Source organism: Cheilinus undulatus, linkage group 8 (assembly GCF_018320785.1).
Source record: "Cheilinus undulatus linkage group 8, ASM1832078v1, whole genome shotgun sequence".
NCBI lineage: Eukaryota > Metazoa > Chordata > Actinopteri > Labriformes > Labridae > Cheilinus > Cheilinus undulatus.
The window spans coordinates 5,166,480-5,454,837 of NC_054872.1; the positions used below are offsets into that span (position 1 = coordinate 5,166,480).

General features: G+C 39.6%; 5 protein-coding genes across 13 annotated transcripts; 2 read left to right on the top strand and 3 right to left on the bottom strand.

Moving 5' to 3' along the window:
- Positions 1-30,665: 30,665 nt before the first annotated feature.
- nod1 (nucleotide-binding oligomerization domain containing 1) lies at positions 30,666-50,729 on the bottom strand. Of its 9 annotated transcripts, none has more exons than XM_041793245.1 (13): positions 50,597-50,719; positions 47,720-47,880; positions 43,823-44,021; positions 43,566-43,740; positions 39,625-41,434; positions 35,626-35,709; positions 33,482-33,565; positions 33,271-33,354; positions 32,070-32,153; positions 31,913-31,996; positions 31,755-31,838; positions 31,571-31,654; positions 30,666-31,189 (listed from the first exon to the last, which is right to left on the bottom strand). In XM_041793245.1, the coding sequence occupies exons 2-13, from the start codon at positions 47,761-47,763 to the stop codon at positions 31,117-31,119; spliced, it is 2,889 nt and encodes a 962-aa protein (XP_041649179.1). In that variant the 5' UTR covers positions 47,764-47,880; positions 50,597-50,719; the 3' UTR covers positions 30,666-31,116. The 9 variants fall into 9 exon arrangements, with proteins under 9 accessions (XP_041649179.1, XP_041649185.1, XP_041649180.1 ...); XM_041793251.1 differs by lacking the exon at positions 50,597-50,719 and adding an exon at positions 50,470-50,525 and having other exon boundaries at positions 43,823-44,004; XM_041793246.1 differs by lacking the exon at positions 50,597-50,719 and adding an exon at positions 50,470-50,525.
- Positions 50,730-57,353: 6,624 nt separating this feature from the next.
- Positions 57,354-58,207, top strand: LOC121514022 (chromatin-associated protein swi6-like). The gene is made up of 2 exons (XM_041794080.1): positions 57,354-57,771; positions 57,862-58,207. The coding sequence occupies exons 1-2, from the start codon at positions 57,444-57,446 to the stop codon at positions 57,903-57,905; spliced, it is 372 nt and encodes a 123-aa protein (XP_041650014.1). The 5' UTR covers positions 57,354-57,443; the 3' UTR covers positions 57,906-58,207.
- Positions 58,208-61,788: 3,581 nt separating this feature from the next.
- On the bottom strand, positions 61,789-113,021 carry enpp2 (ectonucleotide pyrophosphatase/phosphodiesterase 2). Its single transcript, XM_041794034.1, has 25 exons — positions 113,004-113,021; positions 111,716-111,821; positions 104,094-104,249; positions 96,124-96,249; positions 95,762-95,822; positions 95,569-95,666; positions 95,186-95,265; positions 93,970-94,089; positions 90,834-90,889; positions 86,532-86,597; positions 84,145-84,217; positions 83,904-84,012; positions 83,587-83,712; positions 81,657-81,688; positions 81,047-81,174; positions 76,222-76,297; positions 74,318-74,405; positions 72,567-72,736; positions 69,456-69,501; positions 67,845-67,984; positions 66,616-66,751; positions 65,101-65,178; positions 64,249-64,381; positions 63,195-63,348; positions 61,789-61,976 (listed from the first exon to the last, which is right to left on the bottom strand). The coding sequence occupies exons 1-25, from the start codon at positions 113,019-113,021 to the stop codon at positions 61,806-61,808; spliced, it is 2,547 nt and encodes an 848-aa protein (XP_041649968.1). The 3' UTR covers positions 61,789-61,805.
- Positions 113,022-125,037: 12,016 nt separating this feature from the next.
- taf2 (TAF2 RNA polymerase II, TATA box binding protein (TBP)-associated factor) lies at positions 125,038-172,855 on the bottom strand. Its single transcript, XM_041792421.1, has 28 exons — positions 172,688-172,855; positions 172,405-172,561; positions 172,106-172,160; positions 168,193-168,353; positions 167,717-167,835; positions 167,347-167,488; positions 167,021-167,252; positions 165,924-166,108; positions 164,113-164,226; positions 157,439-157,538; positions 154,427-154,512; positions 154,203-154,338; positions 153,952-154,106; positions 153,318-153,432; positions 152,100-152,209; positions 150,979-151,044; positions 149,836-149,962; positions 147,312-147,437; positions 138,907-139,047; positions 138,587-138,697; positions 138,298-138,491; positions 137,699-137,838; positions 134,526-134,595; positions 134,119-134,228; positions 129,186-129,415; positions 126,963-127,127; positions 126,740-126,842; positions 125,038-126,658 (listed from the first exon to the last, which is right to left on the bottom strand). Exons 2-28 carry the CDS (start codon positions 172,452-172,454, stop codon positions 126,360-126,362), a joined length of 3,642 nt encoding a protein of 1,213 aa, XP_041648355.1. The 5' UTR covers positions 172,455-172,561; positions 172,688-172,855; the 3' UTR covers positions 125,038-126,359.
- A 7,729-nt stretch (positions 172,856-180,584) lies between these two features.
- Positions 180,585-201,833, top strand: zgc:114181 (uncharacterized protein LOC619255 homolog). Its single transcript, XM_041794064.1, has 11 exons — positions 180,585-180,705; positions 184,362-184,505; positions 188,537-188,699; positions 189,075-189,163; positions 193,033-193,230; positions 195,164-195,248; positions 196,995-197,155; positions 199,086-199,250; positions 199,414-199,555; positions 199,777-199,924; positions 201,714-201,833. The coding sequence occupies exons 1-11, from the start codon at positions 180,595-180,597 to the stop codon at positions 201,790-201,792; spliced, it is 1,485 nt and encodes a 494-aa protein (XP_041649998.1). The 5' UTR covers positions 180,585-180,594; the 3' UTR covers positions 201,793-201,833.
- The last annotated feature ends 86,525 nt before the right edge of the window (positions 201,834-288,358 follow it).

Below are 288,358 nucleotides of genomic sequence, written 5' to 3' on the forward strand. Positions count from 1 at the left end.
CTGGCAAAAAAAGATTAACTGGGAAAGAAAAAATAGGCAGATATTGGAAGAAATTGGTTAAACTAGCAAAAATTGGAAATATCAAATCGTGAAATGTGGTTAAAATGGGAAAAAAATTGGCATAAAAAGTGGTAAAACAGGGTTAGTAGTAGCAATAATGGGTCAACAGAGGCAAAATTTAGCTTAAGTGGCAAGAATTGGTTCAGAAGTGCCAAAAAGAGGCAGAAAAAAATGATTCAAAGAGTTTAAAATTGACAAAAATAGGTGTAAAGTGTTGTAATTGTAATTGTTGTAAAGTGGCAACAGTGTAATTCAAAAAACATTCTTAGTTTTTTAGGGCATCTGGAGACCCCCTCTCAGTGTCTTGCAACCCCAAGGAGGTCCCGACCCCAAGGTTAAAAACCACTGCAGTAAGCTATCATGAAAACGTGAACATAGGAATTTAGATTTTTGAGAATTTATGCAAATCAAACAACTGAAATATCATATTGACATAAGTATTCAGACCCTGAGCAACATAAAAATGAATTTAAACAACTGTAGCATCAGGCTGCAAGGTAAAAATTTGTAATAAAATGAAGGGGTCTGAATTCTTTCTGAATGCACTGTAAATTAATTCCAGATGTAAAACTTCAGGCCTTAAAGGACATTTTAAAGTTTAAGGAATGAGGATGATTTAAAAGATAAAAATACTTAAGTTGACATTATTCTGTTGCTGCTCCACAAAGCTTTTTCTGCATATGGCTGATAATTACATCAGATATGTCAGCTGTAAATATCACCAGAGTTTCTCATACCTGCTAATATTGATATGCTGATAATATCGTGCATCCCAGGTTGTCAAATAAGCAACCTTGGCCTAGCGAAGTATCTGCAAAACGAACATGGCAGCGGCAACAAGAAGGTCTTATTTCTGGAGCAACAAAGAACCTAAGTTTGTCTTTCAGTACTGAAGAAATTAAATATAATCAGTAGTTTAGATGAGAGTTTGTGGTGAATGGCCTCCTGGTTTCCAAACAGGTTTGGTGGAACAGGTTTGGCAGTGTTAGAAAAACTGATGAGACGTCACTACATGTTCATAAATCAGAACAAAAAGGAGTGGTTCTGATCCAGTGACTGCTTGGTCACTGGCCACCATGACAGACAGCAGTGTTGACTTTTCTTGTGCAAAGGCAAGCACTTTGTTTTTGTTCTCAGGTGCCTGTACAAATAAGAAACTGGGATACTAGCTCATATCATGTAAACCAGGACAGGAAAAAACAGGTTTCTCTGTGTCCACACAGACCACAGTTGTTGGTACCGTTCCATTAAAGAAAGACAAACCCATGATGGGAATAACTTAAACTGAGTTGTGTTAGTCTGCTAAAAGTGGACATTTAAAATGTATGTAATATTTTAAACATACCTTGTCTGGCTACACACTGGATGTTCAGATGTTAAATGATTTTAAAGTCATGGGAGACCACAGACATAAGGACGATCTTATACGCATGAGGACAAAAGTGTCAGTACCCTTCTGATAAAGAAAGAAAAACTCATAATGGTCACTGAAAGAACTTAAAACTGACAAAGTAATGATTATCACAATTTACTGAAAATTAACAAATGAAAATCAGAGATTGCTTAAAATTGTGGTTCATCAGAATCATTTTTAAAAAAAAAAACAACAAAAATGATGGTACCCTTGAGTTAATATTTTGTTGCACAACTTTTTGAGGTAATCACTGCAATCAGAGATTTCTGTAACTCAGTGAGACTTCTGCATCTGTCCCAGGTATTTTGGCCCACTCCTCATGAGCAAACTGCTCCAGCTGTCTCAGGTTTGAAGGGTTTCTTCTCCAGACTGCATGTTTCAGCTCCTTCCACAGATGTTCACTAGGATTTAAATCAGGGCTCATAGAAGGCCACTTCAGAATAGTCCAGTGTTTGGTTCTGAGCCATTCCTGGCTGTTTTAGTTCTGTGTGTTTGGGTTCATTATCCTGTTGGAGGACCCATGACCTGAGACTGAGAAAGCTTTCTGACACTGGGCAGCACATTTGGCTCCAGAATACCTTAGACTTGAGGTTTCATTGTACCCTGCACAGATTCAAGACCCCCTGTGCCAGATGCAGCAAAGCCCCTGAACAGAACCAAGACTCCTCCATGTTTCACAGTAGCTACAGTCCTGTTTTCTTTGGATGTTTCATTTTCATGAACATAGAGCTGATATGACTGTCAAAAAAGCTCCAGTTTTGTCTCATCTGTCCAAAGGAAATTCTCCCAGAAGCTTTGTGGCTTGTCAGTGTGAATTTTGGCAAATTCCAGTCTTAGCTTTTTTATGATTTACTTTCAACAGTGCAGTCTTCCTCGGTCCTCTTCCATTAAGTCCACTTTGGCTCAGACAGCGATGGATGGTGCGTTCTGACACCGAGTCACCTCTAATCTCTTTGGAAGTTGTTCTGGGCTCTTTGGTTACCATTCCTATTATCCGACTCCATTTTCCTTTTGCGGCCACGTCCAGGGAAGTTGGCTACTGTCACATTATTTTACATCTTTAACAGGGGGACGTCATTGTAGTCCAGGGTAGTTTCATTATTTTGTTTTAAAATGTTTCTGTTGAACCACAATTCATGTCTGATTTTAATTCCTTGATTCTCAGTAAATTTTTAATTATTATTACTTTTTTCAGTTTCAGGTTATTTCAGTGACCATTGTGGGGTTTTATTTAATGGAAAGGTACCCACAATTTAGTCCACGTGTAAACACCCCATCCCAAATATGATGAAAACCAGGATCAGACTCCTACCCGACATGCCGTGGTCCATGTAAACACCTCCTTGTTTGAACGGATCCCAGCAGAGTGTTCCTGCCTCCATGATAAACACATATTTGCTCTGATTTTTATTATAACTGGAAAATTTCTCTTTTAATTGAAATAATTCTCATGTTGTAACAGGATTGTTTTTATGTCACCTCCTCAAAGCGACTTATTTTAAAGTTGTTTTTAAGGGATTTTGTGTAATAACATATGTTTTATCAATAAGGTGACATGTTATAACAGTATAAAGTTGTGGATGTTTAGCAATAACTAAAAGTATATCAGAACATGGAAAATGTAATTTTATAACATGAAATGTTTTCATGTCAACCTAAGTGAGATGAAATGAGAAAACATCCTTTTTTTTTGTTAATTTTGCTTTTTTTAACTGTTTATTAGCTTTTGTTGTTTTTATAATGTCTGTTTAAGGCAGACTTAATCTGATAAGGTGATGTATTAATTTTAGCATTGCTCATACTTCAGTTGCTGCAGAGATGATGGAACTGGTTCCCGCTCAGAGACGAGAAAATTAGTCTTTGAAATTCACATTTGCTGTTTCTCTCTTCTTTTGTAAAGCAGGAAAGTAAAAACATTTCAGCGGATTGTTGTGTTTGGTTCAGTCATTGTCTCGGTTTAAGTTGTTTTTAAGAACGCAGTAGCGTCCACCCCCAGGGGGCTCCAACGATGACACCTAGGAGAGAGGGTCATCATGAGTCATGGGAGGGATTCCCCGCAATTTCACCTCTCACTGACCCTCTGATGAAGACGAACCTCTAATTAACCAAAATCAAGACGAACAAAGGGGAGACGGGGAGACGGAGCAGGCAGCTGATGTCAGAGAACAATCATGATCCATCACAAAACACAAAAGATATACAGCAACAGAACGGCTGCTTTCAGCAGTTTCCACTGTATTACATAGCAGTCTTTGACCCAGTGTTTCTAAGGTGATGATTAACATGGTGGACAAAACACGTCCCACTACAGCTCTAAAAATGAGAGATTTTCTATTTTCTCTGGCTTAAAAAAAAAACAGAAATAGTTTAAGAATTGTCATCTAAAGGAAAATATAAATATATGTTCAATCATTTTTAGTAGATGCCTCAGTGTCTATGTGTGTACTTTGAAAACTAGATCACTTGTGCACAAAAACAAATCAAACACACTTGGGAACAGAGCTGTAAAAACAAAACATTTCTTTTTTTTACAAACATTGGGATAATAAAGGAAAACAAAGAATAAAGATGGCTTTTGAAGAAGGTAACAGAAGGCACTCTTGCAAATAGAATACAAACATTATAAGTATCTTTAGATACTCTCACTACAGCTAAGGTTAAAGTTCAAATATTTTTCTACAAAAAGGAAAAAAATGCACCCATCTTGACCATATAGGGTCTTCTTTAAACGTGGAAGTGTTGAGATGCAGTGAAAGGTCAGGTCTGCTCATTTTATCCACGGGTACATGTGGAGATTGTTCAAGTGAATTTGTGTTATTATGCAAAATAGACTTTTTCAGGCTTTTCTAACGAAAGTATGTGTCCCTGGCCTGTCTACAACCCCCTCAAGAATAATTAAAATCCATTCTCTGCCCCCCTATTTTTCTCCACCTTTCAGAAAATGTGTGCTAAAACAAGCCATTCTCAGATTTTCCCCTCATGATGTCATGTGGGGAGTTAGCCACGCCCCCGGGTTCAGTTGGCCCTCCCTCCTCATCCTCCTCTCAGCTGAGGATCAGGAGAGCCACATCCATTAACCCACATCCATTTCCTGAGAGGGGCGGAGTCAGACAGTTCAGTACCATTTAAAGCCACAGACACAGGAACAGCTTGTTCTGAGCAGGGATGAAACAGAGGGTGTTTTAGACATACAAACATCCAGTACTGGAGTGTTTTTACAGCAACAATCTTCACAGGCATGTTTTGGGGACCTCTGTGGCCAATATAAACTTATGTTAAAAGGGTGAAATATGTCCTCTTTAATGGAGTTAGAATTGATGTTTTTATGAGAAATGTATGGATAGCCAATCAATACACAGACAGCTCATTTCTAAAAACCTTATGATTTTTAGGACTTTGTAGAAGTGCATATTTACCCTGTAGCGCCCCATTATGTAATAACCCTAACCATAGGACTTAGTGTGGGCTCCAAGGTATGCCCTACCCAACTACCTTGCCCTAACTCTAACCGCTTAGTGACTTATGCCTAAACCTAACCCCCCTTTAGGGCTCTAGACTAAACACCTAATCCTAACCCTAGGATTTAAGGTGGGCTCCAGGGTATACCCTACTACCTTGCCCTAACCCTAACCGCTTAGTGGCTTACAAAATGCAGCATTATTACATAATGAATTGAAAGTTTCTTACATTATTACATAAAAGGATGTTATTACATAATGTGGCGCTACAAACCCTCAGAACCCCAAGCCAGTGTTTAGTATTCTTGTTCCGTCTGTATTTTTTTATGAAATAAAGCGTACAGAATCTCAAACCTCTTAAGTACAACCAAGTTCTAAACATCTGTTTTTTCAGGACAACTTGAACTATCAGAATATTTGCTTTGCAGGGATGTCAGATGAATGTATGGAAGGCAGTAGGACCAGAAGTAAGAACAAAACGGAAACCAAATCTCATAGAACTTTATACAAATCACACCCAGATTGATAATGACCAAGCCTTTTCACAAAAAAATAACAGTTGCAAACAAACACACCACAGAAACTATTGTTAGAATTTATCTCAATAAAATCAATTTACATATTGTACATGTGGTTATTCAGTACGTAAAAAAGCATCATCTTTAATTATTTGAGCCTTAGAGCAGTAGTTCTCAACCTTTTCAGCCCGTGACCTCCAAAATAAAGGTGCCAGAGACCGGGGACCCCCACTGTACCTAGCCATACTGGGGGCCCATGGAGGTCAGCAAGACCATGGTCCATTGTAAAGCTGAGCTGTGATATCAATATTTCATATTTAAAATGGTTTGAAAATTGCTACAATAAGTTAATAATGTCAAAAATGGTGGGAAAGTTGGTGAAATTGGATTTTAAAAGAAGTAGAAATGGTTTAGAAGTGGCAACAATGAGATGAAAAAGGCAAAATGGGTTGAACTGGCAAAAATAAGGCAAAAATGGGCATAAATAGTGGTAAAAAGGAGTTAAGTGGCTGAAATTGCTATAAATTGGCAAAGAAAAAAGGGTGAACTGAGAAAGATCCAACAGGCAGATACTGGCAGAAATTAGTTAAACTAGCAAAAATGGGCATATCAAATGGTTACATTGTGTTAAAATGGGAAAAATTGGGTGTAAAAAGTGGTTAATAGGAGCAATACACTGTGTTCCACATTATTATGCAAACAACATTTTTCTCTGTCATCAACAGTTAGAGTATAATTCAAATGTTTTTGAACAAACTTCATAATGATAACTATTATTTTTTTGAAAATAAAAACCTCAAAATGCACTTTTCTACATGTTCCACATTATTAAGCAGGCCACAGGTTTCAGCAATATGGGAAAGAAAAAGGATCTCTCTGCTGCTGAAAAGTGTCAAATAGTGTAATGCCTTGGACAAGGAATGAAAACATTCGATATTTCAGGAAAAATTAAGCATGATCATCATACTGTGAAGAAATTTGTGTCTGATTCAGAGCACAGACGGGTTTGTGCAGATAAAGACATAATGAGGAAGGTTTCTGACAGACAAATACATCAGATTAAGAGAGCAGCTGCTAAAATGTCATTACAAAGCAGCAAACAAGTATTTGAAGCTGCTGGTGCCTCTGGAGTCCCACCAACCTCAAGGTGTAGGATCCTCCAGAGGCTTGCAGTCATGTATAAACCTACTATTCAGCCACCCATAACCAATGCTCACAAGCAGAAATGGTTGCAGTGGGCCCAGAAATACATGAAGACTCATTTTCAAACAGTCTCGTTGACTGATGAGTGCCGTGCAACCCCGAATGGTCCAGATGGAGGAGTAGTGGATGGTTGGTGGATGGCCACCATGTCCCATTGAGGCCGGGACGTCAACAAGGAGGGGGCGGAGTCAGGTTTGGGCCAGAATCATGAGGAGAGAGCTGATAGGCCCCTTTAGGGTCCCTGAAGGTGTGAAAATGACCTCGGCAAAGTATATAGAGTTTCTGACTGACCACTTTCTTCCATGGTACAAAAAGAGAATCGTGTGTTCTGTAGCAAAATTTTCTTCAAGCATGACAATGCTCCATCTCATGCTGCAAAGAATCCCTCTGTGTCATTGGCTGCTATGGGCATAAAAGGAGAGAAACTCATGGTGTGGCCCCCATCCTCCCCTGACCTCAACCCTGTTGAGAACCTTTGGAGCATCCTCAAGCTAAAGATCTATGAGGGTGGGAGGCAGTTCACATCAAAACAGCAGCTCTGGGAGGATATTCTGACATCTTGCAAAAAAAATTCTAGCAGAAACTCTCCAAAAACTCACAAGTTCAATGGATGCAAGAATAGTGAAGGTGATATCAAAGAAGGGCTCCTGTGTTAACATGGAACTTGTCCTGTTAAGATGTTTTTGATTGAAATAGCTTTGATTTCAGTAAATATGACCCCCTGATGCTGCAATTTCTACAAATGACCATTTTCAGTTCTTTACAACCTATGAAAAATGTTTTAAAAAGCTGTTGTGCTTAATAATGTTGAACAGTGCATTTTGAGGTTTTTATTTTTAAAAAAATAATTTTTGTCATTATGAAGTTTGTTCAAAAACATTTAAATTATGCTCTAATGGCTGATGACTTGAAAAATATTCTGTCATTTGCGTTAATATTTAGGAAAATCAGAGAAAAATAGCATTTGCATAATAATGTGGAAAGTGGTGTAATGGTTTAACAGAGGCAACATTAAGCTTAAGTGGCAAGAATTGGTTTAGAAGTGGCAAAAACAAGCAGAAAAAAGTGGTGGAAAGAGTTTAAAACTGACAAAAATAGGTGTTGAATGGTAAAAATGTGTTAAAATTGGTGGAAAAAATGATGGAAAAAAAGGGTAAAAATTTTAACAAAATTGGTGTGAAGTGATATCAGTGTAATTTTAAAAATATTCTTGTTTTTTTTTAGGGCAACTGGAGGCCCCCTCTCCATGTCTTTAGACCCCAAGGGGTCCCGACCCCAAGGTTGAGAACAACTAATCTTTGAGGACTAATGAATAAACACCTTGCTTTGCTCTTGGATTGAAAATGTTCTTAAAGGGATATAAATGCCAGGCGCCATCAGTAGATCAGAGAAAAGTTGTGCTTCCAGTCAAAATTAACTCCATAGAGATCCGTCTTATGGTTCCTGAGATACTGTATAAAACGTATGTGCTCAAGCTTTGGATCGTCAGTCATCCAGGGAGGAGGGTTAAAATCCTGAATAATCAGCACTTTTGACACTTAATCATGATCAGAAGATTTTAAATTGCATGTTTACAACTTTATTATTACATATTTTAAGGTCATTATTATGATAGTCTGAAGCAGTTCCTTCCAAAACTGTGGAGTGGTGAATCTTATCATTATTATTATTGGAATGAGTGCTGCAGTGTTAAACCAGTGAAGCATTAAACATTATTTGGAGGGAAGAAACAGCTTCAGAGTCTTTATTCTGTCAAATACACTGTTCAACACTGTTTTACATTAAAAAATTTGCAGGAGTGCATGTACAAAATGACTCACTGACATCCAGCAATCCCAGTGTGACAGTATTTACACTGTTCAGGAGTCCATGTTTAGTTGTTTTGTGTTTATGTAACCTGGCTAACGTTAACTAATCTTAGAGATTTTCTCAGTAAACTGTTTTGTTATGATTAATTTGTATCGTCTTAAACTAAGAATAAGTACTTTACTTCCTGTTTGGATATAAAGCTGACTTTAAAATCAAAAGTTATTAGTTCAGCTGATTTTGTGATGTGTCCAATGATCTGTTTGTGAGTTTTGAAGTGAAAGTAGACATTTAAAAGAGCAGTGGTGTCCTTTTTTGCATCACTGAGAGTAGAGACACTATGTGGTTAGAAAAGTTCCGCTTCTGCCAGGCTTAATTACAGCGTGTCTAAAAGGATACAATAGAAAGCAATCTAAACAAATTAAATGTGTTAATTTGGGACCATAATTGCATCATGATTAATGTTACAGCCCTAATTATTTTACATTGTTAATGAGTTCTCCACCCTCCCAGCTGTGTGCAGACTGTACTGAGAATAATACTTTATGTGGGGTAAGAGTGCGCCCTGGTGGACAGCCTTGATAATTGCACCAGTTATTAGTTATCTGCTCATTAATTTGTCCTTTTTTAGATTTATCTGATGGTCAAAAATCTCCCCATGATAATCATCAAATGAAAAGAAAAGTTGGGCTGGTCTTCTGGTTTCAAATTAAAAATCAAGTTCTTGTTTACAATGATGCAGCAGTGAGAAAACTGAAAAGATGCGAGATAGTGGAGCACAAAGCGTGCTTCTGTTTTCATTCATGTTGGGATTTTGTGAGGATTTTTTCCCTAAGTAGTCAGAGGATAAGTGCTCAGTGAAATCAGACCGTGTGGCTCCCAAACCTCAAATGAAAGTTCTTGGAATTTAATCTCTTTTTTAAGGTTTATTTTGGCCATTTTAGTGCCTTTATTTGATAGAGGAGGATAGTGGATAGAGTTGGACACAGGGATGGGAGCGGGGGAGAGACATGCGGTAAAGGGCCTCAGGACAGTTTCGAACCCTCGCCGTCCGTGTACATGGGGCGCACCTTAAACCACTCAGCCACCTGCGCTCCATGAATTGAATCTTTGACTTCAGAAGAGTTGCTGTTGTTGAGATCGTTAAACCAGTCATCAAGTTAACTGAGTGAATTTGGTGTACCAGTCACCTTTCTGATTTAAAAAAAAACAAACAAAAAAAAAAACTTACAGCCAGAGAGCTTAACTGAGCCCTGCTATTCTCTGGTCAACCACACAGCGGTGCTATAGAGTCATGAAATTCCCTGCATGTTCCTATAAACTGGTTTTGGTTTACCTGCTTTCACAGAACTCAAACGACATGTTTGTCTCTCTTAAAGCTGACGTTGTGTAAAACTATAAACATCATTTTTAAAATTAAAAACAAGTTTAAAACTATAATAAAATCTAGGTAGATGCTGTTAGTATAATCAATTACATAGAAAAAATAGATTTTAAATTATTAATTGCTTGATTAATAATAATAATAAACTATTACAATATTAATTAAACACAATATATAGTCGGGCTTCAATAGATACATTTTTAATCGCGATTAATCTCACAAACTTCATAGTTAACTTGAGATTAATTGCAAATTAATTGCACTTTTTTCTCTGTTCCAAATGTACCTTACAGGACTAGTTCTCAAGATTTAAATACCCTTATCAACACAAGTGGACAAAAATACTTTCTTCATGCAAAAGTTTGTTCATGTCAACAACCCAAAACAACAACAGAAATATCCAGAAAATTCTTTAGACTAAGCTCAAAGATACTGATGGCAAACTCAAGACCAACAAGAACAACAGATGGAGATACTGACCTTAATGTAAGATTATTGAATAATGAAGAGAACAGAAATCTCCAGCAACACTTGTAGTTTAGAGAACAACTTTACTGGACCGAAGCATTTCAGCACGTAGCCTTCATCAGGGTCATCAGGAACCACATTTTGAGCAAACATTTAAATAGGGTAGTGTGTAAAACAGAAAAAAATGAAAAAATTCTAATTGTTTCTATATTACATAATTCTAACCAATCAGAAAAAGCCACATACAGTTGAAACCAGAAGTTTACATACACTATATAAAAAGGCACATTAACTTTTTTTCTCACCGTCTAACGTTAAATCAGATTAAGCTTTTCCTGTTTTTGGTCAATTAGGATTACCAAAATTATTTCTATTTGCTAAATGCTAGAATAATGAGAGAGATCATTTTTTAGACATTTTTTTATTATTTTCTTGAGAGTCAGAAGTTTACATACATTTCATTAGTATTTGGTAGCATTGCCTTTAAACTGTATGACTTGGGTCAAACATTTTGGATATGCTTCCACAAGCTTCTCACAATAGTTTGCAGGAATTTTGGCCCATTTCTCCTGGCAGAACTGGTGTAACTGAGCCAAGTTTTTGGGCCGCCTTGCTCGCACATGCCTTTTCAGCTCTGCCCATAAATTTTCAATGGGATTGAGATCAGGGCTTTGTTATGGCCACTCCAAAACATTGACTTTGTTATCCTTAAGCCACTTTGTTACCAGTTTGGCAGTATGCTTAGGGTCATTGTCCATTTGGAAAACCCATTTGCGCCCAAGCTTTAACTTCCTGGCTGATGTCTTGAGATGTTGCTTCAGTATTTCCACATAATGTTCTTTCCTCATGATGCCATCTATTTTGTAAAGTGCACCAGTCCCTCCTGCAGCAAAACAACCCCACAACATGATGCTGCCACCCCCATGTTTCACTGTTGGGATGGTGTTCTCAGGCTTGCAAGCTTCCCCCTTTTTTCTCCAAATGTAACGATGGTCATTATGGCCAAAAAGTTCAATTTTAGTTTCGTCAGACCACAGAACATGTCTCCAAAAAATAAGGACTTTGTCCCTGTGTGCATTTGCAAACTGTAATCTGGCTTTTTTATGTTTCTTTTGGAGTAATGGCTTCTTCCTGGGAGAGTGGCCTTTCAGCCCATGTGGGTACAGGACTCGTTTGACTGTTGATAATGACACACTCTTACCAGCTTCAGCCAGCATCTTCACAAGGTCTTTTGCTTTTGTTCTTGGGTTGAGATGCACTTTTTGGACCAAAGCACATTCATCTCTGGGACACAGAACCCGTCTCCTTCCTGAGTGGTATGATGGCTGGACATTCCCATGATGTTTATACTTGCGTATAATTGTTTGAACAGATGAACGTGGCACCTTCAGGCATCTGGAAATTGCACCCAAGGATGAACCAGACTTGTGCAAGTCCACAATTCTCTTCCTGATATCTTGGCTGATTTCTTTTGATTTTCCCATGATGTTACACAAAGAAGCAGTGTGTTTCAGGTGTGCCTTAAAATACATCCACAGGTGTGCCTCTAATTAACTCAAATGTTGTCGATAAACCTATCAGAGGCTTCCAAAGACATGACATCATCATCTGGGCTTTCCCAAATTGTTTAAAGGCATAGTAATCTTAGTGTATGTAAACTTCTGACTTTGAAGAAAGTAATAAAAATTGTCTAAAACAAAATCCTTTTTCTCATTATTCTGGCATTTAGCAAATTGAAATAATTTTGGTAATCCTAATTGACCAAATACAGGAAAAGTTTAATCTGATTTAATGTTAGACGGTGAGAAAAAAAAGTTTATGTGCCTTTTTATATAGTGTATGTAAACTTCTGGTTTCAACTGTATGTACACCAGCCAATGGGGTAGCAGTATCACTGGGTTGGTTAAGTGATCATCTGGTTTATGACCAATGGACACTGCCAGACAGGCACAGGGAGTGTCTAATGGGAAACAGAAAAAAGTGTGTTGAAACAATACAAGGAAATGACCTCTTGGTGGGGTTAAAGTGCATTCTGGGGTCATTGTAAAGTGCTATCTGTTGGTGATAAAAACATTTTATAAAAACATTTTCAAAAACATATTATGGAAAGCTAAAAGACATCAGTAAAACCATCTAAAGAAGGAAAGATAAATAGATATAAAATCAGAAAAAAAACACAGTAAGTTAGTTTTGAGATGAAAGATTTTAAAGTTAAAAACCTAATAAAAAAACTAAATGAAATAATAAAGATCTCCAATTAAATAATAACTATAAAAACTCATTGATGGAAAAATCCTCATTCATCCCCCCTGGAAATAAAATTTTTAGATAAAAAATCCAAAATGCTTCTCCTTTTTCCTAACAAGATGTATGTTGCCACCCCTCAAACTTGGTTAATGGCTTCTATGTCTATGTCTTATATGTCTATGTTATTAATTTCCCTGTAGCCTATACCGTTCAAACTCATAAACCCCCACTAAGAGCTAGTATGTAGACTAAACATGTTTAAATTGTTGTTTTTTGTATTTAATACAAGAATGCACGGACTATCACCAGCTAACAAGGCTGTCACAAGTTAACACAGTGAGCACGTCTGCCTACTTTACTTACTATTTAAAGGCATCTCTCAGATGGGATGTGCCCTTTCCAGACTGTGTGCAAGTATAACCATCAGATTCATAACCATAATCATACTGGATGACAAATACTCCACTCAGAACGAGAAATTTTTCTGTGTCTCTGTCTGTGCCCACTTTCCCATTTCTACGGCTTAAAACTTAATTGTGACTACACAAACACCTTCCTCACTGCCTTAATCATGTACAGACAACAATAAAGTTTTACATTGGAGCAGCAAGTGATGTTACTGCATTTTAATGCCATTTAGAAGGTAAACAAGAATTGTTCAAAGCCACGCCCCCGAACATCTGCTCTGACTGTAACCAGTTAATTTGTCACACTGGCAGCTGCAGACTTGCTTGCTAGCTAACACAGATCAGCCACCAGGACAATGCAAAACCAGCCTAATGTCATTTAAATGTTAAATTTAAGCCATGCAACTTTCTAAATAAACAATAAATGAAAGAAACCAACTTACTTAAGCTGTAAGAGCTCCAAGTAAACTTGTTGTCACGTATGGTCACGGTGAACTACTCCTGAACGGTGTCCGCCATTGCCGCTCTTTCCTCAGTATGCAAAAGAGGCGAAAATCGGGTCATCCTTGTCCCCTCCCCTTTAGACCCCCGCCAGAACAGCGCCAGTGAAACGAATCCGTAAATCAGGAATCAAACAAAATAAGAGATGCCAACGAAAAAAAAACCTCTTTGAAAAATGGAGCGACACATTGAGAATTAAAAAGATTAGAAATGAATCCGTAATATAAAAAAAAAAAACTAAAATGAAATAATATCTTGTTTAATCACCATGTTTTGTTTTTTGTTTTTTGTTTTTTTTCCTCAGTGCCAATTTGTGTTTTGATGCCATTGAATATTTTTTACACAAGTTTCAGGGGACTTTCACACCACCATCATTTGATCTGGACTTTCAGACTTTTCTGTTTGGTCCGAACCAAAATGATAGGTGTGAAACCTCCCCTGGACCTGTGGTCCGGACCAAACAGCCGGTCATCTCGGTCCGGATCAAACGGAACCAAGGTCTGGTTCATGCCCAGTGTGAAAGCATTATTTTGAAAGGTCTGGACCTTCGTATCAATGACAGGAAACTACAACATGACTACCGGCAAAGGAAATCCATCACATTAACAAAATGAGCCGCGGAAGAGCCCACAATAATCTCATGGACTGAAATTAACCAGCAGCCTGGACAGGGTGGGCTAACAGTAGCTTCTATAGGTTACGCGAGGAGTAGAACTGTCCGTTATTATGTTGAATGGGGATTGTCCAAGCACAGAAAATTTCATAAAATTGTAGATAAAGTTATACCTCGCTATTGACAGTTCATTTTTTTAAGAGTTTTACAACACATACCTTCACCTCTGAGTCAGTGTTGCAGTGGCTCGCAGGATTGCGTACTTTCTTCTCCTTTCCTGTCGACAACAATAAAGTTGTCGTCTAATGATAAAACACAAAAGTCAAACTCGGACCAGCCTCATGTACAGCTCTTCAAGGTGTTGCTTTTTGTAGAAAATCAACAATAATATGATGGTGGGAATGATGATTTCATTCATTGTTAACAACATTCAAGACTCGCGTTATTCAACATGTTGATGTCAGACGCCTGCTGGCCAAATGGCCAATCAATTTAAGCTACAGAGACACGCAAACCACGTAGTTGATGATGATCACTAGAAAAAGTATGTGAACCCTTTGAGATTTCTTGTATTTCTGCATAAATTGGTCATCAAATGTGTTCCGATCTTCATCTAAGTCATAATAGACAAACACAGTCTGCTTAAACTAATACTGCACAAAAAATGATATGTTTTCATGTTTTATTGAACAAAACATGTAAATATTCACAGTGCAGGGTGGAAAAAGTATGTGAACCCCTAGGCTAATGACTGGTTGACCCTCCTTTGGCAGCAGTAACCTCAACCAAACATTTCCTGTAGTTGCAGATCAGACCTGCACAACGGTCAGGAGGAATTTTGGACCATTTCTCTTTACAAAACTGTTGCAGCTCAGCAATATTCTTGGGATTTCTGGTGTGAATCGCTCTCTTGAGGTCATGCCACAGCATCTCAATTAGGTTGAGGTCAGGACTCTGACTGGGCCACTCCAGAAGGCGTATTTTCTTCTGTTCAAGCCATTGTTATTGATTTACTTCTGTGCTTTGGGTCGTTGTCCTGTTGCATCACCCACCCTCTGTTGAGCTTCAATTGGCGGACAGATGGTCTTAAGTTTTCCTGCAAAATGTCTTGATAAACTTGGGATTTCATTTTTCCATCAATGACAGCAATCTGTCCAAGCCCCGAGGCAGCAAAGCAACCTCAAACCATGATGGCCCCTCCACCATATTTCACAGTCGGGATGAGGTTTTGATGTTGGTGTGCTGTGCCTTTTTTCTCCACATAGCATTGTGTGTTCCTTCCAAACAACTCAATTTTAGTTTAATCTCATTGTTGCCAAGTCTGTGTATTGAAAGCGACTTTGGGCTTGTTTTTCTGTAAAGTTGCTTATAAAGATTGGTAGTCGCGGGTCGTGTTTTTTTTGGGCTTGGTCCTAAAGTGTAGTTGCTTATTTGGGCTTGTTCCCAGCTCCTTAATAAGTTGTCAAGCAGACATTTTCGATGTGTTATTTAAACATGGGATAGTTTGTCTTGACTGTTCCCTCTGTCCCCTTTCCCCATACACACACACACACACACAGGAGACAGCAGAATTTTTTCCCACCCGCATCCTGCTTCTATTGGGGCTTTTCCATTACATGGCGCGGCTTGGCTCGACTTGGTTTGACTCGGCCTCCAACAGAGGGTTTGCTTTTCCACCACAGCCGAGCTGCCCGTTTGAGGGCGCGTCTAGAGCTGATGACACAGTGTTTTAAGCCCTCCTCAATCTCTCTTCACTGTCTGATCTGAATGACTTTACATCGTTTTAAAGCAAAAATCAAACTGTAGACCGTCAGCGCTGCAAGCTGCTCTTTTAACTTTCTCTCCCTCTCGCTCTCTCCCTGCCTCTCTTTTCCTCTCTCTCTCTATCCACGTTTAGTAAATACACAATAATTCACACTCTTTGTCCAAAGGAAAAAATTTTCCTGCTTACAAGTTAAAGAACAGTCTCCTAATTATTGATTTGTGGGTCTCTAAAGAGCAGAAAATGAACACAATTATATTTTTGGATTGGGCAGTAATGCTTTAATAGCGCCTGTTGATGAATTAAAGTCGGACTCCGTCATGGGTGAAATGTTTCGAACATCTCCAGCATTTTATTTTTTAAAAGTCTAAAATTGTCCATAAGAAGGGGACAGGGTCCGACTTTGGTTATTAGTAGGTGCAGACAAAGGTGTATTCCTGGTTCTTCCTGATTTCACTCGTTATGATATACAGCAATCTGCGCTGACGGTGCATCTCTGCAAAAAGAATGGCACTTTTCCTGCTTTTTCCTCTTCTTTTAAAGTGTAAGTGAACCCCGGCTCAGATCTAACTCCGCCTACCTCCATGATTCAAAAAATGCCCAGAAAGTGAGCAGTTTGGTTCTGAGAGGAGGGAGGGGGAAAGGACGGGGTTTTCCAGTTGAGGCGGGAGTGACAGTGATGTCTGCGTGTCAGAGAGAGACACAGACAGAGTCCCACAGCACTGCTGCCTTATAGCGATCTTTTAAAGTGGAGGAGTTTTCCCCTCTAGAATCCCCTGACGCAGGCTTTAGTGTCGTGGTGGACCGTGGTGGTCCTAAGCACTACCTGTTCAGGTCATTTGCTCCAGCAGCGGCGTAGCTACAGCCGGAGCTCTCAGAGCCGAAGCGGTGCAGGAGAGGATGGGAGTGGTCTCTGAATGGGAAAGTCATTTCTTTTTATGAATGTGGAATTTTCCTAGAAAAAGAAGAAGCTGTACAAAAAATAGCATCTTTCTATTTGTCCTTGTCCTCAAAAAGAATAATCATGTCCTTTTCTTTTAAGTGGATTGCTTGTCCAGTTTTTCTATTGATGTAATTTTGAACATCCATCCAGAATATTTTAGTATATACACAATGATAAAACAAATGGGAGATTGTTTCTTCCTCATTTCCACAAAAATCACAGGAATAATCAATATCAAGCTTAAATCTCTCTAGAGTTTTCTTTGCTGGATAAATTTTATGCAGTATTTTAAAAGAGACCTCTTTAACTTCATTATTCAGACAGAATTTGTCCCCACCTAGCCACACTTTTTTTCCAGTCAATTTTACCATAAAGTGAAGTCCAACAGAATTTTGCTGGGGGCACAGGTACAGTACGTATGAGATTCCTGATGAATTTATTCAAGTATTTATTCTTAGTAATGTCATTTACTCCGAGGAACAACCCGCTTCTGAGTGAACTAGTCATAGAGCTCTAGCTTGTGGACCCTCTAAGCAATTGTAGTACACTCCTTGGTATGGCATCAGACACCACTGCATATTCCTTTGGTGTGGTTGGTAGCCTGAACTTAGAGAGGAAATCATCCTACAATAGTAGATGTCCCCCAGCATTCAAAAGTTGTTTGACTGAAACAATGCCATTTTCAACTCATGTTTTTAATAGAGTGATTTATTTGTATATTGAATATTCCTGTTGTTCCACATGTAATATCTTGTTGGTGAGAAGTTATGTATATACACCATTTTCCAGGACAGCAGTGCTTGTTTATGAAAGTTTGCTAATTTTACAGGTAGTTTTTCAATCTTATAATCACATTTTAACAGAAATTTAAGACCACCAACTGAGTTAAATACACGTTTAGGGAAAGCATTCCAAATATTTTCTTTTTCTTTAATCAGATTAGTTAACCATTTTACTTTGAAAGTAATATTTAATGTTTCAAAACTTAGGACCTCAAGACCACCATCTCTTCTTGTATTAAAAATAATATCTTTTCTTAAATAATGATGTTTGTTCCTCCAAATAAAATTGAATAAAGTTTTATCTATTTTTTTGTATATTGCAGCAGGCATTTCAAGTGCTAAAGACACATAGACAGCTCGAGATATCCCCTCAGCTTCGGACAACAAGACCCCACCATTCAATGAGCGATCTCTCATCAGCCACATAATCAATCTTTTTGTTTTTGTTCCACTATAGGATCAATATTTAAGTTACTGCTAAGTTTTTTATTTTTATCAGTAACAACACCTCAATATATAACCATATTCTTCACAGGGATACCATTCACTTCAGACTCATCACATTTCTTTAGTGGGAATAACAGATTTTTTCACATTCATTTTTAAACCTGACTTAGCAGAGAACTCGTCAATACAGTTAACAGCTTTGACCACCTCCTGCCTATTAGACAAGAAAACAGTGGTATCATCGGCCAGTTGTGCCAATTTAAAAACTCTACCTACGGCCTTTATTCCTTGAAATAAACCTTTTTTAATATGTACAGCCATAATTTGAGTTACAAGAAGGAATAAAAAAGGACTCGGGGGACATCCTTGTCTTATTCCCCTACAGATGTCAAATCTAGGAGTAGTACTGTGGGCTAGCTTAACAGAGCTGTTACATCCATTTTACAATGTTATAACCACCTTAAAAAAAAAAAAAAAGGCTTCCAAAGCCAAAACATTTAATAGTTTTTAACATACATTGATGACTTATCGTATCAAATGCTTTGTAAAAGTTAACAAATAAAATAAAGCTCTCATCCATTATATATTCATTATATCAAATCATATATAAGTCTTACATTATTACATGTTTCTTCCAGACATCAAACTAGACTGTTCTTCATCAATAATATCATCTAATCCTAATTTTAATCTTTTATTAAAGACCATGGCAAATATCTTTGCATCATTATTTAACAGACTAATTGGTCTCCAAATCTCAATACTTAATTTATCTTTATTGGTTTAGGGATCAACTTGATAAGACCCTGACAAAGAGTTGGCAGAAGTTCTTTTTTTTCTATGGCTTCTTTAAATACAGATGGGGCTAATGTGTCTCTAAAGTCTTTATAGAATTCACATACTAACCCATCATTACCGGGAGATTTATTATCTTTTAGAGAGCCAATACATTTGTGTACCTCTGTTAAACTAACCCCCAGGTCACTCACAGTATTAAAGCTATCGTAAATACATTTAATGTCCTTTTCAATATTTTTAATAAATAAATCAATGCTGCCTTCATTTTCCCTGTCAGAAGCATATAGTTTCTGGTAGGAATCAGCTACATACTGGGAAATACATCTGTCATTTTCACATACCTGGTTATTAATTTTTAGTTTACAGAGAGATGATAGCTCAACATTCCTTTTTTCCAACTTAAATAAGTATTTGGTGCACTTTTCCCTTGTTCTAGCCATCTCCTTCTCCTAACAAAGGCTCCTCTTTCCTCCAATTTAAGTTGTAATGCTGACAACTCTTTCAGTTCTTCTCCAGATAGGTTTCATGTTTCTGATAGTCGTACAATTTTTGTAATTATCTGATCCTCTCTTTCTCTATTTGCTTTAGCAATTTTTTTTTTTTCCCAAACGCAATAGCTAACTTTCTAACTTGCCTCCAATATGTTTCAATTATTTTTTGGACTTCACTTTTATATTGCATATTTTGCAATAATGTTCTATTCAGTTTCCAGTACTCTCTATTAGAGTTATATCTAGTTGCTGCCATATAGCCTGATGATCTGTAAACACTGTAGGTTCTATCAGCACAGGCTCTACCTTATCATCTATGTCTGCAGAGATCAGCCAGAAGTCTATACGGGATCGTTGAGATCTGTCCTTATTTCTCCTGGTATATATTTTTTGGTTTGGATTTCTCTGCCTCCAGATATCAATAAGACCCATCCTGCCACAAATATTCTCTAATTCATTCATTATTCTGTTCTTAGGAGGCCATCTATCCAGGTTTTCATCCATTACTGTATTAAAGTCTCCTCCCCATAATTCTTTGGCTGTAGGAAATGTTAATAACAGCTGGTTAATTTTGTTTTCTATTGTTGAGAATGTAACAGCATTATTTTGTTTATTGTTGGAGGCATATATATTTACAATGATAAACTGAGAATGGTCAACATCTACAAGAATGATAATCCATCTACCATTTGTATCTGAGAAGTGATTGATAATATTACCTTTAAATTTTCCCTGTAATATAGCGACCCCTGCTGACCTGTCCTACCAAAGGAAAACCACACATTTCCCCCCACTGACTCCTCCAAAATGACACATCTGATTCTGAAGCACGAGTTTCTTGGATAAAATAAAAATCTGCACTTTTATTCTGGCAATATAAAAATAAACATTTTTTCTTCAGTTGATTTCTTAAACCCCTGGCATTGACAGAAATAACACAAATTGACATCAAAAATAACTAAGAATGAAAATAAAGACACTCAAAATCCTCTCTTAGGATTTGAGTAGTACTGTTGTGTCTGCGACAGACCAGTACATTCCTATTTTAAAGGACTTATTGGAAATTAAATTTAAATAATTGATATCGGCTGGACTACCCAAGCTTTACCAGATACCATCACAAGAGACACACCCTCGTTATTATCGTAACAGTTAACATACCTCTTAATTTACCTAACGCTTCTAAACCATAGTAGTTTTAAAGCCTGTCTGACAAGCTGACATAGTATGGTGTAACAGAATACATGGCCTGACTCGGCAGATGTTTTATTACCTATATGTTGTTCACTGTCACTTTTTCCCCTCGATGTAAGCATCTGGACCTCTGAAGCCTACTCTCTTCCCCTCCTTCCTCGCCTGCTCGACCACCGGCCATAGTTTGTTCTGGGCGTACTTGACTTCTTGGGTCAGGTCTTCCATTATTCTGATCTTCCTTTCTTTGAGCAAGGCAGAGGCTTTTGCATCTTTCCAGATCCTGTCCCTGTGAGGCCGCGACAACAGGATGATGATCTGGCGGCTAGACCTCGCCTGCCCGGAGCGGGGACCCAGTCGGTGAGCGGTGTCCACAGAGAGGTTCAGTTGGTCGGCGATGCCGGGGGAGACCTGGCTGAAAAGGTCGATGATGATCTTCTTGACGTCTTCTCCCAGTCGTTCTGGGATCCCAGCCACTCGGAGATTCCATTTTCTCTTGTAGGTTTCCATGTCATTGCACATTTCACGGAGCACTGTGTTCTTTTTTTTTTCAAGGGTTCTGACTTTGGTTTGGAGAATCTCAATTTGTTTGGTTATATCTTTGGCCTTATTCCCCAGGATTTCAAGAGAGTCTGTGACATTTTTTAAGGTGTCTGTGTTGTCTTTAACTGTTGCTTCCACTGGCGTCTAAGAGACTCTTCTTGCATCTTTTCAATTCTTTCCATGACTGCCAGCAGACATGAATAAGTCACCAACTGCTCGTCCCTCTCCTCGATCAGTGTCTTTGGTCTCTTAGAAGTTTCTGGAGGAGACTCTGAGGATGGCTCTTTACTGAGTTGCTCATCCATGAGTTCCAGATGGGTCTCCCAAGAATTGCGTGCATATGCGTGCTCCATGTTCATGTCCATAGATCTTAAAAAAGTCCAACGCACACACAAAGAGGTCCGACCTCGTAGTCAGCCAGCTGGCTGTTAGCACAGTAAAAATGGAAAGGTGAGGAAGACGCCACTCTTAATCAAACCTTTCCTTTCCTCGCTGTTTGGGTAGGTGTTTCCGGCCCTTAGATGAGTCTAGCCACTCAAAAATGTTGAGGAAACTGTTCAAAAACTCAACTTATGTTTGCCACGTCGCAGAGCTGCACGCTGCCGTCTCACCTGAGAAACGCCATCTCCACTTTTCACTTCTCTTGTTATATGGCTTGGGTCTTTGGCGTGAGTCTTTTCCTTGAGTCTTAGTCCCGCCCACCAGAGACTCATGGAGAGACTAGATGAAAAAATTGACGCAGAAGACTGAAGCCATAAGACTGACGATTAACAATCCATGGGAGCGTCCTTCCTTCTGCAGCGTCATGTGAAGTGGCGTCAGGTTATGATGACGGTGCCAGCTGATCATCAATCAGCTGATCATCAGTCAGCTGATCATCAATCAGCTGATCATCAGTCAGTTGTCAGGAGGCATAAATAGCTGATTGTGTCTGTATAAATTTGTCCTGTATTTATTCTAAATAAATACCCACATTTACAGTGTTTGGTCTCAGTGTGGGATCAGAAAACACCTGCATGATGAGAAACCTGCAATATATAAAAAACATGCAGACGCTTTTTACCAGCAAATGTTATATTATAAAATTCTTTATTATCCTAATTATTCAGTGTGAAGGCTAATGATCAAACTTGACGCTCACTAACGATCAGACTGAAACCTTATTTACCCTGTAATGATTTAAAACGTGTTTCTTCCAGACAGACAGCCTGCTGCTGTCTGACTTTAATTCTCTTCATAATCTAATAAACAGAAATAACTACTAAATAGACGACTAACCCACCCAGCAAATACTAGTTATAAAGACGTTAAAAAACGTCTCCACTCTGTCTAAACAACGTCTAGATTTAATAGAAAAGTGAAAGGTTAAAAGATTTTCAGGTCGTTGAAAAGACGTCTCTATAAAGATGTCGCTGTAATATGGTCATATTTTAAACAACTTTATTGGGCAACGTTTGGACCAAATCAGACGGACAAAACATAGCTCAATTTTCTATGACTATCTTTTGGCTAAATTAATGCTATGATGGACTGAATGTAGAAAAAAACTCTAAATGATGTCAGTGTTTGGTGGGAAAGGGAAGATTTACAGTCATGGACAAAAATATTGGCACCCCCGGAATTTTTCCAGAAAATACATCATTTCTCCCAGAAATTGTTGCAATCAACAAATGTTTTTGATACACATGCGTTTATTTCCTTTATGTGCATTGGAACAACACAAAAAATCTGAGAAAAAAAAGACAAAATTGACATGATTTTACACAAAACTCAAAAAAAATGGGCCGGACAAAATTATTGGCACCCTCAACTTAAAATTTGGTTGCACAACCTCGGAAAAAAATAATTGAAACCAATCACTTCGTATAACCATCAACAAGCTTCTTACACCTCTCAACTGGAATTTTGGACCACTCTTCTTTTGCAAACTGCTCCAGGTCTCTCAGATTTGAAGGGTGCTTCTTGCAACAGCAGTTTTGAGATCTCTCCATAGGTGTTCAATGGGATTTAGATCCAGACTCATTGCTGGTCACTTCAGAACTCTCCAGCTTTGTCTCCAACCATTTCTTGGTGCTTTTTGAGGTACGTTTCGGGTCGTTGTCCCGCTGGATCACCCATGACTTCTGATGCAGACCCAGCTTTCTGACACTAGGCCCTACATTGCGGCCCAAAATTTTTGATATTCTCAGATTTCATGATTCCTTGCACACAGTCAAGGCACCCAGTGCCAGAGGCAGCAAAACAACCCCAAAACATCCTTGACCCTCCACCATGTTTGACTGCAGGTACTGTGTTCTTTTCTTTGTAGGCCTCATTCTGTTTTCTGTAAACAGTAGAATGACGTGCTTTTCCAAAAAGCTCTGCCTTAGTCGCATCTGTCCACAAAATGTTCTCCCAGAAGGATTGAGGCCTACTCAGGTACATTTTTGCAAACTCCAGTCTGGCTTTTTTATGTCTCTTTGTCAGCAGTGGGGTTCTCCTCAGCCTCCTGCCATAGGGCTTCATCTCATTCAGATGACCATGTATGGTCTGAGCTGACACTTTTGCACCCTGAGTCTGCAGGACAGCCTGAATTTGTGTGGAAGTTGACTGAGGATGTTTATCCACCATTCCAACTATCCTGCGTTGCATTCTTTTGTCAATTTTTCTCTTCCATCCACATCCAGGGAGATTAGCCACAGTGCCATGGGTTATAAACCTCTTGATTATATTACGCACAGTGGACAAAGGAATTTCAGGATCTCTGGAGATGGTCTTGAAACCTTGAGATTGTTCATATTTTTCCACAATTTTGCTTCTTAAGTCCTCAGACAATAGACAATTCTGGGCTCCTCTTTCTCTTCTCCATGCTTGGTGTGACACACACAGGCACACAGCACAAAGGTTGAGTCAACTTTTATTCATTCTAACTGGCTTCAGGTGTGATTTCTAGATTGCCAGCACCTGTTACTGCCACAGGTGAGTTTAAATGAGCATCACATGCTGGACATAAAATGATTTACCCACAGTTTTAAAAGGGTGCCAATAATTTTGTCCAGCCCATTTTTTGAGTTTTGTGTAAAATTAAGTCAATTTTGTCTTTTTTGTGTTGTTCCAATGCACATAAAGGCAATAAACATGTGTATTCCAAAAACATTTGTCATTGCAACAATTTCTGGGAGAAATGGCGTATTTTCTGAAAAAATTCCAGGGGTGCCAATATTTTCGTCCATGACTGTATATCTGAATCTTTAGATTTTATGAGCTTTAACATGTTTTATGTTTGAAGGTGAATCAGAAAACTAATCAAATATTAAACTCCATACTGATTCACTCTTAATTATTGAGTTTATTAAATATATTCTCAAAATTTCATTATAAATGCTTATTTAAAACACTTCTTATAAATCCCAGCCCATCAGTTTTTGAGCTTTTTAAAACTTCTGGTGTTTATATTCTCTTGAGAATCTGTTTATTGTCTGTTATAAACTCTGTTTATCATCTGTTATAAACTCTGTTTATCATCTAGAGTTTGAGTTCTTTTAAATCAAGGTTGAAGACACACCTGTTCACTGCTGCCTTTGACTAAAAAGTGTTTTATTTTTCAATTTTTCTATTTTTGCTCAAACTCTGCTCTGTAACTTTTACTTAAATATGTGTTTTTATTTTTTTCAGGTTTTATTTGCTGTTTTTATGACCTTTTCTTACTATAATGTTTTAATTTGAATATAAATAGATTTAATGGACATAAGAGTGATTACATGTAAAGTTTCCGGTATTGGCCAGAAACGTGAAACATTGTTTTTATCTTTTGTGGGCCTTATTTGCTGTTTTTAATCACCTTTTACATGCTTCGTTTAAATGCTTTCATTGTGTTTCTCTTTGTCCTTTGTCATTGTATTTTAATGTCCTGTGTGAAGCACTGTGAATTGCTGTGTTGCTGAAATGTGCTATACAAATAAACTTGCCTTGCCTTGCCTCTATTATTTATCTCTGCTGCTGCTGTGAAGTTTCACTGACATCTACGGGGGTGTCTCTGAGTAAAAAGAGTTCTGGGAAGCCTGCTCACATGTGTCTTTGCTCATTGGTCTTCAAATCTCAGACCTCGGTCTTATGGCTTGGGTCCAACACCGCCTAAGAACTTTGGCACTGTCTTTAAGATGGCACATCAGAAACTACTTCCTGTTCGAGAGAATCTGTAGGACCAAGGACTGATCTATAAGAGACTTGGGATCTGGCTTATATAGGCTTCTAACAGTCTAAATCCAGAATTCAGTCACATGTAGATCTCAGTGTTTTAACATGTTTACAGCAACATTATTCCAACATATCTAGAGTGTTAAGACACAAATGAAGGATTTGACTTTACAGGGACTTTAATGTACAAGCGGTCTTCATAAATCATGAAAATATACTTGAACAGAAACATTAGCTTAGGCTTTCGTATATTTTCTACTTGTCCTCTAAACTTTGCAAATATTTCAACAAACATTTATCTAATATTTGTTATTATTATCAAAAAATGTATGAAAATGAATCAAGTAACAGGGTTGAATGAATGACACATTTAATCAAATTGAAATTGACTTTAATTTATTCATTAAAACAAACAAGAGGAAAGAAACACATTATTAGACATGTAATATTAATTATTATTCATTATTAATCTAAAATTAGGCTACTAGATAATATAGATAAGTACAGATTAAATTGTCTTGCAGCATGGTAATGTTGAAAAATGTAAAAAAAAAAAACAACAAAAAAATAAAATAATAATAATAAAAAAAAAACAAGGTAAGTAATGGGTTTTCAAATCCTTGTTACCAACAGACCCAGGTTCACAGGCTGATGATCAGCTGGAGTGATAAATACTGTAAGCAATAGTATTGCATTAATATGTGTGTGCAAAAAATAATTAGTAGTGAACTTCATGTTTGCTTAGAAATAAAATGACAACTCCTGGAGTATGATAAAGATCTCTAACTGTTTGCACTATTTATTAATGACCTTAAAGAATATTTATAACGGCTGTCAGCCCATTATCAGTGATGACACAGTCACTGATGGCTTTATCCAAATACTGATGTATGCAGATGACACAATCATCATGTCTGCAACAAAAGAAGGTTTACAGAAAGCATTGGACCCTATGTGGGTATGCTATGAGGAAAGTTAACACTAATAAAGCTAAGGCTGCTGTTTTTGGTTGTAGAAAAGCAGATGTCAGTAGACTGAAGTTTGTATGCAATGGAGAAAACTTGTACAGACTGTACATTATTTCAAATACACTATTTTGCCAAAAGTATTCACTCTCCTGCTTTGACACGCATATAAATTTAAGTGACATCCCATTCTTAATCCATAGGGTTTAATATGACAATGGTCCACCCTTTGCAGCTGTAACAGCTTCAACTCTTCTGGGAAGGCTTTCCACAAGGTTTAGGAGTGTGTTTATGGGAATTTTTCATCATTCTTCCAGAAGCGCATTTGTGAGGTCACACGCTGATGTTGGATGAGAAGGCCATCCAACACTCTAATTCATCCCAAAGATGTCCTATCGGGTTGAGGTCAGGAACTCTCTCATCCATGTCTTTATGGACCTTGCTTTATGCACTGGTGCACAGTCATGTTGGAACAGGAAGGGGTCATCCCCAAACTGTTCCCACAAAGTTGGGAGCAGTCAGAGTTCCTTTCACTGGGACTAAAGGGGCCAAGCCCAGCTCCTGAAAAACAACCTCACTCCATAATCCCCCCTCCACCAAACTTTACACTCAGCACAATGCAGTCAGACAAGTACCATTCTCCTGGCAACTGCCAAACCCAGACTCGTCCATCAGATTGCCGGATGTAGAAGCGTGATTCATCACTCCAGAGAACATGTCTCCACTGCTCTAGAGTCCAGTGGCATCGTGCTTTACACCACTGCATCCGTAGCTTTGCATTGCACTTGGTGATGTATGGCTTGGATGCAGTTGCTCGGCCATGGAAACCCATTCCATGAAGCTCTCTACACACTGTTCTTGAGCTAATCTGAAGGCCACATGAAGTGAGGAGGTCTGTAGCCATTGACTCTGCAAAAAGTTGGCCACCTCTGCACACTATGCTCCTCAGCATCCGCTGACCCCGCTCCGTCATTTTACGTGGCCTACCACTTGGTGGCTGAGTTGCTGTTGTTCCCAATGGCTTTCACTTTGTTATAATGCCACTGACAGTTGACTGTGGAATATTTAGGAGTGAGGAAATTTCACCACTGGACTTGTTGCACAGGTGACATCCTATCACAGTACCACGCTGGAATTCACTGAGCTCCTGAGAGCGACCCATTCTTTCACAAATGTTTGTAGAAACAGTCTGCATGGCTAGGTGCTTGATTTTATACACCTGTGGCCATGGAAGTGATTGGAACAGCTGATTTCAATTATTTGGATGGGTGAGTGAATACTTTTGGCAATATAGTGTATCTTGGGGTTATTTTCAATCACAATAATTTATTTTGAAGGGCGTTGGAGGAGCTGCACAAGCACACTTCCCATGCAATGTTCACCATGCTCCGTGAATGTAGGAAGCTTGATCTACCGGTAGGTGCCGCTCTAGAGCCGTTTGACCAACTAAATTTAGTTGTGCCACTTATGTTGTATGCAGAGGTGGAAAAAGTACCAGACTACTGTTATCAAGTAAAAGCACAGTTACTCTGGTGAAAATACTTGAGTAGAAGTTAAAGTACTGGTCTATAAATCTACTAAAGGAAAAGTAAAAGTAAGTCATTTAAAATGTACCCAAAGTACTAAGTCGCTACTTTGGATACTCAAGGGGCTTTCACAGTGAAATATGACCTCTCCTTAAAGTACAAAAACAACAATAAAATATTGACTTCCAACCAGGTTGTTTAAGGTGTGACTAAACCTAGAGTACAATGCAACAGCTGATATAGGAAAAAATATGAGTCATTCTTTTGTACAGTATGAGCTTGTGCTGACCGTCACAAGTACACAACAAGCTACTCAGTTACAGTAATTTGAGTAAATGTAGGTCTGATCCTGAAGTCGCCTCTGCCATGAGAGATAAATCATATCCACTGATGAGCTCCATGCACGGCGGTTGAGTATGATCAGTGGTTTGCTCCAGTTTGACAGGAATGGTAGATATAGAGGAAATGGAGAAAGGAGCCTCACATATCTTGTCAAAGCAGCTAAACAGGTCTTTACTTCATGACAGAGGAAGTCACTGAAGGAAGTTGTCATTTGTAGCCGGAATAATAACGGCCTCCTTTCATTCTGCTGGATCTGAACCATGAATCTTTTTCTGAGTTCCACCTTTGCCTCTGCTGCAACAGTCAGTCAGTCAGTACACAAATATGTGTAGGCGTGGAACTGGTGTGAGAACAGAAACGGGTCGAGGGTTATTATGACAGAATATTTCTGCTGCTAAACTGTAAAGTGAGCAATGCTGGATTAAGTTTGTGTGTTTGGAAGACTTTAAGACTCATTGCTGTATACTGATGCAGCCTCCTGATGGCCATCGTCCAGGCCTGTGCCCATGCCTGACCTAAAATAAATCATGGTTAACTGGTATTGAGTCTCTACTGTCAGCTAATCCTGTAAGAGGACATGGTGTTTGCTGCAACCATCTCCTTGTTCCGCTAATGTATGAAAAATTGCAGCTAAATTGCTTTTTTGGATGCCTTTATGGTAGACGAAGCGCCTGCTTTGTTGCCCAGTAGGTGGAACAAAATTAGACGAATTTCCCTGTTTGGCACATCCAGTCATGGACTGACATGTTTAGTTCCCTAGTTTTGATTATATTTCAATGACATCCTTACTTGTCTATAATTCAAAAATTAACAGTTGACCTCTTTAGCTCGGGGCCTTTTTTCTAAGTTCAAGCTTGAAAAATTCATACTCAAACACAAATAAGCAGAACTTTGCAATTTCATGGTCTACAGCAGAGGTTCTCAAATGGTGTGGCAAGGCAAGTCTTGGTGTGCCGTGGGAGTTTTGTTCAACCTTAAAATATTACTACAACTATAAACCAACTGAAGTAACAGTATCATGTTTTTAAGAGGCTATTTTGTATAGATACAATACAATACAATACTAGAACTTTATTTATCCCTGAAGGGGAATTCAATTCCCAGATATGGTGTGTCTTGAGATTTTGGCTTGATTTAAGGTGTGCCTTGGGCAAAAAAAAAAAAAAAAGTTGAGAACCACTGGTGTGCATGAATAAACTTGGTATTAATGTAAAGATAACTCTACACATTTCAGCAGGAGTGTAAAAATACCTGTAGAAGTTACTGGGACTGAGTACATGGCATTGAAAAATTTGTCTAGTCCACCTAAAATTTTTTACACTTTTAGTGTAAATATCTCTAGTGAAATGCTGTAGCACAGAGTTATTCAACCCTGCTTAACCAAAGAGCCAAATTGTTGAAAAATACATTTGCATGAGCCCAAATCTAAATGGTGAAAAGTGGCAATTAAAATAAGTTAAAGGTGGTGAAAGTGATCAAAAAGCAGAAAACACTGGGAGAAACGTGGCAAAAAAGGGCAGAATGTGACCAAAATGGGAGGGAAGTGACCAAAAAATAAGTTAAAGCTGGTAAAAAAAAAAAAGGTCCAAAAGAGGCAAAAATCTGAAAAAGGTGGATAAATGGGTAAAAAGTGGCATTTAATTGCAAAAGGCAGCTTAAATGGGCAAGAAGTGGATAAAATAGACATAAAGGGGAAAACACTGGGGTTAAAGTTGCAAAAAAGGGGAGAAAGTGGCAAAAATGGGTGTGAAATGGCAAAAAAAAAAGTTACAGGTGGCAAAAATGGTCCAAAAGTGGCAAAACCGTGGCAAAAAATGAGTGAAAAGTGACTAAAATTAGCAAAAATCAGAAAAACTGTGGAAATATGGGAATTAAGTGGAATGCAACTACAAAAGACAGCTTAATGGTGAGAAGTGGCAACAATAGGCAAAAGGGGGAAAAAATTGCAAAAAGCAGGATGAAAGTGTCAAAAATGGGTGAAAAGTGACTAAAATGGGCAAAAAATGGCAAAACTGTGGCAAAAAAATGAGTGAAAGGTGACTGAAGTCGGCACAAATCAGCAAAAAGGTGGGAAAATGGGCAAAATGCATCAAAGAGTGGCAAAATGGGAAATACGTGGCATTTGATTGCAAAAGGCAGCTTAAATGGGCAAAAAGTGGCAAAAAATGTCAAAAAAAAGTGGCAAAAATGGGAATAATGTTTCAAATTAAGACATGAAAGAGCCACAGATCATCACAAAAGAGCCACACGTTGAGTATCACTGCTGTAGCAGCTTCTAAAACTCTGCTGGAACCCATGGAACATGTCAACATCACTAAATAAAGTGAAGTAATGCAAAGTTACAGAGGTTTTAGTCACAGTTTGGCACCATCTATGCCATGTGAAATTACCCAAAAACATGATTTTTAAAAGAGTTCATAATTCCTCTTCTGTTAAATCAGATTTATTAACTAAAATTGTCTGAAAATGTTTGCGTGTTGGCGCCCCACTATTGCATACAGAGGTTAAGCAATTAAAGGTCAGAGCTTTACCCAGTGATCATGTCTCTGCTCTGTGGGAGGGACCTCAAGAGCCAAATCAGGAACTTTATTCTAGGTTTTTAAAGAATCATCACTTTGGGTCCATCAGTAGCTTTTATTGGTGTGTTTCTACACAGAGAACTTTCACAAAATTACAACATGGGATAAAAAAGTATTTTTTCATTCATCATTATAAAATAGACTTTGACACATTCAGTTAGCCATGTGAAAACCACACCTCCACTACCAGTCAAATATTAAAAAGGATACAGTTATTGATAAAGTCAGAGTAATGCATACACCCAGAGGTTTTAAAAGAGGGAAGTCATTGGTTTGTGTGCTTCCTGTTACTCCACTTCCTTTTTTATCAGGTTATGCAAAACTGTAAAATATTTGACAAAATGTTAGCTAACGACACCCCCTTGACATTCAGTTTCATGAGTGCAAAGACAAATTCATCCACAAATAATGATGTAATAAATAGAAACAGTTTCATGTAGAACCAGTTCATATACAATAATGACACAGCACACGTGACTGATGAGTGTCCAGTCAGTGAAAGCGCAGCCTTTTCTCTGCCACGAACACTTTCTCTTCCTCCTCAGAGAGCTGGTTTCCTTTCACACTGCAAGAACATGAACAGACATCAGACATCTATTTGTTATCATACAGCTATAGGAAGACTAACGCAACAATTTAATTTGCTGTTTAAGTTCAAACCAAACCTCACACAAGGACTGACATAAAAATGTAAACCCCAATAAACTGAATACCCAGATAAAAATCCAAAACTGTGCAAGTATTTCTGAGGTTCAAAATGAGGTGGTGCAATTCTGTAAATAAACATTTTGACAGGATGAATGTGTGGTTTTTCCATGACTGATCTGAAAGAACAACATTTCAACATCAGGTGGGGGTGGGGGTGTCACTTACTAAGTCGAACCTGTACTGACATTTTCTAAAAGTTAATAACATACCTAAAAGCCACAGTGTGTTTGATCCTTACCAGATCTCTTTGAGTGCTGTGTTGTGAGTCAGGGCCTCTGACAGCTTTCTGATGCCGTCCACAGTGAACTGGTTGTTGATTAACCTGTAGATAAATGAACAAAGCAGGTGAATTAAATCAATACGTGACCAGCAGCTCTCTTCAGTGATGTCATTTAGGAGAATCGATGTGTGTTTTCCCCTACCAGAGGTGGCTTAAACCTGTGTTTGCCTGGATCAGCTCAGCCAGGTTTGGTGCAGCATCATCAGTCAGCTCGTTCTGCACTAACCTAAACAGGACATAATGTAAGAGAGGGCAGCTCTGCAATGACATCTAAAAATGCTAAAGAAGAGAATTACCCACCAGAATATCCTGAGCACAGTGTTCTCTTTCAGTGCTTCTGCCAGGCTCCGTCCTCCTGCAGATGTGATGTTATTGGCTGAGAGGCTACAGCACAGAGAAATGTCAGTGACTGAGATTTGGTCAGTGAAATGATCTTTACAGGAATCTGTCCACTCACCTGAGGTTGGTTAGGCTTGGATGTTGTCTCAGAGCTTCTGCAAATGCTTCAGCTCCCTCATTCCCAATGTTGTTCCCCCACATCCTGTAAAAGCAAACACTAAAACTGTCATAAGGGGTGTAAGCTCATCAAGGTAACTTCAGGGTTAACTTGAGGTGGTTTACTTCTTACCAAGGAAGATAACAATGCTAACTAATGCTGACTTCCTGGATATGAGATCAATGTGTATAACACGTCGCCTACTAACCGATTAAATGTGTAGACTGTGGAGCTCTGTAAGCTGATCAAGAGAGGAGGAGGGAGAGAGACTGACTGACCCTCCGTCTCTTTCAAAGCTTTTAGCCATTCAACTTGTAGGAGAAAGCCTGTAGCAGAGATGTGGAGCACCAGACAACGCCTCGGCAGTGTGGGCTTTACTGAGTATACATGCAGGAGAAAATCAACCTCCAGCTGCTTCATCTAGGGGTGTTAATCCAGTTTTGAGAAATTTGATTGATTGAGACAAGACAAGTTCGACTTCAGCTGGCCAAACACTGCACAGTTTTAAGCCAGGGGCATGTCCAGAGTCGAGGCTTGTCACTATGATTATTTGTCCCAATAATCTTCAAGTGTGCGATGTGATTATTTTGGGTTACGTTTCGTTATATGACACATTTGTTAATAGTGTTTGTATTTATTTTAAGACTACCTGAAGCTGCCTTCTCAATTACAAACGTGGTGGTGGCAGCAGGCTAAGCAAGTCAACCCAGACACAGGGGGGTCACCTGATCAGATGCCTGAACCACCTCAACTGGCTCCTTTTGAAGAGTAGTTTCCCTCAAGTGTCTGAACTCCTCACCCTATCTCTAAGGCTGAGCCCAGACACCCTCAGGAGAAAGGCTGGGCAGTAGATTGACCACACACGATTCATTCAGCACCAGAATGGCTGATTAAATATTTTGCAATTCAATAACTACTGACAGTTAATTTTTATTTCATTTTATTGGATCTCTATCTCCCTAAGACAGTCTTATGGAAAACACCAAAAACTTTTAATGCTTATTAACCACCGAAAATAATATAAAATAAGTGTTAAAAAATGACAAAATTCCTCTTTAAACTTTACCTTTTACAAAGTAGTTTTCAAAGTAATTTAAAACAGCATGCTCCTGTATTAAAGTGTCTGATCTACAAATTCACACAAGTTATACATCATTCTTACCCAACATCAAATATAGAAGTGCTCTTCTGTATGGCCTGGGCCAAAAACCTCCCACCAACAGCAGTGATCTTGTTTTTACCAATCCTTAAGACAAGAGTCAACATTATCAGATAAATTGAACAAGAGCATATTTATGGTATAACTTCTGAGATTCAAATTAAATAGAATGCCGAAATAATAAAAATAATAAAAATGAAAATTTGAAATGTACTTGACGACTCGCAGCTTCGGACACTCTTCAATTATCTGAGCCACTAGCTTTGCTCCGACGTCAGTGATGTGATTGCTGTAAAGCCTGAGGACAAAAGTGAAATGAAGGTTATGACTCAGAGGGTTCACACACTTTAGCAAAGGTCAGATCCATAGCTTTCAGTCACATGACCATGCTGTGACCTGGAGGGCAAAATAAGCTTAAAGCAGTGGCAGATTCCTTTAACTACAACATGGCACTGAAGCACTGGGTCTTTTAATTCTTCATGTCTTTAAAAAAGCATGTTATCTTCACCTGAGAACAGATAAAGTGAGATATTAATTAAGCTATTTTTTTTTTTTACTTAGATCTCTTATACAGCAACTTAGACACTGCGGGGCAGATCCACTAAAATATTTGCTCAGACTTTAGCATGAGAATTGCGCCCATAAATAGCTCCTCTTTTATAGCGAATCCTCTAAACAATCAGCGCTGATTATATACAGACAGAAAACCGCCCCCTAATTTTGTCATCCCAGGGCTTTCCCTGGACTATGGGCACGGATATTACTGACCATTGCACATCATCATAGCTGTTTATACAAGGCAACACTGGTCTCTTATTAGACGCTACAGTGTTCTTTACACTCTTTCACAGGTGTATCAAATTATATCAGGACCAATGTTGTGTTTATTTTCACTAAATTCCCATGCGTGATGAAAATCTCTCTGTCATCCCTATGTGCTCGTTCTCACCCTTTCAAAAGAAAGGTCCAAACATTTTTAAAACACTAGAGAAACATCTTCATATGCTGATTCTGCTCTGTCTGACAGCAGGATTAAATATGTTGGACAATTTTTGTGCTAAAAATCAAAACTTCTCAATGCCAGACATGTACTACACACTCTCTGCTGCAGAGACCTTTCACTGTACAGCAGCAAAAACAGTTCACAGTCAAACAGGTTTGGTAACAGACTACACAGACAGATAAACTTCCTCTCAGTACAGTGAGAAGAGGAGAGTCTGTCTGTAAACTTTCTCTATGAGCTGATTTATTTAAAGGTGTCCCACATTAATGTGCACACACTGTAAAATAAATGATATTTCAAACTCATTGCTGCTCCTCTAATGCTTGAGCTCATTTTCAGTTTGAATGTTTTCTTTCCAAACTATACAGTTTCTGCTTACATTCTTTCTGATAGGAGATAAGAGGCACACATGGCAGCAGAGTCAGATATTAGGGTCAAGTATGTTTGATTCTAAAGTAGTTCATGCAGAGTTCCTACTGTTCCACAGCGCACTGTTGTTAATACAAGTTTATTTCTGGATACACAGTAATGACTGACTGAGGTGGAAAAAGGAGAAAGGATAGAGAAATAGCACAGATTATAATACACACTTTCAGCTGGTGTTATTTATTTACTTCTGGTCCCTGTTGCAGTTAGCGTTGAATCTGAATATGAAGGTGCAACAAGCTTTAAGCTATAAAGGAGGAGGCTGGGGTGGAGGAGGTGAAGCTTTCCCAGAAGCAGCAACAGTGTGATACATCAGTATCAATGCAAGCAGGGATTAGTGAGAAGTACATTGTATTTAAGAACACTGCTGTGTTGAAAGAAAGGGCTGTGATTGGCTGTGGGAACTGGGGGGTCGGGGTGGGATTGGTATCAGCTGGTCGTCAGCTGTTCACGACTTCTAATGCTAAGCTTCATAAATAGAATGAACTAGGGCAGAACAATTCAAAAAATGTAATCGCAATTGTTTTTGCTTCTATTGCAAATTTGATATCAATTGCTTTATTGAAGGGGATAATCATTTTTGTGTAACTCTTGCTTTGATTAAGAAAAACATGCATAACATGCAACACCAAAAAGGAGGGTTTTGTAAACCAATCAGAAAAAATGACACTTGAATGTTTGCATAATATGCACAAAATTCCTGCTCCTTCAAAAGATTAATGTATTAATTTTTTTTAAATTGCAGCTGGCCATACTGCAATTTAATCTAATTTGCTATTAATTGTCTGGTCCTAGTAAAGAGCAAACTAATGGCTCCATGTGTACAGCTTCTGACTTAAAGGAACATGTAGCTGTCTCAATTTTTCCTTGAGAGTGGCTGGATAAAGGATATTTAGGAGTGTGTAAACTAGAACAGCATGTTAACTCACCCTAAAACCTCGACAACTTTGTGCTTACACAGCTCCTCTGCCAGAACCTCAATGCTGCAGTCAGAAAGGTGATTGACACATAACCTGAAGAAGAGAAGTTTGATTATATGAGTTAAATCTGTCTGAATAACATTAATCGAGGCTTTCTGCAAACCCCGGCTGAACTGCATGTCCATCATTAAGGGATAGAGCTGACTCCACCCCTTAAAGCTTCTTTAAAACTCTGGTGATGAACCCATAGCAAAATTTAAAAAAAAAAAGAAGGAACAGAATTTTCACTGCTTCATCATCATCATAACAAACTGCTTCAGAAAAAAACATTGTTGGAAGTGTAAAACCTGCAGAGTAAGTTAGAAAGTTAATGATGACTTTGCTCCTCTTTCCATGCTGGTGCACTCCACCCTCCCTGTCGCTTCCCCTTTCAATGTCCTAATTAAATCAATGGGCGTTTTATTAATCCAGTGTGGTGGGCTTTTAAAAAAGCTACACTTTTACTTGAACAAATCAGCTTTTTATCATGTGATTAGTCAAAACTGTGTTATATATTGATGATTGAAAATGTAAAACAAGGAAACATTCGTGCTTTAAAATGAAACTGAGGTTGGGAGAAAAGTAAGCAGAGTATGAATCTATCATTGAGCCATTTAAATCAAAATAACATCCTAAATACAGTGCATTGAGAGAGTATTTAAACCACCTACACATTTTTCAATTTTGTTATGTTGCAGCCTGATGCTGCAGTCGTTTCAATTCATTTCTTCTCTCATTTGACCCTTTGCAAAACACTGTAAATGTAGCTCAGGTTCCTCCTATTTCTCTGGATCTTTGCTGAGATGTTTCTACATCTTGACTGGAGTCCACCTGTGCTAAATTAAACTGATTGGACATGATTTAAAAAAGGCACACACCTCTCTGAAGAAGGCCTAAAAACTGGCGATGCAGATAAGAGCAAAAAAAGCCTTTCCCAGTTCTGTGCCTTGCAATAAACCTGTAAGGTAGTTTCCTTGACCTCATGGCTTGTTTGTCGCTCTGATATTCATTCTCAGCTTCTACAGAGAGGCCTTTCGAAAACCATCCATCCATTTTCTATACCACTTACCCCGTTGGGGGCCACGGGTGGCTGGAGCCTATCCCAGCTGTCATTGGCCGAGAGGTGGGGTACACCCTGAACTAGCCAGTCAATCACAGAGCTGACATGTAGAGACGGACAACCAGGCATGCTAACACTCACACCTATGGGCAAATTAGAGTCACCACCTAACCAGCATGACTCTGTTGGTGGGAGAAAGCCAGAGTACCTGGAGAGAACACAGGACATGCAAACTCTGCACAGAAAATCCCTGACGGGTAAGCAAATAAGGAACCTTCTTGCTGTGAGGCAACAGCACTAACTCCTGCACCTCTGTGCAGCCCTTTCAAAATCATGTCCAACCAGTAATATTTACAAGAGGTGGACTCAAATCAAGATGTAGAGCAAAGATTAAGGGAAATTGGAGGAACCTGAGCTAAATTTCAAGTGTTGCTGGGCCTGAATAGTGATGTTAAAGTGATATTGAGGGCTGCACGGCAGCACATGGGTTAGCACTGTTAGCAAGAAGGTCCCTGGTCACTTCCCAGTCAGGGCCTTTCTGTGCGGCGTTTGCATGTTCTCCCTGTGCATGCATGGATTCTCTCAGAGCACCAAAGACATGCTCATTAGGTTAACTGATCACTCTAAACTGGTCGTAGGTGTGAGTATGAGCATGCCTGGTTGTTTGTCTCTATGTCAGCCCTGTGATTGACTGGTGACCACTCCAGGGTGTACCCGCCTCTCGGCCAATGACAGCTGGGATAGGCTCCAGCCCCCTCCCGCAACCCCCAATGGAATGAGTGGTATAGAAAATGGATGGATGGTTGAAAAGGGATATTGCAGTTTTTATGTTGGATTAATTTGAAAAAGTGGCCCCACAACATGAAATAAGTTTGACACCACTGATGCTGGAGATCTTGCAGCAAACTTTGCTAGTTAGCTTATGGCTAACTTTGCATGGCTGATAGTGAAAAAAAAATCCTGAGCCTGAACTTTTTCCCGGGTGGGGGACGTATACATAGGAAGGCCAACAGCGACAAAAGTACTGGATCTGACTGCAATATAGTAAAAGTTAATGGTTACAATGTTATGGGGGGCATGTGAGGCTTCTTCTAGCTGTTGTACAATAACAACTGATTAGCAACCATTCATTAAAGCAGGGCTGCACGTAAACTTTTTTTGCCCATAGCGCTGGTGCTACAGAGGTTGACAATCTTGTAGCACAGAAAAAAAACCTTTAGCACAATATATAAAATGTTTGTTACATCTCTAAAACCAACATGTAACTAAAATATATGCTCAGTAAGTGAATGTAGTGAAATACAAAACCAAAACAGCCTAAATTATAGCTCTCATTAATGTCTACCAAAGCAAACAGCCAATCACAGAGAAGAGAGACGCTGATGGTTAATCTCCACATTCAGACACAAAACAATAGCAAACTGCTGGAAGCTGACTAACTTTACAGAAGTGTGGTGCTTGAAGATGAGTAGAGCAGTATGATCTGGAAATCAGACTTTGAGATCAGACAGAGGAGCAAATGAGCTCAGTTTGTGCTGCTATTTGCTGCCGGAATCCTTTTGTTTGTATTCATCTTTTTTTTTCTACTTTTGGCAGGACCAACAGACAGCTGAAGTCTTTTTCTGTGTTCATCCTATTTACTTAAACTTTAGTGTGTTCTAGAGACTGAAGTATGTTTCTTTGTTCATCCTTAAACTGTGTTTCAAGGACTGAAGTGTTAGGTCTAAACTACATTTATATATTGGTATTGATATCGGCTAAATTTAATTTGTAAATATCCCCATATTATACAAACCCCAATATCGTGCATTCCTGGTCAAACTAAGAAATATAGTAAAGCTTTATGTCCTTATGTGGGTCTTTTTAATGGATTCCTTACAAGCCAATTCAAAAGGACCAAGGACCACAGTTGGCCCACAGGCCACAGTTTCGACACCACTTATATATCTACTTATACTCCAAGTAATAGGAAACTACTCCAAACATTATTAAACACTCATTAAGCACTGTTAAGAGTTTGATCCATATTGTTGTATCACACTGGGTTCTGATGTTTATAGAGCTAATCTAAATGAATAAATCCCTCTCTTCTCTCAGTGTAATGATAATATGAGGACTATAGGAGTTCACTGGTGATTTAAAAAATCTATCTCCAAACTGCGTCTTTACCCTAACAATAAACACACTCCTCCATGCTCCTGTCTCTCTCTCCCCCTCATCTCTCCGTCACACTGCTGTCTGTCCGTGTCATATCAGAACTGTATGCTACATTCAGACATGTATTAGTGTGTTAACATAAAAGAAGCAGCTACAATATTAGTGGAGAAAAAAAAGCCTTTTTTAATACATTAATCTTTAATCAGAAGTCAACGCAGACTGAGCGGTCTGTCCTCTAACTGACAGCCAACACACTGCGACCATCAGTGCGTAATTGGAGAGGACGAGGCAAATGGAGAAGTAAGCTAGTAGAAACACCGGACAGTGCCAGTTATCTTTATTGACTCGGGACTTGACGTCAGGCTGTCCCGCATAAACAAGCTCACAAAAGTAGTTTTTTTCACAGCAGCCAAACGCCGCCACGCCGGAAATCCAGCACGGTGCCGGAACACTATCATCCCTGCTTTGGCTTTGTAAAATTAGCTAATCATTTTTTTTTAACTTCACTTAGCCTCACACAACACTCTTTTTGTAAATGCATAAAAAATGACAATGAATAAACAAAAGAATTGCTTTTTTGGTCAACAAATAAAATCACTGTATCATTTACCAAATAAAAAACCATATATGGGCAGATGTTGCATGGCATGTAGCACTGTAATCATCTCATCCCTTTTATCATGTTTTTGTGATCATGGAAGCTGGAGTTGTGATTGAAATTGAACCTCGATTGCCCAGCTCTCGATCCTTACCTCACTACTGTCATTTTAGAAAACGAGGGCTGCAACTGCTTCACCCCGTAGTCACTGATATTGTTGTTGTCCATGTCCAGCCCCAGGAGTTTCTTACGGTGCTGCAGCACAAAGTTGATGGCGGTGCAGTCGCCTGAGAACACGTTACAGTGTCCCAGCTTAATGAGGCTGGCTGTGATGCCTTTGGCTGTCATTTGGGCAATATCTTTGCTTCCAGTCTCGAAGATACACCTCAGGATCCACAGGAAGTTGGGTAAAACGTGAACTTTCTTGCCCTCACTGCTGCTGTAGGGGGATAGGCCACGAAGGTGGGACTTTATACTGGTGGAGAGGTAAGATTTAAGCAAGACTCGTTTCTTTTTCAATAACACTGGAGACACCAGTTGCTCCATCAGGCCGGTGCGAGCCTTTGAGAGCAGCCCACACAGGAACAGGTTAGTGAACTGAAGATGCTCATTAGTAGCAAACGGCTGCTTCTCACTGGGCTTTGTAGAACCACTGATACAGAAGTCAAAAAGTTGACAGGATGCTTCTTTCTTTCTGCTGCACTCAGTGAAGAACTTCAGGATGGAGCTGGGGGCGACTTGCTCGTCTAATATGAGAGCAAATGCTGCCAAGAATGACTGGAGTGTTACATGAAGGAACTCAAATATTTCAGGACTTCCACTGGCATCGTACTCACTGACAGGTCTGAGAAAGCCTAAAGGCAGGTCATCTTCTGCCAGGCCACACGCAGAGAGCTCCTCTTGGCTGCAGATGAAGCTTCCCCTCTCCATCCCTTTAAGTGCTAGCTTAGCGAATGCTGTGAGAGGCTTAAGTCCTCCTTTCAGTGTGTCTGAGGCACAGCGGGCGCTTTTCTTCAGCAGAGATGGCGCAGGGGTGGAGCGGCTGAGGAACACCTCACACAGCATGAGAAAAATGTCTGTGAGGGTGATGGTCATGTCAGGGAGTAGAAAACTATCGTGCATGCTGTGCAGGTGGCTGAAGCTCTTGAAGACGATCCAGCAGAACAGAGGGGTGGAGCAGAGGCCACAGAGGTGAGGGCTAGCATCCAGCTGAACCGTCACCAGCTTCCTGTGCTCCTGCTCCTTGAAATGAAGATTAAGGTAGGTCTTAAGATGATCAGGGGAGAACCCCCGTAAAGCCACCTTCTTTCTGATCACCTTAGTCTGGATCTCAATGCCTGTCCGGGCTGTCAGCACTTTCTGTGAACCTTTGAGGAGTTTCCCACAGAGCAGGCTGATGAGCAGTTGGAGTGGGTGTGCCTTCTCTTCTGGGGACACCATTTCAGGCACACTGATCGAGTCTAGATCATCCTGGATCTCATCATAACCATCAAATGTGAATATAACCCTCTCTGGGAAGCGCAGGATGTAGTCAAACACCTCACTATCAGGGTCATGGTCGGGGTAACAGTTATGTTTGAACAAAAGGTCTCTGAGGGAGATCTGCTCTGCATCCCTGAAGCTGCTGAACATCCTACAACGGAACTTAAAGAAGAAAATGGCGTTCGTTTTTAGCTCCTTTTTGGACCAAAGGTTCTGCAGCTTCTGCAGGAGGATGGATTTTCCCACACCAGCATCGCCCGTGACATAGATGGTATCACCGTGGGGGTTGAAGATTGCCTCTTCATCCAGGAGCTGGTTCAGACTCTCCAAGAAGCCCAAACTTTCATTTGAATCATTTAACAGTTCCATCAGTGTGTCGGTGTACAGATCCTCCAGGCGGGTCTCCTCTTTCTGGCCGTACGACATGATGAAGCTGGTGTCCCGGCTCGTCTCATGCCTCAACTTTTCACAATACCTGCTGACTGAGAGGTGACAAACAATCAGTTATAGGTAAAATGAAGACTTATGTCAGTTCTGGTCATTTATAAATTTATGTTTTAGGTCCAGAAAACTAAAATCAATGTAAAAACTGATCTGTTGTCCATTAGTGTGTTTTGATTGAGGAGGTAGGGGGCTTTAATGCTTTCCTTAGACAGGATAGTAATACCAGAATCAAAGCGAGAATGGGGAAGGACGTGGGAAAAGGAGCCACAATGCAAGTGTTTGACATATTGGCACACCAAAACAAGAGGCATCCTGGTTCACCAACTGTCTGTCATGTTCCGATGGCTGGATCCACCTTCTTTCCTGGAGGTCTCCAAAGGTGTGCCCCAAGGTCCAGTCTTAGGACCCATATCTGTGTGATAACTTGTCAAATGATTGGGATATTTTTATGCAGATGACACCATTATTTACTGCTGTTCATCAGTGATTCCACAGGTTAGGTTTAACAGGGGGGTCTTAACTGTTAACATACTGCCTTTGTTTTTACATTGTTAATGTGACCTCAACTCCTGCACCTTAAATGTGAGCTCTTTGTACTTTTTTAATCAAGGATTATTTTGACTTATTGTTTGTAATCCGACTACTGTCATTGGGTGAGAGGAGGGGTACACCCTGGACTGGTCACCAGTTAATCGCAGGGCTGACATATAGAGACAGACAACCAGGCATGCTCACACTCATACTTAAGGGCAATTTAGAGTCCCCAATTAATTTAACGAGCATGTCTTTGGTGGTGGGAGGAAGCCTGAGTACCCGAAGAGAACCTTCGCATGCAGGGAGAGAACATGCAAACTCCGCACAGAAAGGCTCTGACCGGTAAGCAGACTGGCTCGTCTTGCTGTGAGGCAACAGTGCTAACCCCTGCACCACTGTGCAGCCCTCACAAGGACATATTGTTTCTCTTTAGCTAAAAGTCATTTCACTGAGCCAACTGTGACTCATCTTTACCGTACGCCAACTTGTTGAGCTAGCTAATTAATGCTGGGGTCAACATAGATTTCAGCGTTGGGTTGCTATTTTCAATCACTGGGACTTGATGCAAAATTTGGAAGCTCTTTTAGAGATCTGTTTTACTGGATGAGGAACTGTCCTGCAAGACCAGCTAAAGTGAATTTTATGAGTCTGCATGCTACTCTCATCAGCAGCTGGAGCTGATTGAGCTTTTTTTCAACCCAAAGACCATTAAAGTAAGCAGATTTGGTATCATTTGCTGTACAATGCTGATGTGCTTGTAGCTAATGTCCCTCCTTGCAACAACTGATTTATGTTTGTGCACACGTGGTATGATAAAGTGGCGTTACACTGCAGTACCCATAAAACTTGAGAATGCTGATAACCAAAATTACTTCTGATATACATGTTTTTCAAATGTAGAGCTGACTCCCTTTGCTTATAACTGACATCCTTACTAACATCTAGGCCATTAGTAACCCTGACAATTAGCTTCTTAAGATTTAAAAGCTGCAAGTGTTCCGTTTACAAGATTCTGCACCAATAGACTGTAGGTGACTGTAGGGGACACCTCAGCACATGCCAGAATGGTTCTGTTCTGATTAAATTCTTGATGGATGTGCATACGTCTTAACCAGATCACTTTATTTAGTGTATGTTTTAAATAGTGAAGTAAGAATCTCAGAGCACAAGTAAACTTATAAAACTTTAGAGCACAGAAAAGAAAGTGACCCACAGTCAGGAGGAAGTGATGGGTGGTGACCTGCTTTGGCCTCAGTGTACAAAAACAGCTCAGCTTTTTGGAAATATTACCACAGTTCATCTTTAAAAGAGCTGAATTTCTTTATTTGTAGACTTATTAAGGAAACCAGGACTTCAACTCTGAGTCAAAAAGAGCATTTTTGATGTCAGTTTAAAGAAAAGAAGTCTAGTTGACTAGTAGCATGTAAAAATCTGCCTTTCTTCTTAGCAATATTATCTGATAAAAATCACTTTCTTGAAGTTTTTTTTTTATTTCCTAAAGCTTGCTTCAAACTGAAAAAGTTTTAGCAAACAAAATGTAACTGACTATTCTATCAGCCAATAAATGACATTCAACCTATAAAGACAAAAAAGGAATAGTTTGGTTGTAGAAAGCATCATGAGTGATTTACTTACTGGGATCAGTGTTGACCACTTGAATCAGCGTGACATTACTGCTTGGGTTGTAGTTGATCTCTTGCAGCCATGGCTGCAGGTCTATGTATGCATCACATACTTTATAAATGATGTAAATAAAGAATTCACAGGCCTCCTCCCCTTTGCACTGGACCAGCTCCAGGATTTTGCGCACCTAGAAAAGGAAAACATGACTTTTGTAAATCTCTACAAAGAGATCAATTTACTCTAAGATTTTTCTAAGATGGTATTCCTACCTGCTCCGGCTTGGTGGCAGTCTGCTGTACGATCTCCACATCTTCTTCACAGATAAAGCCGGAGGCGTACAGATTGTCCAGGATGCATTGAACACTCCTCAGCTGGCTGACCAGCAGCTCTCTGTGGTAGGTGAGGAGGTTCAGGCACGACAGCCGAGCTTCATCTATCGGATCCATGTTTACTGTACAACAGTCAACTCTGTGAGATAATAGAAGTTAAACACACTGTACTGTGATATAAGTTATATTTGACTTCTTTATTATGGGTGAGAGCTAATTGCCTAACGCTAGATAATTATTGTTATTCAGCAGTATTATGAGGATCACTGTCAGCTGTCAGTCAGTGTTCTGGTGCTGAACTGTCAGGTAAAGGCAGTCCTATTATCCCAGGTTAACATGATATTAGATTACATGGTTAAGAGAAGTTGGTCTGGTGCTACTGTATTGCTTTCTAAAGCAGGGGTTCTCAACCTTTTCAGCCCGAAACCCCCAAAATAAAGGTGTCAGAGACCAGGGACCCCCACTGTACCAGAAGGTGGTTGAACACAGCCATGCACATTCTAGAATAGCCATGTGCAGACAAGGTCGCCCATAAGGGGGGATAACTGGGAGAGCTTTCAGGGGCCCAGCCAAACTGGGGGAAAATGGAGGTCAGAAAAATCATGATCTGTTGTAAAGTTAAGCCATGATAACCATATTTTATATTTAACCTGAATAATAACCACTCTTATCAAATAAACTAATATATTTTTATTCATTTGTTTGTGTGGTATATAGCCTTCTTGATAATGTCAAAACAGAATTAAATGGGTTAAAAATGGCTAAAATGGGTTAATAATGGCAAAAGTGGCAGAAACTTGGTGAAATCTGATTTTAAAAGTAGCAGAAATGGGTTGTAAAGGGCAAAAATTAGATACAAGTGGCAAGAAATAAGCAAAAAATGGAAAAACTGTTAAAATGGCACAAATGGGCATTGAAGGGGCAAACTGAGATTAAAATGTGGCTGAAATTACTATAAAATGGCAAAAAATTATGGAAATTTGATGAAATTGGATAAAAAATAGCTATCAATTGGCAAAAAGGGTTAACTGAGACAGAAAATAGGCAGAACTTGGCAGAATTGGGCATATCAAATGTGGTTAAAATGGGCAAAACAGTGGCTAACAGTAGCAATAATGGGTCAACAGAGGCAATAGTAGGCAGAATTGGTTTAGAAGTGGCTAAAACAGGCAGAAATAAATGGTGGAAAGGTTTTAAAATGGACAAAAATGGGTTTTAAGTGGCAAAAATGTATAAAAATTGGCAGAATTGGTGGGGAAAGTGATGAAAATGGGTTTAAATTTGGCAAAGTTGGCATAAAGTGGCAATGGTGTAATTGAAATAATATTCTTTGTTTTTATGAGAACCACTGCTCTAAAGGAAGAGCACAGCATTTAGCAGCAATAATCAGCTATTCTTTTTTTCACCACATGGCCTTTTAGTGGCAACCAAAACCATCAGCTCCTTTAATGCATACAGCAGCAGGAAGCTTTCCTTGGTCCATGAAAATGTGACCTCACATGAAAGCTGAATACTCAAAGAACAACAGCAGATAAAGACATGCACAAATTCTCCTTTTTCCCGTATGTTTTAAAAAATAAGCTTGGATTTTGCAACACGTTTGGATGGGAACTCCAAAAGTGCTAGCAGAAGTCAGATGATGAGCTTTTTCAGAGGGTCTCTATCCCAGCAGTATTAACTTTGACAGCTATTTTTAATTTTAGTCCCAGCCTCTAGATTAAATGCCTTTTGGTTTTAGTCCATTTTGAGTCATTTATACCCTTTATGCTGTTAAGTTTTAGTCGACAAAACCTCAAAATCATTTTAGTCTAGTTGCCTGAATCTGGTACCAAATCATGGTAGTGTTTCCTAAGCGCTCTGGCAATCCTGGGGTCCCTGCTCTCTACAGCTGAGAGGTAGAGGAGATACATCTGCACTGTATTTTGACATTTACCCACAGTGGAGAAATATCTTGGATTTTAAATGTCCCACAAAAACTAAATTGCATTTTAAACTCGTTTTAATCATCTTGACAAAAACTAAATTTACTTCTCGTCAGTTTTAGTCATCACAGATCTATTTCTAGCTAGTCTTACTCTAGTCTTTCTCATGGAAAAAAAGGATGTTGATGAACATTTTTAGTCATAGTTTAGTCAACAAAGTTATCACTGGCCCCAAGGAAAAAGAAAAAAATCTCAATTAGACGACTAGGACTACAGCTCAGAAACTGAGGACTCTGAATACAGCGCATCGATGGGCAGTGATGAGGAGAGCGGTAAAGACTGGGATGAGCTGGAGGAAGAGGCCAGGAAAGCTGACAGAGAGAGTCACTACGAGGACGAGGATACGTCCAACAAGAAGAGGAAGGTCCGGTCAGAGCCTCCGCCCAGAAAGTGTTTGTTAAATTGTGGTTAAAAGATTCAGCATTGTCTTTTTCAGGGAGGGGCAGAGAAATTTCAGATTTTTTTTTTTTTTAAATAGGGGTTTGTAAAGGCACACACACATACACACAGTCTCCCTCGCACTTGTCTCCTCTCTGTTTCCCTCTTTTGTTTATTTTGAGTAGATTCTGCTTGTTGTTGTACTGTTAAATTCTGAAAAATCCTGTTTTTGTAATACAATTAAAAGGAACTCTAAAAAAAAAAAAAAAAATCTTGTTTTTAGTGTATCTAACTGACCACTTGATTAGGGCCTGATGGCGATTAAACTCAGTTTTTCTATTTAAAGCTTTTAAAATAACTTCAGACCCCGTCTTTCTGCCGTTATTTTGATGGGATATTTTAACCCAGAAAGGGAAAGCCTAGATCAGAGGTGTCAAACTCAATCGCAGCAGGGCCCGGATTCTGGATTTAGGTCTAACCTGAGGGCCTAACAGGGTCAACATTTAACCATGAACTGTCAACCTCATTTTTCACCGGTAATAAAACATGAAAAAACAGTAATTTAGAAATTCAAAAAAGTGAAAATGACAAGTTTAAAAACTCAAAATCTGAGATATAAAGTCCAACTTATTAGTTCTAAGCATCAGAAGACAATATTAAATATAGAAAATAATTTTTTTAAAGCGCAAATATATGAGTAGAAAGTTGATATAAGTTTGGGAGGTCAAAATATTAGATAAAATTTGAAATCATAACTTCAAAAGTCAAAATATGACTCCAAATTTTAAATTGTGAGTCTGACAGTTCAAAATATGGAATTAAAAAGCCAAAGCCAGGGGTTGAAAATGTCAAAATATGAGCTAAAATTCAAAATAATGACTTAAAAACTTAAAAGGTATGACTTAAATTTAGAATTATGGATATAAAAGGTCAAAAAATAGTATAAAAAGTCAAAATTATGAATTTAAAAGGTAAAAATATGATATAAAAAGTCAAAATCATGAAGTTGAAATGTCAAATCTGAGAAAAAATAGAAATCATGAGTTTAAAAGGGCTAAATACAGGATTAAAAAGCCAAAATAATGAGTTGAAAAGGTAAAAATAAGACTTAGAATTTAAAATTTTGAATCTCAAAGATAAAAATATGACATATAAAGTCCAAATTATGAGTTAAAAAGGTCAAAGTTTGAAATAAAAAGCCAAAATCACAAATTTGAGTCATAATCTTGAGATGCAAAATTCCGACTCTTTACTTTTCCCGTTTTTATGGCTTAAGTTTAAATTTTCATACTGGAGTTAATCTTCAGACCTCATACTGGTGGGCCAGTTGTAATAAATATAATTTTGCGGGCCTGTTTTAACCATTCCACGGACCAGATCTGGCCCCTGGGCCTTGAGCTTGACACCCCTGGCCTAGATGGATTGCTCTTATTATTCTGTCCATGGCAAAACCAGAAGATGGATCAAGACCATTTACCTGCATCTTGTGATAAAGCTGTCACAGCTGCCTACACGATCCATGAGCTCAGTATCAGCCAGCACCACAAACACAACACGTCAGGCCTTCCTAGAGAAGCTCTTCAGAGTTTCCATTAGTGAGTGAGCTGTTTCTGGGAGTTTCACACTGGCCAAAAATCCCTGGACATTTTTAGAAAACAAGGCCGGAACATAAAAGCCTGAGGATTAAAACACTGTAGGGTGTGAAACAGACATGAATTCATAATAAAAACGTTCACGCTTTCTTCACAGTACAGTCACAGTTTTTCAAGTAAAACCCTGTAAAAACACTGTGAAATTTTTGTGGTTGTATATTGCACAATGTGTTACATTCTTACAACATACAGTAATGGAAAATAACTACATACTATATCATCCTTTATAGGTTGTAAATGTATTAATTCACATTTCTGACACTTTTACAACCGGAGAAGCATAACCAGAAGACTAACCCTGGTTTGGTTGAGATTTAAATGTGTGAAAGTCAACATAAAAATATCAATATCTATTATTTAAAATCCGTTTGACAAGGCTTTCTTTTAGTTTTCAGGTTTTATCCATTATGTTTACTCTTCCTCCTCCTTCTGCCATTGTTGTTCCTATTATCAATTCATTGTAACTCTCCAGGACACAGGTGTCAAACTCAAGGCTCTGGGGCCAAATCTGGCCGTGGTACAGTTATAAGCAGTCCACGAGATCATTTTAGGTTTTTATTATAACTGGCCCACCAGAATGAGGTCTGCAGATTTCCTCCAGTATAAAAATGTAAACTTCACCTCAATTATTCAAAATATGCTTAAATCATAAAAATGTAAAAAAGTGAAATTAATTAGATAAAAAGTCAGAAATGTGGCAAAGAAGTCAATTTGGGTTTTCAATCCAGATTTTCAATTTTGCATTTCAAAATTATGGCTTAAACATAGGATTTACACATTTTATTTCAGATTTTGATCTTTTAAATTCATAATTTTACATTTTAAGCGAATGATTTTGAATTTCGTCTCATATTTTGACATTGAAACTCATGATCTGGAATTTTATACCATATTTTGACCTTTTAGATTCTCAATTTTAGATTTCAAGTCTTATTTAGACCTACTGAACTCTTGAGTTTGAATTTGATCTAAGATTTTGACCTTTAAAGTCATGATTTTGCATGTCTATCTTATATATTTGCCTTTTGAAATCATTTTAAAGTTTTGTTTGTGTTTAGACCATTTGAAATAATGTGTTTGACTTTTTATCTCAGGTTTTGAGCCTTCAAACTTACATTTCATTATTTTTTTAATCTCCAAATCATTTATTATCAGTGCTAGGATTGTTTTCCCTTTAATTTATTAGTTAGTACCATTCATGGATAGTCTAGATGTTGACCCTGTTAGGCTCTTGGGTTAGACATAAATTCAGACTATGTCCCCTGTTGTAATTGAGTTTTACACACCAGATTTTAAATATGCATAGTTAGTCACAAATATCTGAAAAAGTAAAGAGTAGCCTAATAATAGTAAGTAAAAAGAATCAGAAATATGGAAAAAGAAATTTGTGTTTTCATTCCATATTTTAAATTTGCATCTCACAATCTTGACTTACACTTAGGATTTTGACATTTTATTTCATATTTTAATCTTTTCAATTCATTATTTTGAGTTTTATCCTATATTTTGGACCTTTTAGAGTCACAATTTTAAAATTGAAAGTCTTATTTTGACTTTTACACTCACGATTTGGAATTATATCTCATATTTTTACCTTTTGAACTCATGATTTTGAATTTTATATCAGATTCTGACCTTTAAATTTGATGATTTTAACATTCTATCTCATATATTTGCCTTTTGAAAACATCATTTTGCCTTAATTTTTTTTTGTTATTGACCATTTGAACCAGCAAGTTTGACTTTTGAGCTCAGATTTTAAGCCTTAAATTTATTTCAATCTTTTAAAATCTTAAATCATTTATCATCAGTGCTAAGACTGTTTCCCTCATAATGCACTACTGGTGAAAATGAGTTTATGGATAAATGTTAGACCCTCAGGTTAGACCTATACTCAGATTCAGCCGCTGCTTTGATTGAATTTGTCACCCCTGCTGTAGGAATTATTATTGGTATGTCGTTACTGTCACATTTGAACAATTATTTAGTGTTTTGTAAATAAATGTTTAACATTGGTAAAAGTGAACACTACATAAATAAATGACTTCTTGCTCACTTCTTTTTGTCACTATAGACACGTCTCAGTGTTAATTTTGTCAGCTAAAACTATTACTACAACTATTCGTCAACAGCATTTTTTCCATGACAAAAAATAGACTAAAACTAACAAAGACAGATCTGTGATGACTAAAACTGACAAAAACTAAGTTTACTTTTTGTCAGAATGAGTTAAACTAGACAAAGATGTTTTGAGTTTTCGTCGACTAAAACTAGACTAAAACTGAAAAGGATAGAAATGACTAAAATTTGACTAAAACTAAAATACATTTCATTAAAAGACTAAAACTAAAACTAATATTAAAAATAGCTGTCAAAATCAATACTGGCCTCAAAGAAGTAGAAGGGAATCTTACCCTAAATTCTTGTATTGTTTTATGGAAATGTCAAATCTTGATCGATAATCATAATAAATAAATCCATTTTAGGAACCAATAATTCCAGACGTGTCTCTGATACTGAAGGTCTGACAGAGAAACATCTGGAATGCACGGAGGAAAACAAACACTGAACTCACCATCGTTGGCATCACTACCATCGTCTCTAATCAGCTGTGTGTTTTGCACATCCTCTAACATTTCTCAGACAATAGCGAGCTGAGCTGGGATTAAAAGGAGAAGCTGCTTAAGACATGTAAATCTTACCATTGTGTTGAGTTCAAGCCAGAAAACCGTTAACGAAGCTCTTTAAAGTGAAAAAAAAGGAGTGTTGACAGGACAAAGCTGTAGTAATATGTCAAATATGTCAGTCCGTTTACTTCATCTCTGTTTGCTCTTTGAGCTGTAGTTGAAGGAAGCGAAAGTAATCTGTTAGATTACGTCATTTCTCTCCGGTATTTCACAACCTGTTCGCGGTGCATTCTCGTCGCCTCGGAAATGTGAGAATGTAAGCTATTTCCAATAGTTTCAAAACCTTTCTCAAAAAACAAAACAAAAAGAAAAAAATCACAGTATGTGTGTTTCTAATTTCCCCATCTGCTGCAACCAGTCTCAGGCTTAAATAAACTTTTAAAAGGCCCAGAGGGAAAGGACGAAATAATATGATCAAGACATAACTGTTTTTTTTCCCAAGTTGCGCTGAAGAATGTGGTTTTGGTAAAGTGAGGCAAGGGCTGGAGAGATGTAACCATCGAGGACCAAAACACAAGTCCACAGCGCCACCTGGTGAGCTTCATTTATAATAACCGTAGTCAGGCTGGTGCATCTCAAAAGTTTAGAATAGCATTTGAAAGGTCCTTTTTTTCTGATTAACTTCATCAGGTTACACTTTTATAAATCCGAGATTCATCTCATACAAGGAGCATACTTCAACACTTTTTTTGTTTAATCACAATGATAATGACTTTCAGCTCACAACAATTAAAAATACACCGTCTCAAAATATTAGAATGGCACAAAAATGGCCCATAGCCGATCAAGCACAGTAACACTACGGTCAGCAAACCTGCTTCTGGTGGCTTCACTGTGGGCAGGTGCCAAGTCCTGCTGGAAAAGGAAATCAGTATCTCCATCAGTTTCTCAGCAGATGGATAATGAAGTGCTCTTAAGTGTCCTGGTAGATGGCTTACAGTACCGTGAAAAACTATTTGCCCCCTCTCTGATTCCCGATTTTTTTTTTGCACGTTTATCACGCTTAAATGTTTTGGATCATCAAATCAATTTTAATATCTCACAAAGAGAACCCAAGAAAGTTATTATTATTATATTTTTTTATGGGGTGGGGGGATCCAAACCTATCTGGACCTGTGTGAAAAATTAATTGCTCCCTTACACCTATTAACTGGTTGTGCCACCCTAAGCAGCAATAACTGAAATCAAGCGTTTGTGATAACTGGTGATGAGTCTTTCTCATTGCTGTGGAGGAATTTTGGCCCACTCTTCTTTGCAGAATTGTTTTAACTCAGCCATACTGGAAAGTTTTCCAGCATGAACTGCCTGTCTGGTCACACCACAACATCTCAACTGGATTTAGGTCCAGACTTTGTCTGGGCGACTCCAAAACCTTAACTTTGTTTATTTTGAGCCATTCAGAGGTGGACTTGCTAGTATGTTTCAGGTCGTTGTCCTGCTGCATAACCCAAGAGAGCTTGATCCTGAGGTCATGAACTGAGGGCTGGACGTTGGCCTCCAGGATTTTCTGGTAGACAGCAGAATTCATTGTTCCATCAATCACAGCAAGTGGTCCAGGTCCTGAAGCAGCAAAGCAGACCCAGACCATCACACTGCCACCACCATGTTTGACTGTTGGCATGATGTTCTTTTTATCAAATGCTGTTATTTTTAACGGGCCACACACCTTCCAGAAAGTTCTACTTTTGTCTGGTCAGTCCACAGAATATTTCTCCAAAAGTCTTGGGGATCATCAGGATGTATCTCGACAAATGTGAGACGAGCCTTTGTGGTATTTTTGTCAGCAGTGGTTTTGGCCTTGGAACTCTCCCATGATGCCATTTTTGCCCAGTGTCTTTCTTATGGTTGAGTCATGAACTCTGACCTTAACTGAGGCCAGTGAGGCCTGCAGGTCTTTAGATGTTGTTCTGGGTTCTTCTGTGACCTCCTGGATGAGTCGTCGTTGCACTCTTGGAGTCATTTTGGTTGGCCGATCACTCCTGGGAAGGTTCACCAGTGTTCCCAGTTTTCTCCATTTGTGGATAATGGCTCTCACTGTGGTTCACTGGAGTCCTAAAGCCTTGGAAATGGCTTTGTAACCTTTTCCAGATTGATAGATTTCAATCACTCTGTTTCTCATTTGTTCTTGAATTTCTTTGGATAATGGCATGATGTGTGTTTTTTTTTTTATCTAGTAGCCACAGGTTCTATTTTTAGAGATTTCTTGATTCAACAAATCTGGCGGTAATCAGGCCTGGGTGTGGCTACAGTGAAATTGAACTCAGCTTTCCAAAAACTGCGGTTAATCACAGTTAACTTATGATTTAACAAGGGGAGGCAATTTGTCACATCTCCAGGTTGACCTAGTTAAGTTACTTTTTCCCTCATGTTTCTAGTCTGTCATTTCCTGTTTTATTTTGGATACTTACCTTGTGTCTCTTTTCCAGATCACTCCTTCCTGCCCATCCCTACCTGTTTCCCTGTGTCCTGATCATCCTCATGTGTCTCACCTGTGTTGATTGTCGAGTGACTGCACCTGGTGATCCCCGGCTGAGTGTTCCCCTCCTCGTGTATTTAGCTCATTCACTCCCTGTCTGCTGTGCGAGATCGTCTTGTTTCCTTTGTGTCCAATTCCTTCGAGCCTTACTTCTGATTGACCTTCGTGATTTATTTGACCCAGTTTCCCGTCCTAGTTTCCGAGTTAGCCTGCCGTTTTTTGTACCTCTGCCTGCTTGTTTTGACCTCCCGTGTATCGAACCTTTTTCCTGATTAAACGGACTTGAAAGTGCTTGATTCCTGTGTCTGCTTTTGGGTCCTTTGGTCCGGCATATCGTTACAGTACGATCTCGCCAACAATGGATCCAGCAGACTCTGACCCGCTGCGACAGGCGCTCAAAGCGCAGGGTCAGCGCCTTGCTCAACAGGATGAGCAAATTAAAGCGCTTGGACAGTTAGTGCAGCAGTTGGCCGGACGACAAGAGACTACCACGGCTGAGTTGGGAGCACAGCTCAGCACCATCACGCAGATGATCCAGATCAACCTGTCGAAAAATGATAACGCTCCTCCTCTGCCTCCTGAGCCGGCTACCCAGCCTTCTCTGCCTGCAGCTTCTCCCTCACTCGTTCCCCAGCTTTCCAGACCAGAGAAATTCTCCGGGATTCTGGCGACTGCAAGACGTTCTTGACACAGTGTGAGCTTCACTTCGAACTCAACGCAGCTGCCTTCCTCGGACCGGGTCAAGATCGCCTTCATCGTCTCTCACCTGACGGACAGAGCCAGCCGTTGGGCCACTGCGGAGTGGGGCAGGAGATCGGACATCTGTAACTCCTTGGCGGCGTTCACTAAAGCCTTTACTCAGGTATTTCAAAACATTCAGCCAGGCAGAGAAGCAGCCAGGGCCTTAACTAGAATTAAGCAGGGGCGTAGAAATGTGTCTGACTACGCCATTGAATTTAGAACATTATCTGCTGAAAGTGAATGGAATTCCACTGCCCTGCTTGATGCCTTTTTTGAAGGCTTATCTGAGAAATTAAAGGACCATCTAGTGACTTTTGATCTTCCTCAAGATTTAGATTCTTTGATTGCTCTGGCCATTAAAATTGATAAGAGACTCTTAGAAAGAGAGAAGGATAGAGGCAGGCAGCGGGAACGTTTTTATCCTGCTTACACTAGGAGGTCCAGCCCAGCTGATCTTCCCCAGGCCGGGAGAAGACCTGCCTCACTCCCGCTGGTCACCGATGCCCAACCTGAGGAACCCATGCAGCTAGGCCGCACCAGGCTCACTCCAGATGAGCGTCTCCGTCGAATGAAGGAGGGCCGCTGCATCTATTGTGGACAACTGGGTCATCTTTTGGTTGACTGCCCTATCAGACGGAGATCCCCTAGACTACAGACTGTGGTGAGTCGCAACCTCATATTTAACAATCCTGCCCAATTACTCCCTGAAGTCTCCATTGAAGCCAAAGACATTAAGACTGTGAAAGCATTCATTGATTCAGGATCTGATGCTAATCTGATGAACTCTCTCCTGGTTAGGAGACTCGGCCTTACGACTTTCAACCTGAATCATCCCCTGGAGGTCTGCGCGGTTAATGGCAGTTCAATGGGCAGAATTACTCACCGCACCCAGTCTGTGACCATTCGTTTTCCTGACTCACACAGTGAACAAATCAGTTTTCATGTTTTGACTCCTCAATCATGAGATAATCTTAGGGAGACCCTGGCTCGAGATTCACAACCCTAAGATTGATTGGGCTTCAGGACAAATAACTGACTGGGGAATAAATTGCAGTCTGACTTGTTTTCATAGTAAACCCCAGAAAGTTCCGGTAACAGTACCTCACCCTGACTCTGATTACCCTGACTTATCCCAAGTTCCTGACTTTTACCATGACCTGAAGGAAGTTTTCAACAAAGCTAAAGCTAAATCCCTACCTCCACACAGACTTTATGACTGTGCCATTGATCTCTTACCTTGAACGCGTTTCCTCCCAAGGAGACTTTACTCTCTCTGCTCCCGAAAGACAGGCAATGGAGCAGTATGTGGAGGAGTCTCTGGCGGCAGGGATAATTCGGCCGTCCTCTTCACCTGCAGGAGCTGGTTTCTTCTTTGTGGACAAGAAGGACAAATCGCTTCGGCCATGCATTGACTACAGGGGCCTTAACAACATCACCGTGAAAAACAGGTACCCCCTCCCTTTGATCTCATCTGCTTTTGAACAATTAAGTGAAGCTAAAATATTCACTAAGCTGGATCTGCGAAATGCTTATCACCTAGTCAGAATAAGGGAGGATGAATGGAAGACAGCATTTAACACTCCCACGGGTCACTACGAATATTTAGTTATGCCCTTTGGCCTTACTAACGCTCCTGCAGTTTTTCAAGCCCTGGTCAATGACGTTCTGCGGGATATGTTAAATGACTTTGTATTCGTTTACTTGGATGATATCCTAATTTTTTCCTCGGATGAGCAAACCCACATCAGCCATGTCAGAAGGGTCCTGGAGCGCCTCTTTCAGAACCAGCTTTTCGTCAAAGCCGAGAAATGTGAGTTTCACAGACCTTCCGTTACCTTCTTAGGATACATCATTGCAGAAGGTCAGATCCAGATGGACCCTGAAAAGGTTAGTGCTGTCAAAGATTGGCCAGTACCTTCTTCCCGCAAAGAACTTCAAAGATTTCTGGGGTTTGCCAACTTTTATAGAAAATTCATTCGAACTTTAGCATTATTGCCTCACCCTGCATGAGCTTACCTCCTCTAAGAGGCAATTTTGTGGAACTCTGCTGCTGATGCAGCTTTTGTCAGACTTAAGAACTGTTTTTCTTCTGCTCCTGTCCTCATTCTGCCTGACACTAACAATCAGTTTGTTGTTGAGGTAGACGCATCTGATGTAGGCATTGAGCTGTATTGTCTCAACGTTCTTCCAAGGATGATCGTCTCCACCCCTGTGCCTTCCTGTCACGCAAGCTTTCTGCAGCTGAACGCAACTACGATGTAGGCAACCGGGAGCTGCTGGCAGTCAAAGTGGCACTGGAGGAGTGGAGGCATTGGCTGGAGGGAACTTCTCAACCCTTCTTGGTGTGGACTGACCACAAAAATTTAGAATATCTTCAAACAGCCAAGAGACTGAATGCCAGGCAAGCCAGGTGGGCATTATTCTTTAATCGTTTTAATTTTACCCTATCCTATCGACCTGGTAATAAGAATGTTAAGCCTGATGCTCTCTCTAGAATCCATTCTAATGAGGAGCAAAAAGCAGAACCTGAACTGATCCTCCCACGTTCCTGTGTTGTTGCTAATGTTACTTGGGAGATAGAGAGAAAAGTCCAGGAGGCCATCCATAATGTTAACCCCTGTGAACTGTCCACCTGGTAGCCTGTTTGTTGTTCCTGAGCTCCGCTCCCAGGTTATCCAATGGGCACACTCCTCTCGGTTTTCCTGCCACCCGGTGTTAGCCGAACTCTGGGGGTCCTTAAAGAACGTTTCTGGTGGCCCTCTATGGACAAGGAGGTTTCGGAATTCATCTCAGCCTGCCCCACCTGTGCCTCCAGTAAGGTCTCCCATCAGCATCCGGCAGGTCTGCTCCATCCGCTTCCGGTACCCAAGAGGCCCTGGTCCGACATATCCCTGGACTTTGTCACGGGACTCCCCACCTCAGAAGGTAACACCACTGTTCTCACAGTGGTGGACAGATTTTCTAAAATGGCTCATTTTATCCCTTTACCCAAGTTGCCCTCTGCCAAGGAAACAGCCGAGGCTATGCTGCACCATGTTTTTCGTCTACATGGTCTCCCTAGAGATGTGGTGTCGGACCGGGCCCAAGTTCACCTCCAGGTTCTGGAAGGAATTCTGTTCGCTGATTGGAGCCACTGTGAGCCTCTCCTCTGGATTTCACCCGCAATCGAATGGACAAACTGAGCGGATGAATCAAGAAATGGAGACGGGCCTGCGCATTCTGGCTTCCCAGAACCCTTCCTCATGGTCCAACCAGCTCGTGTGGGTAGAATATGCACATAACTCACTTATTAACTCATCAATTGGCATGTCCCCCTTTCAGTGTGTGTACGGCTTTCAACCTCCTCTTTTTCCTGCCCTAGATAAGGAGGTATCTGTCCCCTCTGCCTGGACCCTGGTGCGACGTTGTCGCCGGACCTGGGAGCGAGCCAGACAAGCCCTCCTCCGAGCTTCAGCCAGACACAAGACGGCGGCTGATCGCACGAGGTCTGAGGCCCCAAGTATCACTGTGGACACAAAGTTTGGCTATCCACTAAAAACCTGCCTCTGTCTGGATTCTAAGAAGCTCGCTCCCAGGTTCGTTGGTCCGTTTCCTATTTCCAAAGTTATTAATCCTGTAACTGTCCAACTAAAACTACCCAGAACCATGAGAGTCCATCCTGCATTCCACGTCAGTCAACTTAAACCCACCAAATCCAGCCCTCTGGTCCCCACCTCCAAGCCCCCTCCTCCCCCCCGTTTCGTTGATGGAGAAAGAGTCTACACCGTCAAAAAGTTGCTAGCCGCCAGAAGAAGAGGCCGTGGCTATCAGTATCTGGTGGATTGGGAGGGTTATGGCCCTGAAGAGCGCTCCTGGGTCCCCGCTAGAGACATCATGGACCCAGAGCTCATCAAAAACTTCCACAATGAACATCCTGATGTTCCTGGGCCGTCTGGAGCCAGCCGTGGAGGGGGGGGTACTGTCACATCTCCAGGTTGACCTAGTTAAGTTACTTTTTCCCTCATGTTTCTAGTCTGTCATTTCCTGTTTTATTTTGGATACTTACCTTGTGTCTCTTTTCCAGATCACTCCTTCCTGCCCATCCCTACCTGTTTCCCTGTGTCCTGATCATCCTCATGTGTCTCACCTGTGTTGATTGTCGAGTGACTGCACCTGGTGATCCCCGGCTGAGTGTTCCCCTCCTCGTGTATTTAGCTCATTCACTCCCTGTCTGCTGTGCGAGATCGTCTTGTTTCCTTTGTGTCCAATTCCTTCGAGCCTTACTTCTGATTGACCTTCGTGATTTATTTGACCCAGTTTCCCGTCCTAGTTTCCGAGTTAGCCTGCCGTTTTTTGTACCTCTGCCTGCTTGTTTTGACCTCCCGTGTATCGAACCTTTTTCCTGATTAAACGGACTTGAAAGTGCTTGATTCCTGTGTCTGCTTTTGGGTCCTTTGGTCCGGCATATCGTTACACAATTACTTTTTCACATAGGGACAGATAGGTTTGGACCCCCCCTCCCCCATTAAAAAAATGAAGTAATCATTCAGACACTGCATTTTCTATTTACTTGGGTTGTCTTTGTGAAATATAAAAATTGGTTTGATGATCTGAAACATTTAAGTGTGATAAATATGCAAAAACATCAGGAATCAGAAAGGGGGCAAATACTTTTTTCACAGCACAGAAACTTCAAACAAATTTCCAAATGAAATGAAAAATGTAGTTTCATCTGAAAACAGGACTTTGGACCACTGAGCAACAGTCCAGTTCTTTTTCTCCTTAGTCCAGGTGAGACACTGATGACATCTGTGGTTCAGGAGTGGCTCAACACTGAAAGCGGACTGCGTGGTGGCTCTTGATCTGCTGACTCCTGCCTCAGCCCATTCACTGTGAAGCTCTCCAAAGTTCTTGAATCTGCTTTGTTTGACAATCCTCTGAAGGCTGAGCTCATCCCTGTTGCTTGTGCTCCTAATTCTTACCGCACTTTTCCCTTCCAGCCAACTTTCCATAAATCTGCTTTGATACAGCCTCAGATACCTGCCATCCCCTTCAGCAGTGACCTTCTGTGGCTTACCCTGATAGTGAAGGGTGTCAGTGATAGCGTTCTTGGATCATTGTCAAGTCAGCAGTCTTCACCATGATAGTGGTTGTGTGTACTGAACCAGACTGGGAGGAATAACTGACAAGAAATTGGGCTTTTCCACAATATTCTAATATTTTGAGATAGTGGTCTGGCACACCTTGGAAGAGCTGGAAAACTTTGCCGGGACATCTGCTTAGCCTGCAGCCATCACAACCCAATCCCAGCTAAATGGAACAGGATAAATGTCTAAAAATCAAGAAATCACCTTCTCATTCCCAGCTGGATCACTGTCACTGAAGCATATCTTTATACTCACAGATTCTCATCTATTAGGACGTCATCTCATTTATCAAAAACACTTGTTTATTGTGATGAAAACATAAATAGGACAGTCTCACAGGTGGTACATGTTTCAGGGAAAACATTTATAAAAATCATCATCATTGACATTATTATTGTGCACTGAAAACAAACTCAACATCACAACACACACACCAACACAATTAGAAAATCTTGAATTCAACTTACTGTACAAAAACAACATTGCATTATCATTTCAACTAAAATAGACATTTTTCTCCCATCACTGAGCTCTCAAGAGTGGATCATGTTGATTTTCATAACAAGCACTGCCAAAAGGAAAGGTTTTTACAGAGACGAGTGATTAGAGACCCATTACTTTAAAATGTAAGAAATGATGTTTAAAAATATATTTTCTTTAGCTTATATCCACATTCCAAAAGACTAATACAGCTGTTGTTATTAATCGAGGGCAGGGGTGTCAAACTCAATCACAGCAGGGGCTGGATTCTGGATTCAGGTCTAACCTGAGGACCTAACAGGGTCACCATTTAACCATAAACTGTCAATCTCATTTCACCACTAATAAAATATGAAAAATAAAACTTAGCACTGATGATTTTGAAATTTAAAAAGTCAAAAAGATAACTTTAAAGGCTCATAATCTGAGAAAAAGTAAATTTATTCGTTCAAAAGGTCAAAATATGAAATTGAAATTGAAAAACAATGGTATTTTAGAGGCAAATATGTAAGAAAGTCAAAATTATGTTTAAAAGGTCAAAATATGAAATAAAATTTGGAATTATGAATTTATAATTCAAAATACGATTCAAATTTTTTGTGAGTATAAAAAGTCAAACTATTAAGTCAGTGTAAAAAGTTGAAAATATGATCTAAAATACAAAATAAATGATTAAAAAGGTAAAAAATATGACTTAAAATGTAGAATTATGAATCTTAAAGCTAAAGTACAAAACAGTCAAAATCCTAAGTTCAAGTCCTAATTGTGAGATGCAAAATTGAAAATATGAAATCAAAACACGAATTAATTTTTCTCCCACTTTCCTGACTTCTCATCTAATTTTTTTTCTCCTTACTTTTAGGATATCTTAAATCACCAAGGATAAGTTTACATTTTTATACTTAAAAAAATCTGCAGACCTCAGACTGATGGGCCAATTATAACAGAAATATGAGATCATGTCGCGGGCCAGATTTAACTGTTCCTTGGGCTGGATTTGGCCCCCAGGCCTTCAGTTTGACACCCCTGTTCTAAGGCGTATGATGAATGTTCAACACTTCATGTGCAGTCAAACCACTGCTCTGTGGACTCTAAATAGACTGCATACTGTCAACTGTTTATAATTCTTTGCTCTCTTTGACTTACTGTGCATTTGTTTGTCACTGTTTGCCGCAGTATAGAGCTGGCAATGGAAGAGGTGGATGAATGAGATTATTGTAGGTCAAAGGCTGAGGCTCAAGTCCTGAATGGAACCAAAAGTCAATGTTTCCAGTTTGGTTTTGTGAAAGACAATGGATTACCATGGCTTTAATGATAGAGAAACTGTATGAAATATTGGGAGAAGTCTGAGTGATGCCAGTCTTTTGGTTACAGAAGCCAATCCGAGATGGTAGCATAATACCTCAAACTAACCTTGGTTTACACAGACAGAGGTGGAACTGAGACCTCAAAAATGACTACAGCATGCTGACATAAAGTCACATTCGCAGTTTGCCTCATTATGCATGACTTTCAAATTCCTTAAAACCAAACCAGATTAATTCTGAAGAAATTCTCCCCCTCAATTAACATGAATCTATAGAGGCTAAAATCATTTTTGAACCAGGCTGTAAAGTACTTTTTTATTTCTGCTATAAAAGTGAATGTTTCAGCATCGGGACCTCTGGTCCTTCTATAGACTGCCACAAGTGGACACTCAAGGAACTGCAACTTTTTGCATTCCCACAATGGTTTCATTTATCAGCCTCAGAGGGTGTTGCTTGCTAATGCATCAGAATTATCTTTAGGTTTCCCCCTAAACAGGCTGGTTTTCTTTAGGAAAAGCAACTATGCTAGGGCGAGGCCTTGGCAAACTCACATTATCCTGCTCACTGGGATTAAGCTGTTTTTTTAAATATGGTTATATAATACTGTATTTGAAGTATGCTCTGTTTGTTTACACTTACTCCTTTATTATTTAGTATCATTTAGTTTTTATAGGGCTACTGTGATCCATATTTTAAAAAAGTATTACTTTAATATATAAACTTTTATACCAGATGGCATAATTACTGGTTTAGTTCTTGTATGAATTCAGCTACATTTTGTCTGCTGTATTGTTGTACATGATGCATTAAGGCCTTTCTCTACTCTTGTACTATCAAAACCAGAATAAAAATGAAATAAAAGTACCATAGCTGGTATCTTAGTGGTGTTAAAGCTTTATCTTAACAATTCAGTGAAATGAATGAGATGAATCCAAATGCTCAGTGAAGGAACCACGACATGGATGCTGCGTAGCATCCATCGAGAGCCAAAGCTGCTGCAGGTCAGTGTAACAGAGATGATCACATCTCTTTTTATACCACATACATCCACCACGGATGAAAAAGATCAGTCGCATTCCCAGAGCCAGCAAAGATCAGATCTCACTCTCGTAGGTGTGCATGTACGTCTTCAGCGAGAGGATTTCAGCGTAGCTCCGCGTGGTTCTGCGGTAAAGGTCCAGGCCCGTTAGCAGTTCCACGTCTCTGACTCTGGCAGTGTGCATCTTCATCAGGTCCTCCACCCAGCGAGACTCCTCCTCTGAGCTCTGCAATCAGAACCAAAACCTCATTGCTTCATCACCAACAGCTGTCATCGGTCTGGTCTGAATATGACCATTGTTTGTAGTGTGACAGTAGGAACCAATCTATCTTCTGTAGGTTAACACATGGTCAGTGGCCAGCCAGATTTTTGCATCTTCGGTTTGAAACCCTGACCAATTTAACTAAGGTGATATCAATCTTGGGGGAAAAGATACCCTAGGTCAGTGGTTCTCAACATTTTCAGCCCGTGACCCCAAAATAAAGGTGCCAGAGACTGGGGAGCCCCACTGTACATGAAGGGGGTTAAACACAGCCATGCACATTCAAGAACAGTCATGTGCAGACAACGCTGCCCTTAAGGGGGGATAAAGGGGAAAGCTTTCTGGGGCCCAGCCAAACTGGGGGATCATGGAGGTCAGCAAAATCACGGTCAGTTGTAAAGTAAAGCTGTGATATCAGTATTTGATATGTAACCTGAATAATAACCACTCTTATCAAATAACAAATATTTTTTATTCTTTTGTGCCTTCTTAAAAATGTAAATCTTTTTGCTTCAAAACAGAATTAAAACAGGATAAAATGGATAAAATGGATAAAAATTGGTTGAAAAGGAGGTGAAATGGGATTTTGAAAGTAGCAGAATTTGGTTAGAAGTAGCAAAAACTAAATAAAAATGGCAAAAATGGGCATAAAAAAGTGGTTAAAGTGGATAAATGATTGGCCCAAATGGGTTCAAAGTGGCAAAAATTGGCGGAAGATTTGGTGAAATGGGATAAAAAATTGGTTTTAACTGGCAGAAATGGGTTAACTGGGGCAGTTTTAAGTGGCAAAAATATGTTAAAATCGACAGAATTAGTGGGGAAAAGTGATGAAAAAGGTTTAAAATTTGGCTAAATTGGTGTTCAGCGGCAAATGTGTAATATAAAAAATAATTTTCGTTTTTTTAAGAAATCTGGAGACCCCCCTCTCAGTGTCCCGCAATTCCCAAGGTCCTGATCCCCACAATGAGAACCACTGCCCTAGGTCAAACCAAACCATGGTAACGTGAAACACCTCTGGGTTGTTTTTTTTTAATCTTGCAGTTGTTTTGAGGGATGTTATACACCAGGTACTACATAATGCTAAAAGTTCCACTGTTTATCCCAGAGCGGTTCATCCAGAAGGACTTTGGTCTTGTGTCCATCAAATAATGTTATAATGTATAAAGATGTGAGTTTTCTTACATTGCACGTCTCATCGTTGGTGTGTCTGTGGGGAAGGATGAAGGCAGCACTGCTGAGCGGGCCGCTGCAGGAGTCTGCAGCTTGTGTGAAGTCCAGGCAGCTGGTCAGCACCACAAAGTAGTGAGTGGGGATCGGGATCATCCCACTTACATACCTGGAGGGAAGGACAGAACTTTGCTTTACAAATGGACAAACTTTTATTAAAATTTTAACTTCATCATCATGAATAATGACGTGTTTAATCTAATCATAATGTGTAGAAGCTCATGTTGACTCCTATATGATCTTTAAAACCTTGTGTACAGCCACGTTGAGAGCTAGTTCACGCAGACAACTCAAACTCACTGATTTCCTGCATGACATACAAGCATCCTTGTGATTGGCCGTCTATTTAGGCTGCAGGATTTCCAGTCCCTCCCTCTGCCTTAAATCAGCCCTGTGTTTTAGCTTTAAATGTCACCACCACCCCAGCCATCCCCAGCTTCTGACAGGGTTTGAGATATCATCTCATCATCCCTGAAATTCTGCTTGTAAAACGAATCTGGGAGGAGAGACGATGTTAGAGCCTGATGCCAAACACAAACATGCACTGCTGCTGTTATTAATGTTCTGAATAACTGTAAACATGCGCTGTGTGACTTAAATCACAATACTGCTCACAGTGCATGGGCCCCTGACTTGTTTTGAAATCTATATGTGACACTTAACTGTCAGACTAGTTGTGGGGCTGAATGGCTTACAATTACTAAATCAGAAGCAATCAAATGGGAGATGGAAGCAAACAAACATTGAGTCAAAACTTAAACAAATGATAATGGAGAGATAAGAAGAAACTCAGCAACTGCTGCTGTTGAAAATTTTTTAAAATTTTCTATACAACAAGCTGAGCCTGACAAAATAATAATTTTTATGTTCATATTTTGATCTTTTAGCTCAAAACATGGCTGACTGAAGCATCTGCTGGAACTATTTAAAAAGATCAAATTATTGCAATAAATATGAAAATCATTTTGTCATTAGATTTAAATTCAAAGTGAAACTGAAAAATTCATACTCTCTGATCTTCTCTGCTGAGTCTCTGACTCCGTCAAAGTCGTAGTCAAATATGGGTCCGATGAGCACGTTCACCCCGTTTCTCTCTGTGGCGTATTTTTTAACCAGCGCTCTCTGGAAGTAACTCCATATCCCTGAGAAAGAGAGAGGCAGAGTATGAAGAAAAAGTATCTATGGTTATGTTTGCATAATTTAATGCTTTGCTGGAGTTGGGATTTTGGGATTTGGGATTGGGATTTTGAAAATAGCAGAAATGGCTTAGAAGTGGCAAAAAGAAACTGCAAAAAAAACAAGCAAAAAATGGGTAAATGGGATAAAGTGGCAAAAATGGGCATAAAAAAAGTGGTAAAAGTGGATAAATAATTGGCCAAAATTAGTTTGAAGTGGCAAAATCAGTGTAAGAGTTGGTGAAATGGGATGAAAAATTGGTAGAAACAGGTTAAACTGGCAACAATGGGCATAACAAATAGTGAAATGTGCTTAAAATGGCCAGAAATGGTTGTCAAAAGTGGCTAATAGGGGCACTTTTTGGTTCACAGAGGAAACAGTATGCAGAAAGTGGCAAGAATTGATGTAGAGATGGCAAAAAAGGCAGAAAAAGTGGTGGAAAGGGTTTAAAATGGACAAAACACATTTTAAGTGGCAAAAAAAGTTAAAGTTTACAAAATTAGTGGGGAAAAGTGATGAAAAAGGTTTCAGTGTCTCGTGATCCCCAAGGGGGTCCTGACCCCCACATTAAGAACCACTGGCCTAGGTCAAACCAAAGTAACATGAAACACTTTCTAAACCCTCTAAAACTGATGGATTTATTTCATTTTATATCTTGCAGTTGGTTTGAGGGGTGTTAACTTACTCTTGAATGCAGGATACATAGGGACTGTGTTAGTGATGAGGACAGCATCGTATTTTTTGTCTGTTGTTGATGACAGCTCTGTAAATAAAGAAAAAAAAGACACATTATTATGTACAGTAAAATTATCAGATGCCAGCAAAGACACTAATGAATAAAGGGCCATTACAGCAGAGAAGAAACACTCAATACTGAAATGCAAAACTAAGACCAGGCTTGGTACCTCGGTTTTGGGGTTATGGTTCTGTACAGGTTTGATTAATCAATTAAAAAAAAAAAAAGTCCCAGATTCACAATTCTAGATGTCCCTTATCTATTATTATTTGATATACTGTAATTTTTGTTTCTTCCTGGTGTTATTTAGAACTATCAGTGATAGTTGGTACAGCCTGTGATGCATTAAACATGAGACAAAAAGTGGAAAACAAAGAAACATATGCTAAATGAAATCATAGCAGAAAACAACCAAATATCTATTGATTTAAAAACAATGATAACACAACACAACATAAAATTGTGCGCATTTCAGAGATATATATTTATGATTTATGAAACGTGCTGTTATACTATTTTTGATAAAAACCCAGTGCAGCAATTACTCATGCAAAATCCTGACTCATGTTCGTCTAAAAAGGATCACAGACTATCTCATGTAAACACAGGAAGGGACGTTGCAGCGGAGTCAAACACATTTGTTGTTGGTGTTTTCTGCTTCTAAGGGTCCATGAATCATCTTTAAGATGCACTGGTAGTATCTTTGAGCCTCTATGCTTTCACATTTGGAGGCTTTTAAAAAAACAGCACAGCGATAAAGAGCCGCCGCCTTCCAGGCAAAGCTGAGGAAACAAAAACACCATAAAGCTCTCACTGCTCTGCCTCTGAAGCTGACTTTTCTTCTTCATGTGTTTTCCTATGCTGGGCCGGCTAATTCCTCTTCTTCGTTAGTGTTTTAATAGCAGTCAGCAAACACTTACTAACATTACTGCCACTTGGATTGCCCCCCCCCCATAGTTTGGACGTATTCCTCATGGGACTACATGCACCGAACTGTGATCCCCAAACCATGATGCTTCAGGACAAATGCAAACTTCTACACCTTAGGTACCAGCAATGCAAAAAAAAAAAAGAAAAAAATACTTATTTATAGGCTTTTTTTTACCTGATTTGCACAATCTGGGGTGGCAGACCCATGCAAAAAAGTAAGCTCATGACTGAAACTCCATATTTGGGTTAAAAACTAGTTGAAACTGTTGGTATGTATTTGGTCTAAAAATCGTCTAGTGTTTAACCAGGCTTAAAGGCTTGAGCTGATACTTTAATTAGTTTCTAGTATTTTGCTAAATGTTTTGAATGATTTGGTTTAAGGATGTAGAAGACAATACAGAAAAAACAAAATTAAAAAATATATAATTTTTGTCTTTAACAGTCTGAAACCAAACATGTAAATTAAAAAAAAAAAAAAAAAACTCCAGTTGAGCCTGTAATTTATTGTTCACACTGTGGCAGTGTCAGACTCACGTGGAGGGTAGAGGAAAGCGTAGGTGATCTGCTTGTCTGCTCTGTAGTTGGTGCAGGACTGACTGTAGGCTGGAGGGACTCTGGTGTCCGGTCTCACACAATTTGACAGAGCCTCAGGCAGAGGAGACACTTCTACCTGAACAAACACAAACACACACAATGTTAGGTAGGAAAGATACCATTGAGCAGAGGAAATCTATTCCTGCCAGCAGGGGGCACATTTTTTGTTGTTACACAACAGCTCACAGCCCTGTCTTTCTTCAACTCTTTAATTTACTCTTCCAGAAAAAAGCCCTAAACTGGGCTTCACTTTGACAACCAAAAACCTCAGTCTATGAATGTGGACATACATTTAAACAAGGAGAATGGCTATTTATTTACTGTTTTCCTGCCTCTTTTGACCCAGAGATGCATGCAGCTTGTGCAACACATTCCAGAAAAATTGGAACAGAGGCAAGAAGACTGAAAAAGTTGTGGCATGCTCAGAAAAACCCTGGAATATTCCACGGTAAGTAGGTTAATTGGCAACAGGTGATAGTGCTGTGATCGGGTATAAAAGGAGCACTCCTAAAAGGCTCAGATGTTTACAATTAAAAACAGCACAAAGTTCTTCATTTTGTAAAAAACTGCATGGGCAAAAAGTCCAACAGTTTGAGAACAATTCCTTAACATGGAACTCCAAAAAATGTACACAGTTCTCCATCGATAGTCCATAATACCATTAAAATATTGACATGCAGACCTTGGAACACTTCAGAAACCTTCTGTCAGTTAACACAGCACATCACTGCATCTACAAATGTGAGTTCAGACTCTAACATGCAGAGTGAAACTCTACATATCAACAACATCCAGAAGCACTGCCACCTTCTCTGGGCCTGAGCTCATCTGAGATGGACTGAACTAAAATGTAACAGTATGCTGGGGTTTGATGAGTTAATTTTTCCAGTTGTTTATGTAAATAATGGCCGTAATAATGGAGGAAGAGGACCACATTGTTTGCAAAGCAAACTAAAAAGCCAGCATCTGTGGTGGTGGGGTGTAGTTGTGCCCGTGGTATGGGTAACTTGCACACCTGTGCGGGCACTGTGAATACTGAGAGGAGCACACAGGTTTTGGAGCTTCCCTCCAGACGTAACTCAACCTCACAGCCTGAAATGTTGTCCTCTGAATACACCACTTCTTTACATGTTCCCAGAGTCCCATTTAAAGAACAGAAACACAAGTACCTGTCTGCTGACGGTGTAGGACGTCCACAGAGGCATATAGAGAGACTCGCTGTAGGCGCTGATGTAGTCGCTGTGGTGGAGGATGGAGTATTTGGTACGGAAGAGGACAGCAGGTCGACCGTGTGGCAGGTTTCTGCTGTCTGAGAGAGGATGAGACAACAGCAGAAGAGAGGCAGACATGCTTTTAAATCAGAAAAATTCATGACAACCAGGCCTGAGCCATAAATGCATCACAATACAGTTTCAAGCAGAAAATTGTTAATGTTTTACTTAACGTAACACCTAATAGAAATATCAAAATTCACATCAAAACTGAACAATAAAGGTAGTAGTTCTGATTGTCCACTGTATTTCCATTAAACCTGGGCCCATTATTAGATATTTCAGGGTTTAAAATGTCATGTTTTCTCAATCTCAATCTGTTGGATATTGCTTGACTTGCTATTTGAATCCATCCATACTATATCAGGGGTGTGAAACTCGATCATAGCAGGGGCTGGATTCTGAATTTAGGTCTAACCTGAGGGCCTAACAGGTCAACATCTAACAAGAAACTGTTGACCATTTTCAGAAGTAATAAATTACGGGGGAAGAAAACTTTAGCACTGATGATAAATGATTTGAGATTTAGTTTAAGATTTGAAAAAAGTCAAAATTATCATTTTGAAGGCTCAAAATAGAAGGTCAAGATATGACTTGAAATTTAAGATTCCTTTTAAAAAATAGTCAAATAAAACAAACAAACAAAAAAAAAATCAAAAACATGAATATAAAAGTTCAAAATATGACTTAAAATGTAAATTAATTCAAAGGCTCAAAATGTGACTTAAAATTTCAAGGTGTTCAATTAAAAGGTCAAAATATGAGTTGAAACTTAAGTGTCAATAAAAAATGGTCAGAATGTAAGAAAAAATTAAAAATCATGAATTTAAAAGATCAAAATAAGACTTGTAATTTTAAATTGTCAACTTAAAGGGTCAAAATATGAGCTATAAGTCCAGATCATAAATTTTATGTCAAAATATAACTTTAAATTTAAAATAGTCAATTTAAAATGTTAAAATATTAGGCAAAATTCAAAATCATGAGCTGAAAAGGTCAAAATATGACTTGAAATTTAAAAGTGTCAATATAAAAAGGTCAAAATATCAGATAAAATTCAAACTCATGAATTTAAAAGATAAAATATGACTTAGAATTTTAAATTTGTAATTTAAAAGGTCAAATCTGTAATGAACACCCAATCAATTTATTTTCCCACATTCTTGATTTTTTATCTAATTATTTTACTTTTTCAATTTTTATATGCCTTAATAAGAATATTTTAAATCATCAAGGTTGAATTTACATTTTCACACTGGAGGAAATCTGCAGACCTCATACCAGTCGGCCAGTTACAATAAAATATGATCTTGTGGGTCGGGAACTGTACCACAGGCCAGATTTGGCCCCTGGGCCTCAAGTTTGACACCCCTGTACTTTATGAATGACAGCAGGACAGAAGTGGCCAAAAATAAAGGAATTTTCCCAGCTTTAACAACACCCGTGTTCTCATGTTAACTACAACAGGTAACTCATCTCTGACTTTCAGTAGTTTGGTAAAAGACTGACCATCCATAGCTTGCCTCAGTCGCTGGTTTAGCTCCTCCACTTTGTTCTGTAAGAGACAGAGCCAGAGTGACTCCAGGTTATAGCCTCGTACAAGGGTCACTTTCAAACCTCTCTGGCCCCTACTTTTTACACGCAACTGCAAAAAGATCGGAGATTGAAACAATCTCTTGCCAGAGATCTACATGGGAGTCACAAACACAGAGCAGATACAGAGACACACTGCAGAGAGAGCTGAGACAAAATCACATCCAGTTCAATCATTTCAGGACTTAAATCTGAAAGGTTTACTGAAAATAGAAGAGAAGGATGTTCACTGTGGCCATAAGAGAGACTGCCTCTCATTCAGAAAGCTTATTATCATTAAGTTTGATGACTTGGACGTGAACCGTCTCAGCTCTACTGCAGAAAGCAAAGAAGCAACACAGATTCATTTTTCAGTTCTTGGAGAAGCTGAAAAGAAGATTTCAGGTAATTAAATAAATATTTACAGGTCAAACATGCTTATTCACACACAGAGGCAGATATACTAAAATCATCAGAAAACCATGGTGACCCCATGCTGATGATTCTTTCTAATGTATCCACGGATTAAACACACATTATACTGCTCTGCAAAAGAAAAATGTCAGACTGATGAACTGCTGTTAAAGAGACCTATCAGACTTTTTACACAGCTGACAGAGCTGAGCCTAACACAGCTTTATAAACCAAAGACATGCTAACTTTTGCATGTACTCTTATTCTTCTGGGTGGACAGAAGGGGGCGCTGTAACACCAAAAGCATTCCAAAAATCTGAAGTTCATCTACAGGAAGTTGTTTGGGAGAGTGCTGACTGGCAGTTTTTGTCCTTTTTTAACAAATAACCACAACCAGTAGAAGGTGACTTAATTTGTAATTATGAGTGCATTATAGTAAATGGACAATGGACTTTGATAGAGCAGGATTCTGCAAATGTCATCAGTGACTCCATTCATGCAAATCAATGCTTCTGATGCAGCAGCTGGAGAAAATTTGGTTCAACCCTCTGAGGTCTGTAAACTTGCCGGTGGATTTTTGCTACGTTCTTATTAATATCTTTGTCATTCTATGTCATAGAAATGTGGTTTAAACACTTCTGTGAACAGAAGAATCCCAACTTTCGCTTTCACCCTTACTTGCCATCCCACGTGATTCACAGCTGGAATTACAGGGCTAATAAGGGAGCAATGGCATTATCTCTTACTGTGCACCATTCAATAAATCCTTTGTCAACTTGCTCAAACAATGGATCTCAACCTTGGGGTCAGGAGACACGGAGAGGGGGTCACCAGATGCCTTAAAAAAAATCTAAGAATATCTTTTATATTACACTGTACTTTACAACCATTTTACCAAATGTTAACCCTTTTTCATCACTTTTTAACACCAATTTTGACAACTTTAGCGCATTTTAACCACAGTTAACCAATTTTTGCCAGTTTATATCATCCCATTCCACCTAATTTCCAACAATTTTTTGCACTTTTAAGCTATTTCAGTCACTTTTTAATCCCCTTTAGCCACTTTTGTGCCTGTTTTTGCCACTTTAACCTATTTTTGGTTGTTTTTTGCCACTTTCATCTGATTTTTGCCACTTTTAACCCATTTGTGTTCTTTGAAAATCAAATTTCACCACCTTTTCACCATTTCTGCCATTATGAACCAACTGTAGCAATTTTTAACCCATTTAATTATGTTTAATATCATTTTTTTTTCATCTAAAGAAGTTTAAATGAAAAAAGATACTTGTTTCTTTGATAAGACTGGTTATCATTCAGGTCAAATATAAAATATGGTTTTCACAGCTTTACTTCAAAATGGACCATGATTTTGCTGACCTCCGTAGGTCCCCAGTTTGGATGGGTCCCAGAAACCTCCCCTTTAATCTCTCCTTATGGACCTTGTCTGCACACGACTATTCTTGAATGTTCATGGCTGTGTTCAACCACCTTCAGGTACAGCGGGGGTCCCTGGTCTCTGGCACCTTTATTTTGGGGGTCGCCAGCTGAAAAGGTTGAGAACCCCTGCTCTAGGACCAATGTTGGCTTCAGTTCACATAAAGCTGAGACTGCCCTAAAAAATTGATATAAACACTTGGGTATTGTGTTATTTACAAGGGCCTTAAAAAGGCAAATTAAAAAAATAATGTAAAATCAAGGAAATACCGTAAGACCTCAGAGGGTTACATTTCTTTCCCAAATACACATCAACATGTGACCACAGGTACTGGATCTCAAGCTGATGACTGACTCTACCAATAAACCAAAGCCGCTCACAGTCCAACACCACAGCCCTGTCACTATAAACTGCCAAGCTGCACAATCTCAAACTGCTGTGAGTGCAATTATCTATCACATTAAAGATGAACGTGATCACTTTTGGAGATGGCTTGCTGTTCAGCTTGCACAAGAGTGATATGACAAACAGTAGACCCCAGCATCCTCTGAGAGTGGTGATGAAAGTGCTGGGTACTTCTGAATATCTTATCATCTAAAGTCAGTCTTGAATGTTTATGTTCTATTGTGAATAAAATATGAGTTTATGAGATTTACAAAGCATTGCAGTTTTTTTTAATCAACATTTAACATGGTGCCCCAACTTTCTTGGAGTTAGGGTTGTAGATTCCCACTGATATAGATTATATTGTTGATCGATATACATCCTTTTTGTTTTGATTGGCTGGAAAGTGGTGGCAAGACAAGAGACTGAAATTTTCATCAAGGTTAAAACTCTCTCAGGATATTTGTGCGTTGGCAAAAGTAAAGCAGTCTAATGTCGAACATGAAATTACCACCAATGATGTTCTCACCACTTTCATCTAATGAGCTGAAAAGCATCATAGGTATATCACGATAAACCTTCTTTGTTATTTGTTATTCAAATTAAATTTCTACACACTGAATTTCCTTGTTTTTGTAAATTATAAGTGAATCTAAACATGTTAGCGTACGATTCTACAGCAGAACATGAGAACCAGGAGGATTCTGGTGTCACTGTTGTTATCACTAAAAGTGAGCTGACAGACGAGCCAGTCTCCCACAAACTGGAACGGAGGCTGGTCCCAGGTCTGCCACTGAGTCAACATGGCTGACCTTGTCGTCACAGCTGCAGCCTAGGTCATCTGCACCTGCAGGAACGAGACCAGAGGCCGCGGGCCGGGAAACCTCCTCTGGCATGGTGGGTCTGAAGGGGGGCGCTCTCAGCAGGTGGTTCAGACTGCCGTGAGTGCCGTTATTGGGAACTGGTTTCAGACCCAGGAGATCTGACAGGGAAAAAATCAGTATTTTAGCTTAAAGCAATGATGAGAGTAGTCAACTCGCATTAATCATGACATTTTGCACACACATTAAAGGGGACACATTATGCAAAAATCACTTTTTCAGGCTTTTCTAACAAAAAAATGTGCCCCTGGCCTGTCCACAATCCCCTCATGTACCAGAAAAATTAATTCCCTCTCCCCCTCTCTTTCTCCACCTTTCAGAAAATGTGAGCTGAAACAAGCAGTTCTCAGATTATATCTCTGGTGAGCTCACATGGAGAGTAAGCACTTCCCCCAGGTTTGGTTGGCCCTCCGCCACTTGGAGGAAAGTTCCGCCCTCCTCTACTGATAAGCTACCAGCTGAGATGCTGGATAGCTCAGTGGGTTACCCTGCTGACTATAGTCTAAAAGACTGATGGTTCGAATCCTGGCCAGGTCCTCAACTTTGGATAAAAATGTTTCTAACATCTCCTGAGAGGGGTGGAGTCAGACAGCTCATTAACATTTAAAGCCAAAGACACAGAAACAGCCCCTTCTGAGAAGGACTGACACAGAGGGCTTTTGAAACAAGCAAAAATCCTACACTAGAGTGTTTTTTTCAGCAACAAACTTCACAGGCATATTTTGGGGACCTCTGAGACCAATATAAACTTATCTTAAAAGGGTAAAATTAGTCCCCTTTAAAAACACTGAACTGCTTCTATTCTAACTAAGGCTAAAATAAGTATACCTGCAATATTAACTGCAATTACTCTCAAAATTTCTGTAGTCAACTTTGATTTATCACATTCCTTTTTATCGCATTCAAAATTCCACTGTTTTGCATTCAAAAATTTTCTGTGTCATTTCGGATGTTTCAGTCAGTCAAATTTAGGCTACTTGGATTGAAGACTTTAACATGAACTTTACCATGGAAAAGGATTTTATTATAGATTTGAAAGGAAATAAGGAACATTAAAATGGTAAATGTGTGATAGCACGAGGTTCAGATTAGGGCTGGGCAATTAATTGAAAATTAGATTAAATTGCAATATGGCCTACCGCAATTCTCAAATGGCAGAAGAAGCAATATTTATTTGACCTGAAATTTGCGTCAAATTAGCAATTTTAAACGTTTTTTACAGCATAGATGCTATGCATGACATATTATGTAATCATTCAAGTGGAAATGTTTTTTTTTGAACGGTCTATAAAAAAATCATACCTTTATTTTTGAACTTCTAAAACATGAGAATGAAAAAAAATCCTTCAATGCAACAATACAAATCCAATTTGCAATACGTGTCAAAATAATCAGAATTAGATATTTTTTAAAGAAAAGCAAATTTGCAAAATTGGAGAAAAAATTGCAATTCCATTATTTTCCAAAATCATTCAGCCTTAGTTCAGATGACTTTAGACTTATCCACTGAGCTGTCAGTGAGAGTTTTCATTTGAGTAAAATGAGGCATTAAGGAGTAGTGGTGACTTATTTTTACAGAAACTCCTTAGCCGAAGTGTGTTGAAAAGTACAGTACTAAATCTGGACCCTAATTAATTAATCTCGATCGTTAGACCAGGTTAAAGCACATAATTACAACTTACCACACATAACGTTGTAGAGCTCGATGTTTTCAAAGGCTGGAACTTTAGTCTTGAATTTAAAAGTAGGTCCATACCCTAAGAAAATAGTCTGAAAAATAAAGTTCAGTCACTGTGTTAGATTTATATCCCAGTGGTTGAATGTCATGGTATAATGGGTATGCTTTCCACAAGTCAACAAAGCTGATGAGAGCAATCTTTCCAGGCACTTCGCCATAATGATGCCAGCCCCATCTTTTCTGGTTGAAAACAGTACCTTAAAATGAATGGAGGTCAGTGGGAATGATGGGGTCTTAAGGGATTTAAAATAAGAAAAATGAACAGTTTGAAGGCTGTTAGGAGCCAAAATCCATTGGCCAGAGAGGCAAACATGAAAATCGGCACTTTTGTTATAATATTTGGCATTATAACATTATAAAAAAATAAAGTTATATGAGTGTCTGTCCAGTTTCACAAAGACTGAACCAATGACCCAAACTCATCACATACTTTTTGTGTTTGAACCCTGCCCCTCTGTCTACTCATTACCTAGTGCAGCAGCCAAACTGGTTTCTGGAAGGAATGCAGCTTTTGTTTGAAATAGTTTGGTGACTTCATCTTAAATTACCACCAGCAAATCACAGGTAGGCAAAACTTGATAGCGGACTACAATTTTTTCCCATAAACAAACTGAACATGTGAGCAAACAACAGAGTATTTTTATACTCAGTGTAAAGTGGCCTGTAACATTTTCTTACTAATGCTAGCATGTTTACTTGGTGTAGTATAGAAGAAGTACAAAGAGTGTTTAATCATGTTGCTACTAGGCAGGGGCGTTGCAGCGGGGTAGGCAACCCAGGTAATTGCCTAGGGCCTCCCAGGGACAGCGGGCATTGGTCACTTTAGACAGCAACATGGAACCCCTTTGAAACGCTGCAACAACAAGTCAGGAATCCCCCCCCTCCCACCTCAAATGCATACATTTGTGATAGATGCTAATAATAACTGATGGCTGCCATGAAGCAAATCCATCCTTCAGGCCATGGAAAAAAAAAAAAAAAAAAAAAAAAAGGAAGAGGAGGATGAAAAGAATAAACAAGACGGCTGTAAAAGAGCATGCGTTACATTAAAAACCCTCTGAGACCGGCATTGTTTACCATAAATTGTAGTCACTTAACTTTTTTCCCCTCTGGAAGCCTGCTGTTCTGCCGTTCTAATGACGCTATACATGCCTTCATAACTCTCACAGGGGTTTGTCTAGAAAGCCTAGAACTTGGGTAGCTTTTGGATGTTTATAAAGATTAAATCTACAGCAGTAAGTCAGAAATTGAATGTCTTTTTATCAGATTTCTAATCCATTTTTTCCCTTGTGTTGGCCACTAGCTTTAGCATTAGCCACCATAATGTAAAGATTAAAATGTGAGGACTTTTTAGAAACTAAAACTGGACTACAATGTCTTTGAGATTTCATGAGTGTGGAGTGCTCAGATAGCCCAGTGGTTTGGTTTTCTGAGCACACAGGGTTCAAGTCTGCTCTGTGGCTCCTTTCCCACACGTCTCTCCCCCAACTCTCTCATCCCTGTTTCTGATTTGATCCACTGTCCTCCTCTATGAATAAAGGCATAAAAAGCCCAATAAAATATCTAAAAATATAGAAAATATTCAAAATGACTAAAACGAGACTAAAAAGCACTAAATGTACGGATTAAATCTAAATTCAAAGGGCAACAAATTAAGACTGGTCACTATCACTATCTTCTTATCCACCCCACTTTATTGTTCGGGCTTGTTCTGCAGTGGCAGAGGTAACATTTGACTGCTCTTATCAATAATAATACTAGTTATAATAATAACAATAATAATAATAATAATAATAATGCAATCAATACTCCATAAAATAAAAAAAATCCATGTAAAATGAGGAGTACCTGCATGCTGTTGATCTTATTGTCATATCCATGATCACCAGAGAAGCCACAGTGCCTCCTCCCTTCAGGAACCCTCCTGTAATGAAACAAAAAGTGTCATGGCTCTGAGTGCCTCCTGCTTTTCTGTTTCCTTTGTGTCCCCTCCAACTATCTTTCTTTAAGTGTTTGGCTAAATCTCAATCTTGTTGAATCTCAAACGTTCCTTTTACCTTGAAATCGGATGTCAGAACTGGAAATGAAAAGAAACGTCACGTTTATCTGAAAAACCATTTCCCAGTTGTTTGTGTTCCTCTTGTCACAACTACAATTAGTTGGAAAAAAAAACAATGGATGTCATTCTTGCAGTAGCCAGTCATTGCTTTTAGCAACACTGACCAGTTGCTAAATGAGCCTTTAAAACAACGCATCACGCAGTACTTCATGCATTACAAGACTGTTGCTACACACTACATGCAACCACAGGGTAGCGCTGTGTCTACAATTTCTAAAAATGCACTGAGAAACAGCAGAAGGTTTTGAAAACAGGCCAAAAGCATAGCTTTTACTACACTTAGGGTGAATCCCATTTCTACCCCTTAGCCCTTATCTTAGCCCTACCCCTTGGTTATACATGCTCACATCAGGTAAAGTGGTGTCCCAATTCTCTTTTGAATCAATGGAGGTGCATTAATGGAAAAATATTTTCGGCATAATGATTATAGAAAACACAACAGTCGTATTTTCACATATATTCAATCTTCTGCCACTGAGGATTGAAGTTTATTGTATTTTTAGTATCTACACGTGTAAACAAAGGTTATTAATTGTATAAGTGGAGAAGATCAACGCAGTATGAACAAGATGGTTGAAGCTTTACAGTCACCACCATGTGTGATGATAAACTGCAATCAAGTGGCGTCTCGTTTCTTAAGGGAAGGTTTTCACCCCTTCCCTTACCCCCCGTTTCAAGGGGCAAGTGGAAGGAGTACACTCAGGGGAAGGGTTAAGGTGTAGAAATGGGATTGGCCCTAAATGCTCTGTAGTACCTAAATACTCCGAGGTGCTGTCTGAAAGAACGAGTTCACGAGTTGTACATGCAACTTTAGGAGATATTCCATTTGCCACTTCTGGTTGGAAGTCGGAAAAACAAGTCAGAATACGAGTTACGATGACAAAAGGAAAGCAGCATCAATCTGCAGGATGCCTACTGTCAACAAAAAAAGGGCTGTCCCATTCCTGTTTCTACCACTTCAAGCCCTTGCAGCCTCACTCACTCAATCACTTTCCTGGTGCAGTCAGTTAAGTCCATAAGGGCACGGGGTTTAGGGATGAGATTGAGATTCAGCCAGTGTGTGGTTTCGGACACAGTGTGTGTGTTACACCCTCCAGCAGCAATCAGCAATCAAGCACCTGGCTGGATCACCTGGATCGCACACCTGCATCCCATCAACTCATCTGCTTCAGTATAAAAAGCCTGATTTCAGCTCCACTGGTCACCAGATTGTTATGTCAGCGCGGTGCATTTTAAGTTCAGAGTTTACCTGCTTTTGCATTTTTCTAGTGATTCTAATAGCCTTATTCTCTGTGTTCAGATCCTGGAACTACTGCTATCAAGACAACACCGCAAGTAAAACCACTCTGCCTATGGAGGGCCAGCAGCACCAGAATTCATCCGTCTCCTCAGCTCCAGCAGCCATCAACCCAGTCACTCCCCAGTCTCTGCTGTAAACCAGCTCAAAACTGTTTCCTTCGTCTGTGTCTGATTCTGGGTTTAATAAGAAAAACTTCAAGCCTTAACAAGAAAATCAGTAGGTTGCTGATGCAGTTTGATCCCACAGCCTTGGACTTGACAATAGTGATTCTCATCCTAACCCCCTCTAACTTACAGTAAGTGGTAAAAACGCTGTTATCAAATAGAAGTGCAGTATGTTGTTCACCTTCGTTAGCCCTCCGCTAAGGACAACCATGCCTTCACACATCTTAACCACAGCTCTCTAATTGAAAAACAGCCACTTCTTATTAAGTGTGCATTTAAACACTACTTCCAGTTATAAAGCTTAATGTATGTTTGCAAGAGTGCAGGAGTGAGTGAGGGTCCAGGGGGTGAAGCCACAAGCATGTGAAAAATGTAAATGACGAGCTGATGGGGAAACAGGACAAACTTGGTTTTTCATTTGGTGTGAAAGTTAGTTTCTTTAGAGTCCCGCTGACATTTACTGAGGCATGTGAGTGTTCTCGCAGCTCTGGTGCCAGCGATTAGCCCGTCTGTCGATCTGAGCAGCACCCAAACCTCAAAGATCTCTTTCATTTAGCAGCTCTGCGTTCGTGAGTCCAGGTCACCAACCAGCACGGCCTGCCGCAGCCTCACCAACACACACGCATGCACCACACAGCGATGTAAGCCGAGCCGACATGTTTTTACTCACGATGACTTCATGGTTTACTTTGTCACTGAATCACTGCAGCTCAGCTGCTCGCAGCTCCACATCAAACGTCCATCAGAGTTAATTTTAGGACGTCATTAACGTTTCAGCAGCTGTGTGTTCGTCAAAGATGTGTTTTTTTTACACGAGTGTGGAGCGGGACAGCACATCTTAAAACCTTTTAGCACTACACGTGTTAATGATGCATCGATAGCAGCCTATGTTGACATAAAATGTGTTCTTAAGTAAAGCAAGATGTGCAGTAAAAGTCTCACAGATGGGTGGGCTGAAAACGCCACATCAACACTGATGACTGTACACAACCTCAGAGCACCTTACTGCCTCACTGGTAGCACGGACCACATGAGGCTGAGCTGTTTTTCCTCACACCTGGCTGGCTGGTTAGGATTAGTTATTTACAATTTTCCCCAACCTACCCTTATCAATTTTACTTCTCTTTGCAAAAACAGCAGAAAGGTAGAAATACGGAGTCAAAGATGTGTGCATCTGCTGTAATGCAGTCCAAAAACCAGCTATTACTGAATGGCGATGAAGCCTGTCACTTACTAAAAAACAGATTCAAGCATAGATCTGCAGATATTTTCATAACTTATAAAGGTGCTGGGGGAAAAATGATTCATATCAGAATTGCAAATATCAGTCTCTAACCTTCATCTACTTTGTTTTATCCTAACTAAATTTTCAGCCAGTTTGAGCAGAGAAAACCTGCTGCAGGGTTTTACGTCCCATGCACCCTCTTGCCTTCCTTGGCTCACTGATGCAGAAGGGGATGTGTCATCCCCACTAATCTGACTTGCAAAATAGACTGTTTCTCATACCCATCCATGTCTAGACAGAGGAAGAGCATGTTGGCCTGAAACATTGCAAATAAATGCTTGAAGCTTGAGCTTCCAGGTGTGCAGACCTCATTGCTTTTTTACATAACCATGACATGGGACATGGGATATAGCTCATATCCATCTGGGCAACATCTTATTTTAATTTCAATTTGCTTTATCGGCATGAAGTGATCAGTTAGTGCCAACGCAGTGTAAAAAATAAAAATGCGTTAAATATTTACACATCCACATATCCACTGACAGTGTTTTGGAAAGGAAAAACCTTTCATAAAAACTCGGGGGTTGATTAAACAAACAATCTGTCTGCCTCATTCACTGAGCAGGAAAAAATATGACGTATTCAGTGTTCACTGCTGTAGAGGAATTCAAACAGACAAGCAAAAGGAAGCCTTTATCTTGTGCACGAGGCTTAACTATCAATGGAGCCAGTTGGTAAATTAAACTCTGTCTAAAGCCGGTCAGGAGAAGAGCAAAAACATCTTTACTATTCAGAAAGCTTTCAGCTTCTTAAAATAAACCAATCCAACTCTAAGGCTGCACGGTGGCGCAAGGGTTGGCGATAGTGCCTCACAGAAGGCTCCTGGTTTTTCTTCCAGGTCAGGGTCTTTCTGTGTGAAGGTTTGCATGTTCCACTGTGCATGCATGGGCTCTCTCCAGGTACTCTGGCTTCTTCCGACCACCAAAGACATGCTTGTTAGGTTAACTGGTCACTCTAAATTTCCTGTTGGTATGAGTGTGAGTGTGACTGGTTGTCTGTCTTTTAATATCATCCAGGCTCATCTATTCACCGGTCCCCATTAACAAGCTTCTTTCTCCTATAATAACACTGGTCTATCCATGATGGTCCATCTGCCTTGGAAAGTTATACCCCAGTTTTGAAAAATCAAGCCAAGTGCAGAAAAAAACTGCAGCTCCTTAAGTGTCCACAAGAGGCTCTCTGCACCAGAAGTCACATACACGGTTCATGTTCAAATTCCCATTTTACAGCACAGATAATCATGTTTTCAGCCTTTTCTTTGTTTTTTTTTTTTTGCTTTTAAGAGGAATAGGAGTTATTCATAATTACGGTCACAGCATTATATGACTGTAAGCTAGCATTTTATCAGTGCTTGTCAGGGGGCTTAAAGCCTGCTTTTCTCCATCTCTTTGTGTGTTTCTTAGTTTGAGACAGCCACCGCAGAATGACCTCAAAAGTTGGTTGAGGAACCAAATAGGTGATGCCTTTCAGGCTTTGTCCAATACTGGATACTTCCTGGCATGTAAACCATGCTGTTAACATTAGCAGCGCTAACTCAAAGCATTGAAACTGCATGGCTGTGTCCAACATACTAACATACTTCCTAAACTGTCTATGAAGCAGTGAGGCATTCAACCTATCCCATCCTCATTAAAGAGAAGGAAGCACTATGGATTACAATTCCCAACATTTTCAACATGCTAAATCTGCTAAACAAAACCACAGTAAAGTCTGATGCTAACAGGTTTCACAGTGGTCAAGGTGAGTCATATGTGAAGCGTAAATAATGCTCCTTTATTTTGAAGGTCTTTGTGTCAGCACTGTACCTGGCAACATGCCACTTCCTCTCCACCAGCAGGTGAATGTCTTCAATACGCCGGTTGTTAGCGTAGTGCAGTCTCTTTGGCAGGTGCTGCTTCAAGTACGGCTTAAAGTGCTGGTCTGTTTTCTTACACTGCAACACAGAAACATTTGTTTTAATTTCAGAAGAGCTCACCACTGAAACAGCTGTTTGCTTTGTTAGCAGTTAGAACCCATAAGTTGTAAAATCAAGAATTGGAAGGTGCAATACCTAGAAAAAGGCTGATTATGTACACATCAGATAGGTGCAGAGCAGCTTGAAAACAGCAGCAAGAAGAAGATGAGAATTGGCGGACACACCAGCCCAATACCTTTTACATTTGATAGAAACATTATTTTAACCAGAGGTCTTTTTCGGGAGAAGTAATCACCTGGACAACACGTTTGGTCAAACTGCTTGGATTCAGCAATGTTTTTGTTGCATGGAGCATGTGTTAAACACTATTTTGAACTATTTTGCCTTTGTATACAACATAGGTTTAGCCATGTTGAAATCAATGTTGACATTTAAGTTCAAAACTCTACATGTTCACAGTCTATAGAAGTTACTATTGTGGATGCAGGCCTGATACTTACAGTCAGATTTTCAACAACAGCCTTGGGATCATCTGAAAGGAGAAAAGAGGTGAGAACATGAATGAAATAAAGTTAGTTTGTCTGGTGCAACAAAGCAACAAAATGTTTCTTATATTTGTGATTAGTTTTTGGGGTGTGGAATTGTGCTGTCCCTAATGTCTGTTGAGAATTGAAGGATCGCAAAAGTTTAAAACATAAAGCCCAGCAAACAGCTACCCTGACAAACCAGATTGACGCATATATCCATTGCATGAATGCATTTCATTTAGGAAGGGCAGGACTTCAAACATTTCTTATAAGTCTTCCTCAAAATCACTGCAAGCTTTAAGACCTCTCCTTTTTGTGCTAAACTCAACAAAAAGTCTGATTTACAAGAACATGATAAAAACATGAAGTTGTTCTGCTACTGTACAGCCATAACAATGTTTCCACTACTGTAAGGACTGTGCATGCAGATAAGGATCAGTCAGAGGCTACTTGTTACAGGAACAAACCAGTTTGTCCTGTTTGATGATAAAAGTGTGACAGAATATGAAGGAGAGGGTAGAAAACTTTAAAGTCAGGAATCACCACACTGGAGGGACACTGCTCAGTGTTTTTCATCCATGCAATACTCGGGCCATTTGACGGAGCATAAAAGGTGTCGGCTGATTGTAGAGAATCTATAAGGTGTATTATAGTAGACCTGGCCACAGTGATGGCGAATAATATTTCAGTAAGCTCTCTACACAAAAATGCATCAAAATCAAGTAAAAGCCAACTGCCGGGGTGTCTTTCACTCAAACTAAATCTAAAATAAGATTTTATCAGGGCTTCATGAAGGCAAATTGTCAGTGCTAAGTAAGCTATGCCCTAAAAACAGCTCTCTAGTGTCAGTTTTACTCTATATAGGACCATAATATCCGAAACCAATATCATGCTCTATAAAAGAAAACAAGCACTAAACACATGCAGAAAAAATGAAGATGAAATGGGAACTACTCAGAGGCTATAAAACTTGGAAGTAAACTTTTTACCAACATACTTAACATGGCTGTCAATAAATATTTTTCAAAATCACAACTATTTTCTGATTTTTAGCGGTCACATTTTTTAATCTCATGTTTAAAATTCTATTATTTCAACTGTTAAAGCAAATTTTGATGTCCATATGACACATTTCTCCCTGAGAGTCGAGTCAAGAATCAAATTTATGAAGTTGACTTTTAAGGTGTTATTTAAATAAGTGCTGCATTACTGTTTATTTTTCACACATAAGGGAACATACAGTAGTAACCTTTCAGGAGTTTGTGTTTAGCTACTTTCTCTCTTTTAACCAAGTTAAGGTGAACAATTAAGGTAGGAGACTTTCTCAACAAACCGTAATTCCTGCTCAGACAGAAACCTGCTTTTTTTCCTGAAAGAGCTTTTGTAATGTCAAAAGTCATGATGCTAGCTTAATCAGAGAAAAAAGCTTGCTACTGATTTGACTGAAATCAAAATACCTCACAGAAATTAATGTAAAATGTTTGATAACACAAGGTGCAGATCATTCATGACCTGTCCACTGAGCTGTCTGTGAGCTTTTTAACTAGAATGTATACCACCTAACCTGACATGCTATATGGCTTTGTTTCACACATCTATCTGGAAAACCTCCCATAGACGATGTATGGGAAAGGGCGAAGCCTTTGAAAAAAACAATCGGTGGGTGATTGGATGAATGCTCTGTCTAGCACATCTTTAGCAAGTAGTCTTTTTTAGCAAGTAGAGCTCCTGTAAGTTTACAGATCTCCGACTTTGGCTTTATCTGTCAGACTTGCAGCCTACGACACTCAGAGTTTCCATGATTTAAGGAAAATTAAAGGTGCAATCATACACAAAGCCCCACATTAAAACATCTCAGCCATGAAAACAAGTTTTTCTCCCCTTGTCTCTCACTCTCTCTCACATTTGGTATTGTTGGGGTTTCTCGGTCGTATTCGACCCAGAGACCCAGGGGTGAGGATGATGTCATCGACGTTGTTCAGGTAGTTACTGAGGAACTCAGTGCGGTCACAGTGGGCTTCCTCCATACCTGAGGACAAACAGGAGGGTCAGGCTGCAAAGTGGCAGCATTTTCTACAGCATAGATTCAACACAGATGTATGAGTCAGGCTTTCAGCTCCAGTGTGGCATCTTTGCTGAGATATAATATATATGTAACCTGAACAAGGTTTCTAATCCAGCATGATGTGTGTGAATTTGTGTCACTGTGTGTGTCTGTACCATGATCTCCCACCAGGATGATGTTAACACAGCGGTGCAGTTTCATCTGCTTGAGTCCGTCCATCAGCTGGCCAACGATTCTGTCGATCATTCTCAGAGGATTGTTGAGCTGAAACACACAGATGAGTCAGAATTCACCAAATGTATGCTTAAATGGTGGACACAGAAGAACTGTACGAATGAGTGTCAGGGTTTTGTATCTGCACATCGCCAAACACAGCTGCAGAAAAAAGGTACTCACTTCTGCACTCATCGGCCCCATTTTGTGTCCATATGCATCTGGTTGTTCCGAGTGCATGGCGTAAACATAAGGCCTGAAACAAAACACAAGTCTTAATTATCATCATTATATCAGTCTCAGTGTTTTTAGCAGCAGTGGTGGAAAAAGACTGAGTAGGCATCTACAGTGCCTATAAAAAACATTCACCCCCTTGGATGTTTTAGATTTTTACTCATTTATAAATCAATTATAGTCAATATAATTTGGCATTCTGACGAAGAAAATTTACAAAAAAACCCTCATGGATGTGAAAGTTAAAACAGACATCTACAAAGTAATGTCAATCAAATAAAAATATGTGATGTAAAATAAGTGACTGCATAAATATTCACCCCTTTAAAGTGACAGAGTTCAACAGAGGTCCAGCCAAATGGTGCTAGTAGTCTCACAATTAGCAAAATTGTGATCACCTGAGTGCAGTAAATGTTTCTAAAGTGATTGTAGCATAAAGACACCTGTGTCGGGACAGTCCTTCCACTGGTAGCCAATATACCTGGCTACCATTACACCATAAAGACACAAGAACACTCCAAGTATCTACCAAATCCCTCTTCAAGAAATGTGTGAATCTTCCCAGATCAGGCCGTCCTCACAAACTGAGTGACCATGCACTAGGACACTGGAGAGAGAGGCCGCCAGGACACATATGACTACTCTCAAGGAGACAGAAATGGTGCGTTTTGGACATCAGACAAGACATTATGTCTGGGTAATCACCACAAACCAGTGTTAATTTTGACAGCTATTTGTAATTTTAGTCTTAGTACTAGTCTTTGGATTACATATCTTTTAGTGTTAGCCACATTTTAGTCATTTCTACCCTTCACAGTTTTAGTCGATGAAAACTCAAAAACATTTTAGTTTAGTTTTAGTCCATAAAAAGTTCTCACATTTTAGTCTTTACTTTTAGATTAAGCATTATTCTCTTGCCTAAATCTGGTACCAAATCATGGTAGTGTGTTCTCAGCACTCTGCCAAACCTGGGGTCCCTACAGCTGAGAGGCAGAATAGATACAGATACATTGTTTGTTGACATATTTACCTACAGTGGAGAAATATCATGGATGGAAAACATGGCGATTTAGTAGAATCCAAGACCATCAACTTCTATAATGCATACAGCAGTAGGACGCCTTCCTGGCCGGGGGTTGGGTCCATAATAATGTGACGTCACATGAAAGCTGAGAACTTGCATAACAATAGTGGATAAAGACCCACACAAATTCCCTTTTTTCCAGCATATTTTAAGAAATAGGCTTGAATTTTGCACCACGTTTAGATGAAAACTCCACTAGTGCTTTTTCAGAGGGTCCTTGTTCCAAGAAGTGTTAATTTTGACAGCTATTTTCAATTTTAGTCTCAGTCTTTAGATTAAATGCCTTTTGGTTTTAGTCACATTTTGGTCATTTCCACCCTTTATAGTCTAGTTTTAATTGAAAAAAAAAAACTCAAAAAACTGTTTTAGTCTAGTTTTATTACATAAAAGTCCTCACATTTTGGCTTTTACTTTTAGTTCAAGCATTCATTTTCTTGCCCAAATCTGGTACCAAACCGTTGTATAGCACTCTGCTGAATTCGGGGTCCCTGCTTTCTACAGCTGAGAGGCAGAATAGATACAGGTGCATGGTTCTTTGACAGATTTACCCAAAGTGGAGAAATATCCTGGATTTTAAATATCTGACAAAAACTAAACTACATTTTGGTCAGTTTCAGTCATCAAAGATCTATTTTGGTTAGTCTTAGTCTCGTTTTTGTCATGGAAGAAATGGCTGTCGATGAAATTTTTAGTCATAGTTTTAGTTTTAGCCACAAACACACCAGCCCCACTGTGAAGCACTGTGGTGGCAGCATCATGCTGTGGGGATGCTTCTCAGCAGCCAGCTCTGGAAGGCTTATAAAGGTAGAGGAAGGATGAATATTCCAAAATAAAGAAAAACTAAAACCACTCTGCTTCTATAATGATTCTTTTAACTCAGTGAGATAGGAAGGTGGCCTTGATGATAGGGAGGTGATATTACGACAGAGAGTCTTCCCCATGCTAGGAAGAATGTGACTCACTGACAGCAAGGCAAGCTTGAATCTGTATTTTGCATTACTTTGTAGAACTCTGTTTTCACTTTAGTATTAAAGAGGGTTTTTTGTCATTTTTATTTGGTCACTAAAGACGATATATTTAGGCACTGTACACAATGAATGACAAATTCAGGTTCAGATCTAAGTATACAGTAACTAAACTCTACTTTTTGTATTAGATACATGCATAGCATTTGCAAAGCTCTCTTTGCCATCTACAAGTCTAAAACCCTCTAAGCTGTGGCTGCAGAAGCTGACAAATCTAAGACTCTTACCTCTCTCCCTCTGGAAGGTGCAGCCACTGCAGCATAGTCAGTATCCGCCTCTCCAGCGGGATAACGCTGTAACACAAACACAATGAAGGATAACTCTGGTTATGAAAAACATAGCTGATCCTCAAAGACATAAACAGATGCTTGCTGGACCATTAAAGTCTTCATTTAACTCTCAAAGAGCCTCGTAAAGTCGAGGGTTGTGGAGCCCTCTGACTGTTTCAAGTGTTTCAAAGCAAAGGGGGTCTGTGAGCCGTCGATGCAGTGATGAGGCCACCAACTGAGCAGCTGGCTGTCATGCAGTCCACAGCTGTCAAGCATCAAGCCCACGTCAGAGGCCCTGAATGGGGCTTCATGTAGAAGGCAGTGGGGGGCAGCGCTGGTCCCACTACAGACTTGACAGCAGGCTTCTTGCTCCATGGTTGCCCCTTTTTATACTTCAGTGTGTTCACACTTCCAACAAAATGCTCTCTCCGCCTTTTCTTTGGTCTCCTCTCTTCCTTTACTTGTTTTCTGCGTGTGGTTAGAGGGAAGAGGGACCTCCCAGACAGCCGAGCCCAACAGTCAACCAGTCATCTAACAATCTCTGGTCCTCATTACCATGCCAGTCCTACACGGCCCTATCAGACTAAACTATGAAATGTGTTGTCTGTGTTATCCTCCATCTCTCTCTCTCTAACTTTGATGAGTGCCAAGTGTAAAAAAAAAAAACTCTGTAAACCACACTCCGGCCCCCGCGGTGCTGCGGAGCAGTACGTCTGTGACCCCAGTTCACAGAAGGACCCTGCACAGTGTCAACAGTCATTTGCACAAATTGCTGTAAAAACAGGCCAACACCATCTCTCAGCTGAAATCTGCCTCTCGCTCCATCAAAGCCTCCTCTGTGTCCATTAATGTGGGCTCCTTTGTGGGTCGCAGACTTTAAGTTCAGGATGGCGGGAACATGAACGGACATGTTCTGATCACTAGATCAGAATCTATCACAACAAAATAAGTCAGAAATAATGAATTATCAGTTATTAGTAGGGCTAAACGATTCACCAAAATAATCTGATTGCGATATTTTCCCCAATGTTGCAACTGCAATTAAATATGCAATTATTTTAGGTTCCTTATCTTATATATTTTTTTAATAAAGACAAGAAATACATTATTCTTTATTGTAACCTAAACAATATTAGATAGAATATACTGGGGCAATTTAAAAGAAATATCTAATTGAAATCATTTTGGTCATATGGCAAATTTGATATCCACTGCTGCACTGAAGTAACCTAACATGCTAGATGGATGTGTTTCACACGTCCATCTCGAAAACCTTCAATACTAAGCGTTTGGAAAAGGGCAGAGGCTTTGACATAAAACTCAGTGTGATTGGATGAACGTTCTGTCTATCACGTCTTTACGGGCCAATCAGAGCAACAAAACATTTGATATAGCCGCGACCGAGGTGCGCGTGCGCAGCTACCGAGAAATAACGCGAACTATCGCGACTGTAGACATGTAAGTACATGACTTTTGTTGTTTTTGGAAAGAAAACAACTCACTGCTGTTCTTTGTTCTTATCTTAACGAAGAAATGTCGTCAAGTTCTGATAAAACTGGCGCTTTAGCAGCATCCACGCTAATGCCTTCCACCATAATTGCACCAGCCTCTTCTCGCTGCTTGTTTACGTCACGACTCCGCCACGCCTGAAAGTACTGCACCTCGTCGCTGATTGGTCCTGTCACTTTCTAACCACACCCAAACAGTTCAGATGGGAGCTTTGCAAGATGGATTCACCAGTGAGAAAAAAGGAAACGAGCGTATCCATCTAAATCCATCTAACTTTTTGAGTTATGTTGCTAACAAACAAACTAACAAACAAACTAACAAACCCTGCCGATCACATAACCTCCTTGGCGGAGGTAATATGGATGTTAATACTAACAACCTTGGATGTTTGCATAATGTGCATAACATCTCTGCTGCAAAAAAAAGTATGAAACTGGCATTCCAACACATTTCAAATTGAAAAAATTTTGCAACTTTTGCGATTTCCAAACTGCAGCAGGCCATATTGCAATTTAATCTAATTTGCTATTAATTGCCCAGCCCTAGTTATTACCTCCGCCAAGGAGGTTATGTGGTCGGCAGGGTTTGTTAGTTTGTTTGTTAGCAACATAACTCAAAAAGTTATGGATGGATTTTCATGAAATTTTCAGGAAATGATAAGGAAGAGCTGATTAGATTTTGGGAGGGATCTGGATCATCGTCTGGATCCAGGAATCTTTTAAAGGATTCTTCACTATTGGGAGATAGGGCTAATGGAGAGGTCTGCGCTCTCCCAGTGCTTTTCTAGTTAGACAATGCATCTGCACTTAATCCTATAAGCAGCATGTAAACTCTGCACCCCAGGAGCTCCAAGTAAAACAAAAGCCAATGATGATACAGAGGGTAGTGGGGGATAATACTGTGAACCCCACCCCTCAATAAAAACAAGCCTGACACACAAGGACATTGCTCCCTCAAATGAAATGTTAAATTACAGAGTCACTGTGCTACCATCATAACGCACAGGTAGATAGATGTTCCAGAGCTGTGGCTTTTGATGACTTTTGCTTACCTTCCAAATAATGTTAAACCACAGACTGCAGATAATATCTGATGAATCCTGAGTAATGCAAGCCCTTTGGTTACTGAGGAGGAGGATTAATGCCAACAGGGGCAAAAATAAAGGTTGATGAAAATAATTCATTTGCTTTTGTCTTTTTTTTTCTCTCTTCCCTCATTCTCATGAGGGAGTAGGGGGAGTAGAGAGTCAGCCTAGTCAAGCCGGGGTATTTCTTGCCCCAGTCAGGCCACCTCACCCTGCTTCTTCCACCCTCTTGCTAAGCTCTCTCGCTTTTCTCTGTCTCTCTGTTTTCTCTGGTGTTCTCTTTGCAGTGTGGTTGAACCTATGAACTGTGTGAGGATAGGTAGCACTGGCATTGTCACACCCTGGGACTGTTGAAGGTGGCAGTGGTTTCTGAACTATGATGGTCATGTGGTAGGGTAGGTAAGATAAAAAAGACAAAAAAAAGGTCTTCAAGATGTGCCTGGGTCTGTTGAAGGTGGCGATACTGTAGCAGCGAAGGGCCATGTGGCAGGTCATCTAACTAATCAGTGGAGCACAGAAACCTAACTGAGATTAGAGGTGTCTTTACTGAGCAAGTAGCCCTTCATTAGGGCAGTGGTTCTCAACCTTTTCAGCCCACAACCCCCAAAATAAAGGTGCCAGAGACTGGGGACCCCCACTGTTCTCGCAGGTGGTTGAACATCCTCATTCAAGAAGAGTTATGTTCAGACAATGCCGTCCACAAAGGGGGCTAAAAGGGAGAAACTGGGGCCCATGGAGGTCAGCAAAAGCATGGTCCATTGTAAAGTTAGGCTGTGATACCCATATTTTATATTTAACCTCAATAATAACTACTGTTATCAAATAAAAAATACAAAACATTTTTTTATTCTTTTGTGCTGTAGTAAATTTCTGATTTCTTAAAAATATAAAGCCCTGTTCTTCAAAAAAACAAACAAAAAAATTGCTAAAATGGGTTAAATATAGCAAAAATTGGTGGAAAAGGTGGTGAAATGGGATTTTCAAAGTAGTAGAAATGGTTTCAAAGTGGAAAAGAATAAGCAAAAAAGGCAAAAATGGGTTATGGTGGCAAAAAATGGGCATAAAAAGTGGCTGAAATGAGTTTTAAGTGGCAAAAACGGGTAGAAAATTTGGTGAAATGGGATGAAAAATTGGTTTAAACTGACAAAAATGGGTTAACTGAGGCAGAAATTAGGCAGAAATGGGTTAAACTGGTAAAAATGGGCATGCCAAATAGTGGAATGTGGTTAAAATAGGCAAAAATGATTGTAAAAAGTGGTAAAAGTTGTTGACAGCGGCAATACTGGGACAACAATAGGCAGAAAGTGGCATGAATTGGTTTAAGAATAGCAACAACAGGCTGAAAAGAGAGGTGGGAAGGGTTTAAAAGTGACAAAACGGGTTTAAAGTGGCAAAAATGCATTAAAATTGGTGGGAAAAGTGATGAAAACAGGTCAAAATTTGGCAAATTTGGTGGAAAGTGGCAAATATGTAATTTAAAAAAAAATAATCATAGTTTTTCTAAGGCATCTAGAGACTCCCTCTCAGTGCTTCGTGACCAACAAGGGGGTCCCGACCCCCACTGCATTAGGGAACAAGTATATCATGTTTACTCCAAAAACCTCATCAGGAGAACAGGGTTTGGAAATGTTAAAATACTCTTTAATGCAAATAAAATGTTGACTTACACGGGCCAGAAGAAGGTGGCAGCCTTCACTCCTTGTTTCTGTGCTGTGATCCAGATCTGGAAGACAAACAGTACAATCACATTACTTCATTATAACAGCCAGATACAGTTTAGCTGAGCCTTACACTGGACACAAGCAACACCATGAGAGTGAGAAGAAGCAGGATCATGGTGTACTGTACTTTACAGTGTGGGGGCATGAGCCAACGTCTGATACAGCAGGTTGTTCTGAGAGGCTGTTAGTTACACTACATCCTGCCTCAATATCACAAACTGCAAAAACTCAGATCTCAGCGAGTGTATTTGTTTAAGTCATTTTGAAAATATCTCATTTCACCCAGTATAAGATCCTGTTTACACAGTGTATTAACAGGGGTTTATATCCATTAAGGGTATTCTGGTACCAAGAGGTAATCCTTAAGAGTCCACAACCGCTGTTTCTGCACTGCGCTCATTTTTCTCGTTCTAATAAAAAAGGTGAATAAAAAATAAAGTCCAGTGTTTTTATCTCTCAGAGCCCTGAGAGCAAATAGACCAAAATCATTAGCTATTTTAGCTGCCTTGGTCACGGCCGTCTTCGCTGATAAACAACTCAGCTTTGGGGGTCGTCAGTGTCACTCCTCCCTTACTGATCGATCAAAGTGGAGAAGGGGCGGGACTTTTGATACTGGCAGGAAATAAACCAATCAGACTCATCTGTTCAAGGGTGTAGTTTCCAGGTCAGGGCAGGATGTCTTTAGTTTCATGTCTTCATGGTGACATTTCCTTTAAAAAAAGTAAACATTAATCACGCTGAGCTCTTCAAATATGACACTGTGGATGCCACCAAGGAATGAAGTCAATTTTTGTAACCTAGTGTCAAGATGAAGTTGTGAGCACTGCCAGTACAAAAAACAGAGGCTGTGGACACAGGTCTTTGAGCTTTGTGGATGCATCTCAGTGTGCACAGCAAGCAGTTTCAAATCCAATAGTTCCAATAGCATATGGAGGTGGTCTGGGACTAATCTTACGAAGTAGGTGGATTTGCCAGACTCATGTCTGTCATCAGGCAAATCCATCTTAAAAAGCTCCGATCCACAACGCTTGTGCCGCACGGAACACTGGTGTTGTAGTACTCGAGAGTGGTCTTGGTCTTGAGACCGGTCTCAAGATTTGAATGTCTCGGTCTTGTCTCTGTCTCGAAATGGCCGGACTCTGGATTTTCCATCAAGACCGATCAAGACCAGCACTGGTCTACTATTCTTCGACTTCATTAATGTGACAATAAGGAGAAGCGCTCGCTAAAACAACAAATAGCTACACCTGCAAAAACTCTGACATCAGTCCATCTTATTTCTAGTCAGAAAAGCCTCTGAACACTTACTTTAGGCCTCATTCACCTGACAAATCTAGATAAACATCTCATTTTGAGATATTTTAAATAATTCTGGACTTGAGATGCATTTAAATACATACAAGGATTTATTTTTTACAAGATGTTAGTTAAACAAATTTGTTAAGATTTGAGATTTTTGCATGTTGTGGTTTGAAAGAGTTGCAAACACCTTTGTTTATATCTGTCAAAATGATTAAAAAAAAAAAAAAAAACTAAATGCAAAGAGAGAATGCTCTTGAATTCTTGGTCTTGGTTAAGTTGGATTTGAAGCTATTTTCAGTGGCCGCCTACAGTGTGGTGATTCCCTCAGATGTAGCTTTAGTACAGCGTCAGTTTTACTACAACTGGATCACATTTCTGTATGAAATAAAGACGAACAAGACTAGGTTAAAACTAGTATATGGCTGACCATAACTATCTGGGATGCCTGCAGAGTGATTAGTTTTTGGGGTGGGTAATTGTGCTGTCCCTAATGTCTGTAAGTTGAGAATTGAAGGATCCCAAAAGTTTAAAACTTAAAGCCCTGTCTGCAGGAAACAGCTAACCTCAGATAGACTGTTTCATATATCTATTGCATGATGTATTTCCCATTCATCTGGAAAAGCTCCTATAGAAAATGTTTGGGAAGGGCAGGACTCTTCCAAAATTCTTGAAAGGTAATTGGAGTAACATACTGTGACATTCACGTGCCAATCAGAGACTTTTTTGCCCAGACAAGACAAAAAAATGCGCTAGTCTCGAGCTGACAGGCTTACTGCTGCTGTAAATTGTAAATGGTGAAGTTTTGTCTGTGAAAAAAATTGATGCAAAGGCTGGCCAGGAGACGAGCAAAATCATCTTCTCTGCCAGGACAAGCTTTCAATGCGGCTGTTCTGAAGAAATGTGGACCAGTTCTGGTTAAACTGCCACTTTGCTACAGCTACATCCAAGCTAAAGGCTACCGCGGCAGCAGCCATTGGATACAGCGGCAAACCGTCACTACGGCATCTCACCTCCATGGCTGGTTCACCTTTGTGAAAATGCACAACAAACACAGGCGGCATGTGGCAGCCATCATGTGGCCTTACTTCAGTCAGTTACGTCAGTTACAGCCAATCGACAAAATAGCAAGAGCATTTTAACTCTGGGGTCTCAGTGAATGTCTCTCACAGCAGAGTTTAACTTATTTCTCTGTAGTGTGTTGTTAAATATGTGCTTTATTAAAGAAGAGCGTACCAGTACTTTTATTGCCGCTATTTTATCCTTAAGAAACCCTTTTCCCAGAATGTATTATGAGTAACTTTAGTTTTATACCATTTAAAGTTTTGTGGTCTAATTTAAACAAGTTTGGGGTCTTTTTTCTTGGCCTGTTGTTATTTTCCTGTAGTTTGGTTATCACTGCTTTAAGAACATCCACAAAGACTGGAACCCTGAAGAGTCACAGTCCTCTCGATGTCAAAGATTTGGATCTTATGTGGATTAGAATTAATCCCCATCCAGCTGTCATAATGACACATTTACATCTGTTGCTCATCAATGGATGGAAAGTCTGACCTCAGTCTGTCTGTTCCTCCTGCAGCTGGCTTCAAAATAAAAGTCTTTCCAGTCTTTTTGGCCTCTTATCTGTCATATGAATTTGACTTTAAGTCAAACCACACACAAACTTTATCCATCATCAAAGTAAAAAGGAAATCAGAGAAAATCTTTGTCAGCTTACCAATAAAAAGACAAGCACAGCATCAATGGAGCACAGATGGTAAAAAGAAAAGCAGACAGAACTCACTGGCTGTCCTCCCCACCACCGATGGTTGAGTTTCTCTCGACTTCTCAAGGTGAAGGTGGCATCAAACACTGGGTCATACATGGAGTTTCCAACGATACCATGAGACTCTGGATAGAGACCCTGATTCAAAACAAAATCATGTTCAGGTGAGTAATATTTGTCATACAAACCAAATTTATTGTTCTCAAACTGCTCTAATTTGTCTGCTAACTTTTGTGACCATTATTATGCTTCTTTAATATGCTGTTGTTGTCATATCCTAGAGAAGTTTGTGGCAAGTGGATGCTTTTTTTGATAACTGTGTCAGCAATTAAGCAGCTAAACGACGCTCTCAGGCCTCAATACTTAGTCCAGCATTTCCAAAAAAGTTAGGACTGTGGGGAAAAAATGAGTACAGATTTGCAAATCCTTTTCAGTCTATATCAAATTTGGAAAAGATTGGTGCAGGGGAAAGAAAAAACTTGGAAAGTTATGGGCTGCTCAAAAACACCTGGAACATTCCAGAGGTAGGTTTATTGGTCATAGGTGATAGAACCACGATTTGATGTAGGGTTGGGTGTTGATATCCGGTACTGACATGGTACCAGTACCAACTCAAATCGGATTGAATTACAACATAGATATTGACACTTCATTTCAATACCCTGTCACCTCAAATGAAAGGCACGCACCACTTTTCTTATCCAAATGTCTACTGGCATCTTTAAGGGGTCACGGGGGGCTGGAGCCTATCCCAGCTGTCATCGGGTGAGAGGCGGAGTACACCCTGGACTGGTTACCAGCACTGTAAAAAGTATCGATTTAGCACTGGTATCAGAAAAAACCCAAACGATGCTATACCCTACTTGGATGTAAAAGGAGCACTCTTTCTGTGATAGTGTAGGGGTGTATTAAGGCATGGGTATATAGCATGGGTAACTTGCATATCTGTGATACATACAGCTTTTGGAGCAATGTATGCTGCCACCCAGATGGCATCTTTTTTCAGGGGCATGCTAGCAAGACAATACCGAGACATGTTCTGCATTCATATTCTCTTAGCTTGAACTGCTAATTCTTCAAAATCAAACTCATCTTTTAAGGATCACAGACTGAGTTAGCCGTGACTATAACTTGACTTAATTCTTACTCTAACAGATGCCTGTAAGCCAAAAAATAAAGTTACATTTTATGACATATAAAACAGTAACGTGTAACCAGAGCTCTTGTGCTGTACCGTAGCTAGTGAGTAGAGGTTGGGGAAGGTCTTTGTGGGGTAGACTGGCCTCATGTATGGAGCATGGGTCCCACATGTTCCTGAAAAAAAAAAAAAAACAGGGCGACTTAAACTCTTAAACTGTGCTGTCACATATTCACTCTGCACACTGAAGGAAATATTCATGAAAATTCCCCAAAAGACATCAGGACAAAGAGGTGACATCTTGCAACCAGCACCCATTCAACAGGAGAAGCTCCCTGCTGTGCAACTGACTGAGGAAGATTTCAGGATCAGTTTAAATTTTTCCAGACATTTTCATAAATGTACTGTATAAAAAGCTTCAGTGTAATTGCAAAAGTTCAGATCTGACCACTAAACCTAATCTCTGTCATAGGTCTTACTCAGTTTCTCGATGTTGGGTATGATGCTGCTTCCTCTCTTCACATACGAAGCTCTGAATCCATCAACAGACAGCATGATGAGCGGGGGACGCACAAACCTGGACACAGAAGTACAACAAAGGTCGTTAAATGAAAGCAAACTCTGACCATTCCTACTTACATGGGTCTCCATTCTGCCTTTCTGTGAACGTACCCAGCAGGACATTCAGCTGTCTTTATCTCCTCACATTCATCCTGCAGCCATGAAGTGTCTCCTTCAAGAACAAAATCAGAGGACAGAGATACAGATAAAATATGGTTTGGTATACACAATAACAAAAGTGAGTGTACACTGTGGAACGTTTGAAGAAATTCCCTCAAAGCATCCTTTAGATGTGGTGTTCACAAGAATGGCTTGAACAGAGAGATGGCTGTTACACTGACAATCTGAAAACACAATACCTCTGGATCCAGCTATCATAACTGCAGAGGCATAATGGAGGGGGAATATTTAAATGCATGCTATTGTGTGTGAAACATTTAGGAAACATGAACAGCATGTTTAAAGTTGCAAACCTCTGCAGAGTGTCTTATAGTTGGTGCAGCAGTCTCCTCTGGACAGACAGTCGTCAGAGCAGTGACAGGCATGTTGGTCATTTCGAGTTTCTCCACAGCGATCTTTACTGCACTCATAACCTCCTTCTGTGAAACAAGAAAAAAGGATGCTCATGAAAGGATCAGGGAATCAGAGCACCAAAGCCACTTTAAAACCAAGAAATGTGAACGTGTAAAATCTAGAAATAACCAAGGTGAGATGACTGTGAACATCCATCAATTCTCTACACCATCCTATCCCACTAAGAGTCATGGGAGGCTGGAGCTTATCCCAGCTGTCATGGGCGAGACACCCTGGCCTGGTCACCGGTCAATCACAGGACTGACATACAGAGAACAATCGTGCACACTCACACTCACACCTACGGGCAATTTAGAGTCTCCAGTTAGCCTAATGAGCATGCCTTTGGTGGTGGGAGGAAGCCAGAGTACCCGGAGAGAACCCACACATGCACAGGGAGAACATGGAAACTCTGCACAGAAAGGTCCTGACTGAGAAGAGAACCAGGAACCTTCTTGCCATAAGTAGGGCAGGGCAACTAATCGTAAACTAGATTCAATTGCAACATGGCCTGCTGCAATTTACAAATCGCATAAGATGCAATTCTCTTTTACCTGAAATTAGTCAAAATAGCACTTTAATACATTCTTTTGTTGCAGCAGAGATTTTTTGCACATAATGCAATAATTCAAGTGTCAGTTGTTTTTAATGGTTTACGAGAATCTTCCTTTCATGTTTTATGTGTGTTTTGTTTTAGTCAAAATGAGTGACATAAAAATGATAGTGCCTTTCAATAAAGCAGTGGGTATCAAATTTGCAATATGAGCAGAAATAACAAGTTTATTCTATCTAATATTCATGAAGTTTAGCATCAGTTTATACTCCCAGCTGCGGTCAGCTTATAACCAGCTTCACCTCCTCCACCCCAGCCTCCTCCTTTATAGCTTAAAGCTTGTAAACCCTCATATTCAAATTCATGCAACTGTGGATTAATTACCACTAAAATAATTTCTTTGTTTGAAATGCACATTGTCATTTATGTATCTATTCATATGGGGGTTTCTAGCCACGCATTCTGAAAAGTCATAGCAGCTGCTTGAATAACCCAGAGAGCTTCTTTAGAGCATAGCCTTCTCTCTTAAAATGTACTATATCCATTTTGCAATAAAATGGTTAAATATATGATGAGTGTTCCTGACTAATTGTGGGTTATGATATAGAATGATTTATTGCTTGAATTTGTTGAAAAACGCACAATTTGAGGAACCTAATAAGAACCACATATTAAATTGCAATCGCAATATTGGGAAAAAAATCTCAATTACATTACTTTTGCAAATTATTCAGCCTAACTCTGGGGCAACAACGTTAACCCCTGCACCACCGTACAGCACAAGTTGTGAACATCAAAGCCCAATATAAATATCACAAGGACAACACATAAAGTTGTATTGTTTTAGGAAAAGTATTCCCTCATTTTGAATTTTAAGCCAGCAACTGGTTTCAAAAAAGTTAGGACATTGCCATGTTAACCACTCTGCAGAATTACCCAATAAACACTAGAGAACTGGTGACATCTGTTTCTATCATATGAAGTGGATTACTGGTATCAAAATAGGACTGTCAGATGATTATGCATAATGAAACATGCAGGAGGGCATGTACAAAATGATCCCCCACATCTGGTTCAGTTTTTTATTAACAGTGTCTCAACGTTTTTGAAACCTGTTGTGAGCATGAGATTGAAGCTTGACCCACATTTTTACAAGAACAGTAATATTTCTTTAGTTTTTAATGTTTTCTTTGTTGGATGTTGGATAAATGTTAAGATTAAAATGTTTTCCAATTCTGCTTTCTTAATGTTTTTTTAATAATTGTCCCTTTTTTTTTGGAAATGAGGTTATAACTAATATGATATATAAGTACAGAAACCACAAGCACTGATCATGTTTCAGCTGAAAGCTGTAGGACTTCACAGTCGGTGCAGAGAGCTGAGAACGAGCGTAAAGCTGTGTATGATCATTTTTCAGGCAGGGGGACGATTACAGCGGTGAGGCAGTGGTAAACCAGAGACCACCAGGCTGAAGGAGGGAACGTAAAAACAGACCACCAACACTGGGAGGAGGCAGCAGGAGAAATGTTGATGGACCGACAGAGAGAAGGCAGTTCAGAAACACACAGAAATAACAACAAACAGGTTGAAAGAGACGTTTTAAAGCACTGAAGTGATTTTATTCAGCCTGTGGCCATGAGACAGCCCATGTTTACCTTTACAGCCAGTTAATATTAGCAGCCTTTTACACATCTGCATTTATTTTTCAGCACTGGAGGTTGCTACTTGGTGTACACAAAATGATGAAGGGAAAGAAGCACCATGAAGTTGATGCTGTGAGATAAAAGAGAGGAAATGTGTCAGTGAAGGACTACCCCGACAGTGTGGATAATGAGAAATATCAGCTAGATATAGCAGCTGCCTTTGATAGTAACCCCAGTTAGCCTCTCTTCCTTCAAATGCCATCACATCTGTTGCGCTGAGTCTCACCTAGTCAGGCACAGTGACCGTTATAAATCGTCTAGACTCATTTCTCACGGTGCAACTGTAGCAAACCTGAAGTGATTCCCACAGGTGTGTCTTAAGACAAACCTAGGTATGCTGTGAGAATTTGTGCAACCATGCAACTACTGATACTGTCACTGACTTTGAAGGTCACATATTTCATCCCTTTAAGACAAGTTCATGGTTTATGGTTTTGGTCTCAGAGGTCCCCAAAACATGCTCGTGAAGTCGGTTGCTGAAAATTACTCCAGTATAGGATTTTTGCGTGTCTATAAAAGGCGGGGCTAACCCCCCACATGACATCATGAGGGAAAAATCTGAGAATGGCTTGTTTCAGCACACATTTTCTCAAAGGTGGAGACAGAGAGGGAGGAGGGAATGGATTTTTCTGATTCTTTGGGGGATTATGGACAGGACAGGGGCACATATTTCTGCTAGAAAAGCCTGAAAAAGTATATTTTGTTTAATTTGTGATCTTTAAAGAAGCTATTTTGCATGGACATGAAAATGCCTTTAGATTGCATCTTGATCTTAGGTGTGCCCTGCACCAAAGGAGTTTGTAAACCACTGCACACCCTACAGAATTACAGCCCTCTAAATTGTAGTAATTATTTCATTCATCCTTTATTTAGCAGGGAGAACCTGCTGAGACTGAGGCCTCTTTTCTAGAGATGCCCGCAGTAAAACAGTAAACAACAGAACAAAAAGGGAACCACAAACACAGCTGGAATAATAACAGTCACAATTGTGTGCACCCACTAATTTAGCAACCTTGCCCAGTTTACAAAGTCCCATTTGAAAATAGTTCTACTGTAAAGTAGTTTAGACACTGGCTCTTTCAAAGTGACATCTGAGCACCAGACAAGGCAGCTTAGCCATTATTTTCTAATTATTCCACATTATGATTGAAGCATTACACAGTCTTTGCTCATTCAGTCCTTAACCTAAACCGCTGGTCTTATTTAGAGGAAAATATCCTTAGTTGACGGTCTACAATTTTCAAATATGAGTTAGTGGACATTTTTGTTTTATTATTCAGATAATGTAAAAAACTGCAAAATGTATAATAGCATCAACACATTTGGCATATCTTAAGTCTAATTTTATCAGTTAAACTTATCTTAGAGGAGAGAGAGAGCATGTTTTTCTTTCTCACCGTCTAACATTAAATCAGATTAAACTTTTCCTGTTTTTGGTCAATTAGGATTACCAAAATTATTTCTATTTGCTAAATGCTAGAATAATGAGAGAGATCATTTTTTTAGACATTTTTTTTTTTTTTTTTTTTGAGAGTCAGAAGTTTACATACACTAAGATTACTATGCCTTTAAACAATCTGGGAAAGCCCAGATGATGATGTCATGTCTTTGGAAGCCTCTGATAGGTTTATTGACAACATTTGAGTTAATTAGAGGCACACCTGTGGATATATTTTAAGGCACACCTGAAACACACTGCTTCTTTGTGTAACATCATGGGAAAATCAAAAGAAATCAGCCAAGATATCAGGAAGAGAATTGTGGACTTGCATAAGTCTGGTTCATCCTTGGGTGCAATTTCCAGATGCCTGAAGGTGCCACATTCATCTGTTCAAACAATTATACGCAAGTATAAACACCATGGGAATGTCCAGCCATCATACCGCTCAGGAAGGAGACGGGTTCTGTGTCCCAGAGATGAATGTGCTTTGGTCCGAAAAGTGCATCTCAACCCAAGAACAAAAGCAAAAGACCTTGTGAAGATGCTGGCTGAAGCTGGTAAGAGTGTGTCATTATCAACAGTCAAACGAGTCCTGCACTGACATGGGCTGAAAGGCCACTCTCCCAGGAAGAAGCCATTACTCCAAAAGAAACATAAAAATGCCAGATTACAGTTTGCAAATGCACACAGGGACAAAGACCTTAATTTTTGGAGACATGTTCTGTGGTCTGACGAAACTAAAATTGAACTTTTTGGCCAATACTGAAGCAGCATCTCAAGACATCAGCCAGGAAGTTAAAGCTTGGGCGTAAATGGATTTTCCAAATGGACAATGACCCTAAGCATACTGCCAAACTGGTTACAAAGTGGCTTAAGGATAACAAAGTCAATGTTTTGGAGTGGCCATCACAAAGCCCTGATCTCAGTCCCATTGAAAATTTATGGGCAGAGCTGAAAAGGCGTGTGCGAGCAAGGTGGCCTACAAACTTGGCTCAGTTACACCAGTTCTGCCAGGAGGAATGGGCCAAAATTCCTGCAAACTATTGTGAGAAGCTTGTGGAAGCATATCCAAAACGTTTGACCCAAGTCATACAGTTTAAAGGCAATGCTACCAAATACTAATGAAATGTATGTAAACTTCTGACTCTCAAGAAAATAATAAAAAAATGTCTAAAAAATGATCTCTGTCATTATTCTGGCATTTAGCAAATAGAAATAATTTTGGTAATCCTAATTGACCAAAAACAGGAAAAGTTTAATCTGATTTAATGTTAGACGATGAGAAAAAAAAGTTTATGTGCCTTTTTATATAGTGTATGTAAACTTGTGGTTTCAACTGTATATAACATGTAAGTAAGTATTCAGAGCATTCGCTCAGAACTTTGTTGAAGCACCTTTAGCAGGAATTACAGCATCAAGTCTTTGTGATTATGATGCTACAAGCTTGCCATGCCTATTTTTGCACAGTTTCTCCTAGTCTTCTTTGCAGAACCTCTTAAGCTCCATCAGGCTGGATGGGGAGCGTCAGTGCGCAGACATTTTCAAATCTCTCATGTTTAGTAGGGTTCACTCTAGGACATTCACAGAGTTGTCCTGAAGCCTCTCCTTTGTTTTCTTGGCGGAGTTCTTAGGGTTAGGGGTTGTACAAGGTCCAGAGCGCTCTGGAGCAGGTTATCATCAAGGATGTCTCTGTGCATTGCTGCATTCGTCTTTCCCTCAACACGACCAGTCTCCCAGTTCCTGCTGCTGAAAATCATCCCCAGAGCATGATGCTGCCACCACCATGCTTCACTGTAGGGATGGTATTTGAGCAATGCCTGGTTTCCTCCAAACATGACGCTTGGCATTCTTGCCAAAGAGTTCAATCTTTGTTTCATCAGACCAGAGAATTTTGTTTCTCAGGGTCTGAGAATCCTTCAGGTGCCTTTTGGCAAACTCCAGACAGGCTGTCATGAGCCCCGTACTGAGGTGTGGCTTCCGTCTGGCCACTCTACCATACACACCTGATCCGTGGAGAAAGGGATGTTCTTCCAGAAGGTTCTCTTCTCTCCACAGAGCAATGCTGGATCTCTGTCAGAGTGACTTTCAGGTTCTTGGTCACCTCCCTGACTAAGGCCCTTCTACCCCGATCGCTCAATTGGCAGCCAGCTCTAGGAAGAGTCCTGGTGTTTCCAAACTTCTTCCATTTACAGAAGATGGAGGCTGCTGTGCTCACTGTGACCTTCAATGCTGCAGACATTTTTCTGTACCCTTCCCCAGACCTGAGCCTGGATACAATCCTTTCTCAGAGGTCTACAGACAGTTACTTTGACTTCATGGCTTGGTTTGTGCTCTGACATGCACCATCAACTATGGGATACTATAGACAGCTGTGCACCTTTCCTAATCAAGGTCAATCACCTGGATTTACCACAGGTGGACTCTAGACAAATTGTAGAAACATTTGAAGAATGATCAGGGGAAACAGGATGCATATGAGCTCAATTTTGAGTGTAATGGCAACAGCTGTGAGTATTTATGTACATGTGATTTTGTTTTTAATAAATTTGAAAAAATTTCATTTTTTTTTCTCTTTGCCGCACTCTATGTATATAAAAATACTTTTTATATTTAACCTTTAACTAGATAAAGACCAGTTTAAACCAAGATCTCCTGCACAAGGTTGACCTGGTCAAGAGGTCAACAGCACATGTTATAATAAATTATACATATTCAAGAGACAGGTTACAACATTAAGTTAGAAAAATGCTGAAGTTGAAATCACAGACACATTTAGAAACACAGGCCCTGTTCCATAGTGTCACACTGTCTGTCATTTAAGACAGAATGAAAGGCTTCAAGTGAAATGAGTTCAGACAGTTTCTAATAGAGTATTCCATGCAGAGGGAGCTGCAAAACTGAACACTTTTTACTTCATCCAGTCCTTGCAAGAGCAACAGATGAAAATAAATGCAAGGCATAGTGGCTTTTAGTCCTTTGAAGGAGAAGTAGTAGATGAATAAAAGGGAGCTAAACCAAAAAGAGCCTTGTGAATCAGTCATCCAGTGAGTATATCTGTGAACACTTAAAAGAAACCCTGCATGATCAGACAAGTCCATCTTTTTGGATAGATATTTGAATCTCTCATAAGTATACTGAACAAAAAACTCATTAGATATCTGCATTTTGAGTAAATTTGAGCTTATAAACTCACCAGGAGGCTGTCATGTTTTGGTCTGCACTGAAGTGTGATGTCACTTAGCCAGAGCGCTCCTCACCGTTCCTACGTAGTAACCGTTTTCCAGACTGGCAGTAAGTTTTTCTGCCGTAACAGCTTTCATACCAGACACGAGTTTGCTGCATGTTGGCTTTGTCTCCCTGCTGTCAAAGCTCAGTCATTCCTCCTACGTTTTACCTCAATAAACCTCCCTACAAGTGACTGGATTCAGTGTCTAGTGGAAGTGTACCGGTACCTTTTAGAATAAAAGCATTATGTACAAAAGGAGTTTCTCCAAAGAAATGCTAAAGTTGGGCTTTTACTTTGAAAAGCGCAAACTGGAAGTGTTTTTGCACTGTGTTTATCTTTAACTGTAACATTTTATACCATGTGGAAACACAAGGCTTCATAAATAGTAGAAGTCTGGGGGACAACTTTATCAAACAGACGCATTTTAGTTTGTGGCGTGGACTTCATCTGGTTCATCAAGAAACAGATTTCAAACATATTCCACCGATGTGGACGTACATATTTGCTACAACAAGGTAAATATGGCTCTGTATTTATCATTTCACTGTCTAGTTTGACCGATAACCGTTTGTGGTGCAAGGAAAAATAGAAGAGACCTCAAATTTCAAAATTCTCCATGAGTGAGACGTGCAGCGTCTCTGAGTTGCAGCCCTAACACTGACTGCCAGTCTGAAACAGCGGTTACCGCTTAGCACTCCAGGTAAGTGATGTCACGGTACCAAAACACTAAAACATGGCGGCCTCCTGGTGATATTATGACTTGATTTACTCAAAATGCAGTTATCTACTGAGTTTTTAGTTTAATATTTATATGAAAGATACAAATATCTATCCAATAAGGTGAACTTGTCGGATAATGCAGGGTTCCATTTAAGACCTCTAGAAAAGAGGTCTATGAAGAAAAAAGAAAATAAAAACCCAAGTTCACATGATGCTGGAGTACGTACCTGTCCTGAGGCAGAGCTGATCAAAGTCAGAGCAGCAGCTGTTGTACGTTTTACACAGGTTATCACAGCGACAATGAGGAGCCTCCAACTCTACCAGCTCAAAACACCTGTTCCTGCAGGAGCCCAAGGTCGCCACGTATGGAGACGCTGAGCGAGCTGAGGACAGAAAAAAAACATACAAATTAGAGTTTAAAAAGTCTTTCCATCTTTGACCAGGCTATGTGGAGAAACAGAGAGGATGGCTGACACTTTTATTATTATGTAAATCCTGATACAGAGCCAAGAAAGTTAACTGAACATGATAGGACAGGTAAATTACCCACATTAATTTGTCCTGAAACATCAAATTAGGACACTTTAACGTCAGTCTGCTGCCTCATTACAACTGTGAGTAAAGGTCTTTAAGCCAATTCCTTCACACTTCTAAACTTTGAATGCCCTCCAGAGACCGTCACTGTGGTAACTCTATCTGAGTATGAGGACCCTGGAGTCCTCTGAAACACAATCGTACTCTGTCCTCAGTCTGGATTTAAGTACAGTGACCCTGTTTGGCTCCTGGCCCTCAGTGTGAGAACCTAACTGAAGACATCCTGGAGATCTGAGAGGGAGACAGCTTGAACTTACATTTGTAACAACATGCCCTCTGTCCACCACGGCCTGAAAAACAAGCTGGCTCTCAGAGGATGCCAACAGGAGCTCTTCAGCTTGGGTTTCTGGGAGTGTTTTCACGTGCGTGTGTGCTCTGTGTGAAGGAACATCAGATGTCTTCTAAACTGTCCACTGAGCTGTCTGTCAGTTTTTAAAGTGACATGAGACAATAAGGAGCAGTGGTGGACTTATTTTACATCACTGTGCGCACTACAGTGTGTACTATCAAGCCTTTGCTTCCCCAGCTTAACTGCAGAGCACCTAAAGGGACAAAACAGTGTCTAACTACTGCAATAGTAAAATTGAATTTGCCATTTTCTAATTTTAACTGCTTTGCAATTGGCATGTAAATGCTGAAAGCTAATTTAAAATATTGGGTGGACACCTTGGTCAAATATAATGACTTAGATTATTAAATTATACGTTTTCAAGCTTAGCCATGCTGGTGTATTTTCACAGCTATAAGTGCAACCAGATTAGACAAGCATGAACAGAAAAAAACAGCATAAATCAAACATTTAAACAGGCCTGAGCAAAATACCTGGCTCTTTGCTGGCCTTACAAACTCGCCAGTATTCTGTAAGATTCTCTTGTTATTTGGCCACTTTTCAATCCATATCAGAACCTGCAGTAAGTCGACCTCTCCTGCATGTAAAGCTTGTTCTTTTTTTATGAGTTAAAGGGATATTTCAGCATTTTTGAAGTTGATTCATATGACACTGATCATACACTGGTGGCCTGGGGGCCAGATCAGGCCTCAGAAAGATCATTAAATTCAGAAAAAGAGGAAAAGAAGATGTTGTGGTTTTAAGAGTATCCTTTGGCTTTAAATGTCTGCAGCTGATAAATGCATCCCATGAACAATTAACATTGAAATAGTTTTAGAATGACTTAACATTTGATCTGTTTTTACTGAAATTAACTGTCATAATCAGTAGATATTCAAGAAAGGGTTAGGGTTGGCAGGAGTGCTGCAAAAATGACCAGATAAAGTGGTAAAAAGGGGTTAGAGAGTGTGGCACAAATTGACGGAAATTGGCAGAAAAAGTGGTGAAAAGGGGTTAAAATGCGGCAAAAAATGGTAAAAGAGGAAAAAAGGGGCAAAATGTTTCATAAAAATGGTTACAAATGACAAAAAAATAGTGCAAAAAAAGTAATAAAAAAGGGTTCAAAAGTGGCAAAAATAGAAGAATAAAAAATGGATAAAAAAAGTGGCACAAAGGGGATAAAACATGCAGGAAAAGTGCTTTAAGTGGGTTAAAGAATGGTAAGAATTGGGTTAAAGAGGCATCAAGTATCAAAAATGGGTTAAAAGTGGCAAAATTGTTTTTAAAGTTGCAAAAATAGTAGAAAAAAATGTAATAAAAAGTGGAAAAAATAGAGGAAAAGTGGCAAAAATGGATACAAGTGGCACAACAGGAAACAAAACAGGAAAAGTGGTACAAAAGGGGTTAAAATCTTGCAAAAAATTTAGGTTAAAGAGGCAAAAAGCAATGCTCACTGAAATAAGCGGAGGCTAATACCAACACTACTGCTAGTTACCTCATATGGCCCAACTTAAAACATGCTGAAATGTCCCTTTAACTCATCAGTGACAGCAAACTGGCTTTTAATCAGATGAGCAGTGAGCTTGATAAAATTAAGAATGAAGGTTCTTCCAACCAACAGGGTTCCTTCACATGTTTAAAAAGTCCAATTAAAGCCTTTTTAAAGACCTTTATAAGACCTGAACTAAGGCAAATGAATACCACTTTTTGTGCAGCAAAGGGTCGACAATGAAAGGCATGTCAGATTTCTGGCTACACCAGACTAGGATTGAGTTTTCTAATTTAAGAAACTGTCATAAATGCCCAAATTTGTTGATTTCTGGCATATTTAATGCGTCTATTCTATTAATATATGGAAATATTTATCATCACTTTTTAGCAGGTGTGCAGGTTCACCTGTCAAAATGTTGGGCGTCACAGATTTCTAAGTATGCAACCCGGTAGCCCAACTATAGTAACCTGACACTCCAGATTGACTGTTTCATCCATAGCATGGATATTTCACATTCATCGGGGAAAGCTCCCGTTTGCGTTTGGGAAGGGCAGGACTTTTTAAAAAATTCTCAGAAGGGGATTGGAGGAATCTTCTGTCTGTCACATTCATCACCGGCCAATCAGAGCAACAAAATATGTGACATAGTAGCACGCGTGTGCAACTCTGCAACAAACCTACCGGCAAACGCTACAGTAGTTTAGGAACTGTTGGTTATGATGTGGCTTAAACGCTGGTCGGGAGAAAAACGTCGTCTCTGTCAAGAGTAGCTTACAGTGCGGCTATTGTTCTTGTTTTAATGAAGAAATATGGTCCAGTTCTGATTAAACTGCTGCTATATCAATGCTACAGCTGAGCTAACTGCTCCACCAACTCCCATTGTATACACAGACACATGCTACACTCCCTTTCTCACGTAACTCTTGCAAACTCATGCTGATGCAGGTCAGCAGAAGGTCGAAAGCATTTTCTGTTGTTTCTTGCGCTTAATTGTAATATAGCTTTATTATAAAGAAATGTGGTCCAGTTGTGATAAAACTGCCGGTATACCCCACCAAGCTAACCGCGAGTATCACTGAAGTTGCTTGGCTCACAGAACAACTAAACCCCGCCCACAGCTTCCACCTCATTCTCCTCAAACGAAGCTAATTGGTCCAAACAGCGTCTGGTTCACCACAAACGTTGCAGGTGAGAGCTTTACAAGATGGATTTGTGTGATAACACACAGAGTCTGACCAGTCCAACGACTTTTCAAGGTTAGTGTCCTCCTCCAGGAACATCCAACACCGATTCCCTGAATTCTGGAACATTTTTATGCAATAATTTGTGGAGGAAGACATTTAAAATCATACAAGGCTGGATAGAAAACAACGTTTGGATAAGGACATGTCTTAGTTAAAGTGCCTTTTAAGACTGGAGACCTCTCACTGGTTAAAATCAGACTTTTAAGACTTTTTAACAAATGTCAAGAAAACTGAACCTAATTTTAAGACTTTTTAAGACCTTACAATAGAGCTGGATAATGACCTATAATCATATTTCTATATTCTTTAGCTGAAGAGTGAGACATGATATTTATCTTAACATTCTTTTTCTGTCAAGAAATGAAAAATCGTTCTCACAAAACTATAATTATACACTTTCTTCTAAGTGTATTATGGTGCACCATCACAATGTCTCATGCAGACGAGTTTTAGAGTCAGGAACCAGCTCCATTTCTCTCTCTCTCATATTGACTCAAGGGAGAGCAACACAAACACTCTCTCTCTCCCCAAAAAACACTCCGTCTGCCCAATCAGGACCCTCCATAGTCACAGTGATCCGTTGTACCCCTCCTCACAACCACACTCTGCCTGCTCATTGAATATTCACTGGCAGACACTTCATATAGAAAATAACCCACAAACAAACCGAGCAGAAACATTCCTCCAGAGAAGCTCTGTGGAAAGTTGCTTCTCATCTAATTGCATGTTCCTTGTGTTCAGAGCAGTGATCCCAGGGCGGACGTATGTCAGCTGAAATGACGCCGGGTGACTGATTACACTTGAACCTCACGTTGGGTTCAGGATTTACTCCGCTCTGAAGGCTGTTTTCTGCGTGTATTTTGGCTCGGTGAGCAGCTGTAGGCATGTCCTACACACACTTGGCCAAGATACATGAACACAGGTCCAAAACTCACTCCACACCGCCCGCCTGAGCCGCTTGGCGACTGAGTAAACGTGTGTGACTTCTTCTGCTTTAACTGAACGCATGTGTGCTGTTTATATGTGGAGCAGAGCCCTGAGAAACTTTAACATAAGCTCAGGAACCTTTGAATTGTTTTCATCTATTTTAAACCAAAACTGCCTACTTGGAGTGGAAACAGCAAAGTTACCCATTAATTCAAAGATCTGTGTAAATGATCCTGTTTGATCGCGTGCAGCTCGTTGTCTAGAGCTGTCACACACACACGTTTGGGGCATGTCATTCTATATTTTACTGTCATGAAGGTACAGAATCCAGGTGTAAAGCTCAATAGATTGGATTAGGTGTTTTGATTATACATGGGTATGATTTTGGGGTTACATGGATTAGAGAAGTGGTGTCAAACTCAATCACAGCAGGGGCCAAAGTCTGAATTTAGGTTTAATCTGACGGCCCAACAGGGTCAAGATTTAACTGAAAACTGTCAACCATGTTTCACAGGTAATGAATTTTGGGTGAAATTAAACAGTGATGATAAATGATTTTAAGATTTCTAAATGATTAAATATCACAGCATCAATGTTACTGTGTTTCCATGGCAAATTAAAAGTCAAAATACGTTTTTTAAAAGGCAAATACATGAGATAGAGAGTTACAATCATGAGTTTAAAGGTCAAGATATGACATAAAATACAAAATCAAGAGTTTAGAAAGACAAATTAGAAGATAAAATTCAGAATTGTGACTCTGAAAGGTCAAAATACAGGATCAAATTCTCAATCAGGAGTTTAAAAAGTGAAAACATGGAATTAACAGTCAAAGTTCGGAGTTTTTAAGGTCAAGATTTGATTTAAGAAGAAAAACTGTGAACCTAAAAGGTCACAATATGTGAAACAGGTCAAAATTATGAATTTAAAAGTTCAAAATATGAAATAAAACCTCAAATCCTAAGTGTCAGTCATAATCTTGGGATGCAAAATGAAAATATGAAATAAAAACACAAATTGATTCTTGACTTTTTATCTAATTATTTCTATTCTCTACTTTTTCAGATTTTTATATCTTAACAAGGATTTATTTCTTAATCTTTCAGGTTAAATTTACATTTTTATACTGTACTGTACGGTGTACTTTTTTCTAATAAATCTGCAGACCCCATAGCAGCAGGCCAATCCTAATTCAGATATGATCTTGTGGGCCGGGTAAAACTGCACTGTGGGCCACATTTGGCCCCTGGGCCTTGAGTTTGACACCCAGGATTAGAGTGTCAGCCCTCATTACCTTTTAGAATCAAGACTGCATGATACCTGGCGTGTTTTAGTATCCAGCTTAAACTGCATTAGAAGAAAACTGAAAGAGAGATGTCCTGTATGCCAAAAATCTTCACCCTCCACTTATAAAAGGCCCAAAGACCCTAAAGTTTAAGGTTTTGTTTTTTTAGCTGTAACTTGCCTGACCAGACTTGGACCATGGACAACATCCACCAAGATGTACAGTGCAAAAGCTGTCTCTGAGTGAAGCCTAAAGATTTAGGCTGAATCCCAATTCTCCTCTTAACCCTCAATCTTACCCTCAAGCTCAGCCCTCAGTCTTAACTCGCCCCTCAAAACCAAGTGTAAAGGCCATCTCGTGATTCAGAAATGGGACGCCCCTTAATAGCAGTTACGATTTCAGACTGTAGAGGGCAGTAATGTGCCAAAACTGCATAGTCTGTCGATTCAGAGGAAGAAGAAGAATGAGAACGTTTTAATATTCAACCAAATAACACGTATAAACACCACAACCACAGACATATTCAGCTGAATGTCACCGTATAACACAGCCATTAGCTGACGTCAAACACCAGTTGTAAATCTTAGACTTGTCTGCGACAGAACAGTTAAAAATAAAAGTAAATGTTACACTACATAAAGGCAAATAATCCATAAAATAACATTAAACTAAGATATTGGAGTGGTTTTCATATTTTTAGATCTCTATTAACAAAGAAATCTACATTTGTAGCTCAATTTCTTCCCCGCATTCGCCGCCATCTTTCTTTGTGTGATAACCCTCAATACCAAGGGAGCTCCAGGAACATCTCAAAACTGAGGGAGATAGAGCCCCCAAACTCGCCCCTCAACTCAACTCTCGGGAGAATTGGGACAGCCCTCACACTTCACGGGAACGTGCATTTTGAGACTGAGGGTTAAGGGGAGAATTTGGTTTCAGCCTTAGAGCTCCCCCTGCTGACCGTCTGCAGGGGGAGCTCTAAATATTTGATCAGCAGCCATTGGATACACCGGCAAACACCACCCATAACAATTAAAACTCCATGCTGTAGCTAACCGGGAGAAAAGCTTTTAGTGTTGCTCTCTGTCCTTCTTTTAAGAAAAACATGTCGTCTATTTCGACAAAACTGCCGCTGTGGCTAAGTCCGGGGTAATCATTCTACTAGAAACCATTGCACACAAGCACTCACATAACAACTAACCCTTTCCCCCAAAGCTATGACATACTCATAGGTGTTGTTTTTGTTCTTCATTTCATACAGAAATGTGGTCCAATTCTGGTAAAACTGATGCTATGCTAAAGCTACTTCCAAGGTAATTATCACATGGAGGCAGCCATTACAAACAGCTTTGACTATGACTAAACTCTGCCCATCACCAGCGCCTCGTTGTCCTAAACTGACAGAGATTGTTCCAAACAGTGTTCGGTTCAGCACCAACGTTGTGGATTGGAGCTTTAAAAGGTGTTTGGCAAATCCCACTGCTTTGCAAGGTTAACAGAGCAGAATGGCATCAGCAAAGATCCACTGCTCCATGATCCACCAATACTACTCTGCTGACGCAACTCTACGGCTCTGAAAGTAGAGTCACTCAGCCAGTCACTCAGCCAACCAGTCAGTCAGACACATACAGACCCATGTGTCGGGCTGACTTCAGCGGTCAGCCTAAAAGGGCTGCAGTAATTATTTCCAAATCCATGTAAATCTTCCATACATCCATTTCTAACTGTATTACAAGACAACATTAAACCCCATGAATCACCATCATCAACAAACTTAATTTAACTTTTACAAACAATTTGACAGTTGAATGACACCACCTGAAATCTTCTCTCTTTCCCTCTGTTCACTTAGAGTTTTAAGGCCAAGGTCAGTAGGAGAAATTGTCCTGAATGTGGGAGGGCTTCAGCGCTAGCCTACTCAGGGTCAAGCAGTTCAAAGATGTTTCCATGTTACAGGGCAATGAGACAGGCGTACTCACAGTCTGTCCTGGCTGAAGCCCCGTCCTCTCCTGAGCGTCTGGGCCGGTCGTACGCAAACGCCAAGCACACATCAGCGCCACACAGGATGGAGAGAATCCAAACAAACTGAAACAACAACGGAAATTAGAGCAGACTGTAGGTTAGTGTTGTGTTTAGAGGGCTGACACAGCAGACAGTGGACAGACGTTTAACTGAGTCATGCTACTGGTACTGAAATATTTCTAACATATATTGGTGTTTTAATTTAAGAAATATTCAGCTATCTTAACAGACTTTCCTATCAAACATGCCACAACTTTTAACCCTTCACGGTAGCATTTAAATGAATGAGAGTTAATATGCCAAAGAAGATTTTTCTATTTTCCAGTAGTTTAAAAGTAGTGTGTGTTTTGAAACCAAATATTCTGCTCTATTTTGTTGATAGCGCTTAATGTGTCAAAGCTTTAGGAAAAATATATATATGGTAGGGAATAGCAGTCAAACTATTACAGACTGTCTAAATTGTACAAATACATTGGGGATGTTTTAATGCCATGCAGGGCTGTCTGCAACTTCTGATAACTTCTTGGACTTTTATTTTTGTTGCTGAGGTATCAAAACAGGTATTAGTATAATTTAAATCTTGCCAGGATTGTACCCAAATTTTAAATTTTGGTATCATCATGACACTAATCAGTATTGTGATGTTGTACAGTAATTATTGTGATTCCCACCCCTGTTTTTGTGTAATTATCCTGACTTTTAAAGTAGTTTAATACAGGTAATATTGTTAGCACGTATCTATAGATTATGCCTTGTATATGTCACCAAATGGTAGCTGTACTGGTTAAAATGAGTGCGAGTGTAAAATCCTATCCAAGAGCTGTTGTTCCACTACATAGGAGTTGTGGAGACAGCAGCTCCTCCTTTATTGTTTCCAGTTGCCACCATGCTGGTGAATGCTCACACTGACCTGTCACACTGGAGCAGTTCAAAGTAAAAAAAGGAGCAGCTGCGCATAACAATCGCCTTTCTACTTTGACGAATCATTCACTTGTTAGAAATGACAGACTAATCGACTTTTGTCCTGCAAATGCAGAGCAGGAAGGGAATAGGCAGGGCAGGAGAGTGGGGGTAGAACACAGGACAGAAAAAGGACAAAAAATCATGAAGGTGTTCTTTCTCTATGCCGTATTTGAGCCAAAGAAGTTCGCGGTTAAAAGCCTTTTACGCACGGGTTTACGCGCAAAGAAAGGCTGCGTCTGTAAGTAAAAGAGAGCTAAAACGAGGCATGGACTCTTACCGTACCAGTTTGTGCAGCAACATGTTCCTGTGTCGGGCTGAGCCTCCTCCCGTGTTCCTCCTCCTGTGCTGTGTGTGCTGTGGAGTGAAGGATGCTGACTCTTAAACCGAAGGACCACCAGAGAGGAGGACCGTTATGAGGAGGGGGAGGTGACTGAAGGTGCGGGCAGGATTTTGACTGCTGGGTTGGAGGAGGGAGTTTATAAATGATGCAGACAGAAAAAGAGAAGTTTGGGAGAGGAGAGAGGGAGAAGTCTACATCTTTGCAGGACAGAGGTGAGAGAGGTGACAGGTCCGCAGGCAGTGGATCAGGAAGTGTGTTGGGGTTCTTTTTTTCCCAAAAAGTGGCCTATGGTTGTTAAAACTGAGGCGACACGAAGCCTGTGCAAATTCATAGCACAGTCATTGAAAGTGATGCTTTTACCAAGACTGGGACTTCTGTTTGGTTTTGAGAGTTCAAACGGACACCTTTACGCATGGATTTATTCTAAATAAATCCCTCGAGTCCCCTGGCTGTTAGCTGTCTACGAACCTCGTGGTCTCGCTGCAAAAACTGCAAACCTTACCAAATGTGATTGTTACTTTTTAATTTTTTATTCCAGGTGGTCTTCTTTCAGTTATAAATGTGATTTACAGGTATCTAAGGGAGATTTTTTTGTCTTAATGTGGTTAAATCCATTTGGTTTGTCTTGACAGGTCACTCTTACCACATTTCAGCTGCTTTTACTAACAGAAGATACAAGACACATGGGTCAGGGGCAGAGGGGGCAAAGAGGTACTGATCACCCCCCTGAGCAGGGTGGGGTCCTGGAGAAGCCTGGAATAAAGAGTGTTTTATTTTATTTTTTCTTGTCATCATTATTGAATCAAAGTCACTGAGTGAATTGGTAAACAGACTGAAATTTGAATCAAATAGAGTCAAATGAACTTTTAACCCATTTTTGCCACCAAGTGCAAAAAAAACCAAGTGCCACGTTTGGTTTATTTTCACCAAATATTGAAAACCTAAAACCTATGTCCATCACTTTTTGCCACTTAAATAATTTTAACATCTTTGTTGCCAACCATTTTCCAAACACTTTTGTCACTCATAACCCATTTTTACCTCATAACGCCACTTTAAACCATTTTTTGCTACTTTGTTTTGCTACTTCAACCCACTTTAGCCACTAGCAACACTTTCTCCAACTTAAAAACCCTTTTTTGACACTCATTGCCACTTTCAACCTTGTTTCACCACATTTTTTTTTAACTGCTAACCCCTTTTCACTAGCCTTGCAAAGCAGATGCATACGCCCATTTCCTTGTTTTTCACTGGCCAATCCATCTTGCAGAGCTCCTATCTGAACTGTTTGGGCCTGGTTAGAAAGTGACAGGACCAATCAGCCACGAGGGGCAGTACTTTCAGGCACAGCAGAGTCCTGACGTACACAAGCAGCAGCAAGAGCTGGTGCAGTTTTGGAGGAAGAGATTAGTGTGGATGCTGCTAAAGCACTAGTTTTATCAGAACTTGACGGCATTTCTTCGTTAAAAGAAGATCTGGGAAAGCTTCAACAGGAAACATTTGAGAAAAGGCAGAGGCTTTGAAAAAAAACTCGGAGGGTGATTGGGTGAACGTTCTGTCGCATCTCTACGGGCAAATCAGGGAAACAAAACACGTAACGTAGCCGCTATCGAGCTGTGTGTGCGCAGCTACTGAGGAATAACGCGGAACACGGTGACTGTAGACATGTCAGTACACGACTTTAGTCGTTTTTGAAAAGAAAACAACTCACTGCTGTTCTTTGTACCTTTAACGAAAAAATGTCGTCAAGTTCTGATAAAACTAGTGCTTTAGCAGCATCCACGCTTAATCTCTTCCACCGTAATTACACCAGCCTCTTGCTGCTGCCTGTTTATGTCACAACTCTGCCGTGCAAGAAAGTACTGCCCCTCGTGGCTGATTGGTCCTGTCACTTTCTAACCGAGCCCAGACGTTTCAGATGGGTGCCTAAAAAGATGGAATCGCCAGTGAGAAACAAGAAAACGGGCGTATCCATCTGCTTTGCGAGGTTAACTAAATGCCTCTTATAATCAATTTTGCCACTTACCTTACCCATTTACACCACTTTTTGCCACTGTTGAACCATTTTTGCAACTATGTAGCCACACACCACCAATTTTCACAACATTTTTAGTCCCTTTAACCCAATTTTTGCCTCTTGTTTTTACTAATTCTGACAGTTTTGCCTACCCTAATTTTGCCTAAATCTACCTTAACTCATTGTTGCCACTGTAGCTGTTGCAGAGAAATGGGTTCTGTATACATCTTTAAAGGGATACTTCAACATTTTGGCATATTTACCCATTGCCATAATTCCTATAGTCTTAGTAATAGGTTCGTTACCTTTAGTTGTCCGTGCAAGCTATTTTTAGATCACCGCTGCTGAGTTCGGAGTTGCTGTGCCAACTCAATGGAGTCTTACGGTAGTCCGGCTTTTCCTCATCAGACTCAAATACTCAATCCAACAAATCCAAAACGCTCTTGTGGACAAGTTGTGACCTGTACATTCACCATGCCAAAGTGTTGAAGTATCCCTTTAATTCTCTCTCTGTGGCAAAGTTTTGTTTTGAGATGTATGCACCTTGTTCTGTCTGTTACTGACACCTACTGGTGAAATGCGGTATTGAGATAAATAGTCGTCATGTAGTGTTCACATGACTAAGAGGAGCACATGGGCTGCCAGGAGCTATGGACAGCAGCAGTCAGATGCAGAGAAGATGTTTGTTTTTGAAGAGTTTGGGAGATATAAAGACTGATATAAAGACTTTTGCTCTTCTGCTGACCTGCTTGAGTAGGTTATAGTTATACGGGAAAGAGTTTGTTGTTGCGAGTGCTTGTATACAATGGCTGCTAGTGGAGTGATTAGCTCAGACTTAGCCACAGCGGCAGTTTGGTCAGAACTGGACATGTCTTTATTAAAACAGGCACAGAGAGCAACACTGAAAGCTTTCTGTGACAGACATGTTTTCACTCTTCTTCCACTCAGTTTCAGCATGGGTTTACGATTGTTACGATTATGGTTTTCTGGTGTATCTAGGGTCTGCTGCTGTGGTAGCTGTTAGCTCAGATGTAGCTGTAGGAAAGCAGCTGTTTAATCAGAACTGGACCACATTTCTTTTTAAAACAGGCACACCGAAAGAGTGTCTTGGCACAAAAGCTGATTCTGCACGTCTCCTGAGTGACCTTGCCAACAATTTTACATGAAGCTCCACCATTCATGATCTATGCCAGCGGTGGCCTGCACAAGAGTTGCACATGCGCACCACATCATTCGTCACTCTGATAACCCGTCATGAATGTGACAGGTGTGGCAAAGTAGGGATAAGGGCTATGATAAATGTGCACCAATACAAGCCAGACAACGCCACCTAGGGACTTTCACCCTAGGAGTTTTACCCAGTTCTAAAGATAAGAGGGAAACACAGGTTCAACTCTACAAGGAAGACAGAGATGTGGTTCAAAAAGCAACTCATAAATTTATTTAAAAGTTTAAATGCAAAAATATATTAATGTAACTGGAAGTGTCTGTGGAAAGAAAAGGAGTTAGTAATTAGCAACGAATTTCAAGTCAAATTTATGGAAAGGATGTATCAAAATTTTATTACAATTTATTCTTTTAACAATTGGTCTTTAATAAAACACTTGTAGGTGAAGTGGCTAAAACTAACAAAAAGGGAAGGGGGAGTGAGTGGGAGCTAGCAAGAGGGAGGCAGTCTACCAAAGGAGGTGTCCCAGGAGTGCACTTATCCACCACACGTGAACTCACTGCAAAACACGGCAAACAGGTGCAGACTACTGTGTCCCAGTGCACCCATCACTACAACAAAAAGGTGCAGGGAACCACCCAGAGTGCCTAGCCTCCACCGCTAGCCAGCAACCACTGCACTGCAGGGGACAAGAAAGAAAAAGGTTACACAAAAGAAATAGTTAAAACCTATATAAAACCAGTTGGTCCAGCTAAAAAGGCCTATTTTAATTACAAATTTGATAAAATGCTGCCAAAACAGATCAAGCAAACCAAAGCAAAACTAAGGCAAAACTAAAGGCTAAAGAGTAGGCAAAACAAGACAACACTAAGGACAAAACTAAGGACAAAACAGCAGCTGATCATGTCTGAAATATAAAACAAATCATTACGCTGTCATAAAAAATGTGATTATTTCAGACACTTCCTGTTGACAATATGCAGCTTCTCATACCTGCCCAGGTAGCTACATTTACCCAGCTGTCCGCTGATCCCGCTTAACACCACTACAAAAGACAGATACAAATGTTAACTTCCATTGAAACACTTAAAATATGTTCAACAATGTTCCTTGATGCAATGGACACCAAGATGACCAGGTAAAAGTAAAGGAAGGAAACTAAAACAAACACAATTTGACTAATGATTAAAAGGTTTAAACTCAAAGTAAACTACAGACTAAAATTACCAAGGCCACATTACCTACCTCAGGTCTGACCATGTGGCAGCCACGATAAAGACAAAGGAGAAAGAGGCAGCTAACCTGCCACAGGTGGCTTAAGTAGGCTCTGCCAACCGGAGGGGGAGGAGTTGACCTACTTTTGAGAGGCTGCACAGCTCACAGCCTCTGCACTCAGATTCTCTCTGCTACACAGGCAAAACGTTCCTCCAATCACCTTCTGAAGATTTTCTGAAAAGTCCCGCCCTTCCCAAACCCTTTCTTTGGGAGCTTTCCCAGATGATTGAGGAATATATTCAGTTGATCTGGTGTGTCAGGTCAGCTGTTTCCTGCCCACAGGGCTTTATGTTTTCAACTTTACGGATCCTTCCATTCTCAACCCACAGACATACACACGGCACAATTACACACCCCAAACACTAATCACTCTGCCAGAACACACAATTCAGTCTGGCATTTCAACAGCCATCCCAGATCATTGCGGTCAGCCATATACTAGGTTTTAACCTAGTCTTGTTATTCTTCATTTAATACAGAAATGTGATCCAGTTCTACTGAAACGGATGCAGTGCTAAAGCTATATCTGAGGTAATCACAGCAGTGGAGGCAGCCATTACTGACAGCTTTCTGTACAACAAAACCACGCCCACAGCACAACTCTGTATGATATGGCTCTGAAAGTAGGGTCACTCACTCAGTCAGTCAGTCAGTCACATACAGATCCATGTGAAGGGCTGACCCCAGCAGTCGGCCAAAAATCATAATTCGCAGAAATGTTTACTTTTATTGTTTAAAGCTTTAATGCCACTATAACATGATCAAGTGTACTTCATATTTTAGGCTTTTATTGAGTGTATTAATCCCTCATAATCTTGAATGACCAGAACACAGGCCGTTGAAGGAGAAAGGGATAAGTAAGTCATATGTTAAGGAGGCCCCTAGTAGTCCAGGGCCCTGGGCAATCACCTACCTTTGCCCAATGGTGAAATCCACCGTTGGCTGAAGGTTACAACAGCAGCTGTGCAAAATGTTTATTTCATCTAAAAGATGGGCTTATTGCATTTTGGTTTATCCTGCTATCCTCTCTTTGACAGATTATACATTTAGTGGAGAAATATCATTGATTTTGTCTATTTTACAAGATGTTTTAACTCTCATTTTGGTTGAATGACATTTCCTTTATTTCACTTTCTCTCACATCAAATGTCATTTTAATGCCTTTCGCTGTTTTTTAATGCTCAGTGTAATAAATGTTTATTTTATCTTTGTAAATCACTTTGAAATGGTCTGTAAATGGAACCATATAAATAAACTCGTCTTACTTTAAAGATCACATATTTTACCCCTTTAAGACAAGTTTATATTTGTCTCAGAGGTCCCCAAAATATGCCAGTGAAGTGTTTTGCTGAAAGAAAAAAAAAAAAACAAACTCCAGTATAAGATTTTTGAATGTCTAAAACTCCCCCTCAGAACAAGCCATTTCTGTGTCTTTAGCTTTAAATGTTAATGAGCTGTCTGAGTCTGCCCCTGACTCCGCCCCTCACAGGAAATGTATGTGGCTTAATAGATGTAACTCTCCTGATGCTGGATCCCAGATGAGAGGGACGAAACTTTCTTTCAAGCAGCGAGAGCCAACTGAGCCTGGGGGCGGAGCTAACTCCCCACATGACATCATGAGGGTAAAACCTGAGAATGGCTCGTTTTAGCATACATTTTCTGAAAGGTGGAGAAAGAGAGGTTTTTCTGATTCTCTGGGGATTGTGGACAGGCCAGGGGCACATACAGTACTCGCCGGCTCACTGGGCTTCTCTGAGAAGTCAGAAATGAATCAAGCATAACATTCAACCACTAAAACTCATTTTTCTGTTCAGGAATGCAAGTAAATAACTATAATTTGACATATTAATCAAGACATATTAATGTGCTTTACTATTTTTCCATGTTTTTGTAAATCCGTAAATTTGAAAATTCATGGATAACAATAATAATAATAAATATAATAATATATTTTAACATTAAAAATATCATTTGGGTTAAAGAGCTTCTACATATTGGTGTATTAACCATTGAAGAAACATAAAAAATGATTTTGGTAATTTCCACTGCTGTTAATTTAGGGCAGCTGTGGCATAAACCTTACTTTGGTTAGGGTTAGGGTGGTCTAATAAATTTGTTAAGCACTGTGTTTCTGCTAGAAAATCCTGATAACGTGTATTTTGCATGATGTGTTACCTTTAAGTATTTCAAGAAATCTATAGAATTGTTCACTGTGCTGGCAGCCAATCATGCTAGATTGAAGTGCAAACATTCTTTATATCTGCAAAGTATTATAAGACAACACATTGTGTTTTCCATACACAGTTAACATTTTCCTCTGCTAAGATAAGAGTTATAAGTGAGTGGCTCTTTTTGTATACAGTGAGGACGACAGCTAAGGTTAACGTCAGTACTGTTACACACTGAGGAGGCCACAATGGACTGGTAAGTGTTGTAATTTGCAGGACTCCTTACCAAAAGTGTAGGAGAATCCTCCCCTGAAGATTAAAAGAGAGACACTGAGCTGTGCACAGGAGCTTTCTTCTCTGGGGCTCACTCTTTTCCTATCTCTGCGCAGAGCGAGAGTGAAGACACACAGATGGGTGATATTTGTGACAATTGTAACTTTATATGTAATCTTTAATAAACTTTGGGTCAATTTCCATTTAAGATAAACTAATGCTCTCTTTGTCCTTCTGCCAATAAAAGAACAGCGCAAAAGTTTGACGTATCTTTCCTTGATATCAGGAAAACTTTTGCCTTCAGTTTGACAGGGCAATTTTCCTAACCTGGCATGCCAGATAGATTTGTGTCACACCTCTATTTGGCAAACCTGTTATACACAGAGTTTGTGAAAGGGCAGTGCCTTTGAAAAAAAAACAAAACTCAGAGGGTGATTGGATGAACGTTCTGTCACATCTTTACAGGCCAGTCAGCGCAACAAAACACGTGACGTAGCCACTACTGTAGGAGCAAACTCCACGGACAGCCGCATAATGCAAACCATGGTGACTGTAGACATGTCAGTACACGACTTTTGTCGTTTTTGAAAAGAAAACAACTCACTGCTGTTCTTTGTTCTTCTTTTAACGAAGAAATATCATCAAGTTCTGATAAAACTGGCGCTTTAGCAGCATCCACGCTAACGTCTTCTGCCATAATTGCACCGGTCTCTCGTCGCTGCTGGTTTACATCACGACTCTGCCAAGCACAAAGTACTAACCATCATCTCTGATTGGTCCTGTCACTTTCTAACCGGGCCCAAACAGTTCAGAAGGGAGCTATGCAAGATGGATTTGCCAGTGAGAAACACAAACGGGCAAATCCATCTCCTTTGCTAGGTTACAATTTTCCTTGTTTTCTATTTTTCTTGAATGGTTTAAATGAAGATCACCATCAGGATAAATAAGGGTCTATGGGGGAGCTTTATTCTTATGTGCACTTCTGCAAACGTGTTAACGTCACACCTGCTCCCTGGAGTGAACTAAAAACATTCAATCCTTGAATTTGCTCCATCTATAAATGCCCTTTTGCAAGTGGATTCTTTATAACTGATATTGCCTTTTTCAGTAAATATGATTGTATTTATCATGTCGGTGCAGTGCACATGTAAAAATGCATATTATAGCAGATACAGTCATGGATGAAAGTATTGGCACCCCTGGAATTTTTCTAGAAAATACATCATTTCTCCCAGAAATTGTTGCAATTACAAATATTTTTGGTATGCATGTGTTTATTGCCTTTATGTGCATTGGAACAAAACAAAAAATCAGCAGAAAAAAGACAAAATTGACATAATTTTACACAAAGCTCAAAAAATGGGTTGGACAAAATTATTGGCACTCTCAACTTAGTATTTGGTTGCACACCCTTGGAAAATAATAGCTGAAACCAGTCACTTCCTATAACCATCAACAAGCTTCTTACACCTCTCAACTGGAATTTTGGACCACTCTTCTTTTGCAAACTGCTCCAGGTCTCTCAGATTTGAAGGGTGCTTCTAGTAACAGCAGTTCTGAGATCTCTCCATAGGTGTTCAATGGGATTTAGATCCGGACTCATTGCTGGCCACTTCAGAACTCTCCAGCGCTTTGTCTCCAACCATTTCTTGGTGCTTTTTGAGGTATGTTTGGGGTCATTGTCCTGCTGGATCACCCATGACTGATGCAGACCCAGCTTTCTGACACTAGGCCCTACATTGAGGCCCAAAATTTTTTGATAGTCTCCAGAGTTCATGATTCCTTGCACACAGTCAAGGCACCCAGTGCCAGAGGCAGCAAAACAACCCCAAAACATCCTTGAACCTCCACCATGTTTGACTGTAGGTACTGTGTTCTTTTCTTTGTAGGCCTCATTCCATTTTCTGTAAAGTCTCATCTGTCCACAAAATGTTCTCCCAGAAGGATTGAGGCTTACTCAGGTACATTTTTACAAACTCCAGTCTGGATTTTTTTTATGTCTCCTTGTCAGCAGTGGGGTTCTCCTCGATCTCCTGCCATAGAGCTTCATCTCATTCACATGACCATGTATGGTCCGAGCTGACTCTTTTGCACCCTGAGTCTGCAGGACAGCCTGATTTTGTGTGGAAGTTGACTGAGGATGTTTATCCATTATTCCAACTATCCTGTGTTGCATTCTTTTGTCAGTTTTTCTCTTTCGTCAACGTCCAGGGAGATTAGCCACAGCTCCATGGGTTATAAACTTCTTGATTATATTACGCACAGTGGACAAAGGAATTTCAAGATCTCTGGAGATGGTCTTGTAACCTTGAGATTGTTCATATTTTTCTACAATTTTGCTTCTTAAGTCCTCAGACAATTCTGGGCTCCTCTTTCTCTTCTCCATGCTTGGTGTGACACACACAGGCACACAACACAAAGGCTGAGTCAACTTTTATACATTCTAACTGGCTTCAGGTGTGATTTCTAGATTGCCAGCACCTGTTAGTGCCACAGGTGAGTTTAAAAGAGCATCACATGCTGGAAATAAAATGATTTACCCACAGTTTTAAAAGGGTGCCAATAATTTTGTCCTGCCCTTTTTTGAGTTTTGCGTAAAGTTATGTAAATTTTGTCTTCAGATTTTTTGTGTTGCTCCACTGCACATAAAGGCAATAAACATGTGTATACCAAAAACATTTGTAACTGCAACAATTTCTGGGAGAAATGGTGCATTTTCTGGAAAATTCCAGGGGTGCCAATACTTTCGTCCATGACTGTATTCATTATAGAAGCAAACTCTAGAGAGCACCTCAGAAGTCCTATATGTCTTCAGCTTTTCCGTCTGATTCAGTTTGTTTGACTCCACACAAAGAGTTGAATGTTCTCTGTCAAATGTCTATCATGAAGTTAAGTGGTAGAAAATGCTGACAGAGACTATTTGAACTATGTTAAGCATCTTTACAGGAATGCTGCTATCTTTTTCATGACAGAACAAATTAAGTTTGAATGTGAAAACAGAAGAAAAACATTTTTAACGCTATGGATCAAACTTTTGATACCCTTGTGGGTTTATCTAAGATGGAGAGTATGGACGTTTACATTTTCTTCTCATTGTTCGAAACCACTGAGTAAAGCCTCGCAGTGCCAGAGTCAACTCAGACCTAAACGCCTTGTTGGAGCCCGATGTAATCCAGTTAAAACATCCATGAATACAAAAACATCTTTAATTAGTGGTGACAAATGGGGAACAAAGAGGTTTACATAAAAGCTGGTATTAAGTTTTAATTATACAGTACAGGGAAATTCCTTTGTTGGATTGAATTTTCCGGATGTTAAAGACACCTCTGCCACAATCCGGCCAGAACGGTCAAATCCTCACCGTGATCAATCATATTTCCCCTCAGAAGCCACGCTATGAATGCTGGGATTGAGCTGTGTGGATGAGGCGCACCAGAGCGGTGTCTCTGTGGGAGGAAAAGTGGCTGAGGTCCACTGGAGGCTATTTGCCTGTTTGTGGAGAGAGGAGCGTGTGGTTCAGGGCCTGGAAGTGATGCTCAACATCAGCACACTCACTGACCATGCAGAGCCGGTGTGAGAGGCGTGAGGACACAAGGAAACGTCTGGAAGGTTAAAACCAAAAACACCAGATTCACACAGCAGCCATTTACCTCTGACATCCCCACTGAAGGGAAAAGGGAAAAGCTGAAATGATTATGTAAATGAGTGCTCCGCTGCTACACCAGCGTGGTCTAAAATGATGACTAACAGCTAGGAGACAGCTTCAAAGAGCTAAATCTGTCTCAGTCTGTTAACAGCATGTCCTAACTATACCACACTACACTACCAGCTTAATTGCATTGATTACTACTGTATTACTTAGCATTGCATTTTTTCTCCCGTTTCCTCGTTCCTGTTTACCTCTCAGTCACTCGCATTGAGATGGGCGAGGAACAAGGAAAGTGGTAAATGACAAGGCACAAGGGCTGACTGACAGTCTTTCACGCGCCACAATCAACAAAACTCGCCAGCTTGTTTCACAAAGTGGAGATAGTTGTGCATAAATTATAACCATGTAAGAGTTCCACATGCTATGCTTTTTACTTTTGCTAACATGGAGGCAAAACTATTTAGCTCACAGCTGCCAAATGCATATCGATACAAAGCCTCCCACTTCAATTTAGTAGCATTAAAAATAATAGTGGCAGATAACATACTGTTAACAAGGGGAAAAAAGAGCATGACATTTTAAAAGATGCAGCATGCAAGCATCATGTCTGATGCTTGCATGCTGGTCTTGAAAATATGCAGGACTGCATGTACAACATGACCCACTGAGGTCCAGTGATCCTGATTTATGTGAGAGCTTTTACACTTTTCAGGAGTTCAAGTTTAATTGCGTCCTCTGTGTAATTAACCAAGTTAAGGTTAACAATTAAAACTAGTTCTTTGTAATACATTTACTTTGTAGTTTGTACCATCTTACTTTGCTTCCCTCTTGGCTAAAAATCTGTTAATATATTTAAAGAATTTAAGGAGGCTCTGGTAGACGGAAAATGACAACATTCTTTCTGAGTTTTTTATAGTGAAATGAAATTATACAACCAGAGAGCTCTCAGCCAAAACAGTAACACAGTGGAATGCATTGTTAATTTTGGCAGCAATTTATAATTTTAGTCTTAAATTTAGTCTTTAAATGAAAGGCATTTTAGTTTTGGTCACATTTTAGTCATGTCAATCATTTTTAGTTTTAGTAGACGAAAACTCAAAAACATTTTAGCTTAGTTTTAGTCTATAAAAAGTCCTCACATTTTACTCTTTACTTTTAGTCCAAGCATTTATTTTCTTGCCTAAATCTGGTACCAAATCATGGTAGTGTGCTCTCTGCACTCTGCCAAACCTGGGGTCCCTGCTTTCTACAGCTGAGAGGCAGAAGAGATACAGCTACATTGTTTTTTGACAGATTTACCCACAGTGGAGAAATATCACAGATTTTGAATGTCCAACGAAAAACACATTACATTTTAGTCTAGTTTAAGTCATCTTGATGAAAACTAAACTTAGTTTTTGTCAGTTTTAGTCATCACAGATCTATTTTTGTTAGTCTTAGTCTAGTTTTTGTCATGGAAAAAAACGCTGTCGACGAATATTTTTAGTCAGAGTTTTAGTCTACACACAGCTCCATCACCTGTTAATTTTTTTTGTTTTGAATTAAGAACTCTTTCTAATAAAAATGACACCTCAGAACAGAAAATTAATGTTTTGTTTTATGCTCATTTTGTATTAATAATTTTTTGCAATACAAGGAAGAACTGCATTAAAAGTGCACTTCCCCGTTCACGCTGGGAGTGGTCCCAAGTTGAGTACGTGCTCTTGCATCTTTCCTAGCGCACATGATTCTGGAAACGATTCCAGCATGACGGAGAAATGCACTTTTAAGTGCAGTCCCCCCCTCATTCTGAGCAATTTATGGATAAAAAAGTTAGTTTTCTGTTCAGTAAACGTGCCTTACAAGGTGCTGTTTTTATTTAACAAAGTCCAGAATTTTAAACAAGACAGTATTGAGAAGAAGGCTGGGCTCTCAAACATAAATGTGGGGCTCCATGTTTCAGAGGGGAGTTTGAACTTGAAACCTATGTTAGCCTCCATAAAAAGAAACAAAACTAAGAATTCTTTGTCTTTGAAAATTTTAGTATATATTTGAAAAATTGTAAGACCTCAATATAAAATATATAACATGGGAATTGTCATTTTTTAAATGAATATAGATATTTCAGTGCAAAAAATCTCCATATTGATCCTTTAAGGATCAGTATTAGGCTTGTTTTCCATCACTGTGAGAGTAGGAAGATGCTACAGTAAGTATTATCCAGCTGCTACCTCACTAAGGTAGCTTTACTACAAATGCACCTTAAATGGCAAAATAGCATGCAATCAAAAAAGTATTCTGTTAAATGTGGACCTTAATCTAATCATTATTATTGATTTACACTGGCAGCCATAGCTCAAATAACATTAGTTAACATTAGCTCCTGTCCAACATTAGTTTATGATTGAACAAATTTGGTGTTTATGGCTATGAACAACCTAAAGTGTTCTTATTGATTATGTTTCAAAGGGTAACAGAAAAATGATTGAAACACTCAGATAATATTTGATTTTTTTTCTGAGTGTGATGTCAAAGAAAAACAGCTGCTGAGTGAATGTGGTGAATGATGCTGAAGTCTCAGTAACAAAATAAAACGTTCCTTGCACAGAAGTTCAATGATGTTCACTTATCTGAGTATTCCTGTGCAAAACTACTGAGTTAAGAGGAGATGAACCTCTAATATTCCACTTATTGTCTTTGCAACCTGCTACTGAACTACTGATGTGTCCCATTAACCCTGACTGAACCATCAGGAGTTTAAAAACCCTGTCAATCAGAGAGCGACGGTGAGCGCAGAGACCTTCCGCTAGCAGGGCTGTTGCTGTAGGCGTGGGAGTTGTCCCTGTCCCTGTCCTTTTCCTTGTCCTTGCTCTCATGTTTGTGCTTATGCTTGTGTTTGTGCTTGTGCTTCTTCTTCTTCTTCTTGTGCTCATGGTGGTGGTGGTGATGGTGGTGGCCGTGCTCGCCACCGTGTTTGGAGGAGGAGGAGGTGGTCTCTTTGGAGAAGGATGGCACTGGTGTGGCAGGCATGGAGAGCATAGATTGTTCCACAGATGGAGGCTCTTTCCCTGGGACAAAACAGAGGAAAAAATTATAATTTTCATTTTATTTTTAATGGAAGTATTGTGAATGTAGATGAGGGTGTTTACCTGGTGTAGACGGTCGTTCTAAAAGGTTGAGATGATGGTGAATGAAGGCCTGACTGTCGTGTACTGTCTCCATATCAATGTCTTCATCCTCCATTGTGTTGAACTACAACAAAGCAGAGCTACATATGAAGACCTGACCATAAATCAAAATGAGTCAAAGGCTTGAGATGAGCGACAGAGAAACTCTTGACCCCAGACTGATTTTGTCAGAAGAGTTTGTTACCCTGATCTTGTAACGTCCTCCTCGTGCATCATCGTCCTGTTGCTGCAGGATCTGTCCCGGCTCTGGAGGGGAGCCCAGCGGGGTCTCAGCTTTCCTCTTCAGGCCCTGAGGAGGCTGGCCCACCCCGCAAACCCCCAATGAGATAGGATCTGGCTCTTCCTCCACCTTGAAAACAGAGATAGCTTAGCACAATGCCAGGGCCCATCAGCTTTTACTGTGTATCATCGTCTGACTGACATTATGTGCCACATGGAACAGAAGCAGAAACCAGTCATTAGTTGATACAACCCAGTTCCAAAAAAGTTGGGACAAGTGTGTAACATGTAAATAAAAATCGAATGTGATGATTTTCAAATCTCATAAATCCATAATTTTGCGCATAAACAACATATCAGACAATGTTATCGAGACATTTTATCATTTAATAAGAATATTAGCTTGGATTTTGAATTTGATGGCAGCAATACTTCTCAAAAAAGTAGTGATGAGGCAACAAAAAGGTTCTGATGAAGAACAGCTGGAGGAGTATTTTGCAGCTAATTTAGTTAAATGGCAACAGGTCAGTAGCATGACTTGGAATATCCCACCATCTACAGTCCATAATATCATCAAAAGATTCAGAGAATCTGGAGAAATGTCTGTTCACAAAAACATTTTGATCTAGTTTTAGTCCACAAAAAAATCCTCACATTTTAGTCTTTACTTTTAGTCCAAGCATTTATTCTCTTGCCTAGATCTGGTACCAGATCATAGTGGTGTGTTCTCTGCACTCTGCTAAACCTTGGGTCCCTGCTTTCTACAGCTGAGAGGCAGAATAGCTACAGCAACATTGTTTTTTGACAGATTTATCCACAGTGGAGATATATCATGGATTCTGAATGTCTGGTGAAAACTACATTACATTTTAGTCTAGTTTAAGTCATCTTGATGAAAACTAAACTTAGTTTTTGTCAGTTTTAGTCACCACACATCTATTTTTGTTAATCTTAGTTTAGTTTTGTCATGGAAAAAAAAGGCTGTCGACGAACATTTTTAGTCATAGTTTTAGTCGACGAAATTAACGCTGTGTGGCAGAGAGTAGAGCAGCTCCTCCTGCGCCACCTTTAGCTGTTAAGTAAAACTAGATCCTGCTCCTCCTTGCACATTTATGATGAAATGTTTCTAAGTTTGTTAGAGCGTACCTGCTGTGACACAATAAGAAATAACAACTGATTCATCTGCATCTTTATCTACCTGTGCTCACTCCCCCTTGATTATTCACCACTGCATGCTTCCACTCTCTGTCTCTCTTCCTCCCTCTCTTTCTGATTGTCCAACCAATGAGACTGGTTGGACAAGAGCTCAATGACCTACAAATCAAATCAACCAAGCACTTGGAGGGTGTCAACCCTGGTAAAATCAGCGTTTTAGCTGCCTGTTAACTTGTACATGGTCTGATTCTACAAAGAAAAAACATATTTTTTTCCTCACTGCTAGACTAGAAAGCATGGCTAATTGAGCTGATAAAAACAAGCTGTGAATGCTAACTAATAAGAGGAAAAGGTAGGTGAACTCACTTTAAAGTCTAGTGCAGCCTCTGGTTGCAAAAGTTTATGAAACAGATGGCTCAGCTGTCAGACACACTCATTAGCTTCCCAATAATGGGCATTTTGGACTTCCTTTTTGTTGCTGTGGTATAAAAACATGTCATTACTGTTTGACTTTTACCAGCATCACACTAAAGTTGAAAATGCTGGTATCATGACAGCCCTGGTTAGCTCTGCAGAAACCCGGGCCTAGGCTCAGATAACACTGATTCAATCTGCTGTCACACAGATCCCCTCAGAGCCAGATTTGCTCTGTGCAGTCGTTCTGGGTTGGATGGTGATGCAATGGGAATAAGGTACAGCCAAGCACTGCTGGCAGCTCTGTAGTACCCACAATTACACAGATCCAACCCAAGATAACACAGATTTGATGAGGTAGTTTCTATTTGTGTGCCATCTGAAAGTTTTATGTTACATTACTAAATCAAGCTAATTCAAACAGAGGGAAGTAGAGACCACCGAGAAGCTCACTGACATCACCATTAGCAAAGCCACCAATGAAACTGGAGCTGTTGTTGCATGACGTCTTCAGTTTGAGTGTTTGTTTGGCGTAAATTACCAGTACAACCTGGAATAAAATAACCTTTAATTAGTATTATTTCTATCTCTGCTTAGCTACCTGTCCTGCATCACTTACAGCTGCGTAGCTCATGCCGACGCCGTGGATGCCTATACTGGCAGGGGTGTCCATGACAGGGCCGACACCCAGCTCAGGCTTGATGGTGGGGTTTAGGACGGCTTTCTTCTCCTTCAGGTTAAGAACCAGTCCCAGCTCTGGCAGAGGTAGGCAGGAGGGGCGAGTCAAACCGAACAGAGTGTAGTAAAGGCTCATGGCGTCACAGCGCAGCCGCCAGTCATGGGAGGTACCTGAGAAATGGCAGGACGAGGTGGGAGGGAGATACAATAGTGATAAGAGAGGGAAACAGAGGCAGAAAGGTAAAGCCAAGGATTAGACCAAAAACAAACAAACAAACAAAAAAAAAAAAACAGAAGTGAAGTTTCAGAAGAAGAGAACTCCCTGTCACTTCTGCAGCTGGTAACAGTTCAGGCTCCAGCCACTTTCCCTCTTTATACACACATACTCCATCAAATCAACATGAGATGCTAATAGAAGGGAAGTTCGGTGCCTTTTTCTTTAAGTTTGAAACCATCATAAGTTTGCTATCACCACAAAATAGAATCATGCTGATGTTGCATAGGAGCTGAAGAATAAATGACAGTGTCATCAGCATAAAAACAGAAATTTGTGTGACAGTGGTCTCAAAACTGACCCCCGAGGAACACAGTTTCTAACCTTAAGATATTTAGAAATAAAGCCTTCAGCCAGCACACACTGCTTGATAAACCAATAGACCATTTTGTAGGCTATACTAAAGAATGGGACTTGAATAATTACATGACATGAAATGCATAACTCTAACCTGACACGCCAGATGGATTTGTTTCACACATCCATCTGGAGAACCTTCAATACTAAGCGTTTAGGAAAGGGCAGAGGATTTGAAAAAAAGCTTGGAGTGTGATTGTATGAACTTTCTGTCTGTCACATCTCTACAGGCCAATCAGAGCAACAAAACAAGTAGCATGACGTAGCCACGACAGAGATGCCTATGTGCAGCTACTGAGGAATAACGCGAACCATGGGGACTGTAGACATGTCAGTATATGACTTTTGTCATTTATGAAAAGAAAACAACTCACTGCTGTTCTTTGTTCTTCTTTAAATGAAGAAATGTTGTCAAGTTCTGATAAAACTGATGCTCTAGCAGCATCCACCTTAATGTCTTCCTCCATAATTGCACCGGCCTCTCATTGCCGCTCGCTTACATCACGACTCCTCTGTGCCTGAAAGTGCTGCCCCTTGTCGCTGATTGGTCCTGTAACTTTCTAACCGGGCCGAAACAGTTCAGACGGGAGCTTTGCAAGATGGATTCACCAGTGAGAAACAAGGAAATGGTCGTATCCATCTGCTTTGCAAGGTTATAACAACTCTGCTGCTGCTGCAAAAAAGTTTTAAACTGGTATTTCGACACAAATTTCAGGTTCAAGAAATAATGCACCCTCTGCAGTTTGAAAATTGCAGCATTGCAATTTAATCTAATTTTTGATTAATTGCCCAGCCCTAGATACAGTATCCTTTCTTGTATAGTCATTGTAATTGTAAGGTTTAGTTAAAAGGCAAGGTCAAGGCAGACCTGGACTCAGCCTTGCACTATTTGAGAACCACTGGTCTACCCTTTCATTCAGCTTATCAGTGATTGGTAAAATTAAAAAGAGATAAAGATGATCAACAAAATGCTGACGATCAGCCCACACAATTGATTGACCCCTTGAAAATGTATCTATAAATCTTGATAGCTTAGTATAGTATATGGTCAAGCCTAAAACATAGCTAGATTTAGATAGGTACAAATACAACAAAGGCCATTCTGCCCCTCAGCGTTTGTGTGTGACCATTTCGAATGAGCACCAATTTTACCCATGAACATGTTTAGGTTAGGAACCTCTTTTAAAGAGCATCCTAGAGCCATTAATCCTAATCCACATAATGCATTCTCATTGAGGCAAACAGAGCAAATGCATTCCTCATTGAAGGACTAATTTTCATGGCAATGCATGGAAATGTATGAAGGAGTATTACAACAAGGCAAAGAGGAAAATGAAAGTAAGTCAAAAAATAAATAAAATTAAACTATCATATTGTATTAGTATTGCTGTTAAACAGCAAAAAAATGAATCTAAGGTCAGTTGTACTTTTCTTATAACTTGGACTGATGAAGACTATGTTCCTGCTTCCTCCTTTTGTTCTGATGCCTGGCCCTGGTGTCCTGTTGGTGGTGTTTTGTTAAGAGCTGCAGAGAATTAAACTCTAAATAGTGCTGAAGCTGACAATCCAACAGCTCGGCGCCGAACGTCGTGGGGGTGGACTGTGGCTTTTTGAAGAAAGTTGAAATAGATGAGTCTAACAGCAGCAGAGTTTATGTTCTTTCAGCACTGACCTTCAGCCGCTGAAACATCATCCTGTGTGCGAGTGTGTGTGTTTAACACGTGGGGGGCTGTGGCTTCTGGGGGGAGAGGAATAAAACAACTAACACACTCTCATAACACAGCATTTAAAGGTTAGCACACTCTGGTCACTGTGTATTTAAACTGGCAGCGTGGACAGGCTGTCCAGCAGCCACACACACTGACTGGCCTTTCAAAAGTCAAATTCACTGGAAATAACGATTACTGCTAGTTTTCCTCCAGAAGAGTTACAAGTCAATAAATTAATAACATGTTGCAAAAAGAGGCCGATTGTCTGGAGGAATATAGAATTGTGAACATATAGTGTTATTTGGGTTTTGAGGTGGCAGATATTTGGATTGGCAGAGTGAAGCGTTACGGCCAGGCTGAAAGACGTACAGGACCCCCAGGAAGAGAGAGAAATAACGAAACCCGAGGAAACAATAGAAGGCAGGAGCATGCATGTATGTAATACAGCCTTAGTACCAAAGAGGAGACCTTAGCCTTTCAGCTGATGACTTAAAGAAATGATCTGACAGGATAAATATAAAAACAGAGGGGGAATATTACATCTGAAACACATTCTAAGCAGCTTTACTATGAAAGAATGTGCAACCTCCCCCAGATATTTTCAGGTAAATCAGATCTGGCTGTTCAAGCTTAAACTAATCGTTTCTATTTCTCCTACATCAGCCTATATGAGTCTCATGTTCCACCTCTAAGGCAAATAAGTTGCAGCATACCAAGAGGGCTGGCTCTCAGCCCGACATTAAAATATTTCCAGCTGACAAAGAGCCACCTGAAATTTTGTAATCCAAGTCACACAATCTGTTTTTAGTGCGTCTCCATGAGGATAAAAAGCTTTATGGTGTATTCCTGTGTGACAGGTTTCATCCAGCAAAGTCCACAATGTGCAGTTTCTGTGCAGCTGTGTAGCCCTTTCAGTACCATCTGTTTTCACCATGAGGAGGTTATAATCCTACTAGCTAACGGTACAGTAGCTGAGCTCTCAGCTTTCGGTAACAGTGACTGTGTTAACATGGACTTTAGTGTCCTGGTTTCTGTTTGTGCATGCAAACATTTTCAGAAACCAGGATATGCCGGTATTCCGGTTTTGAGAATCCTGGTTTTGCTTCCTGGGAAGCTCCAGGAGAAAACAGGATACTGTCACATGTATATGCTGTATCCCGTTTTCCTACAGCTGCAGGCTACCTGCACAGGTGCTACTTTGATTAAACTGTTCATATCACTTCAGACACTTTGAAATATGTTGGACGTGTGGCAGAGGGACAGAGAAAGTGACAACCAGGCTGCTGTTTCCATTTCATGGATGAATTTTCACAAAAAGAAGGAGAAAAGCTGTTAAAAATGTGGATATCAAAAATTATTCATGCTATGATAAGGCACGCTGCATCAGTGTTATCTTTTAAGTCACTTCTTAAAACTCATTTTATCAGCTTGCTTTTATGTGATGTTGTCTTCTGTTTTTACTGTGTCTTCCCTCTTCCTGGCAGTTTTCTCTCTTAAATTTTCTTCTTCTTCCACAAATTTTACCCTAAAACTTAAATGTCTGCTCTTCTCTTTTAATGTATTTTATGCCTGGTTTGATTCTGATTGCTACTGTTTATCTACACTTCTCCTATTTGACTTCAGATTATTTTACCCTTCCCTCTGCTCTTATTGTTTTTACCTCTTTTTGTTGCTGTGTCCATTCTTTCTCATTATTATGATTTTGATTATTATTCTAACTGATATCTTATTGCTTCTAGCTTTCTAATTTTGTTTTATGACTAATTAATCGCTACATGTTTTAGTTGTTTTATTCTGTTCTTACGTTTCCTCGGTGCGCATGTTCCTGTGTATAAGGGATCCATTATATACAACGCATCTTCCATGGTATGGACTACAGAGTGGGGAAGAAGGTCGGGATACTGGGTGAGGGGGGCTTGAACTAATGTATTTTTCTTTAAATAGTATGTTGTGTGTAAAGCACTTTGTGCTACTTGCATTGTATGAAAAGTGCTATATAAATAAAGACTGATTGATTGATTGATTACTGCTCTGTGTTTTATTCCTTTCTGTCTCTTCCTAATATTGTAGATGCTCTTACATCTCTGTCCTTTGCTCTCTTTTTATGTTGGGTTCCTGTGTTGCATGGATTGGTCTACGTTATTCTGGGTTTTTATACTTTTATTCTTGGTCATCTTGGTCTTTTATTCTGGAATTTTACATACCTAGTTTTTATGATGTCTTCTTAACTTGACATGTTTTTGAGCTTTGTCTACCAGGATGATTATAATGTTGGGGTGATGTTTTCATGGGTTCTTCTGTTGTTGGGGTTTTGTCCTTCCTGTTGTATTCTTTCCCTGTGTTATGATACTCTGTCTTAATTGTGATTCTGTTTATTGTCAAAGCAACATATTTTTTAAAAAGGTGCTCTACAAATAAAGTTATTATTATTATTATTATTATCATTATAATCATTATTATTATTATAAATGGTGGGGTCATATATCATACCTAAAATAGCACAATAACAGCCTATGTTTGTGTGTTTGTTTCACCTGAATTCATGAGCTTCCAGAGCTGGTCAACCAGCGCTTCATTGCACAGAGCTGAGTCTGACGTCTTGGTGAAGGGTGGATTCTTAGAGAGCATGCCCAGAATCTTATGTCTGATAGGAAAGAGAAAGAAAAAAGATAATCCACATGCTTCTCTGTGTGTCAGACCGTGGTCAAATGCAGAGATCAAGTCAGCTGCCTGCCGGTATTGTTCATTTGGACAAATCAAAACTTTCTGCATAAGGGTAGGCTGATACTTTTGCAAGTGTATGAATTGTTTATAAAAAGTATTGTAATATTTTATCTGCGTTTCATCATGGATAATAAAATAATGTATTGCAGAACTGGAAAACATCTGTTACCTGCCTTCATATAAAATGAGGTAATAAGAGTGTTGGATGTTAGCGTACCGGACATAATGAGTCGGGTCATTCTGGACCATGTTAAGAAGCCACTGCAGCTCGATGGAACTTCTTTCAACTGTAGGACAAAAAAAGAGACACAAAACAGTAAACTTAAGTTTAAAGCAGGGGTGCACCACTCGATCGGCCAAAATCTGAATCAGCGCCGATTTCCTTAATTTTGAGGGATTAGTGATCGGCCGATGCTTAGGTAAGATCAGTGGATAAGATCGGTTTCATATGTACAGTCATGGACAAAAATATTGGCACCCCTGGAATTTTTCCAGAAAAAACATCATTTCTCCCAGAAATTGTTGCAATCAACAAATGTTTTCGGTATACATGCGTTTATTGCCTTGATGTGCATTGGAACAACACAAAAACTCAGAAGAAAAAAGACAAAATTGACATAATTTTACACAAAACTCAAAAAATGGGCTGGACAAAATTATTGGCACCCTCAACTTAAAATTTGGTTGCACAACCTCGGAAAAAATAACTGAAACCAATCGCTTCGTATAACCATCAACAAGCTTCTTACACCTCTCAACTGGAATTCTGGACTACTCATTTTGCAAACTGCTCCAGGTCTCTCAGATTTGAAGGGTGCTTCTAGTAACAGCAGTTTTGAGATCTCTCCATAGGTGTTCAATGGGATTTAGATCCGGACTCATTGCTGGCCACTTCAGAACTCTCCAGCGCTTTGTCTCCAACCATTTCTTGGTGCTTTTTGAGCTACGTTTCGGGTCGCAGTCCTGCTGGATCACCCATGACCTCCTTGGTCATGGGTGATCCATGGTGATCCATGGGTGATTCCTTGCACACAGTCAAGGCACCCAGTGCCAGAGGCAACAAAATAACCCCAAAACATCCTTGAACCTCCACCATGTTTGACCGTAGGTACTGTGTTCTTTTCTTTGTAGGCCTCATTCCATTTTCTGTAAACAATAAAATGACGTGCTTTTCCAAAAAGCTCTACCTTATCTGTCCACAAAATGTTCTCCCAGAAGGATTGAGGCTTAATCAGGTACATTTTTGCAAACTCCAGTCTGGCTTTTTTATGTCTCTTTGTCAGCAGTGGGGTCTCCTGCCATAGCACTTCATCTCATTCAGATTTGGACATATGGTCTGAGCTGACACTTTTGCACCCTGAGTCTGCAGGACAGCCTGAATTTGTGTGGAAGTTGACTGAGGATGTTTATACACCATTCCAACTATCCTGCGTTGCATTCTTTTGTCATTTCTTCTCTTCCGTCCACGTCTAGGGAGATTAGCCACAGTTCCATGGGTTATAAACTTCTTGATTATATTACGCACAGTGGACAAAGGAATTTCAAGATCTCTGGAGATGGTCCTGAAACCTTGAGATTGTTCATATTTTTCCACAATTTTGCTTCTTAAGTCCTCAGACGATTCTCAGCTCTTCTTTCTCTTCTCCATGCTTGGTGTGACACACACAGGCACACAATACAAAGGTTGAGTCAACTTTTATACATTCTAACTGGCTTCAGGTGTGATTTCTAGATTGCCAGCACCTGTTACTGCCACAGGTAAGTTTAAATGAGCATCACATGCTTGTAATAAAATGATTTACCCACAGTTTTAAAAGGGTGCCAATAATTTTGTCCAGCCCATTTTTTGAGTTTTGTGTAAAATTATGTCAATTTTGTCTTTTTTCTTCAGATTTTTTGTGTTGTTCCAATGCACATGAAGGAAATAAACATGTAAATACCAAAAACATTTGTAATTGCAACAATTTCTGGGAGAAATGGTGTATTTTCTGGAAAAATTCCAGGGGTGCCAATATTTTCGTCCATGACTGTACCTCTACCTACTAAAATGTGAAAAACGAAAGACTAAAGTAACTGATATAATTTAGTAGTTTGGACAGCAATGCTCTAAACTTTTCATTTATATTTGAGAGAACTACCTCATGTGCAGTTAAAACAACAAGTTTGTATTGTTTCACAGGTATTGTTCAATGTTTTTTGTTTAAAGAGATATCAATGTGAGAGACATCTTAAGGTTGTTCCAAAAATCCAAATATCTACTCATCCATTATCTCTTCCACTTATCCCATTCAGGGTGGCCAGGGACTGGAGCCAATCCCTCCTGTCATTGGACGACAGAAGCAGGGTGGGCTGACATGTAGAGATGACCAGCCAGCCATGCCCACACTCACTCTCATGGGTAATTTTAAAGTCCCTAATCAACCTAGTGAGCATGCCTTTGAACTGCGTGAGGACGCTGCAGAACCCAAAGAGAACAAACACTAGGAAAACATGCAAGCTTCACACAGAGAGGCTCATCTAGGAATCAAACCAGGTGCCTTGTTGCTGTAAAGCATCCGGCCTAACCACTGTGCCACTGTGGTTAGGTTGGGTTAGGTTAGGTTATGTACACTGATGGCTGAGGTTGAAATGTGGTCTGTGGCTCCTTTCCTGCATGTCATTCCCATATCGCTCAACCCTGTTTCCAGATCTATCTGGTGTCTTCCTCTTTGAATGAAGGCATAAAAAGCCCCAAAATAAACCTGACAGAAATTATTGTGATCCCATAAGTATTAACCAAAATTGACAAACAGCGTTTTGATTACCTAAATGAATTTTTCCAGTCAGTATCTAGACAATTGACTGTTTAACATTTGTCATGTTGATGCAGCAGGCAGAGTCACCATATGTACAAGTGCCACCTGTTGTTCACCACTTACAGCCGTACTGTATTATCATTTTCGTGTTTTAATGTGAATATAACAAGAGTAAATTTTTGTTTGCTTAAAAGTTCAAAATGCTTCACATTTCAATAAAAATTTTCTGTGATAATACGTTAAAAATCTGTTATCTAAACATTGTTGCACAGTTAGGGGCAGCAAGTGTCATAAACTTCCTATTCAAGTACAGACAGTTGTTATTCACACCCCTACTCTGATGTCTTTGAGCTAGATAAGCTTCACGCAAATGCCAGAGACACTAAAAAGAACAACACCGGCTTAATGTGCCTGAGGCAACAGTGGCCTGGTGGTTTTGTCCAAGCCCCACATTTGCAGAGGCTGATGGCTTCAAGGTTCATAGCAGCATATGGCTCCATTCCCCGTCTCTTTCTCTCCCCCAGTGACCCAATGTGCTGCCTTGAGTGAAAGCATGGAAATCCTTAAAATAAATCTGAAGAAAAGAGAGCCTTACCTCTGGTATAATCGACCAGAGCCTCCAGTGCAGCAATGCGGACATCTACAAAGTGTCCGTACTCTGCATACGACTTGAAGAGTGATGAGTCACTGGGGATATGGCCGTTCTTCTGAAGCTGACGGATCGCTCTTAAACAACTGCAAGAAGAAAGAGGAGAGTAACATATGAAAAAAGGAAAAGGTGTTCTAGTGTGTGTGAAATTGTTGCAAAAGTCTCAGACTAATAAACAACAACACGCATTTTCTTTGTCGAAATCGTCACAAGGTTCTCTTTAAAAATGAAAATGCTTTTAGCAAATCTTGTGCCAAACTCAATTCTTATTTCTACAGCTCAGTTGCTGTGCAGACTGTCTTTTGGTGTCTTGCATATCAGCTAAGACTGGTTTATTAGTTAACTTTTGGTGACCATTCATAATAAGGACCCTAAAAGGTCATTTCCAAGAAAACACGACATTCCTATTGTTGAAGATATGTGAAAGAGTCCTGATAACTGGTTCTTTTCTTTGCAGCAATGTGAAGCAGTTCATTTTTTCAGATTATATTGTTGCGTAATGAAAACATTGCAGCATATAAAGATAAACATTCTCTTCTCCTAACCTGACAGTGATGGTGTTTCTGAAGCTGGGCAACAGTTTCTCCATGTTGAGGAATCGTGTGATCTCCTCCAGGATGAGACGCACGTCAGCATTTAGATTGTCTACTGTCCGCACCTCGTTGTTGATGCTGATGGCTGGGGTCAGAGAGTTGGTGAGCGCTTCGATCAGTTCTGCACGGTAGTAGTTATCTGAAAACTGCAGAAAAGATGCAGAAAAGAGAATGGATAATTATCACTTAAGACAAAACCACAACAAAAACATCTGTAAAGAGTGTGAACATGAGTCTTTACTTTGTTTTTTCTGTTGTCGTTGTACTTGATGAGGTCAAGGATGAAGTTTAGGACATCTTTGGGACAGAGGTTCTGCACATCCCTGAGTAACGCCATGGCAACGGGCATCGTCTATAACGTATGGAGGATGAGACACGTAATTTGGAAGATATGTTCTACATTTGAAGAGGAGGCACAACTAGCAGCTGCTTACTTACATTCAATAGCAGCAAATTTCTGAAATACAAAAAAACTGTACAGGAGTGATGAAAAGTTTAGGAAAAGCGGTCAAAAGCACATCTTATAAAGGACAGGTGATAACATTTATTTACTGTCTTTACCTTTTGCAGGAAGTAGCTCTGGAAGTTGATGAAGTTGTTGGTCTTGACGATGTTGGGGCAGCTCTTACAGCAGAACATTCGTGTAAACAGGGACTTCATGGCTGGCGGACCCTGCCATGTGCTCACCATGGAATTGGCAATCTGAAAAAGAAGCACCTATGGTTATCCCCCAAGTGCTGGAGTGCTGTTCAAGTCACTACATGTGAATGAGAAAACATCTGACAGCTTCCACCTAAAATCCACACAGGCTCACCAAAACTGGACAAATATGGCACGTTCAAAGTCCCTTAAACTGTCTTTCTTTCTCATTCTAAAGCTCAGTTTGTACTTCAGCAGATTGTTTTGACCTCATAGAGATTTCTTTTTCCATTTAAACAGTATTAGACGCCTGGCTATAGAAGACTTCTAAAAGCTACTACAATATTTTCCAGAGTTCTTAAAGAGTTCTTCTTCCTCTCCAGAGTTCCACTGGTTATACTGACTATTGCAGTTATTGGGGAGGGGTCCACAGGCTGCTCTAAAATGTCTGAGAATAGTTTGAAAATCAAATGCCAGAAATTAGATAAAAATAGGCAAAACAAAACATGTATGACAGGGTGGCTGATGTTTGATAACATCTGTCACATATACAGATATCAAGGTCTGTGCTGGAAAAAAAAAAGCTGCTAATTTTACTATTGACCAATGAAGACGGGGAACAACCTTGAACTGAATTAATAACTTGGGCTGTCAAAGCTGAATCACATAAATTATGTTAAACTATGATCCACAATTAGTGCAATTAATTGCTGCTTCATTTTCACCTTTGACAAACTTTGGTTGAGCCACATCAGCATTTCCCTGCAGCCACAGCGATGGTGAGTTAAGTCCACCACTGCTCCTTAATGGCTCATGTCAGTGTTAGAGAGTAGAGATGTCAAATGAACCATTTATTATCAAACGTGCTCTCTTTTACTGTTAACATATTTCCTTTTTAGAACAAAATACTCTTATTTTTCTGTAGTGAAGTTCACTTTAAAATCTTCAATGCAGGTCTGGAAGTTAGTCACCATTAGGACGGCCACACACTAGACAATTTTTCAATTTGAAATGATTTCAAAAATGTGGGAGACAATTTAAAATGATCAGTCTTTAATCCTCTGAACGCACACACTAGACAACTCATCCAGACAGATCACTGGAGACCACACCCTGCTGATCTGCCAGTGACTTCTTGTGATCACAAGACCTCAGAAACAAAACGACGTCTGTCAATACCCCCTCCTGTTCCTCCACATAAGGCTGCCCTAGCATGTGTTACAGGTGCAGCAAAAATCATAAAACAAGGGAAAGACTCAGGATGACAATCCTGGCTAGAATGAAGCTACAGTTGAAAGTCTGAAAGTATGCATGATCTGGCTGGTGATGCTGCCCTGTCTGTTTGCTTTCATTGGTTTTTGTGGGTACTCCGTCAGAGGCACTACGACCTAGAACCGTAAATATCAAACATGTTTGATATTTATGGTTCGGGGTCTGGGAGGCTATGACACGATTTGGAGCAGTATAGCAACCGTGTTGACACCACAAACTTGAGGATTATTCAGACAGATTATCGTTTGCGACAGGCTCCACTCAGGATATGCCACAATCGTCGAGGGAGGCAAATCTTGCCACGATTTAGGCTTAAAATCCTGTAGTGTGTGGCCGGCCGTAGTTTAAATAATCCCAAATGACAAAAATAGATTTAAATGCAAAATAGTTCAATTACAGGATGCAACAACAAGGGTGCGATTAATCACAATTAACTACAGAAATCCTGTTTTAATTGCAATTAAAAATCTAATCTGTTGACAGCCCTAATAATAACGTGTCGCAGACAGATTAAGAATGTATCTGTTCAAAAGCTTTCCTCCAGGTTTCATCGCTAAGTTCTATTCCTAATTCTTCTTCCCACTGCAACATCAGTGAAGTCAAGGAGTCCAAGAATGTAATAAAGAAAATATTTTACCATTAGAACCCTTGGAAACTGGGTTTAGAATCAGAATGGAGTCCATAAGAGGACAGGATGATTGTAATGGGAAGGAACAAAGATGCTGTGAAGCTGCGAATTTGGAAGAATATGAAAAAGTGGGAGCGTTGGATGTTAATTTAGGCATTAATTTATATGAAAGTGCTGTAAATAACACTTTTATATCAAAAATTTGTCTTTGGTAATTTTACTCAAGTGAGGAACCAGAGCACTTGTACAACTGGTTACCACACACATGGACTGTAGTGTAGACCTTTGCTGCTATCCTAAACATTCATCTTTAGTTATTAGGAATAATGAAGTTCCCAAGTTTTTTAACAAGAAGATTAGATTCCATCACTTGCTGTAAATCTACAATTTTTATTACTTGTTTGGCTCATTTTTATTGTAAATGTAGTTTGGATTCAAATCTATACTACTGCTCAAAAGTTTGGGGTCACTGTGATTTTTTCTTGTTTTCCATGGAAAACTCATGAAATCAGTCTGATTAGGAAATACATCAAAAGAACTGGGCATGCTGACATTGTCAGAGTTAGAAATAATGATTTGAATGAAAAATGTTCTTTAAACTTTGCCTTTATAGAAAAAAAAACACTGTTTGCAGCAATTACAGCCGTGAAGACCTTAGGCATTCTAGCTGTCAGGTTTTTAAGGTAATCTGATGAGATTTGGATTGGCTTCATGGAGTCTTCCTTCGTACCATATGGTTCAGCTGCTCCCGCAACAGCTCAGTAGGGTTCAGATCTGAAGACTGTGCTGGCCACTCCATTACAGTCAGAATTCTGGCTGTCTGCTTATTCTTTAAATATTCTTTTGGAGACATTTTGGAGGTGTTTTGGGTCATTATCCTGTTGTAGGATAAAATTGGCCTGAAGCAAGTGCTGTCCACAGGGTATGGCATGATATTGCAAAATCTTGTGTTGGGTTGGGCAATTTATTGCAAATTAGGTTAAATCCCAATATGGCCTGCTGCAATTTTCAAATCACAGACAGTGCAATATTTCTTCACATAAAAAAAAAAAAAAAAAAAGTTTAATGCATTTTTGTTTTGCAACAGTGGCAGATTTTGTTCTACACATCATGCAAACAGTCTTTTTTTTAGAATTTTTACAGACGTCCTTTTCTTGTTTATGTATATTTCTTTCTTAATCAAAACAAGAATAAAGTAAAAATCCCCTTCAATATGGCAATTGATAGCACATTTAAAATTAGAACAAAAATCGCAATACTTTTTTTTTTTTTTTTCAAAATTGTTTATCCCCATTTTTTAATCCAATATAGTACAGGTTATAATATAGAATTCGTTTTTGCTTGTGTTAAATGAACACATAAGATGAGGAAACTAAAAATAACTGCATATTAAATCACAATCGCAATATTGGGGAAAAAAATCGCAATATGATTATTTTTGCAAATCGTTCAGCCCTAATATTGTGATAGCTTTCCTTCCCCAAGGTCCCTTCCACTCTTTAAAAATCTCCTATTCTACCACCCCCAAAGCCCCCAGACCATCACGCTGCTTCCACCTCTCTGACTGATGGGTTTAAACACTGTTCTTGCATTTTTCCATTTATTTTGTGTCTCACAAATGTTCTTCTGTTTGATCCAAAGACTTCAAACTTGGACTCATCTGTGCATAACACCTTCTACTGGTCTTCCAGTGTCCAGTCTTTCTGCTTCCTTATTAGTAAAATGGTTTGTAGCTGTGCAGCATGATTAACTTAGATTAGCAGCCATACAGGAGATTGATGCAGAGGACTGACAGTTGATGATAACTGTTTTTCTTTGGAAAACAAAGAAATTTGCCAGTGATCCCAAACTTCTGAGCGGGAGTTTATGTTATTGTTCCCATAACTAAATAATCTAAATAATAAATGTGAGTATTGGTCCTGAGGAAAAAAAACAAACAAAAAGTATAGGTCAACTCCCAGTGTGGAATGTTAAATGTACACTGAGGTAGGCGCTGCAGTTATTCTTGAGACAAACCTCCTGGCACATCAACAACCGCTGTACAACAATGTCCTTTCTGTTCATTATAATTTTTGTGGTGAGAGCAGAACTACAAAGTAAAAGCCAAACGTACACATGAGAAGCACATGAGGTTTCCACAGGTATGAAGCTCAGAGGCTCCAGCGGTCTTTGGGTTTAACAGGATATTGGGGAATTTATGTTAATGTGTAATATGGGGCCAAGGGTCACTGGCACAGGATGTTGTCATTTGGTTAAGTAAATAAAGGGGGGAATAGATACAGCAATGTTTCTGTATGTGCGTGCACACACATTAAAGCACACATCTGTATTTTTAGTGTGTCAGAGTTTTTAACACGTGAATGCATTTGCCAGTTTTACTCGTTAGAGCCCCGGGCTGTTATTTCGTCTTTCTTCCCACATTTTCTACCAAAAACAAGCAGGAAAATGCCACCCTGACCAATCATGATGCAGCCAAGTCCATCTGAGGGTTAAAGTCAGTCATAATTTACTTTGTGGTCGGTGTGGGAATGTAAGTCTCTGTGTGTATGTGTGTTTACATGTGTGACAATACGTATGCGAGTGTAGACTTTAAACCAAAGGCCATTATGATGGAGTCTGTTGGGGGCTCTGTGGCCAAACACAGCGACTTAATGAAAGAAGTGAAGTGCTGCCATCTCAGCCTCCACTCAGTTTATCATGCTGGAAAAATATTGGTTCAGGTGGAACCCGGATGGCGGAAATCTAGTGGGGTTAAAGTTGGAAGAGACCAAATCCAGAGAATAGAGAATTTCCTGCAGCCACAGAATAGGATTATTTAGTGGAGCGAGCTTCAGAGCAGAAAGAGTTAAACTGGTGGGTGGCCTTTGCTGGCAGGGAACATGCATGTTGTTTTCAGTCTCACCTTTCATAAAGCTGGTTGAATTTACTTAAACTTTTTAACCAAAATAAGTCAACAAAACGAGACAGATGAAAAAGATGAAAACATCTTGTATTACAAATAACAGCTTTGTCTTTTAAAGAAATCCAAACAGAGCAGCTGCATGCCTGTTTCAGTCTGTGAAGGAAGAAACTGAGCCACTTTTGTTTCACTCCCATTTCCCATACTTACCTTTCTTCCCTCCTCTCCTCCCCCTCACCATTTCCTTTCATCTACAAATCATTTCCCATTTTTCTCTTCGTCTCTCTCCCCTCCCCCTCTACTCATTCATTCTGTTTTCTATCTGCTCCATTTAAGACTTTTCTGCCATTTAATGTTCATAACTTCCAGAGTAAATTATAGGTGTGAAGATTAAACCGAACATGACCGGATTGTTTTCAAATATAGCGCTCCACACCACAGACCCACTAAACCACATTCCTGTGACCTCTGACACATCTGATGAGTTTAAACTGAGCAGCAAAAACTGCACCAGGCCTGAAATTTAAAACCATACGTATAGGATGGCCCAGTTTCAACACCAAACAGTGTTAATCCCTCAGTTTTCTTTTAGTGGAAATTAGCCCCAGTTAGACTTTTACCATTTAGGTGCCATGTGACATTGGTAAACAGCATTACTGCAGTATTTTATTTTGTTTTTGCAGGTCAGTGGCAGTGTGCTCATTACAGCTGCTGCCAGCTATCTCCTTCTACACTCAGTGCATTTATATGTTTTCAACAAGGTGCATTTTCTGTATGTTTACATGTAAAATACATGTAAGCCATGTTCACTGCTGTGTTAATCACCTTTTCCTCTAACAACATTCTGTAAACACCTGGGGACTGAGGACACTAATTGTTGAAAGTAGGGTTGTTCTGATTCCGATAGCAGTATCGGAAATATGTCTGATAATGCTTTAAATGCAGGTATTGGTATCGGCGAGTACATGAGTTTATGCACCAATCTGATACTGTTTGGTTTAGCTATATATCTTGCTTCATTTAGCCATGCTGACTGTTAGCGCTGTAACAGTACTCTAACTGTACGTAGACCATGCAGGGCCTACTGCTTTAAAGCAGTGAAGAAGAACCAAAGGACCCACTGCAGCAGAAGCAGAGAACAATGGCTGTGTGACAGTTTTTCTCTGAATGTGATCGTTAAAATGCCTTCAGACCGGGGCTGTCGTACACGACAAGAAGTGACACCGTTTATCAAAAGCTAAATAACTTTTGAACCATAAATCGCTGCCTCTTACTTGTTTTTCCTCTTGAAGCTAGCCGCCCGCTGTGCTTTCCGTTTGACGCTATTGATGTCTTTGAATCTCTTGCGGCAGCATTTCAGTGAGACACTCGTGTGACTTTTGGGGACTTAAATGATTAGACCCACACCAATAAACGCAACATTGAACATCTTTTTTTATCCATTTAATTGAATTACGATTGTTTATTACCACTAGCTCAAATGCTAACGCGAATGCTAACCCACATTTTATGCACTCTATGAGGGTCTTTCAGCCAATAGAAGGCTGTTTTATAATCACATCATGCTGCCCAGATAGGGCACGATATAGAGATAGAGAGAGCCTGTGATGCAGCCCTCTGTATTATTGTTATATTAATATTTAGCAGTAAAACCCAATAATCAGCAGAAAAACAACTTTAGGATCACAGAGATGCTGTACATTATGATTCTGTTTGTTGAGTCAAATTTAAAATAATTTGCTTCTCTGCACAGTCAGTCCAGAAAGTTCATACTGGTATCGGGTCAGTACTCGGTATCAGCTGATACTCAACACCTTGGCATCAGAATCGTATCAGGAAGGAAAAAGTAGTATCGGAAGATCCCTAGTTGAAAGAAAAGTTCTTGTCCATTTTTACTTCATAATGCAGCAGACATATACAACTGGAGACAGGTCTGGACTGCATGCACAAGTACAGTGGTTCCCAATGTGGGGGCTGGGACCCCTGCAGGGGTCATGAGACACAGAAGGGGAGTCGCAGTATGCTGATACAGTACAGATACGAATTTTAAATGATTTTAGCTGTGATTTTTAACCATTATTGTAAACAGTATACTTGAAATTAGTTCAATTTAAAATCAAACCACAGTTGTAAAGAAAGATGTGTGTTTTAAGGTTAGTAATGTGTCTAAAAACCACCTAAAATGTACTTGCACATGATGCTTTGTGCAACACTGTACACTTTTACCACCTCCAGAGACGGTGGGGTCCCCAGTATCTGGCGCATCTGGTTATTTTGGGGGTCACAGGCTGATAAGTTTGGAAACCCCTGGGCTCGTAAAGGACCTGCCCTCTTTCACTGTGAAGCCATGCTGTTGTAACTTGTGCAGACTGCAGAATGTGCCTTTGCACTGTCTAGCTGAGATTATCAGGGATGTCCCTGAAAAATATGTTGTCTGGGTAGAAGCATAAGTTGCTCCAAAACCTGCATTTAGCTCTCGGCATTAATGTGTCCTAATAGATATACAATAGGTTAGTCTCACCAAGCAGTCCATTTCTGTAAGGCATGCGTTTATCTGTGTGTGCATCACCAAAAGTTGAAAAGGGTCCCAAATAACCAACCCTTCTGCAGAGGTGCCTGTTTTTATCTATATGACCCTGAAAGGTAAAGCTACACACCAAATGGACATGTTGCAGTTCACTGATTGGATAAAAGAATTGTCATTTAAACATAAACATGGACCCCACCGTGTTTAAATATTCAATGGATTCTGAAGTAAGACTATTATCAGGGTGATATTTTCAGTATAATACTACCCCATGGATGACCTCAGAGCTGCAGGTCTTCCAGGTGATTGTTGATGACAGGGAGCTGCAGAGGGAAAAGGACGACAAGCTGGAACAAGCTGGTGGCATAGCCTTGCTTAAGTTTACCATACCAAACCAAACAAAACTTTAAACTTAACATCAGCCTCCTTACTTATGCTTACTAGGATTTTCTTTAGTTAGCAATACACAGAGAAATATGATCCACCAAGCTCTCTTATTTTACAGTTGATACTAGGCAGGAAACTGTATCTGTAGCAGGAGAAACCATTTTCTTACAAACACTTTACACTGTCTTCACATCCTCCTCTCACCTATACAGTCAGCAGAAACCTGGGGGGTTGCTCTGCTCTCAGATCCGTAGTAGGTCTGCTCGGACTGAACAATAGTGGCTGGCTCAAATTGCCTAAAATTGCCTTGGCCCGCTCAGCTATCCAACTTCAATTACTGTGTGACCGATTCAACTAATATTTGCAACCTCTCTGGTATGACAATCATTTCCTGAATTTCTTTATGCCAAAGAAAAGAACATGGTTCAAATATTCCTTTCACTAAATGGTTCTGTTCAGCTTGTAACACAAAAAGCTTCACAGAGCAACCTCTCTCTTTATCTACACCCATATAAAAGGGTGCGTTTAAGTTTCCCCTCATCCAGGTCAAGCTCAGCCCAGACGCTTCATATCGTCTAAGTTTAAAATGAACATGCGGACCCATCGTCACTGACCTTGGCCAAGCAGAAGCAGGCCTGCATGCGGACTCTGTAGAAACACTGCTCTTGCTCCAGGATGTCAGTCAGAGCGAGTCTGGAGGCAGGAGTCGGGAACTTTTCCAAGGCTGAGATTGCCTCCTCCTGGTAAAAGATTCAGAAAATGTTAATCTGACAAGTTCAGTCATTTTTAAAACTGAAGTCAAACTTTTTTCCTGCTTTCAGCCTTTTAACATATAATGATCCACCACTCTTATTTGACTCTTTTTATTTGATTATTAAGGTTTTAAAATATTGATTGGACAAAAAAGCAAACCTGAGATGTCATTTTGATACAGAGAAGCAGCTTAATCTCTTTTTACAGCAGCTACTTAAAAATGCAGTATCCTTATACAGGGGTGATGATTTTCAGAATATTAACTCCTCTGGTTTTCAGAAGTAGTCTGAGATTTTCTGTTTTTCTTTCTCCCTGTACAAAATATGATGATTTAAGAGAGTTATTGGTTTATGAAATGGCTTGTCAAAACACTGGAATACTGCAGTGGCCTGGGGGAGCAAACTGGAATGGCTGTTTTAGTTGTAGATGTCAAGCCTTGCTAATTTGTCTCAAAGACTGGACAAAACTTCACTTTTTAGTTTTTAAAAATCTGTATAATGTGTTTTTTCATGAAAAGTTATTAACCTTATGGTTAATCAACATGGACAGAGAGGTCAAACAGAAAAGTAAAGCTTTCATGGAAGTCATTTAACGCAAATTGTTGATTTTGCCAGAACTAAAGAAAAATCCACCTCTGCTCCCAGAGGTATAAAGCATTTATCAGATGGACGATGGTTACTGATAGGTTTTGAGATTGGCTGCAGCTCAACAGCGTTCCAAATTATTATGCAAATTGGATTTTAGTGTCATAAAGATTCTGTTTTTGTTTTTTTTTCCAAGTAAACTCATGGATGGTTTTGTGTCTCAGGGCTCTTTGGATCACTGAAATCAATCTCAGACACCTGTGATCATTAGTTTACTAGGTGAGCACAATTAAAAGAAAACTACTTTCTACATTATTAAGCAGGCCACAGGTTTCAGCACACAGAAAAAGGATCTTTCCACCGCAAAAAGCCTTAAATAGTGCAATGCTTGGACGAAGAATTAAAAAATTAGATATTTTATGAAAACTTAAACATGATCATCGTGCTGTGAAGAAATCTGTGCCTGATTCCGAGCACAGATGGGTTCATGCAGATAAAGGCATAATGAGGAAGGTTTCTGACAGACAAATTCATCAGATTAAGAGAGCAGCTGCTAAAATGCCATTACAAAGCAGCAAACAGGTATTTGAAGCTGCTGGTGCCTCTGAAGTCCCACAAACCTCAAGGTGTAGGATCCTCCAGAGACTTGCTTAAACCTACTATTCGGCCACCCCTAACCAATGCTCACAAGCAGAAACGGTTGCAGTGGGCCCAGAATTACATGAAGACTCATTTTCAAACAGTCTTGTTTACAGATGAATGCTGTACAACCCTGGATGGTCCAGATGGAGGAGTAGTGGATGGTTGGTGGATGGCAACCATGTCCCAATAAGGCTGCGACATCAGCAAGGAGGGGGTGGAGTCATGTTTTGGGCCGGAATCATGGGGAGAGAGCTGGTAGGCCCCTTCAGGGTCCCTGAAGGTGTGAAAATGACCTCGGCAAAGTATACAGAGTTTCTGACTGACCACTTTCTTCCATGGTACAAAAAGAAGAACTGTGTCTTCTGTAGCAAAATTATCTTCATGCATGACAATGCATCATCTCATGCTGCATATTGTTGAATAAAATTTAAATTATGCTCTAACAAATGATGACTTGAAAATTATACTGACTGTCATTTGCATCGACTATTTAGGGAAATCAGAAAAATTTAATTTGCATAACAATTTGGAAAGTGGTGTACATGGAAGTTTGTTTGTAAATCTGGGAGATGACTTAATAATAAACAAATAATACTCAGCTCAAAAATGCCTACTGAGTTATTTGCTGGCAGAGAATACAATACAGTACAATACAAGAACTTTATTTATCCCCGAAGGGAAATTAAATTGTCTGGAGTCTCTCTCATCTGTTTTCTTTAGAATTATACAGTCTAATCGATGATGGTATGAAAGATTTTCTTAATCTTTCTGTCCTGCAGTGCAGGGATAGGAGCTGTCCACCACCGTTGTTTCTTTGCTCACTGAGGGAGATATGAAGTGGATGATCCATGTTTCTCAGAATAGCCTCCACCTTGCTCAGTTCGCGTCTCTCCACCTCATCCTCCAATGAGTTCAATTTGTTTCCGACCACAGAGCCAGCTTTTTTGTTTTGTTTGTTTTTTTTGTTGTTTGTTGAAAGTTGTTTAATGAGCAGCATAATTGTTGTTTTTTCTTTAGTTACCACCTAAAGATGATTTAAAGCAGAGTTTATAATATTCACATTTAATCAACCAAAGGCACCTCACTTTAACCAGAAACTAGAAATAATACACTGTTAAACAATTAAAAATCAGTTGAAGCACACTTTAAATCAGCCCACCTGAGCGACTACATCCCTCTCATAGCGCAGCTGATATTGCCACATGAAGTCGGCCTGCTCGAACTCCACTTTCCTCAGGATGGACATGTCGGGGTCGATCCGGATCCAGAGGAGAGGAGAGTCGGCACTGCAGACAGGACATACACCCATTATACCTGCTTCACACAGATATTTTTGTGCTTTCACACATAAAAGTTGACAAGGAGTGAGTTCCTGAACATGTGACAGTTCATGCTCTTTGAAATGAGGAAAAAAAAGAGCATGCATGTAGTTAATCCCGCTATAATATGGTGACAGTAACTGCATTCTTCATCAGTGTAAAATCTACAGAACCATCCTATGTACCAGTGTACCACTGGGGGCCACATCAGGCCCCTCACAGCTTTCCAACTGGCCTTAAGAAGACTAATATATTCAGAAAATATGCGGAGAAAAAAATACCTTGTGGTAACTAGGGAGCGTTTTTAAATCCCCTCATAGCATTTAAAACAACCCCCAAAACAGTTGATACTAGAGCAGTTTTATCAGGAATGCCATAATGTTTGTTCCATCTTCCACAAATCCATGTGTCAGCCATTATAAGTGAATATGATACATTATAAACATATACTCATCATTTTTTCTTGATTAAAACTGCAGTTCTCAACATCAACTTATTGCTTCAGACTCTTTGAGTGTGTTTTCCCTGCCTTAGAATCAAAACCTAAGACCTGTTTCCTGCACAGACTTTTCCCCAGTCACATAGTTGTTTTTTTAACTATAATAAGACTAAAATGTTGATTTATTTTAATTTGTGTATAAGTCCGGTCCCCACAGCAACCATACAAAATGATGGCCCTTGTACAAATGGACCCCTGATGCTATATATCAATGCTGAAAAGTTGATTAAGGTATTTTCATGGTCCTACAATCCATCTCAAGATTCATCAGACATGCCGATATGATCACAATGCAGCCGCCACCATTACTACACTATCCTGACACAACTGACCACTTGCTCTCCTTCGTTGTGTAATATTCTCTGACTATCTTAACAGAAGACAGTTTAACTGACTTATTTAAAGATATTTATATTCTGGAGTTTAGCTATTTATATTATAAATTAATAGTAAATCTGAAAGCATGACAGATGTGACGTCTTACTCCATGGCCGATAAATCCATGTCCACTTCTTCTCCATTCATCAGAGGGATCTTCTTTTTCTTGTTTCTACGATAATAAAAAAAATAGAATGATTAGCAATTATCCAAAAATTAGAGGACAAAGGAATCTTTAATAGAAGTTCTGTTAGACTGAGAGACACACAAGAAGACCGAGGAGAGAAATGGCACGGACAGAATAGATGCTAACTGGATTAACAAATCATGAGACACCACAGGACCACCAGAGTCAAATAAAACACTAACAATCAGGCTAAGAGTGAAACTCTAGAGCGATACACTTTATGATACAACATTACAGCCGCCACATAACTGCTGCAAATTACATCCTATCAGATTTCTGATTATTAAAGAACGTTTTTCTCCGTGAATGGCTCTTTGTTTCTTTAAGTCTATCTGTGACTGCGAGCTGGGAGGTGACGGAATCACTAACTGTGCCAGTAAAGACATCAGTGAGAGCCAAAACCCCCATGAATATGCTCTAGTTAGTGTTTGCAGAAGTTTGTCCACACATGCCTGCCAAATTTTATATAATCTAAAATGTCACTCATACTGATGGAGGTTACTCTAAACAGATGAAGATGATGGGCAGGAAGAGAAGCGGACACGTTTCATGCCCAGGATGGAAAGCTTAAATTCTTCAGTTGAAAGGTTGAACTGCTGTGTTCCTAAAAGCTGCAGGAGTGTGTTAACCTGACAAACCAGACAGACAGTTCCACATACATGTGGGCTACAGCCCATAGATGGTGTTCAGCACAGGTTGCACCTCTTAAAGAGAAACTTGGAGGGTGACGAGACATACATTTTGTCTGTTACATTCATTACAGATCAATCAGAGAAACCAAACATTTGACAATGTAGGTGAGCACTGCTGCAGAGGCATAAACCTCATAACATGAGCTCCACAGGCAGCCATTTCTATGTTAAACATGATAATATATGATTGTTCTCTGTCAGTAAAGCCACTCAGCAAGAAAGCTTTTAGCCTGGTCCTCTGCACCTCTTTTGGCCCAGTCTTTCTTTGATCAGCGCATGAGCTTGAAGCTTTGCAAGACTGATGTGCCTGCAAGGTTGGTAGTATGAATGTTTAGTGTGCAATTGTACCGTCGGCTCTTGGAGTGACAGGGGATATCATGTTTGAGGCTGTTCTCCTCAATCTGCAATGTGTGGTTGAAGGATCCATCCAGCTCCTGCACCGTCACCTTAATGGGTCCCTGCAAAGAAAAATATATGTAATTTCTTACAATAAAGATAAACCAATTAATATACTGATAGTTCAATAACATGTAGGCATATTTGGGATCAAACATGGAGGAATACAGAAAGAGGGTTTTTTTGTTCTCTTCATTGTAGGAAAAAATCATGTTAAATATAAAATGAATCAACATAACCAAACTATGGATGCACTCACTCAAGCTGCTCACTGAGGCAGGTGAGGCAGGTATGTGGCTGATTAACCTTGCTGGAATTTAAGTCACAGTCTGTTTTTAAAGAGTCTCCCAAAAAAAGACTGAACTTTGCTTCTGTGTGACGATTTCCATTAGATTCAGCAAAGTCCACAACAACTCTGTTTGTATTAATATGTTTCGACCATAGGGAGTTCACACATCAACCGGTAATAATACAGCAACTCACTGCTTTGACCCGCTCTGCCCACCTCTGCTGGTCACTAGTTGTCTTTAACTGAGCAGTGTTTTCAGAAAAAAAGAGCTTTATTCCTCATTTTCTATCAGTGCAGGACTATGGCTTAATGAGGGTTAAAAAGTGGCGCCATCCCCTGCTGGTCTGGACTGTGTAGTCATGTATTCTTTTATGTGCTCTAGCAGATTCCAAGCAGTGAAGTGGCTGCTTGCAAAACACAATGAACGGTTTTCAGGTTTAAGCTTAGGTATGTTAGGTTTGTGACAGTGGCTGCTCGGTGCACTTGTGGTGATGGAGGCATGTCTTTATACTGGTATACTGGTTGCATTGGTATGTAAGTATGCAAGCTTTTTAAATGAAAAATAGGTAGTAAAAGTGTGTCAGATTTTACAGTAACTATTTCATATCCTGGTGGTAACAGAGTCAAACTGAGCATCTTTAATTGCCACTTCAGTCATTGAATTGTATGTTGAATGGACGGATGACACAAGAGGAATTTAAAAAACTGAAGTGAACTTGTAGATCAATTCACCAATTAGTGTCAGCCACCTTCTACATGTAGATTAGGTCAGGATTACCTGGCAGGTGATCACCTGGCTGATTTGAATTCAGAATTTTCATTCAACCTTGTGCACTGCTCTGAGAACAAAAATCCCATACCCCCTTTATCTGAATACTCACCACATATTTCTGAGTTCCAGATGATGTGTAGTCCTGTCGGATCTCCAGTTCAAGGACATTTCTCTTCCTGTTGAAGGCAAAACTGCCAAAGAATTTAACCACAGCACTCTGGTCTCTGAGAGTAGAGTCAAGGCTAAAACATGTGCCGGTACAACCAAGAGGAGTTCATTAAATTTACAAATCCACTGAAGATGGCTGTATGAAGGGTGAAGTATGAAATCCGATTGCAAATAATCAGCAAAAAACTTTTTTAATATGCCATTGTTTCTGGGGTTGGTTTGTTTAAATTAATGTCTTGTGTGATTTTATTATGTTTTTTTTTCTCTTTGTATAGGATTTTTTTTCTTATATATTCTCCTGCTCATGTGTCAGATTGGTCATGTTAGTAGTGTAGTTAAGGTCCGGCTTGTATTTTATCATGCTTATTTTTGTGTTAAAAGTTAGAAAATATGGTGAAGGAACATAGAAGATGCTGCAGGCTCTACATTATCCTCTTAGCTTTGCTTCAGTCTGGCTGCCTTGTGACTTCCCAAACCCATACTTGATTAAAATATGCAGATCCGTCCAGCTGGCATGAGTGACATTAACGACCACCATCTTTGCATACAGAACCCTTTAACAAAGGAAAGGATACACCCATTGTTTGATGAGGGGTCCGATGTCCTTGCCAGAGACGTTGGAGATGGATTTGAGGAAGGCGTGAGTGGACAGAAGCATCTGGCTCCACATGTGGCTCTGGTACTTCTGAGACGAGGCTGTGCTGGCCAGACTCAGCAGCTTGTTGAAAACCTGCCAAAGACAAAAATAAAAATAAAATCCAGATTTCTCAAGAATTTTACATTATTCACTTTTGACTTAAACAAGAAAAGGCTGTTTTTGTGTCACCTGCAGCATAAACTCCATGCTGATCCTGTTTTCTATCAGCCTCATCACCAGGTGAGCCTTACACTGGAACATCTTGTAGTACTCCCAGGACAGAGTGTGGGGGTGCTTAATGGAGAAGTGAAGGTGGGGGGTTGGACTGAAGAAAAACACATTCATTAAGACTTACATGTCTAATAAATGGCTGTAACTCATGCAAAAGAATAAAGCTGATCTAAAATTATTACTTGTCCTTCTCTTTGCCTCCACCGAACGTTGGGTGCAGCAGAACTCCTCCCATCTTTAACTCATATTCCACTATCTTGTCCAGTTCCTGCAAAATAAAGATGGACTATAAATAAAAGCTTTAAAAAAGGTAATTACAACACATTTCATCTGTATTAAAATCACCACAGCTAACACATTATTGAGATACAGATTTTTTTTCCATGTCTGGCAGAGGATGAGAAATACTTTCAGTGAACTAATGCAGCTTTTTAAATTTCAGTCTGTTACACTCAGATTTTACCAATGTTTTTCAAACATAAAGACAGTTCAGGTTCATTTAACTCCTTCTAATATCTTCAATATTGTTGGAGTTTCAGCAATAACACGTATACATGCATGAACATTTGATATGAAGTGCTGTTAAATGCATGTTTGAGTCATGGCTACAGACAAGGCACAGTGATATTCAGTGCAAGAGAATTTTCAGTTAAAACTTTACAAAATGGGCCTGTAATCTTGAATAAGGGACATCCTCCAGTCATAAATTCTGTTCAAGTTTTATAAAATCATGTAAAATCTTGTCTCTTCTTGTCCTGTCACACCCCTAGTACGGGTTTGTTTGAACAAAGCATTATCATGAATCTGTGATCCGTTTTGGGCAATTGGATACCGTCCTGCCCTTCGCACATGCATCCATAATATGCATTTAAAATACATTTTTAGTGACAAGCTGGAATTGGAACTACCTTACTCGCTTCTTATGTAAACAACAGCCCATAAATCATTGCTGTGGCTCTCTTGCTATGGCATGGTATCCCTACATGCTGTGTGCTTACCGCACACTACAAGCAAAAAAATTTACAGGGGTAAATTATTCACAAAGGCTGCACGGTAGTGCAGGAGTTAGTGCTGTTGCCGCACAGCAAGAAGGCTCCCAGTAGGGCTGACAGCTTGGTCGAGTGTTTGGTCGAAAAGCTTTTGTCCGACCAGGATCACCCTGATCAGCTAATTTTTTAGTACAACCTGATGAGCCTAAAAAGATGTATTAAGGCTTGTTATGTCTATTTTAGGATCATTTAGACTACCAAACAGGTGCAATAAGGAACCTGTATGGAATAAACTGGTCTCCAACAAGGTGATTCTTTTTTTTATTTTTACCTGAAAAATATTTTACCGATTGGTTGGTGTCTGGGTGCGATAGTGGTTGACCAAGTTTTTCTTTAGTTCACTACAGGCCTAGTTCCCAGTGCACTTCCCAGCCAGTGTCTTTCTGTGCGGAGTTTGCATGTTCTCCCTGTGCATGTGTGGAATCTCTTGGCTTCCTCCCACCACCAAAAACATGCTCGTCAGGTTAACTGGTGACTCTACATTGGCCGTAGGTGTGAATGTGAGCGTGCCTGGTTGTCTGTATCTATATGTCAGCCCTGTGATTGACTGGTGAACACTCCAGGTAGTACCCTGCCTCTCACCCGATCACAGCTGGGATAGGCTCCAGGCCCCCCGGGATAAGCATTACAGAAAATGGATGGATGGAATTATCCACAAACTAAGGCCGGCCACACACTACAGGATTTTAAGCCCGATTTGGGCCTCCCCTGACGATCGTGGGGCATATCCCGAGAGGAGCCTCATCGCAAGCAACTGTTTGTCAGAGTAGTCTACATGTGTGTGTGTGTGTGTGTGTGGTGTCAACATGATTGTTTTACTGCTCCAAATTGCGTCGTAGCCTCCAAAATCCTGAATCGTAAATATCAAACACGTTTGTTATTTATGATTGTAGGTAGTAGTGCCACTGACGGAGTACCCACAACAACATATGAGAGCGAGCAGAACGGGTAGCGTCACAGCCAGATCATACGTACATTCGCCACTCACAACCATGAACACAACTTTAACTCAATTTCAGCCGATTTCATTCTTAGTCTTTCTCTTGTATTATGATTTTTGCTGCACCTGTAACACATGCCAGGACAGCCTGTTGTGGAGAGACAGCAAGACGGTATCGACAGACATCTGTGTTTTGTTTTTTTTCAGAAGTCACGTGATCACGCGAGGTCGTGGGCAGGTCGGCAGGTGTGTGGTCTCCAGTGATCTGACAGTCTGGCTGAGTCTTCTAGTGTGAGGGTTCAGAGGATTAAAGATGAAAAATCTTTGGAAATTGTCCTGAAGTCTGTGGTCTCCCACGGTTTTAAAATCGTTTCAGATTTAAAAATCATGTAGTGTGTGGCCGGCCCAAGAGGCTAATGGTGCCTCTTTTCTCATTCTTTGGAATGACAACTCAACTCGTCTGTGGATGAGACGGTTCTAGGTGTTTGCTCAGGTCTGAGAAAAAGGCAAAATGGTACCAAAGGAAGAGCCATTTGGAAAGCGAAAAAAATCTTCACTGAGCTATCTATTACTGAGCTGAGTCAAATAATCTGGATCTCTAGAAAGAGCTGCACTCAATAGAAAAATGGATGGACATAAATGATAACGATCCTTCTTATCAAAGAGCAGAATACTACAGATGACACCAGCTGAAAGGGCTGTTTTTAGGGGTTTCCAAATAGTCATTTTTAAATTAATATAGTTATATGCGCAGAAATTCTACATATTGTATCTTCAAAGGACCACAAAAAGGACTCTGGGCTCTTATTTGGGCCTCCAATTGAATAGCCTGGGCCTAGTGTCATAAAGCATGTCCCATGCACACAGGCGGCCCAGGATTGAGTCCAAAAGTAAATCTAACAAAAAAGAACTGTATAAACTGGGTTTATGTTATCTATGTCATCCTTTTTTCCTTGTTTTTGTCAAGAACCTTTAAAATTTGTTCTTGCCACAGCTGATGTGGTGCAACTAACCATGCTGAACCACTAATGATATCAACAATAAGCAGCAGAGTAGCCGAGTAATCATACCCATCTTTCCCTCTTTGTTAGCTTGAATTTCCCTCAGGATTAAAAAAGTATCTATCTCGCTATCTCTGATCTTTCACCACCTCTCCTTACCAGCTTCACTTGAAAGCATCTGAGTGTTATGACAGAAACCGTTACCTCTTTAATCCAGTGCCGGTATTCGTTGACTCCAAAAGTCTTCTTCAAGTAGAGCCCATAGATGTAGCCGGATATTCCCTTCAGCACCCACTCATCAGCCCTAAATAGGACATAACAGATCACATCAGTGCAGTTACATAATAAACATTAAAAACTAAACCATCAATTCATTTATAAATGAGGCTAAATTCCTCCATGGGTGATCATGCTTGTAACAAAAACAGTTTAATGAACATCAAACAAAAGCTTTAGGAATAATTCCTATTGGAGTTTAACAAATTCTTATTTTCTTCATGTTGCTTGCACTATATTTGGCTCTTTAGAAAAAGGACATTATTTTTTAAAAGGACTTGAGGCCGCACTTGTGCCGCTTTCCCACTGTTTAGTGGGTTATACCCTTTGTATATTTCTGGGAATCCCTAGCATGGTAACTCTTAAATCTATCTGCCTGGATTTATTAGCTCGTAAAACTAGAGACACAATATGCCAATTCAACCCTGGTGGTTCCACCGCAAGATGCTGAAGTGCATCCAGTGTGGCTTATGTGGTAAAGATGATTTCATACACGTATTTGCTATAATCAACATTATGGGAAGCTATTAAATAAAGTTTGCCCTCAGATTCACCTGGAGGATCATATCTGGATTATTGATAAAGAACTGAAGAGCTCTGACGCTCTGAACGAACGTTCTTTCATGATCCCAGCCTCCCAGATGTAGCATAAAACATGATATTTAAGTTTTAAAAATTCAAAAAGCAGAATACAAAGGATGAAAAAATGCTCAGACACTTTAGGTCAAGCATATCGGCAGAAAAATCTACTAAACAGATGGAGAAGGTGGAGGTTCAACAGCTACCTGAGGTCTTGTTTTCCTACGGCTCATAACAACAGTTCCTCTTCGTCAGTACAGTTCCAGAGATTTGGAAAACAGAAGCTCTATACATCTGATGGCCCACTGAGCAAAGCCTGTTTTCAATTACAGACCCCAGTTAACCCCCACTCTGATTAATTGATAGCAGGCAGCACCATGCTTTGCCAAAAATCAAAGACTTTCCTGTGCTCTCTTCTCACACAACACCAGCCAGAAGCAAACCAAGGCCACACATCTGATCTGGGTTTATGGGGGTCAGAGTGAGGAGAGGAGAACAGAGGAGGAGGCTGGAAGATGACACAGCCTAACATTTCTCTACAGACTCTGTTTTTATTTTAACTTGGGGATTTGTTTATATTAAAGCTAACATACAATTATTTCTTTAACATTGCACTTAATTGCTTAATTTCAATGGCTAACCACCATCAATCTCATTTAGAAATTCAGGTTTGAAATTAAACTTTTTGGCATTTCACAACATAAATTTTAAAGTTCATATTGAAAACGTGAGGCAATTCTTCTTTGAGGGCGGTTGGTACTAAAAGCCATTTACCATGGCATGATCAGCTCGGATATAGCTCTAGTATAGCATCAATGTTACCAGAACCTGGCCACATTTCTGCATTAAATAAAGAGTAAAAACAACTCTTAGAGCTTTTCATAACAGGAAAGATGTTTTTGCTTTTCTCCCATCCTGCTTCGACATGAGTTTTAGAGTGTTACAGGAGTAAAAGCGTAGTTGTGAGTGTTTTTATACAATGGCTGCTAGTCGAGTGATTAGCTCAGACATAGCCACAGCAGCAGTGTTTTCTAAGAACTTGATAACATTTCTTTTATTAAAAGAAGGGCAGTGAGCAACACTGAAAACTTTTCATGACAAATAAACATGTTTTCACTCTTCTCCTGGTCTGCTTCGACATGTTTTTGTGATTGTTGTGGGGGGTTTGCCAGTGTATCCAATGGCTGCTGCTGCAGTAGCTATTAGCTCAGATGTAGCTGTAGGAAAGCGGCAGTTTAATCGATCTGGACCACATTTTTTGAAAAAAAGAGCCACACCGAAATACTGTCTGAGCAGAGAAGATGTTTTTGCACATCTCCCGGCCTTGGTATCAATTTCATTCACTGAACATTCCTCCAATCACCTTCCAAGAATGTTTTGAAAAGTCCTGCCCTTCCCAATCGCTTTCTATGGGAGCTTTCCCCGATGACTGTGAAATACATCCATGTAATCGATATTTGAAACAGTCGATCTGGCGTGTCAGGTTAGCACTGCTACACCAGCATGGTCCAAAACCATGTCATAGAGCTGGGAGACAGCTTCAAAGTGCTTATCCTATCAAACACACTGCTTAATACTGTTATAAAGTAAGCAGTGTATGTACAGAATAACTAAGAGAAGTACAGTGATCCCTGGTTATTTGTGACGGCATTTACACTTTAAGTGAGTTAATTTTTAGTTGATTTCTAAGTAACCCTAAGATGTCGACAAGATTTGATCAGTTTTATCACCATTTGCAGACATTTATTAATTATCGATAAAATTTCAAAAGTGATTTAGTACAAAGTACTATATTTTTTCGACTGATTTCTATTAAGGATGGTTTTGTTTTCAGTTGTCCTTTAAAGTATTTTTGTATTTTTGTACGGCATTGAAGTGTTTCTTGTGTCTGAGTTTGTGTGACTGTGTTTTCCGTGTTACATGTTTTTGAAAGCTATTTTCCCTCAGGCAACAAGATATTGAAGTTGAAGTTTATCTCACACCAGGTATGCAAGTAGACATTAGTCAGAGACTGGCAGGAACCCTGTACTACCAAGTCGATCAATCACAGGGCTTGTGTAATTTTGGCACCTAACAATTTTTTTGAATGTGCACATTGGTGATGTGAGTAAGCCTTTGTGTAAGGTTCTGACTCAGAGCTATGTGGACCTACGGTGCATGCTACAGCATAGATTCAACATAGAAATATAAAGCAGTCTTAAGGACACTGTGTAAGTTATTTTAGTTTTGAAATAGATAAACCACGGGGAAAAAGTACTTGTTACACATAGAAAAGTATATGAAGATAGTTAAAGCAAATCACGTTTGCAGATTATTTTAAACTTTGCCACTAACCTTTAGTGCAGCACAATTAATCTAATAACAGTCCCGATGTCAGGCTGTGCAATTGCATGATCCATAAAATGCAGCAAGTAGTACATGAGAGGTTTACAAAAAAAACAGAAGAAAGGTGTTTAAGTGTACAATAGTGCCGCTATTGTACTTTGTAGAAAAACCTTTATTCTTGAAAGAGGAAAAACAGTTTTTTGGAAATTAACTTATGGCAGTAGCACTTAATATTTGTATGTTTTTATTTGACAAATACACACAGTAAAACTATGATTATTCTCTGCATTTTTCCTTGATAACCAAGTTATCATGTTACCAGTTTTTCATTATATTATGATCAAAAATCGCAGTATTGTTCAGCATAACCACAATCACACAGTATTACTAAATCATGTAGCACAACGGAGCCGTCCGCTCTTAGACTAAAAGCATGCATGATATTACAATCACATGTTCTTAAATACATTCAGACAGCTCTGGTTTTAGTTATTTATATCCTAAATGAAGTGCTAATTTGGCCCATTTTGAAATACCTGAATTCTCCTTTAAAGTCCCACTGATGTGCCTCTCTACATAAGCAAGCTCCCCTGAATGGTTCCCTCGGCCTCTCACATGCTCTGACCACAGCGGCAAAGTTGCCAGGCAGTAACAGAGTGATCCATCATGTCTTTAAGGCCAGCGCTGGCCCAACTTTTGACTCCACTGACAAAACAGCTTAGCTCTGCTGTATATCTCTCATCACCTCCCATATATGAAAACATCTGAGGGCTAAATGTTACCACACTCGTCAACAAGACCAGAATGCAATGGAGACAATTGCTGGGCTCTATCCTTCGTGGTTTGTACTTGATGTGAGTCCAAACAATAATGGCAGTACTTTTCCATTTCATACAAATCTGGCCTCTGATATTAATCAAAGTCAAAGTCTCTGGATGTTCTGGACACACTAGTACCAACAACCAGTCATCTGGATGCTTTCAAAGTACTCATACATGTTTCAGATGACTCCATTCAAAGGTCATAGATGGAGTAACACACCATGAATTGTTCAACTGGAGATAACAGCACCCATATTCAGACAGCGTCTTCTTGAAGGCCTCTGTAGTGTTGCAGTCAGCAGCACTCATGAATGTAGACAAAGTTAATGGTGTGAAGAATGAAAAAAGAGGGCTTGACAGACAAGTTCAACAGCTCCACAGATCTGGTCCAATACTGTTTAGAGAGAGTCTGATTGATAAATTGTCCGTTTCAGGAAGTTAAAAGGTTCTCTAATGCTGCATAATCAGGCTTTTGTGACGGGGCCAGACTCAGAGAGGGAATATGCAAACATCATCATGAAATCAAATCTCTGAATATGCCTCTAGACTTTATGTTGCAGCTTTGTTTTTGGCTTTACATTTGTTTTTTGGTAGATGCTGAAAGGTTCATCCATGCTTAGAAGACTGTGGGATTAGCCAGCGAACCTTTTATATATTTAAAATTCAAATGTTTAGTCTGCCTGAAGAGCACAAATTTTTATGGCTGATTTGGTGTTTCATTTCAAAGCCTGCTATCTAAGTTATGGCGTTACAAAGGCAAGACAGGATCAGCAAAGCCAGTAGAAGGGATGAGTGTTTGTGTCTGACTTTGCATCTTAAGGCGGCCTTACACCTAACGACTTTTCCTCCGATTTCAAAGTCGTCAACAAAATTCCAAAGTCGGAGTAAAATCATGAGAGTCTTGCTGAAGTCGCAGCTTGCTCCTGTTGTCTCAGTCGTCAGTTGTAAGCTGGTCATAAGACTCGATCTTAGCCGTTATAAGGTGGTCTTTCCTCAGTCTCGATGTTACGATAATATCAAACGTGTTTGATATTGCTGTAAGTCTTTAGTCTGGTCGTGGGTGTTTTTCAGTGATGCGATCGTTGTTCACAACCAATAGGAGCCGGTGTTGTGCGTGAGCAAATTAAATCGCTTCATTCTTGAAAACATGAACGTAAGCGTAGCTCAGTCTGAAGCCACTGAATGTCCGCTCAGAACTCAAGAGATTGAAAAACTTTCCTGTTCATAGCTGCAGTCAGATCTCTGCACTTGTGTGTTTGTGTGCCTCTGTCAATTCATTCCAAACTGACATGAAAGGTTTGGTAAACCACCACTGGGATTTTCAAAATAAAGGCCCAATCAGGATGTTTCTGTGGAGAGACGACCCACGTTTTCATATGGTACTTTTATTCTGAAGTGTTCCCAGGATAGTTCCTCAGTTGTTGCATTAACATGCAAAGTTGCTTCTGTGTTTAACTTTCCTTTTGTCTCTACTCTATATAAATAATCTAAAAACATCTGATTATAGGAGACATTAACTTAAATGCAATCTCCATCTCCTTCTACATCTTGTTCTCTGCTCAAAAAATTTTGTGAATTTTCACCAGAAACATGATGGGAAATAATCTCAAAAGAAATCTTTTTCTTGTCTTGTAGTAAGTGACACAGTGTTTGCAAATTCTTGGTCTGAGACTGAAAACTCAGAAAATTGTTGACAAATTGTCTTGAAACATGAGAGGGTCTCAGATGTCAGTCTTTTAGAGGCTTTTAAAAGTTTTAGAAGGGTCCTCTGGTGTAAGGCCGGCCTAAGTGTAGCTCTTGCGGTGCCCTTCTCTCTTACACTCCTTACATATGTTTATGCACACAGTTAAGTCAAATAACAGTTAAGGTTAAAATTAAGGTTGAGGTAACCTAATTTATACCTGTAGGGAGATTTGGTTTACAGTGACTCTAACATACAAAAAAGCACTGAACAGAACAAAACATGATAAAATGACTACTCAAAACTAGCCCTGGGTAAAAACAGGAAAAAAAGACAAGAAGGGAATAAAAGAAAGATAAAAGTAGGACTTGAGGTTTTTCCCAGGCACCTATTTCCCAATTAGGCTAAGCGCACATTTAAATTGTTTTTAATCGACTAGTCTAAATAGAGGAAAAGGCTCAGAAAACAGTCAAATCACAGGGTCATGGTGTCAGCAGGCCGAGTAGAGTGTGGCTAAAGTTAGCAGTTAGCTCCACCAGCCTTCACTCCTCTTTGCAGACTGATATCATGCTTTATGTGGTTACCCATTACTTTGGTTGAGAAATAAAAGTTATGAGCGTCACCCTCATCAGCCTACGTACAGCTTTTCTCCTTTTTCTAGGTCAAACACTGCCACACCGTGTTGCAACAGGCTAAATATTGAGCTTCTCACGCCTACATTCAAGTAAATTCCATGGGAGAGCTCACACCAGCTGATAGTAGCAGGATTTATGCTAGTTGTCTTCTGGGTCTAATGCCAGAGTAGAGACCAATGAGCATGGGCAGAGCTCCCAACCCTCTCTGATCTGATGAAGGAGAGGATCAATCTCCAGCCACCTAAATCTCTGTGCAAGATTTCAAGAAACTTCATTCAGTATGATTTCAGACTGAATAACATGATTGCATGTGCTTTAAAAGTTAAGGTTTGGTGAGACAAACACAATAATTTGACTTTTCTAATAGCCTTTAAATGAACGTAGTGTGAATGTCAAAGAAGGCATAATGACGGCAGAACTTTATCTGTAGCAGAACTAGGCTATACAATGAATGGAGCTATAGTTTACTGTTACTACAAAAATGCTGGGGTTTTGACTTCATTGGAAGTGCATGACAGTGGTCTCAATTTTAAATCTGATGGAAAAGTTGCAAAGTTTTACCATGACATCCTGGAGATGAAACAGCCGAAGAACTGCTGAGCTAAGGCCTGGGCCAAGCAGCGGCGTGTCAGTGGTGTCTGGTCTATGATCATGGCACTGTGGAGGAGGTTAGTACTGAAAACAGAGAAACCACGTACACAATTAATCAATACCCCCTAGATACACTGCAATAATGAGAAAAAGATGGTAAAATAGCCCCAAGAGAAATGAGAACAATGTTTCACACAAGAAATGACAATTCCAGTCCTATACTTCTGAACGTACACCGCATTCCAAATTATCAAGCAAATTATATTTTCTCTGATTTTCCTAAAGAATCGATGCAAATGACACTCAGTATAATTTTCAAGTCGTTAACCGTTAGAGCATAATTCAAATTTTATTGAACCAACCTCCCAAAGATAACTTTTTTAAAAATAAAAAAAAACTCAGAATGCACTGTCCCACATAATTATGCACAACTGAGTTTCAAAACATGTTATAGGTTGAAAAGAACTGAAAATGGTCATTTGTTGAATTTGCAGTATTAGGAGGTGATATTTACTGAAATCAAAGCTATTTCAATCAAAAACATCTTAACAGGACAAGTTCCATGTTAACATAGGAGCCCTTCTTTGATATCACCTTCACTATTCTTGCATCTATTGAACTTGTGAGTTTTTGGAGAGTTTCTGCATGAATTTCTTTGCAAGATGTCAGAATATCCTCCCAGAGCTGCTGTTTTGATGTGAACTGCCTCCCACCCTCATAGATCTTTAGCTTGAAGATGCTCCAAAGGTTATCAATAGGGTTGAGGTCAGGGGAGGATGGGGGCCACACCATGAGTTTCTCTCCTTTTACGCCCATAGCAGCCAATGACACAGAGGGATTCTTTGCAGCATGAGATGGAGCATTGTCATGCATGAAGATAATTTTGCTACAGGAGGCATGGTTCTTCTTTTTGTACCATGGAAGAAAGTGGTCAGTCAGAAACTCTGTATACTTTGCCAAGGTCATTTTCACACCTTCAGGGACCCTGAAGGGGCCTACCAGCTTGTTGGGACATGGTGGCCATCCACCAACCATCCACTACTCCTCCATCTGGACCATCCAGGGTTGCACGGCACTCATCAGTAAACAAGACTGAAAATGAGTCTTCATGTATTTTTGGGCCCACTGCAACCATTTCTGCTTGTAAGCATTGGTTAGGGGTGGCTGAATAGTAGGTTTATGCATGACTGCAAGCCTCTGGAGGATCCTACACCTTGAGGTTGGTGGGACTCAAGAGGCACCAGCAGCTTCAAATACCTGTAATGGCATTTTAGCAGCTGCTCTCTTAATCCTGTAAATTTGTCTGGCAGAAACCTTCCTCATTATGCCTTTATCTACATGAACCTGTCTGTGCTCTGAATCAGCCAGATTTCTTCATAGTACGATGCTCATGCTTAAGTTTTCGTATAATATCTAATGTTTTCATTCCTTGTCCGAGGCATTGCACTATTTGAGGCTTTTCAGCAGCAGAGATCCTTTTTCTCTCCCATATTGCTGAAACCTGTGGCCTGCTTAATAATGTGGAATGTCCTTCTTAAGTAGTTTCCCTTTAATTGGGCTCACCTGGCAAACTAATGATCACAGGTGTCTGAGATTGATTTCAGTGATCCAAAGAGCCATCCATGAGTTTACTTGAAAAACAAAAACTTGAATGTTTATGACATTACAATCCAAATTGCGTAATAATTTGGAATGCGGTGTAGGTTTTCTTACATTGTAATTATAACAAATTGTTTTGTGGATCTAATGTTGTTCAGTCACAGACGACACTTCATGCTTACCTGAAAATGCTCATGGAAGCATAGGAGGACACCTGCACATAGGCTTCGTCCACAAACACGGTCTTGAAACAGGCGTAAGGGTAGCGGCATGTCAGGATCTCCTCATAGAACTCAAAAATCTCATGCAGGTAAGACATGGAGTGTTTCAATAGAGGCAGCAGCTGCGGCAGGCAGAAATGGGTCACCTGTGAGCAGAAGGAACAAAGTACAATGTGACTGTCATTAAATAAGATGCTATGAACATTAAGAAAGAAGCTAAGGGTGATGTTTAAATGTGTACTTTCAACATGAACGACAGGGTGTGAAAAGGCATGGTGTGTGTTTTAGATCTACAACCATCCAGTACACCACGGCTTTGCATTGGGTGTTGGTGGATCTATAATGGTTGAGAACTGCTTTTCATTGTTTTTCTTTTTACTACTTTTACTCTCTTTAATACATTATAGAATGGTTGATAGGACACCAGCTCACAAAAATAAAGTTTCCTATAGACTTATTGACATTGTTTGACAGCAATTATTGCTTTATGTGTTGTCTTATCTTTCTAAAAAAAGTGTCTGTACTGATGGAAACAAATTTTGCATGTATTTAGAGCCATCTAGTGGTCACTGGTAGAAATTCAAGGCAAGACAAACATTATTTTTATCCAGGTAGGTATTTTTATAGTTTTGGACCCTCCTTTCGTAACACTTCTCTCTGTCATAAAATATAAGGTTTTGAACCTTTGTTACTACAGCTGGTTTAAATTTGATTTTGATTTGATTGATTTATTTCTGTGCCTGGCAGTGCACAGGTCAAAACACAGTTTTCTTCAGTGTTGTCTGCATGAGGATGTGAAAATGCTAAGGAAAACTGTGTTTTGAAACACATAGGCCCAGAAATAAATATTAAAACTCCTTTAGGACATTACTGAGTACTTACTTGACAGTTTTTTTAGTCTTGTTTTTTAGATGTACACCTTAAGAGGTCAAATCGTTGGATTGTGCTCCTTTCTTTGCCCTTGTGGACCATTTTAAGAACCAAAAAATTCTTTCTGTTATATTCTCAAAAATGCTGAAAATGTCCTTCATGTCTCCGTTACTCATATACAAACGTACCTCATGCATGTAGGGATCCACGAGGATTTCAAATGGCCCCACAGCCAGGGAGATGTTTGGTGCCGCAGTGGGGATGGGAAGGAGATAGTGGAATGTTTTTTTCCTCATATCGTTTGTGTAGATCGTCTCCACCAGATCGCCACAGGACACCGCCACCATGGATGCATCCACGGTGAACTCCAGCTTCCATGTACACAGTTCTGAGTACGAGTCCACACAGGGGAACCAGAATCTAGAGGAAGACAGCATACAAACAAAAATTAACACACTGATGCAGTGTCATCCCTGAGGTCAAATTCTTCACAGCAGGATGAGTCTTTGCAGACCTTGTGGAGTTCTGGTATCCAAAGGAGAAAACATGAGCGCCCCTCTCTGCCATGCTGCCTTCAACATCAGGAACCACAAAATGGAGACCTCCTTTTGGTTGGTCCAGGGAAAACTCAATGTACACCTTCAAAACTTTCAAATCTGGAGATTCAAAACAAAAGTCAGGACATGATCTCACGGTTCAAACTCAGCCTCTTAAATAAGAGTAGTAACTTTTCATTGATTCTTATGAACCTTACTTAAGAACTAATGTGACTGCATTAATTCAAGCTTTCAAAAAGGGTTTGTGGATAATCAATTTTTATCTTTTTATTTAGTAAATAATCAGAAAGTGCTCTCCTTGTTAGATCTGTTACACAGCCTGCTTACCATCTCCTTGTTTCCAGAGTTCAGAGGGAACTTTAATGACCAGCTCTCCGTGTCCCGCATCCGGGTCTACAGCGCTCACTGCTGCTGTGTACGCACTGGAGAAATAGTTGAGGTTCCTCCTGCAAAGACAAACATGTAACATTACACAGAACAGAAATTTTGGCAGCAAAGAGTCCCTCTCAACATAGAAAGATATGGTACGGTAGGGATGCATCAGTGCAGATACTGGTACAGGTATTCATACATAGCTTATTTGTCATTGTCTTAATCATTTACATTGATTGTATGCATTGTAAATTTGACTATAAAATTAGTTGTTGTTTTCTATAAAGTACTGATCCTATTATTCTAACAGATCTAATATCACAGAGAAAGATGCAAACCAAAAAAATAACAAAAATGCCTGAAGTACACATTTACTGTCAAACAGATGACACTGAAATTTGACCAAAAGAGGAGTATCCTGATACACTCACTGCTTGGACTCATGGTGGCACACCTCCAGTGTGGGGTCATTGTAGATGAAAGGGGCTTCGAGTTCATTGACTCGGACTCTGTATATGCGACATTGTTTACTGTTGAGCTTGATCCTGTTCAGGTTGACCACTGTTGGGAAAATTGTCAGCTCAACATAACCCTGAAGGAAGAAAGAGAAGAAGACAGTAGGGCAAATGCAAATTTAACGGTCATCAGGAACTAAATAATTTTCAGTGCCAGTACTGACGTTTAAAGAGAGAGCAGCTGAAAGCGTCCGTGGTTGTTGGAGTAATGACAGATGAATTCCTTTTGAGATTTTTAAGAAAGACAGGTTCTGACATTAAAAAATAAAAGAGCCATCCTCTTTGGATGTCTGTGCCTAGAACTAAAATCATAGCAGCGCTGATAATCAGAACAAAATTTTAATCTGAAGTCTGATTTTGGTCAAAAGTGTAAGAATCTCTGGGATGGATTTGAGGAGAATGTAAAGCATAAACTCAGACAAGCAAAATCTGAATTCTTTCCAAGATATGTTTAAAAATAATATATATAATTTTAAGATTTATTTGGGGGCTTTAAGTGCCCTTAATGATAGAAAGCAGTGGATAGAATCGGACACAGGGACAAGATAGCTGGGGAGAGACATGCGGGAAAGGGCCAGACTTGAACCAGGGCCGCCCTGCATACATCGGCTGCTCCTTAAACCACTACACCATCTGCGCCCCAAAATTAATATTTTCATAAACTATAAAGTGGTGAGACTTTGTGAGCTGGTTCATAAGTTATCTATTAATCTTGTCTGGTATTTGGTTACTTGTGTTGTATTTGTTCAAAAGTAAATAAAGGGTTGAAAACAGTAAATCACTCCTTTCTGTGGTAGGAGACATCAGCATACCAAGACATTTTGGACAATGCTATGCTTCCATCTTTGAGGCAACGGTTTGGGGAAGGCCCTTTTCTATTCCAACATGACTGTGGCCCAGTGCATAAAGAAGGACTTCAAAGACATGCTTTGATGAGAGTGTAACGAACTTGACTGGCCCTCACAGAGAGGCCTGACCTCAACCCCACCAAGCACTTTTGGGATGAACTGGAACAGAGACTGCAAGCCTGTGCCTGACCTAATAAATGCTCCACAGAATGAATGGACACAAATTGCCACAGAAACACTCTAAAATCTTGTGGAGGGCCTTCCAAGAGGAGTGGAGGCTGATATAGGTGCAGAAGGGGGACCATCTCCATATCAAAGTACATGTATTTCAATACAATGCCATTACAACCTATGTTGGTGTAAGGGTCAGGTAGCTGAATTCTTTTGTCCATGTAGAGCACGGGTGTCAAACTCAAGGCCCAGGGGCCAAATAGTAGTACAGTTACACCCGGTCCACAAATATGACTTAAGCTAGTCATTGTTTATTTTATTTTATTTTATTTTGACCTTTCAATACATGATTTTGACTTTTATCTCATTTTTGACCTTTACGATTCACAATTTTGAAATTTGGGTCACATTCTGACCTTTTTAAACATATTATTTCAAATTTTACAGGCTATGTCATGTTTTGACCTTTATAACTCCTAACTTTGACTTTTAAGCCCTTATTTTGACCTTTTAAACTCACAAGTTAAAAACTGAATTCACATTTTGACCTTTTAAACTACTGATGTTGACATTACATTTTTTTTGTTACCTCTAAATCTCATGATTTCAACTTTCTCTCTCATACAGTTGCCTTTGTTAAACATTTTGACTTTTAATTTTGTGTTTTTACCTTCTGAACAAATAAGTTTGACTTTTTATTTCAGATTTTTAGCCTTTATACTTATTATTTTGACTTCTTCTTTTACCTCACAATCGTTTATCATCAGTGCAAAGTTTTTTTCCCCTGTAATTTATTGCTGGTGAAAATGAGGCTGACAGTTTTATGGTGAAATGTTGACCCTGTTAGGCCCCAAGGTTTGACCTCAATTCAGAATCAGGACCCTGCTGTGATTGAGTTTGACACCCCTGATGTAGAGTATCTATAGAACAGTGGTTTTCAAACTTTTTTCACCCAAGGCACACCTAAGGTTAAGCCAAAATCTCAAGGCACACAGTATCAATACAAAAAAGACTTTTTAAATAATGTTACAGTCACGGTGGCCTAAAAGGAGAGATAAAGGAGAGAGCTTTCTGGGGCCCAGCCAACTGGGGGATCACAGAGATGGCAAAAGTGGGCAAAAGGTGGCAAAAATGGTTTAAAGGTGATGACAAAACATGGCAAAAGTGGGGAAAAAGTGGCTAAACAAAGTCAGAAATGGGCAAAAATTGGTAAAAAAGTGGCCAACAAATGGGTTGATATTGGCCAAAACTTGTAGAAACAGTCAAAATAGTGGCAAAAATGAGTTACAATTGACATAAAAGGATTAACGGGTAAAAAGGTGGTAAAATGGGATAAAAGTGATAAGAAAAAAAGCAAAATGCGAAAAGTGGCAAAAAAGATCACAAGTGGCAAAATGGGTTAAAGTTACTACAAGGTGGTAAAAAAGGGGTTAAAAGTGATGAGACAAAATGGCAAAAAAATGGCCAAACAATAGCAAAATTGTGCGAAAAGTGGCAAAAAGGTAGTAAAAATGGTTTAAATGTGGTAAAACATTCCAAAAAAGTGGCAAGAATGGGTTAAAAGTAGTGATAAGATGTAGCAAAAAAGCAGTCAAAAGAAGAGCCAAAATGGGTAGAAAAATTGTTTAACTTGGTTAAAATTTTAACACCAATTCAACCCAATAATAGCTTGCCATGCTTTTTAGCTTTTAATGAGGTAACTGTTAACCAGGATGCTAGCACCAATGCTACTGATCCAACACACATACACTGATATCATCAATAAATCCCAACTGGGGTGGTCCCATTGTCTGGGGTTTTTCAGGGGTCCAGCCAGATCTGCAGTTCTTGCCATAAAGTTGTAGTAATAACACATGGTACAAATTCCCACGGCAAACCTAGACTTGCCTTAAGGCACACTAGTGTGCCTTAAGGCAAGTCTATGTGTGCCTTGGGAATCTGGCTGGACTCCTGACAAAACCAGGAGAATGGATCCTCCCCAGTTGTGATTTATTAGTGAGTAGCCTATGTGTGTTGGGTCAGCAGCACTGGTGCTAGCATCCTGGCTAACACTTACCTCATTTGGCAAGCTATTATTGAGTTGAAATTGGTGTTGAAATTATTATTATTCATGCTACTTTTAACCAAGTTAACCAATTTTTCTACCCATAAACCATTTTGCTGCTTTTTTGTTGCAATTTTGCAACTTTTAAAAAATACTTTTGACCCATTTTTTTTTGCAATTTTTTGAAACGTTTTGCCACATTTAACCCAATTTTACCACCATTTTGATGGGTTTGCCTACTTTTGCTATTATTTGGACATTTTTTGCAAATTTTTTCATCACTTTTTACCACGTTTTAGCAACTTTATCCTTTTTTGCCACTTTTCTGCCACTTGTAACATATGTTCTCACCTTTTTGACACTTTCAACCCACTTTTGCCATCTTCTTGCTAATTTTCAATCACTTTACCCTTCATTGGCCACTTTTTTGCCAAATTCTGCCCATTTTAAAATCACTTTTAAACCATTTTAACCACCTTTTTACAACATTTAACCCTTTTGGCCACTTGTAACCCATTTTTGCCACCCTTTTGACACTTTTAACATGTTTTGCCACCATTGACCAATTTTTTGGCCCCTTATGCCAGTTGTTAACCATTTTTGACTTTGTCTTGCCACTTTTTACCCAATTTTGCCAGGTTTTATCATCACTTTAACCACCTTTTGCCACCTTTCAGGCACCTTTTGCCCACTTCTGCCACCCCCAGTTGTCTGTTTGCAAACCCCTGCTATAGTGTATATCTAATAATGTAACTTTAGTACTCACGATGACAGATTTCCTCTGGAAGTTAATGTTGTTGATGCACACCACCTGGTGAGTTGTAAAGAAATGACAGAAAACCAATGTTAACACAAAGCTCATTCTGTAGCGAAGAACTAGCTACGTTTATATCTGGTCTCAATCAGTAAAAAAAAAAGATTTATAACGGTAATTAAGCTTTTAGTACTTGAAATAACGTTTGTGCATACTGAACAAGGCTTGTGTGTTGACAACTAAAGGCAACTCCTCTGTCAAATATGACTGAAAAACATTAAATGAGCAAACCAATATACGAAAATACTTATAATTTAAAAGGTCGAGGGCTCTCGAATCCTTTATCCTTCTTTCGGTTCATCTTCTGACAGATGATTCAACAGACAAAAACAGTGTTCGGTGCTGTCCTTCTCCACCACCGGTGTTTGGATGACGTTACATTACTAACTTAAGGTTCAGATAAATAGACTGTAACGGAAAAAAGAAAGGAGAGTTAGGAACGTTAGGTTTAACGGTTAAAGTTGGTGAGAATCAGAGACAGTACAGCTCTGTCTGCTACGAGAGATGCTTCTGCCGGAGAAATGTCAAACTTACAGTGCTTTAATGCGACCACAGAGAGCATTTCCGTCTAATCTTTGCGTTATCGTGAAGTACAGAAGCGAAAACAGATCCCATGCAATGATTGCTGCTGTCGGTGTGCTGTATAACATCCGTATTAATCCTTTTAGTCCGGCTGCTCACAGCATTGTGATCGCTGCTGCACAGTGTTCGGCCATTTTGTTTGTAACCTTTAACCTCCCGCGTAAATATGACAACAACTTTTGCCATCAAGAATTAGAGGGGAAAAAGAAAAATAACATAATAACATTTTCTGTTTTATATATTTGTATTTTTAATCAAAGAGTGCACTTAACTTCTTTTAAAAAATAATAAAAAAAAATGTTTTCATGTAAGGTGGGCGGAGACTTGCCTGCAGGAGAGTGCACGAGCTCCGCGAGAACGCGCCATGTACTGATACAGATTTTCAGAATAAAAGTCCATTTCCGGTAAGCGGATTTAAAAAAAAAACCTTTATGAAGCATTTTCAATGAACAAACACGAAATTCAGCATTTTAACATTTCAACAATTTCCCCATGCAACACATTCAGATAACAGAATTAAATTCAACAACAAAGGAGATTCGTTTTAAAATAATAATAAGCACTGTAAGTAACCATAAAATCAATTTAATCTTTATAAATCAAATCCAGAAAATAAGTTAAATAATAAAGTACAGATAAAATAAGCACTTTAAGAAACCATAAAATTAATAAAATATATATATATTAAATTTAGAAAATATGTAAAATAAAAAAGGAACAGATAAAACACGCACTTTAAGTAACCATAAAATTCAGTAAATCTACAATAAAGTCAGAAAATAAATATAATAAGAAAGTCCATATAAAAAAGGTTAACACACAAATATATAAATAAATTACAATTGCTAGAGGTGCAGTTGAAATGTAAATCAAGAATTTTATAGTCTCATGGCACTTTTTAATTTTTTTTTCAAAGACTTAGAAACTATTTCAAGTATTTTTCATATGCTTCATAATTTGGAGGTTTTTATTTGCATGTGTGAATTTAGAATTTTCCCATTATAAAAAAAAAATACGTAAGATTTTAACCTCTTTGTTTTTGTAAATATATATCATTTTAACCTTTTTAAAAGCCAACTAATAAAAGAAACCCAAATGTCTGAGGAAAAAAAATCAGCATTTTAAGGTTTTATAGTTGGAGGAAATACAACTCAGAAACTTAAAATGACATATTATAATATGTAGTCAAATATTTACCTTTTAACTGATCCCAATTTCCTTTTTAAGCCCCACAAGATCTTTTTTCCATGGTTGAGGTCATGTCATTGATGTACCCAAAGTTCCACATTTTCTTTCAAAATAAAAGCATTCTGGTATTCGAACAGGCAGTTGCCATGTGTTTAAGATGAGAATGAAACAAAAGCAATTTGAATACAAAACTGGGGAATTTCACAAGGGTAGATCAAACAGAGGTTATACACATTTGTACAAGTTTTAGTTCAGTTTCACTAGCTATGCCCAGGTCTGTTGATTGCCAGACCTGTTGAATCCAGAAATGTCTTGAATAGAACCTGACAAAGTAAAGTAGTCCTCAAACAGCAGCACATCATGGCGCCATCTAAAGAAATTCAAGAACAGATGAGGCACAAAGTCATTGACACCTATCAGTCAAGAAAGGCTTACAAAGCCATTTCCAAGGCTTAGAGACTCCGGTAAACCGTGGTGAGATCCATTATCCACAAATGGAGAAAACTTGGAACAGAGGTGAACCTTTGCTGGAAAGGCCGGCCTACTAAAATGCCTCCAAGAGCTCATTGACAACCCATCCAGGAAATCACAGAAGAACCCAGAACAACATCTAAAGACCTGCAGTCCTCACTGGACTATGTTAAGGTCAGAGGTAACCTGAGTAAATACAGAATTCAGTTTTTTATTAAGGGAATAAAGCCATCCAAACCTACCTGACCCTTTGTGAAAAGGTCATTGCCCCCTAACCTAATAGGTTGTTATACCACTCTTGGCTGCAACAGCTGCATTCGAGCGTTTGTGATAACTGGCAATGAGTCTTTAACATCACAAACAAACACTATGACTCAGCAAATTTGAAACTAAGACACTGTGTTAGAAAATATCAAGCATGTTGTCTCCTGTACTCTGATTCTACAACCCTTTTTGGAGTAAAGTAAAGTCATTTAATGCTATAAAGTAAATGTTCAAACTGAAACGTGCATGTATGTAGGGGGCTTTGGCTTTTTGACCTCCTGTAAGTTTTATTATTGTGTGTGTGATAAATCCACAGGCCCTTGTCCTGTCCCCTTCTGGGACTCACAGTCAGAGACAGGAAGTTTTTACCAAGAACAATTTATCCAATGAACTCAGAAAGGTGATGGGATTAAACATGTTCAGACAAACCTGTCAAAGGGCAGTAATCTAATATAGCTGCATGTCAACCCATAATGGTTATAGTAGCTCTATATTAGATCCAACACAGCGGGACATGAGTCTAATATGGAACAAGAAAAGCTGTTGTACTGTAATGTAAGCAGGGTTAGTGTAGAGATTATCCAAAACACAAACTTGAGGAATTTGCTCATTCTGCCGTGCTGCTTTTGTTCCTGCTGGACCCCGGTGAGCATTCTTGGAGGGGGATCAATAGACTGAACGTAATTCTTGTACCTGTCAGCAAGAAAAATTTAATTTGTCAGCCGTCTTGGCACTGTGTCAGGAAATGTTTGACTGTGTGACCCCGGGGCCCCGTAAGAGCGTGATATAACAGGGGTATAAAAGTCCCTGCTGCAACCCGGGGCCACAGTCTGCCTGACTGAGGAGACTGTCACACACCTCCAGCAGAAAAGGTAAGACAAAAGGGGGGGGGGTTATATTCTGGTGGTGCTCCCAAACAATAGATGACCAACTTTTGAGAGCTTTTTCTAAATACCACAGATTTGATTTTTTATAAATGACAAATTCTATATGACTTTCCCTGCATTTCTGTCCTCTCTGTGGAAGACTATTGGACTCAAGCTGAAACCACTGATCAGAGCAATGTCAGAGAATAATCTGCATGTTTTGTGAAAAACTGATAAACTGATATACATTACTTAATTTTAAATATTCATAGAGCGATTAACAGTGTTTTTATTTCATTTTTATGATGGACTGATTATCTCAGTGGTTCATACTGTGGGTTAAGCATGAAAACATTTCTAGGTTTCTGTGGTAAACTGTGAGTTTTTTCTTTTTACATCTTAACCCAAAAAAATCTATTAAGGTGATATTTTAGATCTATCTAATGGTAAGAATAGAAAAGATATATATCCAAAGAGTAAAACTGGACGAAAAGTTGATTTCTGTTGGTATGTCAGTTAGCAGTTTGAGTTACTCTGAAGACAAGACAAACATTTAGCTACCTTCTATGTCTGAACATTTCAGCACAACATCGCACATCTTACACCAGCGATTCTCAATGTGTGGCTCCGGAGCCACATTTGGCTCTTTTGTGATGATTTGAGGCTCTTTTATGTCTAAATTTCAAACATTTGCCCCAAGAAAACCTTAAAAGTGGAACCTTTGACCTCAGAAATCATCCATTGCAAGTCACTTTTATCAGTTTTTTTCCCCACACTTACACAGTTGGCTTTAATTTTCACCCTTATTTTTTCCTGTATATTTCTATCACCCTAATTTGAAATTTTTGCTCACTTTTGCCACTTTTTTTTGGCAACTTTTATCCCGCTTTTGCCCTTTTCACCAGGTTTTACCTTTTGTATCCTTCTTATTGCTGTTTTTTTCCCTTTCATGCCATTTTTTTGCCCATTTAAGATGCCTTTTGCCATTAAAGGCCACTTTTCCCCTTTTTGCCACCCTTTGCTGCTTTTTGCTCGTTTTAGTCACTTTTCACTCATTTTTTTTACCACGTTTTTGACACTTTTATGCCCTTTTTGCAACCCTTTACTCATTTTTTGTCACTTCTAACCCATTATGACGCTTTTCTCTCAGTTTTTGTCACTTTCCTCCCAGATTTTGCCATTTCATACATACGTTTTACCTATTTTTGCCACTTCCCTCCCAGTTTTTGACCGTTTTTACCATCTTCATTGAATTCTTAGTGCTACTTTAACCCAGTTTTGCCACTTTTCTCCTCTTAGATTCTGGCTCTTGCAAAGGTGTTTTTCAACAGTTTGGCTCTTTGGTTGAGCAGGGTTGAGTAACACTGTCTTATACATTTATGCATCTTTATATATTTGATTTATATAACCAGGAAAACCTCATTGAAATTAAGGCTTTAATTTACACAATAGTGTCTGGACTAAGGCCCCGTCCACACAGAGATGAAAACGATATATTGCTGTTTCTTTTTGAAAGGTTTTCTGTAAAGACAGGATCATTTCAGGAAATATCCGCGTAAGCACGCAGCCACTGAAATGACTGAAAACGCTGCAGTGCGTATGCCAAGCCTATACGTGGCGCTGCATTGCTGCCACAGAAATGCACCAAAAGAAAAGAAGAAGATCACAGCAAACTGACACAAACTTTCTTCTAGTTGCCCTTCTGGTTGTTCTCCGTGTTGGATTTAAGAACATCTGGTGTGTGCTTTTCGCGGTGGTGGTAAAGGAGCATCAGATTTTACTATAAAATCCATAACAAGCTCAGTAGCTTCTGCATCACAAACACAACCCTGTAATCCACCATTGTTGTTTTGGCCACACCCATGCAGGCGTCTCAAGAGAGCTACGCTATGTGTGACGTAATCGTTTCAAGAAAGATGTGGTTGGCCATCCACACGGAGACGAAACGATTTGTGCACTCTGGGACCCGTTTTCAAAAAGTATCGTTTACAGTCACCCAAAACATTTCCGTGTGGATGAAACGCCGATACGACAAAAAATCTTTTGCGTATACTCCTGAATTCATCTCTGTGTGGACGGGGCCAGCAGCACAAAGTTCCTGACATAAAAGAGAGAAATTAAAACACAAATCAGCTAAATCCTGATCACAGAAAGCCATCAGTCTCTACAACCTGGTGCATCTTCCTCCACTGCCTTCAAAGATCTAAAGAGACAAGCTTCTCAGGAAATCAGATCCCAAGCTGCAGGAGCAGTGTACCTGAAACTCTTTTGATCCATTTCTACCTGCACTTCAGGGACAGACTAAAGAAAGTCTGAGTTACAGAGTGGAGACCGGGTGTCATGCCCATGTTTTCTAAACCTTACACTATTTTCCCAAAATTTTAATATTATTTACAAACTTTTATTTTCTGTAATATGTAGTAATGATAAATATTCAATTTCTACTCTTAATACCATAAAACATTGCTTAAACATAACTCCTTCCTGCAGGGGCATAGCCAGGAATTTTGGTCATTTCAGTCTGTTGATGGATTCATTTTGTCTCTTTTGATTCAATAATGACACTAATGACTAAGAAAAAAATAGATAAAAACAAACTTTCCAGTACAGACTCCTCAGGGGCCCCTCCCTACTGTGGGCCCAGGTATCAGTACCCTTCCCCCCTGTGTTACACCCCTGCCTTCCTGCAGTTAGTTTGCCCCAAAAGTTGCTGCAAGAGTTTAGCTGAAGTTACTTTAGAGACTGCTGAAACACGTACAAATTAAATACATGAGTTATACATCTATATGCACATGCTAAAGACATTTATTTTCTTAATTTGGCTGGTTTGGCCCTCTGCCTTTCCAGCTTTAGTTGGTTATAACTTTTTAAAACAGCCTGATCAATAAAGCAGGAGTCCTCTTAAAAAGAGAAGGAAGGTTAGTTTTGGTGTGATAAATAAATGTCTATTTTACTCATGAATCCTCTGATTTTAATGGTGGGGAAAGGCCTCCAATAATTTGCTTCATGTAAGAGTGATGCAGTCAACATTTCATTAATAAAATAGTTCATGGTCACACCAAAATAATAGCAGAAGTAACATTTACATTCTACAGAATATCTCAAACCAGAATGTAATGTTTTTAATTCTGAATGTTTGTCATTTATTTTGAATTATGAATATGAATCTGAAAAGTTGGTGCCTTTCCAGTATGTTAGCACTTAAAGGGGACATATTTGACCCCTTCAAGACAAGTTTATATTGGTCTCAGAGGTCCCCAAAACATACCTGTGAAGTTTGTTGCTGAAAAAACACTCCAGTATTGGATTTTTGAATGTATAAAACCCCTCTGTTTCAGCCCTGCTCAGAGCGAGCTGTTCCTGTGTCTGTAGTTTTAAATGTAACTGAGCTGTCTGACTCCGCCCCTGACCACGCCCCTCTCAGGAAATGGATTTAGTTTAATGGATGTGGCTCTGAGAGTAGGATGAAAAGAGGAAGGCGGGACTTTCTTCCAAACAAGGAGTACCAACTGAACCTGGGGGCGGGGCTAACTCCCCACATGACATCATGAGGGGAAAATCTGAGAACGGCTTCTTTTACCACACATTTTCTAAAAGGTGGAGAAAGAGAGGGGAGGGGATGGGATTTTTCTGGTACTTGAGGGGATTGTGGACAGGCTGGGGGCATATATTTTTATTAGAAAAGTCTGAAAAAGTGATTTTTGCATAATATGTCCCCTTTAAAAACTGTTCCCTATTACTATTTAAGTAAATTAGTTAATTATAGCATGCATTTTAAAAAATAAATTACATACATTTTTATAAATCTTAAATTACACAGATTTTACCCTTTTCCCTGAGAAGGACCCTTTGACCCCACTCTCACTTAGCCCCCCAGAATCTGGCTTGCATGAAACTCCTGCCCGACACTTTTTACATGAATAAAATCATAAAAGCAGTATTTATGTTTTTAGGTTTGGGAAAGTCTGACAGATAAGGACATGCCAGTGATTTTGCTCACATTGAAGGCCACACAAATCAATAATATAAAATATTTTTTTTAACTTTCTCTTTTTTCTTTCCCCTTTTTTGTATTCAAAGTTCAATGGGAGCTTGTGGAGATGTTAGCTTGGCTGTAGCATTGGCATAGCAGCAGTTTAATCAGAGCTGGACCATATTTCTTCATTAAAACAAGAGCAGATGAATGATGACTGTGAAGGACAGAACTTTTGTCCAATCACCTTCTAAGAATTTTTTAAAAAGCCCTGCCCTTCCCAAATGCTTTCTAGGCAAGGTTTCTGAAATTAATGTGAAATATCTATGGATATATTAAACAGGCTATCTGGTGAGCCAGGTTATAGGCCCAATGGATCTTATGAAAATTAAACACATGCTCACTGTTGAAGCAGTATCTGTTCTTTCATTATAAATCATAGAGTCCTTTTCATTGCATGCCATGTTAACACCAGGTAATCCACCAATCCAATGTTTCAGTGTGTTTATAGGGATCTGCTGAGCCATACTTGGCTTGATGTAAAGTCTTTGGGGGGCGTTCTGATCAGGTTAGACCCTGCTGTTGGGACCAAGGGCTCGCCCCAGGGATGATTTTGGATAATTGACATCAATTCTTTCACTATTTAATTCAATCTTGGCCCATTATCTTTATTTTTAGGACATATCTTAATAACTGAGAGTGATTTCAGACGTGTACCTATGAGTCAGAATAATTAAGATTAAAAATTGTTTTGTTATGTTATCTTTTATCTAAAGATTGTAAGGGCATAAACATACGTTTCTATGTGAATGATTCTGTTTAGAATGCAGTCATACTTTGGTAGCTGGAGTGATTTTGTCCACATGACTATTTAAGACAAACACCCTGAGCTGTAATGTTAAATAAATGTACTCAGATCACCTGACCCACACTACACACTGACCTGGCCACACAAAGTAAACAGTTCCAGCACTAATGGAAGAACACCTCTCATCCAATCAGATCACCTGGTCTGAACTGATTGTTTTCTGACCTACGATGAAGCAGCGACCTTTAAATGTAATCTGCTGTATCATTGCCTCTGACTTTCTCCACAGATGAATCTTCCGGTCGTTCCCGTCCTCCTCCTCGTCTTCTCCACTGTCCGTGCTTTCCAGTACACTGAGCTGGCACAGTACGTGGACACCCATCAGGAGGAATATGTGGAGGTACAGCACACTCTTTTCATTCAGAGATGGTCAGTTATATATCTTTACTGCTCAGAGAAGCAGTGCCCCTTTACGCCAGAAGATGGCAGCAAAACAAGCAACTCTAAATAAGGAGGAAGTACTGTGACTCTGCACAATGGAGCTTTGAAAAAAGGGGAAAAATTACAGACATTTTCCTTTGGGGTGATTTCACCTTTATTTTCAGAAAAGACAACTGATAGAGTCAAAAACTGGGCAGAGAGAGAGAGTAGGGAATGACTTGTGGGCGTCCTGGGCCGTCCAGTGTGGGGACATAACCAGTAAGCTTCCAGCCATGCAGAAAATAGAAAACAAACGTCCCTTGTCAAGATTAAAAGTCAAAATAAAGAAATACTCCAAGGCAAAGATGGGAAAGCTTTATGGGGCTCAGTCCCAACCTGGGGTCCAGGGCCCAGGGAGGAGGCACCAAAGATCTCAGGAGTGGGTAAAATTGTTTGCTCTTGTTAGATTTGCATAAATGGAGCAAAATCATGATACAATACTGTTTAGATAGTTCATGCAAAGGTCTTTGGTAAGAACAACATGGGTCAACCTATTTTCCTAGGATTTTGTCAATAAAACCATTTATTATTCTTAAATCCAAGTGAGAGGTGCTCTGGGGAAAAAGGTTGGGGACCTCTGTGTTTACCAACAGAAATACACTTTAATTTTCTGCTGCTTTATTAAACACATACTTTTACTACTAATACACATACTACCCCTCTTCTTACATCATGCTTAAATCTTAAATGGTTTGAGTATCATTGTGCTGATTAAACTTAACCACCAGACAAATAAATCTGGACTTTGTGTATCGATCCAGCAGCTGAACGAAAGTTAGGATTGTACACTCAGTTTCAAAGCTGAGGAGGCAAATGTGAGTGACTGATCAATACATTGAGATTTAAAATCACACCTGAGAACAGCCCTTTAATTGGACCCAGCCATTTCTGTGAGCAGCCCAACATATACAGGGAAACGCAGAACCTAAAGCGAGAGGAGGTGGACTAATGAGCCAAACGGACTCATTAAAGAAAAGATTAAAGAAGCCGTGATTCATGTATGCAGGCACATAGATGCCCAGGTGCTCCTCTGTCGTAGCTCTTCTGTAGTCACATTCTGTATGGTGGCCTTTTTCTTTTAAAAATTCTCTCATTTTAAGAGGAATACATGGCTAGTTTTTACTGGTGCAGCAAATTCATGTCACTCACAGTAGCTGTTTCAATCTGACTGGCTAAAGTGAAGTATGCTATTTTGAGGTCATTCATATAGAAGTAAGAATGTAATGCAAAACAAATTATTAAAATGTTGTAATAAGCAGACCTGCCCACAGAAATGGAAAAGTTGTAGTTGTTGAACAACCATATTATCAACACATGCATGTTGGATCAGTCACTTTGGTGCTAGCCTCCTGGCTAGCATTTACCTCTATTTGGCTCTGAAAAAGGTGTTAACAACTTATTGTTGGATTTTTAAGTCTAGAAATTATCCACTCTCCCCCCTGACTTTTTTACATACCGTGGCTCTAAAGTCTCACTAGTCAAAGGGTTTACCTCAGTGAGCTCTCCCACATCAGTAACAGAACAAAAATGCTTATTTGACAGCCTGTTTACGCTTTTAAACATGATAAACGTTACTATGGCAACAATAAATAAAATGTGTTCATCTGCTGCTTCATTAAGGGTGCCTATTCACAACCTCATTTCCAAAAAAGATGGGGCGAAGTATAAAATTTAAACAAAAACAGAATGCAGTGGTTTGAAAATCTCATAAAAACAAATAAAATGTTGAAACTGAGTCATTTTATCATTTCATGATAAATATTAGCTCATTTTTAATCCTGTGTTAGCAACACATCTCAAAAAAGTAGGGACAGGGCCATGTTTACCACTATTATCATCCTGTCTAATAAAAAACAGTCTGTGGTGGGGCCGAACAATTTGGGAAAGTAATCTAACTGCGATTTTTTCTCCCCAGTATTGTAATAGTGATTTGATATACAATTATTTAAGTTTCATCTAAGTTCCTTTTATGATTTTTTTTCCAACAAACACAAGCAATAAATCATTATATATTATAGAACCACTAGAGTATTAGATACAACTAGAGTTGAACAATTTTGAGAAATATCTAATTGTGATGATTTTGACAGATATTGCAAATTGGATAGGAAATAGTGTATTGAAGGGAGTTATCATATTTATGTAATTCTCATATTTAATAAGAAAAACGTACCAACAAGTAGGATTTTTTTAGACTATTCTAAAAAATTGCCTGTGGATGATTGCACGATCTGTAATGGATAACATCTCTGTGGCAAAAAAAACTGTAAATTGCTATATTGGCACACATTTCAAGTTAAAGACATATTGCACCTTCTGCGATTTGAAAATTGCAGCAATTGCAATTTAATCAAATTTTCAATTGATTGCCCAGCCCTAGTCCGTAAAAGTCTGGGAAGTGAAAAGATCAGCTGCTGGAGTTTTGGGAGAAACTTTTGTTTTGGGAGGCCTTCTCCTGAAAGAGACGTTGTCTGGATGGGAGCATGTGTTGCTGTAAATCCTCTGTATACTTTTCAGCATTGATAGTTCCTTTCCAGATATATATGCTGCCCTCGCCACAGGCACTAATGCAACCCCAGACCATCAGAGATGCAGGCTTGAAAGCTGTGCACTGATAACAAGCAGGATGGTCCCTCTCCTCTTTAGTCTGCAGGACACAGCGTCCGTGGTTTCCAAACAGACTTTACCTTAGTGCATTTTAAATGAGCTTTGGCCCAGAGAAGACGGCAGCATTTCTGGATTGTGTTCACATGTGGTTTATTCTCTCCGTGATCAAGCTTTAACTGTCATTTGTGGATGGCACGGCCAACTGTGCTGACAGACAATGATTTCTGGAAGTGTTCCTGAGCCCATGCAGGGATTCCAAGAATCATACCTGTTTTTAATGCAGTGGCCCCTGAGGGCCTGACATGAGCATCCAATACTGGAGATACCCTGACTTTCTAAAATGCCCCTTTTATACCCAATCATATCACTGACCTGTTGCCAATTAATCTAAATACATAAAAAAATTTCCTCCAGTTATGTTTCATTTGTACCACTTACTTTTCCAGCCTTTTGTTGCCCTGTCCATACTTTTTTTTAGATGAATCACTGCCATCAAATTCAAAATGAGCTAATGTTTTTCATGAAACGATGAAATGTCTCAGTTTCTACATCTGATATGTTGTTTCAGTTCTATTGTGAATAAAATAAGGTTATTTGAGATTTGTAGATCATTGAATTCTGTGTTTATCTACATTTTAAGCAGCGCCCCAAGTTTTTTGGAATTTGGGCTGTATATAAAAATGAAATATGGTTATCAAAGCTAACATTACCTGGACCATATTGTCGCTGACCTCCATGGGCCCCCCATGGGGCTAGGTCCCAGATAAGGTGCAGGAAAAACACAGTTTTAACTTTTTAAAGTGATGGCCTCACATCTAGTCGTTTTACCTCAGACTTCTGGATTTGAAATGGGAAAGAAACATTTTGTTAGCCGTAGCCGTAGTTCTATTTTATATGGTACATGGCAGATTGATTCCAGGTTTAATGCCACTGTGGAAACAAACATTGACTGTTTTGTGTATCTTCCAGGCTCTGCGGGACTGGGTATCAGTGGAAAGTGATTCCAGTAACGTCATGAAGAGATCAGACCTCCACCGCATGATGGAGATGACGGCTGAGAAGCTGAGGATGATGGGAGGGACGGTGGAGATGGTGGAAATTGGAGAGCAAGAAGTCAGTGAGCGAGTTGCACTTGTTACCTTTTCAAAAAGTGACACATTAGACCTTTAGATATAGTCCTAACCTTAATTGGCTGGTAAATATTATGTATTTATATGACCAGGCTGGCTCATCAGAGGGGCTAACAGTAGCAAACATCAAAAAGGCAACAGAGCGGACAGGACCAAATCTACCTCCTCATTACTGACTGAAACACATCAAAGCTGCTTCCCAAACTCATTAAACATATAGAGAGAGTTTGAGGTCAGACTCCAGGTCAACAATCTCTACTTTTTACTAGTAATTAGGACCAGTACAGCTTGATCCTGCTCTGCAGTGCATTGTCTCAGAGAATGGTAAAAACAGTAGTTAATGAAACTTTGACATGAAACTATTCTTTAAGTGTTTATTCCAGAAAAAAAAACAGAACAGCAACGCCTAAACTTCTGCTGTCTGAGGATTATTAGTGCGTATGATGGGTCACATTTTTTGGATCATGAAACTCTTTTGGTATCTGAGGAAAACACAGAGTGAGGCTGGGTTCAAAATCCCATACTTTGATCATTTGCATTATAAATATGGTGTCAAATTTAGCGGTTCTGAATTCATGTTATGCTTTTCTGTCAAAGAACTTCCCAGATGTTTACTGGACAGATGGGATATTTAGTTATTGATACAGGAGCTCGCTTGTCCCACTCAACTGCCCGACTATTCAGTGCAACTCTTGAGACCTTTCAATAGCAGAGCTGCCAGCCAACAATGACCGTGAAATAACCGCACTGTAATATGTTTCATATGTGGTCCAATTACGTTCATATACACTATATTACGTATTCACTCATCTGCCTTGACTCGCATATGAACTTAAGTGACAGCCCATTCTTAATCCATAGGATTTAATATAACGTTGGTCTGACGCATTGCAGCTATAACAGCTTCAGCTCCTCTGGGAGGAGGTTCAAGGTTTAGGAGTGTGTTTATGGGAATTGGCACTGGTGCACAGTCATGTTGGAACAGGAAGGGGCCATCCCCAAACTGTTCCCACAAAGCTGGGAGCATGGAATTGTCCAAAATCTCTTGGTATGCAGAAGCATTCAGAGTTCCTTTCACTGGAACTATGGGCCGAGCCCAGCTCCTGAAAAACAAGCCCACACCATAATCCCCCCTCCACCAAACTTTACACTTGGCACAATGCAGTCAGACAAGTACTGTTCTCCTGGCAACGGCCAAACCCAGACTCGTCCATCAGATTGCCAGATGGAGAAGCGTGATTTGTCACTCCAGAGAACACGTCTCCACTGCTCTAGAGTCCAGTGGCGGCGTGCTTTACACCACTGCATCTGACACTTTGCATTGCACTTGGTGATGTATGGCTTGGATGCAGCTGCTCGGCCATGGAAACCCATTCCATGAAGCTCTCTATGCACTGTTGTTGAGCTAATCTGAAGGCCACATGAAGTTTGGAGGTGTGTAGCCATTGACTCTGCAGAAAGTTGGCGACCTCTGCGCTCTATGTGCCTCAGCATCTGCTGACCCCGCTCCATCATTTTCCGTGGCCTACCACTTGATGGCTGAGTTGCTGTCATTCCAAATTGCTTCCACTTTTTGTTATATTACCACTGACAGTTGACTGTGGAATATTTAGGAGTGAGGAAATTTCACCACTGGACTTGTTGCACAGGTGGCATCCTATCACAGTACCACGCTGGAATTCACTGAGCTCCTGAGAGCGAGCCATTCTTTCACAAATGTTTGTAGAAACAGTCTGCATGGCTAGGTGCTTGATTTTATACACCTGTGGCCACGGAAGGGATTGAAACACCTGATTTCAATTATTTGGATGGGTGAGTGAATACTTTTGGCAATATAGTGTATGTAGTTTATGAGGATTAGCCTAAGTGTGCCTCTTGGTTTTTTAAATGTACAGTGCATGCAGAAATATTCAGACCTCCTTCACCTTTTTTCAATCAGAACAATTTTATGCTCATTAATCAACACTACCTTGTTGTGACAAAGTGAAACCATTTTTTTTTGCAATAAATTCAAAATCAAAAATCAAAACATCACTTTGGCATAAGTATTCAGACTCTTTTCAAAAACATTGTAAATGTAGCTAAGGTTTTTCCATTTTTTTTATATCTTTGCTGACATGTTTCTACGCCTTGATTGGAGTCCATCTGTGGTAAAAATTTAAATTGACTGGACATGTTTTGGAAAGGTATACCTCTTTCTATAGAAGGCGTCACAGCTGACAGTTAACCTGACATGCCAAATGGATGTGTTTCACACATCCATCTGGTAAACCTTCCATACACAGTGTTTGGGAAAGGGCAGAGCCTTTGAAAAAAAAAAAGGGAGGGTGATTGGATAACCGTTGTGTCTGTCCGCCACATCTTCACGGGCCAATCAGAGCAACAAAACACATGATATAGCTATTACCAAGGAGTAAATCAATAGAGAACTGCATGACACGCTTTAGACTTTTGTTGTTTTTGGAGACGAAACAACTCACTGCTGTTCTTTGCTCTTCTTTTAATGAATGTCGTCAAGTTCTAATAAAACTGGCGTATTAGCAGCATCCACCCTAATCTCTTCCGCCATAATTGCACCGGCCTCTTGTCGCTGCTTGTTTACGTCATGACTCTGCCGTGCCTGAAAGTATCGCGTCTTACTCCTTATTGGTTCTATCACTTTCTATCCGGGCCCAAACTGTTCAGGAGGGAGCTTTGCAAGATGGATTCTCCAGTGAGAAACACGGAAATGGGCAAATCCATCTGCTTTGTAAGGTTAGCTGACAATTATATCAGAGCTAAAACCAAGCCATGAGGTCAAAGGAACCGCCTGCAGAGCTCAGAGACAGGAATGTTGACAGGCACAGAGCTACAGGGGTACTGAGAGTTCCCACGAGCACAGTGGCCTCCATAGTTTTCAACTGGAAGAAGCTTGGCACAGCCAGAACTCTTTCAAGAGATGGTCCTCTGGCTAAACTGATTGGAGACCAGGCCTTAGAAAGAGAGGTGACCAAGAACCTGATGGCCAGAGCTCCAGAGATCCTGAGTGGAGATGGGACAAAGTTCTAGAAGGACAACTCCAGTATGGGCCTATAGCACTGGGCAATGTAGAAGCCTCTCCTCAGTGCAAAGCACATGAAAGCATACTTGGAATTTGCACACAGCTTCAAATGAAAGCCAGGTGGTTTATCATGAGTTTTGCACTGAGGAGAGGCTTCTAGCCACTCTGCCATAACGCCAGATCAGTGCAGAGCTGCAGTGATGGTTGTCCTTCTGGGACCTTGTCCCATCTTCACACAGGATCTCTGGAGCTCAGTCAGAGTGGCCATAGGGTTCTTGACCTTCTCTTACTAAGGCCCTTCTCCTCTGCTCAGTTTGACTGGGGTATCAGCTCTTGGAAGAGTCTTGGTTGCACCAAATTTCTTTTATTTGAGAATTGTGGAGGCCACTGTGCTCTAGGGAACCTTCAGTGCAGCAGAAGCATTTTTGTATCCTTCCCCAGATCTGTGCCTGTCAACAACCCTGTCTCTAAGCTCTGCAGACAGATCCTTTGACCTCATGGCTTGGTTTTTTGCACTGATACGCATTGTCAGCTGTGAGGCCTTCTATAGAGAGGTGTGGGCCTTTCCAAATCATGTCCAATCAGTTTAATTTACAGCAGGAGGACTTTAGTCAAGGTGTGGAAACATCTCAGCAAAGATCAGAGAAAAATGTGGAACCTGAGCTAAATTTACAGTGTTCTTGCAAAGGGTCTGAATACTTATGTAAAATGTGTTGTTTTAGTTTTGCATACCCTCTGGTCAGTTTTGCCTCCAAGTAACAAGAGTCTGAATGTCAGAGTGAAGATGTCACAACCTCAAACTAATAGGTGAAATCATGGTGGGTTCTGCAGCAGCTCATACTGATATGAACTTTTTCTTTTGTTTAACTGTGCTGTATTCATCCCTTTGCTGCATTATCACCACACTCTTGCAGAAGTTTGGCTCTGACGCTGGATTTAACCGCACACTCCCTTATGTTTTTCTATGTCTGCAGCTTCCTGATGGGCAGACGTTGACGTTGCCCAAAGTGGTGACGGCTCAGTTTGGAAACGATCCAAACAAAAACACAGTGTGTGTGTACGGACATGTGGACGTCCAACCAGCAAAGCTAGAAGATGGCTGGGCAACAGATCCATACAACCTGACTGAGATCAACGGTAAGGGTCGGGGTCGTCTTTAGTTTCCCTTTGGGAGAGCAGTTCGTTTTCATAATCAGCAGTAAAATATACACTCATGCAGCCAGTGATAAATTCAGAACAGATTATAAATATGATTGTTTAAGAACTGCTTACAAGCAAACACAGTCATTTAAGAAACCAGTGTCAACCTGAGCAAAGTCCTTTAAAAGTCCTGATATTTTAATGTTCTCTGACATTTTTCCTGCATCTTAAAGCCAACATAACCAAGCACCAAACCAAACTAAAAACTTAACATTAGAGAAAACTTTGCATCTTACTGGTATGGCTGTCTCTTTACCTGGACTTATTCAAATGATCAATATTATAACCTGCATCATTTTTTTGCATTTGTAGGTAACCTTTACGGGAGAGGAGCGTCAGACAACAAGGCCCCAGTTTTAGCCTGGATCCATGCTGTGGGGGCCTACCAGGCCCTTAGCATGGTAAGAGATTATCTATAATACCACTGTGATAGTGAAGGGCTGATAAGAGCTGCAGAGGCACTGTGACCTCAGCTGGGACAAATCAGAAGTGGAAATTCACTAACTGCATTTACTCAAGTTACTATAACTGAGTAGTTCTTTGGTGCACTTGTACTTTTTTGTGGCTTCTTCTTGGCAGAATTGACAAGAAAAAGTAATATATCAGACTGGACTATAAGTAGAAAAGACTGAGATGGCCAAAAGATCACATTAGACAAGGTGTTGTGCATGGACGAGGTTTTTTTTTTTTTTTCAAGCAGCAGAACATAAGTGAGAGGCAGAACAAATGAAAAGATGTAAGAATAGTGCTTTATAACACCAGTCAAGCATGGTGGAGACAGCGTGATGGTCTGGGGATTTGTACAGAGTGAAAGGGACCTTTGAAAGGGAGCTATCATAAGATTTTGCAATGCCATGCCCCCATGGACAGCACTTGACTGGGGCCAAACAGAGTAATGACCCGAAACACACCTCCATAATGTTTAAAGGATAAGCTGCCAGCCAGAATTCTGACTGTAATGCAGAGGCCAGCACAGCCCATCTTGTAGGAGATGCTCCAGGAAGCATGGGGTGAAATCTCTTCAGATTACCTTGAAAAACTGACAACCAGAATGCTTAAGCTTTGACAGGCTGTAGTTACTGCAGAAGATGTTTTTTATGAAGGCAAAGTTTGAGAAACACATTCCTCATTTCCATGAAAAATATTATTTCTAACTCTAATGTCACCATGCAAAATGGGCAAAAAACAGAAAAAAAATGGGTTGATAAATAGGTTATAAAGTGGTTAAAGTATGGTAGAAGGTGTAATAATTAAATTTTAAAAAATCCAGTAGGTGGCATACAGCAAAAACGGGTTGACAGTAGGGAACAAGGCCAAAAAGGGAAAAAAAGAGCAAAAAAAGGGTTTAAAAAGTGGTTAAATAGAGGTTAAAATTGACACATAGAGGCAGAAATGAATTAGAAAATGCAGAAAAATGGCAACAAGGGTGACAAACAGCAAAAATGGGTTAAAAATGGCAAAAGAAGTTACCAAAACAGACTAAAAAAACAGGAAAAATGGTTAAAAAGTGGTTTAAGATGTGATAAATAAGTTAAAAAAAAAAGCCAAAAGAGTGACAAATAGCAAAAAAAGGGGTTAAAAGTGGCAAAAAATGCCAAAAGGGGAAAAGTAAGAACAGAAAAGGTAAATAAAGTGGTTAAATAGAGGTTAAAATGGACACATGGAGGACAAAATGAATTAGAAAATGCAGAAAAAATGCAAAAAGGGCTACAAACAGCAAAAATGGGTTAAAAATGGTAAAAGCAGTGGCCAAAGTGAGCAAAAAACAGCAAAAAGCGATTAAGAAAATGGTTAGAAAGAGTTTAAAAAGTGGTAGTAGATGCAATAAATAAGTAAAAAAGCCAAAAGGGTGAGAAACAGCAAAAATAAGTTATAAGTGGCCAAAAAGGGAAAAAGGAAGAGCAAAAAGGTTAAAAAATGGTATAATTGAGGTAAAAATGGACACATAGAGGAAAAAATGAACTAGAAAATGCAGAAAAAAATGGCAAAGCGGGAGACAAATGGCATAAATGATGGGTTAAAAGCAACAAAAAAGATGCAAAAATGCGTTTTAAAGAATTAGCACAAATAAATAATTCCAACATTAGAGAACCCAGTCATATTTGACACAGCTTCAGAATGAGGTAACTGTTAGCCTGGACACATGTTAGCATCAATGCTACTGATCCAACATAAACAACACAGAGGGCCCATTCTCTGGGTTTCTCAGAGGCCCAGCCAACTCTGTGGGCATGTTGATTTGACACCAAAAGTACTCTTAAATCATTGCTGAACAGCTTTTGTTTTCCAGTTTTTGGTCCATGGGGTCCTTGGGGTGGGGTGGGTGATGAGGATGTGGGGCACTTCACTTGACTTCTTCACGTATAGTGTGGTCGTGTTGTGATGCTTCAGAGTGGAGAAACAGTCCTGTCTTGGTCTTGCCTGTTATTTCTTTTGGCCTGCCTTTCATTTATGCTTCGTTGGATATTGCTGCTCATGGAAGTGTATGATCTCTCTCTCCTGTATTTCAGTTACTAATGCAAACACAGTATGTCAATCTTTAATGTGAATATCAATGGAAATAAATGACAGGATGAACTTTACTCCACACCACTCATCCACAGGTACACCTGAATCATGCTGTAACGTTATACTAAACATTGCTAAATGTGGTTGATTTCATAAAAGCCAATGAGGAATAGTCATAATCAAAATCACAAGTTAAAGGTCAAAGTGAGATGAAACTTGGAATCATGAGTTAAAAAGGTCAAATATGATTTAAAATTTTGAATTAAGAATCTTAAAGGCCAAAACAATTCAAAATCATTTGTTTAAAAGTCAAAATATGAAATAAATTAAAAATTAAAAAAAAAAGTCAAAAAATATGAGATAAAGTTTCATTTCATGAGAATAAAAATGTAAAATATAAAATCACAACTTTAAAAGGTCAAAAATTTAAAATTCTATATCTAAAATCCTCAAAAATATCAAATAAAAGCCAAAATCAAGAGCTTAAAAGGTCAAAATATGATTGAACATTTAAAAATTCAGAATCTTAAAGGTCAATAAAATTCCAGATCATGAGTTAAAAAGTCAAAATATGAAATAAAATTTGAAATCATGAGTTTAAATTGTCAAAATATGAGATAAATTCAAATCAAGAGTATAAAAGGCCAAAATATGAGATAAATTTAAAATTCTGAATCTAAAAGGACAAAAATATGAGATAAAATTCAATTTTATTAGAATAAAAATTCAAATTATGAGAATAAATATAAAATCCTGAGTTAAAAAGGTCAAAATATGACTTTTAATTTACAATTGTGAATCTTAAATGTCTTTATATGAGCTCTAAAGTCAAAATGATGTATGGAAAAGGTCAAAATATGAAAAAAAGAATGAACTTTACTCCACAGCACTCATCCACAGGCACACCTGCATCATGCTGTAATATTATTTATCAGCCAAAACATTGCTAAAGGTGGCTGATTTCATTAAAGCCAATAAGGAACAGGAGCTGTAAGGGAGCCAAAAGAATGGGCTGATTGCTGAGCTGAGCTAAATGATCAAGATCAAGCTGAGACTCCTATCACAAGATCTGACAAAGCATATCTCATATTATTCAGTTCTGCTTGTAAGTATGTGTTAGATAGTGAGAGCATTTTTTTGTGTATAGTATTTGTAAAAGAGTTGACTGAGATTTCAGTACAAATAGACCAGAGGAAATTTAAAATTAAACTTTACTGACATTTGTCACAGTCTGTCCTGATTTCATTCATACAGAAGGAGCACTCAGGTCGTACCTATGTACCAGACGTTTCACCACTACTGTTACAGAGTCAGCTTAAAACCCCAGCGTCGCCAGCTTTAAGTGTACAAAACTCTTGATAGGTTTAGAGGGAACGCTGCACACCCTGGGGCCGGTGGAAGAGACGAGCTGAGCTGCATCCAAACTCACTTGCAAAGTCATTGTTGTTTCTGCAAAGTCACTGCAGCAGTACTGTCGCTGTGAAATAACACACAGCTGAATGTGCACATCAAAGGCCTCAGCCAGATGCCGGATGCATTAAGGGGAAAGGAAATTTGTGGTTTGTTGACAAGATGAGCTTCACACGCAGTTAATAGCTCATGGTTTCAGGGTGTGCGGAGCCTGTTACAGCACCATTACAAAGACAAATTAGCAGGCTTGTCTTCCAGAGGTTAGTTTTTCAGATGAATTCTCCTCCCATCCTGATGCCTTACTGCCAAACAGATCTGATGGAGTTTTTCTTCCCTCCCGTCTGTCCACCAGGAGCTGCCAGTGAATGTAAAGTTTGTCATCGAGGGCATGGAGGAGACCGGCTCTAACGGCCTGGACGCCATGATCCTGGCCCAGAGGGACACCTTCTTCACTGACGTGGACTACATCATCATCTCGGACTGTGGCTGGCTCAGCAGACGGCCCGCTCTCACCTATGGCACCAGAGGAAACTGCTACTTCTTTGCTGAGGTTGTGCTTGTTCACAGACACACAAATCCAGACTGATATAAGCCTGACTTAGTCAGCTTGATTAGGCTGCATCATGTATATAGTTCCCTCTGACGTCACTCTTTAGTCAGCTTCATGAGGCTCCATCATGGTGATAGTTCCCTCTGACGTCACTCTTTAGTCAGCTTGATTAGGCTGCATCATGGCGATAGTTCCTCTGATGTTACTCTTTAGTCAACTACATGAGGCTGCGTCATGGTGATAGTTCCCTCTGACTTCACTCTTTAGTCAGCTTCATGAGGCTGCATCATGGTGATAGTTCCTCTAATGTCACTCTTTAGTCAGCTTGATTAGGCTGCATCATGGCGATAGTTCCTCTGACGTCACTCTTTAGTCAGCTTCATGAGGCTGCGTCATGGTGATAGTTCCCTCTGACTTCACTCTTTAGTCAGCTTCATGAGGCTGCATCATGGTGATAGTTCCTCTAATGTCACTCTTTAGTCAGCTTGATTAGGCTGCATCATGGGGATAGTTCCTCTGATGTCACTCTTTAGTCAGCTTCATGAGGCTGCATCATGGTGAATGTTCCTCTAATGTCACTCTTTAGTCAGCTTGATTAGGCTGCATCATGGCGATAGTTCCTCTGACGTCACTCTTTAGTCAGCTTCATGAGGCTGCGTCATGGTGATAGTTCCTCTCTGACGACACTCTTTAGTCAGCTTCATGAGGCTGCGTCATGGTGATAGTTCCTCTCTGACGACACTCTTTAGTCAACTTCATGAGGCTGCGTCATGGTGATAGTTCCCTCTGACTTCACTCTTTAGTCAGCTTCATGAGGCTGCATCATGGTGATAGTTCCTCTAATGTCACTCTTTAGTCAGCTTCATGAGGCTGCATCATGGCGATAGTTCCCTCTGACGTCACTCTTTAGTCAGCTTCATGAGGCTGCGTCATGGTGATAGTTCCCTCTGACGACACTCTTTAGTCAGCTTCATGAGGCTGCATCATGGTGATAGTTCCCTCTGACGTCACTCTTTAGTCAGCTTCATGAGGCTGCGTCATGGTGATAGTTCCCTCTGACGTCACTCTTTAGTCAGCTTGATGAGGCTCCATCATGGTGATAGTTCCCTCTGACGTCACTCTTTAGTCAGCTTGATGAGGCTGCGTCATGGTGATAGTTCCCTCTGATGTCACTCTTTAGTCAGCTTGATGAGGCCCCATCATGGTGATAGTTCCCTCTGACGTCACTCTTTAGTCAGCTTCATGAGGCTGCATCATGGTGATAGTTCCTCTCTGACGTCACTCTTTAGTCAGCTTCATGAGGCTGCGTCATGGTGATAGTTCCCTCTGACTTCACTCTTTAGTCAGCTTCATGAGGCTGCATCATGGTGATAGTTCCTCTCTGACGTCACTCTTTAGTCAGCTTGATGAGGCTGCGTCATGGTGATAGTTCCCTCTGACTTCACTCTTTAGTCAGCTTCATGAGGCTGCGTCATGGTGATAGTTCCCTCTGACTTCACTCTTTAGTCAGCTTCATGAGGCTGCATCATGGTGATAGTTCCTCTAATGTCACTCTTTAGTCAGCTTGATTAGGCTGCATCATGGTGATAGTTCCCTCTGATGTCACTCTTCAGTCAGCTTCGTGAGGCTGCGTCATGGTGATAGTTCCCTCTGACGTCACTCTTCAGTCAATTTCATGAGGCTGCGTCATGGTGATAGTTCCCTCTGACGTCACTCTTTAGTCAGCTTCATGAGGCTGCATCATGGTGATAGTTCCCTCTGACGCCACTCTTCAGTCAATTTCATGAGGCTGCGTCATGGTGATAGTTCCCTCTGACGTCACTCTTTAGTCAGCTTCATGAGGCTGCATCATGGTGATAAGTTTCTCTGACGTCACTCTTTAGTCAGCTTCATGAGGCTGCATCATGGTGATAGTTTCCTCTGGTGTTTGCAGGTTGAAGGACCTAAACAGGACCTGCACTCAGGTGTTTATGGAGGCACTGTGATCGAACCAATGACTGACCTTATTGGGATTCTGGGTAAGTTATAGACCAGTTACAAAACAGATACTTTAAGTCCCGTAGACTGATTTTTGGGCCCACATATTTCACTTTAGGTCAGAGGTGTCAACCTCAGTCACAGCAGGGGCCAGAATCTGAATTAAGGTCTAACCTGAGGGCCTAACAGGGTCAACATTTAAAAACTGTTACCTTATTTTCTCAAGTAATTATTTACAGGGAAAAACACTTAGCACTGATGAGAAATGATTTTTGAAATAAAAAAATAAAATAAAATAAATATATTTAAAGGCTCAACATCTGAGATAAAATGTGAAACGTATTAGTTCAAAGGGTCAAAACACAAATTAAAGGTCAGAATAATGTTTTCAAAAGGCAAATATATGAGATAGAAAGTCAACATCAAGAGTTTCAAGGTCAAAACTGGAGATGATTTCTAAATCATGAGGGTTAACGGTGAAATTATCACTTGAAGTTTTAAAATTCAGAACCTAAAACTTCAAAAATCTGAAATAAAATTCAACATTATGTGTAAATATGCAAATTATGAGATAAAACTTAAAATAATGAGTTTTAAGTTGTCAAAATATAAAATAAAATGTAAAATTCATAACCTAAAAGGTCAACAAAACTCAAAATCACAAGTTTCAAGGTAAAAATATGAAATCAACATCAAAATCATGAGTTCAAAAGGTCAGAAATTTGAAATTATATATCTAAAAGCAAATAAATATGAGATGAAATTCAAAATCAAGAGTTTGAAAGGGCAAAATAAGCCTTAAAATTTCAAATTCAAAATCTAAAAGGTCAATAAAAATTTGAAATCATGAGTTTCAAGGTCAAAATATGAAACAAAAATCAAAATCATGAGTTTTAAAGCTCAGAAATTAAAATTCAGTATCTAAAATCTAAAAAATCTGAGGTAAAATTCAAAATCAAGAGTTTAAAAGGTTAAAAAATGACTTAAAATTCAAAATTCAGAATATTAAAGGTCAATAAAATTTAAAATCATGAGTTTAAAAGGTCAAAATATGCCTTAAAAAATTCTGACTCTTAAAAGGACAAAAACATGAGATAAAATATCATATCATGAGTTTAAAAATGCAAATTATGAGAATAAATATAAAATCATGAGTTGAAAAGATCAAAATATGACTTATAATTGACAATTGGGAATCTGAAACTTGATTATATGAGCTATAAAGTCAAATTATTTATTGAAAAGGTTAAAATATGAAAACAAGTCAAAAAGTTTAAGTCTTAGCTGTGAGGTGCAAAATTGAATGAAAATACAAATAATGTTCTTTCCCGTCATTCCTGGCGTTTTATCTCATTGTTTTTACTTCTTCAGATTTTTCTGATTTAACAAGGATGCTTAAATAATCAAGGTTAAGTTTGCGTTTTTACACTGGAGGAAATGTGCAGACCTCATACTGGTGTGCCAGTAATAATAAAAAATATGGTATGATGCGGGCCGGGTAAAACTGTACCACGCTCTGGATTTGGCCCCAGACCTTGAGTTTGACATCCCTGTTTTAGGTAAACCATTTTCAGGTGTCTTCTATTATGGATTACCCTTTTTATTACCTTAGCTGAGACTTTGATGTTTTGTGGAACAAAAAAGGGCTACAGCCAAAAATAAGGCCAAGGTCTACACTATGAAATTCTCAAGAAAAGACGGCTGGTACGAGGCATAATTAAGAAACACAGAACGAACTGACACCACAAGGCTCTCATACCTACAGTCTGATTTATTTTCAACCGTAGACACTCTGATAAACCCCAGTGGTAAGATCCTCATTCCTGGAATCCGTGAGGCTGTGGCTCCTCTCTCTGATGAGGAGTGGAGGATGTACCAGGATATCCAGTTTGACATCGAAAACTACAAGAACAAGATAGGTGTCAGCCAGCTCATGTACACCAACAAGGTATGACAATAATCAGTAAAGGGACATTCTGGTATTTTTGAAGTCTGGTTGTATAAGGCACTTGGCAATGGTAGTGGCGTTATCCTCTAGAGATTTTAATTTGCATTGACCCTTTAAGGAGAGATGAGGAAGCTTCAGTCTATACGGCACTACAGATGTGTAAAGGTTCTCTGTGTGATTTAGTGAGTTTGAGTTAGGCTTAAAAATAATGTTGGCCCGGTCGTACTCTACATCAAAGCATTTTAAAGCGTTTTATCTTCAAGCAGAAAGCCTCTGTGTTTGGCACTATGTTGCCATGCTACTTTCAACTATGTGTTCTTCCACTTCCACTGTCTAATGCTGTGTGATTTGGTATTTATGAGTGACTTCAATCATACTGGAAAGTATTGCACAAAATAATATGTAGGTGGTACTGAGTCTGCTTGTGTAGTTTTCAAGGAAATGCAAAGAATAATGAAAGTTTCGCTGTGTGCATTACTCAACTGAAAACAGAAATATTCATTACCATAAAAAAAAATGCAGAACTGAAATTTTACTGCTTTCAAAATAACTTATTTTCCAAAAAAAGCTGTTTCCTCTCATGAAAATAAAGGTACGTCTACAAAGTGAAATTTAAATTAGCAAAATAAAATTCAAAACAAGCAAAACAGAGTCAGTATTAGTATTATTCCATGCATATTTTAGCGTTTCTCTCAGCCTACATACATAACTATACCAATAAAAGTTAATCACTGTAGTTCATCATGATTAATGCATCACCTTAGACACTAGCCCTCTTCAACATGATTTCTCATTATGCATGCAAATTTTGTGTTTATGTAGTTCAACTGTAGGTTTATGTATTTTATAGTCATATTGTACAATATTCGTATAATTGTTTTCCTGCCTCAGTGGGAATTTAGTAGACAGATGTGAGAGAGCAGAATAATACCCTTCACCACTGTTGTCACTGTTGTAGTGCTGTCCATGGTGCTGATCATGTGACTGTTACATCTAGTCCTGACTGAGGCCTCAGACCCTGTAACGGCACCAGTTGTGGGCACACACTGTGTACTCGTAGTGGGTACGTGCAGAAGACAGAGAGCAGCGTAAAGGAAAGGAGACAAACAGTGACGTGGTTTCTCTTGGTTTGTACACCTGTCTGTCTCCCCTTCACTCACCAGAATCTACAAATCCCACAGTCTCACCAAGAGTGACCTCACTGACTGGCAAAATGATGGTCAGTTTCACACTTTTAAGTTTCACAGCTTCACCTGCAGACACCTTCTTTTGCCAAAATGTGCCAGCTTGAACCAATCAGATTCAACAAAAAAAAGAGGATCAGTCCAAGAAAGGAGGGGCAGTTCAACTTTGAAGGTATTTGGCCCAGTCTCACAGCCAGTGTCAAATCTAAGCTGCTTTCTCTCCACTGGGCCAGACTGTCTCGTACCAATTTCCACTGAAGACCCTCCCCTTCTTTCTTTCAGTCTCATTTTGCAGAAGTTGTTCCTCTGGGTACTCCAGGTTATAAAAGTATCCTGTTGGATCCACAGTAATCAGCATGCCACCATCACTTGAGCTGAAATCACATATTTTTAGTTTTGTTTTAATTTAGTTTGTTGTATCCCTAACCCAGACCTAACCCAGATCAAATCAGCTGATCAGGAGAGGACAATACGCTCAGGTGGAAGAACATATAGCTCAAAGTTTTTTTGCAAATTAGAGCTAAATACAGAAGGTTTTGGGGGAGAAATAAATAAATAAATAATTGCTGGTACTCCCAGTGCATTTTCTTTAAAAGGGCTATGCACACTGAAATTGGAAGATAATGCCATTATTACTGCCAGAGACAGCCCAACTTAAAAAAATATGCCGTTGATCTTGTCCAATAACTCTTCTTAAAGGTAGTACAGTTGCAGAAATACTCTTTATCTCTTTTTGTTTCCTATAGGTGGATTTGTTAGCTCACATGTGGCGTTATCCCACCGTTTCCATCCATGGCATTGAGGGAGCTTTCTCTGACCCTGGCACCAAGACCGTCATCCCTGCTAAGGTTACTGCTAAGTTCTCCATCAGACAAGTTCCTGACATGGACCCTGCTATGGTGAAGAAACAGGTAAAGCCAGGCACATGATGTCACATGACAGAGTGGCCTTATTATCTCTTAGCGTCTACCCTCTTAAGACAGGAGGTGAACACTGCTTTGTAAAGCTAAATCATGCTCTTTAGGAGGAGTTCATTGTGTTTTCTGCTCTTGCTTTGTCATTCTGATGTTCCAGGTAACAGACTACCTCCACTCAGTCTTTGCCAAGAGGAAGAGTCCCAACAGGCTGAAGGTTACCATGGTGATCGGGGCCAAGCCTTGGCTGGCTGACACGAAGCATCCTCTGTACGAGGCTGGCAAGGCTGCCATCAAGAGAGGTACAAACCTCATCAGCTTAAATTAAACACCTATTTATCATAACCCTTACCCATTCATTAGTACTCTGGTTAAGCAGCAATGAGTTACTGATTTGCTGCCTGGCAACTATGTTAGTTTGGAGTAAGTTAACAAACTGAAGAAAAGGGTTCCTGTGCTTTATGATTGTGTTTGGAGGATGCTTGACACAAACAGAAGTGATTTTTAAATCTCTCTTCTCTAGTCTTTAACGTAGATCCTGATCTGATCCGTGAGGGTGGAACCATCCCGATCGCCAGAACCTTCAAGGATGTGACGGGAAAAAGCATCATCATGATGCCTATTGGTGGATTTGACGATGGTCTGCACTCCCAGAATGAGAAAATGAGCAGGTTTGACTCCACAGATTTATGTTTTAGATTCTAAGTTTCAAACAGAACCTGTATGATGTCTGACGTTTTATTGAGGCTGTTGAGATGCTGAGCTGAAACACAAGATTTTAAGTATAATCAGAAGAGAAGACGAGTTCTATGATATATATAGGGCCATATAGATGTTTTCCTGGTTAAATAAAATTAGATACAGCAACTAGAATGCACAATGCCTCTTGGCTTCCTACCTGACATAGTTGTAATATTTATACCTTGCACTCTCGTTGTGCAAATAGCAGATTAACTCCCCCTTCTTTTAGACAAGGTGGCAAGGGAGCAGGGTCTGATCTTGAAGATGCAGAAAACGACTTCACCATAGACCAACTAACCTTGCAAATCAGGTTGATTCGCCCGTTTCCATGTTTCTGACTGGCAAATCCATCTTGCAAAAACTCCCGTCTGAACTGTTTTTGCCTGGTTAGAAAGTGACAGGACCGATCACCGACGAGGGGCAGTACTTTCGGGTGCAGCAGAGTCATGAGCAGTGACAAGAGGCTGGTGCAATTATGGTGGAAGACATTAGCTTGGATGCTGCTAAAGCGCCAGTTTTATCAGAACTTGACATGTCTTCGTTGAAAGAAGAACAGAAAACAGCATTGAGTTGTTTTCGCTTCAAAAATGACAAAAGTCATGTACCAACATGTCTACAGTCACCATGGTTCGCGTTATGCACCTCTCTGTAGAGTTTACTCCTCCGTAGCGGTGCACTTGGTTTGGGGCAACGACGTCACGTCTTTTGTTGCTCTAATTAGCCTGTAAAGATGTGACAGACAGAACGTTCATCTAATCACTTTCCGAGTTTTTTTTCAAAAGCTCTGCCCTTTGCCAAACACCATCTATGGAAGGTTTACCAGATGGATGTGTAAAACAAATCCTTCATCCACTGAAATTTGATCTAAAGTCTAAAGTCTGTGATAGTGGGATATTTAGAGGGAGCGTTTTTTCCTAGTCATCTAACAACTCAATAACTTTGGTGTGGGAGGAAGCCAGCATACCTAGAGAAAACCCATGCATGCACGGGAGATAATGCAAACTCTACACAGAAAGCGGGAAGCGAACCAGGAACCTTCTTGCTGTAAGGCAACAGCTCTAACTCCGGCGATGCCATCTAGCCTACAGGAGACTATGATGTAAACTTCTCCTGAGTCTGGTCCAGATGAGAGAGAAGACGCCTTTTCCAGCATAAGAAGCTTAAGTGTGACTCTAATGAACTCTTTTTAATAAAGAAATGTGGTGCAACTCTGATAAAACAGCTGCTGTTCCATAGCTACATTTCAGCTCATTGCTTCAGCAGAGGCAGCCATTGGATACACTGGCTTACAGTGCAACTAAACCCACCCATAACGGTCACAAACTCATGCTGAGGCAGGATGGAAGAAGAGCAGGAACATCTTTTTAAAGCTGAAAGCTTGTAGTGCTGTTGTTTGTGCTTTACTATATAAAGAAATGTGATCCAGTTCTGACAAAACTGCCACTATAGCTACTTTAGAGCTAACAGCTAAACAGGCCCATAATTGTCTCATTCTCCACAAATGACACTGATGGACTGGAGTTTTTCGAGATGGATTTGCCTGATGACAGCGATGGAATCTGGCAAATCCATCTGCTTTGCAAGGTTAGCTCATTTACGTTTAAAATGCATACGGTTAGAAGGACCTTCCTGTCTGTACTCTGTGCTGTCAATAATATGAGGATGAAAGTCAGCCAAACCTTCTCATTGTTTCTTCTTATTTTTCCTTTCCTGCTGCAGGTACAACTACATTGAGGGGACCAAGTTATTCATTTCCTACTTACATGAGGTTTCCCAGATTCAGAAGACCAGTGTGTGATGATCAACGACCTCTGGACTGCTGACAGCCGTCTGACTCAAGCCTGGTGTAATGTCTGTTTCTGTGCACCTGTCTCTCCTTTAGTATCTCATCCAAACTATTTATCTGTAAGCACCTCTTCTATCTATCTATCTATCTATCTATCTATCTATCTATCTATCTATCTATCTATCTATCTATGGTTATAAGTGAATGTAATATCTGTATCTCTTATCCCTCCTCTCTTCAGATGTCTGTATATCTCTATGCTCTGTATAATGTCAGACAGTACTGTAAGTGTGTTTGAGCCATGTAGTAAATGCTGTTCAACGCAAACAGTTTGTTCTTCGTCATTGTCTTCAGTTCTGTCTTTATTGAGATGAATCATTATGACACTTTCATGCAGTACACTGCTCAGTATCTAGCAGGTCATCTGCATGGCTTTTCTACATAGTAGTGATTTGCTTCACATCTAAAGCTGTTTTTACTTTCCTTACAGCATTATAGGTAATATTGGTGTGTAATAACACATTTTAAGCACTCATGACTATTAAGGCATGAGTGCTTTACATCACAAGTGTCTATAATGACTTATAATCTGTTATAGTGTATATTGTTTTAGTTATTATGGACACTGGCATTATTATTAGTTATAAGGCATTATAAATAGCCATGAATTCATATAACTATGGTTTTACAGCATTATAGGTGCCTTATAATGCATTATAATTACATTTATCATATGTTATAATGCATTTTTATAGTGATATCAGTCCCTATCACATGTACTGCAACCAGCCACTAGGGGGCGATTGAGATATTTCAGCTCCATAATTCTGGAGCTCTCATGATGACTGTCTCTGTGTTTGATGTAAATATGCTGTGTTGTGAATGGCCAAAAAAAACATGCAGGAAACAGATCTATTGTTTAGAATGTCAGGAAGGGAAACCACACTCTCCACCAGTTGATGATCACTGGCTGAGGCTGGCCTTACACCGCAGGACTCTACTAAAACTTTTTAAAGACTCTAAAAAGACTGAGATCCTCTCACATCTAAAGACAATCTGTCAGTAAGTCACTAGTCTCATACTAAGATTTTGCTAAGGTCACTAACTACAACAGTGGATTACTTCCCATCATGCATCTGGTAGAAATTGACAACAACAACTTTGGGGCAGAGAACAAGATAGAGAAGGAGAAGGAGATTGCATAAGTTAATATCTCTTATAATCTGATGTTTTAAAATTTACATAGAGTAGAATCAAAAGGAAAATTTAAAACTGAAGCAACTAAAGTTACTGCAAAAACCAAAGAATTATCCTGGACACACTTCAGAATAAAAGTATCTTATGAATCATCTCGCCACAGAAACAAACTGAGTAGGTTTTTACTTTGAAAATCCCAGTGGAGGTTTATTTCTGTCATGCCAGCCTGGAATGAATTGACAGACATGATTTCCATCTCTGGACTTGTAAGTAGACACAAGACTGCCCATAAGGGGGGATAAAGGGGAGAGCTTTCTGGGGCCTGACTACATGGGGGTCAGCAAAATCATGATCCATTGAAAATTTAAGCTGTGATAAGTGTGATATTCTATTTCCCTAACTTAATCACTCTTATCAAAGCAACAAATTATTAATGTATTCATCTTTTTATTTCTATATTAATGTCATAATATTTGCCTTTCTTCAAAATGTCAACTCTTTTTCTTAAAACAGAATAAAAATGCATCACCAAAAAAGCTGAAAACTGTAAAAACAGGCAGTTCCAAGTGGCAAAAACCAGCTTAACAAAGAGTAAAATGTGGTTGAGATTGGCTAAAATTGGCATAAAAAGCAGTGAAAAGGTGTTAGTAGAGGCAGCAGAAGGTGGAAAGTGGCAAAAAAACAGAGAAAAAGTCAAGGAAAGGTTTCAGAAAGTGGTAAAATGACTTAAATGTGGCAAAATGGGCCAAAAGGTTGTTGAAAAAAAGATAAGAAGTGGCAAAAAAATGGATTAAAAGAGGCAAAAATTGGTTAAACATGGAAAACGGGTTAACAAAGGCACAAATTATGAAGCAAAAAGGGACAAATGTGGGAAAAATGGCAGGAAAAAATTGGTGAAAAGCAGTTAAAATGTGGCAAAAATGGGTACTGTTGCAGCAACACTCCCTGATAGGTAATATGGCATGGCTGTCAAGCTTGACAGGGGACTGGCATCTGACGAGAGGCGGGGGACAGCTGTCTGGATTAAGCTGAGGCGGGCAGGTGTGTGGGGAAGGAGTGTGGAATACTGCAACACCTAGAGCAACCTCGTGGAGAACATTTGGAGCAAACAATTGACTGTTTCTCTGGTTTTATTTCTGTTTCCAAGTTTATCTTTGAGTTTCATTGCGTGTTTATGTTATAACGCAATGAACTGTCATCCGTCACCACTCTGAGGAGGTAGGTGTGGGGTCTTAAGTGGTGCAAGTTGGCTGAGGCGGAGTTGCACTGTGGCAGAGGTTAAGCTGCAACAGGTAAGGTCCATCTCCCTTTCCTTGAGCTTGACAGCCACATACTAGCATGGCACGGGCAGCAGACGCCTGGAAGCCCTAGACTAACATTACGTCGCCCCAGAAATGCCCCAAGTAGTGCAAATAAACAACCCTGAAATAATTTGACACTCCTTTCAGTAGTTACTATTAGCCAGGATTGCTAGCGCCAATGCTTCTGGGGAGGGAGGACCCTTTTTCTGGGTTTGTCCAGGGCCCAGCCATTTCTGTGGGCAGGCCTGAGTTGACATTCAGTGGCTTCAGACTGAACTACGTTCACATTTATGTTTTGAAAAGTTTACTGTTTTAGCATGCATACACTCCACAATAGCTCCCATTGGCTGTGGACGATGGTCGTGTCATTGAAAACACACTTTGCATTTGACCGGACTAAAGACTTACCATGTCTGATATACACCAAGATGGAGAAAAGACTGCCTTAAAACTGCTTGTTGTTGGGTTTGATGACCACCTTACACCTAACGACTGAGATCACGGTAGCATGCTGCAACTTTGACAAACTCTCATGATTTTACTCCAGTTAAGGAATTTTGTCCGCAACTTTGAAATTGCTTGAAAAGTCGTTAGGTGTAAGGACGTCTTCAGTGGTTCAGCTAGAAAGAGAAACATCAGAGAGGACAGCGTTAACTCGATGGAAATATCCACATAAGTTTTTGGACTAAAAACTCCTGGAAGCCTGCAGCTGTACTCGTGACAGCACATCCCACTGGTTCTTGATCCATTTTATATTTTTATAAAGCATAACACAGACATTTCATTCTGACCACAGAGCAATGTGTCCAAAGATGGTAAAGGACTACGATGTGTCATCTTTAATTGGACAGAGCATCATTGTCAATTTCTGACTGTGACTGTCCCTCGGGGAATAAAGATGAATCATCTTGTTGTTAATGGCATTGACACCAGGTGGACATTATTCCCTGTATGTGATAACGCAGCTGCATAGCCAAGATGGTGGCCATTTAGACTGAGGAATGACCTGCATTAGCTTCTGTTGGCCACCAAGTACTCCTGCAAACTGAGACATCATCTCAGCACTTTACACAACCCACAGTTATCAGGAAAAATACATGCATATTTTGATTTTAGATGTTTCTATCAATTAAAGCAAGATTGATTCTTAATCTTTATATTTGTAATGAGTTATTATGGCACCATGACAAACAGGATTAAGAGAGCTGTGAAAAAAATATTTGCCCCTTCCTGAGTTCTTATTTTTTGCATATTTGTCACACTTCAATGTTTCAGATCATCAAACTAATTTTAGTATTAGACAAAGATAACCTGGGTATATACAAAGTGCAGTTTTTAAATGATGATTTCATTTATTAGAGGGAAAACAGCCACCCAAACCCACCTGGCTCTATGTGGAAAAAGTCTTTGTCCTCCCTTGTTAACTATCCACACCCAGGCCTGATTACTACCAGATCTGCTGAATCCAGAAATGCCTTAAATAGAACCTGTCTGCCATCCTGGTGCCATCTAAATATATTCAAGAACAGATGAGAAACAAAGTCACTGACATCTATCGGCCTGGAAAGAGTTACAAAGACATTTCTAAGGCTTTAGGACTCCAGCAAACCGCAGTAAGAGCCATTATCCACAAATGGAAAAAACTTGAAACAATGATAAACCTTCCCAGGAGTAGTCAACCTACCAAAATGACTCCAAGACTCATCAATGACTTATCCAGGACGTCACAGAAGAACCAAGAACATCTCAAGACCTGCAGGTCTTGCTTGACTCAGTTAAGGTCAGAGTTCATGATTCAACAATAAGAACACAAAGGCTCCTCTCACTTTTGTCAAAACAAATAAGTAAATAGAAATAAGATAAAATTATAATCCCCAAGACTTTGTGGAAATTATTCTATAGAGACAAAATTTAAACAATTTTTTGAAGGTGTTCATCCTGTTACATCCTGTTACATTTGGAGTAAAACTAACACAACATTTCATAAAAAAAAAACAAAAAACAAAACATCATGCCAACAGTCAAGCACGGTTGGGGCAGTGTGATGGTCTGGGGCTGCATAGCTGCTCCAGGACCTGGATCATCAATACGACTTCCGTCGTATTGATGGAACCATTAATTCTGCTCTCTACCAGAAAATCCTGACCATCGGTCTGGCCATCAGTTCATGACCTCAGTCTCAAGAGCACTTGGGTTATGCAGCAGGACAATAATCCCAAACACACCAGCAAGTCCACCTCTGAGTGGCTTTGAGAAAAGGTCTGGAGTCTTTTAGGGTCAATCCCATTTCTACCCCTTAGCCCTTATCTTGGCCCTCCCCTTGGTTTTACATGTTCATGTCAGGTGAAGGGGTGTCTCTTTTGAATCGAGGGCTAGGGCTAAGGGTTACATAGCCCTTTTCCAGCACCACTAGTGGGTATGATGAATTTCACAACATTCACTGCATTCAATTGTGAAATGGCAAAATGGACTTCGAAGTAGGCGTGCAAATGTGAATATTTTCAGCATTTATAAATGATTATAGAAAATACAACAGTTGTATTTTCTCATATTTATTCAATCTTGAACTACTAGGGATGGGAGTTTATTGTATTTTATGTACACGTGTAAACCAGGGCTATTAACTCTATAAATACATGGAGAAGATCAACACAGAGATTCATAGTATGAATGAGATGGTCAAAGCTTTATTGTCATCTCTGATGGCACACTGTTGTGATGATGAACAGCGATCAAGTGGCATCTCATTTTTAAAGGTTCTTTTTATAATTGTTGTTGCAGGTTTGCCATAACTTCCGAGTAACTTGTTTTTTGTTTATTTTTATTTATTTATTATAATTTTTTTTTCTTTCTTTCTTTTTGTATGTTATACGTGCATATAATATTGTGTAACTTTAATATCCTTTAGGTGGAGGCTTCAAATAAGCCCTTTGGGCTTTTTGCCTCTCCCTGCACCTCATATAATTTGTCATCTTTGTCTTTTGTGTATTTCATAATTGTGCAAAATAAATAAAATAAAAAAATAAAAAATAAAAATAAAATAAAGGAAAGGTTTTCACCCCTACACTTCCACTCTGTTTCAAGGGGACGGGGTAGAAATGGGATTGGCCTGACTGAGATGCTGTGGCATGACCTTAAAGAGGGGGTATTATACTTTTCAGATTTTTAAAACATAAATATAAAGTCACAATGCTGGGTGTCCATACTTCACGTATGCAAATTTTCAAACCGCAAGATAAACGTATGTGGCAGTTATCTTGGAAATAGTGTGTAAACTGATTAAAATGGTTCATTGGGAATCTGTCCAAGATCTTTCCAAAACAAGATTTAGATGGAGCGAACTGATGAGGTCACTGCAATAGGATCTCCTGACTGGTTCGTCCGTGCTGCCAGCAAAGCGGAACAGACCGCCCCCACAAGGCCATTTAGCCATTTAGTAACACAGTAATTAAACCCCCACAAAAGGCATAATACCCCCACTTTAAACAGGCCATTTATGCTGGAAAGCCCTTAAATGTGGCTGAATTAAAACAATTCTGCAAAGAAGAGTGGGCCAAAATGCCTCCACAGTGATGTAAAGACTCATTGCCAGTTATCAAAAATGCTTGCCTGCAGGTGTTGCCGCCAAGGATGGAACAACCAGTTGTTGTTTAGTTAGTAGTTGGTTTAGGGGAGATGACTTTTTCACAGGTTTGGATGGCTTTTCTCTCTAAATAATGTCATTTTCATTCATAACTGCACCTTGTAATTACTCGGGTTATCTTTGCCCAATCTTAAAATTTATTTGATGATCTGAAACATTTATGTGTGACAATAAATACAAAAATAAAGAAGGGGTCAAAAACATTTTCATCCTTTCTTCCATGGCTCCATCATGAGAGGCACCATAACAAGACATGTTACAAATATAAAAATAAAGAACATCTCAGGGTTTATCTGCCAGAAAAGAAGAAGAAATAAAAGTAGTAAACTAAAAATATTGGCAAAAACTATGTAGCAATCTTTTCTTAAGTCTTCAGTATCGACATTAAAGTGTAAACATTAAGCTTATTCTATCTCAGAGAGAATATGCATGAACATAAATTCTGTTTTAAACATTTTGTCTTATAATGGCATGATGGATAAAGAAAGAATGGATGCTTTGGCCTTTAGTAAATTGCCAATTCCTGCTTTTGTCTTTTTAAAGCAGTATTAAAAAGATGAAAAAGATGGCTTTTGCACCAAAAAAAAAAAAAAAAAAAATTATGTCCAAAACATGTTTTTAGAAGGTTTTTTATTTGTGCTTTTATTTTATAAGAGTAACTTTTTTTTAGCAGAACAATATCGATGCAAAATAATATCACATGCTCCTTTATGAGATAGTTTAAGAACAATATTCCCAATACATGATAGACTGAATCTTCACATATGTTTTAAATTCTTATCCACTGTATTGAAGAGACATTTCTGCTGTCTTGTATGGGTGCATGTATCCCAGCAGGCCGTGGTGCGGAGGAACCCTGGTGTTGTGAAGAAGCCGTGTCTGACACTTCAGCGGCCTGATTCACAACACCAGCTGACCCTCGGCACCCTCACCCTCACCCTCACACTCAGACTGTCACAGCGCTGTGGAGGCAGAGTGGAGTTCATCTTCAGTGAGTCAGCATTAGAAACTAGAGGCTGGCAGGACGCCACCCGATGTTTACAGACTGTTCTCAGAGGGCAGCAGAACAAAGAGCCACGCCGTAACAGATTTAAACAATTAAAGACGATCAATCGGCCTCTTTATCATGAGCTACAGAGATACACTTAGCTCTTTAAGCTCCTGCTAACCATCATTACACTTATCACTGCTTCCGTCAGTGAAGATGTTCAAAAATAAGAAACACTGAGTACGAGAAAACTAAAATCAGCATTTGTGAAGTTCACTCTGTGTCCATTAGAGGGCAGCCTAAACGCAGCAGCTTTCATCCCCTCTCCCTGAATCCGAGGCTGAAGATCTGAAGATATGAGTGAGGTCGCACCTGGAGAAAAAGCACAGAAACACAAGACATCATTTAAGCCTTCACTGCAGGAGTTATGAGAATAAAAAGCATTATTTTTCTGTCTTTCACATGTAAAAACCATCTGTCCCTCACGGAGACAAAAATGTATTCGCTGCAGTCAACACTGCACAGCAGCAGCAGGTAAAAAGACATTTCAAGGAGCAATAAATGCATGAATTAATACACACTGAAAATACATGATGCAAAAACATATAAAAGAAATGATAGAAAAAGTCAGGGTGATAAAAGAAAGTGAAATTAAGCAAAAAAAATATACACATGATTAAATATTCTGAAAGCAAACGAGATAAATGTGTTTGCTTGTGTTGAACGGAGGTTAAAAAAATTACACTGTCTCCAAAAGACCTAAAAATAACTATAATAATGAAATGATTAGTATTTCTGTAGTGTATTTCTTTATTTATATCATTACTGCAGTAGCCCTGAAGGTCAACTGCATTTCTTATCATGCAAAAAAAAAACCAAAAAAAAACCCATTAAACTAAACACAAAACTACTGAATAATATTCAATATTCCATCATCTTAGTTAACAAAACTCAAAACAAAAAACGGAAAGTAATAACATGAAATGTTACATTTGACTTTACTCATAAATAGACAAAATATATTCATTATATCAATTATTAATTAATTATATATTGAAATTGATGAAACTGCCAATAGCACTAATGATTATCATAATTTTTTTTTCTTTGTTTTCTTCTCCATCAACCTGAGAGGATAAAACCAGTGCTCTCTCCTGTAGGATGTTCTTACTCTAATGTATTCAACCATCTCTTTTTCCTCCCCTCTCCTGCAGCCCTTATGTTAATGACCCAAAATGATGTAAGTTGTTATAACTGTAAACCCTGAGCATTAAATAAAATTATAAAAAAATATTTCTATTACTCTTATTTGCATTTTTGTCCCCCTTTTTTCCTTTCTTTGCCACTGATAAAAATTTTTTACACTTAATGCAAAAATATTCCACAAGTAAAAAAATATTTAAAATGTGTAACGGGTTATTTTGTTAAATTCTTTAAAAAAAATTGCACATAAACAGTTTCATAATATGCAAAAACACAATATGAAATTCATAACATTTGAACGGAACAAAACCAAAGACCTGCTCAGGGACTGTAGAGGTAAATGAGCAGTAAATAACTTTAGTTCAATGCTTTAAAAAAGGGAATAAACATTATGTTGTGCATGGCCCATTTGAAAGTGAATATATGAATTAGTTTAATATTTTTTTATGTTCAGTGAAATTTCTGTGAAATTTAAAAAAAAAAAAAAAACACAAATTAAGGTGAGCCATAAAAAGAGGCCTAAAAGGCAGATCATTCCCCTACAGCAGGGGTGTCAAACTCATATCCAGGGCCAGATTTGCTTCAGTTAGACATCCTGAGGGCTGGACTATTTAGGCCAGGACTGCCAAAGTCAATTGCTTAACCTAAGAGCCTAAAAGGTCAACATTCAACCCTAAACTGTCAACCTCATTTTCAGCATTAGTAAAATATGAAAAAATAAAAATAAAACGCTGATAATAAATAAATAAATAAATAAAATAAAAAGTCAAACCTATTTGTTCAAAAGGTCAAAACACAAAATTTAAAGGCAAAATACTGTTTTCAAAAGGCAAATGTTTGATACAGAAAGTCAAAACCACAAGTTCAAAAGTTAAAAATATGATTTAGATTTTTAAATTATGAATCTTGAAGGTTAAAGTAAGACATGAAAAAAGGTCAAAATCAAGTTTAAGTCAGAATGTGATGACAAGACTAATTTCTTTTCCCACCTTCCTGACTTCTTATCTAATTATTTTTACTCTTTACAGATTTCTATAATTTAACACGGATATTTTAAATCATCCAGGTAAGTTTACACATTTATACTGGAGGAAATCTGCAGAGCTCATACTGGTGGGCCAGTTAGAATAGAAAGATCTTATGATCTTGTGGGCCGGGTACAACTTTACCACGGGCCGGAATTGGCCCCCAGGCCTTGAGTTTGACACCCCTGCCCTAGAGGCATAAAACAATTGGATAGGACAAAATACACAGAAATGTACAGAAGCATACAAACAGTAAAACCTGGAAAAACATTTCAAAAATCTAAATTTTTGGGGATGAATTGTCTGAGGCTGAAGGCGTTTAACAGTTAATGCTGAGGTTTGTGAATTTCCTTTCTGTAACGTTGTATTTAGCAGCCACAATAATCCCAAAATGACTCATTACTAAAAACACGGTAAATATATAGCTCAAGTTATTTTACTACCCTCGTTTTCTATGTATTTTTCTTTTTTTTTTTCTCTCATTTTTGTGGTATGTCTTTTTACTGCTAAAAAAATATATAATTGTCAAATATCTGTCACTATTAAAACCATATTGAGCCCTAGACATTAGCAGTTATTTGGTTATTTGGAACCTCAAAGAAAAGATCAATATGATCCCCCTCCCCACTTAGCTTAAAGCGTTCATAGCAAGTAGACAATATTGAAACATCTCTTTAAAGGTAAATGACAGGACCTAAACCTCACCACTAAACTCTAACTCTCCACCTCTCTAGGCTGAAAAACAGATATACTTAGTGAAAATGTAAAATCTGTTCATTTTTATTTATTGCATTTAATGTTTCCACACAGTAATTCACCAGTTCATTGTTTAATACTTTTGTGGGGAGCGAGTGAACTTAAATCTGATTGAACAAAAGACATTTTTAGGCTTGAAGCCTGCTGATGGGGCCAGGGGTCTACCCCAGGGAAGTTTTCTGGCCTTATTCATATCAATAATGCAAGTCCTAATCACCGAAAGTCATTTTAGAAGCGTACCTCTTGTATGACATAACTGTGATGACTATTTTAAGGCCGAGGTCTCACTGACTGCCAGCCTTGCCTTATTGCTATACCTGTATATGGTTGGGACATTGCACCACAGCTTAAATGGTCAAACTGCCTCCAAATACCTCTCTGATATACATGAAAGGGTTAAAGGTAGAAACGTGACATCCAAGGTAGCGCAGTGTTTGAAAAAGAGGGTTTAAACGCAGCAGGATTTGAACCCTACAGGCCCCCGTAGATCACATGAAACACCAACACTATCATCCCAAACACAGTGAGTGATTATCCTCAGCCAAGCGCTCACAAAAACTCGGTGTGACGGCCGCTCAGTGAAACACAAGGCAGTCGTCAGATGTAACAGTGCTCTATTTGGTTCTCTATTTATAAAGTGCTTTGGTATCGAGGACAGGGCCGTGATGGAGCTCAGAATAACTCCACTTTCACAGCACAGAGTCTTAATCCACCTTGAAGCAGCCAGCTGGGTGTGCAAACAGAATCATGACACGTTTATGGAGGTTTACACAGAAATGATCACGCTTTACTATAACTCCATAGAGTAAAACATGAATATTTATGCACAGTCACAGACAGGATGACTAGGTAATATTTCAAAACTACAATGTTTAACAGAAGGATAATGGAGTTATAGGGCAGTCAAGAGAAAAATGGACAGAAGCAAAAGGAATTATTTGGGATTAATTGACTTGAAAGGTAGAGTTGATCTTTTCTGCTGACCAGATCATAAAATAAGTCTTTAGATCAGTAATACTCAACGTGTGGCTCTTTGGTGATGATTTGTGGCTCTTTTATGCCTTAATCTTAAATATTATTCCCCCAGAAAACCTTAAAAAGGGAAGCTTTGACCTCTGAAATTATCACGTCAATCAGTTTGTTTCCCACAGTTATACAGTAGGCTTTAACTGTCAAACTTGATTGTCAATTTTTATTTTTGTCTGTATATTTCTACTGCTCTTACTTGCATTTTTTCCCCTTATTTTCCTTTCTTTGCCCCGATAATCAATTTTTGCCACCCATCTCCCATTTTTGCCCTTTAACACCAATTTTGCCACTTTCATCCTGCCTTTTTTCTTGCTGAATTTCTTTATTTTTTGAAATTTTTTGCCACTTTTCACCCAATTATGCTGCCTTTTTTCCATGATATGCCACTTTTTTCCCATTTTAGCCACTTTTCACTTATTTTTTGCTACATTTCTGCCACCTTTTGACTGTTTTTGCCATCTGTAACTCATCTTTTTTTTGCCACTTCTTACCCATTTTTTTTGCAACCTTTTGACAGCTTTTTGTCATTTTTTATTACTTCTCTTGCCACTTTCTCCCATTTTTGCCACTTTTCACCACTTAGATTGTGGCTCTTGCAAAGAAATGTTTCACCAATTTGGCTCTTTGGTTGAGAAACACTGCTTTAGATGTTCAACACAGGTCATGAATCCAGACATATTTGTTGGTTTAGAAATTGTGAATAATAGGGAATTATTATGATTTTATGTATTTTAAAGATTAAATCATGTAAAGATAAATTCTTAAAGAAAAGCTGTGATTTTAAGGAAAATAGATAAAGAAACAACAAATAAGAAGAACTCAAAGCTCTACCAGGATTCCAGCCATTTAAGACACACCGCTTAATTACTGAATTAAAAATCAAGAACCTAGCCTTCAGTCTCTATTAGCAAACATCTGTGATCCTGAATGTGTCGTTCTGAAGAGTTCAGTGACCTCAAGCGTGCAACTGTGATGGATGCAATAAGACATTTCCTGAAATTGCATCTCTGCAGGATATTCCACAGTCAACTTGAAAGAGGGGGTATTATACTTTTCCGATTTTTAAAACATAAAGTCACAATGATGGGTGTCCATACTTCATGTATGCAAATTTTCAAACCGCAAGATAAATGTATGTGGCAGAAATCTTGGAATTAGTGTGTAAACTGATGAAAATGGTTCGTTGAAAATCTCTCCGAGATCTTCCCGAGACGAGATTTCGATGGAGCAAACTGATGAGGTCATCGCAATAGGCTCTCCTGACTGGTTCGTGGTTCATCCGCGCTGCCGGCAAAGCGGAACAGACCACCCCCACAAGGCCTCTTAGCCATTTAGCCATTGAAACACAGTAATTAAACACTTACCAAACAGATACGTCCTGCTCTATCCTTCGCTGCTGCTGGTTTTCTTCCCCCTCTCTCTCCAAACTATCAGGATCAGACTCCGGGTCTAACACGTACGGACGTATATCAAAATTCGTCATATTTTACTCAGTCGGACCAGTTCATTCAAAGTTTTCAACTACTAACATAACAACATTAGCCACATTGGAGGGGGCGGGCACAAAACATTGAGTCCTGCCGCCGGCCAGCCTCCAGAAAATTGGCCAAACAGAAGAAAGCAGGTCAGTGTGTGTGTGTGTGTGTGTGGGGGGGGGGGGGGGGTTAAAGAGACAGCAGCAAAAATGAAGCGTTTCAGACAGAGGTTAAAATAAAGGTTTTTCAGTGAGAAACATGAGGAGTTTTTGAGTTGTAAACCATGTAAAGCTACTACGTAGGTATCAGAGAGATGGTGTAAAGCCTTGAGAAAAGGCATAATACCCCCACTTTAAGAGATATTATTAGAAAGTGGAAGAGTTTAGGAACAACAGCAACTCAGCCATGTAGCAGCAGACCACATAAAATCACAGAATGGGGTCAACAACCGCTAAGGCTCAAGGTGCATAAAAGTGTCCAATGCTCAAGTTCTGAGCTTCCAGTGGCATTAATGTAAGCACTAAAACTGTGCAGTGAGAGCTTCATGGATGAGTTTCAATGGCTGAGCAGATGCATGTGAGCCTCACATCACCAAGTCCAAAGCCAAGCGTCAGGTGGAGTGATGTAAAGCACACTGACACTGGACTGTGGAGCAGTGGAAACATGTTCTGTGGAGTGATGAATCATGCTTCTCTGTTTGGCAGTCAGATTGGTGAGTCTGGGTTTGGTGGATGTCAGGTAAATGTCACCTGCCTGATTGTTTTGTACCAACTGTAAAGTCTGGAGGAGGAGGGTTTTTCAGGGTTTAGGCGGGGCCCCTTATCTCCACTGAAGGCCAATCCTGATGCTGCAGCTTCCAAAGACATACTGAAAAATGCTATGCTAAACAGTTTGGGGAAGGCCCTTTTCTATTCCAACACGACTGCACCCCAAAGCACAAAGAAGGACTATAAAGACATGGTTTGATGTGTTTAATGTGGAAAAAGTGGACTGGCCTGCACAGAGCCCTGACCTCGACCCCTTCAAACACCTTTAGGATGAACTGGGCATTCTTGTCCAACATCAGTGCTTGACCTCATGAACGCTCTGCAGAACGAATGGGCACAAAGTCCAACAAAAACACTCCAAAATCTTATGGAGAGCCCTCCAGGAAGAGTGGAGGTTGTTATGGCTGCAAAAGGAGGGCAAATTCATATTAAAGGGGACATACTATGCAAAAATAACTTGCTCAGGCTTTTCTTTGGATAAAAGGGTCTGTAACATCAGGAGTGCCGCATCCATTTCCTGAGAGGGGTGTGGTCAGGGGCGGAGTCAGACAGCTAATTACCATTTAACGCCATAGACACAAAAACAGCTCGTTCTGGGAAAGGCTGAAAAAGAAGGGATTTAGACATGCAAAAATCCAATACTAGAGGTTTTTCAGCAACAAACTTCACAGGCATGTTTTGGGGACCTCTGAGACCAATATAAACTTGTCTTAATAGGCTAAAATAGGGCCCCTTTAAAGTACATTGATTTGAATACATCATTACAGTCATTGGGACGACTCTGTATTCAACAGCTGTTGTAATGATCACATCTACAGATGCATTCCACGGCAAGTCATCAGTTAACACAGTCACTTATTACAGCGAAACACCAGGGCTGCTGCAACACTGGCCGCCTGATCTGATGTTACTACTGATTATTAATGCTTATTATATTATTTTTGACTACAGAATTATCCCCATATTTATATTCACATTCCACACATCAGGTGGCTGTTTACGCCCTGAGCCCTCTGGTGTGCCCTCTACAAGTTTCCTCTAGTAACACGTCATGTACAGGCTGATGTTTTCACAAAAATGCTCCTGATGTAACCAGCTGCAGGTGTTTTCACACCTACGCCTCATTTGCTCCGTTCCAAATCAGATGAAAAATGTTCCTTTTGGTCTTGTTGTAGCAGGTGTGTCCTTACACTTTTATGTCACAGTCTCCTTTTTTCCCACTGCATGGATAAATCCTGTGCTAACTCGATGCACTTTGCATTGGAGGATGGCTCCAACATGGCGGTTAACTGGTTATTATACCAACAAAATGAGCTATGGGTAAGCTTGGAGTACCGGGAACATCAAATACCCCATCTGCATTTAGGCAGATGTGTGACTGGTTAAAGCAGTTGATAATGCAGCTGGAAGGAATATTCTGCAGCCATAATATGAAGGCAGCGGGGCAAAGCCTTTGGGACCCTTGTAGCAAGACAAGAAAGAAACCCCTGCTCAGCTGAGGGCTGAACATTGCTGGTAGAGCTGAGGTGTCGGTGACCGGTTTGGCTCAGCCTGAGAGAAGCAGACTGTGTTGGTGCCTGGAGCATGACTTCTCTCCAGGACTCCTGCATCCCTGCGACTAAGAGGATACCTGGAGGCAGGACTGGGCAATTAATCGATAATTAGATTTAACCGCAATATGGCCTGCTGCAATTCTTAAATTGCAAAAGGTGCAACATGTCTTTGACCTGAAATTTGTGTCAAAACACCATTTTTAGTGGTGTCAGCGGTTCGCGGAGCCCTGGATCGGAAAAATGCGGCACAAACCGGTCTTTGGACAGGTTTTAACGCCAGAGATCGATTCACGAGGCTCTGCTGTTTGTTCTCTGGCTCAGCGTCTGTAATTTCACGTGACCCACAGTGACCTTTTACCTTTAAACGTGACTTTAAGTTCGTTTTCATTTGTCCTTCTAGAGAAAATTTGCTATTTAGTTTGTACTGTTATTGGGATTAATAATGCTAAGGAAGTTAAAGTACAGAAGGACGAACATGTACCAGTAAAAACTAATCTTCCTATTTATCTCCCAATTTAATGTCAAAGTAAGACACCTGGGTGTGACGAAAACTTTCTTAAACATAATTTCAGAAGGTTAGCACAGGAGGCCTGGCCTTTAGTCTGTTTTATAAATAAGATCAAATAAACTTAGATTACTATGATATTATCTTGTTTTCTCCTTTTTTGCTAATTTTTAATCAGATTGTACCGGATCGAATCGAATCAGATCAAATCAAGCTTAGAATCGAATCGTCTTGAGAAGGAGAGATTCATCCCCCTAAACTTTTTTTTTTTTTTTTGCAGCAGAGATGTTATGCATGACATATGCAATCAATCAGGTGCCATTTTTTTTAGAATAGTGTACATAAAATCCTACCTTCCTCATTTTTTAACTTTTTCTTACTAAATATGACAATGACAAAAACCTTCAATGCAATAAGGCATATCCAATTTGCAATATGAGTCAAAATCATCAGAAATAGACACTTATAAAGAATTGTTCAGCCCTTATAGGAATAAAAGAAAGTTAAGGAATGATTGCGTATCAAATCCCAATTGCAATATTAGGGAAAAAAAAATCCCAATTGGACTATTTTCCAAAATTGTTCAGCCTGACACAGGCCTGGAAAATGGCCATCAGGAGGCCGGAGGGCCAAAACTGACGTGGTGACGAGCCGAATCGGCACATGCACCCATACCTGCCCAGACCTGACATGCAAATGCAAGTTGTAACATTAAGTTCACCTTTGGTCTCAGTCCAGCCTTAAAAAACTTAATTTAGTAACACAATAGTTACTTTTTTTAAAATGCATCTAAACATAAAAACTGTCAGCTCTGGTGGAACTGCAGCTGCAAAGAGAGAATCATTTATAATAAATTTAATGTAATAAAGCCCCACCCAGCCATTTGAGAGAGCTGAATTATAGGTGAGTTAGTTTACTGTAGCCCTCGTACTGCTGTGCCAGACCAGCGTTCACAATGTCCCACAGCTTTGACGTTAAATTGGGTTTTAAACAAACCTTTTGACCGCTCCATTAATCATCAGTTTGTCCTTCTGTCTGACCGTTCCTGGGAGGGTCAGGTCTCCGCTAATTCCTCCACAAGCTGCTGTGTCACACTCAACATAATATCCCAGCAACACATTTCTCCTAATCCCTTTTTATCAGGTCGGCTGGCCTTTCTGCTCAATCTAATTGCCACAAAGCCCACACGAGGGCTTTTGTGCCAAAAGAAAGTTCTTTTACGGTTTCAATTAAATGGCTGGGCCGGCCCAGTGGAACCTCTTTACCGAACGCCAGTGTCCTTCTGACAAAGACCGTTGGCATGCATAATAGACAGAAACACTTCAGCCAGGACGGAGGAAAAGACGAGCAGAATGCGGAGGAAAAAAGGAAACCCAGCCTGCAGCCCGCCTCACAATTTAGCTCATTTCAGAGCCAAAGGTTTGGAGTTTGTACTCAGAGAGAGCACAAAGATTTAACTAAGAATCAAAACTAGCCTCAGGGATTACGCGCTGGAGCAGATCGAGTGTTTGTGAGTGTGTGAGCAGAAAAAGAGAGGCTGAGTTAAAGCGAGTTTGGAGAAGAAGTGCACCACAGTTTTAGAAAAGGTGAGAGCCGTGGAGGCTTTGAGCTTGAAGCTTTTGGGAAATGGCGTATTTAAAGGATTGCATTGATTTTATCTGTGTCTGATGCTCTTTCACAATAGTGTTTTTTTCTTTGGTTGGTAGGGTTTGTCCTCGTCCTCAGCTGCTCCTTCAAACGTCAGAACTGCAGATATTCACAGCAAAGCGTGCGCATTTTAAAATGCTTATTTCAGTGTGTAGAGTTTTCTTTAAAAGTCTGACTGAACGCCTCCATCAGCGGCAGAAAGGACTTTCTCAGAGGCCTTCACCCCGCCTGCCTCTCAGCTCATCCATCCTAAAATATCCATCCACATTTACTCATGAGCTGCAGCGATCTGAAGATTTTCCTCCTGGTCTAAAAATCTCTGCAGCCTAAAAATGATGAACCTGTGAGTCAGGCAGGATTTTTTCAGGATCCTGGATTAAGTCTGTGCCACACATGTCTGCACAGCTCCGTCTGACTCTGCAGCTCTCAGTAGGATACGACTTTATATATTACTGTAGTATAAATCTATTTATTTAGACAAGGGGAAACTAAATGTGTTGTTTCTTTTTTTAAATGCCTGTCTTAGTCAGTGGGTATGTGGTTGAGAAAAACTAACAGAGAATTTGTTACTGGAAAAATTCAACAACTCTTACAAAGTTTTAAAGAATATTTTGACATTTACCAGAGTTTTCTTATCAGTGATTTGTTCCTATCCAAAAGCAAAATCTAAGATTCTCCAGAGCACTAATGCTAACATTTGAGTGTTGATATGACAGGATAAAATGTTTAAAGAATAGTCATGTGCAGACAAGGCAGTCCATAAGGAGGGATAAAGGGGGAGGTTTCTGGGACCCAGCCGAACTAGGGGTCCATGGAGGTCAGCAAAATCCTGGTCCACTGTGAAGTTAAGCTGTGAAAACCACATTTTATATTTGACCTGAATAATAACCACTCTTATCAAAGAAAAAAATACCTTTGTTTATTCATTTGTGTAGTAAATAACCTTCTTAAAATGAAATTAAGTCATAAAAACAAAATTGAAATGGGGTAAAAATTTCTTAAATTGGTTAATAATGAAAAAAATGATGGAAAAGGTGTTGAAATTGGATTTTTAAAGAAAACAAATAAGTTAAAAGTTGAAAAAATTAGACAAAAGTGGAAAAAATAATCAAAACTGTGTTAAAGCGGTAAAAACAGGCACAAAAAAAGGTAAAAAGTGGCTGAAATGATTTTAAGTGCAAATAATTGGCAGAAATTTGGTGGACTGAGATGAAAAATTGTCATAAACTGGCAAAAATGGGTGTTAAGAATGGTTGATAGAGGCAACAATAGGCAGAAAGTGGTAAAAAAAAAGTGATGGAAAGGGTTTTAAGTTGCAAAAATGTGCTAAAATTGGCTAAATTGCTGTTAAAAAGTGATTAAAGAATATTCTTAGTTTTTTTTAAGGCAACTGGTGACCCCCTCTCAACCAGTGATTGAGACCAGCACTACATCCACTTTAGAATTATCAGAGTATTTCAAAGTATTATGATTGCTTTTACAGTTAATATAGACTTTGGTGATCTTGCTTTCATTGCCTTCCGTGTTTGCACACTGCCCTACAGTCTCATGTCCCTCTTTGGGCATTAACAGGGTGTCTGGAGAAATGTGGACATGCATCCAGCTTATGAGCACCTGGCATTCATCACCTTAAGAGCACAGGTGAGAACAATATGGCAATTTATGTCACAAATCCCAGGTAGGTTTCTCTGAGCCAAGAAAAAACGTTATTAGTGAATGCCCGATGGTGTCAAAAGACCAAAGTATGTGTGGCTTAACACTTAAGGCCCGAATATACTTGAGCATACTGTGAGCAGAGCGGACTCAGCACAGCATGTCCGCAGTCATCAGAGCCTCCATAGTTGCACTGCTGCGTAGTAGTTTCCTGTGAAATTTTTGTGAAATCCTACATTTCCCACAATCCTTGCACGTTGTTTACATTTTTCTGTCATGGTGTCTTACCCTGACGAAGCCTGCTGGCTTTGCAAAGCTATAAAATTAAGAGACGGTGGTATGTACGGCCATTAAATGCCACAAGAGACAAGGAAAGGGAGTATGCCATGTTGGTGAAAGACATGTGAAGTATTGACGTGGAAAAACATTTTCAATACTTCCAAATGACAAGTGAAAACTTTGATGATCTAGTTAGGCGCCTAGCCCCACTCCCTCTCCACTCTGGGAGTCACCGCTCACCCGTCAACACTTCACAGAGGAACAAAATGCAGGTCGGTGTCACCTTTAACGCGGGTCGATGTGAAAAATACATGCAGAGCAGTGTTTTGTGTTACACCAGTATGCGGCGCAGAGTCTGCGCGGCTGTAAAATTTGAGCTTTGTGCGCACGGGCCTTGTGGACGTTTGAGTCCGCGCAGACCTCCATGGAGTCCACTCCGCGTATGTTCCGCCCACGTATGTCTGGGCCTTTAGAGGTCCACAGCTATTTTGCCATTTTGTTAATACTTTTATTTTAATAAAATACAACTCTCAGAAAATGTACACTATGCTCATGTTTAGAATAATTTTTTCTGCACTACCTCAACTTGACAAAACAAAAACAATTTTTTAGTTTAACCAACAGTATTTGATATAGGACCTCCAAAAAATATTTTAAAACATTGTTATTTAAAACAATATATTGTAATTTTTAAAATGCTGAAAGATCTAAGGGCTGTGCGCGAAGCTTTTTCTGCACTGAGGTTGTCAAAATTAGATTTGCAAATATTAAGTAGACTCATGATAAAGCATCTAATAAACAGTTTTATATCATGATCTTTTTGTTAGAAAAACCCGTGAAGAGCCACTTCCATAGGGCTTAGTTAGGACAATAGATGGAGTCAGAAACAGGGAGGGGAGAGTGAGGGTGAGACGTGAGAAAGGAGCCACAGGCTAGACTTGAACCCAGACTGCCCCTGTAGATGGGGTGAGACCTGCTGGACAATCTTGGCCCCCATTCTTAAATTTCTAAAAATTGGTTTCCAAAGTTGTAAAATCTGATGAGACTTAACATGGGATTACAATTTCATCCTGAATTCTTCAGGTCTCAGCTGCCAGTTCTTTACCGTGTCTACACAGTAGTTGGATTAACATGACCAAATATTTTTCCAAATCTTTAGACAGGGTCTATGATTGTCAAGCAAATATTTTATCAAAAATCTCACATTTTACATTGTTCATAATCACGTAGACTAAACATGTTTCTATAAATAAGTGGCAGGTACTAGACTGCTGGGAGCTGGAGAATATTCTATTTTCTCATGGGAGGCCATGTTTATTTTAAAGATTCACAGCCAAGGGAGAACATACAGGAAACAAACAAACATCTATAAGAGTATACCACACTGTTGAGTCTGTTTATCGTCTGATGGTTTAATACTTTTCCATAAATTGAATAATCAAATAAACCAGTGTTTCTCAGCTGGTCCAGCCAAAGGACGCTCCATCACCTCTGTAACGTGAACCGTGACACAAATTTCTGATTTTTTTATTAAAAGATACCACTGAACATAGAGACAGGCCAAAACTTTAGAAGGACGTGCATGTCTGTCTGTCAGTCTGTTTCACTTTTGCAATGTACATTTTTGATTTTTTTTTTTTCCAGTTCTCAACAAATTAAGACATTATTAAAGGAAAAACAACTTTCTTGAAGATATTTCATACATAGATGACAGACCCATTGCAACACAGTTTTGGGTCCTGACCTACCAGTTGAGAACCACTGAGATAAATCTGAGTCAACCTTCTCGGATGGTCACTGAAAGTCCAAAATGAACAGACTTTTAGCTGAATAACAGCTCTGAATGACAATGACCTGCTGCTAACAAAACAGACTATTTCCTCTGGGATATCTGACCTCTGAAAAAAACCCAACAGAACAAGACGCCCTAAGCTATCTACTTAAAATCAGCTCATTACTGTTGTGTTAAGTTAATCAGAGTTTTAGAAATATTTGCTAGGTCCATGTTTTTCCAGATCTGTAATCTGATAAATTTGTCACACACCGACTTTACACAATGAGTCAGATGTGGTTTTATATTATTTGTGAAAAAAATGGACTTGAAGAAAAAAAGCAGTAAAGATAGTTTTTTGATTCTCTCACTACTTAAAAAAAAGGAAAGAAAACAACAAAACTCTGGCTCCATCCATCCTGACCTTCAAATTCCACATACTCTGTTCGCACAAAAACCTGCACGCAAAACATACTCTGAAACAAATCACTCCCTTTTCACAGCACCTCTAGTGTTTCCAACATTTAACAGAAACACTACAAACATGCTCTGATGCTAAATATTTGCTTAGACAGTGTAAGCTGAAATAAAAATCAATCCCAAATCTTTTTTCAGTGCAGTCATGGATCGAATAGAGCAGAGGAACCCAAACAGGGATGAGAACATGCAAAGATCCAGTGAAAATACAACAGAATCAAATGTAAACCTCATCATTGTAACAAGCTTGTGACTAACTGGCGACCAGTCCAGGGTATACCCCGCCTCTCGACCACTGACAGCTGGAATAGGCTCCAGCCCCCCTGTGACCCTAAACAGGATAAGCAGTGTAGAAAATGGATGGATGGATCATCATAACATTACGCACCAACTGACGAAACTGACAACATTTTTGGGGGGTATTTTGCCTTTATTTTGATAAAACACCTGGAGAGAGTCGGGGGAAGACAGGCACCTAGATGGGGATAGCAGCATGCAACCAGTGGCTCTGCTCTATCTGTATCAAACACAACAGTATGGTTCTTAATATTTGCCACAAAGAATCTTTGGTTTTATATGAAGTTCTGTGGCTTTTCACCTCAAAAGTTAACTTTTGAGCTGGTGCTGTTGTAGCTCTGTGACTCACTGACCTTCCTACTGACCTTTTGCTTGTGCTACAGGATGAGACATGTTGCTATAGTGCTATAGATCTACTGTCAGGTGTTCATGCTTTCTGTCGTATTTTGTAGATGACCAGATATTTTGCATGTTTTTGGCTGTTTGGATTGATCTGCTCTACATGGATTGATTTTGGCGATGACCAGCTTCAAAGCTCAACTATGTAACATTCGATGAGAGCCATGTAGAATCAACTCTACTCCCCCTCCCTTCCTGTTCGTCTCCATGTTTGAGCTCTGTAGCTCCGCCCCTCTTCTCACATACCTCCTTGCGAATGTGCATGTCCACTGAATCGAATACTGACGGCGGCAAAGCTCTCGTGAAGTGATTTTGCTCCACTTTTCCACTGAGATCAATAGCCCAATTACAGGTTAGAAAACACTTTGTCTCAGCATGAACAAATTCTACACAGGACCACTCCCTCCGTCCTGAGCCATGATTGGCTGCAAGTACTAGCCTCTCCTCATTGGCTGGAGCACCGCCCCTTGCTGGTTTTCCTCAAGTGAGAGTACAGCGCGAGGAGGCGTTGCAGAAGTGTGTTATTCTTTTAATTGAGTGCTTAATTACAGTTTGATTTTGTTGACAGTCAAGATCTGCTGTTATAGTCTAATAACTTCATTCTTGAAATTTCAGCGTTTTTTTTTTATTTCATCGTTCTTTCAAGAATTACCTGGGAAGCAATCACATTGCCAGCACTGGACTATAGCCTCAGGATATGGACGCCAGTTTCAATTTTGTCGACTAAAACTATGAGCATTACGACCGCGGTCATAATGTGTTATGTTGTAACCTGTATTTGCTCCAAACTGGCTGAGTTTGTGCGTTTGCTGCCTATCTCCCTGATTGGGTGTGCCATTGCCTGCTGCTGACTGGCTACTTCAGTTCCCGTGCTGGCAGGTGATAGGCTGCGGTGGAGCTGGTCCTCGATTCAAAGACTGAAGCGATGTCACTGCAGTGCAGCAGGAACCCCGTCACTTCTCAACCGGCCATGCCACACAGCTTTATTTGAGTGTCTAGTGGTGTTTAATGGCTAATTCTGTTTATGCAGAGGTGGAATCTATTTATGTTATATTGTCATGTGCTTAGCTATTAATTTGGGGGATTACTTTATTTAGTGAGTTTTAGATTTTGTTTGATGGTCTGAACTTAGTCCAGTGGCTATTTGAGAATTGAGTAAAATGGGCATTTTTAATGTTGTGTCCTGGCCACCCACAGACAGGGCATAACAATGACTAAAAATGTTAGACTACCTTTTTTAATGAGATAGACTGGACTAAGGCAAGCCAAAAATGGATATTTGATGACTAAAACTGACAAAAATAAAGTTTGCTTTTTGTAGATTTAATGAAATATTTTTGGGCCTCAGGGCCACCGTACAGATGTCCCTGACAGAATGGATGTCATTGCTGTGCTGAACCCAGCTTAATATCTACTTTGCTTTTTTTGTTTGAGCACATTTATTGGATAATATTTCAGGACGTCTACTTAAGTGTGATGAATGTGGAACTTTTACTTGAAGTGGAGTAAGTATGCTTAAAATTATTGCTGTAAAAGATTTAAATATTTCATCCCCTGCTGCTCTCCTCGGCTTAAATCCTCCACAGGTGAAGCATCATTGGAGCAGTGACACACTGCAGACTGTGTAGTAAAAATAAATGCTACAAAATAAATCTGTGTAGCTGGCTCAGTTCTTTTTCTGACGGGGTTTTGACTTTGTGGCCGGCAGCCAGATGCTTCGTGGCAGCGCTGCAGCTTGGCCACAGCTTCTGTCAGTGCAGCCAAAAACCAGGCCATGCCACACCCAGTTAACACAGTGCTCCCTCGGGTCCTCATCCCCCCCCTTTCTTCCTACTGAAGCCGTCCATCCTTCACGCCGCTTTCAGACAGCTGTGCTTACTCTGCACTCCACACAGAGAGAGGGAGAGAAGAGACGGCAGAGAAATAGAGTCGGCCTGCTGCCGGATAAAAGCAAGCTTTTTGTTTCCTAATGGAGTCTGGTCTGTTTTATTTAGATCAGTCATTCAGACGCCGCCTGACATCGGCATCATTGATTTACCATCATTCATTTAGTGAGGAGGAGGAGGAAAACGGGGAGATGAAGGTGGCTGACACTTCTGAGAAATGAGGAGTGCTAAGGATGCTGCAGTCAACTCCTTCATTAAGTCACATTCTTTTTTATGAATGTATAAATTAAATGTATGCCTCTGTACAATCATGGGTCTTTTGATGCAAGTTTGCCCCCATATTTAAGTCCTTTTATTGCTGGTGCAGATGTTTTAATTCTCATTTCTGACTCGCATGCGGCGTACTTTCTGACTCTGCCGCCATTTCACAGCTGCTGTGTGAAAAATTAAATTATGAAGCACTACAAAGGTTTACAAACAGGCTCGTTCGGCTTTGGCCGTGACTGACAGAGAGGAATATGGGCCGCTGAGCGATCGGCGGACGGCCAGATTGAGTCGAGGATTTTCAGCCCCAGAATAAACTGCAGTCTTATCGCAGGAGGAGCAGCTGGCTGCCGAGCAGGACAGGTGACAGAGATGATGCTGACAGCAGCCTGGCCTGCCAATCCAACTTCTCCGTGGATCCTCGGAGTGAGGGTGAGGAAGAGCTGCACGGAGCGGTGCCATTAAAGCAGCGGTCAGCGTAAAGTCACTGCTGTATGCTGATTTAGAGACGGAGAGTGGAGAACTGGATAAAAGTTTAAGTTTTAACCTTGAATATACAAAGCTGATCACCATTATTAGACTTTTTTATGGAGAGATGAATAATTAAGGTAAATTTGTCCCATAAAGTGACCTAAACATCTGATTTAAGATGATCTGATCCCTTCAGTGTTGTACGTTAAACGACAGCTTGTCTTCCTTTAGGTGTATATTGAACATTATGCAATTAGGCTGTATGATATGCTGCTTAAAGATTAGCATAATCCTTTGCTAAGAGTCATAGCAGTAAAGATATGTGTGTACATATAAATTAGTATTACTTCAACAAAAAGATTAGCACTTGGAGATAATTTAACATGGGTCCGTCATTAGTTGAAACTGTTGAAGTGAAATTCCTCAGAAGGGTGTTGGGGCTCAGCCTTAGAGATAGGGTGAGAAGCTCGGTCATCTGGGAGGATCTTAAAGTAGAGCCGCTGCTCTTTCACACCAAAAGGAGCCGGATGAAGTGGTTCAGGCATCTGATCAGGATGCCTCCTGGGTGCCTTCCTGTGGAGGTCTTCCAGGCACGTCCAACTAGGAGTAGACCCCAAGGCAGACCCTGAAGTCGCCTGGACGTATTATATATCCCATCTAGCCTGGGAGCGCCTTGGAATCCCCCAGGAGGAACTTGAAACCGTTGCTAGAGAGAAGGATGTCTGTTGACTTGCTTTGCTTGCTTGCCACCACTACTCGACCCAAGATAAGTGGAAGAAGATGGATGGATGGACTTTGACATGGTGCATATGCTAACAAATGACAAGGATATATTCTCTACAAATACAACGTCTCTATTTGTCCTTGATGATGACTCAATTAAAACAAAGAATTGCATACTTTATTTGCAACTATCACAGGCTAAACCTCCTCACCCTGTCAGCACTTAGGTACTGTAGGCTGTCTTCTACAGATTTGCTGTCAAGATTTGCAGGGCAATATGGCTGACGGCTCTCTGCTCAGACAATCCAGAACAGACTGCATGCAGTCAATCTCTGGTCTCACAGGGCTGCCAGCAGGCCTGCCATGACTGCCCTTCACTGTCAGGCCCCTTTGCACTGGTGTTGGCAACATGTGCACTGGAACCTGAACATGTGGAGGAATATTATGTTCAGCGATGAGTCCAGATTCTGCCTACTGCAGTTGGTTCATAGGGTCAAAGTGTGAAGAAGATGCTTAGGGCACGTCTGGCTGTCATTCTTAGCCAGGTCTCCTCTATAAAAAACATCTCAATGGGGCTAACCTGGCTAAATATGGTTAAATGAATTATAAAATTTAAATAAAGATAGCTAATGTAATAGCTGGGACTGAGAGATAATCCATTTGTTAACTGATGCTAACTTTTCTGATTTGATTTGTGAACATTTGCTGAGTTGTCATTTGCATGATAAGATAATTAATCAAGGTAATTATCAGTTCAATTAATAAATATGAAGTCTTAAGTCACCTTACTTCTGAGGTAAGAAAACATTATCTCCATCTGCACCATAAGAAACAACAGGAAGTGTAAATAGGACTTTCTTCTGACCTTTTAACAGTTCAAACTTAAAACAACATCCTCCCTCACCAGGCGCTCTGTGACAGCAAATCACAGATAAGGGTGAAATATTCTATATCTTTTCCTCCCCCTGTAGTGTTCTTTAAATGCATTACAAATCTTAACTTTCTCATCTAAGACGCCAACTTTAGAGCTTAATTAGTTCATGAATTCTTGCAGAATGTGCCGGCCCTGAAGCAGAGTCCCCACGGCAGACCAACAACAGTCTGCTCATTAGAAGAAGCCACTGGTCTGTGTCTGTCGCTCTGCATGGGCTGCTATCACAGTCTCTCAGGCTCCCAGGACCACACGGACGCACTAAACAACTGTAGGTACATCTACGCACACTCAAAACTTTACAGCAGAGATGATAGTTGGGTTTTTGTATACCCAAAGATTTTCTCCCTTTGTAACAGAGAGCTCTATTGTTGTCCAAAAGCTATCAGAACACATCATTGCTGCTGCACTGGCTGACATTTAGCTTCATTAGCATAAACACACACTGACCAAGTGCAAGAAATAGACATCTAAAAACTAAATTCAGATAGCTGTTTAAAGAAAATAACTGATTTATCTGATCTGTGCCTCCTTAAAGCATGCATTTAAACACTGTTGGATGATCTACTGAGAAAACACTGCAGACGTGTGATAGAAAGCACAGGTCTTTACCAGCAGAGCTAGTTTTGTTTAAGGTAGTTCCTTATATGTATACTCTCTTTTGCTCACAATCAATGAATGACTGCAGAAGTATGACTTCAAACTGGGACAGCCAAATGCTCCACTTTTACTGCAATTCATCCCTGAGTTCTGCAGATCATTGCAACTAAGCACAGCTTTAATTGCATGCTTAGAATTTCATTTAAAGTGGTCTGCCACCATGACTTTTAGCTAAGTGACTACTTCAAAGTGCTTATTTTTTCAAATGCACTATTTAACACACTTATACATAAATAAATACGTAGGAGCGCATGTACAAAATGACTCACTGATGTCCAGAAGTGACAGCATTTACACTTCTCAGGAGTTCATGTTTAGATGCAGTCTTTGTGTAAGTAATCCAGATAAGGTTAACAATTTAGATAAGTCTTCTCAAGACTGTTGCTTGTTATGCTTTCACTGTGTAATTTGTGCTATTTCAAACTAAGGGTACTTAAAGAGGCTATAGGTAACTTCGCTCTTTGTTAGCTTGACGGGCTTCAGCAGATAAAACTATCTTGGTTTTTTATGTTTACGCTGAGTTTGTGTGGATGTTTGGGTTGCACTAGCCGGTTGTTTACTCATGGAAGCAGCCTTCTCCATTGCCGTTTCTTTCCATTCTACACGCCGTAGCCAGGCATAAACAGAGCAGGGGGGTGTGCGTATTACGTAGCACCTGACGTCACATCCGTTGAGACTTCGCAGAAAATTCGCCCTGAGTTCTTAACAGATTAACCCTTAGATGCATAAGTGGGGTCAAAAATGACCCAAGCAGTTGTTTGTTTGTGATATCTTTGTAATTTTAATTTTTTATCTTTTAATCTTCCATGTATTTCTCAAATAGGTTCTCTTTGACATGAGACCATTTGGATTTGTATCTAATTGTTATATTTTTAAGAAACTGCATTTTTTGTATCAGTACCACACTTTTCCATACGTGGGGTCGAAAATGACCCCAAGCATTTTCTATGGAATTTCAAAGGTTAACCCTAGGAACTGTTGATTTTTATCAACTGTGACTGTCAGGTATATATTTACTGTTGATCCACACATCTAATTCCATAAAAGCATGTTTTTCAAATGAAAAAAAAAAAAAAAAAAAAAAAATCAAAATCATAATCAAGGTTTATAATGGTCAAATTATTAGATTAAATTTGAAGTCATGAGTTTAAAAATGTAAGATAGAATTTTAAGTGAGTCTAAGTGAAAGTAATGTTTTAAAGGTTTAAAATATGACTTCATATTTAAAATTGAGACTCTCTAAGCTCAAAATATGACATAAAAACTTAAAATTATGTGTTAAAGAAGTTCAAATTTGAGATAAAATTCAAAATTATGAATTGAAAGGGTCAAAGATGGAAGATGGTTTTGGTAACTCGGCAGCCTGTTATGTGCAGCTCACCAGTTAAGCAATTTCCTGGAAAAGGATTAATAAAGTTTCTATCTATCTATCTATCTATCTATCTATGTAAAATATGACTTAATATTTAAAGTTGTGAAATTTAAAGGTCATTATATGAAATAAAAAGCCAAAATCATGAATTTACAATTTGAACATGATGTATTTTTTTCCACATTCCTGATTTTTTATCTAATTATTTTAACTTTTTCTACATTTCATGACAAGGATATTTTAAATAATCAAGGCTAAGTTTACATTTTTATACTGGAGGAAACCTGCAGACCTTAACCTGGGCCAGGTAGGACTGGACCAGGTCTTGAGTTTGACAGCTCTGTTCTAGTGTCAGCCTCTAGTTAATGACATTTATGGACCTTGTTCTGATCAGTGAAAAAGATTTAGTTATCAATAACATGCATCATTGCTGGTTAAACAGTTTGAAATACCTCTTAACATCTCAAGTGCTTTTATCACATCTCATCATTTCCTGTGGTTTATAAAAATGATTAAATAATGTAGTATCAAACCAAATCTTTGTGAAAGGCAGATTTATTATTATTATTACTAATCATTCTCGTTTTGGGATCATTTTTGGATGTTTACCTTTTTTTGTACCTTTCTAAAAGCTGTTTTGTGATAACATGTTAATAAAAGTGATAAATGAACATGTCAAACATAAAATAATTCTTTTATTGACCAAAATATAATAAAAAAAATCATCTTTAACCAAAATTAAAGAAATTTCTTAAGTTTACAGCATAAAACGCATTCATTCTAATTGGGGTTTTTGACCCCACTCATGGAAGAGTGCAGGTATTGGTAGGTCAGGCATCAAAGGGTTAATGACTCAGCAGGTTTACTCATAAATGCTGACAGTCTAAGTTCATACTTAATGAAACCCAATTAATCAAGCTTACAGTAATTCAGGATTGGGATTTTGTTCGGACATTAGTGGGCAAAACTGACACACTGTTGGTCATCTAGACTCACGTGGACATGATGAATAAGCCGTAGTGTTTTTAAAATAAAATATGTTACTGATAATATCTGACATTTGATTTGTTGAAAAAAAATGAGTTCAGTCGGATTCACAAATATCAGTTTCTTAGATATTGAATCGATCAATAATGTTTGAAAATTAATATTTTTGAATGCACTTTATTTGATTGTAAATGCATTTTCAAATGCAGCCAATTTAATGATAGCAAACCGCATCGCTGATATTTTTCTCCATGTACAGACTCCAGCTTTCCTGGTGTATACTTCCTGCAGCCCTGGTAACATTAGCAATGCTAGCCCACAGCGTTGCTACTGTTAACATGGCTGTTTCTGACACACCTACCGTATGACTGTTGTGTGGTGAGGTAGAGTTGATCCTCTCACAATCAGAAGGTTGTAGGTTTGATCACAAACTTCTGCAGTCACATGTTTGATGTGCCCTTTGGTAAGACACTTAATTTTCTCCCATTTATTCATGGCTGACGTGTAAATGGACGAGAATAAAGTATCTCTTTTTCAATGTAAAACATACAAATATTCAGTAGAATGAAAAATATAAAACCTTTTTTACTGCACTGATTTCAAAATAAGTTCATATTTTCTGAAAGCTCATGGTTTTTCCCTTTTTTTTTTTTTGAAATAAACAAACTCCTCTAAAGTACATTTAAAGTACTAAATAAAACAAAACTTACTGTAACCTTTATGTGATTAGGGAATTGCAAAGCCCAAAATTACATTATCTTTAGCTTTTTAAGGTCAAATAAAGATTTAGGGCTCCTGAGTTCACAGCAGACTGGAAGAGACGCTGAAACAAGCACCTCTTTTCTACAAGCAGGTCACATGCCTTGAATCGGAGATGATTTGAATCAAAAATCAATTTTCAATTGATTCCTATGAGACTGAAAGATTAATTTGTAAATTTGCAGACCACCCTGCACTGTATGACGTGTAGCGAAAATATAAAAAGACTGTGATTGCAAAAAATGACAGTACCTGCAGATATTTGCAAAACAAGTGTACAGAAGAATTAGGCAAAGTATTGGTTACAGTTCTCTTTGCAAATTTGTCTCACAGAGGAGTCCAGTGAGTTTAATGTACAGACCCTACGAGTCAAAGCATTTCCTTTTTTTGGTTTTAATCTAGTGTTACCTTATTGACGTCTTTCTGCCTGGTAATTTTTAAGAAAACTATCAGTACTACGGCTTGTTTGCACAGATGAGAGTCGCAGTATAACACTGTAGTGTTCCTTAATGGCGAGGCCACAGAGTCACCGATAACTACATGATGGGGGAGCTACTGTACTGCAGCTGCAGGGAGAGGAAAACAGAGTGAGGGAGAAGAGGGGAGTCTACACTGGTTTGCTTTTTTAGACTGGATGTTTGGCAGGCGTGGCACACTGCAGCAGCACTGAAGCAGCTGGCATCCACGTTCACAAACAGGAAGAGGGAGAGAGAGAGAGAGGAATGAAGACGGGAGGATGTCAGTGGCAAGAAAGCTGTGAGACAGAAGGAAAGAATGAGACAAGATGGTTTGAAGGGAGACAGACACTCACATAGACATACGCAGAAAGTTTTTATCTTGATTAAAACGGCTCTGAAATCATCTCTCCTGCCTCCCAGGTGATGCTACAGATTTCTCGTGCACCAAACAGTCGTCATCTGTAGAGCCAGTGGTGCCAAATTAAAAGACCGTATTAAATTGTTACTTTTCCTAATTAGCTTCCCGTGAACTTGGCAGCTCTACGTCCCAAAATGTGTATCCCTTTTATAATCCTTCCTGCAGAATAATTTAAATGGAAGGTAGCTACCTTAAGGCTGTGCCGTGGCTGGAGTCATTTCCAGGCCACATTAAATGATAGCATCTGTAATAAGAGTGAAATATAGCTCCGCTGATGGAGCCAGGTGAAGGAGAGAGCTCTTGTTATATTAATCCTAATGTGAAAATGATGGAAGAAAAATGAAGTCAGAGTGATTAGATGATTAATCCTACAAGGAGCTGGATGTGTGCAAGTTGCATAACTAAAATTATATTGACGCATTTATGCAATTATGTAATTTGTTAAACACTTCATGCAAATTGAAGAGAGAGATTCTTACAAAAAAGGGCCAGGTATGGAGGAAGGATTATCAGATTGAATGAAACGCAAGTAACACAAAGACAAGAGCTTTCTCTGTTTGAACAACTTTGTGCTCAGAGATTTTTCTAATAAAGGAAGAACTTTAAGGGATGAGAGTGAAGCAGAAGATTATTTGCAGGAAAAACAAGGTTGCTATGGCATTCCTTGAGAGCAGCGCAGTGTGGCCGACAGTTTGCTTATTGCCTCGACTTAACTGAGTAGGATGTCTGCCAAGCTCCCAGAGGACTCTGTGTGTGTGTATTTATATGTGGAGAAAAGAGGAGAAAGGAGAACAGCTCCAGTGGGCCAGGACTTGCTGAATGGACACGCCGACAGCCTCCGTGCGGCCCGCATGCAGCCACATGACCTGACATGCCCGGGCTGTGCACCTCGGCTTGATGGGAAATTGAATTTCATCCAGTCTGAGCAACGAGTAAAGAAAGGCCTCAGTGCCTTGGGGGGGGGGTCCACAGATCTGGGAAACAGGATGTGAGATGCGTTAAAACATTGTCGAGATTCAGGTTTGCATTTGGAAAGTGATAACCTTAGTTTGGACACTCAGCTAACAAGGACAGATAAACACTAGGGAAGGCTTTTACGTGGTCAAAAAATCTCAAAATGAATAGAAGTCAACAGGAAATATCCAAGTGCTTTTCTTTTGTAAATAGCCAAATACATTTTTTTAATGTTACATCAAAATGAATCATTTGAAGTTTGACTTCCATTTTGTACAATGGATTTCTATGCAAATAACCATGATATTTATTTATTTATTAGCAGTTTCGACTTCTGTCTTCTCATCCTTAAAGAGCACCTGAATTCATACGATTTTTTTTTAACCCTGTACAGCTCTTACCTTGTTCTGTCTTAAGTTATCAGTAAGGAATTTGTAGTTGAGGTTTTATTTCACTTAAGATACTACTAAATACAATCAAATAAATCACCACTTTTCACTTTTTACTTAAAGCAACACTACCTTGAACCAGATCTTCTAGTGTTTTATGGAAATTTTTAGTCTATGTGCATCTCTCTAAAATTTTAATTTACTCAGTCTTGACATATGCAAACTTCTGACTGATTTGTGTACACAGCCATCCACTGTCAAGGCCTTGTATGAGGCATGAAACTGCATTTTCTGTTCCTAAAATGTGCTTGTGTGCTTTTTATGCCTTTATTTTCAGAGAAAGGTCAGTAGATAGGATGGGAAGTGAAGAGAGATTAGGGAGTGGCATGCAGGAAAGGAGCCACCCAGGCTGGCTGAGTAGTGGGGTGCAATCTATCACTATACCAGTGGTTCCCAAACTTTTTCTATCAGGACCCACTTTGGCAGATGAAAATATTTTCAGGCCCCCCCTACCCCTTAGGTTCTACAGACCTGTTTGCATCTTGGTTGCAGCTGTTAGACTGCCACCCTCAGTTCGTTTTCAATGACCAGCTACGATTTGATTTTGTGTTGCAGAGGCTATAGCCTTTTGCGTCATCCTGACACAGGTTAACCTTGCAAAGCAGTTGGATTCACCTGTCCTGTGTTTCTTACTCGCAAATCCATTTTGCCCGGTTAGAAAGTGACAGGACCAATTCATGATGAGGGGCAGTACTTTCAGGTGTGGCAGGCTCGTGATGTAAGCAAGCAGCAGGAGGAGTTTACTCCTTGGTAGCGGCTACGTCACGTGTTTTGTTGCTCTGATTGGCCCGTAAAGATGTAACAGGCAGAACGTTCATCCAATCACCCTTCGAGTTTTTTTTCAAAGGCTCTGCCCTTTCCCAAACGCTGTCTATGAGTGGTTTACCACTCATAGACAGTGACACTCTGGCGTGTTAGGTTACACACAGGTAGCATGTGAAAAAGTGGCTCGTGCCTAGCTATTACTTCTGCTCCTTTTTCACTCCAATCTAAAATGCTGACAATGTCTTGGACTTGAACTGCAATAATATTGCAGTTCAGCCCTTTCTACAGGGCTGAAGATATCAGCTAGTGCTGCTTATCCTGAGCCCATGCCCCCCTATGGGAGCCCACGGCCCACTTTGGGAACCATTGCACTAGGCCATCTGCACCATATGAGACTGAGAAAACTTGAAAGATTCCAGTTTACGGGGACATGGCATTGATTCACTTAAGAAAATAGGCGCAAACAATTTGACAGTTTAGGATCAGCGACTTGAATCTGCCCGAGTCCTCACCAGACATTCTGTACCCAACCAGCAACCTGTAGTGTGGAAAATGAAGCTAATGCAGAAGTGAAAGCTAAACTAACAGCATGGTTTAAAAAACAACTTAAAATGAGTGCATAAGAGTCATGACAAAATTTGTATTCGTCATGTACTATCAAGGTTCTGTATATATGAACACATGAGGAATACATCAAAACCATTAAAAAGCAACCAAATGTGACAAGGATTTATTTACCTGCCCATACAGAAGGGAAGTAATGTTTTTCAGTGCTTGCTAACCACTGTTAACCAGCGTAGAAGAGGAAGAAGCCGGCAGAACAGATCATAAAAAGACTCTCAGGCTCTCAGTGCAAGAAGCAAAGAAGACCTGCAGGCTTCTGTCTCTCCTTGTCTCTCCGCTGTTTTATAAAAGCCCCTGGATGTGAAAGCAGAGAGTCAAAGATGTTACCGATGCTGATATATTTCTGAGACTGTGCACAGACCTGTAGAAGTAGAGAACAGCAGCTACAAGTGTGCATTTAAGTGCTTTGCTTTGGCTCTGTTGCAGCGTCCCATCCTGTGTTTACCGAGGCGAGTTAAGGGTCCTTCTCTGACAACCATGAGTCAGGATTTTGAGTAACCACTGCACAAGCTTTTACCAACAATGGTGTCAAGGCATACTTCATATTTGTATTTATTTTTAATCTTTAATATCAGTAAATATAAGGCTGGTAATTTCTGTTTTTGCTCTAATTTGCATATTTTTTTGTTTTCCTCTTTTTTTGGTCTCATATTCAATAAATCACAAGCTGTACCAACAATCATTGATAATTATAAATTACATTCCTCTCGCCCTGTGATGGCTGGGATAAGCTCCATTCCCCCGTGACTCCAGATGGGACAAGTGGAAGAGAAAATGGATGGAAATCTAGAACTCTAAATCTGGGACTCTATGCTCCTTTTTTATCGATGAACCAAACTGGTACTGGACCGTGACCCCAAAACCAAGCTACAAACGAAACAGTGATCTGTCATTTTAAACACAAATTTATCTGTCCATTCATGATAAAACGTCATTTCCTGTCAACTTTTGGCTTCAGGAATATTCCGCTAAAATATCTCAATTGCCCCCTTGTGGCTGGTTGTGATAAATAGGACTGATCTCACTGATAGAGCCTTACAATTACATATACTTTAAAGAAAAGTAAAAGACTTAAACAAAAATATGCTGAGAACATTTTTAAAAAATTTCTTTAATTTCTTTAAGAGATCGGCCCCCAAAGTGCCTGTACAGGAAAAAGCCAGCCCTTGGCTAAATGTAGTTGGCTGAGTCCGAAACTACTCACTCATTCCCTACTCCCTATCCACTCTATAGTGAGCAGCATATAGTGGACTATATTGTGGACTCAACTGCAAAACACAAAAATGATTTTGGACACTACTCATTGCTGTCTCACAAAACGTTTCGCATCAACAGCTCGTAGGTTTCGATGACAACTGATGAGGATCAAAATTAACGGTAGAATTTCACTGAATACTAACACTAAACATGATGTGTTTTCATGCAAAAAAGAAAATACTAATAGATAACAAAGCTTGTGTCTTTAGTGGCAAAATAGTCTACAATTTTGTGTGTAATGTAGCTTATTTTTGCATAAAGATGATGGTCTCATGTCTTGTAATCCTCAGAGTAACTCTGTTTTACATCCTTAACATTTTCTTACAGATTTGGTTAAAACCAACAAACAAAAAAGTACTAAATAAAGTTTTTAACTGTGCGTTTGCCCTCCTCACTTTCATCCGTCATGTTTGAGAGCAGCAGCCGCTATGCATGATGGTAAATATTGCTGGACTAGTGAGCATCGGTTATTCACTACTTTTCAAAATGCATTGTGGGATAGAAAGAGTGCACTATGTAGTTAAAAACAATGCTCACTCAAAATTCGGACACCACCACAATATGGCGTATTCACTATATAGTGCTATATTCAATATATTGTGCTATAACTAACTATATAGTGCATCATGGAGTAAACAGGGAGTGATTTTGGACACAGCCATTGATGACCCCTGGTGTAGATGTTCAGGGGACCAAAAACCTACCTTTGTCCCCTAGGCTGACCTAAAGTTAGTCAGCATTTACAGTATGGCTGCCATCCTGGACTAGACTCATGAGCCCTTACCACTCAGACTTTGTTCTGTATTTTCTAAAGCCTCTTCCAGTATCAAAGCTGAACACCCAAAGTCTGGTTTGTTTGATTATGGTGAGTTTGCTGCATACTTCACTGACCCTCAGTTAGGTAAACTTTGGCATAGTTGCTCCTGAATGAGTACAAGAAAGAGTCTGCTACATGGACATGAGCTTTTCAAGGGCCTCTCTCATCTCAAGCTCCATTTCCGAGAGAATTCTTATTTGTGGGTTATTTCACAACTGTTGTGTTTCTAGTGCCTTTCCTTCCCATTCATTTAATTGTTTTAACTGTTTATTTTTACTTAATTCAATGCTTCTATCCTCTTATTACAATTTTCATCTCTTCTTATTTTGTCGGTTATTTCTGTTATTGGTTATATTTTCTTAAATCTTGGTTTCGATGATCCACGGTTTCTGTGTTGGCTGGGTTCTAATGGGTTCTTAGAAAGTCATGATGTCTAGGAACATGTGATGGTGGGATATATAAGCTCCATTAAAAGTGTTACAAAACTACAGTATGTTACATAACTAACCCGTGGTAATGGTAATTGATATAAAAAGCACATGTAAGTAACTTAGACATAAACTTCCAAACAGTCACTTACTTTGATGATTTATTTCACATAAAAATGATCCATGGTCTCCTGGATGACAGTTGCATGTTTGTTTAACCCATTCATCATGTCTTTCCCTGCTTTTTATACTTAATCACTTTCAACAGGACATCCAGACCCACCCACAGGAATAGACGGGCCCTGAAAGACTCAGTAACCGGCCCTTTCTGGATGTTTGATCACATATTCATGAGCACACTGGATCAGACAGCAGCATGTTTTTATGTATACAAATCTATGCATTGACATGTGAGGGTAAGTATGCAGGTTTTCGGTTTTAGATCATTGCTGTAAATTGCAGATCTTCACACACTGAGTCAGTCAGTCTCAGATTTATATTTTCTGGATCTGTAAAAAACTGTAAAAACACAGAGTCTGAATGATTTTTATTTTAGGATGTGGCAAATTGTTTTGTACTGTGAGCCTGTCCTCCCATTTCCACACACAGTGATCCACTAGCGAATCGTACAACAGAGCACATTGCTCCCTCTCTATCAGAGAATTTCCACAAGCGGTGCTCCAGTCTGGCAGCGGCGCGTCCTTGGAGCACCACCCTGCTTCGTTCAAGATACGGTGCAGGTCTATTTTCAGGGCCGGCTGCTGCCAGACGGCGTCAATACCCGTCAATCAGAAAGCTCCAAACAGGAAGTCACAAGTGTAGAATATCCTGTTCTTTCAAAATACAACACAATGCGCAGACTCCAGATCACAAATCATCTCTATATCAACATTACGTCTCATCCTGCAGAGAGAGCAAAGGGTCACCGAGAGGTCAGTGGGTCACAGAGCTACAACCACGCCATTGATGAGGAAAAGTTAACTTTTGAGGACATTTAGCCAAAGAATTTTACATAAAACCACAGATCCTTCAAGCAAACATTAACCTTTTAACTTCCTAATGTACTCAGCCAATGGCAGAAGCAATAATATCATGGACTTATACCGGAAAGGATGATAAATTAACCCCAAAAGGTAAAATCACCCCCTGTTGACATACTATTCCTACATGAACTTGCAGTTCTCCTGTGATCTCTGCCTGCTGATTGGGGCTGCGCATCATAGCACTGTGCCAAGTTGGAGAGACTGACAACTTTTTAATTCAGTCTCTGTTATGACCTGTGAGTAGGCTACAAACTTCTGCCTTTATCTGTTATATTCCCATGGTTGATATCCACTTAATACACGGGCAAACGGTGGTGTTTAAAGTGAGGTTTCAGTGTGGAGAGAGAGGAGGAGTCAGGTGGAGGTGAGTGAGAAAGAGAGAATAAAGGAGCAGGCACTGATCTGAATTATCACTCACCAATTTAAATGACTTGGACTGATGCAAAAATTCACAGAAAACTAAACGTGTTCTTAAAAGAATAATGACAGAAAAAAATTTTGGTGTCAGTGTGCAAACAACATGGGCTCGATTTTCTTTTCAACGTGCAAAATCATTGGATTGTTAAATACCTTGACAGGCAGACCAGAAGGATGGCTTCAGTGCTAGCTTAGCTGACAGGGAGTCAAGCTCAGTGGACAGGCTCTTGTCTGCTGTTCGGTCTGCCAAAGTTCGGTTGAGACAGCATTTTCAATATGGAGGCCGCCACAGATTGGCTTCAAAAGCAGTTTGAGTCTGCCTATTGTCAGCAGATGGCTGACGTCACACAGGCTTTGTCCTATTCTTTCTACAGTCTTTGGATGGAGCACATCTTTCATGACCTTCATAGTCCACAGAAAGCTTTAAACTTTTTACCCACTTACTGGAGGCCTTTACTCAATCCAAACTGAAACCTTGGGAGATTTAACAGGTTTTCGGTAATATCTTTAAAGAGGTCTGGCCTTCTCATGCACAGTATTTGCTGACATCAGATTGCACTAACAGAACAAAACAAACCTTTTCCCTCCTCAAGACAGCTCTGTGTTGAAAAACAGACCAAGAACTACCAGTCAGAATAAATCCTGACTCTCTTTTGGATATTTTTAGAAAAACTATGTGAGCTTGACTTGAGTCACTGTTATTCTCCTCAGCAGACGTTCAGCATTTCCAGCATTCCTCCTCTAAGTCTCCCTAAGGTTGCTCATTAGGCTTATTGACAGAAAGAGGCAACTCGAAATAACCAAGTGACCATTAAATAACTGTCATGCCATGTTTCAGCTAAGTCATATGAGTTTCCAGGAAGAGAAGTCGCACGACTGATTCCTGGCTGTGTCAGCCAAGGCCGCGTAATCATCGGTGGTAAAGCAGGCTGACTGAACAAACAGGACGCTTTCTGCTGAGAGTAAACAGAGAGACACAGAGAGCGACCTTGACCTGATTAAGAACTTACAAGAACAACAAGAAGAAGTTTGATGGAACAAGAAAGCTGTACGTTTAAATGTATAAAAATGCTTTGGATGTTTCTGGAAATTACTGACTCAAATATTTCCATCCTGGCTCAATTTTTACAAATGATGATCATTGTGTCCTTAATTGATCTGTTGTTTTTTTATATTCCTTCCATTCTTTTTATCATTATTTATTCAGTTTTTACACAGTCTGATCCTCCTCTTTTCTGACTGAGATGAAGATTGGCAAATAGTTCAGGTAAGCAGTAGTAAGCTGTAATTCTGCACACACTGTACGTTTTTATCTTTTACCTATGCAATTTCCTTCCTATGGAAACTACACTTAAACAACAGCAGTGTTGGATTTCTTGTCTCTTTTCTGTTCTTTGGTGACTCTTTGGGTGCGTTCAGCCACCAACCAAGATGAAAATCAGTTTGAGGGTATATGATTGGTGCAACATAACTAGTAACAGTAACATGTGATGGTTATTCAATGAAAACATTTCTGGTGCTGAACTGTGAAGTTAGCTATGCTAAATAAATTTTTAAGTATGCTCTATGGTCAGAACTTTCAATGAACAGAAATGAGTCAGCTGCACAGTTTCTGACTTTATGGAAACTTTGCAGTGAACTTGTGTTATGGCTGTTTGGGACTGGCTGCATGTTTGCTGTGCAACAGCTGTGGTGTGTCTGCATTAGATCTATGCTGTAGCTTTGCCATTGCAAGCATTACATACTTGTAAATCGTGTCACATTGCTCTGCTCTATAGTTATATTTTTGCTAGGGCTGTTAACATTAACGAATTAACACTTGTGTTTAATATTGAAACCTTAAAGCATTAAAAAATAGCCATTTAATCATATGACTAAGTTTGCTGCTGTAGTCCTCCAGCGCGGATGTTTACGTGCCTGGGGGTGATGAGGTGGGAGGGTCAGACACAGCCAGCAGCGATGAGTGAGGAGACAGACCCAGGTCTGCTTAACGGCTATTTTCTTTTTAAAAAGCTGGTGAATGTTAGTGAAGATAAAACCAAAACTGTGTGTACATGCTGCAGTGATGAACTGTCTTTACACCAAAGCACAACGAGTCTCAAGTTCCACCTTTGGGCAAAGCACATCATGTTAGCAAAGACACCAACAACACGGGATCAAGCCATGGTCATACCACTCTCTTCAGCTGCTTCAGGACAGTTTTCTTCTTCAGCTGCTCAGATAAACGCTGAAAAATGCTCCAAAACTTAGAGACAGTCCTGTTTGTTAACAACATTAATCCAGTGTAGAAATCTGTGGTGGAATTGGCAAAATTAAAGTTAATTAGCGAACTTCAAGGGCTGAGGACGGAAAATATGAGGTGTTCAGGTAACCTCAGTAAATTAAACAACTGTATTCTATATGCTATGATGTGTTCAAATGTACCATAAAATGGGAAAATGTAGTTTTTGATGAGAAACTTCAATAAATACAGTGTGAATGTGTGTTTATATTTTAGGGATATATAATCGATGTGACAGACTGAATCATAGCTTTTTAACTCAAGCTCTACTCAGCTAAGACCACTTGTAGTTTAAATATTTGCCCTTATTTTGTCTTTCCACCAAACTATAGAAAGTATGGATAGTGGTACGGATAAGGACTCAGATCAGCACTTTAATGTGCTGGACATAGAATTAAAAGTACAAAAAATAATAACCTTTAGATAACAACCTTTAGAATTAAAATAAATAAAAAATGCTGTAATTAATCACAATTAATCACAGCGTATTGATGTGATTAAGTAACAGCAGTAATTTTCTGCCAGTTCCCATTCCTGCTACTAAACTTCTTTCTTGTTTGTGTAAACCAAACCATGGCACTACTAAGTGTATTGTGTTAAGACTTGGAGGCAGGGTTGAAAAACTCACACGGCTATTGTACTCAGGTAAAAGAACAGTTACTCTGGTTAAAACGTATTTAAGTAAAAGTAAAAGTACTGGTCTACAAATTTACTTAAGTAAAAATAAAAGTATTCCATTTAAAATTCCCTTTAAGCACTGAGTAGCTACTGAGGAGTTTTATTGTAAAATCTGATCTTTCCTCATTGGCAAAAACAACAAGAGAACAGATCTCAACCAATTTGTTCAGATAAAATCACATCTCTATCATAAAGTAAAAACAACAGCCAAATTGTGTTGATTTAACTCACACAGACTTTACAACTGTTTTTGCCTGTCTACACTGCAAATAGTTACACTACGCTTTAAAGTGTTAAATATTTGACAGTATGACAGAGCTGCAGTAACTAGGGCTGTCCTGATTCCAATACCAGTATCAGAATTATGATCCAATACTGCTTAAAATGCAGGTATTAGTATCGGCCAGTACACAAGTTTATGCATCGATCCGATACCGTTTGGTTTAGCTTTATATTTAGCTTTGTTTAGCCATGCTAAATGTTAGCACTATAAACCGGAAATCAATTCTTCTTCACTGCCGGAAAACGCTGCATGCACAAGCTACCGTTTTTAGAGCAATGAAGAAGAAGCAAAGGACCCACGGCAGCACCAAAGAATGGTGGCTGCATGACATTTTTTCTTTTTTAAAATGCCTTCCAGACCGGCGCTATCATTAATCAAAAGTCAAATAACTTTTGAACCATAAATCGTTCCCTCTTACTTGTTTTTCCTCTTGAAGCTAGCCGTTGTACCGTTGTATGGATGCTATTGATGCTTTTGAAACCTTTGTGGCAGCATTTGCAGCGAGCCTGGAACTCCTGTGACTTTTGGGGACTTTACTGATTAAATCCTGACCAGTCAACTCAATATTGAACGTCTTTTTTATCTGTTTTAGTTGAATTATGATCATTTATTACTGCTAGCTTGAATGTTAACCACCATATTGTTTAGCCTTTGTGAGGGTCTGTCAGCCAATAGCAGACTGTTCCATATATTTAGCAATAATCAATAAATCAATAATCAGCGGTCAAAGAACTTTAGCATCACAGAGATGCTGTACATTATGATTCTAATTGTTGAGCCACGTTCTGAGTCAAATGTAGGTCTAGAATAATTTACTCGTCTGCACAGTCAGTCTAGAAAGTTCACACTGCTATCAGATAAGTACTCGGTATCAGAAAATACCCAACACCTTGGTATTGGAATTATATCGGGAAGAAAAAAATGGTATCAGAAAATACCTAGTAACTGTTGAAAATCTGTGGCAAGGTGGGTCTCCTCTGGCAACAACAAAGCAGAGAGTCAACCCCATTGCAAGGCAATACATACATGCACTATGCATCTTTTAGGGTCACCTCAAGTCATGGATAGGAGCTCTAACCCAGTGGATAACTTGACTCATGGTGCAGATGTGTCTAACGGCTACAAACAACAATCCACTAGAAACATGACCACACTCAGTCCAAAGGCATGATGGAGAACTTTGCCTTCACAGCTCCTCAGATTTGAAATCACAGTAGGCAGTGCTAAGATCAGTTGACTAACAGAGTTGAAGTACCACTGGTAGTTCAACTGTCAAATAACTCTAACACTGAATGCCATTTAGCTTAGAATGGAGTTAAAACTACAATTTGGGAGTTAAAAGTCTGGATCCTAAGATATCAGTGGCTGTTTTGGGATGTGATGTGGAATCATTCACTATGCACTGCTGTGCAGCCAACAGAGGTAGGAAAACTACAGTCTTTTGCTTCAGTAAAAGTACAGTTATAGTTAAAAGTTAATAAAGTAGAAGTAAAAGTACTGATATTTAAATGTACTCAAAAAGTTAGAAGTAAACAAAAAACTACTCAATTACGATACTCTGAGAAAATGTGTGTTGTTACTTTCCACCCTGGTTGGAGGTGATAAATATTCAGCAATAGCTGATTTTACTGTTGTTATTTGTAAAGAAGAAAAGAGAGGACATTGGAGAGAGATGGAGAGTATGGCCACAGAATCAGCTGAGGCAAGGGACATTTTTAGCACATGTTAAACCACTACATGTCATATAAACATGACATGTAGATTTGACTGTTTGTATCACCATCTGCAGCAGGGATGGGTATAAAAATCTGATATTGACATGGTATTGGTACCAACATAGCCAGTACCTACCATGCCATTATATCACTGATTTTGGTACCCCAGCCAACCTTATGGACTGTGGGTAGAGGCATGTAGGGAAGAGCTAAAGGCCGGATTCGAACCCCGGGTGCACCTTAAACCACTAAGAAATCTGCACCCCGAGTTGACCAGATGCATTGCACATTTTACAGCTCTTTAGATCGATCTGCTTTATGTGGATTGACTGATATGAGGTTTGGAATCCGCTTGCACTGAAAAGAGACCTGACCTGGATCTTGAGCGGAGCTGTGGCGCTTCTTAGATGCACCAAAGACGGACTAGAGCACATGCAGTGGAACTGGAAAGACTGATTAGAAATGGAGCAATCTGTTCTGAAGTGCACTTCACAAGAGGATGGCGGCACAGGCGGAGTACGAGGAATTTAGAGGTAACACAATTTGCTTTTTGAAATGTGTCAGTCTTGTGTGGCAAGGCTACACCAGCTGATTGATGAGGCATCGTTGCAAAATAAATAGAATAAAACTGTTTAAACAAAGACTGAATATTTTTATAACTAACATAAGACAGCCCACTCCTCTCATACATCAACAGCAGGGATGTTACGGTGCTTGTTTTTCTCTCTTTCTCATGTGACAAATGCAGCCTCGATACAAGAGTGAGGGGAGCCCGTTCACATATTTATTGACAATGAACAGCTTGTGCAAGATGATAAAAATGTAAAACAATAAAAATGAAAACACTGGTTAACAGCATGTGTCGGGTCCATAAAGGGAAATATCCCTTGCATAATGTGATGAGCGCCACATTGCCTCTTTTGTCTGGAATTTAAACCCAAGCAGATGCACCGTGCATTATTTGCTGCTACTGTCATGCAGCGCCTCCATGTTTTTGTTGGTTAAGTTGAGTGTAGCACAGACTTCTCTCCTCCTGTTGTGAATGCACCGCGTCAGACGCTGATGTCGGGGTAATTCATGAATTATCAGAGGTCCCCTGGTAATACTAATCCCATGTGAATCATACTCTAGTCCCATACTCGCTGCAGTCTTTGGATGTTTGCATGGGATCCTTGAAGATAAAGGTTCACTTCATGCACTGGAATGTTTGTAGTATGTCAAATGAAATTAAATCCTGCAGGCGTCACCGCCTGTAGAGACTTCACTTCTTCATAAAATTAGTTAACTACCGAACAAACGCATTTTAATCCAATCAAATCAGTGCAATCAAAGCTGAATGAAGTGGACCTTTATCTGCACACTGTTGGAGTAAACAGGCAGCACAAAAGCAGTAAACAGTTTAATTTGCAGTAATTCTTACCTCTCAGCTGATTCCAGGCTGCAGGTAGAAAACCATCAGCTCTTCTGATAACGGTTGATGGCCGGCCTGCAGGAAGAAAGCAAATGTCAATGTAATTAATTTTCTTTTCCTTTAAGATTAATAATCGAGGGCTGTTGGTGTGTGTTTCACAGGCTGGTTGGTGACTCCTTAACCACACAAATGCACACATGGCTTCTTTAAATTCAGCGTCATAAATCACAAATTGAAGCTTGTGTTTGTGTTTACGCATTCTTGTAAGCTTGGAGTTGTTTGTGCATTCATTTCCTGTGCTTTCAGTGCTTGTGAGCGTGTCTGAGTTGTCCCTATAGCCCATCTGTGCCTCCCTATCGACTGTGTCTCTCTCCCAGGCGGCGTGGCTGTGATGAGGTCCACTCTGCGTCGGTAATAAGCTCATTAATCATGCAGCCATACGGCCCCCAGCTCCCCGTCTCCCAGCTATGATTATCAGCATTGATTGGCTCAGTAGAAAGCAGCCTATGCCTCTGGACCAATGGTGGCAGAGGTTGTTGGGGTGTAATAGCGTGACGAGCGGACCATTATCGATTTTAGCATAAAGGAGACTAAATGGAATCCGAATGTTTTGTCAGAGCGATGAGACAGTTATCAGAGGTAGTGGAGGTGTCAGAGGAGATAAATCCACACAGGATGGACTCACTGTAGTTATTATACAGGAAATTATACCAAGATGTTACAGAGGGCAGAGATAGCATTTCATATCAATCCACAATGGCACCTGTCAAAGGTAATTTAGTGAAAGAACACAGTGATGATTCATAACAGCCATAAGGACACGCTGGACTCATTGCTATACTCTGAAAGATGTTTTAAAACTTAACAAAAAGACAGGTTATATCATCCATGCACAGTTTTGAAACAGGCAGTAAACATCTGGATTTAAAGCATGGCGCCCTCTGCAGTTATTAAGATCCTGTAAGCACAGGACAGGCTGTTCACTGCCCGTACACATCATTGCTGCCACACCATGTGCCCGTTAAAACCATAGACATAACATACGTAGGTGCCGCATTGGCCAGTGGGCCGTACGCCAACACCGCCGCCATTTTGCCAGAGGCATTCCTGGGCTAGATGCCTCACTCCTGTGCTGTGTGGGACTGGCAAGATTGCTTAGAATAACATTTCAAACAATAACAAAACCCTTCATACCTTATATACTTGCATTTGTCTTTGGAACGGTCTTGCCTCTGGCAATATGGCGGACACATTGACGTATAGTGGCAGCAGGCAAACACAGTCAGTGAGGCGTTTACGTATATGATGTCTATGGTTAGAACAGTGATCATCAACTGGCCCAGGGACCACATCAGGCCCGCCACAGCTTCCAATCCGGCCCCAAGAAGATTTTTAAAATCAGAAGATGTGCAGAGGAAAAAATATGTTGTGGTTATTTGGGTATTATTTAAAAAAATACAAAGAAATATTGTCAAGCTCTGATAAAACTGGCGCTATCACAGCATCCACACTAATGTCTTCTGCCATAATTGCACTGGCCTCTTGTTGCTGCTTGCTTAGGTCATGACTCTGCTGTGCCCTTAAGAACTGCCCCTCGACACTGATTGGACCTGTCACTTTCTAACCAGGCCCAAATGGTTCAGACGGGAGCTTTGCAAGATGGATTTGGCAGTGAGAAACATGGAAACTGGCATATCCATCTGCTTTGCAAGGTTAGCTGTTTCCCATGTCAACTTTCCACCTCAGGTACTTTGTTAGTTCTATTTTTCCTGCCAGAGAACCACAATAGACTGATTTCCTGACCGTTTCCCCACCAATCACAACACAACATTTTAGCATCAAACCCAGCGATGCAATCACTCCTTAGTGGCAGCTGCAGTTTAGGGGAAGGGCACTGAATTTCTGCCAAAGGCAAAAAAATTAACTTTTTGTTGTTTTAAAGGTTTATTTGGGCATTTTTGTGCCTTTATTAGATAGTTATTATTATTAGATAGTGGATAGAGTCGGAAACAGGGACGAGAGTGGGAGAGAGACATGCGGTAAAGGGCCTCAGGCCGGTTTCAAACCCGGGCTGCCCGTGTATATGGGGTGCACCTTAACCACTCGGCCACCTGCGCCCCAAAAAATAACTTTTTTGAAGGAAATAAAAAAGTAATTATTATGTAAATTGGGCCAAGACATTTAGTTAAATTTATTTTTTGGGAAGTCTGGCCTCTTCTGTGTGTTCTAAGTAAAAACTGGCCCTGGTTCAAATGTAGTTGATGACCCATGCATTAAAAGCACCGACTGTGCAAATACTCAAAATTTAATGAAACACACACAAGATGCAGTTTATCCATGCCTGGTAGAGATGATGGAGCTCTGACCAGCAACACAGCAGCAGAGGCAACAATCAGAAGTTTAAAGGAAAAACTGAAAAATCAAATTGAGAAATCTCTACATTTTGTATAGTCGGCTGTGTTTCCATTACCCTTAGAAATATGTGAAGTTTAAATAGTGCAATAAAAAACTGGTAATGGAAACACCTGAATTTCCAAAAACCTCTCAAATATTGCTATAAAGTTTTTTCGCTCTCATGAGGAGGTTTGTCAGACATTCCCATATAGAAATATTTCTCAAAGGTGCAATGGAAACACTTTTCTGAAATGTACATGTCATAGGATGTATCATACCTGGTATCTGAACAATGAAATTTTACTTCTAGTACAATGAATGCAAGGTGAAACAGCAAGTGTAATTCTGACCTTACACCACAGTATCCTTTAAATGTGGTGTGGACAAATTCTGACACCACATGGCGCTCAATCAAAACAATAACAAAAAATGAACATGACATGTCTCACCTCTGCTCATTATGTCTTTTTGTAGAGGACTCTGTTCAACAAAACGCAAGCAGTCTACGTGTATTTATTAAACAGTAAATACCATTTTCATTTCATAAGTGAATTTCCCATAAAGGGGGCAAAAATCAGTAAAATTGGTCTCACTGGTACATCTGATACAATGATAGAACAACAAATCAATCACACTACATTTTATAAAAGCAACAAAAAGGCAAATTATGCTTTGATACCAAGAAAACTTGAAACTCCCTGTCTGTGCTTGATGTAGTTAATATTCAAATTTTTCACTTTCCTGACAGGAAACTTAAGGTAATTCTTCCCTAAACATGTTATTCTGAAATCCTCAAAACCCTCAGACAATATATTGACCTACACATCCTGTATTTGAATTTAAAAAATTAATAATTAAAAAAATCTTATCAGAAACAGAGAAAGGGTTATCCTGTTTATATTCTGGACCAGGTTATCAAAACTTCAGATAAAAATCATTTAAGTCAAGGAGGCGTCATGAGACTCAGCAGTACTTAAAGTACCTTAAGTTTTTAAAAAGTCATTTTTAAAGCAGGGAGGAACCAGGTATGCCAAGCATGCCATCACGACATACAAAAACAAATAAATGAACAAAAAACAGGAAGTAAATACTTAAAAAATCCTTTATTATAATAGCCAAATTATTAAAAACAACAATAACCATTGAGGTCTTATTAAGGCTTTTATAATTCAAACATATTTACTTGATACGGCCATAATAATTCTTCTATTGTCCACATTGAACAGCTAGTTTTTTTATTTCAATTGTGTAGTTTTATTTTATTTTCTGATAACAGTTATATGTCTCTAACGCCACACATCATTAAATTTATCTTGCATTGTTATGTTTTTACCCATAATGCCACACTGCTTTGATTTCATAAACAGCTCTATTGTTTTTCTTGTCTGCACATTTTGTTCTTTCTACCGCGGTATGTCTCATATCACTTAATGCTAAACATGTGATGTGTTTTTCTTCTGCCATTTTGCAGCTCAAACAGCCTCCAGTAAATCATTATTTTTGAGTGCATTATAAAACAACTCATAATAATGCTATCTGCTTGCAGAATATCCAATAAGTCTGTTTCTAGGTTGCAGTAATTGAAATAGAGGAAAAACAAAACTTTCACATTAAAAGCAGATTAACAAACTGTAAACAATATTAGAATAAGACAAAGGCAGGATAATTGCCTTTTGAATGCAAAGGATTTAAAGTAATAACATTTTACCTCATTGTTCCTATATACTGAGCTCTAAGCTTTATGTTTAATGGTGTTGTTTTAGAAACTACAAACAGTGAGTTTTCTCTTCCAACCTCTGTTAAAATGTGAACTAAGTCTCTTTACGGGTGTTTGGGTTAGGCAGTACTTTCATCAAGTTTCTTTCTCTTACCTTTTTTTATTTTTTCTCCAACTATTTCTGTTTTTTGTGTGTATTGTGATCTGTTAGTCTTAGTCTTCAGATTTCTCTGCAAGTCTTATGCAACATGAATGCATCGGTTTATATTTTAATGGTGGATTTTCATTGATAGTATATGCATCATTATTGGTGTGAGATGCCAATAATGCTGCTCCTATTTATTATTCAGGTTATAGATGATTAGGTGGCCAAACCGGATTTCCCTAAGGGCATAATAGATCGATAGATAGATGCGTCCTATTGATCATATCGTACAACAGAATATTATGGAATCTCGGGAAAAAAAAAGTGAATAAGGAGGATCTACTGATATTCAAGAAAAAACTAGAAATGTTTTAGATAATAAAGATGTAAACTTACACGAGACAAAAGTAAAGTTCACATTAGGCTTGACTGTTTCAAACTGGTTTACCTTCACATTAGCAAGATCAACCTGTGCCTGGGTCCACATGCGTATCTACTCAGTCTGATACAGCTAGGGTGGCCATTTCCACAGCACCTAAAAGGAGGTAACTTTGCAGCACTTAGTGAAGCAAGAGTAACTGCAACAAATAGGACTCTAGTGCAGTGGTTCTCAAATGGTGTGCCGTGGCACACTGGTGTGCTTTGAGACAAGTCTAAGTGTGCCTTGGGAATCTGTCTGACTACATTAGTACTACAACTGTGCAACAACTAAAGAGACTATAACCAATATCCTTACTGAATGCAGGCGTTACATGTTGCATTGCATCATATAGCATTGCATGCTCACTGTCCGTCTGTTATCTGTTAAATATGCAAATGTAAATGTACATGTAAAAATATGGCATCTCATGCTTTTACGTAGAAAATTGGAGGTATGGTGCATCTGACAGCTGTGAGCCACATAGTTTTGTCTCCATGTTAGCACAAGTCAGGCCATAAAAATTCATAAAAGGGTATGGAGAATATCCATGCAACACACTCCTCTTTGTAAAACAAGCTAACAAGTTTTGGGAATAGAAAAGTGGAAGAAAATTAAGAATATCCTCTGGTGGGACACTCCTGGTGTCTTGTCATCCTTTGTGCAACCTCTTCCCTTGTTACTTGTCCATCTTAATAGGAGCGACAGAGAGAAAATAGGAACTGGGGATAAACCTGTGGAGCTGCAGGGCATCACTTGCAGAGTGTCAGGATGCTACAAAAGGAAACTCTGTAATCAAACTGATATAGCTGGCACTTGCTCACATTGCATGCAGTTGGGACTGGGACATGTTGCTACTTGCTACAAATGCTAAAGAGGCTATTTTGCAAGGACATTAATATGATGTGCCTTGAGATGTCAGCTTGTTTTTTGGTGTGCCTTGGGCAAAAAAAGTTTTAAACCATTGCTGTAGTGTATTCCCTGCTTCAATACAATTTTGTCCATGAAACTGATGGTACCGCCACTATCGTCCCAACATACTAAATTAACAATACTCAAAAGTATCTTACAATAACTACAGGATATGTTACTACAATAATAATAAATACAAAGTCTTTGCAATTTAGCCTGAGTTAGTCGCATATGAAAGACACAGTTCTTGGTTAGTAAAATTATCATTGATTTTAATGATCATATTCCTTGTTGCCATAATAAGGGTATTTTTTATTTTCATCTATGATGAAAAGTGATGAAAGTCTCTGTGCAGCATCAGGAGAGAGAGAGAGAGCGAACGGACACTTTGTGCACTTCATTGAGCACAGATGGCACTGATCTCCAAAAACAGATATCTTTAGGGTTACTTTACTAATGTGTGATGGTCAGGTGAAGTTTATGTTTGGTCAGCGTTGTATATACATTACCTGGATCATATTTAACATACAAACACTGGACTGATGTGCAGAGAAAGAGAGCGATGGACAATATGCTGCGTTATGTTCGGGTGCAACTCCAAAAGGAGGACAAATAAAGCCGTGTTTCCATCAGGGGGTCCGGTTTGATTCAGTTCGGTTTGGTATGGTTTGGTACGCTAAACCCCAAAATAGTTTGCGTTTCCACAGACACCCATGCTCTCACTTGGGTGGGCGGGGCTGTGAACGCATGCATGTAAAGCCACAGACAGCGCGAGTCAGCTGGTCCAGCTGCAGAGTTATAGAAAAGATGAGTGACAGAAATCAGTTGGGAATAAGCAGTAAACAGCTTTATTTCAGCTGAAAGTGCTTTTTAAAAAAATAACTACATTTTAATGATGTTAACCGCTGTCAGTACAGATCCTCAGCTGATGGAATACGTGTACAGAGACGGTTTGAGTCGTAATGCTACGTTAATATGTGAATATATCTAGTCTAGAACAGTTTATACGACAAAATATGAAAGTTTAGAGCTGTACTGGGAGAATTCGCTGCATTAAAAATAAAGTAATAGTTCAGCTGGTGTTAAAATCAAGCTAGATTAATTCAGAAATCCTGGGTGCGCTGATCTCGTTTTAAAACAGTCCGTGGCCTGAAGTTTTACGAGCCCGTTCAACAACCACAGAGCAATGTTTTCACAGGTTATCTAACGCAAGACGTAGATTAATAACTAGTTACAGATGAGAATGAACTGTTCTAAGGCTTCGTATTCACAAAACTTCTGCATTAATTTAGTTTCTCATCCATTGCGGATGGATCAGGCTGATGTGAGCCTTCAGGTTCTGCTTTGTGTTCTTACAATCATCCAGATAAACGTCAGGAAACTTGATTTGTGGCCAGATACCGAAATCTATAAAATAGGAAACAGTTTGGATCTCCGTCGAGTCCAAATATTTCCCATTTAGGCAGATATTGGTCCATTTTTCTCCCGTTTTCGCCCGCTTCTCACAGCAGACTTCCGTCTTTGAAGCCCAGAGGCGAGCAGCTGAGTCATGCGCTGACGTGGCATCAGTGCAGCCCCTATTGTTGTGTGTGTAGCTCCACCTTTTTGGTATGGTTAGGTAAGATTGGCACCCCTACGGAAGGGTGCCGAAAAGAGGGACGGTACGGGTCGGTTTTTTGGGACCCTTTCACTATGGAAACGCCAGAAAAAGCGTGCCATACCGCACCGAACTGAGCTGGACCGCTCGGTGGAAACGACCTATAAGCGTCCAGCTTGAGGCTGCACCAGATACCTGAGAAGGCATTCAAATGCCGGATGTATGACCACCCTTGATACAGCAGATGGCGGTATGCAGGTAGCTGGTTTGTAAACCCACTTAGGAGGTGATAGAAAAAGAAGCTGCCATGGCAACCACTCATAACCTGAATGAAGACTGTTTTATGTTTTAACTGGCAAAAGAAGTCCATCCTGCCACCACAGATGTTTTTAAAATCATTTTTTCAGATGCTCTTGTTATCTACACATCTATGTATAGTGTTTTTTTGAGGTGACAGGAGACTTTTGTTAACCTTGCAATTTCACCTGTTTGTTGCTCTGATTGGCCTGTAAAGATGTGACAGACAGAACGTTCATCCAATCACCCTTCAAGTTTTTTTCAAAGCCTCTGCCCTTTCCCAAATGCTGTCTATGGAAGGTTTGCCAGATGGATGTGTGAAACAAATCCATTTGGCATGTCAAGTAAGCCTTTTGTTGCTTTTGCATCTTATCTTAATGACAACTTTTGTTCATCCGTAACGTGAGTCATAACAGATGACTGTTGACTTCTCTTTATTGCAATACAAACAATATGGACAAAGACCAAGACATATAACCGGACAGGATAGACAGTATACAAGCAGGCTAGTTTTACAGTTTTAAGGAGAGATGAAAAACAAAACAAAAAGAGGATGTTCTCTGTGTGTATGAGGGTATGTGTGTGTTTGTATATGTGTGTGCATGCAGATTTTCTTAGTGAGAAGGGTATCGAATTTGTCAAAGTGGTTATTGATTGTCAGGTAATAGGCTGAAGAAATAAAGAAAGATCAGGAAAAGAAAAGTTGCAGAATGATAACTTTCAAGCTAATGGAGATCGTTAGTCACCAGGTGGAGTGCAGCCCACCCCTTCCTGGCCTGGATCTGAGCATCATCATAATGGATCAAGCTAAGACAACTAAGTTGTTTAAGCAGGGTCAGCAAGTTTTACCTTCTTTCTTTTTGAGTTTGTTTTCTGAATATTTGTCCCGAGTGTTGCTTATGAACTCTAGGATAGTAAAGACAAGGGCCAAGCCTTGTTTCCCAGACAAACCGCCCCCCCCGACCCCGGGGAGGGAGCCTTTCCATCTTTAACTGGTGTGGCCCATCTTTGAAGTTGATTGTTTGTTGATTTGACTTATATTTTGACCAGTTTTTGAAGATTTGGACAGAGTTTAGTCTATTGGCAAACCGCACCCAGACCCTGAAGAGGGAGCCTAGATGCTGAGATGGTCTTTCATGAAAAGTTTACTTAAAACAATCGTACAAGAGAGGACCTTTGTTGACTTGATTCTGATGATTTTCACTTTTTATTTAGAAAACTGTGAACAAATTTCCATGCTGGGGAACACAGTTCAGTTTTCCCTTTTTTTTTCCCAACTTTAAACTGTAGTTTTCTCACAGCTAACCACGTCTTATCCATACCAACCGCCTGTAGGGGTAACCTGACACCAGATGGTTTTGTTTCCCATATCCATCTGCAAAACCTTCCATAGACAGCGTTTGGGAAAGGGCAGAGCCATTGAAAAAAACCTGACAGGTCATTGGATGAACGTTCTGTCTGCCATATCTTTACGGGCCAATCAGAGCAACAAAACATGTGAAGTCGTAGCCCCAAACAGAGGTGTGCCGCTACCGAGGAGTAAACTCCATAGAGAACTGCATTAGCACCACCTTGGTGGTAAACAACATCCCCTATGGCAACCATTGCTGCGCCTGTGTTTTGGTGTGAAAACTTTATTGTTCATCATGTCATGTGACGAAGCATTTGGTTCCTACACCTACATATAGGTGAAGTAGAGGCCAAGGAGAGAGTTGAGAATAATTATAAACAGCAACAATATAAAAAAAAAAACAAAAAACGCTTGGATAGTAACTTTTCAAGTATGAATGAGTTTTTAAATATCTGAATCATATTTGAACCCCAAAATTTGTTCCAACAGCCTTACACTACATCATGTTGGAAGATAAACTGTCCTTCAATAGGGTTGCCTTTTAAAGGTCTTTTTGTGTGCATTGTATCTAAAATGAGGTACAAATTATGTCTGTTAAAAATTTGGGTGTAATGGTCCTTTAATCTTTCTTAAAGTAACTGATCTATAATCAGCCCATGAAGCCTGATATCAAGCACTTTGAGGTGCATTACGTCCTAAAGCACCTTTGCAGAAGTCGAGCTGAATACTTGTACTTTGTGCTCCCACAATCGCTCACCTCCTCCACCAGAAATGAGGATGAGGAATTAGGGCAGCCTAAAAAAGAGATTGGAATAAAAAGATGAGCGCACCAGGCTCCAGGGTCTGGTCAAAATTACCTCAGTCTGCACCTCGAATAAAAGCAAATGTGTCCTCACAGCCGTGCTAAAAGCTCCACACACAGGCTGCTCGTCTCTCTCATACACACACACACACACACTGGCCTTGAATAACACTGTGCATTAGCTTTCAACAGCAGCACTTTGAAGTGACAAGAACATCTGAGTATTGACTCACAAACAATAGTAACCGCTCGATGTGTACATCACACACATTCTTCAGTAGAGGATAGCTGAAAAGATAGATTTTTGTTCTTCCCTTCTGAGAAGATTTTGAAATGTTCGGGAATGTGAAGCTCTCGATAGAAATCATTCAAGTCTTTAGAAGAGTGACAAACACGGGCATGTACGTCGACTAAAGCCCCCCCGAGTGGCTTCTCAAAGCACTCTGATTTCAAGTTGGGATCAAGAGGCTTTTCAGACACAGATTTATGCTGATGTTCTCACAGCAAATCGCGCACCTGCTTCACCTCCCGTCAACCTTCAAACCTGCGTCCTCACATGAGACGACAGCGGGACAGAGAGCAGAGAAAAACACAAATGAAGGGACAGAAGACCACAGAGCACCAAGCCCACGAATGTTAGTGCTGTCAGCAAATGACTAAATCTGACTATTATAGACTTCACTATTTTTTGTGACTGAATTCAGCTATAACACAATATGAGAAGAACTGTATAAATCCACCTTTACACCCACCAACTGTATCTCTGTTGTTTGCACAGGACTGCTTTCTTTGCCCCTCTGTCAATCTCCCTTCCTCCCCTCTCATCGTTGGTTTACGTTTCCAACGTTGAGTTTTTTTAATATCAGTTTTTACTGCATGTGAGCACACCTGTGAGGAAACTTCAATAACGAGACAATCAGAAAAAGTAAGCCTCTGAATGGCATCTGAACTTTTTACAAGGTTTTATATCAGCACTAGGGGTGTAACCGTATCAGTAATACTGCAGGTATCAGAAGGCTCTAAATACCTGAACATGTGACACTTCAAATGGTATGTCTGAGTTTAGTTTTTAGTGGAGCAGAGCTAATAGACATGGAAATTACAGTTCCCATTGGCCCTTGCATACCCACCATGCTTTACACTCCACGTGCTTGATTCTACAGCGTGAAAATCACAGATGCATGGAGTAGTACTTAGCCCCATACATGACATGGTCAAAAAAAAAAAAAAAAAAATTGTGGCTACAATATAGCTGTAATGTGCGCACGAAATACTAATCAATAATATTAATATCATTCCTGGACAGCTGGGTAAGCAAATTGAGCGCACCTTCCAGCTGTCCAGGAATGATATTGATATTATTAATTAGTATTTTGTGCGCACATTATACCTACTTCTTGGCCACAAATTAGTATTTTGTGGTCACAAATTAATATTTTGTGCGCACCTTATAGCTATATTGTGGCCACAATTAAATTTTTTTTTGACCATGTCATGTCTGAGGCTCCGTAGAGTAGCGAGGGAGAGACAAGTGACAAAGTTTTTGAGACTGCATAAAGGTGCGAGGTGAAATGCACCTAACCAGGCAGAGCTGGCCTTGGATGGAGAACAGCTCCAAAGAGATGGTCCAAGGCTACCAAGACGGAATATATCTCATCTCTGAAGTCATGAAGACCCAAGAGGAAAGCTACAGGGTCAAGGCATGGACCATGTAAGCAATCCAAGCCAGCATTTACCTATTAGACTGATTGTTTTTGTTATTTTTTTGCTCTGATTAGTCATTCATTCATTCACTTACTTATTTTTTGTGTACACAAACAAATAAGCCTTTCTACCAATCATAAATTGACAATGGGACTCCTGCTGTGTACATGGACAAATACTTCAAGCAGTCCAAGCTTATTTATTCATGTTAATTTATTTTTTACTAATATTAGGACGGTCCATTAAATGACCAGTACTTTTACCGTTGATGTTGTTTACAATACTGTGTAAAGCAAATATTAATACTGTACTTATTAATAATATTAATAATACTGAAAGTTATTATACTGTAAAACACAATGGATGGCTTAAATTTTGACAGGAGGGCTTTTATTTTGAAATGTTCACTTTTCCTAATGGGTCACATTATTTCCTTTTCCTCAAGTATTTCATCACAACAAAAATACACAATATCAGAATCAAACAAAGTTTGTTTCCCATTTTGTGATCAAAATGAAAAATGAGAAAAACCGCTTGTTTTCATTTTTTTCCATTTTTTGTTAAAATTTGAAAAACATGAAAACTGCCAGTTTTAAAGGTTTTTCCAAATTTTGTAAAGAACAGAATGACAAAGGTTCCTCCCAATTTTTGGTCAGGGTACCAAAAATCCATGTTTTATTTGTTCAGTTGATATTTGATTGATAATTAAGTAATGAACAAATAAAAAAACAGCTTGTTTAATAACTTATTGTATTGCACAGTCACAGTATTGCATTTTTGCATGTTTATAAACCCCTCTGTTTCAGCCCTGCTCAGAACGAGCTGTTTCTGTGTCTGTGGCTTTAAATGCTACTGAGCTGTCTGACTCTGCCCCTGACCACACCCCTCTCAGGAAATGGATGTGGCTCTCTTGATTTTACAATGTTGCTTTTTTCCAAAATTGAGGACATGACTGGGATTTGATCCATCAATCTTCCAGATCAAAGTGTGCAGGATAACCCACTGAGCTATCCAGCATCTCAGCTGGCAGCTGATTGGGAGGAGGGTGGAACTTTCTAAGTGGGGAGGGCCAACCAAACCTGGGGGCGGGGCTAACTCCCAACATGAGGTCATAAGAGGAAAATCTGAGAACAGCTTGTTTCAGCACATATTTTCTGAAAGCTGGGGGGGGTTGGATTTTTCTGGTACATGAGGGGAGTGTGGACAGGCCAGGGGCACATATTTTTGTTAGAAAAACCTGAAAAAGTGATTTGCACAGTATATCCCCTTTAATAATTGGCTACAACAAGTGTTTTGATTGGCCAAATGTGTCCTTATCGGAGCAAAACTTAAAAAAAAAAAAAGTCATTCGTGGTTCGAAAAGATACTTGTCGCAATTTTCCCTGGTGTAATGAAGTTGCTGGTGTGGGAGCTTCCATTGAATTGCTCCAGGTTCAGAAAAAAATAATTTTTGCAAATTATTCACACAAAAAATCCCCTCTGGTGTGCATGGACCTTCACATGGCGAAAATAACTCCTTCAGTAAAAAGTAGCCGGTTTATGGCATTTCCTGTTACAGTTTGTGTTTACAAGAATCTAACAAAAACATGGTCTATCCGTGATAATTCGCCACCCTCCTGGAGACCCATGCACCATCCACCACTGTGCCGTACATCAGTGGCAAAGTGTAATGGCGACTAGACAGACCATTAAGAAAGCAATCAAATCTGAGTCTAAAAATTTTTCATTTAAGTTTGTCATCTGTAGTAAACAGATTCTTGATTCTACAAGTCTAGCTGTAAATGAAGGAATAATGAAATGCTAGAGAATCGAGCATGGGTGCAGCATGTCCTTGAGTAAGGTTCAATTTGTAATGAGGCGTTTCTTTGTTGTGCATACATAAATCAGTTATTGCCAGGGAAAGTTTAACGTCATCATCCACTTTGACTGTCGAACCTTTATTCGTCTCTTAGTGAGGTGCTTATTTGTCGTATTGTAATGATGATAGCTCTGCGGTTGTGTTTTCTCCCAGTGGGGGTCCAATCTATTCTGAATACACTCAATGGTCCACCCCACACACTCAACCTTTGATAAAACCCACTAGCGAGCTCCGTCACTCAATTAATGTCTGGTTTTATCTGCTTTTAACATACCTGCCATCCTCAGCTGGAATTAAAGCCCCCCTCTCCTCAACATACACACTCTTTTTTTCTGCTAAGTAGCTAAGCACAGTGTGTGGGATTAAGCGCTGTGGTAATAACTTCCATATTGAAAAATGCAAGATTTGGCTTCCTCCTGTTCACAAAGACTCTCATAAATAGAATTTCTTTCCACATCCTACTGTATTTTCCTGCAGTCTTAAACCCGGCTCACTTTTTCAGTTTTATTTTCCAGCGTTTATCACATTAAAATACCTGCATGCTGGTTTTTATTTCACATTTTCTGCCGCAGTCTTTTTTGGATTCCATGATGCCAAAGCAGGGCTAATGCCATGAACTGTCTTGTTCAGTGTTTTCCACAGTGTTTTGCGGTTCAAATGGCGGATTGGAAAGTGCTGACATTCCGGTGGCAGATATTGCTCTCTTGCCCGCCAGCGCCCTAAATCCCCTGTTGCGAGGAGTGTGGTGTGAAATCCATTTAGCACAGATTCCTGCAGAAAGCTTGTCATCTCATTGAAAGGTTCCCCCTGAAATATGGATGGAAAAAAGTGTGATATTCTGCTCTTGCCATATTTCTCGCCTTCCCTCTTTGTCTATCAGTCTGCTTCTTTGTCTCGTCTGTGTGCAAGAAGCAATGTAAAAACAAAGATGGCTTCTCTGTCACAGTGAGGTTAATCTTTATAAAAGTCAGGAGACTGTTGCGGTCCTCGTCCCTTAGGTGCGGGAACACTAAGAGACATAAGAGGAGGGTTTAGTACTTCTTTTATTTCAGCCCGAGTGCAGTCAGGGCTGGTGGTGCACCCTAATCTTAACCTTTAAATGTTTTGATCAAAAACACATGCTGCTTTGACATTAGTCTGAGATTATGACTCTGTAAAAGAAAGAGTCAGAGTCAGGACGTGCTTGGGGTGGCACACTTGACCCCAAAGTTCGTTCAATTAATGGGAACACAAGCGTTCAAGACTTGGCCACCGTACCCAAGTCTGCCTGAAGAGGTGCGTACTCGAGCACAGTCAACAGGAGAAGAATGGAGGCCCTCCTCAGCTGGTCAAGTTGTGAAGACTTTTCCAAGACTTTCCTATCATATCAGTGCAGTGCAGGTCCACTCCATCCTCTGAGAGGCCTCGTAGATGTGGAAGCAGTGTTAATTTTGTTGGCTAAAATAATTAGGAAAACTATTCGTTGACAGCCTTTTTTTCCATGACGAAAACTAGACTAAGATGAAAGTTTAATTTTATTTTAGTCGGACATTCACAATCAGTTGTATTTCTCCACTGTAGGTAAATCTGTCAAAAAACAATGTAGCTGTAGCTATTCTGCCTCTTTAATGTAGAAAGCAGGGACCCCGGGTTTGGCAGGGTGCATAGAACACTACCATGATTTGGTACCAGATTTAGGCGAGAAAATAAATGCTTAAACTAAAAGTAAAGACTGTACGATGGAGTATTAGAGCCACATGAAGGGAAGAAAAAAAAATAAAAGAATAAAAAACATTTTTTTAAATTTTTTTTTTAGTTGTAATATTATGTGAAAAAAGTTGTAATTTACGAGAATAAAGTCGTAATATTACGAGAATAAAATATTACAAGAAAGACAGTCTGCTGCGGTGCAGCGGATCTACGATGGAGTATTGTCCTGATTCTGATAATAATTTGATGCTGATGTGCCAAAAGATGAAGTATTCCCTTATTTGTGAAACCGATATTAAAGTATGGCTTCACAACATGCTCAGCATTGCTCATTTTAATGGAGGCGGCGCCCCGGCAGACTTTCTTTCTTGTATTATTTTATTCTCATAATATTACAACTTTTTCTCGTAATACCACGACTTTATTCTCGTAATATTATGACTTTATTCTCGTAATGTCAAAAAAAAATTTATTTTATTTTTTTTTTTCCCTCTTCATGTGACCCTAATACTTGGTCGTAAGACTGAAATGTGAGGACTTTTTATGGACTAAAATTAGACTAAAATGTTTTTGATTTTTTCGTAGACTAAAACTAGACTGAATGACTAAAATGTGACTAAAACTAAGACTAAAATTAAAAATAGCTGCCAACATTAACACTGTGTGGAGGAAATAAAAAGGTTGTTACTGTCTCATAAATGATAACATCCATTGTAGCAGGACTGACTCCACTGTCTGCACCGGCTGATTGAGTAGTTGCATTGTTTGCTTTTTGTCTTCTACTTGGCTTATTCGCAAATCACCTTTTTTAACAGACTGTCTGTGCAACAGTGGTCTGTTGCTGATGTGAAAGCAGACCAGCACAGGACAGAGGACGGGGAGCAGTCATACTCGGGCAAGATATCCACAGAATTCGCATTCAGAATCTGAATCCCAGCTGATGTAATTAAATTAGATGATCAATCAGTAGGCCACATACACATATATATATTTGTAAGATTTTTAGTGTTAAAATGTCTTGTAGACTTTAATTGCACATATTTCCAGAATCAAAGGAAAATAGTGTGATTTTTCTTTAGAAAAATTTCTTCATTTTATTCTAAAGAAAATTTCTTAGAGTTTGTGTTCTGAAACTCATGAACACCATGTCCTTGTAAGCTGAAAGGTTGTTTTCCTCATCAGCATAGAAACACTTCCCTTTTCTGACCATATTAGAGCATGAGATTAAAGGGCTGTGTGCAAACGCAAAAGGCCCAGTTAAAAAACAGTACCAAGATGTCCATCCATCCATTTTCTATACTGCTTAACCCTTTGGGAGTCAGGGGGATGCTGTCATTGGGCGAGAAGCGGGGTATATCCTGGAGTGGTCGCCAGTCAAACACAGGGCCGACGTAAAGAGACAGACAACCAGGCACGCTCAAATTCACACCTACGGCCAATAGCAGAATCACCAATTAACCTAATGAGCATGTCTTTGGTGGTGGGAGGAAGCCGGAGAACCTGGAGAGAACCCACGCATAGGAGAACATGCACAGAAAGGCCCTGACCGGGAAGCAAACCAGCGACCTTCTTGCTGTGAGGCCACAGCACTAACCTCTGTGCCACTCTGCAGCTAGCGAGATGTCAGATATATTAAAATCAGTGCAAAATTTATGTTTGTAAGTTTCCATTTTACAGTTAGGGTCAAACATTGAATAACTGGAATAAAAGCTACCATGTTTGATTCACGTGTTTTTGGATATTTTTATAATTATACTACAGGGCTGCATTGCAAGGAAAATAGAGTGAATTCTAACTTAAAATTATGGTATAGTGTCATTTTTTGTTAAGCATATTTGAGTGCTGGTGAGTGCATAAATAGCCATTTTATTCTGTCATATCATCTGTGCACAAGAATGCTCTGGAGTGTTCTTAGATTAGAAGAACAAATCATATAACCTGGCACGCCAGATGGATGTGTTTCACGCATCCATCTGGCCTTTAGGAAAGGGTAGAGGTTTTGAAAAAAAAACCCTCAGAGGTTGATTGGATGAACATTCTGTCACATCTTTACGGGCCAATCAGAGCAACAAAACACGTGACGCAGCCGCTACTGAGGAGTGAACTCCATTGAGAACTGCCTAACGTGAACCATGGTGACTGCAGGTATATCAGTGCACGACTTTTGTTTTTTTTGAAAAGAGAACGACTCCCTGCTGTTCTTTGTTCTTCTTTTAACGAAGAAATATCGTCGAGTTCTGATAAAACTGACACTACTTCAGCATTTACGTTGTTCTCTTCCACGTTGTTCTCTTGTTGCAGCTTGCTTACGTCAAGACTCCGCCGCGGCGGAAAGTACTGCTCCTCAACGCTGATTGGTCCTGTCACTTTCTAACCAGGTCCAAACGGTTCAGACGGCAGCTTTGCAAGATATCACCAGTGAGAAACACGGAAACGGGCGTATCCTTTTGCTTTGCAAAGTAATAAATCATTGACAATTTTAAGAAAAAATTACTTTTCGAGAACATTTGGTACATAAGGCACGACTGAAAAACATTCTGCATAACTGAATATGCCTTTTATGGGAGAGGCAGAACATCTTTAAGGATCTCAAAGTCCTGTACCTCTTTGGATCAAGCTTTGGACTTAAATACATTGTTATAAATGGTTGATGGAAAAAAAAATCATGAATCTTATTTAGTAATATTAACGTACTGAATCAAATAAGTCACATGAGAAGATGTAGAGAATGTCTGAATCTTAAAAATTGCATAAAGCAGGTTTTAAGGATCATATTTCCTCTTCAGAACAGCCGGTGAATGAGGCCCATTGTCTGCACATATTTTGCTGCTTTGTTCAGCTCTGCTAACTGCAACACATGCAGCCTGAAATGCTGCATCTCCCCTTCTATACGTTCCCAAACCCTCCCTTTTTTTCCCACCGATGGCAGATGCTTCGGTTTCTGAATACAAAACCAAAGACAAAGAGTAATTGTTGAAAAGTGTGCCGTCAGCCTAACCACTCATGTCATGTCTCTACAAGAATCCCGGCGACAGTCGAGTCACATCGCCTAAGGAGGAGCGGGCTCGAAACCGGCTGATGTGCTCTCCAGAGTCTTTTGTCTGAGGAGAAACAAAGGTCTCGCACAGCTGCTGTGAACGCAGCAGCATCACCAAAAACCACATCAATAAAACCAATCACAGATCCAGCTCCGTCTTAAATCACAAACATCATTTACTGTGGACTAGGGGCATCTATAAAGGGTTTTCTCCAGTATCAGAATGACGCTAAGTTTAAGCCAATCAGAAGTGGTCCTGATGAGAGTCTGTGAGTACTCCAGCACCACTTTAGGTTCGCATGCCTTTGTGTGCCACTGTATGTCAAACAAAGGGCCGCTACGCCTGCCTGCCTGCCATCCTTCCATACGCTCGGCTGGGGGGGAGGGAGGACGGAGATGTGGTCTCAGCGTCTGTGTGTGAGAGAGTGTGTTATGTGTGTAGGGGGGTCGCTGTCTGCAGGGAGTGACCAGGCGTGTGAAAATCCTCCACACTGACTCTCCTCCTCTTCTTCTCTCCGTCATCCTGACTCCTTTGTGTGCTGCCCTTCTCCTTCATTTTCATGTTTTCACCTCATCTTCACATAGGGCTGGGCAATATGGCGAATTTTTACCATTTATTCATAGATTTCCAAAGTAATCATTAGTAAAGCAAATTTATGTTAAAATGATGTTTATTTTTAAAATATAAATAGATACCAGGCTTAGTAACTAGGGAAAAGAGAGGGGTCACAAGAAGCTTCCAGAAATTTAACCATCATGTGAAAGTTAATGCAATTTAAAAAAAATCCAGAGTATTTAGGAGAGATTTATGCTAGAAAAAAGTAATATTTGAAAATATAAGACTTTTCTGCACATGGCTTTTATTTTTTTTTTTATTTACATTATTTCCAATGAGATAAAAAAAAAAAAATTGTGATACTAGCTGGGTTTCCATTACACTTGGAAATGCGCAAAATCGAAATAGCGCAATAAAAAACTGGTAATGGAAACACCTGAATTTCCAAAAAATCCTAAAATAAAGAAATATATTGCAAAAGTGCAATGGAAACACTTTTTCCGCATTTACAAGTCATGGGACATGATGTACGGTGTCACATGACCAGTTACTCCGAGACAACATGGCACGGTACATGTAGACAGAAAAAGAGACGAGACTTTTCTTAACATCATACTTCTACTCGTATAATTTGCTTTTGCCATACATACGGACTTTACCTCTGAACTATCATCCGTTGCCTTCGTCTTTTGTTCAAAATTATCAAGGCAACCGCCGTAGATGTAACCAAAACCGTACCAACACACAACAGGTTTTGAGCGTCAAGCTTCCCTGCAGCGGATTCACGCGAGATGAGATTTTATGAGAATTGCAAGGCCTATGCCCAAAACTCCCTCCAATGGAAACACATTCAAAGCACAATTGTACTTAATCAAAATTTAAGAAATATCACTTTTATTTCCGAAAAAACTGTAATGGAAGCCCAGCTACTGATACATCTTTCAGAGGGAATGAGTGGATTAAACCTCAACATATTATAAATAAGACTTTATAACATAAATCCTCAGGACCCACCATCAACTAGAAATTACCCAAATTTTATTCAGTTTTTTGACTAACTTGATTAATTTCATGAAAATAAAGCCTGGCACAAGATAATAGATCAGATTTTCAGTCAGTTTCCCCCTTGTGGCCAAAGTCAGTAAAGGCTCTATTATCTGTGGGTTCTAAAAATTATTTTAGAGTCGAGATAATCTTCCCCACCTTGGGATCAGAAATCCTGCAGTGTTAGGGAACATAAAGGACAGCCAAGCCCCCATGGTTTCACCGAACAACTGGAAGTCATGGCAGAGGGTGAATATTCCTCTACTCCTCCCAACATTGTGAGTATTCGTGCTACAGTTCGCTGTCTTTCTCTCTGTCTCTCAATCACATAACCTCCTTAGTGGAGGTCATAAAACACAGCTAGCCACATTCAGTCTGTTCACACCATAGTCGTATTTGACCACGTGGGATTTGTAGTGGGAGATGGTGAATGAATATGTCAGTCTCTGGTTTTCTATATTGGCCATCTTTCTGCACACCACACTGTGAAAACAAAACTGTTGAATCTGTCATCATTAGTCTGTGTGGAGTCTCACATTAGAAAAAAAAGGTCACGGGTTTAAAAATTCTTTAAGCTTAAACTGCAGAAATAAATTGGCATCATTTGGCAAAGTGGGTGGACCACGTATTCAACACACCTTATTTCTACAGTAATTTTAAGAGCAATAAACATTTACCAAAGTGCTGCACAGTGGCTAAAACACATTAATAAAAACACAAGGAAGAAATATAAAATAAGGATATCATAAAATCAATAAAAGGAATTCAAACCATAACAGAAACAGATAAGAGACAAAAAAGACCATAGGAATTAGGAAAAATAAAAAGACTATGAATATCATGCTGAGTTAAAAGCCAAAAAAAATTAATATAAGTTTTAAGAGGCGATTTAAAAAGAGGAGAGGTGGGAGACATTTACATTGAAAGAGGAAGTTTAAATGCTCGATTGCAGAGGGGATATAGACATTTTAAAGGTCATAAATATACTGGGGAGCGGATCGATTTAAGGATCAAAAAACAAGGAATACAAATTTTAAATGAATTCAAAAATGAATAGAGCACCAGTAGACAGAGGCCAGGATTGGGGTAATATATTCAATTTCTCAAATACAAGTTAAAAGTTAAGCAGCCACATGTATTTATGCAATCTATGGTTAAAAATACAATGGAAGATCATTGTGTCTCAGCACTTTTTGATACCACAGATTATTAAAAAAGTGGATATTTGATGGTTTTGAATCACATGGTAATTAAGGATAGAGCCTAGAGAAAATCTTCACAGCCTCTATATTGTACAGAAATGTTGCCAAGGATTTATTTGTTACAATTTAGACAGTGTGCTGGAGTTTGTCAGCATTTATTGATGATTTTAAGGGAAAAGTGCCTAATATTCTGAGTCAAGGACAGGTTTTTTTTTCCAAAGATGGGAGACTCAAGATGGGGTTGCAAAAACTCGGAAAGAAGAGGGAGAAAACTCCATTTAAAAAAAAAAAAAAAAAACAACAACAAAAAACAGATGCTTTAGACAAAATCATTGCTTTGCTTCACAGAATGTTGTAACCTGACGCCAGATGAATTTGTTTCACACATCCATCTGGGAAAGCTTCAACAGGAAACGTTTGAGAAAAGGCAGAGGCTTTGAAAAAAACTCAGAGTCCGATTGGATGAATGTTCTGTCTGTCACATCTCTACCGGCCAATAAGAGCAATAAAACGTGATGTAGCTGCTACCAAGCTGCGCGTGCACAGCTACGGAGAATAACGCGAAACATGGCGATTATAGACATGCAAGTACTCGACTTTTGTCGTTTTTGAAAAGAAAACAACTCTCACTGCTGTTCTTTGTTCTCCTTTTAACAAAGAATTGTTGTCAAGTTCTGATAAAACTTACGCTTTAGCAGCGTCCATGCCAAGCTTGTTTGCTCAATCGTACCCCCTCTTGCTGCTGCTTGTTTATGTCACGACTCTGCCGTCCCTGAAAGAACTGCCCCTCATCGCTGATTGGTCCTGCCCCTTTCCAACCAGGCCCAAACGGTTCAGACGGGAGCTTTGCAAGATGGATTCGCCAGTGAGAAACAAGGAAATGGGCGTATCCATCTGCTTTGCACGGGTAAAGAATGTTGTATACCTTCTTTTAAAATTTTTAAGTTATGCCAGCTATCCTCATTTCCTTATCCTATCTTGTGTTTCACTTTACGTTGTTCAGAATGTGCTCTTCTTTCAGTGCCAAACCTACAGGGAGAAAAATATTTAAATTATTTTTATAATTTTTCATTATTCCCCCTCCCAAAAAAACCCCCAACAAATTCTAATGAGTGCATCTTTTAACAAAATATGCACTAAAGAAATGAAGAAAAATATTTTTTGTTGTTATCAAAATAAGGAATATACTCAAAAGTCTAAAGTTGATTTTGGATTTCTGCCAGAGGATTACAGTAGTGGTTCTCCACTGGTCTAGTGTGAGGTCAAACCACTATTTCCTCAACGACCAATCAAGACCCAGATTTGTTTAATTCTTGATTCATAACCAGTTTAATGAGAAACAAAGCAGTTTGGACCTGAGATGGAACAAAAGATGTAAGACATATAGAGATATTGCCTTTAAAAAAGCTCATCAGAATAAATTAAATATTCTGTGAGTGATTTAAAACAGCTAGCGAAAAGCAAATGGATAGAATTTGTGATAGGCATCCAACGAAATCCACGCAAGCGTCTCATGAGCTGGGAGAGGCCCTACAGAATTACGATGAGGTCGATAAAACATCTAGACCAGAGGTGTGAGCAGGAGAGATTACCTCAATTCATGAGGGGCCGCCACATCCGCAACTTTGATTTTGGTTCAGAAGAGGCCACCTGGCCCAGATCCAGATATGATCACTCCCCCGACCAAGAGCAGCAATATTGCACCCATGTTGAAACTCAACTGAGTCAAGCCAATACTGCCACACGATACATGTGCACGCTAAACACGGGTGTCCTTCACTCCAGGGTACAACCCAGGATCCTACTGGCGAAGGACAGTGAGGCAGGACAGCGGAAGATTCAGTAAGAGCGAAGGGTTATCTAGTTCCTGTATCATAGGATCTTCAGGAACCGAGCTGGACCTCAAAAAAAAAAAAAAAAAACCTCCAAAACCCAAACTTTCAATCTTGGTGCCTTCAAGAGGCAGCAACCCGACAAAGCAAAACCCATGTGGCCCCCTATGGACACGAAATGGAAACCACATGACCTCCCGGGCTTCAGCAACAGATATTGTGATGTTGCTGAAGGTCGCGCCATGCACTTCTTGGAGACCGTCTCCTCCAGAGTCGGCCAGCTAAAATGTGGGTCTAGTTCAGTTGACTCAGAACTATCTGGGATCAAAAGCACAATCGGAAACCTCAGTGCAGCTATTTCAAACCTAAAAGGTGAGGTGAGAGGCGGTACTGTTCATAACGTGCAGATTATTCTACAAATAACGAGTTCAGGTCCAGGGCGTGCCACCTATGTTCAGCTGGGAGGCAGGCCCCCCTACATGTGCAAATCAGCCTGATCCTCAGCAGTCTAACTCTTTCCAGTCAGAAAAAACTCACGACCAGCGCTCCCTCGCTTGAAGCCGCCAGGATGGCTGCTTTACTGGCTCTGCAGAAGATGGTCAATGTCAACCACCAAGCAGTGGAGGAAATGATTATGAAGGCCTCCTCGGTCAGGGAGGTGGAAAAGATAAGGCTACAAATCAAATCAGATCATGATTACAATTAGAAAGATCCCCACAATACGACATCTCACACTCCGTCAGTTCATACCTTACTCACAACCTCGAGACAACAGTGGCACCTGCTGTGAAGATCACCATAGCCCCCCTCTCCTTCTGTGGTAGGGCTCAAACTGTAGACTCAGCTCATAGACCCACCTAAAAAATCCTGATGCTCCGCCACATCCTCCACCTCTAATCTCGATAAGTTTCAAACAGGAGGCCTAGGAACACCAAGTACATGTCTCAATCCACGATGGCGGGAAAAAATGAATAATTCTCCTCAGAGATTTGTTCAGTCTCAAACGCTCAAAACAACAACAACAATTTCTCTGTTCATTTCTTTCAGATGTGTAAGGTGTCACCCAAGTGTGTTTTATTGGGTTGTTTTCTGTGCTATTTAGAAAAAAAAACAAAAACATTTTTTCCAGTCATCTGTGAACCACTGAAAGTGGCTTTGAGACCCAAGTTTTGGCCATGACCCACCAATTGAAAACCAAGTGCTTATACTATGTGGGTTGTTGGCATCGTAAAGTTTGGGAACCCCTGATCTAGGAGCTCTAATTTTTTTTGGCTTGATATCAAACTACAAAACATGGTATCATTTGCATGATTTGGTAACAGTATGCAGTTACACTAACCTGACATGCCAGATGGACTTGTTTCACACATCTATCTGGCAAACCTCCCATAGACAGTGTTTGGAAAGGGCAGAGCCTTTGAATAAAATTGGGAGGGTGATTGGATGAACGTTTTGTCTGTCATCTTTAAAGCCAATCAGAGCAACAAAACATATGACGTCGTAGCCCCAAATAGAGCTGCGCCCCTACCGAGGACTAAACTCCATAGAGAACTGCATTATGTGAACTATGGTGACTGTGGAGATGACGATGACTTTTGTCGTTTTTGAAAAGAAAACAACTCACTGCTGTGCTTTGTTCTTCTTTTAGAAAGTCGTCAAATTCTAATAAAACTGACGCATTAGCAGTCTAATGTTAGCACGCTATTAGCACGCTAATGTCTTCCGCCATACAGGAGCAAGGATAAGCTCCTACATGCCCCTGACCTTTCAAAATAACTTAATATTTCCAGAAAAACAAAGGTTTTTTTTCCTGTTTTGAAAGTAAAGGCAGCTCTACTAAGTGGCAATGTTGTACCTTAAAGGCCTTTCTGCATGCATTACTGTAAACCTTTCAAATACAACTAAATACAAAAACAATTGCAAGCTTTTATGTGGTTATGTTACTGCACAGCCTGACATCACTATTGCAATGCAATTAGAGTAATAGTGCAGCACTAGTGTCTTTGTTGTGTGCCTTGTAATAGAATTAAATCCAAGCCTATAATGGTGGTTCCTTGATAAATATTTGTTTTATTTTCAAAGAGACAAAAATTAAGAGATCTGCTGTACATCCTGTATCACGATTCAGCTGTAGAGGTATGAATTTTGGTCATCACCAAGCCCTATCTCCACAACCTCTTCACTTCTACTCTCTCACCTCCACTCCTCCGTCTCCCACCCCCCAGTATTCCCACTCTTCCTCTCCTGTCATCCAGCACACAGCCAGAAGCTAATATTAGCCTGCAACAAAATTATAATGTAAAGTTTACCGCCCATTACAGCTCCTTTGGTGGGAGACAGTCTTTGATATGGAAATGAAACGCTGCCGCCCGCCGCCACTGTGTGAGATGCATACATATGCTCTACATCTGATTCTACATGTGTGTGTTTGCGCCTGAGCGTTCGTGTCTATGCGAGTGTTTGAGAGAACCGAGCGTGGGAAGACAATGAAAAATGGAGGGTGTATCCTCAGGGAACCTGGTCGTAAACCGTTTTGACAAATTGGGAGTGAGGGTGCGTTATCTGTGAGGGGTTTTTATGCAGCTGATACACACACATATATTCACGCGCTGACAGATGACAAACAGTAGGAGTGGATGATGGAGTTACTATTAGCCAATAAGCTCTTTAATGGACCAAACCCTCTTAGCCACACTAAGTCACAAAGTGCTCAAAGTAGAGCGAGGTTAACGGGCGCTAACAGCAGGTCAGATGGCAGGAACAAAGGAAGGAGAGCATACAGTTCAGCAGCATCACTGTGATCGTCAATACTTCACATTTAAGGACAGAAGAAGAAGAAGAATCAATGAAAGAGAGCTTGCTGTCAAAATAACACTGTAATTAATCACAGGTTTAAAAATGAAGGCAGATTTAATGCCATATGTCGCTGATCATTCATCCATCTGCAGCAGCATGCCAAAAAAATCCCTGATCTTTCATTTTTTTTTATCATTTGATGCAACTTAAAGCCTATTAACATCAACTAGGATGGATCAATAAGTGATTTTGGGGGGGGGGGCACGGAAACTTGAAAGGAAGAAGGGGGACAAAAATATCAACACTGAGATGAAATCAGTCCAATATATTATTAAAGAGCTTATTCATCACTGCACATTTATATTTAATGTGATATTTTTCTTTTCTATTATAATCAGATTATTAAATCATTTAAAAAACACATCAAAAGACAAACAGAATTGTGCAAATGCATAATGAAGTCTTTTTAATAAATTACTTTTGTCAAAGGTTATTGTCTACAGAGAAACGATTAAAAAACATTGAATAAAATATAAAATTCACTCATTGATTTAAGAAATAAAACAAAAAATGTTAGAAGTCCTGCTTTTTCTGAGAAATTTTGCATTCTTTCCTTAAAAGGTGAGAAAATGAGAAAAGTTCAAAAGTGCATTTCAGAAATGACAGTTTTAAAAGAGGAAAATGCAGCTGCTCTATTAGTGCAATCCTTTTTGTGTTTTTGATGTGATTAATCAAGATTAATTCATCACAAAGCCTTTCATTAATCGCGATTGATATTCTGAATCGACTGGCAGCGCCTGCAACGAGTGATTCCAAATCAACGTCATGATGAGTGAAGGAATTTAGCAAAAACAGAGACAAAGAGAAAGAAAACGGCTTACCTTTCAGTTCCACCGCCACATGTGAGAGTCCACTGCTCCACACACACTCACGCACTCACACACACACTCATCACACATGCGCTCCCATGCGCTCACACGCTCTGTGTGCGAGGAGGGAGAGAGCAGAACCCATCATTGTTCTCACAACCCCTCCCACACGGATGCGTAGCCGCGTCTGGATGGAAACATGTAGGAGTAGCACTCTCTCCCTCTCCATCAGTGTCTGTCTGGCTCCAAAACATGCAGCATCAACAGTCTACCTTGTTGCAGCCTCCCTCTTCTCCAGGAATTCCAGCACACATACTCACAGCCACTATATGCTCCCAGCACACAAAGACTCCCACTCAGACCATGTGATCATGTGATGTGTGTGATGTGCGACGCATGGATGCATGTGAGAGCATGTGGTGTGTGTTTCCACTGCCTCTTCCTCCTCGCCTTTTAGTCTACGCTGTCTGTGTCTGTGCTGTGAAAATGTCTCATGTACGTGCTGTTTTTACACCCTTCCTTTGTGCGTGTGTAGATTAACACGTATGAGCGTGTTTTACGCCCGTGGGGTGAGGTGTTGGGATAAACAAACAGGCACCTTTACAGCCCCATCCATTGGGGGAAACAGCCCTGCATCTGCTCTATGAGTCCTGAGGGGCAGCAGGGCGTCTTGTACTTACCCCCTCTGCATTATTGATGGTGGTAATGGTGCCATTACTACAGGAGAGGAAGCTGCTGGATGTTTTAACACAGGGCTGATGAGGACGAGGGGGGTTAGGCTCTTAAAAAAGGGGTAAAACTGAGGAAGAGGGATGCAATTCAAGACGGAGTAAGGGATACTGTTAGATCTACGCCTTAGGGTGTTTTCACACCTGTTTGCACAGGTCACAATCATAAACCAGTTGGTTGCAATAATAACCTCAGGTGTGGCCTGGTCAAATAAGGGCCTGAGATATACTTGCTGTTAACATGCTGCAGCCATGGCATGGCGGCTGCCAACATGCCTAGTGTGTCACATTGACTCTTCAGCCATGCACATCCCCAAAAATGAGGGGTGTAGTGGACAAAACTGCAGTATGCAACAAGGTTACTATAGTTAAACTAGTTAACAAGGCATTGCACAAAAAAATTTAATGTGCATGACCAAAACTAAAATAAACTAAAATTAGGGACAAAATATCCTTAATGTTAGTCTCTAACAGCAGCAAACTGACCAACATGTTCACCCAACTTTGAAGAGTGTAAAATGGTCTGATTTGATCGTAGAAGACTTAACACAATGTCAGTTTTAGGTCTTGATGTGCTCTGAAACATCACATTTTAATAAAATGAGGAGTAAGAAGAAGCCCATTGCAATCGATTTTTAAAAACTAAGATGAGGTTATTTATTCTGTCGTTTTTGGGGTCTGTCCCCTGACAAGTATCCCTATGACTGCCAAAATAAGACTAACACTTAAACTAATAAAATCTAAGCTAAAACAAGGCACTATTCAAAATTAAGGTATAAGAAAAAAATTGCAACACAACTTTAAAAAAAATAACTTAATTTAACTAAAATTTAAAAAGGTCAAACCATAATGAAAATGAAAAGTAAAATTAAAAACTATTATCACCAACAAGATAACATTTTTGATTTTTACATTTATAATGTTTTATACATTTATTATGTTTTAAGGTCTTTGCCAATAACACAATACCCAGGTGTTTTCTACCAGAATTTTTTAGAACAATCTCATTTTTGTCCTAGATGACCGTGTAAAGAGCCATTTTCCCAAATGCTGAATTTTGAAATCTGATTTTTGAAAATGTTTGAATCTCTCGTGAAAACATACCTTCTATTTTGGTGCTTGAAATAGCTTTACTAAAACTCTTAGCTTCACAAAAGTAGAGGAACATATAAATGAAATAATAGATGAGTGCAGAAAAGCATGTCTAAAATGAAATTTTGTCATATCATTCCCTGAGCATAAATGTTGTCTGTCATTCTATTTTCACCAAAATGAAGCTGTGCGCTTCTCAGTGTTTGTTCCAAGGCTTCTGCAACATTAAAACGCTTCGTCGTCGTCTGAGATCAACAGGTCAATCCTCTCCTCTCACTCTGATCTCTCACTATACCTCTACTGCAAAAACTGAGACAGGGAGGGCCTTAGGAATTCAAGAGCATCAACTGGTTGGGAAAAAGTTGACAGACAAATAATTCATCCAATGACGCACAGGGAGAGGTGACAACATGTGCCCATTACTCTTATTGACCCTGTAACTCCGGCGTGAGTCACATGGGATGGCAAGTGAGGGCGGAAGTGAAAGGGGAGATTGTCCCATTCACAAAAGTGTTTTAACTGCATTTCTACGACTCTAAATGACAAAGATGATAATCAAAAAACTTGGGGAAAATACATCAGCTAGGGGTTAGACCTCAGATGATTAAACTAGCTAGAACAGAAAAATGTTGTAGTTTTTATAGAACAGTAGCAGTTGAACAACCACAGTTAAAACATATGAGGTAGATCTAGTTAGTGTTTAATCAACTGAATATATATGTATATTAAATAGAAACACATTTATATATAAGGTTTTTATTAACTCCATATGTAATGAATTTATTTTGTTAGTATAATGAAAACTAATTAGACATTTACAAGGATTCTTTCTGTTTTCAACAGCTGTTGTAATAACTGACCACATCTATGAACCCATTCAGCTAAAAGTCACCAGTTAACACAGTCACTAATTAAAGCAAAACACCAGGGCCATTATATAAACCTGACAAGCCAGACAAACTGTTTCATACATACATTGCATGAATATTTCGCCAATATCTGGGAAAGCTTGCTATCAAGGCGTTTTGGAGGAGCAGGACTTTAAAAAAATTCTCAGAAGGTAATTGGACGAACATTCTGTCCGTCATCAGAGCAACAAAAACATGTGACATAGTAGCATGCATGCACAGCTCTGCAACAAATCTACAGGTAAACATTACTGTAGTTCAGGAACTGTAGATTATGATGTGTATTAAACACCTCAGCAGGTCGGGAGAAGAGTGAAAACGTCTTCTCCACCAAGAGTAGCTTACAGTGTGGCTCTTTGCTCTTGTTTAATAAAGAAATGTGGTCCAGTTCTGATTAAACTGCCGCTTTACCAATGCTACAGCTCCTACTGTATATACAGACCCACACTACACCCTCCCCGTAACTCTTGCAAACCCATGCCGTAGCAGGTCAACAGAATGGCGGAAACATCTTTTCCACCATAAAAAAATTTCAATGTTGTTTCTTGCTCTTCATTATTTAAAGAAATGTGGTCCAGTTGAGATAAAACTGCCACTATACTCCACCAAGCTAACGGCAAGTGACACTGAAGTTGCTGTCGGCTAACAGTACAGCTAAACCCCGCCCACAGCTACCGCCTCGTTCTCCTCAAATGATGATGATTGGTCCGGACAGTGTCTAGTTCACCACAAATGACGAGAGCTTTGCAAGACGGATTTGCCTGATGACAGACATGGAGTCTGGCCAGTCCATTGGCTTTGCGAGGTTACCACCACATCAGAGAACAGAGACAGATGTTGAAGAAATGAAGTGAAACAGTGCGGTGTACCGCTGTGTTTGACTGGCCATGGACCACCTCAGCAGATCTGATTTTATCACAATTCTTTTTCATTCTGATTTTAAGGCTTTTGAGACATTCTCTCCTCCTCTGTCTGTTCTCCTCTTGACTGTTTTCTCAGCTGTCAGGTTGCTGTCTCTTGAGATTATCAAAAAAATGTCTGCAAACTTTGTGCAGACTGTGCAAAATTCTTATGATTCTGACGATTTCAATACCCAACCAGAGCTGGACTGAGAAGAAAATCTGGACTTAGCTTTTTTTTTTTTTTATGTGCGGACTGGCCCTTTAACCTAGTTCAAACTTAAAGACCCTGCTCTGTGTCTGCTTTGATCGATCTACCAAATTATCCCCCCAAAAATTACAAAGCTGAGAAGTAAACTCCACCAACAGTTAAAATGCTGGCTGTTATTCTGTTTTTACTGACCTCTGGGGTCAGAGGTGAACAAGGGAGAAACAATATCCTTACTCATGCAGAAGTACATTAAAATCATTTATAATAATAATGAAATCAAACCAGCACCACAGTGTCAGCCCACCAGAAAAATGCCGTGCATGCTAGATTACCAGTTCAGCCCTGGATCCAACAGATGAGCCACAATCCATGCATCAAAATTAGGAGCTCTCCTGATTATAATATTCCAACAAAAACAGCCACACAGCATCAGAAAGACCCCCTCCACCCAAATCCAGGAAAAGATTTAGTCCAGACACGTTATACCCATAAAAAGCCATGGATTGATTCAAACAGGCAAATCATACTTATGTTATTACCAGGCTTCACTTTAGCAATGCTCCAAAAGTGCATAGCTTCATGCATGCCCAGCAGAATTTCACAATAAAAGCGCCCAGGGCATTTTGGCTGGTTGTTCCATAAACTCCGCTGCTTTTGCTACTGTTGCAGAAACATACAGTTAGTAAAGAAATAATCCACCGCACACTGAAAATGACTTCACTGTAACATCAGCCATGTTAAAGGCAGTTGAAGTGTAAGATAAGTCAGGGTGATTGGGGACGTGGGTGATTTTCTGCTGACTGGAGGTGTTTCACTTCAGCCAATATAGCAGTCTGCGTTTTCTGACCATGCAGTCGAGGTGTAACTCTTCTCACAGTCCATAGAGACATAAATCTTAAAACAGCAGACTGTAACCTTTGAGCTTAAGAGTGCGTTTTCTCAAAACGTGAACCTTTGTTTGTCTGAACCTGCATACCTGCTGTGTTTGTGGAGGGAGCTGCTGTGAAAACAGAAAAGGTTGTCCGGTCAGGATTCTGTCAGAGCAACATTTACAATCAGTACAGCTAATTAAGAAGATGTAAACACATGCACACCAGGCCATGCATCGGTGCTTTCTCTATTGTTCTGCACACACACCGCCAACACCAGCGGCTCTCAACCAGCCTCAGGATCCACCACCATCTCAGCACATAAAAATTCCTTGTGATGGAAATTACGGCTCTTTATAGTGACCCAGATCATTCCGCTAAAGTCAGCATGAAGAGCCAGCTCTTTCAGCTCTTCAACAACTCTTCCATCGGGATATGGCTTCATTAAATCAGAAAAATTAAGCAAAGTTTCTATGTTTTATCAATATGTGTGTTTATTCTACTTAGAATGTGCTTGATGATTATTATTCAATATAAATCTCATAAAATAATATTTCCAAAATGTCCCATCTCCAAACTCTCTTGAAGGCAAAATTAAACCTGCTCACTGACTGGGTTTTATGACACTTACACACTTACACTCTTAATCACCAGACCAGTGTGTGTGGTGTGCCTATGAGCAGTGTGGAAAAATGAACCTTTAGTCTCTCTATTAAATGACAAAAAAAAGGGAAAAAAAAGGAAAAAGGAATGCTAAAAGTTTTTCTCTTTTAACCATGATTTTTTAAATTAAGGCACTTGCAACCCAAATTTTCTGTCCAAATAATTTGCACAAATTTTTTTTTATCGAGCATGTAGCAAGTCAGTGCCAGTGCTCAAGCCAGCAGCATAATTTCAAAGTGCAAAACGGGCTGATTTTTAAAAAAACTTGTTACATTTTCCAAAGTGTTGCATCGACGAGCTTTAAACCAATCAAAACACTTGTTAATGCTGATGGTAGAAGAGTTTTGAGGCAGAGGAGCAAGCTCTCTCCTCTTTTCTCTTTTTCATTAGATTTTTTTTCAGTTGCCAGAGATGTTATGTTTGTCTTTAATGCGATATTATGAAGCCTGGTTAAAGAGGGAGACAGGCAGCAGATAGCCGGGACTTTACTCCAGTGATACATTCAACAACAAAGTCTCCTCTTACCTCAGACATAAGACTAATCTCTGCTCCGGGTCTGTCTGCTCCCTGAAATCACTCCTCTGACCAGTCTGTAACACAAACAGGCAAGCCCCCCTCTCAGCAAACCTCTAGTGTGCCCCAAAATTATTAACATGATTTAGTAACACGACAGAATGAAGGAAAAGTCGCCCCTCCTCCCAGCCAACTTAGCTGATAAGAGGCAGCAGTGCAGAGAAATAAAACGGTCCTGACCTCCTACCTGTGCATGAAGGGCAGAAACCTCGTGTTATCTTTTGCCCTTGCCTCAGTTTACCAGAGGATTGTGCTAAATACACTGCAGACTTTTCACGGTGCGAATGCTTATTAGAATTTGCCTGGTAAATTCGCAAAATTGCCCCGTCCTTGATGCACAAAAGCCTTTAGGATGTTCTTGGAGCTATATGAAGTTGCTAGTTTTATTTATTGGACTCTTGCCTTCATCTAGACACCAGGTTAAACAGGATTTTACTGACGATTTTTTCCTGCGTCCCTCACATGTAAGAGGTAATGTCTGTCACTGTCTGTGAGCCGTTAACACTGGAGTTTTTTTAGGATCCTGAGATTCTCCTCTTCCAATCTGTCTGTATAATGACCAAGATCATGTTGTATTTTGCACTCTCATTGAGGGATTTAAACCCTTAAAATTCAAAACAGCCAGAATACTGGCAGGTGCAGGAAGAAGGGTGTAGTTAATTCAGTTACGGGGTCCCTAGTAGTCTGGGATCCCAGGTGTCTGCCTACCTTTGCCTGTTGGTAAAGTCCGTCTCTGAAACTAGAATACCATACAGTCATGGACAAAAGTATTGGCACCCCTGGAATTTTTCCAGAAAATACACCATTTCTCACAGAAGTTGTTGCAATTTCAAATGTTTTGGTAACAGGTGCTGGCAATATAAAAATATAAAAATCACACCTGAAGCCAGTTAAAATGTCTAAAAGTTGACTCAACCTTTGTGTTGTGTGCCTGTGTGTGTCACACCAAGCATGAAGAAGAGAAAGAGGAGCCGAGAATTGTCTGAGGACTTAAGAAGAAAAACTGTGGAAAAATATGAACAATCTCAAGGTTTCAGGACCATCTCCAGAGATCCTGAAATTCCTTTGTCCACTGTGTGTAATATAATCAAGAGGTTTATAACCCATGGAGCTGTGGCTAATCTCCCTGGACGTGGATGGAAGAGAAAAATTGACAAAAGAATGCAACGCAGGATAGTTGGAATGGTGGATAAACATCCTCAGTCAACTTCCACACAAATTCAGGCTGTCTTGCAGACTCAGGGTGCAAAAGTGTCAGCTCGGACCATACGTGGTCATCTGAATGAGATGAAGCGCTATGGCAGGAGACTGAGGAGAACCCCACTGCTGACAAGGAGACATAAAAAAGCCAGACTGGAGTTTGTAAATATGTACCTGAGTAAGCCTCAATCCTTCTGGGAGAACATTTTGTGGACAGATGAGACTAAGGTAGAGCTTTTTGGAAAAGCACGTCATTCTACTGTTTACAGAAAATGGAATGTGGCCTACAAAGAAAAGAACACAGTACCTACAGTCAAACATGGTGGAGGGTCAAGGATGTTTTGGGGTTGTTTTGCTGCCTCTGGCACTGGGTGCCTTGACTGTGTGCAAGGAATCATGAAATCTGAGACTATCAAAAAATTTTGGGCCACAATGTAGGGCCTAGTGTCAGAAAGCTGGGTCTGTGTCAGAGGTCATGGGTGTTCCAGCAGGACAATGACCCTAAACATACCTTAAAAAGCACCACGAAATGGTTGGAGACAAAGCACTGGAGAGTTCTGAAGTGGCCAGCAATGAGTCCAGATCTAAATCCCATTGAACACCTATGAAGAGATCTCAAAACTGGTTTTGCAAGAAGCACCCTTCAAATCTGAGAGACCTGGAGTTTGCAAAATAAGTGTGGTCCAAAATTCCAGTTGAGAGGTGTAAGAAGCTTGTCGATGGTTATAGGAAGTGATTGGTTTCAGTAATTTTTTTCCGAGGTTGTGCAACCAAATATTAAGTTTAGGGTGCCAACAATTTTGTCCAGCCCATTTTATGAGTTTTGTGTAAAAGTATGTCAATTTTGTCTTTTTATTCGGACTTTTTGTGTTGCTCCAATGCACATAAATGAAATAAACATGTGTATACCAAAAACATTTGTAATTGTATCAATTTCTGGAAGAATTGGTGTATTTTCTGGAAAAATTCCAGGGGGCAATACTTTTTTTCCATGACTGTAGCTACTCAAATAGACACCAAAGTGAATACTGGTGGACTGTGTGGAGAAATGATCTTCTCTACGGTTCCTTTTTGCAGTCACACCTTTGCAGCCCACTGAAATCAGCTCAGCTGTCCTCCTCCCACTATCGACCCAGCAGTGGAGATTTTCTGACACACACTGATGTTTCTAAATCCAAAATGCACCTCATTCATTTACCAGACTGTAAAAAGCCTGTTATTTAATTTTCTCATTTGTCTGATATAATCATATAATGATAATTTGTAAAGTTAAATTTCAATGACTCCAATACTACATGATTAATTCCATTATTCATATTTTAAATGACGATGTCTCATTCTGTCTTTTAATTATTAGACTAAATTAGTTAAACTTCTATCCAATTCTCCCTAATCCTCTCCAACTGTTCTGCTGAACAACTTTTTAAACGATGTGTAATTAAATCAAATAAAAGGGTGCACATTAATTCACTTTTGCAATCATTAAAAACACAGCCAAAGTGAAATGTGAACATGTTTCAGTTTTCATAGAGTCATTTGTTCAACAATAGCGGGAGCACGGATGTGTTCAAACCCTCATTAAAGAACCAAATTAAATTTGTTGCTGACTGTCTTTGTTATCAACTCGCCGATGGAGAACAAAAGATTTCTACGGCTGACACGCATCCTGGCGTTAACGCTCACATGAGCGGGCACACGCGTGCAGGACGACAATCTGATTCACGTTCTGATATTTCCATGAAATGGCTGCTGTGGGTGATTATTTGTCATTTGAATAGTAAATGCAGGGGGATTTTTACTCACATCCTTTTAAAGCAGCAGGACTCTTACTGTGAACGGCTGCATGGAAAATTATACTCACGCCTCTATCTGCATATTTCTGTTGGATAAAGATTACTGCAAAAATTGGCCACTTTCTAGAGGTATAATTTATAATAAGGCCACAATAGTCTAATACTCAATGATTTATCCTCAGTGTGACAGTCAAAATCGTGCTTATAAAAGAAAAATCATTCTGAATCCATCCACCATTCGTTCAGTTAATATTTGATTGATAATTAAAGTAAAGAAAAGTGGCTCATTTTCATTTATCTATTATTAAAACCAAATGACATTTAAACAAAGGTTCATTTTTTTTGTTTTCATTTCTGAAACCATATCAAATAAACAAGAAGCAATTCATCTTTTTGATTTTCGCTGTTTATGTTGGGATCAAAATAAAGGAGTAGGAAAAAAACAGCCATAAGCAGTAAGTTTGATTTCAGTGTTCACTTGTGTAACCTGGTGCAGGTGTTGTTCGCAGAAAGGCATCCTGACAATCATGTGCCCATCACTGAGGAGCTCACGATTACTGTAATGAGATAGGGAACACAAACGCCCGTACAGAGTTACACTGCTCCTCAGTGATGGGCACGTGATTCTTGGGATGCTTTTCTGAGCACAACACCTGCACAGAGATACACTGGCATCAGTGATGGATACATGGTTCTTATTTATTTGTAATTCAGTTATCAATCAAATATCAAATGAACAACTGATACACAGATTATTCCTTCCCAACTGTAGAGGGGTGTGAAATGCCTCATTTTACATCTGTTTTCTCTGAATAAACCATGAGTCAGCGCTTATCTTGGTTTAAATATCAGGTAAATAATTAATGATGGGAATCTGAAAGTAACTTACAACTTAACTTACTTAAATTCAGTCTCCCTAGTGTGTACATAAATTAATAAGGTGGGCAGTTTAAAGATCCAGTAAAGTGAAATCCAAAGTTTTTGTCTTAACACTCTAAATATGTTGGAATAATGTTGCTGTAAACATGTGAAAACACTGAGATCTACATGTGACTGAATTCTGGATTTAGACTGTTAGAAAGTTTTCACCTCTTTCCTGGCTGGGTTTAATGTGGGCGGGGCCAATATGTCATGAGCCTACAGTAGGGAATGACCCCGCCCCTCTAACAGGACAATCTAAAATCACAGAGCAGTTCATCTCAGTCCAGTCTGTTGTTAGCTGATGTCACTGCTTGTATTGAAAGTTGACAGTTAAATGCTGTTTTTCAATTTTTTTCATTGCGAGGTACATTTGCCATATCACCGCGAATAGTGACGGACATCGGGAATGACAAACACTGCAGAGGTAGAGACGTGGTTTAAGCCTAGAGTAGAAGCCATGGGAGAAAACGCACAGCCAATGGTGGTGGAGGCTGTCTGGTGATGTCAGAATATGCAAATTAGATAGGTGAATTTACTCCCATCACAAAGTTTGAGTCACACTGAAGATTTTTCTCATTTACAGTATGCCCTTATCTCTAACCACTTTCAAGCTACAGCCTTTTGAAATCTTGATATCAAAATTGAATGTTTTCTTGAAAAAACTCTGGCGCCCGAAGGGTTAAGCTGTGATAGCCATATTTACCTCTGCCGAGGAGGTTATGTGATCGGCAGGGTTTGTTACTTAGTTTGTTTGTTTGTTAGCAACATAACTCTAAAAGTTGTGGACGGATTTTGATGAAATTTTCAGAAAATGTCAAAAATGGCACAAGGAAGAACTGATTAGATTTTGGGACTGATCCAGATCACCATCTAGATCCAGGAATTTTTTTTAAGCATTCTGTACTATTGGGAGATAGGGCTAATGGTGGAGGTCTGCGCTCTCTGAGTGCTTTTCTAGTTACCACATATCTTCCTTGTATTAACATTATAAGTTGACTTTTTTATGGATATCTGTTTTGTGCAATCCTTAAAGAATTTCTTGAATTAAATTCTCAGGGAAAGATCCTCCAGTTTGCCGTCCTGTGCAGCATAAAAGTGCATTATTGTATAAAATAACTGTCCATAATATATTAATTATTACCAGTTATGTAGGGGAGGTTTGGTGTGTGCAGCTGATGCTAAATGCATCAAACATGGTGTGAGTCAATTCAGGAGAGTATCAGTTGAATGTCATTATTGCAGCTCGTTTTTCATCCAAATAACACAAATGTGGTTTGAATTTAAACATGAAATTCGATGGCTGCAGCTGCAGAAAAACACAACTATATAGAGGCAGCTCGGCTTTAGTTTCTTTCCTGCATTATGTGGATTAAACACACATAGTTAACGCTTTTTTAAGATGTAAAATCAGGCAAAATCCAAAAAAATGCAACCCCTGAAAACCTGATTAATGCCAAGAATAAAAAGACAAATGAATCCATGTAGTGATTTGAAAGCATTGACGCATGCAGGTTTCTGTGTTTAAAGGTTTTCTCAGCGAATGCCACACCCAAAGACCCTCATGCTGTACGAACAACAACGCCACGCTGCTCTCCTTCACCATCCTGTTCTCGCTCACTAACGCCGCACTCCTCTATGAAACATAAGAACCAGCTGTGTGTGATGATACTTCTGAGCGCTCACTTTATCTTCTGCAGAGAAACCACAGCCCGGCTAACCCGGCCGGCGCCTCGCAGCCTCGTGGAGAGCGGGAAGGATGACCAAGCAAGAAAAGCAGCAGATTAAATTACAGCTGATCCAATCAAAATAAACAAATAGAATTATATCTATGTTCTGAAATGACTATTTGATATCAGCTGGGTTTTTATTTAGAAAACAACACTTTCATTTAGATCTCCAAATTCAGCCAGCTCTCGGCCTTCTCTTCCTCCCAGCCTGTGAAAGAACCTCTCAGTAGAGACAGAAACACTCCTCTACAGTGGAAGTTTATACACGCTGATAATGATTCACAACCGAGGGGAATTTGTTGCATTTCACGGTTGCAAACAGTAACCGCTTTGTGTGTTTAGATATTCAAATTATCGCTCGCATGCCGGCATGTGAGAACACGGAGGCTTCAGGGCATGAAAACTGGCCAAGTACACAAACTCAAACGCTATCAGTGTCAACGCTCCGGGCGATTATTAGCACATAAAAGAAGCTGCTAAATGAAGGAGGGGAAATGTACTGATCAGCACCGAGATAAAGGACGCAAAGAAAACAAGAGGCGAGAGAAAAATGTGTTTGCAGATGTGTGTGAGTCCAAAAATATCAGCCCAGATAGAGGCGACCTGAAGGAAGGGGAGAGGAGGGGGGCAGGGGGTACATGTACAGTACCTGCTCTCTCTCTAGGCCTACTAATGAGCACAAACTCTCACTGCTGCTCATCACAGCCACCAGCAGGAACAACGAAGACATCATTCAAAACACATTTCATTACCTATTACCTTCAGCAGCTGCAGTTTAGAGCCAACATATTCAGCTTTTTAAGTCCCTTTTCCTGTTATTCCCCTTACTTGTAAAACTGCAGTTTAATGCAGTGAAAGTTTAACAAAAAGCAGTGCAGCTTTGAGCTGAAAGTTGTAATTTCATAACTGAAACACAAAAGTAGAGCTGCCTTAATACTATCAAGAAAACAGTGGTCAAGATCAGTACAAAAAAAAGATGTTATCTGGATGTTTGATAGCTAAATGGCGTGGATATTTCAGTGCAAATTAATTTTTTTTCAGCTAATATATTTATATATTTATGCCAAATGTCTTTTTGCCTGCCTTCCCAAATGAGATACAGATGCCTGAATGTCTTTTTGGAGTCTGTTTTAATCACCTAAAAGTTGTAAATGCTGTTTTTAACCTTGTACAGTGCTGTTAATCGTTCTGTGGATGAATGGTGCTCAGTAAATAAACTCTCCTTGGCTAGCACAATTATAAAACAAAGTCTGTTATACTAAAATCATCATGTAGGGCTGAGGTATTCTTTTTCCTGCTGAAATACAGAAAAATCCTGCAAGTTATACCAAAAATGCACAAGGTTAACTGAACCTTTTTCAAATCTCAAAGCCTTAACATTGAACCTTGTCCACATTAGAGCTCAAACAGCTCTAATGATTTACTGTGCAGCTTCTTCCACATGGACCAAATGGTAAATATCACACAGGCATTCTTATTAGCAGCCAGCTGCACAGTATCAACATGTGCATGAAAAACTGCATAAACATAATCTTTGTGTTTGTGGAGAAATTAAATGTTCCTTTAATTAAATAAATAGAATAGTAATTTTCCATTTAGACTAAACGTTTCAAATGGATCATAGTACAGCAAGTAAATCTATTATGCACTGGTTTTAGTGGTATTGTCTAACCCAGTGTTACTCAGCGCGTGGCTCTGGAGCCACATGAGGATTTGTGGCTCTTTTATGTCTAAATTTGAAATGTTATTCTCACAGAAAACTTAAAAAAGGGAAACTTTGACCTTAGAAATTATCAGTTGTAAGTCACATTAATCAGGTTAACAGCACACTTAAACAGCAGGCTTTAACCCCTTAAAGCCTGTTGTATCATATTTGATACATACTTTTATGATACCTCTATCTAATCAATATGATCAATAAATTACTTAAAAAAAAACTTTGATTCGTCAATTATCAGTTACCAAAAACACCTAATGTATCAAATAGGATACAAAAAATATATATGTTAAATTTTATGGAAATTTGGATTTGTTGGATTTCATTAGAGAGTTAAATAATCATTTCGGTCACAAAAAAATTGGAGTTTTCTGACTATAATGTGTTTTCAGACTTTAATGGGTTAATTGTCAAACTTAATTGTCAACCTTTATTTTATAGCTGTGTATTTCCATTGCCCTTATTTGCAATTTTTTGCCACTTTTAATCAATCTTTGCCATTTTTCTATTTGCCCCTCTTATCTCATTTTACCCAATTTTGCCACTTTTATTCTGCTTTTTACTATTTTCCCCTTTTTTGCCATTTTCTGCCCCTTTTTGTCCATTTAAGCTGCCTTCTGCCATTAAATGCAGTTTTTCCCCATTTTTGCTACCTTTTTGCTGCTTTTTGCATATTTTAGTCACTTTTCACTCATTTTTTTGCAACAAAATTGATGCCTTTAACCATTTTTGTCACTTTTTACTCATTTTGGCCACTTTATGCCCTTTTTTCTCCCAATTTTTGCCACTTTTTGTGCCCCTTCTTTTGCTCCTTTTCACCCATTTTTGCCACCTGTAGCTTATTTTTATTCCCGCTTTAACCACTTTGCCATTTTTTTTTCAACAGTTCAACTCTTTGGTTGAGCAGGGTTGAGTCTAACCCTTTATCTCATCTGATTGCTGTAAAATTTGCTCCCTTTGACAAGTTGTAATTTTACTCAAACATAACCAGCTTTGAACCATGATTGTAAAAGTTTTGGGGGTTTTCATTAGTTTAATTTTTTATTTCGTTTTTACCTTTTGTTTTACATTTCAGTTTAGTTTTAGTTTTTCCTGCTGGGTTGCTAGTTTAGTTTAGTTTTTATGTTGCAAAAATGCTTCATTTAAGTTAAAGTTTTTAATCAGTTTTCATGTTTGTTCAAGTTTTTCCAGAAATATCAGAGGGCGACCCATGAGGGTTCTTCACTTTTCATTTCATTTATTCATTTTCGATGTTTGTGTACAACTTAACCCTTTAAAACCTGAGTTTCTGGACTCTTTTCTTATTTTAACCATAAAAGGCCCAGAAAATGTCCTGTGAATATGTGCTTTTGCCCATTTTTCCACAATACTTAGAACTTTTAATATATGGCAGTTATTTACATTTTGCTGCATGTTGGGACTTCCAGTTTGTAGATGAGACTGTAGACAACTAAAACGAGGATCTGCCGGCCGAGTAAGTTTAAAAAAACGGAGAAAACCCTTATAATCATAACTCACCATGGAAGTATAATTAACATGGATAAAACACATTTTACTACATGTTAAGAGTGTTTTAACAGTTTAAAATGAAAAAACACAATAAACGGGGGAATTTTATGCTAGACTCTTAGTGAGAAAAGGGGAAATTACAGTAACAACCACATGCTGGCTGTGAAGCTGGCTTCTCAGCTTTCAGAAGCTGTTTGAATTTTTCCGATAACACAAACAGTCATGCAATTATGGTCATGCAATGTGTGTTTCAACAGTGCATCGTCGGCAGATTAGGATTCAAAGTGTTAAGAGGAAAGATAACCATTGTGTGAATGAAATCAGGGGATTTCACCTTCTCCAGGCATGGGCATACATGTCATTCAGTAAACTACTGTCAAAGACTAAAACTAAGGAGAGTTTGTCTTTAATTTAATTTAATTTTAGTTCTTTTTGTGTGTATAGAATTTAGTTTGTGTGTTTTTGTTTTTATTTGAAGGCTTAGTTTTATTTAGTTTCATTTAACTAATTTTTTTTAACTTTTAACTTTAGTTAAAGTTAACTATAATAACCTTGCTTTGAACAAATTTGCATTTATCTTTTAAATTTTCAGCCTCTTTTTTCCCCAAAAGGATAGCATTTTTATACTGGTTTAATGGGAAAAAAAGCAAACCTTGTGTGTAGGCATCAAATAATCAAGCAGAGACTAATATATAAAAAATGCAAACACCTGCAAATTTGAGCCACATTTTTAATGAAATTGGGTGATATTTAGACAAATAATTAGCACAAAGATAGTCGGCTTTATTTGAGGTATAAACTGTAAGATATTTTTATTTTTGCTAAATTTGCTGCTTTCTTCCTTTCCCCCTCTAAATGTTAAAACTGCTTTTGCTGCAGTTTAATGCTAAAAATGTTTATTACATTTAAACTGTGTAGACTTGAGCAAAATAATTATTTTCATGAATTGCTAAATCAAGAAAGTGAGGCAGCGTCTACTTTAAATGTCAACATCAGCAGTATTTATGCACAAATATTCCAGCAAATGAATCAACATTTGTCTCTGCAAAACTTTGCACAAAAAAAAGAGTTTGGCTAAAATATAAATGATCAGAATTTTAAATCTCTGTTGCTAAATGTTAAGCTTTATTTGATTTATTTCTTTTAATGGTGAAATCGCTTTTTTCCAGTTTAATGCTTTTAAGTTTGAGGCACAAAAGCAGAGCAGCCTTGAGTGTGAGCATCTTTATTTGTAAGTTATGATTAATAACTAAACAGCAGAGCTGTGTTCAAAAACATCTGACAGCATGGTCATTTAGTGAGGCATGGATTTCAGGCAAACAGAGAAAAAAGTAAGAAAAATTAGCACTGACCCCGCCTTTGTCTGATTCTTACGTCTCCATTCGGAGAGAAAAAAGCAGAAATCCACTAAAGAACAAGAAGATAAAAATAGAAAGAAAGGGTGCTGCAGGTAGAAAGGGAGCATAATGGTCTCTTCAGACCAGGTGAGCCCCATCCACAGGGGTCCCCACCCGCTCAGCTCCATCACTATC

What these genes read in the sequence shown, in the direction of transcription:
- nod1 (XM_041793245.1), bottom strand. Translation starts at nt 47,763, where the DNA reads ATGGATCGTGTAGGCAGCTGTGACAGCTTTATCACAAGATGCAG. An exon ending in AGTGGTCAACACTGATCCCA is followed by an intron (nt 41,435 to 43,565) that starts GTAAGTAAATCA and finishes GTCACCTCTCAG; the next exon opens with TCAGCAGGTATTGTGAAAAG. An exon ending in ACTGTGCTCAGGATATTCTG is followed by an intron (nt 31,839 to 31,912) that starts GTGGGTAATTCT and finishes TGTCCTGTTTAG; the next exon opens with GTTAGTGCAGAACGAGCTGA.
- LOC121514022 (XM_041794080.1), top strand. Translation starts at nt 57,444, where the DNA reads ATGAGAGTCCATCCTGCATTCCACGTCAGTCAACTTAAACCCACCAAA. An exon ending in GGGTACTGTCACATCTCCAG is followed by an intron (nt 57,772 to 57,861) that starts GTTGACCTAGTT and finishes TCTCTTTTCCAG; the next exon opens with ATCACTCCTTCCTGCCCATC.
- enpp2 (XM_041794034.1), bottom strand. An exon ending in CATCCTGGTGGGAGATCATG is followed by an intron (nt 83,713 to 83,903) that starts GTACAGACACAC and finishes GTTTGTCCTCAG; the next exon opens with GTATGGAGGAAGCCCACTGT. An exon ending in CTGTTGTTGAAAATCTGACT is followed by an intron (nt 81,175 to 81,656) that starts GTAAGTATCAGG and finishes TCTGTGTTGCAG; the next exon opens with TGTAAGAAAACAGACCAGCA.
- taf2 (XM_041792421.1), bottom strand. Translation starts at nt 172,454, where the DNA reads ATGAACCGAAAGAAGGATAAAGGATTCGAGAGCCCTCGACCTTTTAAA. An exon ending in AGCCCTCGACCTTTTAAATT is followed by an intron (nt 172,161 to 172,404) that starts ATAAGTATTTTC and finishes TCATTTCTTTAC; the next exon opens with AACTCACCAGGTGGTGTGCA. An exon ending in ACGACAACAGAAAAAACAAA is followed by an intron (nt 138,492 to 138,586) that starts GTAAAGACTCAT and finishes TCTTTTCTGCAG; the next exon opens with TTTTCAGATAACTACTACCG.
- zgc:114181 (XM_041794064.1), top strand. Translation starts at nt 180,595, where the DNA reads ATGAATCTTCCGGTCGTTCCCGTCCTCCTCCTCGTCTTCTCCACTGTC. An exon ending in CCTACCAGGCCCTTAGCATG is followed by an intron (nt 189,164 to 193,032) that starts GTAAGAGATTAT and finishes TCTGTCCACCAG; the next exon opens with GAGCTGCCAGTGAATGTAAA. An exon ending in AGCTCATGTACACCAACAAG is followed by an intron (nt 197,156 to 199,085) that starts GTATGACAATAA and finishes TGTTTCCTATAG; the next exon opens with GTGGATTTGTTAGCTCACAT.